The following is a 260698-nucleotide window of genomic DNA, read 5'->3' as shown; positions in this document are numbered from 1 at the left end:
AACCCAGCTGCAACTCTTTAGCGGGGTAAGATTATGTTCTATACTACCTTTATTTACTTATATTCTATTCCCCTACATTGAAGTACTCCTGGAGCTTCTACAGCAGGTCTGGCAGTAGGTGCTGCCCGGGGCACTCACTGCCAGTTCAGGTGTGCCTGTCCCTTCTGCACTCAGAGCAGTGCCCATGCACCTAAGGAAGAGGAAACCTCATCTCCAGTTTCCAACACATGGCTTGCTTATGTGTTTGCATGTGCTTCTGAGTCCTGGTCTTAGTTCTCAAGGTTCATCACCAACAACTGACTTTTTGGGACTGTCTGAAACTCTACACAGGGAAGTTCCCTAAGCCCCAAAACACCTTACCAGGAAAAATCCCCCCCAAAAAATCATTTACGACTTAGTTAAAACCGAAGAATGACAAATAGAATATTACTGTGGTAACAGCCTGAAATAAGGGAAATGATACAGACCAGAAAGTCCCTGGACAACACCTCATACTCAGAAAGATTTTGGTGAAAAGAAGCAAATGCTGCACAAAAAAACCTGTCCAGTTACTGTCCATGGCTGGAGAGATACCAATTAGGTCACAGCATTTTTCCTGCCCAGTTTGCAGATAATGAGATAGACAGATCTGTGTTCAGATGTTCAAGTCTTGACATGCTTTTATTTCATTAGGGCTTTCCCATTTTTTTTCCAAAAATGACTCTTCACCTCTCAGATAATTCAGATAATTCTAACATGTGCTTTTTTTTTTTTTTTTGGCAGGAGGGAGAGTGAGTGGGAGAGAAGGGAGATTCTGACTTTAAATGCCAGGCTGTTAGAAGAATTTGGTAGAAAACCTGAAATCAGTTTCTTCAGCTTAAACCAGTCAGATAGGACTGGTGGATATAGATTAGGTCAAGCTGTAGTAAGTCTTTATTCTTGCATAAGCTGAAAGCTGCAAAGCTCTTTATTGCTGTCATGGACATACTCCTTGCATAAAATTACAGAGTATATAATGAACGTGCACTTTGACTGAAAAAAGATTTGGAATAAAATTAGGAGTATGGTTGAACTGATTAAAAGGTGTACAAAAAAAGCTTCCTTCCTCTGACTTTCACCCATAACTAGGACAAATTTAAACCAAACTTTGAGGTAATCTCAAAAACGTTGTAAGGAGTGTCTTTAGCACAAAATTGCCCGTTCAGATTACTGTCTGCCCTCAGTTCCCCCATCCCATATTCAAGAGAAGATTTGGATACCTTGGGAGATTTGGATGCCTTGTAAGGTAAACAGATTATGTAAGAGCTCTTGCTGGTGACAGCTGTCTTGTAAAGGCAAGTGCTAACATCTCTCAGATATTTACAGTTTCAAAAAAAGTGCTTCATAAGATTTTTTAATACTTAAGCAAAAGTATGTATGAAACAGTCATTAAAGCAAGTGAATCTACTACAGCTTCCACCACTACTAGCAGCAATGAACACATGTGTCTATAGGAAATTGTATGTTTCCCCTAGAGCTGCAAAGGCCTGGAGGGTATATTCATTCTCATGCAGGAAGGAATGGGTAAAAGAGCTTGAAAGGGAAAGTCAAAAATAAGAATCCTTCCCTCACACCCACCAAACTGAAGTCCTGGAGCAACGTATTATTAACTTTTCCATACAAAAAGTTAAAAGAATTGGGTCACAGTGTAAGAGTCCCATTGGACAAAGGCAAATATCCCAGTTTGAGAAACCAAATGTCAGTACATTTTATGTACCGTGTCAGTACATTTTATTAGTTCGGCATTTGTTTGTTTGTTTTCTATCTCTACTAGTTGGCCTACCAGAGACAAAATTACATCTGTGTAAAAGTTTACTCATTTTCCTCTCCTTTGAGATCTGAATAATGCCAATGATCAGGCATTACCTAAATCTGATCAGTTTACTATGAGCAGAGATCTTCAGTCATAGTTTCCTTTTAAACTTTAGTTTGAAACAGATCACTTGAAAGAATCAAACAAATCCAATGCTTTAACATTATAGAATGCTGTGTCCTTCACAAGCCACGCACTTGGACATGAATGCACATGAGGAAGAGGAAGGCTCCTCTCCCAAGTGCCTACAGCATGTGAGTTCTTGTATGTTTGAAAATCCAATTCAGCAAGTTTGTAAGACTGCTTCATTTCAGCAAAGCATTTAAGAATGTGCTTAAATTTAAATATGTACTTAGCTGAATCGTTCTGCTGAGTGGGGATTGATGGCTGAATTGAGGCATTAAGCATTAATGAAGGAGCTGGGAACACAAAATAATATGTAAATTGGGATGTGTCTTGTCATGACTAGAATAAACTGATTCAAACAATGCAATCATTGCATGACTAAGATCTCTTGAAAGATGTGAAACCATTAGAAATACTTAAGGCCTGGTGACTGGAGATGGGACACAATCACCGACAATCACTCAATCCTTCTTCACTCATCTCAGATCACCTGGTTTTGGAGTGTCTCGTCGAGAGGCTGGGTGAAAATCTCCTCCAAACAGTAACTGAAACACTTATCTGACTGTTGCCACATCCTTAATTCCAGATGCTGCCCAGGCTGTGTCATCTACTGATCTTCTTTTAACTGAGATGAACGATGGATTCTTTGACTGCTTTTGGTCCAGCCACAGCTGGTCGCAGGGTCTGTCTGAGCAGCTCTGTCCCTCTGGTCTGGAGAGGCTCTGGTGTGGCACTTCCCATGGAGGCCTGCTGGTCACTCTTCGTGCTCCTGCACGGGGCAGTGCTGCCAGGAAGGTGACTGTGGAGCTGAGCACTGTGCTTCCCACTGTTTGCTGACACCTGCTCTTTGTATTTCTTGCTCTTTAGTCCAGCTTAGGACAGCCAAACAGTTTATACAGTGACTCATGAAGATGGAGATATGGATAAAAGCCTATCTGTCCAGAAGAGGCTGAGGTAATGCTTGCAGGAGAAAGCAACTGCTTCATTTCTGCTTGGCAGAAGATATGGTGCTTGCTCCTCCAAGTAGAAATAGCATTTTATCATGCTTCCCTGGTACATTATTTTTGTGGCTTTGTTTTGTTTTCTACATTTTGGATGCATACTGGAGTTAGCTTTCTGTTTAATAGAACAATCTATTATAAACAGCTGTGCTATAAACTCCGAAATAGGTTTGCATGTTAGAGTAATTTGAACAGAAAAAAATTCTCTACAATAAAAGCAGTGGTGAGTCACGCAAAAAGCCCCGTCTATCTCAGAGGCTGGAAACAGCAGCTCTTACATTAGCTCCTGTGCCTGGTTTGCAGATGACATGCAAAAGACCCTTGATTTTATTTGTGTGTCAGGAATGTTTACACAATGAATCAATTAGTTCTGAAGTAAAGAATGGCATTAAGGGCAGCTTTCAAATGTATTCACAGTAAAGTCCAACCACAAAAGTTTTGAAAAGAGAGAAAAACATTACCCTCCTCCACAAAAACAAATACAGACGTTCCTGTGAAAAGAGGTGCTTTCTTTCTTCTTAATTAAAACAAAAGGTGAAAATGTTTCACTTAAATAGCTACATTAACCAATAATTTTCTTGAAAGTACTTGTTGAAAGATTCAGCATAGTGTTTGACATAATTAAATGACAGTGTAGTTAACAGTTAACACCTCTGAAATGCAATTTTATTGTAACAAATACAAATCCTGCCTCAGTAGTTTTTGAGGGTAAAGCATATTTTGCATGATTGATGTAGTTTTATCTTCTCACCTTTTGAATATCTTAGGCCAGATGGTACATCAGAGAAACATTATTTGCATGTAGTGTCAGGGGTGATGTGATTAAAACTGCATACAGTTCTGTATTCCTATTATTCTTTGACAAATCTTGTTTTATCCTTCAGACTAGAAAACATAGTAGGAGATAGTGTGATTTATGCCTTGCATATAGTTACATAACTGACATTTTCATATAATATTTTATCTCAGATTACCAATAAATTCAAGAGAGAGAAAAAACACCCTAACAGACTTAATAAGCCTAACCACTGTAGGAACAATGAAACCTGAAGTGCCAAGACCCATCTGAACTGCTCAGATCCACCAGGACCCCTCTTTGATCAGGGAGGTGAATTAGATAACCTCCAGACATCCCTGACCACCTCATTCGTTCCATGATTGCTGCTTGGTCTTTTTCTTAATTGCATTGAAGCATTTGTGACTTGTCTATGCTTGGCTTTTGTTCAAATAAGTAGAAGGTTCATTTATGTTGCTGGCAGTAGTGTTGCTCTAGCTGCAGCAGAGTACAGACTCAGCCAAGGCAAACTTAATAAAGAGAAATCTTTCATTTGGGCCAGTTCATACAGCTAGACTAGATACAGATACTGTATGCCCATACAGATTGTGCTGGATCTGAAGCTAGCAGCAAACACATGGCTGATAAAGGTTGGAAACAATTGCTCTGGTAGAATGAGAGAGTGTTTCTTTTCCCCAATTTAGTTAATTAGATTAGACTGATATGGTTTAGGACGACAAGATGTCTGCTATACCAATTGATATTCTCTGTTTTCATTGGAATGAATTACAAAATCAAGCCTTGTGAAAAACTGGATTTGAAATTCCCCTTTGAGGAGCTTTTGAGCTCTGGCCTCACATCTTTGCACTGACATGAAGGAGCTCTGGGATGATTGGATTGTGACCAGCCATAGAGGAGCTCTGGACCCATCAACATCCTTCATTCATGGTCCTGATTTGTGATCCTGATCTTGAAATGATCTTCTACATCATTTCTGACCCTTACAAGTACTTTCCTTACTGCTAAGTGCTCCTCAGATGGCTTACATAAAACATTTCCACTTCTGCAAGCTTCTTATTTGGACTGTGCGCTATTTGTAACACGGCCCTCTGGTTGATACTGTCGGAGTTTTGCATGAGCAAAGACTAGAGCAGACTGAGCACATATCCTAAATATCATTTGCATTTGGAAGGGAACTTCCATTGAACTGGGGTTGTAATGTCCTTTTATGTTTGTTTGCTATGAATATGCAATCATGTGAGCATTACTAGCAGAATACTTCTCTGTGAGAATGTCCATGTGACTTACTCATGGGAGGCAAACATTTCATTCAAATGTTGCACTTACAAAAGGAGGTTCAGAATTTTCTATTGACTTTGTTTTGATTACTTATTCAAACTAAATGTTACGATCCTTGAGGATAAAGCAAAGCACACCTAGGCAATATTATAGTCAGTGGGACAATAAGCATTCACACTCAACTTGTTAATTTAAAAAAATGGTATCAATATAGGCCAAAAGATATATGGGGCTTAAATTCACTTTTATTGATTTATTGCACAATATACATTCCCAACTGAAAATTTCAATGTGGATTACAATAAATAATTGTAATCCAATTGTAATCCAATAATTGTAATCCAATCCAATTCATAAATTGGATTATCTGCAGGCCTACAATTATTCATTGAAGTATTTAATTCGCGATTTTATAACAAGCACATTTCAGTCTTGAACTGCAGATCTACAATTGATTCAATGTAAACTTTGCCAAAGCAAATCCTCTGGTAAGATCAAAATGTGTGAGTTAGAGATGGAGGATGTGGTTGCTTAGTTACTAAGCAGGAGTCTACCTGAAAAGCACAGAGAGTGTGGAGAGCACTTCAGAGTATGGAGAAGGGTTTTGCCCTTCACTTTTGACTGACATTTCTGCTGTTAAACGTGGAACCAATTTTAATAAACAGTGACTCCAATCTGGCAACATCATTGCTACTGCAGCCAGTGGTATTGCAACCATCAGGGAAGACAGAATCACTGGGGAAAATTAAGACCAAAATTTAGTTTCAAGAGGCATTTAAGAGGCATTTTAGAGAATGTACCTTGGATATTTTTCTCTCATATGCCATCCTAGTTGCCCTCAGAAATCACAAAGATTTCTTATCTGTTTTAATATTTTCAATATATCCTTGGATTATTTTTAATAACATTTTTATAACTGTTTAAAATTTAAAAACCTAAAAAGATCATTAACCTATAGTATTTAAAATTAGTTTTCCCTTTAATCTGATTCTTGACAGAAACAGTATTTAACAAGATTCTGTGATGTTTCTGCAATTTGCCAAATTTTTTTCAGATATTTATAATGTATTTTCACCGTTGTCTTGAAAATAATCAAGAAGACAATGGATTATTCCCCTTTCAACTGTGCAACAATAAGTTAGAATCAGAAATGTTTTCCATAATTTGAAGCCTTAATGGCCACATGGAAAAATATTTTTAAATCAAATCTTTAATAGTTTTCATAATTTAAAGAGATGCTAACATATTGTTAGGAATGCACAAAGCTTTTGTTTAAGAATATATACAATTTTGACTATGAGTGAATCTTGGAAATGATTTAATTTGCCATCACAGTCAAGTGATCTATATGAATGATATCAGACAATTTTATGACACACTTTTTTATGCTTCTGCAGCTGTCATCTTGTCTTTTTCCAATATTCTTAGCTACAAAACAGATGTCAAACATTTTGTTTGTAGAAGTTACCCTGGAATTATTTTATCACTCACATCATTTATAGGCATTAGTGTACCTAAGGATGCAATTAGTCAAGAAATCTGCATAAATTGCAAAAGTACAATAACTAGTGTGCAAAGCTATGCACAGTCATTTCTTTACAAATTTTGGAAAGTACAGAACATTTTTCTAGAGCTTGCATCTTAATGCAGCTATAGCTACAGTCCGTGTAGAAATGTAGTGAGCAAGAAAAAAAACATAAATAATATGTAAAGCCTCCCTTACTGTTGCATTACTTGCCTGTGCAATATCTGTTTTTCATACCCTAAACTCAAATGCTGTTTTCCATACAGTTACTCTGTACCCACGTGGAAGTGCATGACCTGGCTCTCCGTGGCACGAGAGCTGCAGGGATGCACCTGCACCTCTTGTTCTCTTCCTCTCTGGGTGGGGAGGCACAGAGGGCCAGGAGCCAGGACCATGGCACTCCAGCAGCTGAACATCTAAGGGACCACAGAGGACCTTGCAGGTGAGCCCCTGCTTCTCCAGTGGGGTCAATATTCACAAGTCTTTCTTCTCTGATCTTTGGCTCACTCTCACGGGTTCTTTCATTTCAGTTTAAATTGGAGGCCTCAGTAAAGGGGCATATTCACCCCGCTTTTTCCGAAGGAATCTTCCATCTCTGAAACCCTCAACCACACCTTGCCATCCAAAGTACTTCTTCCCTCTTTCTCTCCTATTTAATCTTGTGGCTTCCTTCAGCTGCCCTCCCTCATTAACAGTTCCTGGTTAGTTAAGCAGGTGAATGCAAGAAAATCATATCAAGATGAAACCTCCTTTCACGCTGGCTGCTGAAGCCTGACTGGGAATTAACAAGAACCTCCAGTAAGGGTTCTCCTGAGCAAATCCTATTAACAGCAGGCTACCCATGGTCAGTCAAAGCATTGAAACACTGCATTTAAACACACCATCAGCCATTGGCAAAGTTTTATAGCGTTATTCCTTGTACATCACCTCCTTAAGTGGGTTAAAAGAGTACAAGCAATGGCCAGAGCAATGTATTTCAACAGGTAAAACACAAAGCTGCATCTACAGTTCTTACTTCAGGTGAGCAATTTAGCATAGTTTTAGAACTATATAAAAAAACAAGTGATTTCTTTTAAATGTTGTGATTAATTATTATTGAAATGCTAACTTTCTTTGGGCCAAATTCTACTTCAAAAATGAGGTTTAATCAAGAGTTACAGTGCTTAATGTTACTCTGTGCAGGTTTTCTTGATTCAGTTTTCTTCTTGCTCCTGCAAAAATGAATGCAATAAGACATGACTCTTAAATTAAAGAGTGGATTATCACCTTCAGGGAGGAGTCAAAGGATTTAGGAAGAACCTCAAATAAGGGATGGATGAACATATTAATGACAGCTAGTATTCACTGTCTACTAGGTTGAAATAAATTAAGACAATCTGAGCATGTGTATGACAAAGTTTTTTCAGTTTTCTGAAACCAAATTTGTTAACTGTTAACACATGCTAAAAACCCTTAACCCTTTGATAAAAGGTTGGGAAGTAAGATGTGCATGTAATTTTTCATTATTAGTATTATTATTAAATGTGGTATTTTGTCCTGTTTGTTTTTGTTGGGTAGGTAGTTGCTCATGTTCTGCCAGTTAATCCTGTTCTTTTGCCTGTTTTAATTATAAAGCACCTAATAATGTAGTGACTGCTTCTAATAAATTAAAAATACCTGGGTAAATAGAGAGGTGATGTTGTCTATTAGGCACAATATCCAGGTTTAGTTAAAACTAGGAAAGTCTGCTTGTGCTCTTAAAGTAGCTTCTGCAGCTTGACACAGATCTAGAAGACTTGCTCTCAGCTCTAGCAGAAATGCCTGAAGCATTAAGACCTGGGAACTTCTATTCAAGGACAGAAATAATCAGCACACACAACATCCAATTTTTTTCTTTTCAGCCCTCTTAAATATTGCTCCTAATTCTACATGTGACAGTGAAACAGTGCATTTTGCAGCCTCGAGAGGTTTTTACATTTTCAGCTTAATGTGGTTTAATATCAAGCTTGGAGAAGAACAACCTACTTGTGCATTTCTCCAGAAGCAATGGCTCAAATGCCTGTGAAGCAGGGAGGATACAGTGCCCAGGCTGTGCCAGTTTCAGTGTTTGCCACATCGGTGGTGCTGCCAGTCACCCTGCAGAGCCAATGCAATGCAGCTTTTAGTCCCAGGGCTTACACTAACTTCTGATATTCTGAAACAACTGGGACTTGCCATGGGCTTTTAATCAGGCCCTTGTAGTTCTCCTTTCCTTAGTATACAGCAACTCTTAGAGGCTGGGTTTAGCCAGTGTTTCTGAGCGAGGTCTCAGCAAAATTTGGATTGTTCCATGTATGACCCCCTACAGAATCTGAGTTCTTTGAAAACCCTAGTTATCATTATCTAAGTGCAACTTTATCATTCCACACCAGTAACCTTTCTGGGGACCTCACCATGGGTGAAAATACTGAGCTGAGGAGAAAAAAGGGATCATGAGAAAATGTACTACAGTAACCCCTTATTAGTGAATGAATGCACACTCATGCATACTTCAGCTATCTGCTTTGATATCCAAATACAATAGAGCTATAGACTAGGCTCAGAATTTGACCTTCAGTATCTTTCTGCCAGGGCATTTATTCCTCAACTGGTTTCTTTAGTCTTAGGCTGTTTTTGTGTTAAGTAGATAAGAAGTCTGGTAACCCCTGCTGTGCCAGAGGAGATTGGCCCTGTACAGCAATCATGGTGTAAGACTGACAAACTTGGGCCTGACATGTAATGACATCTCCTGCCAATCCTTCTTCATCCACAGAACCCAAGCTTTACTAAGCTGCTTAATGATGGCCCAATGTTTACTTCCTTCTCAATGTAGGTGTGGAAGGGATCTGAATAAAATTTATCCCCTTTTGGTCATGGAATACTATATGTTGTGAAACACAGGTTGTACAGCTGAGAGCATAACAATTTGAGGACAGAACTATCTCTGGAAAAACCATTTCAGTTGCTCTTCTGCACATTCCTCTCTGCCTTTTATATCCCTGTTTATCTTTGCAATTATGAAGTTCATCTTTCTGCATGGTGGTCATAGCTCAAATATTATTTGAAGGGAATGTCTCTTGACTGTCATTTTGCTTGCTCAAGCCCTTGGAGTTCTTGAAATGTAAAGATTTATGGCTTTTTTTGCTCTGCTTGTCCCTTACCTATGCATATATAGATGCATATCTCTATCTCAAACTGGCTGATTAAAGTAACTGGTGCAGAGGAATCCCCATCCAGGAACAGTATCTTCTGCTATAGCCATGGCTCCAGTCAACACAACTCCAGGTCTTTTAAGACCTGGAGGAAAAATACACAGTACAAACACAAAATCAAGGAGCAGGAAGTATTTTGATAAAAAAATTTGCTGACCTACGTTCCTTTGCTACAATAATGAAAGCCCATCCAGCTATAGAACATGATACTGCAGCTTTGAGTAGGGGAAATTATTTCAACAAACATAAGGCCCTGATGACTTTATTATCAACTATCATTCCCCTTTAATAGTAGGGTTAATATGAAGATGTATTTTGTGAATCTCCATAGGACTAGGCCAGATGCCCAGAGTTTTAAACTAGAGAAAAGAACACTTCCCTTTTAGGTAACAATCTAAAACTCTTTTAACATTCCTGAATGGTTTATCCTTCCTGTGCTAAACAATTTTCAGAGTGTAAGTGGTTACCTTCGCTGGTACCTTTTGGTAATATGCATTGACATATGCAGGAACACCTGGAAAAGGCTTTGTCACCACACCTTAGCATTACAGGTAGTGTGTTTTATTGAGAGCCATGAAAAAAAAAAAAAGTAGAAGAAAAATGAGGCTTAAAGCAGAGGTCTTACACTTGGCACAAAAGAAGCAGGCTTGTAATGTTCATAGATTCTAGGGGAGCTCATTGCCCCTAAGATGGGATATGCCATTATGGGAAGTTCTCTGCCAAGTGAGGAGCAAAGCTGGGCATCACAGTCTTCACAAAGGAACTTCAGATGAATTTGGGACCCAGACTACTGAGTGCTTTGGAGACAACAGGCTTGGGCTGGAGTCAGCCCTGTAGGAAAACACTAGGAGGGTACCAGTCCTAGTCTGTGCGGGAGAGAAGAAATATCACAGCCTTCTGCACCTGCTGGAATTTCCTGAGAGCTCATGACTTCTTACTCATGTGCCTGACATTGCTTTGGTCTAGACAAGAGCTGGCAAAAGCTTGTAAAATGGGGAACAGGCTGACTCCCACAACCATTAAATGACATTGTTTTTCCAGGCAGTTATCATAATTAACATTTTCTTTAGAACACATGACAAAAACTCTATTACATTTTTTGCTCTGCTTTGAAAGAAATCCTCTTTTACAATTCCTGGTCAAATCTGGCTAAAAGATTCTGGAATAGGACTTCGGTGATCAGAATTTTCTGCTGTGAATTGAAAAAAAAAAAAAAAGTATCTTCTTTGTCTTCTTTGTCAAGGGGGTTTAAAGTTGACACAATCCAAAGTAAAAAAAAAAAAAAAATCACATAATCTAAAATGACCAAGAATATTTGTACAATGTAAAATTTGATGACAAAAAAGCCTTCAGAAATGTCATATTACCAGACAACAGTAATTCAAAAGTGACCACAGAATTTTTTTTCTTTTATTCTAGATGTCAGCATCTCTCATAAATAAACAAATATGTAACTTGCCAGATGAATGATCCAAATCCTTCATGTTCTGAAAACAGACAGTAACTAAATAAAGATTATTTTAAAGAAAAGTACAATATCTGACTGACCCTGTGAAATTTACCCTGCTGCTTCAGCCCTCACCTGCACCATTACACTTCAGGTCACTGCTCTTTTGGGCGTGCTATCACATGTGCTTATTGTGATCAGTGCTCTCAGTGAAATGATCCAATTTAGTCCTCAAATGGTGCAAGCAATTGAGCTGGTGCAGCGCAGAAGGCACTAACCTCTAAGGAAGGGATGAGTACAAGCCCTGAGCACTGTACAACATGCTAGCCCCGTGCACAATTGAGACAAGTATTTACTGGAATATCCCCAGCTCCTGTATTAATTAATAGTGACAGGGACTCTCCCAGCTGCTGGCCCCTGGTGATCAGCGCACCTAATTTGCTGAGAGGTGCTGGCCTGAGGGTTTGGCCCATGGTGACTAAGGGATTTAGCAGCTAGCACAATCAAGGCCTCTTCCCAGTGCTTAAGAAGTTAAGATCGTTGAATACAACAGGGATGGACTAAACTCCATCTCCTCTAGCCCAATAGGCTGAGAATGGTCCTGGATAGTGCTCCTTTGTGAGGATGTCTGCCTACATACTTATTTATCCATTGTGCCCATACCACATGATCTGTAAAGACACAATTATTACCCACTGTCCCTCTGCAAACTGTCTTTGATCACTCTGGAGGGAACACAAAGGCCTCCAGGAATTGCAGAATTGCAGAATCACAGAATAGTTTAAGATGGAAGAGACCTTTAAAAGTCTTCTAGTCTAACCCCCCTGCAACTGAGATGGAGCATCTTCAACTAAATCAGGTTGCCCAAAGCCCCATCCAACTTGACCTTGAATATTTCCAGTGATAGGGCTTCTGCTTCCTCTCTGAGCAACCTTTTCCAATGTTTCAGCACCTTGATTGTAAAAAATTTCTTCCTTAAATCTAGTCTAAATATACCCTATTTTAATTTAAGGTCTTGACCTCTTGTCCTGTGCAACAAGCCTAAAAGATTTGTCCCCATCTTTCTTGTAGGCTCTCTTTAAGTACTGAAAGGCTGTAATAAGGTCTCTCTGAAGCTTTCTCTTCTCCAGGCAGCACAACCCCAACTCTCTCATAATTTCTTCATAGGAGAGGTGCTCCAGCCCTCTGATCATCTTGGTGGCCCTCCTTTGAACCTATTCCAACAGGTCCATGTCCTCCTTGTGCTGGGCACCCCAGAGCTGGATGCAGGGTTCCAGGTGGGTCTCAGCAGAGCAGAGGGACAGAATCCCCTCCCTGGCCCTGCTGCCCACGCTGCTCTGGATGCAGCCCAGGACACGTTTGGCCTTCTGGGCTGTGGGTGCTCATTGCCAAGTCATGTCCAGCTTTTCATCCAGCAGCACCCACAGTCCTGCTCTGCAGGGTTGCTCTCAAGCCCTTCTCCCCCACGCTGTACTGATCCCAGGGATTGCCATGACCCAGGCGTGGGATTCTCTCAGAGCAAGGGGCTGAGGGCCCTTGCTAGCACTCTGTCCCTCTAACCTTGGTGTGTCATCTCACAGCTTGTCACAGGCAAGACTGGCATTGTCCCACTATCCCTTCAAGTCTGGTTTAAAGGTCTGTCAACAAGCCCTGCTAACCTGTGAGCAAAGACCCCCCTCCTTAACTATGGGGGAAAAATTTAAGGTTTAAATTTGGCCACTCTTCAACATCTCACTGAATTTGACCCACACCCACCGAACGCCATTGAAAGAAAAGCTGCAAAATAATCAGTTCTGGGGCTGGAAGAAAATTTCTGGGCAATGTTTCTGAATCCTTTTGCTGTAGTACTGTCATCTTTGTAAGCTAATACTTCTTTTAGCAATGAAACTGCTTTGATTTGGGTAGAACTCAGAACTTCTCTGCTTTCTTAGAAAAACAAAATTATGCTGATTTGTATCTTTTCCTTGTACAGGCTGCATTTGTTTGCACACAAGATGTGAATAATGAAGGAGTCTACAAAATTCAGCTGGTGAAATTCTATCAGAGTTTGCAAGAAACAAAACAAACACAAAAACAGCCCATCAAGTAAAAATGGCTGATAGATGCAAAAGGCAACACAGATGGAGGTAATGGAGTTTCAAAAGAGGAATTAGAGAAGATCTGAATGGAAGCTCATAAATCTGCAGCAATTCAGCTTTGCCAAGAATTGCAGTGGGAAATCCTCATTATGGGAGATATTTCCATTCTGTACTCACTGATGAGAACTTTGCTAGGGCAACCACAGGGAAAGCAGGAGACCCAGCCATCAGCATTCCTGAGCCCTGCCAGCCTGCACTGCTGACTCACAAGGCAGCCTTGAGTGAGTCACTCATTGCCAGATGCTTCCACCTGACCTTGTCAAGGTGCTGCAAACAAGGAAGCAAAACAGACTCACCTTTGGCAACTCTGGCAAACAAGTTTTATCATGTTGTATTCCAGCTTCCCCCACATCACCAGTAAGCAGTGTGGCCAAGAAAGAAGCTTTAGGCCAGGCCAAGCCATTTCTGGGACTGGGAACCATTTTCCTGGTGTGGCAGACACATAAAGGAAGACTTGACTGTTGCAAAGGAAACGTGACAACTGGTAGAATGTTCTTTCTACACAGAAAGTGGAGAACCTGGCAGCAGTGGCTCAGCAGATCCTGTGGGAAAGATCAGTGAACAAGGAGATGCAGAGTCCCACGGAGGGAGCCACATAAACATCTGAAATAGCCTCCTACCATGCAAGCTCAGCTGAAGGGCTTAGATAGAGCCTGGTCTTAAATCTTCCACCAAATGGTAAAAATATCACTGCTTCTAACAGTGGGCTGGTGAATCCTGGAGGCCTACAAAATCTGGGGATTTTTCTGTTTTATTCCACCAGTTTCTCACCAGAGGGCATGCCACATTGCTAGTCTGGGAAGGATAGTCCTTGGTGTGACATTCTGTCTCAAGGCAATTGCTGTGACATGCTCTTTCTCTTCTATGGGATCAGATGTGGGCAGCCTGATCTGTGTTAGGAAAACATCATCAAAAGTTTCTGAAACAATTCCCTTGGGACTGAGATTTCCTGAGGGTTTTTCTCTGTAGTGCCTCTCTGTAATATCTCTTGTACCACCACCTCCAACCACAAACACTGGGCTGGACTAACATGACTTGCAAAGCCTAAAAAAAGAGCTGAGACCTGAGTGGTGCGTGGTGAGACCTGCAAGCTCGGGGGCAAAGGAGCCTTATCCTTGCCTAATCTTCATCTCCCCTTGCCTCCCAGCACTGGCTCTGGATCAAACTTCCCTGTCTCATGACAGGAGACAATGCCATTAATCACATTGCTGCATCCAGTATTTATACATAGAAAAATCAAGCTGTGTTCCAGGTTATTGAAAATCCCTCCTGAGTGCCAGCAAAGGGTTAGGTTTAGGCTGCAGCTGCCCAGATACCATTATTGGTAAGAAGCCTTACTATCAGCTATAGGGGGAGATTCTTGGGGGGGGATGGGGTGGGAGGGGGAGATATGAGAGGCTGCCCTGCAGAGCTGTAATCTGGGGTTTAGAGTTAGCCCACATCTCCTACAGAGTCATATAAAAGTGCCATTAAAGTCAGTGCAGGAGCTCTCACTGCAGTGGGCAGCTTAGACACAAACACAGGCAACAAGCTGTGTCCTGAGTGCTCCTCTCCACTTTGCCCATCTTGCCCCAGGGCTCTGTGAGGAGTGTGAAATGCAGGAGGATTTGGGATGGCTCTCAGCTCTGTTGGGCTGGTGAAGGTAAACTGGATGTGAATTATATGGCTCCTGTTTTCTGTTACTGTGACCGTTCTGTGACACCTGAAAGCTTCAGGAAGTGATTCATAAAAACTCATTTGCAGCAGGTTGGGTGCACTAAGGGAGCTGTAGGAAGAGGTGTCAAGATCACAGGTATGGGTAAACCCAGCTGTGTACCACCAACAGCACAGAAAGGTGTCCTGAGCTGTTGGTACTGACCCAACAAGCCAGGCTGTGTTGTAGTAGCTGCACCAGGCTTAGATCCTCCCAGCACTCCAGCACTCACCCAGGTAAGGGATGGATGTCCCTCTGTGTGAGGTCTCACCCTGACACCACAAATTACTCCTCAGAGAGCAAGCCCTGACTCAGAGAGGCAGAACCTCCATGCAATAAGTGCCTCTCTTGTTTCTGCTCTGTGACTGTTAGAAAACCAGACTAGTGAAATACTCTTACCAGTTTTAATCCCTGGATAGCACAGTGAAGCCTTATGTCCTTTGTGCTGCTTCCAGCTACAGCATATTAAGTGTTAGAATTTTTGTACTCTTTTGGAAGAAATAGAGAGAAATAATACTTATGCTGGACCTGACCCATTTGAACTAGTGAAATACTGAAAACTCCTAGTTGTCTTTAAATAGAAACATTTCAAAGTATTACCCAAATATTTTGAAACAATATTCAAACTATGTTTTCTTTGTGAGATATTTTATTTGATGTTTGCAAAATATTTGATGTCTGCAAGCTATTGGATTTGACTCTCAGCTCATGTTGAGCAGTAAGCAACATGCTTTTTGGCTGCAGGACTAAAGCTTTCCTCCTGACAACTGGTGACTTGCACACCATTGTCTTTCTTTCTTTGCATTTCTGCAGGTAATTTATGCTATATTAATGAAGCATTTGCAGAATAGCTTCTAATCACCAATAGAAAAACCATTATGCTATCTAAGAAGTTGCAGTTAATGAAATTAGGTGGTTTTACTTGCAGTGCACCTAAATGTTTTATTTGCTCCTTGAAAATGCTGAAATTCCCTCTTTCTGAAATAAGCTCTTTTTCAAATTTTCTCTTTCTGAAACAATTAATGGGCATATTTTCTGTCACAGCCAGGGCTGGGTATATTACATGATCAGCTGTCTTGTTAAATTCCTTTGAGCAAATCATCATTTAGTACTGCAGGTGTAAATTCTTCTGCAGCCAGTGGGTGTAGCAATACCTATCTGAGATCTGCATTTTCCCTGTTGAATTGAACTGCCCAGCTCCTCAGAGGACCAAATGGGACAAGGGGAAAAATGGGAGCCATGAACTGTGGTACCACTAAAAGGCTGGGGTGCTGGAAGGATAGAGACAGATGTGCTTTTTGGACACATAACCACTTTCCAGTGATGAGAAAATTTGGGGAAAGTGGAGACATTTGAGAGGCTGGGAAAGAGATGTAGCAACTGGAGCGGGAGAGCATGACTGTACCCACTGTCAGAGTTTCAGTGCACCAAAGCCAGGGTGCCTCACCCCATAATGACACAGCTAAATGGAAAGATTTTGTTTCTTTTGTGTCTCCACCCAGTTAGATAAAGATATGGCTAATGAAAGCCAGGTCACACCTGTCTACTGGCACCTTTTCCTCTCTCATTACACGTGTTACCTTCACAGATAGATTTATCTCGGCGTAGAGATAAAGGGGGTTCTTTTTGTTTGTTTTCTGTTTTCTCTTTAATTTTAGAGGAAGTGTTTCATACCTGAAAGATACAGATTACAGTTGCTTTTGCTTTCTCTAAACTTAACTTTGGTGGAAAAATGGGAGCTGCTGAATCTGTTGTGTTTGACTCACTAGAGAATAAATATGTAAATAAAAAGCTGGGGCTTCATGGATTATAGCCCTCTGACAAGAGCTGATTAAAAGCCATGAAGGAAAACCGAGGATATCTTAAGCAATTTCATTAAATGAAAAATATTTATGTTTCTGGCTTTAATATTTTCACATATCTTTTTATCTTTTGCATATTATGATTTAACACAATTTTAATTTACCTCAAAATACCTGTTATTCAATAATAATTATTCAATAATACTTGTAATTCAGTAAACACTTCACTGTCTAGTATAGCTGGTTCTAGACCTGCATCTTTTATCAATACCTTCTCTGAGGAATTCCTATTTATTTCTAACAGACAACCCAAATCAGGATTACACAGTTTAACCTACAATGAATTAGGAATGCAGACATGGCTCAGCTGAGAAAGCACAGGTTTCAGTTAATCGTGGAATTATCTGTCCTGAAGCAAAAACCCTCCTTGAATGTACTGTTCAGATGAGAGAATATTTTTTTAACTTCAAGCCTACAGCAGAATAATAAAAGTCCTGGTGTTGAAACTACAGGTGCTTCATGCAACACTGAGTAAATGACTCCAGAGTGAGTTTGGCTGGGGAGAAGTGACAGTCTTTTATTCATTGCACAAGCACCTCAGTCAGTCTGTCTGCTCAGGTTTCTGGAAACCTCTGTGGTCTGATTCACTATTTCCTTACTGTTTGTTTTGGGACTGGGAGTAACTATGCAAACATGACATTGATGCAATGTTGTAGGGAGTATCTAGGCTAATCCCTGCATTCAACTTCTCAACATGTTTGTTGGGAGCAAGGGGTTGGATTCCTTTATGTCTTCTCTCCTATGCTGAACCTATGGAGGTATAGGCACCCACAGTTTTTACACTTATTTTCTAACTAAATATGGTGATATGCAAGCCAGTGAAAGAGAGAACTTCTAGTGTACAGTGAAATGTTCTGACAGTTGGCATCAGGACATAGCTAGCACAAAAAACCATATTTTCACATAAAACCTTTTTGCAAATTTGCAGCTTCTAAGAAATTAGGTTGTCTTCAAAATCATCTGAGGTAGTCAGGCTAACATCTTGGTTTTAGCACTGATGGCTTGGTGCTTTTAGGAAAGAATTAGAATTTGCTTCCCTCCAGATTGGTTTAACAATGTCCAAAGATATAATATTTCTAGCAGGCCCTGTCTGGTGACTCACTCAGAGTTTAGTTGGAGGGCTGGTCTAGGGGCCAGACATACACTTCTAGAGAGACCTGTGCCACTTTTTAACATGCATTCCAGGCAGCATCCATCTCAACTAACAGTACCTGTGAGAAACATCCGACCTGTTTTAGAAGTCTGCCTTCTGAAGAAAGGTAGGAAAGCTGCTTCGATAGGTCAGCTGTGAAGGGATCCATTCAGCACCCTGCAGCCACTATGGCCAGTAGACATCCTACCCTGTGCTGCTGAGGAAGAAGCGGGATTTGATACAACAAGTATGTTATTTACAGTAGCAGGAAGTGTGAAGGAAGAAAAGAACAGCAAAGCTTTCAGACCTGCTTTCCAGTTCCTGATTCTCCAGGGAGTGTTGTGTTGGTTTTGGAGACATTTATGAGGAAGGATTTAAAGTTTCCTTTAAGGACTGCAGAGTTTCTAAAGGTGAGGTGGATGGTGTTTGCAAGTCTTTTAGGAAAGAAAAGCTTGATTTGTATCTCTCTGCAGACAGTGCCACTTTCAGTTGTGAAGCAGTGGTATGGAGATCAGAAAGGTTTCCTGTTTAATCTCCCAGCCAAAACTACAAACACATGAATAGTTCTCTAGAAAAACACAGCTAAAAGATTGCACTTCCTGGCACTGGCTAAGGAACATCAAATTATAGGTGGCCGTGCTTTGATACTGTAAAATGTCCGTGGCCTGCAGACAGGCAGCACAGAAGCCCGTGGGACTCGGGGTGCATCCGAGGGTGCTGAGAGGGACAGCTCTGGCTCCCTGCCATCTTTGGAAGGCTGTGGTCATTCAGGAAGGCCTCCAAGGAGGCCTTGCAAATGTCACCTCTGAAGTGTGAGAAAGGATTCAAGGAACTGCAGGCTGGTTGGCCTAACCTGGAAAGATTACAAGCAGATCTCCTGGAAGCTGTGACTGGCCACATGAGGAACAGACAGGTAACTGGGAACAGCCAGCATGGGCTTAGCAAGGACAAGTCCTGCCTGCCCTCCCTGCCTGCCTTCTGTGCTGCAGTGGCAGACTGTGAACAAGGGGAGAGCAAGGCTCATTACAAAGGTGTTAAGCAGTGCTGGCCCCAGCACTGACCTCTGAGGGAGGCCACTAGCAACCAGCTGCCTGTGGAACTGTGTACCTCTGACCACAGCTCAGCAATGCACCTTTAATGCAGCCAGCTTTCCACCCACCATGCACTCTGCTCATTTGTTTCAGCAGTTTGGCTCCAAGGATACTGTGAGAAGCTACAGCGAAGGTCAAGATCAAATCAAGAGGCAGCTGGCAGAGGTTGCAACAAAGGCAATCCAAATCAGATAAAAAGAAAACCAAACCTTGTTAGGGGGTGAGGGGGGTTGATTCTTATTTGGGAACCCCTGTCCTTAGAGATGCTGATAACACAGCCATCCAAGGCCCTGAGCAACACGTTCTGAGAGAGCCACATTCCAGTGAAGGGGTGGCCCAGATGGATGGAAGGCACCCAGACAGGTCCTTTCCAAACTGAATTATTCTATGATCTACACTGTATTATAGTATGTGTTTTTACGTAGGTGTGCAGAGACTTCCAGCACCATCTCCCTGGCCTTGTGTGGGAGGCTGTTTTGTACCTTAATTCAAAACAGTTGTGTCTGGCTTTCTCCAAGAGAAGAGACAACCTTCTGGAAGCTGGTGTTTTTGTTTCCACTTCTGTTAGGGAGATGTCAGAATCGTGAAAGTTACCACTGTGTGCAAGATTAATTACTGCCTATTTGAGAAAAGGAATATGGGGCTGTATTGCCTTCTTACAAGGTCAGGTGTGGAAGCTGTCTGGGCAATGGGAGGAAGTCTGTGCTCTCCTGCAAAAGAAGAGCTGAAGAACAAAGCTGTCAGCCTACTGCTTATCATCCCTTATACACATCTCGGTTCTGTGTGTGAATTGGTATTTGCTCCATGCCTGACCCTGCTCTAAAATTAAAGATAATAATATTTCAACATGTTCTTGCCATGCAGAAACGGCTAAAGAGAATCAACAGCAAGGATACACCCATGGGGAACAGCTGTGAAGGGTAGTATGTACTTTCTCTGTCCTCCAGACAGGAATCAGAATAACCTTTAAGAGCTCAGTCAACAAATATTTTTGTGACATCATCAGTGTTTAATCTAAACAACTAATGTTGATATTACCTCTAATATCATGATAGAGATAATGCCTGTGAATGGATAGGAAGGCTCCACATTGTGGGGCTACATCCGTGTACATTTTATCTCATCTCTGATGACATAAGCACTCCAATCTGTGCTCATTCTGGATCTTGGAGGTACATCTAGGAGGGTGCTTCTGACCCATTTTACAGCAAACCCATCTGCACTGAGATTCCCTCTGTGGTTAGAGAAGAGATACAGGTGTTTTCAGGGAATTAGTTATAGGTGTTTTCTTTCTTTTGATAGCGGATCATCAACAGATTTTACAACTTCCTGTTTCTTTTCAGCTACTGAAAAGGAAGTGTGGGTGACTGGCTCAAATGCAGATGTCTTCATTGTGAACATCCAAAGTGCAGATTCATCTCACCCTGATTTTAGGGTGTTAGAGTAATTGCCCTGACTGGCCTCCCACAGGACCCCCAGACAGGTACCCTGTGCCCTCTGTGGCAGGGGCTGTGTGTGAGCTCAGGCCCTGGTGCCCAGCCCTGGCCCCAGCTATGCTGTAGTTGTCCCTGTGCCCTCTGCCCCATCCCCTGCTGACCCAGACTCGCTCTCTGGACTCCCCACGTTGACTTCACACCCGACTCCTTGCCTGCTGCTACCTCTGAAGGGCTTGATCCAATCACCTCAGCTCTAATGCCATTTGGTGCTGGTTGTCTCGCTCGGTGGGGAGCTGATGCTCCACTAGTCTCACACAGGTCTGGCACCAGCCCCCAGGGATTTCACAACAGCCCAGGGGAGTCTGAAAAGGTGTCAGACATCAATGAGCAGGCAGCTGTACTGCACCTCAGGTGCCCAAAGCCCAAGTGTCTGCCTGAGAGCAAGGTGTCTAAGCTCTTGGTACAGGCAGGAAGGATCATAAGACCATGTAGTTAGTGGGGTCTGGAGACCAATTTAGCTGACCAAATGTTGGGACCAACCTCAGGAAGAAAGTAGCTTGCTAGGCTCAACCAACTGTATGGGCTTGGTGTTCCTTGTCTACCAATGGAGTTTAAGCTGTATCTCACATTCAGGCACTATAATTTAGGCAAGCTAAATCCCACCCATGGTGACTAAAAGGAGAAGAAATAAATACATTTATGAGAAAAATATCAAAATGATCACTCTTTGTGTTAAAAATTATGATTTTCATCTGAAAGGTATAGAAAGGCAAAAGCTTTGTGGATATTTAAAGTTAAGTCACTGTGTCTGTACATGCAGTCACACACTCCAAGAGTATTACATGCACTCTCACAAAACACATCCTTTGTTTACCGTCATATGGATTTACAAACACTCCCTGGAAGAACAGGGACACACTCCTTGTATACAATATATTTTTTACTTCTGTAAACTGTTAATGTGAGATTATAAATAATAATTTGAGATAGTTCACATATGGTTTTCTGCATTCTGTGATTCTATCTCTCTAAGTAAATGAAAATATTGGTAGTGTAAAATAATGATCTCTTTTTGCTCAGTCTCTTCTGCTCAGTTCTACAGCACTGTTATATCCTCCTCTGTTGCCATAGAAATGATTGATATGCCCAACCATTGCATTCTTGCCATACCCTTCCCTCTACATATTATGGATTTTGCCCTCTAAACCAGACCTTTAGTTGATTTTTTGATATTTTGGGTTATGTTCTGCAGAGACAATAACAATGAAACATACAAAGGAAAGAAAAGAAAAAAGAAAACTTTGGCTTTGAGAAGACTGAAACTAATTCAAAAGGCTGAAACTAATTCAAAAGTTACCTGTATTCACACTGTGAATATCCATGATTTTACTGTAAACCTCTGACATTTGTTGTTCTTATTAACTCCTAGCTCTGGCAAGCAATGACTTTGGGAGATTCTTAGCATCTTCTCATGCAAAACAAGTATTTGCAGTGTTTAAAGCTTCCTAGCTATGGAATGTTAAACACAAAAGAAATTTAAAGATCTGCCTTTTGGGGGGGACCTGCTGCTTTTAGGGGGAATGAATTATGTTTTTTGCAGATTTGGGTTTCCCTCTCAAGAAAGCAGAAGAAAAAAAGAAGTAGTCAAGCATGATGACATGATGCAAAGAATAGCAGTCAGAATGATTAATTTAATTTTGCTTTGCGTGTTTCAGAACTTAGTAATGCAAACTGGCTACTTCCAGGCTCAGATGTCAATTCCACAGCACTTTATGACTCTAGGAAATACCCTGGGGCTGCCTGGACTTCCTTTTCACTGACTTCCACTTCCCCCCCAGCAGTGCCTGCAGGGATATGGCACCAGACATGCTCCCCCTTCCCTAAAACCTTTCCCCCCGCCCCAGTCCTTTGCTCAGAGCCCCACAAAGACCCCTGCAAATTCCCTGTACATCTTCTATGCAGGAGAGAGGGCTTTCTGTTCATCCGAGGCATGATGCATGATTCTGTTCATCCGAGGCATGATGCATGATTCTGTTCATCTTGCAGCACAAGTGCTTTCAGCCCGGAGCAGAGGACCCAAGGCAAGCCAGGGTTTAGGAGAGGGAGCAGCTGCACGGCTTTGCACCCCTGCTCCTCCTGCTGAGATTCCCAGCGTTTGCTCCGCGCCCCAAAGGATGGCACCGCCGACACCAAAAAGCGCTTTCGGCGCAACCCAAACAACTTCTCAATCTCTCTGCCTTTTTTGGGGACTTCACATCCTGAAGCTGCCTGTAATACCGATTTCTGTGAAGTGCCGCTAGGTGGCCCGGGATTGAACGTCTGCAGGCAACAGCTTTCAGTGGGATGTGCGTGTGCGAGGGGCAGGAATTTGGGAATTATCCTTGGGCGGTGCGCACCACCCTCAGCGCTTCTGGGATTTTTAGATCTTGGTTGCAGATGCTGGAGGAGGGAAAGGGGCATCCCAGCAAACCCTCTGAAATGGGAACGAGTTCATTCTTATTTCTCACGTGAAATGAAACGCTAAGTTTTTCTCTTGAGAATTGGAACTGGTGATAGCCTGGAGCCTAGTAGTACTCCCCGGAACACCAGGCCCCGCCGCCGCCCCAGATAAAAATGTGTATTGTTCTTCTCTTTTAAACTTTTTCAAAGGCAATTGTTACCATCATCAGGGGCTTATTTTGACACCGGTTAGCTTTGAGAACTCACCATGGATGAGACATACTGGAGGAGAAAACGGCTTTCACGTGCCCAGCAGATGACAAGGGTGATCCACAGGCATCAGTTTTATGCCTGTCACCCTCCTAACCTCTTTCTCAGAGGTGTCCTGAAGTAATGGATTACTCCCCATTTCTCACTTCCCTCCATACCACACCTCTGTGTTTTCTACCCATTCTTGCTCACTCTCATTCCAGGGTGCTCCGTGTCCCCCTGCCTCACTGATACCAATCTGGGCATCAGACCTGCAGTTTGGCAGACACCCCCTGTGGCAGTGGAGGGACATCTCCCACCTACCTCGCACCCGGAGCTGCCCCAGACCCCTGGGGCCGGGTGAGAGGATGCTGCGGGCAAGAGCTGGGAGGAGCAGGGAAGGTGGGATGCACGGCCCAGAGCTGCCTGGAAAACCTCGCCCTGCTCCCTGGCAAGGCCAGGGCTGAGTTTGTCAGGGTGTCAACGCCTCAAAGGCAAGGAGGAGGGGGAAAGAGGAGGTGGAGACACCGTTGAGCAAGAAGGTGCAAGTGGGTGCCATCAGCCAGTTGTTTGAACTATAAACAACTGCAGAGATGCTGGGAGCTGTAGCTATGCTAAACAGTTGGCCCATCCACCTCCTGTGCTATTCCCATTCCACCTTCTCTCATCCACAGTCAACAGGGCTCTGGCCAGCAGTGCTTTCCCTGACATTTTGGATTTGATTGGAAAGCAACGCTAAACTATGACATGCAGGCAGGTGAGCACAGCAACGCTGGCAAGTCAAGCATGTGGTCTCACAGACCCTGGCAGCAAGTCAAATGTATCCCCCCACACCATTATGGGCTGTAAAAATTCCTCTTTTAGCGCCAAGATGGCAAAAATTCCTCTTTTAGCGCCAAGGTGAGCAACACCAAAGTGTTCACCCGGCTCTTTGGAGGTACAGAGTGGAGAAGTTTCATCTGGCTTCTGCACAGCAGCTACCAGAGCTCCTGCCAGCCATTGACAAATTAGAGGCTTGTTTTAAAGTGTAAAAATATATTTATTCTCAAGTTTGCTTTTATTGAGAGAAAAGGGATAAAAACCTAATTCATAAGCCCCACCTAAAGCCTCTTCCCCAGTGTTGGCTCTGCCTCAGCCTCCCTCCCTCCCCACAAACATTACCTGCCTTTCCCCCAGAGGGCTCCTCCTGTCTTCCTCGTTTTTAGGGTGGAGGCTAATAAGCTCCCCAACCCTGGTAAGTCAGTATTAATTAACCTGCAGATCCCTGCAGGCTTCCAACACCTGCTAACAGAGAATGCAGCCAGGCTCTCACGGTGGTTTTTTGTTTTTTCTTTTTTTCTTGCACACAGCAAGCTTTAGCACCTGGAATAAGGGAAGGTTATAAGCTCTCACTTTGCCTGGGTGGCTTATAGTGAGGTAAAAAAAAAGGCAGAGGGGGGGAATAATATTTTGTAGGGTCTGTTTTCTTCCCTTTTTTCTCTCTTCTTTTTTTTTTTTTGGTTTTTTTTTTTTTTTTTTTGTTTTTTTGTTTTTTTCCTTTTAATTTAGACCAGCAACCTCTTTTGCATGGGAAGGGCATCTGCAAGGAAGCAGCTCTGCTGCATGCCATTACCACCTTTCTGAGGCTGGGGGAGGCACTTTTAGCTGAGTTCTGCCTCTCTGCTAATGGGCACCCTCTCTGCTGGCTGGTGGCTGCCATCTGTGGCAAACGTTGCAGAGCATGTAGTCAATCACTGCGGGATGCAGTTATGTGGTGCAACAGCTCTCTAGGGACTGATTTAGGGCCACTACAGTAAGGCCAGTTGGAGCTAATTGGATTTTTCTCCCCCCCCCCAGCCTGGGTCTCCAGATGTGACAGGGCAGCATAGCTTTATTAACCTAACTGTGATCATCCATGCTCCTTGTTACAGAGAAAGAGATTTCTTTTTTTTTTATTTTTTCTGGCCTTGGTGTTGAATCACAGCATAGTGGGGGGTGTTTCCTGCCAGCTCCTGAACAAGAGCCAAGTGGCATTCCTTGCCTGCTGGAATTTTACAGCATGCACTGAACAGGGGTGCCACCCTGCTGAATGCTGGAAATTTTTATTTCAGTGAGCACTTCTTGTTATCTCCACCAATACATGAGTAATTTTTCAGTGGACTAGGAAAATCAGGAAAAAAATAATCCCTGGCAACATTCTTCCATGACCCCATTCAGGTGGCTAAAGCTTTTACAAATGTCCCCTCACAGCTAAGAGGACACACTGGCAAATAGCCTGTGTGCAGAAGAATGGTGATGGTGTTTTGCTGGGTCACTTCTGCAAGGGTGTGCAGGCCTCTGCCAGAGAACTGCCACCACCCAGCTCTTGCCTGCCCAGGCTCCGTCTTGGTGCCAGCTTTGGTGCTCTCTGGGTCCTCCCCACAGCCACATCACCATTCCAACTGGATGGAAACACAGAGCTATGTCCTGTTAGTGTTTTGCCCCAAGACCAGCTGGGCTGTGAGGGAGGAGAAATGAGCCCACCTGTTTGGGAAGATGTTTGATCACTGTAGAGCAGCAGCCCCGTCCATCTGCCAGCACCACTCACCAGCCACATGTTCCTTATCACAGTGCCTTTCTGGAAGAGATGAGAAACAAAGGCCCAAGGAGAGCTTCGATGACCTGCTGGAAGTCATAATGTAACAAACCCAGCTTTTCTGACAAGTTTTGCTTGTGACTGTTGTACCAAACTATCAAAAAAATTACTTGTGTGCTATATTTGTTTGGATAATCCTGTGCTTTAGATAATGGAAGCTTGGTCCCTTATGCACTGTGACCCACTTCTAGGGCAAAGGAATGTGTTTCAGAAAACAGAAATAGTGGTCTGCTATGGCTGTTGATCCTTTACATTCTGCACTTGTTCCCTGAGGATCTCCACAAGAATAAGAGCTCCATTTTTATCTGTCTTACAGATCTTTAAGAGAGGCTGAAGGTTTCCTAGTACTGTGTACAATGCAATACAACTCCAAAGCCAGAGTGGAGAACATCCTTCAGATCAGCATGGTAAATCTGCATTTTTCACAGTCCAGGCAAGGGCAGGGGTGGCTCCTTCCAATACAAGTAGCTCCAACAGGATCCTTAAAAGAATGTTTAGAAGGACACTCCATTCACCTTCAGTCATGGCAGAGCCTTTAGGAAATGTGGCTCTAGAGCAAGAAAGACCACATGCAATTGCATCTGCATAAATGTCAGAGGCTTCACTCTTCTGGAGATCCTGGATATACCTGCTCATGTCTGGTCACTCCTTTCTCCTCACTTCACACTTAACCTCTCTCTTTTTTTTTTTTTTTTTTTTTTTTATTTTTACCCCATCTGCCAGCAACAGGGCAAAAATTCTTTTGTATGGAGAGCAGCTGCTGCTTCCCTACCACAAATCCATCACCCACAGTGATGGATCTTTTCCATCCTAAATGATTCCATGATATTAACAGCTCTTCTTTCACTAGCAACAGAAGGCTAGTACTGGAATAGCGGCTCTCCCCACAAACTTCCTACCTGCCCTCCCAGACAGTTTCCCTGTGAAGCATCATCCCTAGCATCCTGCACTTGGCTTGCCTAAAGGCTGCTCCTCTTTAACTGGAAGACAGGCTTCTGGCATTCCTGGGCAGTGAATTAGTCATGTTGGCAGCTGCCCTCTGCCCCTGTCTATTGCAATACCTCAAGATGATGCCAGCAGGCCCTGGGCTGCATTAGGAGGAGGGTCACCAGCAGGTCGAGGGAGGTGATTATTCCCATTCAGTTCAGCACTGGTAGACAGACACGTGAGAGGTTCTGGGTCCAGTTCTCAGCTCCCCAGTACAACACAGACAGGAACTTGCTGCAGCAAGTCAGTGAAGGGCCATGAAGATGATGAAAGATATTGAGAGAGCTGGGATTGTTCAGCCTGGAAAAGAGAAGGCTCAGGGGGACCTGACCCTTGTGTATGAATACTCAGTGGGGTGACTACAGAACATGAAGTCAGACTCTAAGTGGTGTCCAGTTAAAGGACAAGAGGAATTGGCAGAAATGGAAATACAAGAAATACAATATCAACATTAACTGCCCCCCACCCCTCCTCCACTTCTCTACTAAAAGGGTGAGCACCCAGACAGGCTGTGGAGTCTCCATCCTTGGAAACAGTCAAAATCTGACTGTACCCACTCCTATGCAACCTGCACTAGCTGACTCTGCTCTGACCAGGTGTCAGACTAGACAATTCTCTGAGGCACCTTCCTCCCAGCCTTAACAGTTCTGTGATCCTATTTGCTGATTCCCATGTCTTGCAGTCAATCCCACTATCCTTATCCTTAACCATCTTGATGAAGTGTTGTTTGGCATTCCTGGGTGAAGAAGCAAATTAGCTCTTCTGCAGCAGATACTCAGAGACACCTGACCAGCTGTCAAATGCACAGCTGATATGGGGAGTACATGAGAAAAAAGGTCTTTCCACAAAAGGCATTAACTCCAGACAAGGCGATTCATCCCATCTAACTCTGCGCATTTGCAGTGTCACCATTTATGTCTGAGTAGTGTATCTAGACTCCCTTTGGAGTCAACACAGAGAAATAGGAATTTCTAGAGTGACTCATGTAACCTATTTCACATGAGATGAATCATAGCCAAGAGCTGCCCCTCTTTCTTTGCTGACTACTATGAGTACAGTGAGGAATGAAGAGATCAAGTTTGGACTTCTATACTGTAGGTATTTTACAACATTTAGGATGATTCCCACCTCTGATACTTGTGCAGAAGTCTGTTATTGCCTAGAGTAAATTTTTACACACCATAAAATGCAGTCAAATTTGATGAATATCTCTTTGCCTACAAAGAGGACTAAAAAAACAGACAACTGATAAGGACAGGCAAACCCCAGAGTGCTGCAGATTAAAAGTTCATGCAAGTGATCTAGGGGATGGAATCCTGGATGGAATCCTATCATTTTATTCCAAGACTGAGTATTTTAGGGGTACAGGTCAAGGGCACTTTGAGTAATGGGACTTCAACTAGTACATTGGACCAAAGTCAAGGGCCCTAAACCCAACCCTACAAATTCCTTGTGTAGCTGGGCTCCTTACAGTCCAGGGCAGTCTAGAGAGCTGTTTACTTGATCAGAATTGCTATTGTTTCTGGGATGGACAGAAGAAGGCTGTGGACAAGATGGCTTGATAATGTCTTAGATAATTCTTTGCAATTTTTGCAGATTTCTTTGCATACATCCATCAATAGGATCTTCCAGGGCAGATCTTCACCTCATCACACTGTTGATTGAACTTTCTTAGTCATAAACTATCCTTGGCCTGCAATGACAAGCAGCAAGGAGGTAATGTGTGTCCTTAGCAGTGACAGGCCTTAGGCTGGGTCAAAGGCTTGAAAGGCACGGCAAGAACACACAACCTGTCTTGTTTTTTCTTTTGAAATATGATGAGGCAACACAGCATAAAACTGTTTTCCCTTTTTGCACTGTCTGGCACACATCTGGACAGCATCTAGACAGAAGACTGATCAGACTTGGCAGAGGTGGTTTGGCTGTGCAGCATGATGCCTCCATGCACTATAGGAGGCCAGACTGCATTGATACGCTGTGGTGGTGCTAAGGGTGCTGGGGTGCAGCGTGGTCCTGGGTGCCTCAGCCAGTCTAGGGGCTTGACCCTAATGCTGCACCAAGGGCTCTGGGAAAAGGCAGTATAGCTCCAGATTTCATCAGGCAAGTGATCTTTGGGCAAGATGCTTAGCCTCAGGATTTTTCAAGGGAAGCCACAACTTCTAGACAGCTGCATCATTTTGGAATGTTAACATTGCAGAAAAATAAACTGCCAAGAAAAATAACAGGCGAAGTGTGAATGAAAATAGTTCATCTCAAATTAGGTACTTCAAATCCCAAATTAAATTCCTGGTATAAAAAACTTGTGACCTCAAATTTCTCAGAACTTTGATAAAGACAATAATACGTTTTTGATTTTTTTTTCTGAAGTGCTTAGAGATGTCAGACAACTATATAAGATTTAAGTGTTATTAAGTGTAGATACTAGTTGCTGTCCTGTAAAATGCAGTATGCAAACATGCTGGAAACTGCTGTAGGATGCAGGGAAAAGGTTGATCTTTAAATATAATTTTACACCTTGACAATGTAAAATTTCATAATCAAAAAAGTCATAAAATGTTTCTGTCTTATGTTATTTTGGTGGTGAGAGGAAAGTGACTAACTGTAACAAAATGCTTGAAATACCTAGTGCTAAGGTTAGTGGCCCTTATTTAAAACTCATTAACTTCCCTCATTTTGTACTGCCTTTTCAATAGTATGAAAATACATTTTTTTTCTTCCAGCTGAGCCCAGTGAACAGCAAGACAGGACCTTTTTTTCTCTGCTGCACAGGTGTCCATCTCGGCGGAGACGCATGATCTTCTTGCAGTGCTGTGATTCCATGTAGGTCAAGAACAGTCCAGCTCCAGAGGTTTTTACCCTCAGTCTTGTCAAAATTCATGTGCAAGAGAAAACTATTTTGGTGAACTTACATTCATCCTCAGTGAGCTGACCTTCAGATCCCAACATCAGTGTACAGACAGCTTTTGTTTCCTGGAGGAAATCAAGGACTTAATCAGGCAGGGTTTGAGTACATCTGGCAGTGTTCTGGGGAACTCTGCAAAACCTCTTGCCAAGTACTTAGGATCTGATCTGAGGGAACGCCCTTCTTCTGAAGTGCACATTTGCATGCCACCCTACCACCTTCAGTACTTGAGCTGTCTCCTGCAGTGGGACTTCCTCCTGTGGTGTATGCCTTCATCTCATAATTTCTCCTATGTATTTACACCTAGTTCAAATAACAGCTCCAGGATGGGCTTGTGAGAGGAGGGAACAACAATGATCAAAGCAGCAGAAAAAGTTTTCAGAGTGCTGTTGGGAAACTGTATGCTGTTTTTCTTTTCTTTGTATAAATTTCCCTGCTTTTTCTATTTCTTGGCTAATTGAGCCAAATCACCTATTCACCACAGCCTAACAACATCCTTGTTTCTGATGATGACTGTGTATAGTAAAAACAGCAGTCTTTAATGGGAGAAGTTGGTCATCAGAGCTTCCAGGCAGTTTCAGAAGAGCTACCCTAATTAACAGCAGTTAAATATCTGTCCCCCTGATTTCACTTTGCTACTTAAATAGGTAAATAGTTTCCAAAGCATGCACGACTGCATTGAAAATCTTAAAAACTGGCATTGCATGAAAAAGCATTGCCTGGATACAAGGGATTCATCACACCAGCCTGAGATGTCTCCAGCACAGGCTTCAGCCTCCAAACAAGCCATGACTGCTAAGACCCCATTCCTCTGTACCACTTCAATCTTTGTTTCATGATGAGAGGAACCTGAAGGTTCACCCTGGAAGTGCTCACTTCTTCAAATGGACAGGTGAAGCCCAAGTGTTTTATCTGTAAGTAACAGCTCTCTGTAGACCTTCTATATTCAGTGCTTCTGTTATGACCAGAAGACTCCTAAAATGTTCACATTTCAAAAGTTATTACATTGATTAGGAGTTCTTTACTAAGAGTTACACCAAGGAACTTTACCAAACTGCTGTGTTACAGCAGCCCTGATATTTGGCTTACTTAAAACCAGATCACAGAGGGTAAATGTATCATACAGAAGAGCCCCCTGACAAATTAGCAAGAACTAGAAATAGACAGAAAATGCCTCTGAAAGCCAAACTGTAGCTAAAATACTTTGCCTTCTATCCAAACCCAGCAATGCCCCATAACATTCAACATTTTAATGTATTTTGATGACAACTTTTTGTTTAAGAAACAACCCCTGGAGGATTATCTTATGTCAATCAGCAGCCCTCTCCATTTCAGCCATTGAGTATGACCAGTGGGTGTCTTTTTTTTCCAAATTATACCCTCTAAGGTGATATTGGCCTAGAGGCTTTGTCCCTTCCCTTGGACCTTTCTTTGGTATTTCTATTGACCTGTCAGCAGCAGCCTCATGAAATCTTGGCTTTGTTGTTGGAGGTAACTTGGGAAGTTGCCAATGCCATTTCACCATTTCACTTGTGCCACTTTGCTGTCATGGCCTTCTTGGTGATGTCACTGCCAGGCATCAGAACTGATTCACTCTTTCTGGGGAATGTTATTTTTCAGATGATATAGGCTTAGCCTGGAAAATCCTTGTTCTGGCAATACCAATTGCCCATGGAGAGGTGTGAAGCCAGGTACAGGGCACCAGGGAAGGGAGCAGAGGAAACATTTTAAGTTAGTTTCACTGACAAAGCCAGAGTTTCCTGAAATTATGGCCTCTGTGGACCTCATGCTGTATAAAATGAAAGGGAAACTTAAACCAATTAAGCCTGCGTATTAATTGTGGAAATTCTTACGTGGTTCTAAATTTCCTTTAACAGCTCTGGGGTTTTAATTTTTCATTTGAAAGGATAGTTAATTCTCACCTAAGCTTTTTTCCCCCCTTTCTTTTGCATTTTCGTGCTAATTCACTCTCAATTTTAAAGTTACTTTCCAAACACAACTCTACTCATTGTAAAATATAACACAAAATGAAAATCCCTTCAACGTTCAAACAAAAGTGACTTGGAAACTGAAGAAGAAAGCTTTCAAAGGGCAGACTTCAGTAGCTTTAATGTTTGTTTAAAATACATGCTCTATACTTTAATTTCAACTTCTATAATTTACCTCACTAAGTCACAATTCTCAAAGGTGCATGAATTCACAGGGAGCTTGCACAAGGCATGAAGTTCAACATGGGGATACATTTTCAGAATTAAAGACAGCTGTACTCAGACCAGGGGCACTGCAGGAATTTATGCTGTCACAGACTTCTTGCAGAAGCCCACTGTTTGTGGAAGTGCATTAGCTTCATTCTGGGGACACAATGACTTCTGTACCAGCTCAGGCCATGTTGAAGGTTGCTTATTACCAGATATGTAAACTTTTTTGGATCAGCTTGCTCTGCATCAGATGCAGACACAAACCTTGCAGTTAGCCCAAGTATAGAGAAGTATTTCTGTGCTAGCTTTATGCCTTTTTTATCAAGTTTAAGCTGACTTCAGTATCTTCTCTGTTAGATGTTCTGTGACAAAATGACTCCCTCAGAATTTTTTGAACACATTTGAATTGACAGAATAAGTTCATAAACGTTCAGTGATTTGTATCACGTCGTCATGGCATTTCTGACTCATTATATGGCACATCAAGACTATGTTCAGGGTGATGCCAAAACGAGGCCCAAGTTCTTGAAATGTGATCCCCACTGATCTGCTCACGAGCCTGGCAGGCTTGCAGACTCAACTTGAACTCTGTTTATATAAGCTGAAGGGCTCTGAAAGAACACGATTACCTCCACACTCACTGCCTTTCTCCTTTTACCACACTGTGGACACAACAGAGCTGGATAAAAAACAAAATAAAATCTGAAAACAGGTGTTATTTCCAATAATTATCTGTTTGATGGCATAGCTCTTGTAAGGATGATGTAGTGACAGGAGCCAAAGAGCAGAAGGAAAAGCATAGGATACATGCCCATGTGCTTTGTGGGGAAGGCCTGGGAGATCCTTGCACAAGCACTGCCTGTAAATGCCTGCATAGCCACAGCCACCATCATGTTGGCAAAGAATCTTTTCTTATTCCAGGGCGCAAATGTGGCATAAGCAGGTTTTCTGTCTCCTGAAGACAGATCCCAGAAACTCTGGATGAGCATCCCCAGGTGCCCTTTTGTGAGATAAAGTGCATCGAGACAAATGTGAGGAGAGACAATATTCTCTGAGGAGTTCTGACTCAGATGTGTAGGAAAAGAGTTTGCTCACAGCCACTACAGATATGGCTCAGGGCCTGTATAAGAGGTGAAATAAGTGTCACACTTGGGTCATGGGAAGATAGCTACAAGCCAGCTTAGCTACAAGCAGAGATAGCCTGTGACAGCCAGTCACACTCAGTAATTTCGTGCTTTGTGTGACAGATAGCAGACCCAGAAACAGCGAGCTTGTTAAAACCCTCGAGCATGGGCAGTGTACAAAAATATACATGGGATCTTCTCAATTAGCCCAAGCATGCAACAGTGTTTTTTTTTTATGGCAGGTTTTTGCATCGTTGCCTGGTTTCAGTCTAGCTGCAGGACTGACAACTGTCTGATATGAAGTATAAGATTCTGGACTGTACTGTGAGTTCAGTCTGGGTAGATCAGTTAGGGATGTGGAGTCTGAAAGACTGTGGCAACATGAAATCACCCTTTCTTCTGTGCAGAAGCAGTCTCCTCACAGAGGCTATGGCTCCATGGATGCAAATCCTGTGTGGGCATGTTCAGAGTCAGATTCAAAATGCCCCAGCTAGGTGATGCAAATTTCTGAATTTCACTCTGCTGGTTTAAATTTGTTAACAGATGTCTCTGGAAGCATGTTGTCCTGGTAAACTTCATACCATTGCAGCCATCAGCTTCTCATGTCTATGACTCTAGATGGACCAGGTACCATCTTTCTTCATCACAGCCAGCATAAACAAATGACATAAAAATTGTATTATGTTATTTTCATAAGAAAATTTTCATATGTTCATTTGTCATCTGGATTAAGTTAGAATGGCTGGGTGCTCCAGTACTGCACAAGTGGGATATTAATTATTATAGAACTAAGGTTAACTTCCCCTTAGGCTGTACTGCAGTGCCATTTGAGGCAACTCTTCCCAAAATTACTTTCAGGACATGGTTTCATGGTACCTAGATCTCTTTGCAATAACTTGAGACATTCCCACTCTCACATAACTGCCCACCACTCATTTAAAGCAGGGTGTTAATGGGAGGTAAAGCCAAACTTGCAAAAAAATAAAGATGGTGTATTCTTTTTTGCTAAGATCAGCCTAGCCAAACCACAATACAGGGAAGCCATACCAGCACAGCTGAAAAAACAGCACAGATGTGGAGCCTGGCAGGAGATGGAGAAAGGTGGGCACCTCCAAAGTGCTGACAGTGCTGACTGTACTGTGCCTTCCCGCATGGTACCGAGCAGCTGTGGAGAGGGCTCTGACTCACTTTGCCACTCTTCCTGCACTAGTGGGACTGCTATATTTAGGCAGCCCCTGTGTTTCAGGATCCTTTCAATCCAGTCCCCAAAATGCTAACAGATGAAGCCAGCCAGAGTGTGGGCAGTGATGGCCTCAAAGAGTACAGCTGGTAGAAAGCTGCTCCTTTTTGGCCCTTATGTCACCTACATCATCATCTACATGTGCGACCCCAGGCTTGGGTCCAGCTACGTTCCTGAGCCTTGGCTGTGTGCTGGAATGAGGGAAACCCATCAGTGTGGGAGGCAGTGCAGTATCCTGAGGAGCAGGAAGCAGCAGGAAGTCACCAGCAGCAGCGTGTGTGCAACTGGGCAAGCAGAGCTGCAGGAACATGTCCAGCCCATATGACATTATTAAGATGCAGCATGGGAAAACCTGGGTGCGCCAGCAGTGATCACACAGAGCAGCTTTCACATGGAGGTGAGAGATAGGGGTGGTGGAAACAGCAGAGGAGGAGAGGAGCCTAAGCCGGAGGGAGGCTGACTGTGTGGCATCCTTTTGTAACTGATCTACTCCCAGTATGTGTTGTAATAAATAGCATGAGGAGAACTGTCTCCAGCCTCCTTCTGCTCCATTTGCGGCAGGAACGCTGGACTATGCAAAGCCTCACTCAGCCCCACTCACTAGCCTGTCCTCTGTTACCCTAGCTTGAGCCTCCCTCAGGGATTTTTTCAGCCAAGGAGAGAACAATTTCCCCAGAGTATGATGGGGCACATGTCTAACACTTCACACTATAAAGGAGGTCAAAATCACTCCCATTTTCCACACAGAGAACGGGAGTGGAAGCAGGAAATGAGATGCCCCAAGGCTGTGGGATGAATCAGGAGTAGAACAAATGAAAATTCAGAACTTCCTGTCTCTTTACTCATCTCTTTGAATACTGTTGATGATTAAGCTCATAAAAAGTTAATGCAGTTGATGACCTCTGCATCTCTGGTCAGTGATTAGGGCCCGGGCATATTAAAAGTGGAAAATTATAGAACAAAGACAATTTCAAAGAACTTAAAAAAATAGAAGGCAAGGAATTTCTTTTGTGGCTACAATATAAATGTTGGGTTCCCATCATTCCCACAGTGTCTCTTCCAGTAAGGAAGGAAGTTTCTGTAGTTTTACTCCTATGGGTCCACTGAGAGTTGAAATTGGCTTAAACCACAGCCACAACCAAGAGGCAATGCTATGGTTACACTTCCTGCCCTCCACTTAGTTTCTGACCCCTCTATTTCCCTTTTGTTAACACAACAGCTCAAGGAGAACATGTGATGAACCAATCCAGGGAACTGATCAATAGTAACATTAGAAGTTATTTTCCTTTTGTGGGCTAGCTTTGCTATGAGTCCTGGCTCACAGCTGTAGGAATGCTCATACCCACACAAGAGATGAGGTGCCATTCAATAGGAAAAAAATGCCCAGAGAAAGGGAGGCTCAGCACCCCTCTTTCAGGGATGCTGAAACTGCTGGGGGAGCTACAACTTCTGTGTTCCCTTCACTGCTATGAGCAGTTTGAACAGGAATGGGTGCAACTGAGTCTGAGGATGATGGAAAGAATCACATAGGCCCCAGTCTTCTCCTGCTTTGTTCCCCAATGGATGGAGTGGAGTCAGATTTTTTTATGCTTCTACTGAAGTTTGTCATTAGAAACACTGTGTGTGCTCTGTGGGGTGACAATCCACAGGGGTGAAAATGCCTTTCCTTGCATTTAGTCTTCATTATGATTTTTGATGGCTGTCTCACTCCGTCTCACTTCAGGATTGCTGGTTTCACTATGAGGAAGAGTTAAAACAGACTGCTCATCTTTCCAGTAATTTTAGGTTTGGTCTTTCAACCTTTGGACTTTCAAACTGGGTAAGAACACTGAGGTGGTGAAGAGCATGACGAATATGTGAACCGAGTGGTTTTGGCCGCAGCTGAAGAGGCTTCTTCCTCAAAAAAGCAAGCCTTTCATCCCTCCACTTGAGTAGGAAGGAAAAGGAAGGTGAGGCGTCGTGGTGCTTTGCTCTGGGAGCTAGTAGGAAGCTCTCTTGTGGCATTTATTGCTTTATGAAAACTATTTTTTCCCTAAAGTTAGTGGATGCCTTACTTTTCAAGAATTCACAGTCTTGTTGCTAGCACTTTAGCAGTCTTTAGTATAATACTAAAACACACCAAAGAACTGATCTCACTGTAATAAAAAATAAACTTAAAGCAGAGAGGGGCCACTGTGGTGGAGCCACATCAGAGGTCTGGTGAAATGATGTGTGTTGGTGAAAATATGAATGGTGAAAATGTGTATACAGGCTCAGATCCTCATCTCTAAAATCCTGGGCTGTACTTTTCAGAGGCACAAGGAAGTTGTTTCATCCTGGGCTTGGAAAATTTACAGTTCAGAGTTTGGGCTTGAAAATCTTTCAGCATTCAGAAATATATAGTAACAGTTTCTGAGGTAGTATTAATATTACAGAAAGGGATTCTGGAGTTATAATAGACATATGCCACAAGAATGTCATATTCATACTCAACAACAGTGAAGAAAGGAAGGATCAGGAGAGGACTACAAATGAGGACATCACTATGATGCTGCATGGGGAACCCAGCATGAACATTAGATGGAAAGCAGAAATGGTTCAATGAAGGGTAAATATGGAAAGAGCTCCATTCACGGTATCACTAAAAAGACCAAAACTTGCTAACTGGCAAAAATCAAGGGGAAAACACACCAGAAGTCTAAAAAATGAACATAATGAAGAAAATGAATAGAAAACGATTGGTGTCTCTTCCAAAACAAGAACCATCAGGATTTTCTTTGTTCAGTCTAGCAAAAAGTGGTCTCCACACAACATGCTAGCTCAGCTTTGGAACTCCCTGCCAGAGGACACTGTAAGAACCACAGGCATGTATGAATCCACAAAGTAAATTGCCAATCTAATGGAAGAAAAACATGATCAAAAAATATGAAATGCAGTGACACCAAATGCTGCTAAAGAACTCCCGGAGCTGTTGAGAGTAGGTAAGATAAGCCAGGGAAGTATTACTGGATGGTTAAAGTATCCCATTGATCTTCTCTCAGCATTTACTGCTGGCTGCATCTGGAGATGGATGCTGGGACAGATGGGCAATGGATCTAACCTACCAAGGCTTCCCTTACACATAAAAAGGCTGAGTTAAATAAGCCATGTAATGCAAACCAGGCCAATAATAATAAATCTTTTTGGAAATCCACTTTTCAAAACCTACTGCACCTCTAGACTTGACCTTATTCCTGTACATGCACTCAGGCAGACACAGCATTGAATCCATTTGAAATTATTTGCCTTTTCCCGACTATGGGTTCCTGTACAGAGAACAAAGTTTCCTGGTCTAGGCTGGAGTTTCCTTTCTTTGTATCTACACTTAAAGTGAAAATGAAGTATGCCATTAAACTGTTATGGTAATTTATCCTTACACTTTCTGCTCAACAGGTTTGCTTTGTTTCAAAAGTATGTTTCTGTGATACTTATAGCTATGTATATGTAATTTTGTGGTTAAATTAGAAGAGAGAGGAAAACCCTGGTTCCCACAGGAAACATAACTTGACCTCTTGCAAGCAGGTAACATTTTTGCCATATCAGTGTGATAAAGAACTTCAATGAAAAACAAATCCTGCCAAGGTTTACACCTGTGTGCAACCGCCTGATGTGTCTTGCTCAAGTGAGGTTAATGAGATTTTTCCGCGATTCAAATTCTTCTAGAGGATTATTCTGGGCGGGAAGGGGGCCTGAGACAGCTCTGTCAGTAAACGATGTGTTAAAATAGGAGGGATGGGTCTGGTTCTCTGGGCCAGGATTTGGGTCTCGTTCTGAAGAAATCTCTTCATGAGACACAAATGTTTTTCCTGTGGGCCTGGGGTCTCGGGGCAGGGGGGAACTGTGACATTTTCCTGGTCGTCTCACCGGGGATGGGAAGAGAAAATAACCCCACCGCACGGTGAATACCAGCCGTGACAGACCCACAGTGACCGCGCTGCCCCGCAGAGGCGCGCCGGGGGCTGCGGGCCCGTCCTTGCCCTGGGCGCGGGCAGCGGCAGCGTGGGCTGGTCACGGCAGCGTGGGCTGGTCACGGCAGCCGGCGGTGGGGCAGCGGCAGCGTGGGCTGGTCCCAGCAGCCGGCGGTGGCGCGGCCGCCTGACCCTGGCACGGACACGCGTGGGGCTCCCGCCGGCAGGGCCCAGCGCCGGGGGCGGCGGGGAAGGGCCGCCCTGGGCCGCCCCCGCCCCGTGGGGCTATTGGGGCTATTGTTGGGCGGCGGGGCGGGCAGGCTGCGCAGCCGGTTCTCTCCCCGCCCGCGCTCGCTGGCCCCCTCCCTCTCTCTTTCTCTCTCCCCGCGAGTTTACCCAGCAGTGCTCTGGTGCGGGCGCGTTTCCGCCGGTTTTTCCTGTTGGAGAAGGGAAGGGGGAGCTGTTCTCTCTCTCTCTCTCCGCTCGCAGTATATTTTTTCTCCTCCTCCTTCTCCTCCTCCTCCTCCTCCCCGGCTATCTTTGTCTGGCTCGCAGCACCCCGCTCCAGCCCCGCGCCCCTGCCCCGCCGCCGCCGGGACGCGCAGCCCCTGCCCGCCGGTGCCCGGCGCCGTTTGATGCGAGGGCAGCGCCGCGGGAAGGGCTCGGAGGCGGCGGGGGCTCCGCCGCGGCGCTGGGCGTGAGCCGCCCCTCCATGCGAGAGCGGGGCCGCGGCTGCCACTGCCGGCTCCCGGCGTGAGCGCCGCCGGCCGGGCCGAGCCGTGCCGTGCCATGCCCGGGTGCGGAGCGCATCGTGAGGGTGCCAGAGGCTGCCGGTACCGGCGCCGCTCCTGCCGCCGCCGCGGCGACATGGTGTGAGCCCGCTGCCGCCGGGGACGCGCGGGCAGCCACCGACTCACCCGCTCACCCACCGACCGGCCGGCCGGGATCCTCGGGGGGATCCAGCCCCGCACTGCAGCGCGGGGAGACGGACGGACGGACAAACCGCAGCACCCCTTCTCCTTCTTCCTTCCCTTCCTTCACCTCCCTTTCTCTCCTCCTCTTCCCACCATCCATCTATCTATCCATCACCCCCCCCGCCAACCCCTCCCAATGCTGAAGAGTTTCAACCCGGCGGGGCTGGAGTGAAGAAGGGAAGGGCGGAAGGGAGGAGAAGAGCGGAGCTCCGCGCAATTCACAGCTGCTCCAGGGAGGGGGGAGCGGCCTCGCTATTATTTAACAGAGAAGAAAAAAAATATTTAAAGGAAAAAAAAAAGAAGAGACGGGAAAATGGCGAACGATTCTCCTGCAAAAAGTCTGGTGGATATCGACCTTTCCTCCCTGCGGGTGAGTGCCGGTGCCGGGGGCCGGGGCGGGGGCCCCCCGGGGCCGGCGCGCCCCTTGCCGGGGCTGCGGGGCCGGTGGGGTGGGAGCGGCCGGGCCCGGGCCCGGTGCCGGGGCGCGGGGGGCCGCGGCCGCATGGGGGGAGCCCTCCCGCGGGGGCGGGCGGGGGGACCGCGGCCCTGGGCTGGTTTTCCTTTGTTTGCATGTATTGGCATGTGCGTGGAAAAACAGGGCGCAACAGCTGCACGCCGCCAGCAGCCGGGTTCGCTGGCTGGGCTCTGCCAGCGGCCATCGCCTGAACAAAAATGTAACCCCGCTTCTCTTCTCCCCTTTCCTCCCCCGCCCCTTCTGCCCCTTCCTCCCCCTAGGACCCCGCTGGGATTTTTGAACTGGTGGAAGTGGTTGGCAATGGCACGTACGGGCAAGTCTACAAGGTTTGTGTCAGAATTTCTTCTCCTTTTATTGTTGCCGATTTCCCAGAGGGTACCCGGTGCCTGCGCCGGGTTGAGCACACGGCTGAAGGCGAGCCACCCGCACTGGCCGCCGGACCAGTGAGGGGTGGTAGAAGTGTTGCCCTTGTCATTGTTGCTGGCCTTGTCAAGTTTGTCAGCCCCTTGGCTTCTGCTTTTTCGGATGGGTACAAATTACTTTCCTAAGTACCCATCCTGTAATGATGAAATACGCCTTTATTGTCCTTATTCCTCTCTGTGCTCCTTCCAGAGAAATGGCCAAACCAAGTGGACGCTGTCAGAGTCTGGCTCGGTTATACAAACACGTCCACAGGCTTACTCAGCTTTGCTGCTGGAAATCCTTATGGAAGTTGCTGCTGCTGCAGTGACTTTAGACAAAGACATTGGCCTTAATTAAAATTGTCACCCGGTTTCCTTGTGAGTGTTGAAGCTGTGGAGTTGGAGGCGAGTGCATCTGATGGGCTGTGCAGAGATGAGGGGTGCAGAGTGACAATAATAAGTGACCAAAGCAGAGAAACTTATTTTGTGGAAATCAGAATTCCCAGAATAACCTGTTTGACAAGTGTATGACTTTAAAAAATAGAAATCAGAGAGTGCTCATGTGGGTGTGAAACTAGCCTACTTTTCCTTTTTTTCTTTTTTTTACCCTTTTGTGTGTAGTCAGTGTAACAAACAAATCTTGAGCTTGCATGACTTTGCAGTGAGTGCTAGCTACCAGGATGACTAATTATTTGCACAGACAATACTTGGCTAAAGATTGAAGGCTCTAGCCTTAAACTATAGAAATGCAAGATGCATTTGGAGAGAGAAGGAGAGAGGTGAAGATGCTTAGCTGCTTGTTTGGGTTTTTGGTTGCTTTTTTGTTGTTTTGTTTTTGTTTTTGCTTATAAACAAGGGAGTGTAATTGGTCTGAGTTTCCCTGATGGCAAGATACTGCTGCTTGCAGCTCCAGTAACTAAATAAAGCGCTTTGCTGCCTCTTCTGCAAATGAAACACATGTCAGTTTTGAGGGCGTGAACCTCAGCCTTCCTGATGGAGAATTAGTCTGCCTGTATTCGTTGCTTTTTAAGACTTGAGCTGGAATAGGCAGGCTGCTGCTGTTGGTATAAAGCCGGAAAAAAGAATGTGGCTCAAAGGGCCACAGGAGAGGGGGAAGATGAGTAAAAAGCTGCATTTGGACACAACCTCAACTATTTAATTTTTTTCTGCCATTTCAAAGGACACAATTTTTTTCTGTAATCATTTGTTCCCAGAGCTTGCATCATCTGAGCCCTTATTAAAAAAAAATTAATAGGGTGTGAATGTGGGACTTGAAACTCTCCTGTTAATTATTGCAATTTAGTGCATTGTTTCTCAGTGTACTTGTTAATGCTTTTGAGTTAATGAGCAAAGTTCTCCTTAGTTTAACAGTCTTGACAACAGAAATGTTAAATATCGTTTTCTTTAAATAAGATAGAGCTCTCCCAGAATATGGATGAAATTAGTTAGAAATGAAATATAAATGCATGGGCACATGTTTTTATTGTCTTAGAAGAGTTGAACGAACACCTGATGTCTAAGGGCATTGGTGTCACTGTGATAGCAGTAGGGAGCACTGGGGAGCAACAGGCAGCCTCTTCTTACTATTGAGCCTGCTAGACAGTAATGAATCGACAGGTGTTTAGGTTTGGGTTGGCACTGCTTCTTCCTAGGTATTTGCCCACATTTGTGTACATACACTGATAATGTGGACACCTAACAGGGCTGAATATAAACAAATAATACCAAACCAAAAAACTTCCTTGCTGCGATAAACATCTTTCTTTTTAAACTAATGAAGTTATGTTAAAAAAAAAAAAAACAGTTGTTGCAAAAGTTGTTGCAAAAAACCCCCAACTTTTCTTGGCCACTTTTCAGTGACACCCAAAGATGAGACTGTATGTGTATGTTTTGAGGGCTTTCATAGGAACTGCATAACCGAGGGAAAAACGTGTTTACGCCGTGTTTGCTCGTTGCCTTCCGCTTTCCTTCTACCCAGCAACCACTTCTTGAAATCCCTCTTCCTGGATGGTTTTATTTCCCTTGTAAGCGGTCTGTCATCCCGAGGGGCTGGGGGTGGCGTGCCGCTTGCTTTTGAGGAGCCGCCGAGCTGCGAGCTGCAGTTTGATGCACTTCCACATTCGTGTACAGGCATCAGCGATGATGTCACCCGGGAGCGGGATTGGCTGGCTACCTGCCACTGCGGGGAGGACACGGAGGGAGCCGAGAGGCCATGACGTTATCTCTTTGTCTAGCTCATACACCCGCCGATGATGCCGAAGGTCGTTTGCCCGGCTGGGCAGTCAGCTCTCCAGCAGCGCTGCGAAGGGGACGGTGCCAACCTGTTGAAAAGCAGAAAATAGCCCTGTTTTTCCTCCTCTTTGCCTTAGCTGAGCTAGCTGGAAATAGCTCATCTATCGGGCTGGAGATATTTCTGTAGTTAGTTCTACCTTAGCTATTTATTTAGCTACATGTAGGTGTGTAGATGTTTATACATGTATGAAATGTGAGGGCGGCCCTTGGATGTTTGGCACCTAAATGCAGTGGAGTTACTCCCGCATTTTATGCATTGAATGGGTTGGCTTAGTGTTACTGTGGGCCTGGGACCTCAGTGGTGAGGTGATAAAAATACTAAGTTTTATGTTGCTGTGCTTGAATTGGGGTAATGGCTTTAAACTGAGAGTTGGTTTAGATTAGGTATGGGGAATAAATCCTTTACTGTGAGGGTAGTGAGGCACAGGAACAAGTTGCCCAGAGAACTTGTGATGCCCCATCCCTTCAAGCATTCAAGGCTGGGTTGGATGGGGCTTTGTGCAGCCTGGTCTAGTGGAAGGTGTTTCTGCCTATGACAAAGGGGTTGGAGCTAGATCATCTTTGAGATCACTTCCAACCCAAACAGTTCTGTGATTCTGAAATCTAGAGAGGTTTTATTATTTTAATCTTCATAACCTTGCTTACACCTCTCCTGTGTGAAGAAGCCTTGTGTGTCAAGAGCAGCTTGTTATGCAGTGGTGAATTAATGGGAGGCAAAAAAACCCCAAAAAACGGAGGTTCTCCAGCCCTCGGTATGTAAAAGAAAGGAAGGGATGTTTGGGGAAGCATTTGGCCAGCACAGGGGAAGGGGCAGTGGGCCTTGACTCATTCGTCCTGGGGCCAAGCAGAGCTCTACTGCTGCTCAGAAACCCTGGGGAATGAGAGTTGTTTTGCCTTTCGTAGTTGGTTCGAAACGCAACAACGATGGCGTGGAAGTTGCACCACTTGGGTTAGAGAGAAAGCAAAGGGTTAAACGCTGCCCAGCGCGGCCGGCAGCGTTCCCTCCGCGCCGAGGCGGGAAGGACCGGCCGCAGAACCCCCTGGCTCGCTCCTTCTCACGCTTTTAAGGAGTCCCAGGCCGGTGCTGGAGTTGGGAGGGGGAGATTTCCCTTGGGTAGGTCGGTATCAGCTGGCGGCAGCCGAGCGGCGTGTGCGGGCCGGCCCGGGCCGCGCCTGTGCCCGCGGCGGGCGGGGAGCCCCGGGCCGCCCTCTCGCTGCCCGCGCCGCTGGGCCCGCGGCGGGCAGGGCGGAGGCGCTGGGCTCGGCCCGGCCCGGCCCGGCCCGGCTCGGCTCGTGGGGGTTCGGCCCGGCCGGCGCTCGCCGTGCTGCCGCTGGCGTGTGGTGCCGCTGGGATGGCGCACGGGTGTGCTGCCCTCTCCTTCCCTCTTGAGTCAGCCCGGTCCCGCTGCCGTGTAACTGGGACTCGCAGCCAGCTCACCGAGGGATCGGCTGCCTTAAGGGCTTTTTTTGATCTTTTGCACGTAGTGGGAGAAGCATTTTTAGCATTGCTGCGGTTAGATTCTAGTTTTTCACATCCAGCAGTAAGCTTAATATGAAGTTTGGCTTGCACTAAATGAGAACACTCCTGAAATTTGTCTCAAGATAAGGTCTGAACTGGGTGTTTGCTTCCATTCTGGTTTTTGGTATTTTGCGTTTTTAATGCAAAAGTTACCTGTGACCTAAAGGCAATAGGTTAATACTTTGAAATTTTGAAATTTCTACCATCCGATCATTCGTAGAGGCATAAAACATTGTAATTTTGCTATTGATACTGAACTGTGTTAACTTGCTTAGTCACTTTCTCTTTTGTTGTGTATGTGTCTGTTTTTAAAGACATCTGACACTTTAACCATTGAGAGTGTGCTGTTACATCTCACAGACATCGTAATTCTCTTGTGGCAGCAATGACTTGGGTGGAAGGATGTATTTGTGGGAGTTCTGAGGCATAGTAGGAGTGCACCAGAAAGATGAGAATTAGGGGATGATACTCCTAATTGCCCTCAAGGCAGGCTGGAGTGACTTTTTCCAAGAGTCTTGTAATAGTTAATTCATAGTGAAGGCTTCTTTTGTTGATCTATGTTGCAGCCTTCCAAAACTGCATGTAAATGATGTGTATTGTCTAACTGCTGGCTCGTAAAAGGAAGTGATGTAAGATGAGATCGTTTAAATGCTGATTTGAAAGTAAATTACAACTTTGCTAAATGTTTTCCCACGCTAAGGATACCCTATTTTTGTCTTAATGGCCTTTCTGTCTTACAAGGTGACTGTGTTGGGGGGTTAGGAAGATAGGACAGCTCTTGGTATTCTCTAGAAACTCAGTTAAGGGTGTTTTTTCTGCTCTTTCCCCTTTGTTTCTCTCACTGCTAAAGGGACGTCATTGTGGATTCAAATGATTTTGTTAAACATGAATACAATTCCAGTCTTATCACTATAAAGACAAACTGTACTGGGGATCAGTGAGGTCACTGGCTTTCAGGAACTGGTCCAGACCAGCTCTCTTAAGTATGAATTGCACTTCTTCCCTTACTCCTCTGATTTTTTGTGGATTGTGTTGCAAAGTGAGACCTTGCTGTTTTAGAAATGGTGAAGGACCAGGCAGCAGCTGGAATGTTGGCATTTTTTTGGATCCTTCAGCTAGATGTTTACTCTCCTGTCCTCCCCTAAACTGGCTGAACTTTTGACCAGTTCTCCATCACCCAAATCCTTCTTAATTAAATACACAAAAGCTAGGCAGGTGGCCAGTAGGGATTACTGATATTTATTTTTATTAAAAAAAAAAAAAAAAGAAAAAGAGAAAAGAAAGCAATGTGCCAGTTGTGGGTAACCACATGTCCCTCTTGTTCTTCCTCCCCCAGTCCCATCTGTCTGTTTGCAAAATGTGGGGGTTTTGCAAACTCCTAGGGCAGGGACTCCTTACTCTTCTAATTAGAAGAGGACTCAGTGGTCTGGGACTTGGGTGTGTGCAGGGCTTCGAGGTGATGGATGTAACAAGATCCAGCCCAGAGTTTTGTGCTGACTCCTAGAAATTTTTTTCAGCTTTCTATCGGAAGATATTTCAACTGGTGTGGATAAAATTGCAGTTGAAATCATCTGGTACTCTCTCCTTGCTTTTTGCATGTGTGGGCTCTCTCCTCCTTGGCAATGGTGGGGGTTGTGTGGCTTGTATGGGTGGATGGTTTTCCCTGTCAAGGTCTCTTCTTCTTGCACCAGGCATGAGGAAGGTGAGCTTTATCCGTATGGCCTGGGGCAGGGGCTTTTAGTCATTTTGGGATAGTGAAGAAAGGAGGAATGTACAGCTTCCATTCCTTACTTAATTTTTATTCTCTCCTAGCAGTGTCATGTAGTTTGCTGACATGTTGTTGTCAACTTCCAAGCACCAGAGCCTTGGCTTGATAGTGTGCAGAAATCCTTCTTTTGGTCTCTGTGATGATGGCAGGTCTGCACCTCCCACCCAAGGGAATGATGTAGAGGAGCATCCCCAAAGGCAATGCAGCATTATAAGAGGTGCTCACCCTTTGCATTTCCTTGCCTTCAGCATATACATTTTTTAGTATAAATTTTTTGGACGAGAATGCTAGCTGACTTTTCTCATGTGGTTTAGCATGTGTTGGTATATACACATTATGTTCTAGTCATCTTTTCAAGTGGTACTTGCCTTTGCAAGAGCAATTTTAGCCCGGTACATTGTATGCCTACCCTCCTCTGTGGAGGAAAGTGGTATTTTTGTTTTTTCCATTTTACATTTCTGACTGTACACTCTGGCTCCACCAGGCTTTGGATGACATTGATATTTAAGCTCAATAGCATTGACTTGCACAATGTGAGCTTGACTGTAGTCAAAGTTACAGTCAGATCCTTATCTGCATCGTTATTTTAGGTCTCAGCCCACAGAAAGTGGTGGAAAGAATTCAGCTTGCTTGAACGAGAGGTGGATTTGGGAGGGGATCTCATAGCTTTGCACAAGAGTTCTCTTATCAAATACTTTATGTTTGTAACATTGTGGGTCCCTTATTATTTCTCTGGTTTGCACAGGCTCAAGAAAAGATACTGTTGGCTCTAAAATCAGACAGCTATGGGAAGGAGGAGGAAAAAGCCCACAATTGTGTATACCTCTTGGGAACCTTGAGGCAGCTTTGATTGTAGAGGGCTAGGGGATTTTGACATTGCATCTCAATATTATTTCTAAAGTGTGTTTTCTGCTTTGGATGTGTTGTGAAACACTTTCACAGAGGCACATAAAATATGACACTAGTTACAAGCTGTGGAGTATTACTGAATAGCCAATATGCTGCTGTGAACCTCATGATACCTCCACCTAAGCCTCATTCCTGGTCCCTTGTCATATCTGAGCAAGGCTTGATGTATCTCCTCCAAGGTGGCCATGGGGCCCTGTAGTCCTAACTCATGTACCTATTTCAGTGTTAGAAAAAGGACAGGGCAGCTTTTTGAAAGAGGAGCAAATACTGACTAGAGACTTGATAGTATTGCTGGCAAAGCACTGCCCTGCTCTCCCAGGCTTTGCTGTCCTGCAGCAGAGTGAAATCTGAGTGTAATTAATAATTACAATTTGACCTCAGTGGTGTTGGTTTTAATTTGCTGCTGATTGGAAAATCTGTGAAAAGCACCACTAAAGAAGGATGAAATCACAGAGACTGGGGAGTGGAGATGCTCACCCTTTCAGAGAATTTGAGCTTTTGAGGCACATAAGGATCAGATAGAGGTATGGATGGAGTATGCTTCTCTCCACTTTACTTTGAAATCGGTGCAACTAAGTCCTCCTCTAATGTCCTGTGCAGCTCAACTGGGCATAAAGGTTGTTAACAATCTTCCAAAGGTTCTTCTGCTTGATCAAATGGCATCCTGCTTGATCTTGCATCATAGTTGCAAGTGAAAGGTGAAATCTATGGGAAGATTTGGAGTTAGGAAGAGATAGTAGGACAATTCAGAGAGAAGCAGTCTGCTGAAGGTGAATTTACAGAGGAAGTCAGAAGATGAAGGAGAATATGGCTTAAATGCAGAGAATGAATTAGATGACTATTTGTAGTTGTGGGCGAGAAAAAGTAGGGTGGAGTCAGGAAAGTGCTTAATATAAGAAAAAGTAAGGGACACTTTAGTTGTTAGTAGAAACATATTAGCACATATAATTTATAGTAAAATACATATATTATGAAAGAGATTAGCTTTTAGCCGTGGCATCTGGCTAGTCAGCCAGGCTTTGGGCTTATGCACACCAAGGGAATGTTCATTGACACTGGTTTTTGTGCTGATTTCAGCATGGCCCAGGCTGAGGAGACCTCCTTTAGCCCACCTAGCTGTGTTGTGACCATGTGCCAGAATAAGGGATGTCTTTTGGGGGAGATTGTTTCACACTCCTGGCAGAATGCTTCTTTCTCACTGGAGCCGCACCTCCCTGGCTTGCTCTGGCACTGTGGCTGTCATTATCACTGTACAAATAGGACACTGCAAGTGCCAACAGGTCTTGATTGGCCTGTCTAGCAATAAAACAGCTAACGTGGTAAAACTCCTAACATAGATGCAGTTATACTGGTATTGTAAGGCTTATCTAGTAATGTCTCTGTCACCTCCCTTTGGAGCTGTCCCGTGGCGCATTGATAACAGCTGCACTCCGTGCAGGGATTGCAGTGACTCATGGCTTTGTACCTGTGGCTGAAGGAGCCACATGAACTTAGCCACTCTCTTCTTGGAGCGAGGTAGTGCTACCCCTGGAGAAGGTCTGCTGTGGGCTGCGGTCAGGATGTGGCTGCTGGGGCTCTTGGTGGTGTGCCACGGGTATTTGTCTGCTTCCTCCCCTGCCCCTCTGTGCCTTGAGCACCCCAGTAGCTCCCTGGCTCTGGGGCTGCTGGTCAGGTCCACTTGCTTAGTGCTTTTCTCACCACCCTGGTTGAGAAGGTCCTAAAAGATCCCTCTGGGCACCACAGGTTTGCAGCTTTGGAGGTGCGGTGCTGCTCCCTGTACCTGGCTTTCCTTCTAGTGTCACTCTGCACATGGAAGTGCAGGTCCACACATCATCTGTGGCATCCCTCTGCTTCTTCTTTGACTACTTACTCTGTGATGTCTTATCCCCCAGAATGGCTTTTCCTTTTGTTTGTCTATACATGGAGTTCCCCTTACTTCACTGGATATTTTAGGGCTCTGAAAGTTGTGCTGGTTTTATGTGTGAATATTTGGGTTACCATCTTCTGATGTTGTACCAGTCCATGGTATGGACTTGTTGGCTGTAGTTCCTGCACTTGGAAACTTCACCAGAGGACAGAGGTGAAATGGGAAAGTGTTACTTAGATAGGTAAAAGAATGGCAGCAGCTCAAAAGAATCAGTTAAATTAAATCTGTTTTATTGACTCCCTGTGGACTACCAAGGCAATAGTTTATTCTTGCTGGTTTACCTCATAGCTGATGCACCTTGGAACTGGCACTGTTAAAAATTACTCGAAGTCTTAAAAATACGACAATTTCAGCTAAGCTCTGGCAGTTTCAAGAGCTTCTTCCCAGGATTGAGAGAGAGTAGCTGTAGGGAATGACAGTGGGCAAGAGTTCATGATTCTAATTTAAACTCTAAGCTCAAAACAAAATAAACCTTTCTCAAAACTTGCTCCCTAAACTTTGAGCTATCTAATGGTATTGGGTTGTTTTGTTTTCAAACACAAAAAAGCTTAAGGTCTATGGGTCTTAATGTGTTACCGTAAAGTGTTCTATGCCCTGCTTGGGTTTATGTATCTTAGAGTCAGGGACCCTCAATATTGTTTTTGTTCATTATTTTTCTTTAATTTTGTGATTTCCAAAGAAAAATCAGTAGAAAACTTAAAAGGAAATGCAGCTGTACCCATCTTACAAGGCTGTTTTCAAGAGGGAACACTTTTAACTGAGTTATAAACCCTTACAGGATAGAGGTGCAGAAGGAAAGCATGCTGGTGAACCCTTGCTATAATCCACTACCATGAGCTACTGCAATAATCAAAATAATTCTTGAGGGAACTGGTGCAGCAGAAATAATGGTGAGGTATTTGCTGACTGGAAGTCCTAATTAAGTTTGTTTTGTGCTTCCCAAAAAACTGATAGTGCTGTGTATCTCCAGTTATGTTACAGTGGCCTGAAAGCTGAAAAATGCATTTTTTAGTGAGAGCTGCTTTTATACACAGATGCTCAGTAATTTATAGTTTGTTTCTGTGGAGGGGGCCTGGATGCTACTTCTGAAGATGCTTAAGTAGGTGGGCTGCTTACTGTCCTTTTGCTGTCTGATCAGAGCTGTGTGCTCTTGGACTCAGTGGAGAGAAATAGAACACGGAGTGGCCTCTGGAGATAACTACCCTAGGATGAGATAAATTGCTCTTTACCTGAGTTTTTGTCTATTTGTTAAAATGGGAACTTTCGATGAGTATCTCAGTTTTATGTTGTCTGAATATCTAAGATTGGACGGGTTGACCTCACTCTGTACCATGCATGTAGCAACTCTTGCAGTCCATGTTCTTTGTGGGGTATATAGTAAGAGTGAAGATGTCTTTGTAAGTGAATGTACGAAAGTGAGTGACATGTAAAACCCCACTTGCCCATCATGGAAGGGAAATGTTCTCAAAAAGCTCATTAGTGACCTGTTTTTGCATGTACCAAGAGGTGAATGTGCTTGCTCTCAGTTAGGATTCTCTGCACTCTTAAGTGAAGCATGGTAACTTACATGAGATAGTTTTTCTCAATCAGATCCCTCAGAAGTTTTGCAGAAATAAATCTATCAGTGTGAAAAGCAGTCAGTGCCTTGTGTCTCCTCTCTGTGCTTCAGCAGTAAGCAGTGGGGTCGTTCCTGTTCATGTAGATTATACATCTACGGAGCACACATTTAATCTGGGTTACTGTTTGTCAGGTGAGAATTATACAAGTACTTTAGTTTTTTGATGATCTTGATAAGGGTTGTAATTAAGTGCCTGACGTTCAAACTGTTTTTTTCAAACGTGTGCTTCTCTGTAAGGTATCCTTTCTCATCAAACCTGTTTGTTTGTTTATTTATTTATTTTTCCCACCTGTGTTGTTGTAATTGCTTCTTCCTGTCTGTAGGCTCAGCTAGTAGAGTTTAGTCTGGTTGTGAATCTTGTGTTTAAATCTCAACCTGTTGTAAATCCAAGTATCTTTTCTCTGATTAACACTTAGGGTTTTTTTGAGACAATATCCTGGATATTCCTTCAGCAGCTACAGCAGACATACCTGAAGTATTTGAAGTTTCAGATTCCACATCATTTGTTAAACTGAACTTTCAGTTGCATGGTAATCTCCTGTACAAACACAGAAGGAAGTGGAACTCTCACGTGCTTCTCTGATACTCAAGTTATCCACTGTGCTTTACTACAGGGCGAGGAGGTGGGAGGGAAGTATGGTGGGGAACTGATGTAGTTTATTCCCAGCCATCCAGGAAATACGTGACAGAGGTACAATCTAAATCTCTGAACACAGATTAGTTATGTGCTTTAATCAAAAGAGACTCCTTCTTTTGCCTTAGTATGGGCTGGGGTCAGTTTTTGTGCTTACCCATGCCAAAGAGAGGGAAGACTTTGCATGCTGACCCTGTGGTATCTTAAAAACTGCCTAGAGAAAGGGTCTAAATGTCCTGAGGTGACTGAGTGTGTGGATCTCACAGAGCGAGTCTCATGGTACCCCTGCTTGTTTTACTTGTATTTGTGGTGGAATTATGTGCTGGCATGCAGTTGGTGAGGTTTCTGCTTAACTGTCTTTTGCAGAAGGGCCTGAACTGATTGCTCACATGTAACTGTATTGCTGTCTGTAACGGAGGTGAGAAAGGTATTAGGTTATTTTACCATGACTAAACAGCAGCTTTAAGACCTTTAAAATTGGTATATTGGCATTTATGAGCAGATATCACATTACAGTGATAGCTTCAGGGGCCTTCTGCTGCATATGAGAGCTCTTGCTTGCTTTAGAAAGCAAATAAATAAGATTTTAAAGGTACCCTAGCACAGCTAAGCATGTTAAATGGAAAATGCAAGGTGATGCTGTATCCTTAGATTATCCTGTCAACCACTGCTATTTCAGCAGATGAAGTTAATGATGTACTGTTGCAGGAGAAGGAACAAAAGGTGCATCATTGAGAGCTATGGGGAGTCTGGGATGTGAGAGCTTGTCCTGGGATCTCTTTGGAGTAGTCCCTGTGCTGCAGAGTTGGGATTTGGCAGAGCTGGCATGACTCCAGGCTCCCTTAACTTCTCGCCTTCGCCTGTGTTTCTGGTGTGGTCTTGTGGGGGAAGAAAGAATGTCAGCCTATTAATAGTGACAGCACAGGCTTTCTCATCTTCATCTCTTAAAAATCACTGGAATGCTTTGAATAACAAATAAATGAAAAATCTTACTTTCTTTTTTTTCCTTTTTTTTTTTGTTTTGTTTTTAATCCGGGTGTTGTGAAAGGTGTACTTTGCTCTTCTTTTCTTTCCCCCATGTGGAATACACTGAAATTCTCTGACCTGACTTGTCCTTGGGGACTATGGAGAACACTCTGTACAGCTCCCCCTGTGCATTTTCACCAAGAGTTAAGTTCTGGGGCGATGACAAGTGAATATGGAGAAAATGTTTCAAGTCATGTGAAAGAAATATTACTTGCTAAATAACTTGAATGTTAAAAGAAGAAATGGGAAAAGCTTTACTTAGCCTTTTTGCAATCTTATATGGCAAGGAATGAAAATCTTTAATATTGACCTAATTTTATTTGTATTTAAGATCAAAGAGCCTTTGTGAATGAGTTGCTTGTCTTGTCTGTCAGTGGCTTTATGGTCTTCTGAATGGCTTGAGGCACTAAATCAATTCTGAGTAATGTTACCTCTCCTTAGGTTTCCTCTGAGGTAATGGAGGAGTGCTCTAGTTTCTTCTTCAGGAATAAAGATATATTTGTTATTGAGAAGACTTCCTTTGGGCTAATTGCTGAGTTTGGAGGTGCCCCCTCATGGACCAAGTGTTGTGGCAGTGCTTGTGCTGGGCTTTGGGAAAGGATGAGAGAAACGAGCAGTGAAACCACTGCTGTTGACACTGCTGCTTTGTTCACAGGTCAGGTACCTTGGCTTTGGAGTGTCCTCATCTGCTGCTGCTCTCCACCTCTGAGCTCTTTGCTAGCAGAGTGTGTAGTCAGTGCATGCTGGGGTTTTAAGAAAGCATGTTTTGTATACATATGCTATGGTTGCACTGGGCTGTGTGGGAAAGGGGCAGGTTATATTTTGTGCTCCCCTGTCTCGGTCTCTCTGCGAGCCTCTCAGGAACCCTGGGCCAGTCTCGAGTCGGCAGACACCGGGGAGGGCAGCCCCGACACGGCCGACAGCGGGGAGACACTCTCTGTGCCCCAAGGGTACTGAGGGCACCTGGGCTGGGCGCCTTTGCAGCACAAGAGACACCAGAGACATCGGTAGAAGAAAAAGGGCTGACTCTTAGCAGGGGTTAGTCCATGGTTTTATTAAGAGTCCCGGAGGAACTCCTGCACCTCAGGGGCCTCCTGCCGAGAGCCCCGGGAGATCTCCGAAGGTCACATTTCAAGGGAGCAGGAAACCAAAAGTAGATAACATTTTACCAACCAATAGGTATCTCTGAGGGATGGGAACTGGGGGATAGACATATAGGGCAGCGTATGGGACTAGGCCTGGGGGGCTGACCCCTGGCCTCTGGCTAATCACTCGACAACTTGGACCGAAACTTCTGGATGGGGGGGATGGGATGCTGAGTGATTGACAGAGAGCCAGGGTGGGGGTTTGGGGATGATCTCATCCCAGGAGAGGGATAACACAGATAAAGGGAGGGGAGTACAGTCTGGGATAAACCATTTGGGAAAAATATAGGAATACAAAACAAAACTATTTCAAAGTATTACAAAATATAAAAACGCACTACAACACTCCCCATCAGAAGGATTTCCTGTTGCAGAAAGAAGAAGGTTAGGCAGACAGATGGAATACCTTGGGTGGTATCTGGTTGCTTTATTCCTGCAGGGAGAGGGATCCTGCTGGCTTACATGATTCAGAGCTGTGCTGAAAGCACTGGGTCTTGGGAGATACCTGGGATTGCTGGAGAATCTCTTGACCCAGTAGCACCATAATGTGGATTTTCATCTCAGGAGAAGATGGGAAAAAGAAATATAAACAGCATTTCAAATCTATAAAGATGGCGTCAAAGCGGTTTGTAGATCCTTGTGAGTTTGGAAGCAAAGCCATTAGACTTGAGTATTAAAGTGTTTTGTTACTGCTAAAATCTGTTCACCCTGTAGGATTCCTATGCTTAAGAAAAGAGGAGATTCTTCTTAAGGGAAGAATCCCAAATCCTCTTCTTTATGAATTCTCTTTGTGGGTGCCATTGTCTCAGCTGTTGGCTGTTGTGAGATGGCACATGTGGATGAAAACCCACTGAAGAGGGTGTGGGTGGTACAGTACCTCTGGGGTGGTAGCTGTGTCTGCTGAGCCTTGACTGCTTGTGGGTCTTTGTCAGTGGTGGTGGATGCTGCTGACTTGGCAGTGCCTCTTCTCACCTCCTCTGCTCGGAGATGCTGCTCATTTGTGGGAGTGAGAGGTGCCCAATAAACAGGGAATATCACAAAGCCACTTGTGTTGCTGAAATTTACCAAAACCTCTCTTTTTGTCAAGGTTAGCTGAAAAGTTTGGGTTGTGTTTTTCTTGCAAGAGCTCTTGGTTTAAAGCTCCATTAATTGTGTGTCAGTTTCTGTATGTGTTACGATAATAACCGAGAGTGCAAAAGACTAGATTTATTTCAGTAAACATTTCACCTAGTAAAATTTTATAGCTTTGTCTTTAAAGGCCATTCCTTTTTCTCCTGTGCAGATTGTGCACCCAGCAGCAGTACAGAGTGTTTCCCTGAGAGATGTGTTTATAACCTGACCTTGAGATGCTGCTCTTTCCAAGATAAGGACAGGGTTGTTACAAAGATGCTCAGTCCTGAGTGCCTTTGCTAGGCAGAGATTGAGTTTGCCTCTGCTGTGCTGGATTTTGTGGGTTTCTTTTAATAGTGACTATAGACAGCTTTGAAAGATGATAAAAACAACATGCTGAAATGACTGGGGACTGAATCACAGCCGTCAGCAAAACCACCTCGTTTCGGGAACGGTTCTGCGTGACGGCAGAAAGTCTTGTGAGCGCCCAAGCCAAACTTCTCTTCAACAAATCTGAGATTTCATGGTTTGAATGTTTTGAGAGAAATGTTCCAAACATCTTTGCTGTCTTAGGCCAGCAGAAATGCACACCTTAACAGATTATGACACCCCCTGTATGCTCAGGATTTAAGAGATGTAAATGTCATTTGAAAGATAAAGAAGTGTGGTGGAATAAGAGCATGATAGAAGCAAATCCCTGTGCAGAGTTGTATATTGGTTTAGCTTAGATTACTTTTGTAAAGCTAGAAGTACTTTGACTCTCCAGGAGCAGACCCTGTCTGCTGAAGTCAGAGGAGCTAAACTGAGAGTCAGCCTGGCTCTGGAGCTTGTGGTTAGAGCTGTGTGGGCAAAGGCTGGCACATTTTTGGTTTGAGACAATGTTCACTTGTCAGTCTTGTGAGAAAGAAGTATTCTTTCTAGAAATAACACTTTTCGAAAGTGTCTCAGGTCCTTAACTTCTTTGATTTATTCTTTAATATTTTCTTGTATAATAAATTTTGTAATTTTGCCCTTTTTCTTAGTGATGGCAGGTTTCTTTCTCTTTGTGTGGTTTGTTTTGTCCTTGCTGTCTTCCTTCATACTCATCTGATGTGGGTGAATTCCTCCTGCTAGTCTCCCTTCCTCTAAACTCTATACTCATCATCTTTTTCATTTCTTCCTCTAGGCTTGTCTGAGGCTTTATATTTTTGTCTAAAAGTAACTAACAAATAGAAAGGATATGGTTAAATCCACATGACCTCTGGTATATGGGCTGTAGTTCTGTCAAGATGAATGAAATATATTTGTTTTTACATTAGTGTGTTGCTCCACATGCATTCTGTACCTGCTTTAATTTTTTTTGTGGTCTCTTTTTACCCTGGGTTTCTGAAGGAATGAAGCTTTGTCCACATCATTTTGTCCTCAACACTTTTTCAGCCTCAGGGTGGACTTCAGCTGAGTTTTGATTTGAGTTATGGGTCTGAAATCCTTAAAAGTTTCATTAAAAAAATAGATGAGTAGGTAGGTAGATAGATGGGAGCGAGAGAGCCTGTTTGCTCTTCTCATCCCCCCTGCTTCTCAGTTAAACCCCCTCATTGTTGGTCATTGGGTGGTGTGTAGCCAAACTTCAGGTTACCCCTGCTTGCAGATCTGTCTTCTGCTCGAGTGGGGTATTTTTTTTACCCTGGTCTTTCAGAGGAAAAGGCTGGTACCATTTTCTGAAGTTCGGGTGTTCCATCCCCCATCAGTCAGAGGAGCTCTGGTGGTGGGGATGGTCTCTGCTCTCTCAGGGCTTCTGTCTCCACTGGGATTGAAGATGTGAGATCTGGATATGCTCACTAAAGTGCATTGAAAGTCTTTGTCTAGACAAGGCATGCTGCCCTTGACACATGCTAAGTTGGTGTGGTTTAAAGCCTGGGTACTTAGTGTGTGCTAACCTCGGGAGGTAAATCCAGGGCTAGACAAGCCCCCTAAGGAGGTGGAGGGCAAGGTAGGGATTTCTTTGTATTTATTGTGACTTCAGCTGGTGCCTGAATGCACAGCTAGTAGTAAACAGTCATAAACCCTGGATGTTTTTTCTCTTGTCAGCTCCTGTCTGAATAGGGGCTTTTTCATGACGCATGCTTGTTTGCTCATGTTTCTCTTTTAAGGAAAGCAGTTAAACTAGGCAATAACTACCAGTAATTCAGTGCTCTGTTAAGCATGTAATAAACCAAGCCGCAGATCTCTCTCTGGAGCCATTAGAGACTGCCACCCTTTGTTTCTCTCTCGGTGGGGAGGAGGGAAGAAATGGGGCACGACCGGCTTTGGTGTGGGAAGGACAAAAGGGCGCCGAGCAGGGGAGAGGTGTGATGGTGCAGTGCCCCCAGGACAGGCACCACCACCCTGCCCCAAGAGTGCAGAGTCAAACCCCAGCCCCTGTGCTCTCTGCCTGTGGTGGCAAAACATTGTGAAGTCTGCTTCAAATCTGTTCAGAGAGGAATTGCAGCCCCTTGTGACTGGTGCCAATTGGATGGGTCTCAGCTCATCCTTCTGATGCAGGCACCTCTCCTTGACTACAAGGCTTGCTATCAGATTCTGACCTTTGTTTGATCCAAGAGCAGCCCACCTGTGGGCTAGCCAGTAGCTGGTTCTATTCTGCTCTGCTTGCAGTCATTGCTAAAATACAGCCTTCTACGAAGTTATCAAGTGGACTTTCCTAGAATTTTTGTTTCGGTTTTGCTTTTTTTGTTTTTTTTTTTAATAAAACAGGTCCATGCAAGTGTTGGCACAGAGTAGAAACAAAGCAAAGGCTTTAACCAATGTGTAAATACATATTTAGGACACATGTATTACAGAGTTCTGGGAAACTCTTACTGTAAAAAACAAAATTGGAGTGCCATCTTATTTCTGAACTGCCCCTTTAAGCCTAAAACACAGTCTCTGAAAATCAGTTTGCTCTTTAACAAAGAGAATGGCCTCATACTCTTTCTCTCTATGATCCTGCAAAAAGCATTTCCAGAGGGTACCTTTCTTATACTTATGCAAAACAAATTTTAGCAAAGCATTTCGCTTTCTTCTCTCTTCAGATTTATGAAAATGAGCTCCATCATGACTTTTCAAAGTGTGGGTTTAAGCAGAAACTCTCAAGGCATTTCAGTGCTGGTTCTGATGCAGCTGTTAGTTTAAGAAATCTCTTTTTAAACTGGGGGTGGCTGTTAATTTTATTCAGGAGAGGAAAATGCAGTGTTGAGCTGGATAAACTGTAGTTTAGCTGATACTTATTTTGAGATTGGGTGTGGCAGGTAAAAAGACATTTTATCAGAAACATGAAAGAAGAAAGACCGGTTTCAATTTTGTTACAACGATTTTTTAACAACCTTTTCTGAAATTTTCTCCTGCAAGGTAAATTACCAGCACTGCCATCTGGAGAGCACTGTCACCCCCTGATATCCTGCTTTGACTTTTTTGTTGCAGCACTTCTGCGTTTTCAAAATGTATTGCACCGTTCACTGTAGGACCTTTGATATACATGAACTTTTGTTTCTTGCTCCTCTAGGTGTAAGGAGGTGCCAGGTGGCTCTGTAAATGCTGAATGGCAGTGTAAAAGACAATAGGTGCTAGGTTAAAGAGGAAGTGGGGGAACCGAGGGAGGAAATCAGGTTATCTCTGTGGGTCTGCCTTCTTTAGCTTGGCTTGAAGCTTTCACGTGGACCACATCCTGTCTGGCTCTGTGGGTTAGCCCTGTGATTGTCCCCCTGGGACTGTGTGGGCATCATGGCCTTAAGAAATGGTCCATTTAATTTGTCTAGATGATAATAGCATTTGATGGGGGAAGCTTTGAATGTGGAGTTACTGCCTTTGGAGCCTGGAGCTTAGTCACAGTTTTCCTTGCTGGTTGTTCTTCTCTTCCCCAGATGTGTTTGGGTGATCTGCTCCATGCACAGGAGCGATGCTCTCCCCTTGGGAGCCATTCACCACTTTGCTTTGATTCAGACCCTGCTCCCCAGGAGCTGCTTTTCCTGTCCTTCCTGGGTGTGGAGTGGATGGGAGAGCAGGGACACACAGCAGGCTTATTATACTCAGTTTCCCAGCCTGCCAGGTTTACCAGATGAAGTGAAATTAGTTATCTTTCCAGAGTTTTTTCACCTCATGGATGAATTGAGAGGTGTGTTAGGGTGTCTATGGCCTTGTGCCATACAGTGAGCAGTGGAGGATGAAGAAACTGCTGTAGGTCTCGTCTCCAGCCTTCCTCATACTGATTGCTCCTGTATCCCCAGTTCAGTCTTTCAGGTGCTGGATAGTAATGCAGTGGTCTCTCTGGTAGCAGCAGACAACAAATTTTAAAGATCAAAACTCTGTCACTTGGATATCTGCAGTTTTGAATGTACTTACATAGCCTCTTTTCCCAGGAAAACCATAATTGCATCTATTTTTTAAGATTCCCTCCGCTCTGCTTTCCCCCTCCCCATTCCCCCTTGATCTCCAAGGAGGTGACAATTGTGGAAGGATTGAGCCAAGTCTGGTTTTTTAGGTATTAGGAGGTACTTAGAGCAGTTTCTGCTGAGACTGCCATCTGGACAAAGATTCATTTACCGAGGAGCTGCAGTGGTTCCAGGGGAGGACTCTTTACATGGGGTGTGTGTGGTGCCAGCAGGCTGAAAGGACAGTAAGGGAAGATACCGGCCACTCTATGGTTACTTTAGGACACTGTGTTTCTTGAAGTTTTTACTGGATGAAAAAAAGCAAGTAGTCATTGCATTTGGGCTTGGTGCTGACCAAGTAATGTTCTGGGTAGGCCAAGGACTCTAATCATTGTTAATTACTCCTATATGGCAAATTCACTAATAATATTGGTGGTCAGGTACCTGGGAATCACTTTTTCCTTCCAGTCCTGTACCTGTACCTGTCCCATAGAGAAATTGCTGAAAACAGCTTGGGCTCTTGGGAAGAGTTTAAAATGTAGTGTATTTCCAACTTGACCCCTTGAAGTGTTTGGCTCTTGCCCTCGGACATGGATCTTGTTAGTCCTGCTCTGCTGAATTTAACTGGCTGTGTTTCATGCTCTCTGTGCTGGAATTGATTGAAGATTAGAGCTGTGTGGACACACCACACATGCCCCACTCTGAGGGCATTGGACTGCTGGGGCTTCACATTAGGCACCAGAAGGATTAAAGGGCATGCTTTGGAAAGATACCACTTCATCGTGCTGATAAGAGGCACTGAGCACACAGGAGGGAGAGGGGGTTAATGCCCTTTCTACCCAGGGTCTGTTTAAAGAAAGGCAGTAATTTAACTAAAATATACATCCACAGTTTCTTTCTGTTTAAATTGAAATTACTGAGTAAAGAAATGCATCCTGGGAACAGATTAAGCTGTATGGCTGGGAAAGGAGCACATTTCTCTCAAGCTCAGTTGACAGCATTACGCTTCAGGGTTTTCTGTATTAAATATTTGATAAATATCTAGTAGACTTGAATTCTGCATGGTTTTAATTACTTTTGATTTTTTTAAGTCTGCAGGACTCTGACATCTTTTTTTTCATCGTGATCATTATGAAATGAGTACTTGGGTATAATCATTTATAGCCACATCCTGGTGATGGACAGAGTGGTCCCTGTGGAGCTGGCCATAGGGCTACATTTTCAACTCTGGGAGGTCCAGAAAGCTCTGGTCTTGACATTTGTTGCTTCAGAAATATATTTGGTTAAATTTGTTGTATTATCATAAGGTTGGTTTTATTGCTATTTCCCATACTTTATTAAAAATCTATTATTAAAAGTGCAAACATACGTATTTCCTTGTAATGAACCCTCTATTTTTCTGCTGTTATTTTTCTGCTATTTTTTTGCAGCAGTTTGCTCTAGGATTGTTAGCAGCCAGTGCTTCCAGGCATGGTGGGATGAGGAGCGAGGAGTGGTGCTCCTCCTTTTTTTTTTAATATTTTATTTTATCAGAAAATATTTAGGTTTTTTTTTGTTTGTTTGTTTTGTTTGGTTTTGTTTGTTTGTATTTTTTTTTTTTTAGCTGGAGAGAGGTCATTTCTCCCTGTGCATTCCAGAGCAGGAGTCTGGATCTTCCTCTCTTGTTGAGTTATATTTGGGGCATATTTGCCCATCTGTGTGCTGTAAGTATGTAGGTGCCACTGGCCTCTGTGCCTGTTTGCTTTCTTCCCCCCACTCCCAGCTGGACACAGCCCAGACTTTTCACCTGCCTCCTGTATTGCATTCCCAGCCTTTGGATGAACTTGGCTTGTCAGGTAGCCGTGGGCACAGGTGATTTCTGTTGAGTAGATGCACCTGCATTGTATTCCTGTGTAATTTGTATCAGCCAGTGCAGTGGTGTTCTCAAAACACTGAATGGAGAGGAGGGAGGTCAAGGGGAAAAGAACTCAACCAGCCCAGCCTTGAGCAGTTGTTTGTGGCTGTTTCAGGCAGCCTTGCTGCTGCTTTATCACTCATGTGCTTGGGGCCTGCAGATTCTGGACTGCAGAGGATAAGAAAAAAAAAAAAAATCCACTCCAGAGAGAACTTGATTTGCTTATTCACAGTACAGATATCTTTCCTAGCAAGAGCACAGATTTTTTTTTAAGGGAAAAACGCTGATTCTGTGTGAGCAATTGGGATATTTTGTTGTGAGTAATGATGAATACATTCCTTTGCAAAGCAGAACTGATAAAAAATTCTTTCACCCAGCTAGGGGTGCAGGCTGGTGGTCTTTCCCCATTTCTCCTTATTTTAACCAGGATGGCAGCTATTTGTCTTTTGAGAGACCCTTTCTGGAGATGTTTTCTGTGACTTAATTTTCCCCCCTCCCCAGTGGTATTTTCTTGGTTTCTCAGTTTGCATTTTCCATTCTTCAGAATATTTAATACTTGAGACATTAGTCTTTCTTCAGTCTGTTTTCCATAAGGTTATAGGTATGTAAGAAATGCTGGAGACAGCTAAAACAAAAGACCTTCCCAGACAAGAAATATAATACAAGCCACCTGAATAGCTTGGTCTTGTCTAGCTGCCTGCTAGCAACCCTCCTTTTTTTCCCTCAGTCTCAGGACCTCCATGAAGTCTCTCCCCATCAGATTTGCCAAGTGCTTGGTTGCCTGTTAATCACTGTAATAAAAAGCATGTTTAAGATCAGGTGGATGTCTCGGGATTCTTGTCAAGACTCTATGGCTCCTCAGTCTCTGCAGCTTTTTCCAGCAATGAGTGTGGACAGAGTGACTCAGACCCCCAAAGTGCAGCTGAGCCAGCAGCTTGCCTGTGGCTACAGGCTTGGCCATTTCCCTGTTACCCCCTGCTTTGCACAGAGACAGGCATCAGGCAGATGCTCATTTTTCAGGAGACATCAGGGAGGTTGTGTTCTGTATGGCTGGGTAGAGGATGTTTGGTGTGTGCACACAGCACTAGTGAAACTTCTGCTGAAGGGCTGCAGCTCACCCTGCTCCTTACTCTGAGACCAGATGTGTTTTAAGGAGGTTCTACTACTATGGATGGACAGCCATGGAAAGCTGCTCTCAGCATGGATGTGGGTCATAGGGTCACATAGCTGATGAGGGTTGGTCTTTCAGGACTGGTGTTAGCCAGGGATGACCCTCTGGCTGACTGCAGGTTTCAAAGCTGAGCTCAGGTGGGAGAGCCTGTTGGTGCTGTCTTTGTCCATCGCCTGCCTCGGCCGATGCCCGTCAGCTCCTCGGTGTTGCCCAATGCTGGTTCAACTCCTTGTCAATTCATCTCTGTTATACGAGTCATTTGCTGACAAAACAAAGATCTGGGTCACTGCTCTTAAAATAGATTCAGCATTAGGCAAATTGCTCAAGCAAGCTCTTCTTTCCTCTGAGAAGGCAATGTCAACTCAACCTCGTAAGGATACCCCTAAGAAGCATAGCATCCTGCCACAGAGGCCCTGTCAATTTAGCACACTTGCCTAATACACTTTCAAAATACAGAGCCTAGCTGTTTGCTCAACATTTGACTTCTGCCTTAGGGAGTAAGGGTTTTTTTCTTTACATTAATGCAGCTATATGCATCAATATGAATTGTTTTGGGTTGTTTTGTTTGGTTTGGGTTTTTTTGGTTTTGTGGGATTTTTTTTTTTTTGTGGTGGTCCTTGCAAATAATTTCTTTCTTTGTGCTTTCATGCCTGGAAGTGTGATCGGCACTTTTAACTTTCATCTGTAATAGCCATAATAAATGATAACTGTATAAGGTGATTGTTGCCTTTGCTTATAGGCAGAGTCTGGTGGTGCCACTTTCATCTTGATAACAGCCATCCTGTAACTGCTTTGATCATGCTGTGCCAAGTTCGCATGTGGGTGCACACCGGTCAAGGTAGAATTACTCATGAAATAAACTTTTAAGGTCACAGCCAGACTTCTGTGGACTGTGATCCTGAGTTTATAGCACAATTTGCTGTACTGCGTGCCCTGCTCCCACAGTTCTGTGGGCTTCCTGGGCCTGGGCTGCAAAACGTGCTGCCTGGCAGTTTCTTCTGCTTGTGCAGGGAATTTCTTCCACTTTGGAGAGGACTGCTGTTCCTGGGAGTGGGACTGGAAAATACAGATCAGAAAAGGGGAACTGGAAAGCAGGATATTGGTTCTTCTTGCTCATCAGTGTCTATTGACATTAATATGGTCACGGAAAGCGTAGTAGCCATTGGTTTGAGGAACTGTGAAGTCTAGGTTGGAGTTTCCCAACTGAAGAGCAGTGGTGTGAGTGCTCACCAAGTGCAGGGAATGCTAACAATTCTGTAGTTTCTTAGCAAGAGCATTTGGCAAGTAGGGAGTTGGGATGTAAGCTCTTCCTTTGGGATGTGATCTCTTATCTTCTTCCCCCTACTCCAGCTCCTGTGATGTAGGAAAGTCAATAGGTTTGATCCTGCTCTCTTTCTGAAGGTTTAATACTTGTGTGAATGAAGTCTGATTGGTTTGGGAAGGAGGTGATACAATGCATATGGCTTTGTGTGATACATCATCATGTGGACTGTCTCCTCAAAAGTTCCATGTCTGCACACCCAACAAGGCTGAAGTATTGTTCAGGTGAAGAGAGGATGGTGGGTTGGTTGTTACTGACACTTCTTCCACTTGGAAGAGTAGAGGTGGAGATGCTGTTACCTACTTCAGCCCCCTCCCAGCAGTGTACTTTCAGGAAAAGCAGAGTGCCTTAGTGCTGCTGAGGGGTAACAGGGGAGGGCAGGCTGACACGAGGAGTAGCTGTTGGTGGGTACCAGTTTTACCCCCAGTGATGGACTGAGGAACAGAGGGAGTCAAATACTTTGTAGAAACTGTCCTTGATGGGAGCAGAAAGCTCCCTCCCTTATCAGGCCCGTGGGGCCCAGTGGTTTGTAAATCCAAACTGTCTTTGTGTAAGCTAAGAAAAAAACATTTCTTCTCCCAGACTAGGGGAAAAATCAAGGATCACCATGGTGACTGTTAATTAGGTTTATCTACTTTCCTTGTGTTGAAATGTTACTTTGTTTCTTTTTTACTCAATGAGGAAGCTGAAATGCTAGTCAGTGATTTTAAACAGCCTGCTCCAAAGGACATTGCTACTTTAGAAACTAACTCCTTTATTTTGCAGTGTTGCATTGAGGTTAATCCTGACCTGGAGTCTAGCATTTGCCTTTTCATTTTGGATTCTTCCCACTCCCAAATCACAGATCTAATCAACTTAAACAGAAATGAAAGATGGAAACTGGGAGAAGGCTTTGTAACTGTTTTCCTGGAGAGGCTGGTGCTTGTCCTGGTGGATCCTTTTTCAGTGATGCTTTGGGAGCAGAAAATACTTGTTTGCCCCAAATCATTAAGTCAGGAAGATGGACTGAAGGAGGGTCAAAAATTGTTTCAGGTGGTTGTCACTCTTTATTTCATCTGCTCTGAAGTTTTGCTGTACTGACCCCAGCACTGAAGCTGAGTGACATTCAGCTACTGTTACATCTTCATTTGGGAGCTGAGATCTGGGCTTGATTTTTTGCTTAAATGTTTTATTCAGAAAGGTGAGGATTGGGACAGAGAACTGTTTGCTGGCACATGGGTGTGCTTATGAGATCAGGCCCAGAATCATTCATGTGATAGTGCTGAAGTACTGTGATGCACAGAGTGGAATTTTTCAGCAGAGTGATGCTGTGCTGCTGTACACGTCAGATTCTTGCTGTATCTTTAAAAACTAGTTATCTATCTCTCTATCTCTGTTCAGCAATTTTTTTTTACAAAATTACAGAAATTACACCAGGAATGGTTGTATTGTTTTTTATTTTCTTTTTTTCCTAGAGGTGGCAAATTCACATGGGCTAGAAAAATAGCAAAAAGCAAATAGAAGCTTGCTGGAATGGTGTTGGGGCTTGTGTTCTGCTTTTAGGCATTATTTTCTTTCCTGATAATGTTGAGCTAAATCTTAACCAGGGTTTCAATGTTGAAATCACATGAGTTGCTAATTTTGGCTCAAGAGGTAAGGCAACAAAAGGAAGATGAAGAGAAGCGTGGACATAATGCAGAGATTTTGAATAAGTGTGTTAAAGCCACATGCAGAATATTCCTATTCAGGCATTTCAGGCAGCTTCTAAGAGCTCTCACTACCATGTTGTTGCCTGGTCTCCTCTGTGTCATTACCATGAATTTTTCAGTGTGTGAGAGAGCTGTGTGTGTACTGCACATCAGAATAATATAAATCATGCATGTTAACATACAAAAGGGATAATACTAACTGTTCTGTCAGGCTGATAGTGTCTTTATAATCAGGACTTCTAAATCAATGTCCTCTCCTCAAAGTATGGAGCTATGACAGCTGTCCCTTGGACATTCTTCTCTGTGTGTTCATTTTTAGTTCCTGTATCAATCACTAGCTTTATGCAAGGCTTGATCAGGTTGATAAAAGACAAAAAAAAAGGATCCATCTAACACAGCTTACAGTGAAAGTGGCACAGTAAGTTCCTCCTGCATGAACAGCAGTCCCCTGATATATCAAGGAGACCTGATTATACAACAGGACTAATCAGCTCGGGATGCTGCCATGAATTATGGGTTGGCTTAAGTGCTGTGATACACATTTCTGCCTTAAATTATGTCAGAATCAAAACAGAAAACCAGAGTAGGAAGCCTAAATGTCGACAAGGCTTATCTTCTTTAGGTCTCTATCAGGGTTAAGGAAGAGGTTTCTTAATGTAATTATAACCTGTCTCTTCTATCCAGGCTAGCAAAAAGAAACCAGGTTATACTGGAGCTTCACTACATAATGTTACACAACCATGCTTATTTAAACATAGCTATCTTTGTAATATGCATTGTCCCTTCATGGGAGTCATGGATAAAGTGCATTGACCCACTGAAACAGCTTAATATAGAGGTACAACATTTTGGAAGCTATAGTGAGCCCAGTATATTTGCACTTAGGGCAGAAAAAAGGTGGAAAATAATGAATGTGTTAAAAAAAAAATCTGCCTGATGTAACTATATGCTTTTACATTCAATGGAGAGCAATTAGCTGTTCCTCCCCCCCACTTTTTTCCTTTGTCTGTTTTCCATTTTTATTTTGCTATTTACAGTGGTGTAATTTGGCACCTTATGCACACAGCCTCCTCAGTTTTTTCATTTCAGACACCTCCGATTAATGTCTAAGGCTTACCTATTTACTCAGACTTAGTTGCATCTGTGGTTGAGAGATGAATAAGTGCTTGCAGGTGATTCATTTGACCTGTCTTAGACCCTGATGAAAAGGTGACTAGCTGACACTAGAAGTTAGGTGCCCTGGATTGGGACAGATGTGTTCCTTCTCTCCACCTGCATGATATCCCCAGCTCCCGTCACACTGTGAAGAGGATGAGGAGGGTGGCGTTGGTCTATTTCTGGTAATTTCCAATCCAGGTCCACAGCTGTTAGGTGAGTTTTGGGGGTAAGTGTGCTTGGGAGGTGGTGATTCAGACCAAGGGGCTTTCAGAGATACAGCATGATGCTGTCTGTGGAGCTCAGCTGTTTCTTAGATATGCAAATCCACTCCCTCTGACTTGGCTGGGACAACTGGTTGTCTGTGTCTCCTCATGATGAGATTGTTTGTTTGTTTATCTGTATGGGATTTTCAACATTATAAATTCTGAGTATAATTATAATAATAGATGGCATGGTTATTTCACAAAGATGTGCCCTCTGCTGTGATCAGCTACTGCATTCAGAAGCCTATGTGCCCATTTACAGCTTTGTACCCTCTTGCCATGTCTGTATTCTGGTTGTTCCCGGTTTCCCGTCCTTGAGAGCAGCAGCAGTTTCCAAGCATTAAAAAAAAAATAATAAAGGAATGCTGTGAACATTTTTGGGGTTGTCCTGTCCAGAGGCAGGAGTTGGACTCAGTGGTTCTTGTGGGTCATTTCCAACTCAGGATATTCTGTTTCTGTGATTTTTAACATGATTTAGGAAGGAGGAAATTACTAATGGTTAGGTAAGAAGCAGCACTCTGTTGCCTTATTTTTGTGCAGGCTGGGAGTAGTGAGGGACACAGCCCCTGTGACGTGCAAGGTGTGTCTGTGGAGGAAAGCTGGCACCTACCTTGCAAATAATTACAGCCTAAGCAAGCTTGGAAAGGGGTGGAGCACAGGGAATAATTCAATCTGTGAGGGATTTGTTGTACAATGGGGTCGGCTTCTCTTGGTTCTCATTCAGTTTTTCTGCTAGGGTTTTACTCTTGGAGGGTTCAAGTGGCAGAGTGAGGGGATACTGTTAGTCATGTGCTTCTCTTTGGAGGGGACTCTCAAAATTGGATTCCCTAAATTTAAACCTGGGTGTTTCTCCAGCATTTCTTTCAGCAGACTTGTCAGTTGGGAGAGCTCAGCCCTCCCCACCACTATCTCTTTGGCCGGGCTGGTACAGCCCTGGCAGCGGCTGAATTTCAGTCCCTGTCCAGCTGCCCAAAGTGGCTCCAGGTGCCAGAGCAGTGGGGAGGGAGGAGGAGGAGGGATGCTGGGCTTGGCTGTGCTGTTGAAACAAGAGCTTGTGGTTGAAGGCTGTCAGTTTGTGTAAGCTGGTTTTAGGGCTTTTTAATACTGGATCAGAAGCATTCTCATCAGATCTGAATCTTTGCTGTGCAAACTCAACTGGTTCAAATCTCTTAGCATTTATTTTTTTATTTAGTTTAAACAGATTAACTTCCTGCTGATGGGTCTTTGTGCTGGTTTGGGTGTCCTCCTCCTGCAGCCAGTGGAAAGCTGGCAGGGTGTCCAAGCTTTGGCTAGTGCAAGAGTCATGTGGCTGGCTGGCTACTGGCTTCTTGCTGGCATTTTGGGGTGGGGCTGCAGCCTTGCTTGCCCCACGGGTGCCTGCTGGCTGGCGCTGGCAGCTGCTGGGGAGAGTCCGGACGGTCCCCAGCTGGCACCGGCGTGCTGGTGAAGCTGTGGCGCTTCATACTCGGCTTGTCTGGCCCAGGGACAGCCACCATGGCGTGTAGCCAGCCAAAAGAGGGTTCCACCTACCTCTGTGGGCATGTTGGGGGCACAGTGTGCCTGGCTGCATGTCCTGGCAAGGTGCTCCCTCTGCAGATGATGTCCCCACCATCCTCGCTGCTGTCAGCTGGAAACTGTTAGCTTGGGAGTCAGAGCACATGCAGAAACATAAAACAGACTGAAAATGTTGGGCTGGAGTGCTGACAGGAGATCCCTCAAGTCTCACCTGTGCTGTGGAGATGATAACCATCCAGGCTTCTTTCCCCAGAGAGCAGCACAGCCTGAGTAAATGGTTCTTAACAGTGCTGAGGAGGAACACCCCACAGCCTGTCTCCATCAAAGGGGGCCACAGGGCTTGCAGATGCTTTCAGCTTTGTCTTGAACAGTTTCCCCTGTATGCTGCTGATTCTGAGTGAGCAGCACGTGGGGCCTGTTGAAATGAGGCAAAATCCTATTTAGTTGCTAGCTTCTCCTGCCCCAAAGTGAGGTAAGAAAACCTGTGCCTCTTCTTGTCCCTCCTCCTCCCAGTCCCTGTGGGGCAGAAGATGTACTGGCCAGTGCAATACCCAGTCCATTCTTTTTGATTTATTGTTGTTTCTTGGTGGGAGATTAAATCAAGATGCAAACACAACATCAGAAAATAGAGTGATAGAACGTTTAATTTTACCCAGAAGTTGTAGTAAGGGTATGCAACTTTCTTGCTAAGTCTTTCCTTGAAATTGTATTTTGGCTGTGCAGCTCTTACATTTGTTTGAACCAAGGGTGCTCCCTCCTTATGTTTACTGCTTTTTCCTTTTGCAAGTCAAACATCCCTCAGGTGTGCAGCTGAGCCAGATTGGGTGGGTGGGACTGAAGGCAAGAGGAGGACAAGCATATGCAGGAAGAGACATATTCTGGATTCCTGCTGTGGAGATGAGTAATCACTGGTAGTTAAGGCAAAACAGGCAAGTTACAAATAGAGTTTTGTCTATTCCTTACATCTCTTTTTTCCCACTGGAGAGCCTTTTCATGATTAAGGTCTAAACATCTGAGCCTCAGGGTTGCAGAAAAAGATAAGGCTATGTTTTTTGTTAGTATTGGACAAAACTTGTGAATTACCTTACTATTTTTCTCTTCTTATTGTGAACTTTAAAAAGATGATCTATAGCCACATGCCAAATACCAGATAATCTGTAAAAGGGATTGTTACACAGGAGGTGCTTGTGTACTGTCTGGGTATGAGGATATAAACAAATCCTAGTTTGTGGTTTTAGGACTAAGTTTGACTATATAGTACATTGGGGAAGACAAGACAGAGCTGGAGCCTACTGCCATAGTTGCCCAGCTTGGCAGTTGTAAGGATTTTGCATATGAGGCCATGAACAATGGCTTGGAATGTGATGCTATTGATTTTTTTTCCCTGCAGTGTTTCATAAATGCTGTGCAGTTTAACTCAGCTTTTAACCTTGCATGCAGTTTGGAGTGTGAGGCTTCTCACCCGGTGTCAGATGGCTCACTCAGTGGAAAAAAGGCAGCCACCCTAGAGCTCAAATCCCATCAGAACGTGGAAACGTGCCCGTTCTGCTGTCCGATTCCCAGCAAACGCGCCTGGGAGGTGGCAGCCCTCCGGGGTGGTCCCTGGGAGGTCTTGCACAGCTCACAGAAAGAAGCATGAGCGCTGTAGGCTCCATACTGCCCGGAGCCTGGAGCTTCAAGCCTCAGGCTTCGGTCTTAGATGCCTTTGTTTCCTGCCTGGATTGCTATAGCATGTGTTTGGGCCTAACAGGGCTGTGTAGTACGGTGTAACTCTGCTTGCTGAGTTTTATGCTGCATGTGGCACTGAGCACTCTCAAAAGAAATCATACAGCTAACTGGGACTTATTTTTAACCAGTTACCATTTCACTGCATATTGCATTGCATATTCATTAAAAAAACCCCCAATATTGCATTGCATATTCATTAAAAATCCTAAAACATAAAATACTCCAGTGGGGGAGGGAGCTTTATACTTTCTCCATGTTTTTATAACGTTCCCATTTTTCTGCATGTGCAGGTGTCTCATTTACATTCCTAGAAACACAGCCTTCATGTTTCCTTTAAAGTCAAGGTTTCTGATCTGTTGTACTTAGTTAGCTTAAGGCATCCTTGGCATCGCTCAGGAACACCTTTGAGAGGGGATTGTTTCACAACTCAGTACCTGCAGGTGGTGATGTCATGGCAACACGAGCAAAAGAAAAACTATTAGAAGCATTGCAGTGTGAGTTGGGTTCCTCCTGTGCTGTGTCACCCAAGGATGTGTCTTCTTGTGTGCTGAGTTTCTGTCACAGCACTTGTGCCTGTGCATTGTGCTGTGCCTCTCATACAGCCAACCCTTTGTACAGGTTATTGTGCAGTTTCAGCTCCAAATTGCACAGATCTGGATTTAGGTAGCGTTACAGTTGCCCATCTGACTTATTTATTGCTGTTTCACGTGGTGGATCAGTAAATACTGCTGAAAGACATGCTTGATATAGCAGTATTAGGAGAAAAGCCAAAGCTGATCTTGTCTGTAGATGGAGTGACTGACTACCCCTCATAAATAAGATGATTAACACACATGCACACACCAGAAAAAACCCCAACCAACCAACTAACCAAAAAAAAAAAAAAAAGGCCTTGAAATACTCACTTTTTCCTTTAGACATCACTCTTGACTTGCTCAGGGCGATGACCCTGTGTTGTGAGTCTCAGGCGGGTGATTCAGAGGGAGTGCTGCTGACAAAACATCTGCTTGGAGTTTCTGGTTATGAGAGGAGATCCCATTTCTGCTGCTCTGTGCCTTGCCTGCTTAGCCATGTGCCAGCTGGAGACATTGTGTGTGTCTGTATTAGTAAATGCTCTGAAAATGAATTATATGCTGGACAAACACTGGAAATGTCAACATAGTTTTTATTTCCTGGAGTAGTCCTCTTCAAACATAGGTGAAACAGAAAAGGGACTGGAGGCTCTGACAGAGTTTGTACCGGCAAGGCTTTGCTGGTAGGATCAGCTAAAGGTGAAAAGGTCTGACCCGTAGCTGGTTGAAATAAATGTGTTGGCTAAACTTAATGGCTGGAGGTTTCCTTTGCTGTTTTTGTTAATAAGTTCCCCCAGTGAAGCATTGGAAGTGTTCACATTTTTTTGAAGAAAAGTTTTGGGTTCCTGAATCCTCAACAATTCTTAAGTAGAGGTATCTCAGGATAGTACGAATCCAAGTGCTGTGTGTGCGTGGGAAGTTGAGACATGGGATGTGTGTGCTCTGCCACTGGACCCCACATAAAACAAAACTAAAAAAAACCTCACAGTGTGCAATTTTGTATTTTTGTGTTTTATACCCTTAAGTTTATACCTCTGCTTAAGGTCAAGTTGTCAGTGAAAGTGTATAATTGCAAGTTTTGCTAAAAGATTTTGACACTGAATGCAGCTTTTAATATTGAACACCTTTGGAAACCAAAGTCTGTTATTTTATCATGAAATAATTTTAAACAAGGGCAAATGCTAGGTATCTCTGTGTCCTTTTTTTTTTTTTTGGGTGGAGGGAGTACTGTTTAAAAAAAAAATTGCACTGTGTTAAGTTGATTGCAGCTGTCAGGATCCTGGTATGTCGCTCCTGTGCTTCCAGACAGTGTAGCCACGATGTAGCCATTGCACTTGAATTCTTTTCATTCTGACAGCCCTTGCAGTTTAGCTGTTGGGATCTGTTGGAGTGCAGAAATCCCCACGGTGGGAAGGCATGCACATGGGCTCTCTGCTGAGAAATCATTCGATTGACACCCCCCTCCCCCCCATGGAAAAGTACAAGCATGTGCATGTACTTTTGAAAGCTATTTATTTGCCTTGCAGAGGGTCAACTGTAAAACCCTTTCTGAAAATATGCTTCTTGAAAGCCTCCTAAAGAATGGTGGGCTCAAGCCAGAAAGGTCTTGTTTTACAGCCCCGCTGTCATGAAAGAAATCTAAGTGTAGAAAAAATACAGTTTAAATACCTCAGATATTTATTTTGTCCTCGCCTTAGACAAGCCTTCTCTCCCTCCCTGGGCTGGGAGGTCAGGGCATATATGTGTGTGGCTGTGCTTTCAGGGGGAACCCTGCTGCACAGGCACTTGTGGGTCTGCTCTAGTCCCCTTATTGTTTTAACAACTAATCTTTCACCCATTTATAATTCAAAACACTAATAAATACACCCTTCTCTCCCCAAATTCTCAGGAATTTCTGCAGTCTCCTGATTGATTGTGTATCTCCAAGCTCGTACAAATAAGTCCTTCAGTGTTACTCTGCCAAATGAAACCTTGAAGGGTTGTTTGACCTTGGTTTGTGCAGTGGCTGTACCTTACCCACTTGTCCTGAAGACAGAAAAGAATGTTGACATTCACAATGTGAAAATAAATGTTTGAAGATAGGTTTTGGTCTCTCACCATGAAGAAAAATCCTTCTCTTGTTTGTGTGTTAAGGGTCTGTATTGTAACCTTCACCATACTATGCTGTATAATCCAAAATCCCTTCATAGGAGGCATTTTTCATTGGAAGTTAAAAACAGAAAACAAACTAGAAGTGAAAGTCCTGCACTCCTATGATTGCTTGTATTCTTTTCTTCTTAAATTCTGTATGGATTTTTTTTGTTTTATGTTTTTGCATATTCTCACAGCAAATGGTATGTTTGCTACCCCACTAGGAAGCTCAAACTGCTGCCTAGCCCTTGCTTTCATAGGAGGCTTTAATTTGAAAGAAAATTTGAGCATTCCTATGGGCTGCCAAGAAAAATTGGAAGAACTTGTTTCACATTAGAGCTCCCACCTTGGTTCTTAGCTGTGGAAATTAATGAAAAACTTGTTTTGATCACCTGGCGTATTTGCCTGAATGCCTTCCTTGTCACTGATGGATGGAAGGACAGGCTTGTAGTTCAGGGTGACAATGGGCCAGGGAACACTGCTTCCCAGAACAGGACATCTAATGAAGGACAGGAATGAAGGCCTAAATACCTGCTTTCAATTCCGTGTGTGTGTGCATCTGCTCCAGGAAACTTTGAGATGGAAAAAGTGTAAGATTCAAGGATACCTGGTTGGTAGCTTTGTTCGTACACGAGCCTATGTGTGGATCCTCTCCTTTCATTCTCTCTATTGTTGAAAAAGTGTAAGCCCTTATTTTAGGCTGTTCTCTTTCCATTAGGACCTCCTAAGAAAGTAAGGAGTGACATGTTGAATCTGGAGTGGACCAGATTTGTTTGCCTGAGGCCAAACAGGAAACTGTGCAGTGGGCTCTAGACAAGTTATCTCTTGCAAAGAAAACGATTCTTTAAAGGGTGGTGGTGCTCATTTCCTAAAGTGGAGCTTGCATGAAATGAGGATATCCGTACCACTGAGGTGGTGAGGTGGCTCTTTGGTGTCCTGAGAGAGATGTGCCTGTAGGAATGGGCTCCTACTGATGGAGATGTCACAGTGTGTCACAAAATTCTTCACCTACTACTGCAAAATTTCTCCTGGAGTTTTGCTATGAAGACTGATGGAAACCAGAAGCATTTGGCGTTGAGTCAAAATGCTGAGATTATTATTCTCTAACTTGCTGTGCTTTTATATTTTTAAAGCCAAGATGAGATTGGTAGCAGTCTCTAGTATGTGTTCACTTGATTTTGGATACTTCCAATGGTAGTGTGCTTGCTAGGACTGTTTCTGAGCATCAGGATTTTGTTAGTTCCAGAGAAGTCTATAGAAGAACAATTGTTGACATCAATTTCTGCAGCTGAGAGTTCACGGACAGTCTGTGATGCATGCAAGGACTAGATCTGGTTTTGATCTGATTAGCTTGTTTATAGCTTGAGGTAGAAGAGCTGAAAGCCACTTTGCCATCCTTTGTTTTCCCTGACTGTTGCTTTTTCTTGGAGTTTTTCTCCTCCTTGGGTAGTCTTTCCCACCCAATTTAAAAGGGACTGCCATGTTTAGTGCAGTATTTGTAGAAAATCTAATGTTGACAGGCAGTAATATATTTAAACAACTTTCCTTGAAACCTTTTTGTCATGGTTGGGCTGTCTGGCAGGCTGATTGTATTGTGCAGAGCATGGGCATGGAGTCAGGTTTCATGTTTTGGTTAATTTGCAGGTCATTTAGAGCTCAGGGTATTGCAGAGAGAAGGCAGCAGAGCTGTGTGAAAAACATGAGGTTTATCACTTACCTCTGTCTGGGTGTTTTTTTTTTTTTTTTAATCATGTTCAGAGGAATTAGTTTTCCTGCCTTTCCTGCCTTTCCAGTTCATGCCCTAAAAATTACTGAACTTTTAATGAAGAGGTAAACTTGAAGTCAACCTGTTGGCTTCCTTGTTTGTGTTGATTTGGTTTGAAGGAAAGTTTTTTAAGGCTTAAGAGGGGAAGTCTGACTTACCCTTGGTGGCAGTGGTGCTTGAGCTCTTCACTGGTGGCCTTGCCTTGGTGGTGTTCCTCCTTGAAGGTGGTGTCCTCATGGGACTGAGGCCGTGGCAGTGATTCTTGAAATGATGAAAACTTTGTGTAGGGCTACATCTGTCCTATAGTTTTTCTGGTCTCTGCTCTAGCTCTGTTCTGCCAATAGTAAATGAGAAATATGATTCTTGATGGTGTGGGAGGTCAAAGATGGCACCAGCTACTTTCTGTTCAGAATACAGATCATCCAGCTCTTGAGGCATGTACACCTTTAGTCACACTTTGTGTTTTTGCTTATTCTTCTTCTCACTATGGAGGAGAAAGTAAGGCACAAAAAGTAAAAAACATGTAAAATTAGAGTTGTGAGCCAGGAGATGTTCTCTGTCGTTTCCCATGCAATATTAACATTGTAATTTTCTTAGGGATAAACAAGTGCTGGTTCATTAGTCTGAAGTCTGGTCACTTTGTTTTGCTGTGGTCACTCTGACTGGTGACAGGCAAGAGGACAGAGCTGGGGCTTGCTAAGCTGCTTTGCTTTCCTAGACCCCTGGTTAATCTGTCACTGCTGTGGGGTGCCTGGCTGTTCCCCAGTGGGACTGCAAACAAGGTGCAATGAGTTGGGACCCAAAAGCAGGAAGGGACTGAGGCAGGAGAAGTCCCTGCTTGGTGCAGGCAGCTTCTGGGACAGTGACATCAGGGTGTCAGGGCCTGCTCAGAGCCATCCATGTTGGTACCTTACTGCGCTGGAGGCAGCTGTTAAGGAAAGGCTGAAAAGTTTCATATGAATCACCCAATATGGGGAAAAAACTCCTCTTTAACGAACAGAGAGAGAAACAACTAGTTCTGAACTGTGTCCATGGTGTAGACCTTTTCTCAGGCATCATCAGCTTAGCCTGCTGGCACTGGGAGATTGCATCTTGCTTCCACACTGATGGGGTGCAGCCTGTTTCCCTACTGCTCTCAGGGATTTTCTGCATTGGTGTGACAGACAGAACCTGGGAGAAGCTGCAGACCAGTTGTTGGCTGTGGTGGTTTGACCTTGGCTGGATGAAGGTGCCCACCAAAGTCACTTTATCATTCCCCTCCCCAACTGGACAGGGCAGAGAAAAATATAACAAAAGGCTCATGGGTCAAGATGAGGATGGGAAGAGATACCCAGTTACCATCACAGACAAAACAGACTCAGCTTAGGGAAATTAATTGAATTTATTAACAATCAAATCAGTGTAGGATAATGAGTAGCAAAACAAATTCTAAGAACACTTTCCTGCCAGCGCTCTCTCCTTCCCAGGCTTAACTTTATTAGTTATTTTCTACCTCCTCAGCGTGACAGTGTAGGGAGATGGACAGTGGGAGCTGTGGTCAGTTCAGCATTGGTTGATTCTGCCACTGCTTCCTCCTCAGGGTGAGAAGGCAGTCGTCCTCAAACTCCTCCAATGTGAGTTCTTCCCATGGGTTGCAGTTCTTCATGAACTGCTTCAGCATGAGTCCCTTCCCATGGGCCCCAGTCCTTCAAGCTGGGTCCACCACAGGGTCACAGGTTCTGCCCTCAAACCCGCTCCGTAAGTCCTCCATGCCAGGAGCCTTCTCTAGTGTGGGCTTCCCCACAGGGTCACAGCCTCTTCTGGGCATCCATCTGCTCCAATGTGGAGTCTGCAGGGGCTGCAGGTGGGTGTCTACTCCACCATGGACCTCCAAGGACTGCAGGGGCTCAGCTGCCTCACTGTGGTCTTCACCATGGTCTGCACGTGAGTCTTTCCCAGCACCACTTTCTCCCTTTCCTTCACTGACCTGTTGGTGTCTGGAAAGTTGCAATAATTTTTTTCCCCTTAAATGTGTTATCCTGGAGTCATTACTAACATTTCTGCTGGGCTGAGCCTTAGCCAGCAGCAGGTCTGTTTTGGAGCTGACTGGTGTTGGCTCTGTCAGACAGGGGAAGCTTCTGGCAGCTTCTCAGAGAAGAAATCCCTATAAGCCCTTGGCTATCAGTACCTTGCCACCCAAACCCAGTAGTTTGGCCTGTGAGTTCTTACTGGTGCCATTTGTGCTGGGGGCTTTCATCTGCATGGGTTCTGGGTCTTGGGTTAGGCTTGGGAGGAACAAATTAGCCTGTGGATCATTTCAGGCACTTCTGTGTGTGCTTCTAATTTAGTTTACTGGAAGAATAAGTGTTTGACCTTTTTTTTTTCTGCTTTAGAATAGTGATGGCCTGAGTTTTCCAGAACTAGTCCACTGAGAGGAGGGGAAAAAAAAAAAGTGTTTAGGCAAATGAAGGCTTCAGCAGCTTAGTGCTTGTCTACATGGGGAAGTTAGTGCGCAGTAAGCTAGGGTGTGAATTTACAGCACGCTAGCTGCTCTGCACTAACTCCCCCTGTGGATGCTGAGTGTGCACTAAGAGCGCCTGTTGGGCAGGTTAACTTAGTCTGCTGAAAGAAAGTGTGCTGAAAATTCACATTGCCACTTCCTTTGCCCTGACTTTCCCATGTAGACAAGCCCTTAGTAAGGCTAAAGTAAGTAAGTCCTTGTTCAGAGGTCTGGCTTAAATTCTTTCTGCTTTGTTGTTTCTTCATTGTTCTTTCCTCTTTCTCTTCTCTCCCAATTCTCCCTCTGTTTTTTCTCCCTTGTCTTTCCTCTTCATTTTTTCTCCTTCTTTTCTCCTTTCAGTGAAGATTAAATATAACTGGAGCTTTGTCATCCTGGTGAAGACTCTCTGTACACATAAATTTGGGGACAATGAGGAATGACTTCAGAGGGAGGCCTGAAGGTGTATCATGTGCAAGTGTAAAATGCTGTTTTACCAGATGCACAAGGGGGCATGTCCTCCAAAGCATAAGGTGTGCTTGTCTCAGCTTAAACAGTTTAACCAAAAAGCAGGAGGAGAGCAAAGTCATTTGGAGAAAAGTACTTCCCCTTGCTTAGAAGATGAGAAGCTATTTATACTTGAAATTGTATGTTTTGTAGACACATTAGGTTTCTTTAATTTGCAGCAATTAGGGGTCCCATAAAAAGCCCCTCTTCTAACAAGTACAGGCAGTAATTCTCTTACTGATTCCTGAGGTATCAGGGCAGATTAGTGTTGTGGAAATTATAGAAACAAATTAATTTTTTAATAGGTTATACTCACTGATGGTTATTACTCTCAGCACATTTCACTGCCTATTATCTCCGTTTATTTTCTCTTGGGAGGTAGGAAATGTGAGAAGGAAAATTGTTTGTTCTGGTACAGAATGCAGAGCCATCAGTCCTTTTCATTTTTGAGATGGTTTAGCATATGAAATTTAGGCTATCTCATACTGATACTTTCTATCTAGATTTCTGAGAAATAGGTTGTTTTGGTGACTTAAATAACGGAAGGAAAATTAGTGTTTCTTCTTAATTGGGAGGGTGAGGTGTGGTTACGTACATGTGTGAAAACAAACTCTTCTGCAGCTCATCTCACTGTGCTAAAATAAGCCCAGTCAAACGGGTGAAATAGGTCAGGTACAATGTTGCACCATACTGGCTTTTCACTTATCCTGGTTTGTGGTGGAGTTTCTCAGAGAGCTTTTCCAACATGCCTGCCCCAGCCCTGATGAGGAGGGAGATACAGGCTCTTCCCTCCTCCCTCTCTGCAGTGTGCATGTGCTCACGCACTGTTTGTGTGTGTGTGGTTATGCTGGATGCAGTACATTTCATACAGTGTTTCCAAATGCAAAGGAGGGTGAGTGTCTAGGAGGTAAAAGTGAAGTTCTAGGGCTGTCTTTGATATAGAGATCTTGTTTTAAGGATTTGCACTCAATGAAGTGGAAAACAGGCTGTGTTCAGAGCTTCCTTTGGTTTTATAGATCCTCCCCATCTATGCTGTCTTAATGGTCCACACTTGTAATGACTTAGAGGTACTGCCACAGAGGTTGGAAGCAGTTTTTTCATCCTCCTCTTTTCAACAGAATGTGCATTTCTATTATGTAGTTTGTGTATAAAGTACAGAGATTATGGTGTTGGCTTCTGCTTGGTGTCCTGGCTCATGTGGCAGTGAGTTAGTGAAGTGGACTTGGGCCTCCTGTACAAGAGATCATGAGCAGTAAACACGGATACAGCAATGTGTTGGGATGTTTTGACTTAATTCTTCCTTACCACTGTTTCTTGTCTGCTGCAGTGTATCAGCTGGTACTTTGTCAGCCTGTAAGCATATATTTATTTTATAGAGAGTTTATAAACCACAGGAATAAGTTCCTGTAGTGTGTGAGAAGAATAAATAAACCCCCAATGTATATCTGCAAAGGAGCAGGAGTTGTTCCTTGTATTATAATTGTTACATATTGTTGATGGATGTCTTTTATATAAACAAGCCTGAAAAAAAAAAAAAAGTGACGTGGTTGGTGCTCTTGCTGCAGTTTCCCTTCCAAATTAAACTGATCTATGCCCTTTTTTTCTTGCCTGGTGTAACCTCGCATAAATTGCTTTGAGCATTTTTTTTTTTTTTTTAATCTGTCTGGTCATTTCCTTTATTTTCTGGCATCCGTGGTGGGAATATGTCTCTGTTTAGCTGCTCCTCCCCTCCTTTCCATTTTTGGGAGACCCTTCTCCTATAAATGCTCCCAGTGCCAGCTTCCCTGGGCCGCTGCTCTGGACCATGCCAAGCAGCAAACAAAGCTGAACTTTAGCAGTCTCTTGGCTTTCCAGGTGCCTGCCTGCTTTGAATAGCAGCTGGGGAGACTGATGAGGCACTGTTCGCCTCCTGCTTCACTGTGCTTAGGCAGGCAAGCCTGGCTGCTGGGACTGTGCCCTTGCAGGCTCTGGAGACATTACTCACCTTCTCTTTGCCCAAGTTTGGGTTTGAGGGACTCCCTTCATAGCTAGCGGGGCACAGAGGTGGGATTGTGCCACACCTGAAAGCCTGGGCTCTGCTGAGGCTGGGGAGTTTGCACTCGAGTTCTCCCTGTGTTTTATGGGTGAGAAGAGTCATTCAGAGCATTACTTTTGCTGTTTGAGCATCAGACTCCTGAACACAATTAAGCAGGGCAAGAAGAAGGGAGAAGGGACTCTTTACTTTCCTAGTTTTCCTCCCTGGAGCTGGGAGGTGCAAGGGATGCTGTGCTGCAGCAGGAGCCATGGCACAGCCTCATTGTGTGTGGGGCAGCTAGAGCTGCACACCGGCTGGCATCCTGGGAGGGACTTGAAGGTGACAGAGATAAGGCTTGGATCCTAGTAACCCGACTAATAAAAGACTTATTCCAGCCTTAATAAGCTCCTTGGACAGATGGATTCTGTTGGACAGATGGATTTAATCTGGGAAAATGATGACACGGCTTTTGTACTCATTAGTATTTTTGGTCTTGGCATTTATGCATTAATATTCTTGTGGTAGGTTGGTGAAAATATGTCTGTGCAAACCTGCACTGCTCCTGCTCACAGCAGTGGGGCAAGATGCCTTTGTGCTTCCCTTCCCATCCTGGTATGTGGTGTACATGTGTGCCTCTTTATATTTTATAGGCATATGTCTATATATGTACATACAGGTATGTAGATATGTATAAAGACATATGTCCATGTGTCTATAACACACATGTTGACTATGTATTCCCACAATTCTTGCATGACTGAGTTGAAGACTTCCATTTTGATAGGCCTGTGCAGCCCTGTGTTCCCTGAAGGTGCAGCTCAAAGTGATTTTCTAAGCTGAAATATTCTTTTCCCAGCTTGTGTGCAGCCACATTTCTGAAGGAGACTTGGCAGCTCTTCAAGATAATGAGGGGGATCAAAGTTGAGACTTCATGTTGTCCTCATGTCCCCAGTAACATATTAGACAGCAGGGTGACCAGAGAGTAACTAAACAGATTGACAGTCTTCATATAACAGAGGAAAGCTCTTGCAGTGGAGTGGGTGCATACTTAGGTGATGGTTTGGGAATAATTAATGCTAGAGCAGAGGATGCTAATAAGCACCATCTCTCCCCAAGGTTCATTCAAAGCAAGAAGCTACAGAAACATAGAGTGAGAAAGAACATGCCAAACATTTTGTGATTGGACTTTATATTTTCATTGCCTTAAGTGAGAGGTACTTAATTTTAAGCACTTAATTTTCCCATTATGGATGGGTGTCATTTGCAGCTCTGGACTGGCTGGGGATTTTTGAAATAGCTGGAGCATGATGATGTTTAAATGAAGTCAGAAACCGAAACTTACAGTGGAAACTTTCTTAATATTTAATTTACTACCTCCAGAGCTAGTGGAAAAGGGCTGGGGGCAGAGGGAAAGGGAAGAATGATATCATGAATTGTTCCATGAATATGTGAGTGGGTGTTTAAACGGAACAAAAAAAAAACCAAAGTTAATTTCATATGATTTATGAACTTACTTTGCTATAAACAGCAAGGGTGTTTGCCAAATATTTTTCTTCCTTGGCACTTCATTTTCCTATAGGTGCTTTACCAATGCTACCTGTCACAGAGGATTAGCTTGGTAGTTTCACAGGCTTTGGAGGAATGGCCATTTGCAGTGGGGGTTGACAAGTTTTTAAACCTGCCCTGGAAGTCTGGGCTACCTTGCTGGCACTTTGAAGGTGCAGGGTCAGGTGGCTCCCACCGTGTCACCTCCCTTATGCTGGGTTACCCTGCAGGATAGGCAGCTCTCCATTCCTGGGACTGCCCACAAGGAATCCTCTTTGAAACACCTTTTACTCTGTAGGCGTCTTCACTTTGGGTTTTCATAGGGAGTGTACTAAGGTGGAAGTGTTAGTGTTCAAAATGCTTCAGTGTTTTCTCAGATACAGTGTGTGCATTATCTTCTCCCATAGGTAGGCATGAATAGGTTAGCTGTTTTCTGCTTCTGTAGGGGTGTCAGAGGTCCCTCATCAAGTGCTTTCCTTGTGCTCCCTGTAAGCCACAGGGTGCACAGATGGGGCCCTGGTAGTAGCAGGTGTGTGACCCAGCAGAGCCAGGTGCTCTGGAACTGAAGCACATGATGCAGGTTGTGCTGTTGTGAGGCTTCTCTGCCCCTCTAATTGTCATACTAATGTGGATTAGTATTGAAATATTTGGATGGAAAGTGTTCCACTTTTTTATTTTATTTTTTTCATGTATGTGGGTCTGTGATGACTTATTCAGTCCTTATGTGTCTAGAGTTCCTTGATTCCAGAAAGAAAGAACCTGAGTAAAGGACTGCAAAAATGGTGTGCTTGTGTTTTGCTGTTATGGTGAGGTGCTCAAGACCTGATGGCAGTGAAAGGGGGGTGAGGTTATCAAGCAAAGAGCAATGAAAGAATTCTTCAGGGAGCAGATTATCCTAGCTGTGTAATTAAAAATAGTGGTCTGCTGCTGTCATTGCTGTTTGGTTTTGCAGCTAGAAGCGGAGCCCAGCAGGGCAGCAGGCAGCTGCCCCTCCCACAGTGTGGCTGCAGGATGCAAAGGCCTGTCTGCTCAATCATTCTTCCCCCTGGTACCTGCTTTCCCCCTGCTTTTCAAGCACACCTGCAGGAAGCCCCACCCCAGTGAAGGGAGTGAAGCCTGTGCATGCTCTGGGGTGCTTGTTACTGTGCAGCCTGCTTCAAAGCACCAGGCATCCCTGTACACAGAACAGCCTCTATGTGTTCAACTAGAAGTGCTTCTTGGGTTTCTCTGAAAAAAGTGCTAACACAAGTCTTTAGTTACAAACAAAAAACAACAGTCTGAAGCAGCATCATTTATACTGGCTGGCAGTGATTCACAGAAATTGATTTTCCCCCAAGTTACAAAGTTTACTGTTCTTTTTTGCCTTTGTTTTCCAGTTTGTTGTATCTGCACTATTTATTGTATGATAAAGCACCTTCTAGATGGATCCCTTTATTTAGGGGAATATCCCCATAGTGTCTCTCCTTTATCTTTCTTAATGATGGCTTTGCTCTGCTTTCTGACTGGTGCCATGAATCATGTGTGTGTTAATAGATCTCTGTTGAGGTCTGCTTGCTCACAGAATTCAGAAGGGGAGCAAATTATGGGGTGTCTTGTAGATGTAGAACTGCTGTAGCCATATTACAGATTAAAAAACAAAGAAACCCCAAACCTGCTAGCATGAGGTAATTTTTCTGTGAGGAAAGGTGATTGAAAAAACAATGGAAAAGCAAGTCTGGCATAACTGTGACCCTCCAATTCTTTCAAGTCCTGTCCAGCTGTATAAAGGAGTGCAGATGGCACTGGGTTTTTGGCCAACCTTTTCTTTGCTTGCTTGTTATGGTTCTTCAAGGATATTTGCATGCTTTGCCTGCAGCAAACCATAATTTGCTTTTATGGTGAGATTTGAGTGACTCAAGGGAATTTCTGCTGTAGTTTTATTTAAATTCAAAACATGCTTTGATTAATCACATGAAGAGGGGTCATGTGGTCAGTATCCTCTGTTTTGCTTGGAAAATTATTATGCTTCCCATATTCAGCTTGCAAAGTGTAGTTGCTGGTGTGTTCAGTTGCTAGTGCTCAGCTCTGATGGATGATTCAGGGTTCTAGGATAAAGACCTTTGGACTTCTAACTAAATTCCTGTGCTCAGCTTTTTGGCAAAGCAGCTAACTGAGCTAGCATTTGTGATTGCCTTTTCAGTTCATTTATGGTACACAAGGAAACTGAACTATGGGGGGACAGCCAGGCACCTCCTTGAGTGCTTGCAGGTTGAGCCATGGGGTAGGTGGTGTGCTGCTGGAAGTGTGTCCTTGGTGGCAGCCAGAAAGAGGGGAAGGAGTGCCTGCCCCAGAGTTTTAGTGTCACACAGCAATGGACACAGGTAGCTGGAGCTCTGATGCCTCTCTAATGTAGAGCAGGCAAAAAGCATGTAGGTGGGTTTCAGTGGGTGAATTTGGCTGCAGAGGCAGGGATTGGTGGTGGACACCTGGAGCAAGGAGGACCTTCAGCAAGCAGTGTCTCACCAGCCAGAGCTCTTCTGCCTTGAGTCTGTGAGTAAGTGTGTTTTGGTAACATTGATGGAAATGAGAAGTTATCTTCCACCCCACAAAAATACCCAAAACCTAAGTTAATATGTTGGATTTCTTTGCTCAGAAGTTGGGAATTAGTAGGTGTGCAGTTATTCTTGCAGCAGTTCTCTTTTTGCAGTGTAGCCTAAAACATGGGCAGGTGGAGTGTGGTGGCACTTTATTGTAATGTCAGTTTGTAGGAAAACTGAATGGAAGCTTGTGTGGATCAAAGAATAGTCCCAGCTGGTACAAAATTTGGATCTGAGAATTGGCTAACTTCAGCACAAAGAAAAAAGTTTCTGCTGTAGGCTTAAGTAGAAAATGGTGGGGGCTTTTCATTTTTCAGTGATTGAAAAGTACTGGTTTTTGACAACATAGCTGTCACAGACTTTTTTTTTTTTTTTTTTTTTGGTGTCTTTTAGAAATAACGATTCCTTAGGCTAACCTTGCTCTGAGGGGTCATTATGATTTACTGTTCACCTCTGCTCTGGACCATGCTGGCCAAATCCCAAATAATCTCCAACATTTAGTGAGATGAGAATTCCAGCTCTGGCGTTGGGCAGAGTGCTACAGGTCATGTGTCAATGTATATTGTATGGAGTGGGAAGCTGTTCTTTTGGAGATGCCTGTTCTTAACATGGGTAGTCTTTGTCCCCTGAACCCTGTTCACAGTTCTTGGGATGGCTGTATGTTATCACTCTCCTTGGAGATTATTTACTCTGCTTTAAGCTTTGCTGATTGCCACGAGGTTGAGACTGTCAGTATTATTTGGGTTGCCTTTGTAGCCTAAAAGTAAATATTTTTATTGTAGCCTGTATTCTTGGGAATTGCATGCACATGTTAACCACTCCTTGGAAACACCTTACTGTGGAAAGCACTATTGAGAAAATGCTATAATCTTTGCTAACGTGGGAATTTTGGTCTCTTATTCCTTCTCACTTACATTTCTCCTCCTGATGCTTGTTCACCTTGATTGCTTGAGAACATGCCTTTTTCTGCTGTATGTAGGAGGCTGCTGTATGAAGAGTTATCTTTAGTTTTGGATGGATGTTCTAGGGTGTGGATACTGAAGAAAATACAGACGTGCTCTCAGATTTGCATTCACAAATAATTCCATTGATTAGGGGCCTAAAGGGCCCTAAAGGGTAAATTATTTGAATTTATTCATTACATTTTTGTAACCCTAGATTTGAAGACTTTCCTGTTTTAATTAGATACTTGGAAGAAGCCTGTATCTAGTTTATTCTGTGTACTGAAGAACTAGAAACATTTGGGTTTGGATTAATTAGAGCTAACAGTAATAAATTATTTTACCCATAGCTCTCAGACTTTGTCTTGAAGAGCAGATTCGTCACTGTGATTGAAGGTGACATGAGGACTGAGTCATATACTCAGCCCCATCCAACACTTGGATATAATAAGTTTTAATTAATTTTAAATTTGGAATAAAACCCCATCTCATGATGATCTTTATTTTTATGTGAAGAGCATGATTTGTGTTTTTATAGTAAGACTGCATTTTGAGTGATTGCTGCATGGCATTTCAAGATAGCTTTAAATGGGGAATTTTTTTCTGTAGAAGCTTTGCTTTGTGTTTTTATTTTGAAAAATACTATCTTTAATGGAGGCATTAAGGAATATTAAACAGAGAGATAATTTACTTTGTCTTTTTAATGCAATGTTCTTGTGCCCTATCGTGATTTTGAACAATGATACCTTTGGGTACACGATGAAGGTGATGACAAGTTGATGAAGTATGACGACAAAGTGAGGCTTAATTTTAGTATATTTTGTACTTGGAAAGTTCACTAAGTTCTTTTACAGTCTGATTTAAGTGTATCTGTTAGTTGCTTAACCCATGATTGAAGTGGAAGGACAAACTCCTGAGCGGGCAGAACGTGTAATCAGGAAAACTGAATAGCAGCTTGTGATTATGGAATTGAAACTACTGGTGAGAATTTTTATAGTGGCATGTAGTTTATATAACTAACCAAATTAAAATTTAACCATATGTGAATATCTTTCCTCTTACGGAATACGTTTACTGAAAAAAAAAAGAAAACAAACCCCAAAGGAATTCAGCAATTAGAGGGAGTGCATTGCATTTGATCTCTTACCAGTCTTTTGCTAATAGTATTTTAAAGTATGAATTTAATTTTAATGCATACATAATTCTCTCCTATTTCCACTTGTTTGATTGGGACTGTGAGAACAGAGCAACATCTAATATCTGTGTTTATCAATATCTGCTTCCATATCACCACCTCCTCGGGGGAGTTCAGAGCAGTGTTTCAACAGCACTTTTCTAAGCTCAGAGTTGAGCTCTTCTCCCAGAATCTGGCAGGACAGCTGGTTCTGAGGGGCATGGATGGCTGTTTCAATTTACCTGCTGCTTCTTCATAAGAAAGAAAATGTCTGAAAAGAGGAGGGGATGGGGGGTAAAAAACCTTGCTTTTTCCATAGAGCTGTGCAACTCCTCTTAGCCAACTTGATATTAAATCCTGATAGAGAGAAAACAGGAACTTGCTCCTTTGCTTAGTTGCTTTATGTCAGCATTACACCTTCTCAACTGCACTTAGGGCTGAGTCCTACTTTTTAAGATGCCGGTGATCTGCCATTCTTGATGTAAAAGCTTGTTTCCAAGAACTTAAGCTTTTTCTACAGAAAAATCTAAGTGTACTTGGGAAAGCCTGAGAGCTTCCATGTGGAGTCAGGCTGCAGATCTGTACTGCCTAGGCTGCTGTCTTTAGTACCTGTCAGTGATTGAGAAAAGGGACTTCCCATATTCCCAACCCTTGGCTACTGATGCTGAGGGTTTGCTCTGGGTGCTTGGTTTATTTTTTGTTTTTTGGTGGGTTTTTTTTGGGTTTTTTTTTGTTTTTTTTTTTTTTTTTTTTTTTTTTGGTTTTTTTTTTTTTTGACTGGGATTGCATCCAGTTCATCCATACTTAATAATCCTTATGATGTAAAGCATGTTTCCATTCCACCTTTGGCTTCAGTGGCATCCAGTGGGAAGGAGTCTGGCTGTGTGAAAAAGGACTGGTTGAACTTGCTACTCAGTAAACAGAGGTAGGAGCACCATGGTGTGACTCTTCAGGGTGGAGGAGCCCTCAAGAGCCGTCTGCAGCTGGCACAGCCTCATCTTTCCTGCCATTCTTCTCCCCTCATTTTGAGATAGCAAAGCTGCACCTCAGCAGCTTGATGACCTGTGGGTTGTGTTGCGTGGATTCGCAGCCCACTTCCATCTGCCGGACATAATTAACGATCCGTGTGTGTCCATCTATTACAGTATCAGGCTAGTGTAAACAGTCATTTTTCCTTTGGAAGCACGGCTGCTCAAAAGCATGCTATCACCAAATTGGTATTTGTTTTAATCTACAAGTTGGAAAAATACGTTTTTCTGATTTATTAGGCTGTCATGAGGGCTCCCTAAGTCAGGCCTGAATCTTGCTGTCTCCTGCAATCCCAGTTGGGACTCCCTTCCAAAGCTGCTGTGAATCCCATTTTTGCTGAAACAGTTTCATATGTTCTGCTGTTAGAAAAAGAACACTTGAGATGAAAATTAGAAAATTGCTACCAGTAAATTTTGGTCTTAAGCCTAAAATTCCTTTCAGCCATGAAAGAGCTCTTACTCCTGAATTTCTGCAGTTCCTTTCATGTTTCTCAACAAAGTACAGGATGAGTTTTATGAAGAATCAAAGCAAGTTTTAGGTGTTGCTTGCCACATGGTGTTTGTTTGGTATAGTTTCTCAGCTGTAGGGTGATCTGATGTAATTTTCTATTTTGGCTCTCCATCCTGTATTCTAAGTGTATGGATTTCCTTGGTACTTCAAACTGTTTTTACTTTTTGTGGAAGGAGGGAAGAAAAAAAGCAAAAACGACAGTTACTAATGTTTCATGGTAAATTCTCGTGTATGCATGGTATATTCTCATGTATGCATGGTATACTGTCATGTATGTTTGATATATTCTTGTGAGCTCAGGTGTTCATCAGATCAATAGGGAGGAGAGTTTTTTTCTAGAATTGGTGTCCACCAAGAAGTAGAAAATCTGAATATCACAGGAAGACAGGAACAAAAGGATGTGACTCCTGCTGCATATGTCTGTCAGAAAAGACCAGTGAAACTGTGAAGAAAGACTGAATTTTTGTATATGTTGTTTTTGGCATCTGGTTGGTGTGCAAAAGATTTCAATTTTTATTAGGAAGAATGCTTTTGGCTATTTGCTTCTATCTTCTGAACATTTTCAGCAGCTTCAGAAACCAACATTTTGCAGAAATAAGGTTTGGGTTATTACTTCTTTGCTCTTGGTTAGTAAAGAGTGAGAATTATGATTTTCTCTAATAAATATTTCCAGGATATAGTAATCTGCAATGAAATATGGCATGCACTGAAGGTTTCCCAAGATATGGAATACATTTTTTGTATATTTTAGAGAGTGCGTAATCTTATTTTTTTTCCAGGATGGAGTTGATTAAAAAAAGGTTTTGTTTTTTTTTTCCACACCAGCAGTTGGTGACATAGTTTGTCGAGCATGCAGTATATAAACAGATGAAAGCTATTTTTGATGTGTCATTGTCTCAGCAAGATGGGAATTGGCAGCACCGATGAAATGACAAGTACTTGGCGCTGTCGACTTTACCACATGGCTGTCAGTCTAGCGATTAAAAAGAACTGGCAGGCGAGGATTGCTGTGGTTTCGAGCAGAGGAGCTGATTTTCTGCTGTACAGCCTGATTCTGCACATTTTGACTCATTTTGAGGTGCTGAAATCAGGTGACTTGGCTCAAGTGAGGTAGGGGTTGCTGGAACATCCTGCCGGGACTGAGTGCTCAGGAGCAGGTCTGGTGCTCTGCAGGCCTCCCTGTTGTGGCACAGGGCTTGCTAGCACACAGGCACACAGGGATGCCTGGACACACGGACACGCAGGGATGCACGGACACGCAGGGATGCAGGACACACAGACAGACATGCACACTCAGGTTGCCGCCTCCTGAGCCATAAGGATTTGAGCCTTGAACTGGTCCTTGGGCACAAATCCTCTGAGTCTCTGAAGTCTGGGCTGGAGTGGCATTTGCTTTTTACAGCATTGCTTCTAGTTGGAAATGAGGATAAGTTGTTTTATATGGCTTTCTCTGGAACAGGGGTCTAAAATCTAAAATAACTGTCCTCTTTAACGTACTGTGCAGGAGTGATTTCATCTTTTAAATTAGAAAGTTAGATGAACATTAATGAAGCGCTTGATCTGTTGATGGATACAAGGAGGGCAGAAAACATGCCTAAATTTAGGAATTTTCTCTCCCTGTGGGTGGGGGATGTATATGCCCCAGCGGGTCCACTTTCTGTGGTGAAGGGGTAACATTGTTGCATAAAAGGGTTTTCTTTATTTATTTTAGTGGCACAGTTTAAAGGCTAATTGGAAGGGTACTCTTGGGCTGTGCTGAAGTGCTTAAAGGGCTCCTTGTGGCTGGGTGAGCAAAGGGCCTTTGTTCCTTGTGCAGGCTCACGTGATGGCAGCGAGGGGATAAATAGCGACAAGACATGTGCACAGCCAAGCCTGACTTATCTCTGCAGCCCCCCTCCCTGCCAGCTCCACCCTCCCACCCTGCTGCAGGCCCTCGGAGGATTTTTTTTTTTTGGTTAAATATGATCCATTTTTTTCTCCTGTAGTTAAACTGGGGGTGAGCGGAGGAAGGGGGGAGTGCAGAGGGCAATCTCCATCCCGGTTAAGAGGAACTTGCCAAGGACTTTCTAATGCTGTAGAAAGGGCAATTCTCCAGGCGTCTTTAGGATTTTAATGAGTGTAGCTGATGGCTCGGTTAGGGCTTTTCTTTCCTTTTATGACAGATTGCTGATACCCGTCCAGGAAACCTAAATGCAAAAGTCATTTGTGGCTGCACCGTTGTTCTTTCTCCCTGTCATCTCCCCAGGTCCAGACGTGCTCGCCGTGGCAGCAGCCGTGGGTGGGGATGCTGGGAGCTGGGTGTTGTGTCCTGGCCAGGCGCTGCGCATGGTCCTGGTCACAGCTCCTCGGCTTTGTCTGTGGGCATCTTCCTCTGCCAGCAGATGTGTTGGTGATGGGTGCTGGTGCCCAGGTTTGAGGAGCACGCCTGCCAACCTTCCAAATGAACCAACTGTCTTTAGTGACCTTTCTAGTGGGAGCTGGGCAGTTTTGTTTTTTTTTTTTAATTTGTTTTTCCTCCCTCCCTCTCAGTCAGGAAATTTTTCAGTATTGTGCCTGGTGGTCTCATGTTACAAATCCTCCCAGCTGGCTTCTCATTTTTTTGGCCATTTTTCTGACCACCTTGTACTGGCTGTAGGGAAAGGGGGGGAAAGCTACCCTTGGGATCTGAGGCTTGACTGCTGCCCCTGTATTTTTACCTTTTCCTACTACTTCTGTTTTTTAGAAGGCTCAGTTTTAAGTCTCAGTTGCCAAATGCTTGAAACGAGATGGCTAGGCCTATTCAACCCTGAACTCAATTAAACATTTTAAACTTACCAGAAGTGTGTTAAGGGATTTAAAGTTTCATGGCCGTTTCAGAAATGCAGCAGGTATTATTTCCCTGAGCTCCATCATTTATCTTTATGGAGAGAGCTGGACCATTGCACATTTTTTACCTACATTTATCTGATGAAAGGAAGAGGGCATGAAATACAAATGCTCTGTTCTTTAGTTCTGGTCTTTCCCCCCCCCCCCCCTTTGTTTTGTGAGGACATCAAGAAAGAAATTTGGGGGATGGGTGTCTCAGAGTTACCTGAAGCTTTTGCACTCTTGGAGGCCAGGAACAATACAAATATGAAGGGAGGGTGAATTCTTGCCGTCACTGGTCTCAGGCTGGTGATCCACAGAGCTTGCAGCAGCTTCAAAAAGTTGTGAAAATACTTTCTTTAGGTTATGCATAGGCTTTTGGGTTTTGTTTTAAATTCTTTTTGTAGGAGTTTAGGACACAACCTTTCTTTGTTTAAAGGGAGAAGTGAGTAGCCATCAGTGATTAGCCTTTCCCCTATTGCATACTTAACCAGATACTATGTAAAGCTCCTAGCTACTGTTTTTTATTCAAACACAAGATCCAGCTCTGGCCTAGGAGTTTTCCACACCTTTGAAATGTAGCACTGTTTCAGGTACAAATGACTGATGGCTCTGCTCCCTCATGGAGTATTGGTGTTGTTTTGCTCAGCACATCATTTTCTCTGGTTGCCTGGGCTTCAGGGAGGTCCTGACTTTGCAGCACTGCAGATTCTCACAACAGGTTAGGCCTGCCACGAGTTATGAAGATAACAGTCTCTTTTCACAGCTTTTAATACTAAAGTTTAGTCAGAACTTCTTGCAACTTAGTCTTGCAGTGCTCTTGGTTCTTATGGGAAGGTTTATGTTTGGGGTAAAAGCCAGGCTATTGACCTTGGATATTCTAGAAGAGAAGAGAAAATTATCTGTTCATTAGCATTGGCATTGCCAGTTGTTATATATATAATATTACATGTCATTGTCCCTTGGTGACCTGTAGCTGTTACTGGAAGTGTCACTGTATGGTTCATGGGAGGCTTGAAGTAGCTCCTGGTGATCATTTCTTCCCCCCACCCTCCATCTATTGCCCTTGTGGAGCTGTTGGCATTTTACCTGTGTCCAGAGCAGCCCTGGAGAGGGGACTGTTTGGGACTGCACCCTGATGGATAGGAGTAACCTGTGGCTTCTCTTGCAGTAGGGAAGCCTTAGCCTTCATTATGAGTAAATGGCATTAAATGTGCTTGTTTGATTGCTGCCCTCGTGTTGTTAGAGTGTATTTATGCCAGATAAAATACCTGGGTTTGGAGGGGTGTTGAGGACACAGGCTGAGGGAATGGGTTTTATTTTGTGTATGTGGCTTGGACAAGAAGTCTTTGAATCTTTCCTGTAGTTTCTAAATTAATTCCCAGGGAGTGTGGGGCCTGCAGCTCAAACTCTTAGATGTGACAAGTGTGACTACTCATGTGCCTTTAGTTTTTGAGAAGGCTTAAAGAAACTTGTCTTTTTGGAATGTCTTCTGAAAATCACTGACTGCTTCTACTGCTTCTTTTCCCTTTTTTTTTTTTTAATTACCTTTGAAGTAACATTGAGTGTTACCATTTAATCTGTCTTATGCTGCTGATGAAAAAATGCCATTGCTAGTGTGATAGCATTTCAGAGACAGTGAGGTTTTGGGGACTGCCTGACTAAAGGCAGCAGGTGGTTTTTTTGGTTCCCTCCCTTCCCGCTGTGCTCTTGCTGGGGAACATGACTCGTTCCCTCCTGCCACAGAGAAGGCTCTTTGATCCAGGCCCTTGGGAATGAAGGTGGTGGAGATTTTGGGGGTGCCCTGCAGGGCAGCAGAAGCCCAGGAAGGTGGTTAGCTCAAAGGAGGCAGGCACAGTTTGTGTCTGGTTACCAACCTGGTAGTCCCTAGGCTCTTGTGTCCCGTGATGCACCGGCATCGCTGCTGACTAGTTTGCTGATGGTCCTGTCGTATCAACACATCTCCCATTGCTCTCCCAGTCCCTGCTCGGGAAAATACCAGACTTCCTCTCTTGACCTGAGCAAATGTCAGGTCTTGTTACTAATCAGTTTTTCCCTTCTTTTCCCCACTATTCTTCCTGTGAGAAGTCCCTGTGCTAGCCTTAAGAAATGAATCAGTGCTTGAATTTTCATCCCTGTAAACACAGTACTCCCATATGGTGACTTACAAATCCCATTGAAACTTCTTATGCTGCTATTTGGTTTTTGAAGTATTTCAGATAGGCTCTCATTGTCTGTGTTTGCATGCTTGTTTATGTACTTACTTATCCGGGTGCCCTTTGGTCGGCTGGAGGGCTTCAGCCCTTTTTGGCTGCACTTTTAAGTGATCTTTTAAGTGTGGTTAGCAAGCATGCTTAAGCATGGTTTAAAATTCTTATGGCTGAGCAAAATTACAATACCCTTCTGCCAGCACTGTGGTGGGAGCAAATGGTGTCAGAACTGTCTGAAAAAACCCGCTTTGAAATGATGGAGAGTTGCAGCAGTCAGGGACACTTGGCCAAGCTGACCTGTGTTACAGCCTGAGTTGGCCACAGCCACATCTGAGCCCTGCCTGCTCCAGCCTGCTGGCCTTCTGTGCCATGGATGGCTGCCCTGCCTCCCTCTAGGGACAAGGAGGCTTTGGAGATGATACAGGACTTGGGCAGGCTGATGGAGCAGAGACAGGAGGAAGGAGCAGAGGGGCTTTGGCATCGAAGATTGATTCACTAGCACTGGGTGTTAGTTGGGACAGTCATCTGTATTCATCTGTGTCATCCTGGGCTTTCAGTAGGCACTTTCCATAATTGTTTTTGTAATAGTAGGCTAACCTTTCTTAGGGGAAAAAATTGCCAACAGGTTTAAGAATAAAAGTCTGGCTATTGTAAAGGAAAACATGTCTTAGCAGAAATGGGTAATTATCTCCCAGAGCTTGTCTTATCTATTCTCTATTCTCAAAGGATCTGATGATACCATCTCGGTGGCATTTCCTCAGGAAAGTTTGTAGCTCAGATCCCCTACACCCTCCTGGCCCTGCCCAAGCCACTGGGAAGTGGGGCTGTGAAGGGGGGAAGACCATATGGATGTGTTTTCTGAGGGAGAAAGGAAGCAAAACAGGATTCATTGCCCCCTTCACCTCCACTTTTCTCCACTGAGTGCCCATTGAGAGCACCTTGGGCATGACAGGGTGTCAGCAGAGGTTTGCACACACATCCCCCTTGGCGCCTTTGTCTGGCCCATTGTGTTCATGTCTGCAGTGTGCTAATCTCCTGCATGTGATCGCTCTCCTTTCCGTGGCTGGCCTAAGTTACTTAACAACCAGCAGATTAACCTTAGGAAGATTTCCTCTGGTTTGAGGGGGAAGCCTGTTCTTTTCTTACTGAACGTGGGATTCGAATCTTATGTAAGGGACCAAAGATGTTGACTGCAGTCCCTGGATATGAGATGCATGGAAATGTCTTGTGTTACTGGGACTTCTTTGTAGTGTAGGTCATTTGAAGGGGATTGGGACTTCTATTCTCCTCCCAGCCAAGATTGGTGAGCTGGAAACTGTATTAAGGAAATTACATATGCCATCTTTTCTTGCCCCGGAATAGATAATTTGTGTGTACATGTTCATGTGTATATATATGTGTGTATGTATGTGTGTGTGTGTACATGTATGCATTTACAGATAAACAATCCATTCATGGAAAAGAATCTCAGGAGGTCATCCAGTCCCATGCCCTGAGACTGGTGAGCTTTTGGTCTGTTAGGTTGTTCCTCATGGCTAATTTGTGTAGTCTCTGCTCTCATGCTGCTGCATCCTCAGGCAGTCTGTTTCTGCAGGTAACCATCATTGATAAGGAGGACCCTGTAGTATGTAGTAGCATGCCCTCTGATTTCCAGCTGATAAATGATAATCATCAGGAATTTGTGTCTTATCCTCAAGAGACATTCAGGTTTTTAGTAGGAATGCTGCAACCTTCACCGCCTCTGCTCCTCCTATTCAGGAATCCTTGACCCTGTCTAATTGTTTGCTGGCTGCAGGTGCTCAGCCTCCTAGCTCAGCAGCACTGGTTTTGTGTCTGAGCTGTGGATGTTCGTTTTCCTTTTATTCCCCCTCTCCCCGACAAAATGATGGGAGTTTTCTGCCAGTCTGGCTCTGGCAGTGGCTGCTGCTGCTGTGCCTGAGGCCAGGGGATGGAGGTACAGGGAGGAGGGGAGCTGTCACAGGCCTGCTCCTGGTGGCAGTAGCTCACCCTTAGATGGGCTTTTAGCTGAATCCCCAAGTCACACCCACAGACATCTGCTCGGGTCTGGTCTGAGTGAGGCTGAACTGCTGGTGCCCTGGTGATGGAGCGAAATGTGGCTCTAAGCTGTGACTCACAGCACTACGGTCTGCTCAGGATAGATGGGCTTAATTGGACAGTGAGGGACTCAGGAGGAGTTGTTGCACATACATGGGCTTCCCATCCTGCTGCTTCAACACCCTGCTTTCTGCTTATGTTCTCAGATGCTTTCTTACCCTTGGCTTTTGCCTGTTTCATCTTCCACATAGCGGCTTCCCTGCTTTGCCTCCTTACCTCCAGACAAGGACAGGAACTAATTTCTTGCAGTTTGGCTGAAGCTGAAAACAAAACCACTTTCTCTTAAACACCCACTTGGTTTTGGTGGGCAAGGTGGTAAATCTCTGTGAAGGAACATTTGCACCACTCTTGCTTTCCTCTTTTGGGATCAATACTTCTATTTTCAAATATGGTAATTAGTGAAAGTGATCAAGTCACCCATGAACACAAGTGATCCTGTACTTTAAGAGAAGTAACTTCTGGCAGACTAGACCTTTTCATTTCCTCTGGCATCAAAAAAAAGGTGACTTACTCTACCCATAAACACCACCAACCTTTCTGTTTCCTTGGCTTTAGCTGAAAGAACGTCCTGAATAGTCCTGCATTCATCTGGCTGCTGTGAGAGAGCCTGCTTTCGTGGAGGCATGTTTTGAAAAGGCTTAAGTTACAGTTATGTTGTCCTCAAAAAACCAGAATTTGTTTTCATAGCTGAGGATAGAATAAATGGATTTCTTTTAAATGACAGTATTTTTAGTAAAATTGTGGGGAGTAAAATAGTAATAAAATTGTCTACAGCTGAGATAACATTTTATTTTATTTATGGATCTGTTTTTTTTCCGTGGTTGAGAGCTAGCACAAGGCATTGTCATTGCATGAGCACAGCAGAAAGGTCCAGTGCTAATTTCTCTTCTTCAAGAAAGGGACAAGAGCTGGAGAGACTCCACTCTGCTGTTGAGCTCCTGATCTTTATTAGCAACCTGTGATCTAATCTGCTTGTTCTTCTTCTTAACATGGTTTTCTTCCTCTTCACTATGTTCCAAGTCAGCTGAATACACGCACATCCGTCCATCCGTCCGTCCGTCCATCCATCCGTCCATCCATCCATCCCATACTTTTGGTAATAGCAACTAAATACATGAGACCAGGAGTCTGTCTTAGCCTTTCCAAATTACTTCTCAGTTCCTTGGCACCTCACTGAATACCCGCCTGAAAAGGGGAGTAGATATTTTTCTCCTCCTGACAAGGTTCATCAGAGTTCCAGTCACACAGCACAATGGTAGTTAATTGTGGAGCCATGCTGAAAGTGATGACCTTGGCAGCAGTAAGTTTTTCTTGTTGGAATTTTGGCATGGAAGTGGCTTTTAGCAACCCAGTACTCATGAACCTACTTCCTTAATTTATGAATACTAAATTAATAGAATTAAATGTCTTTTGATTTTAGTCTTTAAGCCAATGAAAGTGAAGTAAATCATGGTTATGGATGAACTGCTATGTAAACTTGCTGCTGTAAAATATTCTGCCAAGTAGAATACTATAACAAAGTAAATCCTGTAAGCCTAAAGCTTAATTATTGATTTGATTTAGGCATATATACAAATGCTAAGAAAATACTATAACTTTGGGTTCTAGTGTAAGTTGTAATTCAAGTTGTAAAACAGTTTCCATTATGAGCCTCAGATTGGAGACCCTTTTTTTATTATTTTGTTTATTTTTTCTTTCCTGTTTTGGCTGACAGTTTGCATCTGGCTTGTTCTCTCTAAAGGTTGCTTTGAGTGTTTGTGCTCTGTGGTTTTGTTCTGGCCTTGGAAATCAGGAGGGTGATGGGAATTAGTTCCCTCATCTGACTGAATTCTATCCTTTCTTTTATAGTGGGTTATAGGAAACATTCCAAACTAGATGAAAAATTTGCATTAGAGAGAACTTGATAGCTCTTTAGATCTGGAAATATTTTGGTATTGATAAAGCAGTCCTTTGGTGGAAGAGAGCCCTGAGAAACTGTCTCCCTCAGAGCTTGACGTTATTTTCTTAGAACAAGGACTGTAAATAGTATCACAAACACTACAGGTTAGAGCTGTGGCAATTCTAACAAAATCATGTTTATAGGGAGACATAGTGTGTTTGGTAAACATTGTCAAAATTTGGTCATGGAATACCTCCTCTGAGCCCTGCAACAGTAGGAGCAAGCCTCAAGAAGTGATGTTTTTTGTGTTTGTTTTGTGTATTTTTGGCAGTGTATGTGGGTTTTTTAAATGGATTTTAATACTTTTCTTGTTTGCATGGTTTCTTTCTGAATGCTACAGCTGCATTTTGATCACTTTAGAGAACATTTTACTAATCACCTAAGCATCCTAAGGTTTTTCCTTCCAGGCTACCAAGTGGCTGGGAGCTTGCAGGACCTGAGTGTTGGACAAAAGGCAGCCAGAGGAAAGAGCTGAATTTGCAGCAATGTTTGTTCAGGGCAGGCATTTCCAGCCGGGCATTTCTGCCCTAGCTGGGACAGGATTAAACTCTTGGAGTCTTTGCTGTCTGGGATAGCTGGAGTGCATGTGCTTTCCTGAGCGAGGGCACCAGGCCGTGAGCGCTTTGACCTGAGCTGTTTGCCTGTGTGGGTGGCTGGACAGTGCCTAACACAGAGCTGATTTGGGCATTTGGTGCCTAACACAGTGCTGATTTGGGGCCCCTGAGTGGTACTGCAGTGTAAATAAGAAATAAATTGATGCTGAGCCGCACTCTCACGCTAAGCCTGTGTAAATCCATTCAGTCCCAACAGCCTGTTGTTCCAGCCTTAATTACTGTTCAGTGTGAGCTTCCCCCAGTACCCAGACCACATTGGTAGCTGGTGGAGAGGCTGCAGCCTTATCTTTTGCCTTCCTTTGCAGAGTTAGCTCTCTGGTTCCCTTGGGCTCCTAATTGAAGAATTCATGTTGAGTTCCCATTGGCCGCACATCAATTTGTGCCTCTCTGAGCTCTGGGGATGCCCCAAACTCCTCTAATCTGCCTGGAGTGCAATTCCATAGGGAAGGGCTGCTTTGGCTTCCTGTGCTTCATGCTGGGCTGGGTCCTTAGGACGTGGCTGGTGGGGAAGTTGTGTGAGCTGCAGGCTTCCTGCTCACCCCATGTGGGCATGTCTGCCTCACACTGTCGCTGTGTGGTTTCTTCAACTGTTTCCCGTTGGGAGCTGGTGACATCATTTATATTTTCAGTGATGCAGAAAAACTGCCTGGCAAATCCAGCCTTGTTCATTTGTTCCTATGGACATCTTGTACCTTGAAAAATAACCTGCAGAACATCTGCGTGCAGGGGTGTGTTTACTCATGCTATAGATATCCACTATGAAGTTTCTCCCATCTGTGCTTCTGCCTAGATGGATTAATTTAATTTATAGCTTGCTGCAGCTGCAGAAGTGGGAGTCTGTCTGTTCTACCCACAAACCCAGGGCAGGCTCTTGCTCAACCTCTGCTCCTTTTTCTAGCATTTTTCTGAGGTTTAGGATCTCTTTGATCCTTGGCTTGCCTAGGAAGGAGTGAACTGTGTAAACCTGAAAGTAATTGGTTGTTCTACTCAATAAAACAGGCTCTCTGTCTTCTTTTTCCTGCAGTAGCTTAATTTTTGCCATGATTTTCCCCCTTGCTTTGCTTTAACTGTTGGTGTTTGGGCATAGTAATAAAAAACGGGTAACATTGGGGGTATAAAATAGTTCTTTATAAATACTGCACATGTAACTTCCACATCCTCCACATCTTCTTGCTGTAAGCTTGGTCTTTTAAAATGCAGGAAACCTGATAGCTTAAGATAAATGAGATAAAGCAAATTGTTGGTATCAAACCCAGCACTGGAAGGAGACAGAGAAGGGGCTCAGGGAGGAATTGCACTTCACATTTGCATGTGATGTGAGGTCAGATATGGCATTTGTGCTGAGTGGTGCTTTGGTGACCTCTGTCATTCTGTTGAATGACTAATCAAATAGATAGTTAAATGCCTTCCAGTCCAAATTGTTAGTCCTCCTTTCTCAACAAAGAGAAGAATAACACAATTTTAGCCCACTGTGCTGTTCCCTACTGTGCTATAGTGTGGCCCTCACAGAGGGCTTTATGTGAAACTCGGCATAGGGAGAAGATAATTAGACTGTTGCTCTTTTTTCTTACTGTTCTGTTAAATTCATGATGCACTTTCCTTTAACCAATGCTCATTATAGGTAATCTTATAAACTGCCCTGCTAACATACCTTAGTAATATTCTAATGATGAAGAGACACAGAAGCACCAGGCAGAGGATGATCTTAGGACCTGATTAATGATGTCTGCTGCTCCTAGGGGAAGAGGGTGACAAGTCCTTCCTGCTGGATGCGTGGTGCAGTTTCTTTAAATAGCTGTAACTCTTGCAGCTGAGCGAGGAAGGAGGATGAGGCTGTGTGCCCACTGAAGTGTCACGGGAGGAGTGGGCTACACCTAAGTTCTTGGTGGTCCTCTGTCACAGCGTTGAATGAATCATGACCTGGGGAGCTGGGGATCTTTTGTTTCAGTGCAGCTCCTCAGGGGTCCCAGCTTGCTCTGCAAAAATTGTCATTTGAGAGTAGGATGTAAACCTGCAGCAAATGCTAGGTGGGTTTTGGGGTACAGAAGAGGGTCCCTGTGGGTGGAGGGCGCTGCACAACCCCAGGCTGCTCCTTTTTTCTGGAAACTTCTTTCTTGGATTTGCAGAATTTTAAAATAATTTGGCATAGAGTGAGCCATCAGTTGCAAAGTGTGGGAGGAGTTGGCCTGCATTAAAGGCAGTCTTTTCTCACCACCCCTGAAATACAGAGCCTTCAGAGGATCTAGTGACTTTTAATTTTAGAAACAAGAACACCTTAGATCTGAAAGTACACCAGAAGCTCCAGCTCCGAGCCAGGCAAGGTGTAGAAGTGACAGTGCTGAAGCAGTGGAGTTTTGTCTTGAAGGACAAAATGTCTCTGCAGAGAGGGAATTCAGAAATTTATTTTGTTTTGCTTTGCTTTCAGGCTTATGGATAAAGATCTGAATTTCTGCAGCAGCAAATCTTGGATTTACAGCCTCTTGAAGACATCCACATGATGCTGTTAATATTTGTTAAACAGAACTTCCATTACTAAAAAAGCTACTTTTTTTGGATACTGTCTTAACTTGCTCATTCCCTTTTGCTGTGCTGAAGGGAAGTGCAAGAATTAAGAATAATCCTTCCCGTAACCCCTTCTTTCCTTTCCATATTTAACATTGAAAACATTAATACTCAGAAGCTCAAAGCCAGAGTGCGTATACTCTTTGAAAAACCATACCACCTTTTCAGGAATAGGAGGGGTTTTTGTGTGTATGTGTGTTTTTTTAGGTTTTTGTTTTGTTATGTTTGGAGTTTTTTGGTGTTTTTTTTTTAATATATGCGATCAAGAGTGAGAAATTAAAAGGTGGCGAGATCTCATCTCAGGTGAGGTAGTAGTAATCAGTAGTGCCTTTTTGAATAGGCACTCCTCTTCCTTTTCATCCTGTCTGCCAAACTGCAGCGTTGTTTGCAGCATGCCTTTCTATGAAAGCTGGGAAGCCACGCCCGCCGTTAAGCTGCTCTTGGCTCCTTTGTTCCAGCCATGTTGAGGCACTTCCACAAAGCCAGAGAGATTGATCCCACTTTCAGGGGTCACTGCAGCCCAGGTGCCTTCAAAACCAAGGTGCCCCCCAGCTGGGACACTGCCTTTGAGCTGTTGTTGTACCAGGGGTATTGCTGGTGATGCCATCGTACCTCAGGGGCAGTGGGATGGGACCCATGCCCAACTCTCTTCCCCTCCACCCTCTCCCCTCTGCTTCTGTCCAGCAAGGAGAGGTATGCTGGAGCATCCTGTCCTGCCTGGCCCCCAGCATCTGCTCCAAAAGGACACAGACCTCTAACAGGACTTATGTTCTTTTTGTCTTGCCCTGGGATGTCCCACAAGGCATCAATCACCCGTATTTAGGCTACAGAAATTGAACTGCAGGATGCTGGCAGTCTGGTCTCAGCCTCATGCTAGAGGAAGAGGAAATCTGACTCAGCTTCCTTGGTTTTCCCTCAGCACCCATGATTTTGTCTCTTTGCTTCTCTGGTGTCATCTGCTCTCCTCTGGATCTGTCATGGCACTGAATGTGCCTGATGCTTCTGATGGATGTGTCCAATGCTGTTTCCTGGTCTCAAATGGCCACTCAGTACAGAGAAATTGCAAATACTCTTTTGTAAGGCATTAGTCCTGGTTCAGCTGTTCTTTAATATGTGATCTATCTGGAGCAGTTTTCACTCAAGAACATCAAAGCACTTTTAAACTAAACATTAATGAATTACGTCTGACAACATAACTATGGAGTTAGTATTTTTATGGATTAAAGGAAAACAACTGAAACAAAACAGAAATTTGAGTTGCATTTTCAAAATTGCACAGGAAATCTACAGCTGAAGTGGAAATGTGTCATCTCCTTCCAGACCTCTCTTCTTGACATGCATTGTCCCATCTCCCACTGTCTTGTGGTGACAGACACCCCAGATTTGTATGTGTGTTCAGGTGTCTCTTTCAGTGTGCCTCAAATTGCTCAAGACAGTAATCCCCTTCTGAATTTATGTTTTGAAGTTTCTGCTAGTTTTCATGGCAAAGCTGGAAAACTAGAAATGGCAGGGGGTGGGGCGGGTAGGGTGGGAGATCAAGGTCTGGAGTTTATCCTGGGAACTCACTCCACTGGATCCTGGCAATGTGCACATTTCCATGTTGTCTTCCAACCCCAGGCCCATTGTTTTCGGGAGGACCTTTCTGATGCTTCTGTGTTCTCCTGTAAGCCCTGTTAGAGCTACCTGCTGGGTTTAACAGGAAAAAGAGATGGTTGGCATGTTTTTCTCTTTCAATGCAAAGGCAAGGTGCAAATGTATGCTCTTTATCTGCTGGATGCTTCACATCTGAGGTAGTGAAAGGTGGTATGACAAAACGATTTTTTAAGGTAGCAGATTTAGCAGGATAAGGCTTGAAAAGAGTAGAAACAAACATTTGAAAACTGAGAATTAGAGGAGTGGTCAGAAGGGTAGAAATGCAGATGCTGTTTGGGTCAGACTGTCACTGCATGCATGAACTGGATGAAAAATGGTAGCAATGCTAAGATCTTAATGTGTATAGAAGTTTCTCCTCAAGTAATTTTATGTGTGCAGAAGTCCTCTGGTACAGCTGTTGGTTTCAGAAGTGATTTGGCAGAGAGCTTATGGTCTGCTACAGAGTTTTGTGGAAACATTTAATGGATATTTGTTACTTAAGTTTTAAATTTTTTGTTACTTGTACTTTTTCATAGGCCTTAACTATCTCAGTTTTGTAGACTTGAGAAGCAAGTTTTGGATATGGCAGCAGATAGACAACACAGAAATTTTTTGTCTTCCCATCTTTGAACATCAGGCCCTATTTTTTGCCTCACTGAATTTGAGGTTCCTGTATTTTCATGAAGACCTTCCATCACAGCCAAAGTGATGGGAAGGAGAAGTACAGTCCAGTCCTGGAAGTGTCTGTGTCTAGCTGTGGTGGAGAGAATCATCATTAACTCTCATTAATAGCATCAATAAATGGATAAGCCTTCCTTAAATCTAGCTTTGAGGAACCAAATTATCTTAACCTTACATTGGCAATAAGGCACCAACACTCTGGAGGCAGTGTTTTGTTTTTTTTTCCCCATTAGGAATGAAATTTGGCGCTCTAAAGGGAGACTCCCCTGTGCAAAAGGCACATAAGCAGGTTGTGATGGTAGATGGGATTACTAAATGCTGCTCATCCTTATAATCTCTTGTGTGCACACAGTTTTTTCCTGGACTTGTCTGATGTAAGGGCCTGCTGTCCTGTGTTGACTTCCTAGTCGTGACTAGGCAGGGACCTTTTGTGAGGATTAATGGTGCTGGAAAAAGTCCTCTTTTTCCTCCTCCCTCCTTGCTTTTTCTTTGACTGTTCCTTCTAGCTTTATGGAGGGGATGCCGCCTCCTTTGTCATGGTATGTGCATGAGAAAGATTTTTGTTCAAGTTTGGATGTTCAAAGAGAGCAGAGATGTGAAGAAAGAAGCTCCGTTGGCTTGGAGAGTTTTGCCACCCTCCCCTCCCTCGGATGATTTTGAGATTGCTCGGAGTGAGTGTCACATGGGATCCAGTATCAGGTAATCTTGATTGAAGAAAGGAAGGCTTTGCTCATCATTCACGAGGTGATTCTAGCTGGGGGAAATGAAATCCTAACAATACTTTATTTATTAGGTGTTCTCTTCTTGAGATTCTGTTTTCTGAGATGAAGGGAGTCGTCATGGCTGGGAGTACTGAAGATCTGATGTGGAGGAAGAGATGAAAGATAAGGCTGTACTTGCACCTACATGCCAGAAATTCAGCTCCCTTGCCATTGACCCATCCAGAAGTAAAAACACAGTCTCTTTTTGTTTACAGCTGTTACCTCCTATCTTCCAGAGTTCTGCCAAAGCTGTAGCTGGCATGGCTCCCTAGGGTAGCTGTGCCAAGCCAGACTTGCAGACCTCCATCTTGGTTCCTCCCTCGGGCTCATCTGTCCTCTCTGCTGTTTTTGACCCACTCTTTCTCTCAGGTCTCCTCCATAGTGCAGCCTGGAGAAATGTAATCCAAAGGCCTTCTTTTTAAGTGAATGTCCTTGAAGGAATCAGACTTCATGTAAGCATGTCATGTATGTCTCTAGTTTGCTTGGAAGGTATTGGCACAGGCTTGCCTATGATTTCTATACTAAAATTTGTCATTAGTAAGGGTGTACTTTTTTGCTAAGTGTCTGACACATTCACAGGAATCATAAAAGAAAAACAAAAGAATGTCTGCCTGCAATGAACATGAAAATGAAGACTGGAAAGCTGGAGTGATCTACTTCAAATATCCACTAGTCAGTTTTTCTGTTAATTTTCAATTGCTTGTACTGTAGCTAAGGATGGTTTTTGAAGACTTTAATGCAGCAGTCAACCAGACTTCACTTTTCTTGCTTGCCACCTCTTGTTGAATTTCATCCACTGATTCCAGTGCTAGCTATAAATGCAAGTGGCAAACAGTAGAATTAGGTAGATTAAACCTCCCTTAGCTACAGACTTATTCACATAGTGGAGAAGTGTTGGGTTTCTTCTATTTTTTCCTTTTCCTCTGAAATAGTGTCTCCTGAAATTCTTGAACTAATGAGCAGTCTAAATGGAAGCCAAGCATTATCATTTTTAAGTTTGTATAGAAGATAGTTTGTAAGCTACTGAAGTGATAGTAAAAATGAAAATAAAAAGCAGTCATCAAAATCCATTAAAGTAAAACCAAACACTTGCTATATTTTTTTTCTTAAATTGAGTGCTGATGTTTGCCAGTAACTTGGATCTGCTTACTTTCTTTGTCCCAGTCATTAGGTTTCACACAGAGGAACCCTTGCTCCGTGCTTCTTGCAGATATTTGGATGTTACGGCTCCTCAGTTTTAATTCTTTGCTTCTTGGATGATTCTATCTCTGATCTCCTAGCTTTGCCTCTTTCTTGGCTGCACTTAGGGTTTGTGGCAAAAGTCAGAAAAGGAAGTCCTTCTACCTTTCTGCTGGTGGAAGGTACAAGCTCCTTCCCTTCTTTCTGCCATATGGGCATCTTAAATGCTTCCAGCTTTGAATTCTTATGTTTATTTGAACTCAAGCCCAGCATAACATCCAGTTAAGCTTTGGGGGTTTTCTTGATGTTTCAGATGGAAATTCATTGGCAGCTTTGAGCTTTGTTTTGTTTATTTTCTTTCCAGGCATCTGAGTTTGGGATGTGCTGTAGCTAGATGATGAGAAAGTGCATAAGATCCCTGAGTTTTTTGTTTGCCTTTTTTTTTTTTTCACTAAAACAGCCTCTCAGGGCTTGATCTAGGTAGAATAAGACCTTTGGGACAGACCTGTGTACCTATGGGTACACAACTGACTGTCCTTCAGGTTGTATTACCCTTGGGAGGGTAAGAAAGCCCCTGGCTTTCCCTTGGAAAGAGATGGTTGTGGGAGCCTGCCTCCCTGCCACAGACAAAGTCAGGCAGAGGTGAGTGATGATGGAAAATGTGTTTTGGCATGTACATATATGACTCTTTGTGTGTTTTTCATCTTCAGTGATAGTGGAGCAGCATTCCAGCCAGAGTTTAACAACTTTGCCAGAGATGGGTCTGCCAGGGCTGTGCTTTGCTGGCTGTGTCCAATTCTCCTTTCCCTTGTGCCCTGTAGTTCCTGGATGTCAGTATTTTCCCTGTGTGTTGAAGCTGTCATTTAGCTCACCTACTGGGCTGGTGGGTGGGATTCTGACTTTTATCAGGGTCTTCACAGTCAGAGTAGGTGATGTGGATGGTGAAGTGGTCATTGATGCTCAGGGTCAGGTATTGGTACCATAGTCAGCCCATGGCTTGTCTGTGTGTTTGATGGGGCTGCCCCACACTTGCATAAATACGCATCTATCCGTGTGTGTGCCCATAACTGACAGCACTTTTTGGCTAAATTTTGTCTTGCATGTGCTTTGCCTAGTGATCCATGGTTCAGTGAATTTGCTTTAAGTGTTAACTATTGCTTGTGCTTGTGTTTTGCAAAACAAGTGCTTGGACTTGTTCTGAATTCTACTTTGACAGCAGTTGCAATAGCTGTGCACTGTATAATTGAGCAATCTATTCCAGCATTCCATCTTCATGTTTTCAGTGCAGACACATGATTATAATAAACTGTAATGCATTTTCAGTAATTAGACAAGTGGCTGTAAACTTACAAGGCGAACTTTAAACACATTGGAACTTTTGTAAATCCAGTTTTATTACAAATTTAAAAATAGTTACTTTGTTTTAGTTGTCCTCATAGTGGTGTAAATTGGGACAGGCACATCTGGGGTGTGTAGACCCCTCCCCAGCATCTTGGAAATCCAGTCCTGCTGGTGATACAACATTCAGACTGGTGGAAAGGACTTTGTTTTCTTTCCCTGATGGGAGAAGGGAGTAGAAGTAGTAGGGCAGCATCACAGCTGATTTAATTTTGTTTTCAGTGCATGACACTTAATTGGAAGATTGCTTAATTCTAGGAACTGCTGTTCTGCACCACCATACCACATAATGTAATTAGGTCATGGCTGCAGTGTTTGGTTGGAATACCTGATTGACACAACTGTTTTCCAGATTCAAACGGTGATTTGTTTAAATGATGGGTAGCTTTTCAGGCAGCATTGCTCAAACTTTGTAGGTAGGTTTCCACATGTCCTAGGAAAGTGACTGAGCAGAAACCTTAAAACAAATGGAAGCCTACTATTCTTAAAAAAAAAAAAAATATTTCCAGTCACCCCTCTTCAATCCTTTTTGTAAGGTTGGAAGTGGTGGAACAAATGGGAAAAGATTAAGTTTGGCTACAGCTTTGGCATTATGTATATCTGTGTTTTAAGGATTAAAATTTTTTAAGATTTAAATTCTGAGTGGGATTAAGCAGTATTTGCACTTGTGACTTCTAACCGAAAACTTGCTGGAGGTTTCCAGGCTGTTCCTGTAGTCTCTGAGCTGCAGTAGCTGAGATGACTGGTTATTTTGCCAAGAGCCACGCAGCAGGAGGCAGTGTGCTGGCTCCAGCTGTGCTGCAGTCCAGATGTGTCTGGGTGCATCCTTCACAGTCACCTGCATCTGCTCTTGGAGATACCAGTGTATCAGCAGAGACATGGCATCTTTCATGACTGCCTCTTTGGAAACCAGCCAGCTGGGGATGGAAACTTTGGGTGTGTAGGGTGCTCCTCAGTCAGGGCTGATTGATTGCTGGAGAAATATTTTTTTGTTTGCAGGGGGCTGGGACTTTCCATCTGAACTGTTTATAGGTTCCCATTTCTGTATTTAGGGGAGATGAGGTGATGGGCCCAGAGATGATGAGCCTGCTGTAGTCATCAGCAGGGCTGGTCCACTGTCTGCTTCCTGGCCCTCAGTGAGAAGTGCCCCTGCTGCCTCTTCTGTTTATGTGAGCATGGCTGCCAAGATGTTTGCAGGGCCAGAGGGACAACTTTGCTGCCCATGTGGGTGGAATGTTCTTCCTTTCTCTTTGCCACCTGAGAAGTGGTGCAGTATTACCTGGGGTCAGTGGTCAGAAACAGGTCTGACACACTCTCAGAGATCCATGTGACAACAGCCAGTTTTATTGTTCAAACCCAGTTTATATAGGGGGTTTGAAACACCTGGTTTAAACTGCTGATTGGTCTGCTTGAAACACTACCCAGCTCTTTGACCAGTGAGATGTCTGCAGCTTAGGATGGAACACGATTGGGTGAAGTCTCTGTTTAGATTTGAATCCAACCTATCCTTGCCTCATCTGAGGACTTGTTTTGAGAGTCTGATATGACCAAATTTATTTGGCAACTACAGGCTAGCTGCAGCAATGACAGTGCAATATTCCAGAGGTTTCATGGATAGTAATGCTGAACTAAACTGCCTGGCTATAACTGGCTACAAAAGTATGAGTTGTGCTCCTCAGCTGAATTTTGATCCTTGCTCCTCTTTTGCAGTCTAGGGCAAGAGTAAGTTGGCTTATTTGTTCCAGTTTACCAAATGATTTACAACCAAAAGCTTGGCCTTTCTGACTGGCAATTTTTATATTACATCTAATGGCAGTTGTGGTCCAGAGCAGTGACTTGTGGTTTGCAGGAATGGCTGATGTTGGATCGTGAGCTGAATAACAGTTTTGTGTGTGTTGTGCTGTCATGAGAAAAGAGCTTTTTATTTTTCCCAAAGTGCAATTGTTACTAGAAAAACTAAAAAACTCTTCAGTGTATATCCTACCTACAGCTACAGAAGGTGTGTGTGGTGGGGACTAAAATCATAGAATCATAGAATTGCTTAGGTTGAAAAAGATTTTTAAGATCAAGTCCAATCATTAATCAAGCACTGCCAAGTCCACCACTAAATTAGGTCCCCAAGTGCACATCTGCATTTCTTTTGAATACCTCCACAGATGGTGAATCCACCAGTTCCCTGGGCATCCTGTTCCAATGCCTAACCACTCATTCTGTGAAGAAATTATCCCTAATATTCAATCCAAACCTCCCTTGGCACAATTCGACTCCATTTCCTTTGGTTTTGTCCCTTTTTTGCTTAGGAGAAGGGACTGACCCCCACCTTGCTACAGCCTCTTCTCAGGTGGTTGTAGAAAGCAATAAGGTCTCCCCTGAGCCTTTTTCCCCAGGCCAAGAACCCCCAGCTCTCCCAGCATGTGACCTGTGCTCCAGACCCTTCACCAGCTCTGGGCACGCTCCAACACCTCAAGGTCCTTCTTGTAGTGAGGGGCCCAGAATAGAACGCAGGATTTGAGGTGTGAACCACTCTATTGCTGATATGGGCCAGGGTGCTGTTGGCTTTCTTGGCACATTCCTGTGTTTCCTGACCCTTCTTCCAAAGATCATAAACTCCTTTCTTCTCTAAGTTCCACCCAAAGTGCTTTATTCAGCCAGGCTTTTTCCTTTTCCCTGCCAGTTTGTCTTGCATCACATGGGGATGGGCTGCTCGTGTGCTTTTGAGATTTGCTTCTTCTAGAATGTCCAACCTTTCTGGACCCCTTTGCCCATCAGGGCTACCCTTGCAATGGACTTTGTCAGCCAGTTTCTCAGACAGGCCAAAGTGGCAATTCTGCTGCCCTCCCCCTTATTTGTTCAAGAACTGAACACTCGTTATCATTTTGTGACTGTTTTGCTCAAGAGTCCTCCAACCATCACATCACCTGCCAGTCCTTCTCTGTTCACAAACAGCAGTCCTACCAGGGCAGCTTCCCTAGCTGCCCACTTTTGGCCAGCTGCACCAGGAAGTTACAATCTTCCACACTCTCTGAGACCCACCCAGACTATTTCTTCTCTGCTGTGTTGTATTTCTAGCGGACGTCTGGTAAATTAAAGTTCCCCATGAGAATAAGAGCCGGTGATAATGAGATGACTTCCAGCTGCTTGTAGAATATTTCATCTGTTTCTTCATCCTGGTTGGGTGGTCTATAACTCCTACCAGAATATCTGTCTAGGCCTTCCCTCTGATTCTTATCCATAAACACTCCACCCTGTCATCACCATCATTAAACTCTAGGCAGTCAAAACACTCCCTAACACAGAGGGCTACCCCACCACCTCTCCTTCCTTGCCTGTCTCTTCTGAGCAGTTTATAGCCATCCATTGCAGCTCCCCAATTGTATGAGTTATCACACCATGTTTCTGTGATGGCAACTCTATAATAGTTTTCCTGCTGTGTGACAATTTCCAGTTACTCCTGTTTGTTGCCCTTGCTGTGTGCATTGATGTAGATGTGCTTCAGTTGGTCTGATTCTGCTGCCTTTTCATGGGGAAAATCCCTGATTTTTGTGTGACCATTCTCAGATACTTCTATGGTTTCCAAAACACCAGCAACCCATTCCATCTTTGCTGTCATGTGAACCTCTATCTGCAGCCTTCACTAGGACAGCAGACTGAAGGACCTTGGTAGCACACTGTCCCTCAAACATTGGCATGGTTCTCCCAGGCTTATCTCTAGTAACTCTGGTTTTATCCCTTTCCACTTTCTAACCTAGTTCAAGGCTCTTTCAATGAGCCCTGTTAACTGCTGCCCAGAGATCCTGTTCTCCCTTTGAGAAAGGTGTACCCTGTCTGTTGCCAGCAGGTCTGCTGTCATATAGACTAACCGATGTCCAAAACCCCCAAAATTCTGCTGGGGACACCAGGCTCAGAGCCAGGTATTGATCTGCTGACTCTTCCTGTAGAAAGAAACCTAACAAAGCCTTTTGCACCAAAATAACTTCTGCTAAATCTGTGTTTTATTTGTACCCTGAGTTCACAGCAAGACAGGTAAGGACCAGCTGCAGTGGCAGCAGTACTGCAGGCTTGCTTTGCAAGTTCTCCCAAGGGATTTCTTTCCCTTTTTGTTTTCCACAGCTTGGTCTGTGGAAGCCTGGAGTGTGTTATTTAAGAGTGGTGAACGTGTTTTGACTAGTTTTTGTGAGGCGCTTGGTGTGTTCTTGAGTACTTGGTAAAAAATCATTATTGGAGAACACAGAGCCTCCATTTCCTTAATGCTGTTCTTTTTCAGTGGATTAACCTGTGTGCTGAATGTGTTGCATAATGGCTTTTCTGTCCTCTGGCCCTTTCTCATAATAAACATGTTGGCCACAGGCTTTGGGAATGCAGCTTTCATACTACCCAGGTACCAGCAGAGAGGAAATGGCATTTATTTTGGTCCTTCTTTTGCTAAATAAATAAATAAATAGATAAATAAATGGCTTTGTAATTGCTGAGACTGGGGAGGTGTTGTTACTGACTCTGGTATAGAAAGGGTTGTTAGTACAGGCTTGAATTTCTGAGTCAAACTCCTGCTGACAAAGCAGAAATAGTTTGAGGTCTGAAAATACTGCCTGAGTATTTGAAAATAGTTGTGTGGACACAAAGCTGTTTACAGATCACTCGCTGGCCACCAGCCAATTTCTCAAGGACAAGGTGGTTTAGATTTTTTTTTCCCTTTAGAATCACAGATGTACTTGGCAGGTTATCAGAAGATAAAAATGCTGGAAATAGTCTCCTGGTGCGAGTCCTCATTTAATTAAAACATAAAACTTTAGGCCAAATGTTGCTTGTAAGCATCATGGTAAAATATTTCTGAAATTGTTCTTATGTATGGGGTTAGAGAATAAGGCATGGTCCCCATTCTTTTCAAGAATGCTTCATACTGTAGTCCTCCTGCAGCATACCTTGTGCTCTACAAAGGTGTATTTTGGTTTCAGCAGTTTTTGCCTGGCAAATTCTGGCTTCCTAGTCCATAGAGACAAGGAGATGTAATTAAAACTGGCACTGATGGTGTTTGTAATGTCTAAAGGAAAGAGAATCAAATAATAGAATATCCTGAGTTGGAAGGGACCCACAACTCTTGATGGAGTGTCTCCCCTCAGTAGGAAAAGTGAAAAGCTCCAAGCCATGCAATTCCAGCCCTTTTTGTTGTATGGGATAGCACTGGAGAAGTATTAACAGTTGGAATTTACTTTATATGTGTGTATATATATAAATAAATGTACATTTAAGAGTTCATTAAGTTTCCTTCTTTAATGCTAATGCTCCAGATTTTTTTTCAGGCTGCCAATGTGAAATCTCTCATTTCATCCATGTTGAGATAACATTCATTACACAGCCTGATTTCCTTGCTCTGCTCAGCTGTATTGTTTTGCTGGGATGGTCTACATGGAAATAGTTCCCCATCCCCTTGCCCCTCCTAATATTAAGCTAGCAGCTCCTCTCCATGTAGTGTGTTTGTTAGCATCTTGGATGCAGCTAGACAAAAGGTGGCACTCTTGATGGGGGCAGCTATGAGGCAGTGTGTGTTGAGCTCCTCTGTGCAGCAGCAACCCCAAAAACATAGTAAAAAGTGAAATAAAAATCAGCAGGGGCAACAGTTCCTCCTTTTCCCTTCCCACTATGTCTTTTGCATTTACAGTGAGGTTTTGTGCCTTCCTAAACAATTGCCCCATCCATTTAGCGCTCTCGAAATAAAAGAAAAAGTTGATATCCATTTATTACTGCTCCTTGCTGCTCTCCAGGAGGCTGCTGGACATTTCAGGATGGTGCCTCAGGCAGCACGACCTGAAGCAGCATAGCTGGACACTTGCTGTCAGTGACTGCTGGATGCTGCCCAGGGAGGGACACTGACCTCTCCCTGCCTGGCAATGGCTGTCACCCATTTCTTGCAGTGGGTCTCTTTTGACAGTGGATGGAATGCAGCAAGGCTGGTAGGGTGTGTGTGGGCTTATTTTTCCTTCTGTCATGGTGTACGACCTCTGACAATGCCTCACCACAATGCAGGCTGCTTACAAAAGTGGTGGTGCTTGGAGGGGCAGGGACTAACTAGCGTTTGAGTACTAACTTTTCTTTCTCCAAATAAAAGTATATATTTTGTGGCATTTCTGTGTACTCAGTGCCTAAATATTTAAAATTGTTGAGGACATCTCACCGTCTCTTTCTGAAGGGGTGCGGCCAGCAAAGAGGTGGTTTCTCTGCAAGTTGGTGGTGAGTGTGCACAAAATGAAATGGGTGCAGACTTGCCTGGGTATGCAGAGGGCCTTGGTCAAAAGGTGTCACTTGCTCCTTTCAGTTGGGAAGTTCTGCTCATCCAGGGTGATGATTACATGTCAATATGAATTCATTTAAAAAGCAGTCAAACAAGAGAGGCAGCCCCAGGCTTTATTCATCCAGGCTTATTTTGATGTCACTCTGCAGAAGGGATGGAGAAACTCTGCCCTTTATCTGCCATCTTTCTCAGCTGCAGAAGCACCTGCATTGTTTTAAAGCCCCTGTCCACCCAAGTGGGGGCCTTGGTAGGTCACTTTGGGCCCTGCTTGGTCTGAGGTAGGAACCCTGTGTGGTGCTGGACACCTCTGAAGTGATGCTGGGTGGTTCTGATGCCATGTGGCAGGCACAGGGCTTGCTCTGGTCACTTGGGGTGGTTCCCTTCAACCTGAGTAACACAGTCCCTGTTGCAGGGACTTGCTGGCCATGCCACCAAACTGGGCCTGATGCTCCTTCAGGCAGTGGCCAAGACTCCATGGAAAGCCTTTTGTGGTGAAAGTGCCTGTCAAGGTGTAAGATGAGAAATCAGCAGCAGTCTGCATTAACAGACCATGTAATTTTGTATCTACAAGTACATGTTTTATAATCTTGATCTAAATTACTTTCTTGATGTTCTCCATCTGGCTCATTTTTAATTATAGTTGCCAGAAAGAAATTGTTCTACGTAAAAGAGACCATTGCAGGGCATCCAGACAGACAAATCGGTGTTAGGAGGGGTGTGTTTAGTGACTGGTAAAGCCATTAAGGTAGGGTGAAGAACTGGTTTGAATGGGGGCCAGCTGATTTTAGGTGATGTTTCCAAAGGAAGCCAAATGTGCTCTAAGCCAACTGTGTCCACGTGGGAGGTATGCCTCTATTCTGATTTAATTATTTTCTTTTGTTTAAGTTAGTGGGGGATTTTTTTGTGTTTTTCAGTAGTGTGCTAACTAAATAATCTAGGAAGGTTTCAAACCAGAAAAAAAAATACAAGGATTAATAAAATCTTCTTTTTGGGCAATCTTCTGAGGGTGCAGACTCTATTCTAAGAGAAAATGAGTGATGGTGGTTTCAGTAAAGGTCACTAAATCTGGACACAGTGTGGTGGTGACTGGAAGAATGGGATGATGACTTCAAGGATGGCTCTTGAAGAGGGCATCGTCCAGAGTGGGGTCTCAAGCCAGTTAGCTCAAGAGCCCCTTTAGAAGCAGCATCTGGTGTGGTGCAGGAAGCTGTGGTGATCACCTGCAGAGCAGCAGGGCTTGATGCAGCGCCCAGCCGATGACTGAGGTGTCTGGCAGAGGGGCAGCACTCAGCACAGCGTATCTTCCAAAAAGTGTGTGAAGTTTTTCTGGCCTCCTGTGAAAACGCATGGCAGCCTTGCTGCCAGTGTTGCCAGCAGGCCCCTGTTGGTCAGCCTTTCCTGCTTGGTATTTGAGGAATGAATAACAGGGAAATCTGTAGCCTTCACTTGGTAAGGGAATGTTCTGTGCCATTTGAGCCAGGAAATGAGCAGTCTTGAAGGGATCCCAGTTGGCTGAATGGACTGCAGTTGACAGGACTGGATTAACAAAGGACCATCCATAGTCTTAAACTGCACAGCTTCACTCCTCTTACCCTCCCCTTTCCCCTGCAACATCCCCTTCTCTTGCTATCTTTTTTAATCTATTGCCAGGTGAAGTGTTTCAGTGGCTGTGAACTGAAACCTGCATGAACGTCAGGCCTCAGGCAAATCTTTCAAAGCTCCTTGGGGAATCGGTGTTGTTTTCCAGGTGAATTGTCAAGAGAACTGCCTGCCTTTGCAGTTCTCTTTCTGTCTTCTCCCATCAGACCAAAACATCTCCTGCCGGTGGCTGTGTCGAGGGGGGTGGGCTGCTGGGCAGTGTGCTGGGAGTCAGCAGAGATGCCTCCTGACTGAGCTCTGCAATGGACCTGTTGTTATCCTGGGAAAGTTAGATTGTGGCTTTCTGCCATGCTTTTCCCACCATCCTTTCTCCCCCCTCCCCTTTCTTTTCTTCCTATTTAGGCAATGAGCTGTTTGGGAGAAGGAAATGCCTCTGATAATGTATATCCAGCATCTTTCACAGTGGGAAAGCTACCACAAAACTAGGAATCAAAGTAAAAAGTCAGTGAATAGAACTCTCTTTTTTTCTTCCTAGTGGGAAACATCTTTTCACTCTCTACTCAGAAGAACAAAACCGATAATAACTGTGTATCTTTCTGTGCATTATTTCACAGAATGCAGTACTATGCATGAGTAAATTGTCATTATTATTTCTTCAATAGGCAGCTAGTGAGCCTGTGGATATCAAAAGCAGAATAGAGAGTATGTTATTTTCTGTTTTGCTTTCCAGGCATTTGATATCAAGATTTAGACAGAAGGAAAACACAAGAGCTCTGTCCTGTCTTTGACTTTATAGTGACAGTCTTTACAGCTCTGGTTGCTTTGGGTTTAGAAATCATCTAACGGGATGACTTCTTGTGTATTTCTGCAGTGATTTTCCTTGTTTTTGCAGTCAGTTTTTTTTGCTCGATTTTATTCTGGAAGTACTTTTCATGCCAGATAAACATTATCCTTTTTGTTTACAAGTTCATCTCCTTTGCTGGAACATATGATTATTAGAACGCTATATCAGTAGAAATAGCATAATTTTGGCTGCAAATGTAGTTAGGTAGACTTTTTGCTTAAGAACACTTTATTATTTATTTATTATTTAAGTTTTTGGTTTTGACCAGGGAGGTTGTTTTCACTTTGTGCCATTCTGTCTTTTTGCCTGTCAAAAATATATTCTGTTTCCTCCACAAGCACTACTCCCAGTGCTTTTCACAGGGTAGACCTGATCTTTTCAGGGGGTGGAAAAAAATGCCACGTAGAGTCCAAGTTTTCACAATGCAAAGTTGATCAGTCTACACCTTTCTATGTTGCCAAGTGACAGAAAGAGCTGATGGTAAACATGCCTTGGAATAATAAGTTATCATTTATTGCACTGGGGCATGCAACCCAATAACAGAGGGATTGCTTCATGGCCTGTGGCCTCAGGCTGGTAGGAGTTAAGAATCAACTGAATGAGAAGTGAAATGGAAAGTTATGTTTGCCATCGGGGCATTGTACAGCACTCACTACTAAGAGGTGGTGCTGTGCTATTTTCCCTTGATGGCATGTCTAAATCTGCTGCTTCTGTGTGCAGTGTGGCAACTGAAATTGGATTAGTTGTTCGTTTGTTTTTTTCAAATCAATTCCTCTTCTTTCTGCAACCGTCAGCATAGAATACTGGGAGCTGGGAGAAGTTTACCAAAGACTTAACTGTGTACAGGGCACAGGATAACCCAAACTTGCAAGTAATGAGTCACAAATGGTGCATTCCTTCCTTAATGTGTGATGTTGCCCCACATGCTGCTTCCATGCCATTTAGCTGGGGAGCAAGCTTCCAGGAACAGCCTCCCAGAGGCACGTTAATACACAGGTCTGAAACTGTGTTAGTAGGAGAATACCTTACTGTGACATAAATATCTTGGGTAATTGGGGAAGGTAGGGTGGGGAAAAGAGGTAAATTAACTGATGGAATTTCTTTTGCACTTAATTTGCATAGTTCTTTGATAACATTAAGGCACAAGAGAAAAAGAGCACCATGAAAAACAGCACATAACACCACTTGCCTATGAACCTTTCTAAACTAAAAATTTTACAGTAATAATGTGTGCAAAGTAAGAAAGAGGCAAGAAGTAGGTGTATTAACTGACTTGGAGGGTGTGGGAAGACTTGAAATTTATTATGTTCTGCAGATCTTGGCAGTCTACCACGGATTCCCCTTGCCCCTCTGCTTTTCAACATGCATAAAGCCCACTGAGATGAGAAATAAACACCATATTGCTATCAGACATGACTAGGAATGTGCTTAAGTAGTGGATTCAGTTTAAGATCCAGTTAAATGCTGCAGTATTGCTGTGTTGATGAGAAGAACTACAGCTCTATGTATATGAACTTGCAGTCATCTGCATGAGAAGAAAGAGGACAAGATTTGAGGTTGGCAGCCTCAATTCCATTGACTTGCTCATCCCAAAAGGCCATTTAAAAATGCAGTGGTACAAGTAGCACTCTTAAAAATATTCTTAGGCTGCTTCCTTGGGAGGATAAACCAAGTGCTTTAATATGAATAGAACCGTGAAATGAGGGAGAGAAAAGTGGGGAGAATGTGTAAGAAACAAGAAGTAGTTCAGAAATTTTGGTGAATAAAATCTTAATGTGGTCTAAATGAAGGGAATGTGTTGGCAGGCTCATTTCCATGGGGACAAGCTGACAGTGCTGATGTTTTCTTGTGGTTCCCATGCTGAAACCCAGTAAGAGGCAAACTCTCACTCCCAGGATGAGGTAGCCTTTTCTACCTGTTGCTGTGCCACTGTTTGAAGAAACCTCTGCAGCTTCCTCAGTCCAATGGCTTTGGAGACAGTCACCTTATGCTTAGCAAGATCCTTCTAGGTTGCTGTTGTCTACATTGCACGTTTCATATCCACACAGCATTCTGGCTGTGGGACAGTATCTTGTGATCCTCAGCCTCTGATATTTGGCGCCTAGCAATATTTTAAGAACCTGCTGTTTTCAGTTTGCATGGGTTGCATTTTGCAACCATATTGCAGAGCTTTCCAGATATCTAAATGGTAATTGCTAACAATTTGCCTGGAGAAACAAAGCTGCAAGAAGCTCTGCCTTGCCATGGGGATGCCTGGATGCCCTGAGGGGCCATGTGTCCACACTGCACTAAAGCAGAGGCCTCATTCTGCATGAAAAATGCTATCCCAGTGGAGAGGTGTTGCTGAGATGTGGTGTCTGGATGGAGCCTTGATGGTTACTGCATTTGTAAAGTGCCCTGTGAGCAGAATTTAAATAAATTTTAATCCCAGGAGATTTGAGTTCAGAGGGTTTCTCCCATCTATGATTTCTGCAGTTCTTTCTTCACATTCAATCACATTGCAATTTTATTACTGCTCTCTTTAACACTGACAAATTTTTCCAAAGCAAAAGCTGGCCGTGAAAATCTGACGATTGGTTTCCAAAATGGGAATGCTTAGCCATTTCATGTTGCAAGCAAAATTATACCAGCATGCTAATAGTTTGACAGGTCTGTTCTTGAGCAGAGCTGTTAAGCAAATAAACAAACAAACAAACTCTCTGCTCATGCTTATATGCTGTGCTTGTGGTGTTTGTTTTTTCCCGACCTCTGAAAATATTTTTAATGAAAAAAGAATGTGGCTTCAAATGTCTTTTTTACCTCTCTCATATAAATTAATGTCATGCAGGCCATCCCTCCTCCTCCCCATATGTTGCAGATTTTTAGAGTATGAGTGCTCCATACATTATGAAAAGGGTATTTGGAGTAATTTTAAACAATATTCTGAAGTGACCAGGGTTTAAATTTGGTCTGGGATACTGAGCAGACCACACTTCCCACACTCTGCAGTTCCCTTGCTTTCAGTCCCTTAGGAGGGTTATGTGGAAGCTTTTCCTCTCCCAGAAGAAGCAGAGTGAAACATGAGCAGTGGCTGTGTTCTGCTGTAGCTGGCCCCAGATTTCATAGGGACACTCGTGGAGGCACCAGCAGGATCCCGTAAAGCTGCAGGGGAAATGTGGTGGGGCTGGTGCACATTAGTCATCCTGAGTGGGCCAGTCTCACAGGGAGGAACATTGACTTCAGAAAAGCTGTGAAGTCGAGCACTTGGAAATTTTAGGTGTCTCTCTGGAAATAGCAAGCCCACCAGTAGTTAGTAGATTTAAAAAGACAAATAGAGTAAAAATTCCATGAAAATGGCATCCTGTCCTGCTACTTTGCTCTTCTGCATGCCACATTTTCTGCTTGAGTATATCCTGCCACCATTTTAGCACCTCCACTTTGCTGCAGAGTGAATGGGGAACTGTATTTCACTGCTTTTAAAAAAAAAAGTTTCTCTCCTCAGACCTCCTTAGTGTTGTGAGCATTTTTTCTTCAGAGATGTCTTTGTTTCTCTGTTATCTTTAGCATATTCTTTTTGTACCTAAAACTGCTCTTCCCATGTCCTTGGGCTTTCAACTTCCTTCAACAAAGCTGGAAAATGGGGGCAGAGCTGAGAGTAGGCATTTTTCCACCTCAGTGTAAGCCATTTTCCCCTCCTTCCTTGTGGCATGGTAAGTCTTGAGGAGAGGACCACAGGCTTTTGTCATTAGGCAGACGTCCATGGTGGGAAATTGGAGTTGGAAATCTCCTGGGCTTGCTGAAAGACTTTGGTTCAAGAAGTAGTAAGGTCAAGGTGAGGTCAGTGTTGACTACTGCACACGTTACGACCCCTAACTTTGTTTCAAAATCAAAACCAGCTTGAGACCAAGCTGTAAAAAGAAATGCCTGTGGTAAAGCCAGTTTACAGAGCAAGCAAAGCCTGAGCACAGTAATGTATTTATAGAAAGCACGTGGATTGGTTAGTAAGGGGGAGAGTGAAGCACAAGAAGAGTTGTGGAAGAAAGCTGAGGCAGTGAGTTCTGCAGCATTTCATCCTTTTGAGTGCACCAGTAATGCCTGGCCATTACTTCCATGGAGGGCATTGTAAGGTGTGAAAGGGTCAGGATTTCTCTAAAGAGACTAGTGGTTTGGGGTGCTTCAGTTCTGGGGTGCCAGTCTAAAAAGACCTTCTAAAGAGGTTAATGTTAGTCCAGGCAAAAAGTACACTATTCATGTCCATCGTATAGGTTTCTGCCTAGGAAACTCAGAAATTGGTGAGGAGAGAAATAAAGGAACTACGACTTCAGTTAAATGTTCAGTTGCATTCTTATCATTATTTGTGAAAAAAGCAAAGACATTTAATGGGCATACCTGTTGCTAGAGAGCTTGACGGATGCAGATAAGAACATTTGGAGATGGTGCTTGGGGAAGTGGTTGGGAGCCTGGGCTGTTTGACTGGTTTAGGATAGACTGCTGGGTGTTACACTGCTGAGTGTAACAATGGAGAGTTGGAAAATACCAATATTGGGACAATTTCTAAGTGCTTGTTTAGGAAAAAAAGTACACAACAGCTAATTGATGTCTCTACCTCGTGTAAACATACATTGGAGAGAAAAAGGCTTTTGTTAGAAGTCAGCTGAGGCGAGTTACAGCCCACCAGGGCTGGAGGGGCCTGCCATGCAGCTTGCCTCCCAGCCCTGTGATCTGCATCCTGCTGGCTCCAGCTCTGTTTTCACTGCAGAACAAACCAGTTTAATTTCCTGGACTGCAATCCCCTGCCCCACCCCACAGTTTGCTTTTTTTCTGTGTTAACTTTCTGCCATTTTAGTGATCTCAATCAGCTTATCATATGATACAATGAGTGCCAGAAGGAGCTCAGTGCTCCTGGGAGAAATATGTGACAGGAGGCTGGAAGGAGGCAGAGGAAGGAAGGGTAGGAGCTCCCTGCTGCAGGAGCTGGGATCTATTAACTCAGCTCCAGCTGTACTGAGAAACTGTACCCGTACCGTGGTACAGCTGAAGGGAGATGACGTCTTGTTCTTGTCTAGCCATTGTGAGACAGGCAGAGAGAGCTCTTGCAGGTCTGATGCATCCCTTGCAGAAACCCCACTTTTTTCACTTGGAAAGACCAACCAGTGAGAAATGTCCTAAGTCCTAAGCATGGGCTAATCATGCTTACTAGGTAAAGCATGTAATATATCACCTAGGTACTAGGTATTGGTTCATACAAATAAAACATGCAATACATGGAATTTATTCTGGCATGCTCATAGTCAGTCATTACTGACTATGAGCTTTGTTAAAGTAAACAGAAGGGAAGCTGTGAATATAACCTGTTTGTACTTGATAATCATCATTTTAATGTGGAGAAAAAGAAATGGGCACTACAATTTGAAGAGGAACACTTTAAATTTGTTATTGTTGTTTTAGCTATCTAGAGCTTTTGTGGTATTTCCTAGGAAGTATCAGAAGGGAAGTATCATTGCTGGGGAAAACCCAGTGACTGGAACTCTTGTCCAAGTGTTTTACTCTGTGTTAGCTGAAGGGATGGGTGAGATGCTGGTGCTGACTGTTCTCTCTCTCTCCCTTACCAGGGTCGCCATGTCAAAACGGGTCAGCTGGCAGCCATCAAGGTCATGGACGTTACTGAGGTGAGTAGAAGAACCTTCTGCTTCATTAGCAACTGTGTAAAATTTAATCATGAGATGGTATAAGGCTTACATAATATTTCTGTTGAAAGGCATGGTCCTTGCATGTGAATGTTTGCTCTCTGCTTGCAGGACCTGACCTCTCCAGTCCATCTGCCTGAGATTTCTGTGTGCCTGTGTGTTGGGGCGTTTGGCCTCCACAAATTGCATTGTCCAGTCCCAAGGCATATTGGATGCATGTAGCACTCTCTTAGTGCTACAGAAATTTCTTAGAAGATGGGGAAAAGGTTGAGATTGCTTGCTTCCCACTTGTTTTCTCTGAAAAATATCATCTTGCTTTTACGAAAGAAGAAGATGAGGTGTCAGCTTGTCGTAGAGGACAGTGTTCTCCCTGGTACATCTGCAGCCTACAAAGGGCATATGTTTATTCAAAGGAATGAGTCCCTTGTCGTTCCAAGAAGCCTAAAAGCAGAAACATCTGCAGGAATGATGAGCAGATTGCTAACAGAATTCAGCAATGTAAAGTAGTTACAGTAACTGACCCATGGAGATTTACTGTGGAGCTTTAGATGGGAAAGAGGGGAAATTAACCCAGTCAAAGAAATAAAAATATATGCCTATATTTGAATCCTTGGGCATCTTGCAGTTTATGCTGTTCAAAAAGCAATCAGTTTAAATTAAGTTTTCAAAACAGATGAAGAAAAGCATGGGCTTCTCCCTGTTACTCTATTTGTGGTATGTAGAGTTCCATTCACAAATTAACAACTTCAAATTTAAAATCAGATGAGATACTCCTATGTGATATCTGCAAAGCTTGACTGATACTGCTCTTCTGGAGAGAGTTTGTGCCTTTTCAAACTGTCATATTCTTCTGAGCTCCTCAGTCTTGCACAGGGGGAATAATAACATTAATGCGTGTATATTGTACAGAGCTGGGGGTCTTTGGCCAGGATGGTTATAGCAAGCAAAACTTCTGCAAGGATATTGCTGCAGAATATTTTATAGCTTAGTGTGGGTATAGGTGCAGCAAGTAAAAATGGCCTTGGACACAAGGTCCTAGATGAGTGGTGGGGTGTAATGGGTAAACAGGCAGGAGAGGAGGAAAACAAGAGACAGGGTTAGGTCAACTGATAGGGCTTCAGTCTTATCTCTGAATCTCTAGTGATCGATGGGCAGTGTGACTGTTGCTCTCTAACTTCAGCTGTTGTGTCTGCCAACAGCTAGATTCCTTTTTTGTCAGATGGCTTGATAAAGATCAATTTTCAGCTGAAGATTTTCAAAGGCTGCCTTCATGAGGAGGCAATGCTTTTTTTGCTGCAGTTAACAAGCAGAGAAACCAAAGAGGAATGAAGGTACATTGACACACAGTGAATGTTCTTTGCACAGCAAATGTTTTCATCTGTGCAGCAGTTTTACACAGGGCAGCTTGCTGGACTGTGCATGACAATGGCTTCTTCCATAACACTAAGATTGGCTCTATTGCACACTCTCTGTTTTTAATAGCATGTATTAATCACAAACAGTTGTAATAGAGAGGTTGCACAGAATAAAGAAAACAGTTGAAAAATGCTGTCTTTAGTATATCTTTAGTACAGCTAAGTTCATATTGCAGGAGTAAGTTTTGAAACTTACTGTAATTTTTGTCTGGTTTTGAAAAGCAAGTTGTATATTGGCACTGTCTTTTACCTCATAAGTACAATGCTTTTTTAGGGAATGAAGAGGGAGGAGTTTGGAGATTTAGCTAACCCCATGCAGCTTAAAAGCATTGTCATTCCTACCAGGGGAGCTCATGTGTTTTCGCTTCAAAGAAGAGAGCTCACAGAGACTAAAAATGTGTAAATTCTTCCCAGTTGTACTAAGTCAGCTCCACTTTTTAACACCAGGCATGGGTGATACTGGTCCATGTACCATTTCCTCAGTGGCAGATGTGGCTGCAGGATGTTCTTGTCCAGCCTTGTTCGCTGGTTCCTTGCCCGTTTCCCAACACTTGTGCAGGTACAGCTGCCTTGGGGTCAGGTGGTGACCTGGATCAGTGAACAGGCTCTGGTTCCAGTTTTAAAATACCCTTACTCCTCTCCTTCCCCTGGTTACTTATAGGCTGGATTGGTTCATTGATTGAGTTCAGCACATGATGTTGCAAACTCTGGTGTGGTTGCTATGAAGAAGGTGGCATGACACTGGAAAAGATCCAGTCTGGCCATCAGGGAAAGGGCCAGTAGCTCAAATTGATATTTCTGCCAGAGACAGCCATATCCTCAAGCCACAGCCTCAGTTCCTCAAGGGTTTATTTCATGAACACATCCTTTGCTGGCAAACAATGTGGGTCCATCCTGGTCCTAGCTCACCACAACTTATGGGGACAGTGGGAGGAGTGAACATGGGGACTGAGAAGGCAGTGACTTCCACCCTTAGCACTCTTCCAAAAGAAATGCTGAGGGAACCACAGCCACAAATTCACCTTCTCTGCCTGCTTTAAGAGCTACAGTTAGATGAACTGCTAATGGTAGTACCATATCCATGCCCATGGAGAAAGAGGCTTGAGTGGAAACTTTCACAAAACTGAAATTGTGGTTTTCTGATGAGTGGTTGCTTGAAGCTGTAGGTGATTTGTGCCTATGTGCGTGTTTTATTGGCAGCGTTATGCCTTTCTGCTTAAATTCAAGCAGTGCCATGGGGGATATCTGATTATTCTGACTAACCTGAACTGAGAACAGACACAAGACTTCCTTTCTTCTGGGATACCTCTGATCCCGTGCTTGTTTTGCCAAATGCTTAACAAATTAGAAAACCTAATGTATTGGCATGCTCTGTGGGCACACCCCAGATTTTCAGTTTTCAAGGCCATGATTCTGCAATTCACACATTGCTCAGGATCAGTGAAGTTATGTCATTTCTGGGCTGTAAAGCTTTGATCATCCACACAGGAGGGATGTCAAAGTCAGAGTGAAGGCTTTCCTTAAAATGTTTTGGTTGGCGTGAAGAAAATGAGGTATTATAACCTCTGACTCGAGGCATTGGAAGAAATATTACAACTCTGGAGTGCACATGGCACTGTGGAAATGCTCTTCATCCTTCTCGTCTTTTCTTGTGGTTTTCTCTTTAGATTTTAATTTTGAAAAGAATGGTGGCAAGGATGAGAGAAGAGGAGGTAGGCTGAAGCCTATCAGCTTGATCTTTGAATAAATTATGACTAGTTAGTTCTGCTGCCTGAAATGTTGGGGGTTGTTGATGTGCATAAAACTTCCCTGCCTCTTCTAATTTCCTCCTTTCTAAACAAATAAGCAAAATACTTAGAAGACTGGATCTTTACTGATCTTGAGATCTACAGCACTAAAGCAAAGGCTAATGGAACTGTAAGACCTAAAGATCTATAGGTATCACTACAGAATGGTGCACAGGTAGGCCTTCTTTTCATTTTTGAAGGGCAAAGCTGCAGTGCATGTAGGCTGAAAAAATTTCACTGGAGTGTAGAACAAATAAACCGAAAACCTCACCAGTTTTCATCAATGGAAAGCTATTCTTATTCCTTGTTGCAATGAGCCCAATGACTGTAAAAGGGGAACAGTGCAAGCTATCGGCATATGTGTGCTTTAAAAATTGTTTTACAAAATCTGCATATGTAGGATGAATCTCACGCTGCATGCTTCTTGTGAGGGAGGCATTATATGTAGTCTGTTGTTAATCTTTCTATTGTAAGGTCTCAGTTCCTTTTATGACACTGGTTTGGAGAAGGTGGTGTTCAGTCCATGTTGATCCCTTCCACTCACTGACCATACTGTTAGGTTTCCATCATCATAAGATTACCACGACTCCCAAGATTTAGCAGTCCCTGTTTACTTAGAAGAATCTGTTTTCTTGTGAAGCAAATAGCATTTAAAACCTTAGCAGAGCTTACTTGGCAAATCTGCCTGCATCCAAGCTGTTAACTTGCTTTACACCCTAAAGCCTGACTCTGCTCTAACTGCTTTGGAGCCTTTCCTTGCAGCTGCACGGTTGTTTCCAGGGTCGCTCCTGTGTTCCACTTCCAGCAATGCTTTTCTCTTTGAAAAGTTTAGTAACTGATTTTGAGGGAAAAACACAATTGCTTCTCTTCTGTTTGTTATAACCCCTGACGCTGCTGCTTCTTCCTCCTACCTCTTCCCACACACGCTCTTGGCATCCCTTGGGAAGTTTTCCGCATGCCTTTTTTAATAGCAGCATTTCTCAGCTCTTGTGCCCAGTGTTTCATGACTTGTCCAATCTAGTCTGTGTAAAATTATGCTAAGTAAACAACTGGATGCTGTATCCTGCTGATTTATGAAAGAAGTTGGATTGCTTTTAGAGCTTGCCTGTCTTGCTCTTTCTGTGTGTCCTCTGCAGAAAAGTTAACAACCTCAGACCAAAGCCTCCAGGCCTGCAGAGAAACATGGCACATCTCCCACACCTAGACAGGAAAGGTTCCCTGAGTTACTCATTGCCATCTTCCTTACTCTACTGACTCCTTATTTCTGTTGCAATAGGAAAGTCACTTGGATTGTTGTGAGTCTCTATCTTACAGCCTACATGGCCGTAAGATAAACTACATAAACTACAATCATGTGGATGATTTGTCCATTTTCCATAGGCCATCTCAAAGCAGTCTGCAGAAAAACTGCTGTTAAATAAAAACGTGGGTTCCCACGTAAACTAGCAGACAAAATGAGGGAAAAAATGACATAATAAGCCAAACCAAAAGTTTGCAATATTATGTTCTTGTTTTCCCCATGAAAACTCAAAAACAATCCATGAATTTCAATCTATTTGAAGAAGGAAAAATAAAAAAAGTTGATGGCTCACTCTGGAAGATTGGGTAATACAGATCCTTGTGGCCCAGTGCAACAGAACTGGGTCAAGCCAGCCTGGAGAAGCTGAATAGGGGCCATCCTTTTAGTGTAGAGATATGAATGCAGTGCTTTTACCTGGCTTTATCTGGCTTAGTGCAGCTGCCTGATAAAGTACTTATGTACCAGTCCGGGCCTGTACTTACTGTGAAGTTAGCCAAAGCAAACCTAAAGTTACCTGAGTTACCAAAAGTCTGTGGCCTTCCAGTGTTTCATGGGAGTCACTTCTTCTTAATGTGAATTGGGGAAAATTGATAAGGGACCTAAAAATCCAGATTGTTCCATGGAGAGTACTGGCACTCTGCTTGCTTGTCCCCGCAATGAAAGATTGCTTGCTACTAATCTGTACAACATTTTGCAGTCTTTGGTTAAACAGTTACCTGGCAAAATAAAGAAGTGTTCTGTAGAAAAGAAAAAAAAAAGGAAAGCTATTTACAATCTTGACAGCCCTGCTGTCCAGTTCTCCTGAAGCTGATTAACCTCTGATCTCTTCTAGGGATTAGGCTAAGGAAAAAAAAAAAAGTTGCTGGGAATTATATATTACAGTTCAGAGGAAAACAGAGCTGGACAGAGTGGTCCCTTGAGCTGTAACATCTGGTTTTGGGGGAGGTCAAAAAGAGCTACAATAGTCTTGCAGCCAGTAGGGCAGCCTTTGTTGAACTGCAGAGCATTTGTATAATTGACTATTTCCTTCTTTAATTGAGATCCCTCACCTACCTCTGCCCTTGCCCAGCAGCTTGGCATAGTTCTTCCCTCTGCTTTTCCATGGACCTGATGACAGGAGGTTCAGCCTTGGGTGCTGGTGTTTGTGTGAGACTGGGCTCTGCTGCAGCTCCATGCTGCTTTTTATTCTGCAAGACTCCTGTTTGGGTCAGGCAGAGGTGGTCCTGTCCATCTGCAGGGCGAGGGCAGGGCATAGAGCCTTGCAGGGGTGCCAGACGTGTCAAAACACTCCTGCCCTTGGGTGGCTGGGAAATTTCTTGGATTGCCAGCTCATAGTTCTAACAGAGTAGAATGACATTTAACTCTGAAAAGCCTTTTGTCCTTACAAGGAGCAGTGACTTTATCTCCCAGCAAGGCAGACACATCTAACACCTGGTTTAAGTCAGAGCTTCAATTTCTGGACTCAACCCAAGAAATTTCCTGGAGCAGTACTGGCACCAGTTGGGATAAAGGGCAAACTTCTACTCTCTTCATCTGATTATTCAGGGGTTAGCAAGATTGTTAGGCTGGAGAAGCTTATTTGGAAAGGGGAGGATATCTGGTTTGATGCAGTTGCAAGGAAACTGAATAGGGAGCTTCACAGGCAGTTTGAGATCAGGGGAAAAAGCTGTGGCTCTTACCAAGCAGCTTGGGAAATTATACTGCTGGAGAGAGCTGATGTTGAGCACTAAGGCTCTGCATTACTGTGTCCCTGTGAATAGCAACTTTGCACTGATACTGTGTGAGGGGGAAAATTGGCAAAGGACAATGCAAAGAGAAGAAAATGGATGTAAAACATTCATACGTGCTTGTTTCTCTGTGCTTATTTCAACCTATGTTTTCTCCTTATGCAAGATTTCCACCTGAGAGGAAGACACTTTGCATGCACAGCCCATCTCAGTTGTCCTTGTGGGCATACCTCTCTATGTATTTTAACAAGCTTCTTTTGGAAACCTGACTGTTTCAAGGTTGAAAGAAACAGATATGTTCCTTTTGCCATGAAGATCCTCGAGGGCACCATTGCAGCATAGAGCTTTAGCTGTAAAGGTTTCATGGTGCCCATTGAGTAGGATTCCTGTTGCATGGCTTTTTCAGTTGAGGCTGGGCAGTGGCTTCATGCTCAAAGTTGATTATGGAACACAATGTGAATGAAGTGTAAAGAAAGCAGTGTTGACTCTGCCTTCTCATCTGTATGCTTATGTCTGATGTGCAGGGTTCTTGTCCTGTCTAGCAGAAAATGTTTTACCAGTGCTCTGTAAATTGAAATGTAGTTTAGATGACACAACCTGAAGTTATGGTTACATAAAGGAAACTTTGCTATAGTTTGCAGTGTAGAAGAATCTCCTTTGTTGTAGGGAGATGGCTTTAAAATTTTCCCTACCTGGCTTTAAGAGAAGCAGATAACACTCTGCTATAGCATAGCAGAGGATGCTCAGGATATGCTCCTCAGCTGTGGCACCAAGATCTGGTATTGCTCATCAGTATGTGAGAGCACATGTTTAATATTGGAGCATAATGGAAATGGCTGCAGCTGACTTCTATAGGCAGAAGAATAGGATTGCATATTAAGAAGATTTCTCTGCAAGTCTTGAGTTCTTTGGACAAGTCTGGACTTGTTAAAAAATTTCTTTCCTTTGGTCTGATGGTGCAGCTGCAGTGACACACTGAGAAAGAAAGAGTAAGTCATCTAGGTAAACGTGTTACCATCCTTGGGCACTGTCACTTGTCCAGGTGGGCAATACTCATGCATTTATGCTCTAATACTGTGCCTGTTTTTCTTCACTCATGAGGCTTGATACCTGCAATCATCTGAAGTCCTGCTGTTAGCAGTGACAAAGAGGTCACTAATGACATGTGGTTTCATATGTATACAAGTGACTGCTGGCATCAGTCTGTGTCCTGGACTCTGAGCCTTCACCACTGTTAGCATTAATGTGGGTAGCATGCAGATGCTTTCACAGCTGAGATATTTTACCCTACAGGTCATACCTGCTCTAACATGAATTTGAGCAATAATAACCTGTGCAAATTCAAGTGATGGAGCATTTCTTCTGAGCTGAGAGGAGCATTTGTGCAGGTGGCCTCAGTGCAGGTGATTTGCTGCTGCCTTCCCCAGTGCTGAGCTCTGATTGTCTCAGCTGTCTAAGGAGGTTCAAGTTCTGATGGGAAACAAATGTTTTGTATGCAGATAATAGCAAAAAGTACGGGACTGCATTTTTTATCATTTCTATCAGACACAGCACAGCTCAATTTACCCCCAGTGAGTCAGACACACTGTCTACTCAAGGATAACAAGGCAGCCCTGTCAATACAGTGTTAGAGCATGTGTGCTCTTGCCAGTTTGGGCAGAGTGAAACCAATAAGGATTGTGACAGAGCATTGTGCTTTCGTTTTAGCAGGTTTCTAGGCTGAACTCGGGTCTGCTGAGTATTCTTCCTGTCTGCATAGGCAACCAAAAGATCCCAGGTCCAGTATAAGCTGCTATCTTTCAGAGATACACTTTAAAATCTGGCTTGGGCATTAGGATCAAAGTCAGGGAAATTAATTCTCTGTTTATATTAAAGGCGATATATCTGCCTGAAATGTAATCTCTCTTGACTGTGTTTAATTGTATTCTTATAAACTGCACCTGCCTCTGGGCTCCTCCTGTTTTTTCTGCAGCATTCCATATTTTTATCTTGACTTCCTAAGGAAATGAGGCTTCTTGGTGATACTGAGCATGTCCTGCCTTCTTTTCCACCAAATACCATTTGGATCTGCTGGTCGACTTCAGCCAAGTTTAATGAGGAGGAGAAATTCCGGAGATACAAAGTCCTGACAAGTTATGTGAAAACTGGCAGGCTGCATGGAGAAGGGAGGGGCCGAAATTTATAGCCTCTGCTTTGAAAATGGTAGGCAGACCTTAGCCACCTTCCATTATCAGTCAGCTGGCCACTGTTTTGCAGTAAATCATGAGGAGAAAGTAGATCACTTCATTTTATTAAGGAAAAAGTTCTGTGCAGTGTAGCACATGAAAATTACTTTCAAGCATTTTTAAATCTCCTCTGGTTCTTTCTTTAGTTTATGAGTCCACAAATCTAGTACTGTACATTTGAGATTATCCTGTGTGATCTCTCTCTCCCCTGCTTTCTTAACATGCTTGTGTGTATATATAAAGATAAAATAGCAGTCTTATTCTCCAATATTTAATGAGTCAAAAATGTTTTTTCTAAGTCCCTTGACAGTGCTTCTTTTGCAAGGCACAGTTTGAATGATTTTCTATGGAATTGTTGGCTAAAATAGAGTCTTAAAGCCCAGCTCCTGGATCTAGAGATTATGGTAGCAAGTGCTAATGCTTGAGGACCTGGGAATTCATTGTACTCTAAGCTGGTTTGTAACCACAATAAACACTGCCCCAGTGCTTAAAGTGTTCTGCTTCCCCTGTGCCCAATCTCTTAAATATGCAGTGGAAAGCACACAGCTGAGCTAGTGTTGAAAGAGCCCTGAAGACGCTTTGCAAACTAGTTCAGTTGATCAGTGTAGGAGAAGATTCTGTTTGTCTCCAGAGCCCCTAAGTGTCTCAAATCCTTTCCAACAAGGCTCCTGTGTACATACCTCTAGATAGAAAGTAGTTTCTCTGTCAGAAAGCATTAAATAAAGTGTGGAGAACACTTCAGAGAGAAGTGCAACGGTGTTGTCATTAAATTGCAAAGATTGGTGCTTCATAATAAGCACATGGTTTAATTTTGCTCTCTTTTATTAAGACCCTGCTTCAAGCACGATTAGGGTGATGGGAATCTGGCCACAGAGGCATTTTTAAATTTTTGCTGTGATGTTTACCTGTTGATTTTTTTTTTTAATGTCAGGCTTTGTTTCTTGAACACTTCATCAGTGCTTTGTTCTGAAAGATGAATCTCTGAGAAGTGAACAAGCTAACTATCAGAAGTGCTACTGTTCCTGTGTGGACAGCAAGCACGTGGGTGTTGTGTTTTGCCTCACATCCACCAAGTAAAATGGTAGTTTTGTACTTAAGCACATCACTGGTCCAAAATACGGAGGTGGGAGTTCCAATACTTGCTCTCTTTTGCACCTCATTCTGTAAGATGATGGGTGCCTCCACAAGCATCCCTCTCTCTGCCTAGTGGAGGGGCCAGTTCCAGAAGTGAGCTCAGCTTTTGTGTGCTGGTGTATGAGGTGTTTCTGCAGTATTTCTCTTCAGCAGGAATATTTTCCACTGTAGCACCTTCTTCCTGAACTGAGTTTTAGTGTTTGATTCTAGATGTGGTAAGAACTAAGTGGAAATCCTAGTGTAAATGCAGCAGCCCACAGACCTTTGGAATAGCTCTTACTGTCCTGGCTAAGCACCATGGCTCTGCCTGCAAGAGTAAGAAAGGAGAGCATCCATGATCCTTGAAAATAATTTTTTCATGTGGAATATTTTACTGAATGGAGATGTAATTGGGCAGGGAGAGAGAGCATCCTGGTGGCTGCTTGGCTCCCCCTGTGTTAACCTGTCCTGGCTGGGGCTGCAGGACAGGCAGCCCTGAGTCACTGCTGTGGAAACACTGATGCAAAGGCAGCATTATTACAGAAGGTTTTAGTTGTCTCTTGCATATTTTACCTCAGCTCCCTTTTCACTAGCATTTATTGCAGTTGCCTCCCTTTGGGCCTGTAGGACAAAATGATTTTTATAAATGAGTTTGTTGATTTTCATTCTGAATTTGTCTTTCTGCTTCTCTTACTACACTCCTTTGCAGCAATTTTTAAAATGTGCAGCTTTGCATTGATTATAAAATAATAGAGTTGCACTGGTTTATAGATCAGAGGGGGCTGCATGGTCAAACAAGTCTGCACTCAAATTTGAGTCCCTGAGGGGAGATATCTGTTTCTATGTCAGAATTGCTGCTGCTCCCCAATTCTGATTAAAAAGTTTGGGAAATGTACCTAGCCCAGTCTTGATTTCCAAACACAAATTTTAAGAGTTGGCGCTGATACTGTAAAAGTGGATGGATTAGCATGTAAGTGCAAACTCATCCTCTGTGCCTACAAATGTAAACAAAGTATGTGTAAACTCAGGAAAGGATTTCTCCCACTGGCAGGAAAAAAAGGAGGAATTAGTTGCATTTTCTATTTGTAAATGTTCAGATAGCATCCTGTTGTGTTAACAGTGCTTCCTCCTGACATAGGTGTCTCCCCATTTCTAGGTACTTCTCCCTAGAGATAAGGTTTTACAATACAACAGAAACAATTGTGTGTCTGGATGCTATTGCAGGGACAGCCCTGCCTCTCTTCCCTTCCCTTCCAAGTTTCCCTTACACCAGAATCTATCAGGTCCCATCCTGTGCTTCACTGGTAAGGAAATATATATATATATATTTTAAAAAATACATACAGATTAGCTTTCTACTCTTTTTGCCCTTGCTAAAGCTGGCCAGGGGGTGGGTGAGAGGGGCCAGGCAGGACAGAGAGTGGAAGTGGCAGCTTCTGGGAGCTGGCTTGCAAGCAGCATCTCCACAGGGTTGGAGTTGTGAGGCTGGATGAGGAACCCCGAGCCATCCCTTTGCAGTGCAAATCCAGGAGGAAAGCCACCTGCAACGCCTTTCCAGCATCTTGGCTGCATCTTTCTCAGCCACCTGCTGTAACTGCTGAGGGACTGTTTGTAGCGCTTCAACCTGCAGATTTAGGAATAAAGAACGAAGTGTAAAGGTCAATGCAGGGATTCCCCTACCCTCTGATTCTTTCCACTGTGTAACAGGCTATTTTTAGTCTGTTTGCTTGCCTTAGAAACTATTTCACTTTCTGCTTTGGATGATTTCCATAACATTCATTTGGATTCTGAATTCCAGGGTTCAGGATAATAGCAGAGCAAAGAATTGCTGTGTGGGAAGCTTAGTTCCAGTGGTGGAGCTGGAAAACCTGTGCTGAGTATGTGTGATGCCAGCTGCCTCTGACCTGGTGACCTGTGGGAGGCTGGCTTAGCTGAACTGCATTGTGGATCATGCCCCATGTTTGCAGGCAAAGAGCCTCGTTAACCCTGAGTTTAATGGTGCTTTGGTTAGTGAATGGCAAAGGAAAACAACCCTTTAGTGGACTAATCCAGGTAGCCAAAGGAGATCTACCTCTGAAAGACATCTGTTTGCTTTAAGTCAAGTCCAGAGTCAAAAGCCCAGCCTGCCCTTGCTGTGTGTGCTTGGATGGTACCATTGCTAATTTGCTGAATGTCACTCATTCTTCCTCCACATAGTAGTTGGATATGAATTAAATTGGCATGAATTAAATTTTCTTTGTCAATAAAGTGCTCTTAAGCTATATAAGGTGTTAGAGCATGCCTTGCTGTGGGAAACAGTGCTCATCTTAACATTGTTTGCATATGATGCATCTAATCATTTGCCACTCTGACATATAAAAAATGTCATGGAATCAAAGAATCACCAAGGTTGGAAGAGACCTACAAGATGATCCAGTCCGACTGCTCACCTGGCAATATCACTGTAACCCCTAAACCACTAACTCACATCATCCAGCACCAGATCCACATAGCTGTTAGACCACCTCTGGGGATGGCAACTCAACCACCTCCCTGGGCAACCAAGTCCAATGCCTGACCACCTGAACAGTGAAATTTTCTTTTTAATATGTAATCTGAATCTCCCCTGTGTCAGCTTAAGGCCGTTTCCTCTGGTCCTCTCACTGAAGGCACAGCAGAAGGGATCAGCTCCCACCTCACTACATCTCCTTTCAGGCAGTTGTAGGGAGCGATGAGGTCCCCCCAAGCCTCCTTATCCCCCTCCCTCAGCTGTGTCTCCTAGGACATGATTTCTAGACCCTTCACAAGCCTTGTTGCCCTTCTCTGGACACACTTGAGCACCTCAATGTCCTTTTTATATATATTATATAGCTAGTTCTGTAATAAGTGAATTTCATCCAGCTGGTTGATAAAGCAGGGGAGTGCATTTCAGTGGGTTTGGGCAGTGTGTTGCTGTTTCCTAGGAAAGGCCTGCATCTTAGAATCTCTGAGGCAGTGCTGGATCCAGAATGGGATGAAGACTGACTGGCAGCTAATAGGAAATGTTCTTAGATAAAAATGAAGATGTTTCTTCTACTGGTTTTCTCTGCAGCTTCATAATGCATGGGATGAATATATACACTTGTGGGAATTCATATATTCAGGAGCTGTATATTCAGTGGAGAGCAGAAATTGAGCCTAATGCTACAGGTCAATATAGATAAAAAAGTTGGAATTCAGTGTTTGAGACTGGGGGAAAAAGACATTTAGTATCAAGCCTATATTCTTACGAATTTTCCTTTTTTTTTTTTTTTGGTGAGTCTTGATTAAGAACCACTCTGGATAGATTGGTTCCTGTTTGGATTAGAGGTCTAATCCATGATTGTTTACAAAAATACCCTTATTCATCAGCCTTTGGAGGACAAATGGCTACTCAGGGCATGGATAAACAGTCACAAACACTCTGCTCAAGGCGGTTCCATGAACTGTTCTGTGCTCCTGGCATGGCAAAGGAGCAGGGATATCTTGTGCAGGTGTTTTTCTGCATTTTCCTCCTGATTGCACTCAAAGCAAATAGATGTGTGACTGCTCTGCTTTTGGCCATCACTAGAGGGCTTCAGAGGGAGAATCCTGCTTGCCTCCTACCTGATGTCAGGAGCCAAATGTTTCTTCTGAAACCTAATACACAGCATCATAACAGAGATGTTCTAGTTATGCTGCTAGGAACCTATTGGTGTTCAGCAGTTTTTTTGCATCTTTTGTTCAGGGAACTTTTTCAATAATTCTTTTTTTTTTTTTTAAGCTTCTCTTTTAATTATCTTTATGAGATGAATGGAAAAAACAGGTGTGAGGCGAGTAGGGCTGGTGGGCAGCTGACACCACTTTAAGGGTTTTGCAGAGCCCTGCACTTCCCTGAAGGGATGTGACTGCACTGTGCAGGTTGTTGGTGTGCATGGGCATGTGCCCACTCTCCAGGCCAACACTGTGGAGAGGTGGCCAAAACTGGGCCGTGACTGTGGCATGGATGTGCTCTCTGGGCTTCCTCAGGAGGAGCGTCTGCTCACGAACGAGAGGCGTGAGGGAATAAGGGATGTATTGTATGAAAGAGCCAACCTTTAGCTGGGTGTCTTGCTTTGAAGAGGCTTGCCAGCAAGTTGGAGGGCTGCCCTCAGCCAAGCCCGCTTTCAGTCAGGAAGTTTTATAGGTCATTCAAACCAGCAATGTCCTTTTCTTTCCATCGTGCCCTGCCTTTATATGCAGCAGCACACATGCTCTGCCCTCATCCTTCGTGCTTTGGATCAGTGGCTCAGCCTTAGCCCAGGAAGAGTGGTGAGTGCCTCCAGTTTCTGTGTGGTGTGGGAACACTGAAGCACATAATGGCTGCGATTCAGAGACAAATGCTAGCTCTCTGCTACTGATCACTTTGGCAGAAAGCCCCAGATGCTCAGAGACTACAGATGGAGCTGTTTTGGGGAGAATTTTTTGGTTAAAGAAAATAAAAAGGCACCCAAAACCTTAGAATTTATTATTATTATTATTATTATTATTATTATTATTATTATTATTATTATTATTATTACCAGTGGTGGTAGTACTAATATTATGTTTTTCTGTCTTTATAATAGCCTCCCTATTCTTCCTTTCCTTATTCTGAACCTCACTTTTCAATTCATGCCATCCAGAGCACATCTAAAAGCTTTTTGTAGGTGTGCATAATTTTTTTAGTAAACCAGCAAAGACAAGCTTAACCTATTTAAACCATCAGTTTCTGTGAGACTTTTCTTTTTGAGTGGACTTTGGGATTTCTACATGTGGCTTTTGAAGGGACTAGGCTGCAGGAAACTGCAGGAGAGGAGCCTTCAGCCATGACAGGCTTTGTTCAGATACCTTAGTCTGGCAGAAGCTCACCTCTGCAACACATGGTCTTTCACTTAGCAGCCTCTCTCCAGCTATTGGAGAGGTCTGATTTGCTGTGTGTGGGATTTCTGCTGCTTCTATACTGCTTGGTAATGTTTCCAAACCAACCAGCGGATCCTTGCCTTGGTTGTAGAGCTGGACCTGGCAGGGTTGCTGCAGCTGTCCCTTTGTGCATGACTTCATTGTCACACAGCTCTGCTCTGAGCAAATCCGGTGCCTTCAACCTTATCCTCCTGAATTTTGAAGCTCTCCAAACAATCTAGGTTTCGTCTTTTGGATGTAAATGCCTTCCCTGTCTCCCTCATGCATTTTGGCTGGGCTAATTGCTCATAGTTTGGTTTCAAATCAAGTGTGATTAAGGGAAGATTTCTTCAGACTGCTACTTAATCATGTTACCAGACTAGCATAGTAAAAAGTTGTAATATCTATTGGGGTGAATACCCTGAGCACAAAATTACAGACTCTTTCCTGCTCATGAGTCATCTTCCCCTGAGACTCTGTAGTGATAGTATTGCTTTTATTTTAACAGAAAAATCCCTGGGAGGGCAACCAGTTATTTATCTGAACAAGAGAGACCATGTTTCTTGGTTTTTGCTGGATTTTTTTTTTTTTAACTCCAAACTTTTGTATATATCCTTAAGGAAGGCACTGCTTTGGGTGTAGCTCCCATGCAGATGCTGGCTGGGCAGGCTGGGGCCATGCTTGGCACAGGGGATGTGGTGGCTGCTGCAGGCTGGGGAAACCAAACCAATGCTTTTTCTGAGGGAGATCAGATTATATTATGTATTGGGGGATTTCAGTAAAACATGTTATGCCTGCTTTTATTTTACAATCAGGTTGCTGAGTTTCACTTTTTACAGGCGTTTGTGCTACAGGAGTGGGCTGTGCCTGTCTGAACTGCCTGCTGGAGAAAAGAGCCTCCAGAGCTCACAGCAGGCTCATAACACATACACACACACACACATGGGCACACACACAGAGCCTTTCTATGTCACTTTCCTCTCTCAACATGTATGGTGCCCAGTGAGTAGAGTAACCAAAGCCAACCCCTGACCACAAGCCTAGGAAGCGGTGTTGCCCATCGCTGCCCAGGGAGGGTTGCAGCAGCCTCCTGGAGTGGTGGATGTGCTTCCACCTCTTCCTGGACTATGGCAGGACTTTTTCTTTCTGGGTGAGAAGGCCTGGCCTCTCCAGTTTGTCTTGCAGGCTTTGTGGTCGATGTAGAGCCTGCCACACGACAGTTTTGGACTGAGTAAATCTCATTTTCTTCTCATCAGCTTCTGAGTGTTGGTGCCTGACTCCCTTGTTCCTGTTAGGACTGCTCGTTGCCTGCTGTGCATGCACACCTGCAGTTTTGAGCAGCTGTCTGACCATTCAGTATTTTGGTCCCTGCAGGTCCCCTCTGCTCGTTGTGGTGCAGTTGTGACAGACAAGGCAAAGTTGGCAGGTTAGGGTCTGGCAGGAGCCCCTGCTTTTCAGCATGGGGGCAGCAGGGCAAAGAGCAGCTGAGCCTTAGTGGAAGCTGGTGTTGAGGTTGGGAAGTGGACTTCTGTCCCCTGCTCTCAGCATTTCAGCTCAAGAGTGAGAGACTTGTGCTGGGATCTGAGCTGTTTGTTTTTAAAATGGAAAGTGAGATGCTGTAGCAGCTCTGATTTTTGAAGTGAAATACCTTTTAATAAATGCTTGCCTGTTCACAGCCCAGCAGCAGAAACAAACATGTACTGTAGCATTAGGACTGTTTTATATTTTTTCCAGTCCTATTTTCTTGGCTGTTAATCAAGGTCTCTTTGTCGCCTTCCCAGCTGAGGGTAAATGCAGCTGGGGTATAATATTTGCAAGCAGTTTTTACTTCTATTTATCCTGATGGAGGCAGAAAGGCTTTTCTTCTAGGACAGGTAAATAATTAGCTGGCCATCCATGGCTTCCTTGCTCAGAGAGCAGGAGTAAGGGAGAGAGGGGACTGTGACACCCCATTTAATAGATGGACATGAGCATCTTGTGGCTCTGTTCATTGTTAATTCACTCCTGCAGCACTGCTCAGCTGTGAGGTTTCCAGGCGTGCTTGGCAGCACTGACAACAAAAACATCTGGTCCAAGAATATAGCTCCCTTCTGCTGGCAGCTGCATGGAAATGATTTTGTACATCTAGTATAGTGCCAAATGCACTTAACTTGTACACTAAAGTGCACAGCCTTTATAGAGCTTTGGCAGTGCAGGGCGATTTTAAATGTGTGCATAAGTCAGCGTTAATCTACCAAAGAAAATCAAAACCTCAGCAACCAATTTTATAAAGAACTCGCTTATCACACATGCCCAGACGTGGCTGTACCTTTGTACCTGTCTAACAGCTGTTCCTGTCTGAGCACAAAGGAAAAGCCTTTTGGTTGCAGCCCTGGTTGTCGTCTGTCCTCTGGGAGGGTTTGGCACAGACATGAAGGGAAATTTGCCCCTCTCAGACATCCCTGAATTCCACTCATCAGCAGCTGCATTTGTTACTGATAGAGATTGTCTGTCTCCTCTCTTGTTTTAGAAAGGACCTGGCAATTGCTGAAGAAAAAATGTTAACTGTGAATCAAATAGTTTGTGTGTCTGCTGGTAAATTGTAATTTGAGTGATTGGATCTGATAATTACAGACATCATCATCTTGTCAGTCAGTTGTAAATCATTTGGTAATGGATTTCCCATTTTTAAAAGAGCTGGGTTTTTGAGCAGTAGTGTATTTTAGAAGTAAAATATAATATCCATATTCCTTCTTGCTTTGAAAACCCCTAGGGTTATAAACATGGATCTCATTCATACATGAACAAGCAAGTTGGAGAGGTCTGCTTCAAGAAAGCTACTCTCAGCTTACATATTTCTAGTTATTTATCTTGTGTATATTCCTGCAGAGTAGCTGAGCATGGTATTTTTTCACCCTTAAAGCTGCTGTTACATTGTAGGTTTTGGGAATGAAGAAGAGCAGGGAGGAGCTAAAATCCCAGGTCTAGTCTGATATCCATCGTGGGCCTGGGTTTACCCTTTGCAGAAGGAGCCCATTCCTTCCCAAGAAAGTAGCAGGTGGTTTAAGGGCTTGGAGCGGTTTCAGTATGGCCTGTGCAGGTCTGATGGTGTCACAGCTACTGACCTGATATTAGTTTTCTGCTCTGTCACCATTAAGAGGAGCAGTTCTCACCAAAACAGAGAGAAGGAAGAGAAGGTGGAGATGGTGACAAAGGGAGTAGGAGCGAGCCTCCTCCTTCCAGCTTTTTAAGCAGTCCTTGCTTGCAGTGTTGGTGTAAGAAACCAAAGGCATTTTGTGGAGTATTTTGAAAATTGATTTTGGCAAACCTGGTGCAGCCTCCTCCCATGGTCTACGCAGACAGTGATTTATTCAAACACACTGCCTGGTTCAAACAGGCCTGTTTCTCAAACACACGATGGTGGGCTGGTGTCACAGCTGTTTTTGTGATCCCTTCTGTCCCTCATCAGGTGAGAGGAGTGGGTCCTCTCTGGGTACTTTGAACCTCTTGGGTCCTCCCTGCTGGCACCTGGCATTTTGGATTTGCAGTCCTTTCTCTGCGTAAGGCAGGGGGAAGGCTGTGAATTACTGACAGAGGCTGAGTGGTGACTAATATTGGACCAGAGGAGCTAAAGTGTTTAACCTTCAGGCAAAGATTACCTGAAATTAAAACTTGTAAAGACTTGTGCTCTCACACTGTCATCCAGTCGTGTTTGTAAGACACATGTACAGATCGGATGATTTCTTTTATTCCTGGGCAATTTACATATTTTGGCTGCTGCACAAAAGAAACCTTGTGTTGAATAAGTCAGATCATGATCTCACACCAATCCTTGCTTACAAGAAGATTTTTGGAAGCTGTAGCATAGTGCAGAATTTTGAGTTTTCCTTTTGTGGGTGTGAAACAGAGCATAGGTTACTGGCTGCACTAAAAATGGGCATTAGACAAAGGTACACCACTTTAGAAAAGAAGCGTTAAATCAGTTTCTTCATAGTAGCAGGCTCAGTGAAATGTATGTCACTTTATAGAAGTGAATTGATGGCCTGCAAAGAAAATGCAGTAATTTCAGGTTTGAGCCTTTTCTTAGTACTTATCTTTTGACAAAATACAGAGCTTTGTTAGTGTTGCAGACCATTTTAAATGTTTGGAAGGAAAAATTGCTGCATTCGCAGCGTTTTAATGAGGACAGTTCCCTTAATTAAAGCATTAGAAAACTTAGGGAATGTGCCCAGCTGAGGGATTAGCAATATGTTACAAAGTTCTTCTTCCACCTACTACTTGATTTGGGGTCAGAAGACTAAGACCATAATAAAACTTGTAGTCTTCCAGGAGTTGTTTGCTTGTCTTAACCATTGATGTTACCAGGGACCAAAGCCTGGATTCATTCTGTCTGATTTTAGGCACACAGTGTTGTGCTGAAGCCTGGAGCATAAGTGATCTGCAATTTAACATGGGAGAAGGGTGCCTGTGAGGGACAGTTCTGTCCACCTGAGGTGATATTTGTCCTGCAGAGGGGTAAAGGTCACTGGTGGGACTGTGTCTCCTGGAATGTGAGGTACTTGCTGCATGGCTACCAGCTGCTCACTGCTGGCTATTGTGGTGGTACTTGTTTGTGCTGCTCTTTATTTTGGGTTTGTTTTTGTTGGTTTTGTTTGTTTGTTTTGTTTTGTGGGCTTTGTTTGGTTTGTTTTCATAAATTTGTTTATTTATTTTTATTTTTATTTATTTTTATTTTAAATTTTATTTCTTAATGTACAATTGATTTTGTCAGTCTGCCCCCTCTGCTTTGCAAATCTATCTGTTTGCTTTTGGCCTAAATAATTCAACGTATTGAGCAGTGGCAGGCCCTTCAGGAAAGAAATGGTGGCATGTGATAGAGTTGCTGAATTTCTCTTGAAAACTATTTCTCCAGCCCCATCTCATTTTGATAAAAGATCCTATGTAAAACAGCCCTGAGGAAAGTCCAAGTGGGGTTACTTTCCTGTCCTGTCATTTGTTCTGTTCCTGTTTGAGTGTGCATGGTTATATCTTTTGTGTTTGTTATCCCATACTGTTGGGATATTTTGTTTGTCTTGTAGCATTTGGGTTTCCTTCAATATATGAAATGAAAGAGGGGTTGTAAATAAATTCCTCTTCCCTGTTCATCTACAAGACTTGTTGGTCAGTGTGGGTGTGAGGCTGTGTATTGAACAAATCTGTCCTTTAAGAAAATTAGTGTCTTTGTGTAATTATAGGTTTTCACTACTAGAAGAACATTAGTGTTATGCCAGAACTGCTATTTTTAATGTATTTTACTTTCTCAGCTTACATTTCTGCTAATACAATGTCTGTGTGGCATTTGGTGCATAGGAAATCTGCTTTCAGTCATTTTAACCTTTTGTTTCCTCTCTTCTCTCAGATGTTCCCCTTCTGCCTCCCTCTAAGTTTAAAGCTTAGTCTCAAGCCAGAACTTCAGTTTCTTGTTGAATCTCTCCAGCTGCATGAAACCTGCAGCCTTTTACATCTCCCAGGTCCAAACTGCAGCCTGGCAGCGTCTGGACTGCATATGTGGGGAGGGACTCATGTGTTGGTCCCTTTGGGAAGGAGATCTGCCCTCCAGGTGGGAATGCTGCAGCTTCATACTGCCCAGGGCAGAGCAGGGACCACCAGGCAGTGGCCAAATGCCTTCCTTGGCTCTGTCACCCCCTGAGATGTTGCTTTCCTTGGCATCAAATGCATGCTGAGATTGGAAGTAGAAGAGCTGTGCAACATTTTGGCATTGTGCATTAGCCTGTTTTCTCTCCAGCATCTCCATCTCCTCTAATTATCTGAGCGTGGAGCTTTGCGTAAAGGAGGCTTCTTTATTTCACGCACAGGCTTAATTTTAATATCTGCTAGGAAGAGCTTGTTCTGATCACAGGAAATCTGAGACTGGATGTAGAAATTGTATAGCAACAGGCATTTTTAGTGTAAATAATAGTGATGGAAGTAGGGGACTAGTCCTTCCCTCTTTTATGAGAGCTCTGAAGATGTCAATATAAGGCTGGCTTGTTGTGTAACTTTTAAGTAATTTAGGCTAGATGAGGATGGACAGTTGAATTGTATAGCTCAGACAGACATTCAATCTGAGCAGGAAACTCTTTTAAATAATCATGACTAGGATCAAGGAATTAGCCTTGGAAATAGTTGAAGTGATTTGCCCTTAGGAGGTTTCTCTCTTGGTTTTATTTGGAAAAGCCTGTGGCATCCCAGGGTTTTACTGAGGGAGGTCAGCAGTGGGGTGTGGTTTCTGTGCCTTCAGAGCAGCTCATTCAGTGACCAGTGAAGGCACCAGAGGCACATCAGGCAAGAAAGAAAATATTGTTGTCGCAGTGACTGGCAGAGGAGGTGGTTTAGGGGGGAGACAACAGAAAAGTATTGTCTTCACGTGGTTTTTGGCTCCTTCCTGCCTGCACGTGATTCCGTCTCCTGCGCCTGCACAATGCTGCTACACAGGCTCCTTGGGGAGTGCTGGGACCCTGCTTGGGAGCTAGTCCTTCCTCATGCCTCTTTGTCCAGCTAATTTAACTGTTCCTTTATGGCTGCAGCCTCAGTGATGGCACTGTCGTGAACAACTTGGCTCATTTGCTTTCTTGTTTCAAACAGTGCCTTTAGCATGCAGTAGAGAGGGTGTTGTGCCAAGGCGAGACAAAGCAGCTTCTGTTTTGTGTGTTTGGTGGAAGTGTTTCTCACCTGCTTGATGAAATGTTGCCACTGAAGGTAACTGAATGTGGTCATAAGGACAGCACTGTTCTGCCAGCCAGTCCTTGCAGAAGTGAGGTTTTTTTGACCCTTGAGAAAGCTTCCCAGCCGTCTTCTGCAATTATGGTGCCTGAGCAGCGTTGCTGCTTTGCTGTTCCTGGCAGCGTGGCTCTGTGCTGGCAGCAGCTGGCAGGCTGGTGGGCAGCTCCCAGTGACAGGATGCCTGGTTTCCAGAAAGCTCACCAATGGTAAAGCCCTGGAAGGCCTTTCTCTGCATGGGCTGTTATGTATACGAGGGGCAGAGGCTGAGGCACCCTCCCAGCAGTGGTGGGGGATGCTCAGCACCCGTGCCACTGCTTGCTGGATGGCTAGTGCTCCCTCAGTGTCACTGAGTGTGTGGCATGATGGATGCCTTTCTTAAGAGGATACAGTCTGAAGGCCTTGGAAAAGTCTTTGTTTGGGAAGGACCTGAAGGACAGTGCAGAGAAATTAACCTGCTGATGCCAAGGTGGGAAGAGTATGTGGGCAAGGTGTCTGTGAAAAAGAGACCTTGCATGTGAAGTGAAACAGGCACAGAGAATGCTGGGAGTGAGAAGGTAACACAGGAGAGAGACAGATGGGAAATAAACTTACATGAGGTCTTTAGCTTGAGGGTGACAAAGCTCAAAGGCTTGTAAAAAGCTCTCAAGAAGGATGGGGTGTAATAAGAAATTTAAGATTTAGAAGGGATTTTATAAGGACTTGTTAAATATTTATTGCATCTCTTGATTAAAGTATTTTATTTAAAACAGTTTAGACTTTCCCTCCCAAGAAGCCTGTGTTTGATATTTTTTCTACCAACTATTTTATGTCGTATTCCCAATTCCAACACTTGGTTGTGGTGTTGGAGAGGATCACGTTTTTCCACGTTGCACTCTCTGCACTGCAAGCTGCTCTGCTTTATACAAACTTCCTACCTTGGCAGTCACTGGCAGGGACTTACCCACTTGGAGTATCGTTTCTCTTGTGGTTTGGTTCCTCCTGAAATTACAGCCTCCTTCCCGGCTTGGAGGCAGCGCCACAGCTCCCACTTCAAGTGCTGTGCTGTGTGCAACACTGCCCCAGCTTTCCTCGCCAGAACATCTCCCTGGTGTGTGAGAACTTTATTAACGAGTGTATATATTATGGATTCCTGCAGCAGAAAAGGTCACCTATTGTGCTAGGCTCTATTCAGACTTTGTCTGTCCTGGACAGATTCTGCTCCAAATGGATGCTGGCCATGTCTGGAGTGCAAAGAGGAGGGAGGTTGTGACACTCAAACAGAATGGTGGTTTGCAAAAGTTGGTGTTGTGATTTGATTTGTTCAGGAAGATTTTTGTTTGTGGTTTTGGTGTCTTCTAGGACTTTTTTTGTTTTTTTTTTTTTTAATGTGAGTGGAAGGCAGAAGTGAAATGTGAGAGGAAGCAGAAAGGAAAATAAACTGGGTTTCTTTTGGACTTCTCCTGTTTTTCTTCAATTAGTGTGTCAGGGGCAGATGGTAAAAGAAAGGAAAAGTTGTTATCATTTTGATGCTTGTGAAGGCAGACTGGTTTCCTCTCCACTGCTCTGGGAGTCCATGGGTTAGCAGTGCCTTTTCACTTCCAGTGCTGGGCTGAGGCTGCTGCCTGCTGCTCTACACAGATCCCAACTCTACTGTGATCTCAAGATTCCAAAATGTCAGAAGCTGCCACTGGAGCTCGTGATCCTCAGGAACTCTGCTTACTCTGAAGCCTCAGGCAGAGTATTGCCAGTTGCCATTCTCCAGGCAGGGCAGCTCCATGGGTATAGGCAGGCAGAGCTTTGTGAGCAGTACTGGGAAAGCAAAGGAGAGGAGATTTGAAAGCTTTCCTCACTCCATCCTGTTTTGCTGGTGTTTGATTTTACACTGTTTGGTAGTGATATTAATTCTAAAAAACCCCTTGATTGTAGCTTGAAATGACTGGATGTCATTTGTGAGAAGAGAGATGAGATTTGTCAATGTCTCATTTCTTAAATCAGAAAGCAAAGTTACTGAAAGGACCAATTTGTATTCTGCTTCACACTGATTTAGAGCTACATATAAATCATCTGGTAGGATAAGTAAACTTGCTCTCTCCTTTATCACAGAACATTGTCTTGCTTTAACCCTGCTGGACTGTGTTTTTTCATTTGCATTTCCCATCATCATAATAAGTAGTTGGAGATAATACTGAGTTTCTCCTCCTTGGGTTGGCAGAATAAACTTCCAGCCAAGAGCAGTAGTCAGACAGATCTTCCAGGTGAGGGAGTTTGAATGGAAAGTCACCACTTACATGCCTTGAGACATGGCTTTGCTCTACCTTTGGGAAATTTGGGGTTTTATTTATTTATTTTTTTAAATTCAGCTCCTGAAATAATTTCATTGCGCTATAGAGCCTGGGAAAGAGTATTATTTCCCCCTTACTCTTCCAGGTGTGTTTCTCAGAGACAATTTCTCATAGGGGTCTCATACCTGTTTTAGTGCTGGAATAGGTTAGGAATAGGACTGTTGTGCTTGGTCTCCTGAGGCATTTAGACAATGATGTTTAGGGACAGACTTGAAGTGACTTTCCCTTTGGTTATGTCCTCCCTGATCCTGACACTTCTAGAGCCTACTTCTTTTCCATCCCTCAAAAATGGCCAGCAAAGTGTTTCTGAATTCCTTGTCTTCTAAAAATTTGCGTAAATACGCAGTGTTTTCTTTCCATGATGTTTCAGGGGGTGGAGTGCTACCTTTGGAAAACAGCTGATAATCTTCCTTACATGGATCTGCACTAGTAGCATTTTTTGACTGCGAGTTTCTCCAGTGGCAACCACGGTCAAATACTTAAATCTTCAGCTACTTAAATCCCAATTTTGTAATTGCTGAAGCAATAAAAACAAGTCATTGATTTGCCATCTGCATGCACAAAATCCCATGCTGATATTGTGCAGTGATGAATGGAAGAACAAGGGATGTTGAGCTTTGTGGTGGAGCAGTAAGCAAGCTGGTCAGGTGCTGCTGGGTGGTGGGCTGAGAGGTAACACACCTGGGTTTATTTTCAGTATGCTGATTCAAATAGTTAGAAATTATCTGAATGTACATAGGTGGATTTCTGTGTGGGAGTCATATGCAGGTTTTAATCTTACAGGCAAGATTATTTTGGTAAAAGAGTGTTGCAGTTAGAAACCCCTAGGGATGCTGGCACGTCCATTTAGTCTCTGAAGGGAAACACATGAAAAGGGAGAGGAAAGCTGCTCCAAGCTTGATTTAACCACATGAGTTTTGCAAAAGTATAGCTTACTGCAAAAATTACTGGTAATCAGACGTGCTGTCACAAACAGACAGGGAATGTATAAGTATAAAACACTTCCACCAGCTCCATCAGAGGGAAGACAAAGAGGGTTTCAATGGGAGTTTGTATTCACAGATAATGGCTTAAAGTGGTAATTGATGCCAGCTGCATAAAATCACTAGGAAGGGCTCACCAGCTGCCTCTCTCCTTCAAGAAAAAAGGATGTACTTTTGTATTACTTCATGAGAATGACAGTCTCTTGCCTCAATCAGTTTTAATTTTCTGCTTTTGTGATACCCTTGCCTCTGCAAATGGAGGCACTGTCAGTGGTGTTGGTGCAGTGCATGTGTTGTCTGGAGGAGGTGACAGACCTTCCATCTCTGAGGCAGGAAGTGTGCCCCTGACACACTCACATGTCCACATCCCAGGAGGACTGCCAATCCTCAGGAGGATCCCTGCTGCAGGCTGCAGGGTACCCTCCCTGAGGCACGTGTGTCCATAAGGGGATCTGTGTGGAAGGGGACTTATCTGGCGATATTTTTGGGTGGGACTCATCTCACCCTGATGCGAGACATCTGGTGATGTCTGCAAGATTGGTGTCTGGATCTTGGTTAATGACCTCACCCTCCTTTTGTAGTTAGTGGGGAGAAGTAAACACCGGTAGGGTGCACATTGTTTGGCCTCTTTCAGATGTCCACATTGGGATGAAATGACCTGTACCCTGGAAAAAAAAAATGCTCCTGAATCTGGAACAGAGCAATTTTGATCTTGCCAACTTTTTGTTTTAATTTCCTTTTTTCAGTCTTCTACCAATTGCTGTACCACACTGGTGCTTCAGCCTTTTCTGTGCTGATTATTCCTCATAATAGTTCCTGTCGCCACAGAGTCTTCAGGACTCACTGCCAGGGGCTTATCGATCCATACTAACTAAGTGGATTCTTCCAAAGCCTGGCAAAAAATACTGAATCCATTTATTATTGTAAACTGCATTTTGTACTGGATTGAACTGTAGGTGAGGAGCTATTTGTGTTGTGGACAAGTGCTCAAAGGCAGCTGAAATATGAATGTAGGACCATTGTTAGCTGTAGTTCAGGGAGGTACTTGGGGAGATATTGCTGCAGGGAGATTCTGCTGCAGGCCTTTGAGCAGGTGCTGTGACACAGACTCAGTGGAGGGCTGAAAGAGCAGTCACTGTCTGCAGTCTGCTGGCTCTGTGTGTTCCTTTTTTGTTGTTTGCTCTTTTTTTATTTTGGGGGGGAGGGGGGCTGGGATTTTTATTATTTCATTTTTCAGAAATAGATCCTGTTTAAGTATTGTCATTTTGGCTGCTGTTACAATAAACAAACACAAACAACCTTTAGGACATCCTGCCCATTGTATTGCAAAAGCTATTGTGTTCATGTGCTGAGGGTAGGAAGTAATTTTTATCTAAAAAGTCAGTTCAAAATAGCAGATTAATCCAATTATACATATTAACCTATCAGCAATTAAGTCCCAAGGCATCAAGTTTAACAATGCTCCTGTTTAATTTCTTTTTGCCTAAATGCACAGTTAGAGGTTTGGTGTAATATAAGCCTGTCTCCCACCTCTCTTTTTTTTCTTTTTGCATATAGTCTGAATAAATAAAAAATCATTCAAAAGCAAGGACAACAGAAGCAGTTGAGGAAGCACCAAGTTAGCTTTTGGCTCAAAAAGCTTTTCTGACAACGCTCTCTCCCAGGGCTGCTGTTCACTAGGAACTTTGATTTACAAGGTTTTCTTGCTATTTTGTTCAGTCTTCCAGAAATACCCACTATTTTACTTCAAAGGCACATCTTAAGAAGATAAGAATAGTTTATCCCTGGTGCATTTTGGGAATTCTGTCATAATAATTTACGAGTAAGCGTTGCACCCCACTATTAGAGTGTTTGAAATGGTCGTAGCATGTACTAATGGTTGTAGTTAGCTTTGTAGCAGAGAGTGGTGTCTGTTGTTCAAGCCATGTGTATGGGTGTGTATAAGGAGTTAACACAAAGCTACTATTAACATCTGCATATGTCATGAATAGGATATTTGATTGCTAGCATGGTACAAATTGCGAGGAAGTTTAAGCTTAAAATTTTATCATATAATCAGCTTTGGCATCACAGAATAATTAGCGTATGTGCTACCGTTCCCATCAGCCAGCAACCCTAGGGAGAAGTTTTGGCTTCTTCCTGGAATCAATTTAAGGTAGATGTTTTTCTGCTTGGATATAAAATTATGGAGCAAAAAGGAGTATCCACCTGCCTTTTAATTTGTTGCCTTGCTAGGTGTTTGAAGAAGACTCCTGCTGTCTAGGTGTGGGAAGAGCGAGTTGGGGGTGGGTTGGTGTCCTCTCCTTCTTTTGTATCTGCTGTCTGCCTGCTCACACAGCACCTCAAAGCGTGTGGATCCTTCCATGCAGCTTGTCCTACTGTCACTTCAAAAGCAGGTTGTGGGTCTTTTAAGGAGTGGTTTCATTATGTTACCCATTTCAGCTCTTTGGAGGGATGACCTCCCTTCACCTGAGCTGCTCTTTGCTTGGCACCTTGCTGGAGCGGGGGGAGCCAGGGGAAATCCTTCCTCCGCCTTTGTGTCTCAGCATCCTGTTTACTGCCTGGGCTCCTGGCCCATTCTTCCTGATGCACTTGCTCTTCCTCCACAGAGGCAGATGGAGGAGGAGAAGGAAGCTTGTGCACGAGGCAAATGCCTTGTTCTTGCAGTAAGGGGAATTCCTGATCTCCACCTCTGTTTTCCTGTGTCAGTCCAATGCTGGCACCAAGATGGGAACCTGCTTTGGCAGGTGGTTTAACAAAGCCACTGGCTGGCATTTTAATAGAACTGGTTAAAATTAATAAAATTAAAGGACAAAAATTGAGGAAGATGGAAATAATATTCCTCTGTCATAAATTCCCAGCCTGCTAGCTATGGATTTACTTAAGCTGCTACAAGCGTTGGGTTTTTGAAACAGATTATGTCATGTTCCATCACTGGGTCAAATCCATTGCATCTTTTATTTGTTTCTTTGCGCTACTAAAAACCTGGGAAAGACTTGTTTTAGACCATCTCAATAGACAGGATTTTGATGGCATGAACATCAGAGGGGTTTACTGAACATGGTGCTGGTATAAATTGAAGTTCAGAAAAAATGTACTTTTGTGAAAGTGAGGAATAAATCAATAATGCATGGGGCATGTTAAACATATGGGGGTTTGTTTTTTTTTTTCTCCAAAGGATGAAGAAGAAGAAATCAAGCTGGAGATTAATATGCTAAAGAAATATTCTCATCATAGAAATATTGCAACTTATTATGGTGCTTTCATTAAGAAAAGTCCTCCAGGACATGATGACCAACTGTGGGTAAGCAGATGTTTTTCAAACATATTCCTAAGTGTTTCCCTATTGGATATAGATTGATAATGAGAGAAATACCACTTTATGGAATGACAGACTAAAGGAGTTTGGTGCTTGCCTGCACTGCTAGATAAGTGAATCACAGAGGCTAATCACACATCCTTAAGGAGATGTCTGAACCAAGATTTGCTATAAGCAGTGGATTTGTTCTTTAAGTAACTTTTTTTTTCCCAGATGGATAGTAACATGTTTCATAGGAACAAGACAGCTGAGCAGTAAGAATATGTGACTGTAAAAAGAAAGCTGCATTTGAGATTGTACCCGTTACATTTTTCATCCCACCTCATCTACACTCTCTAGAGAACTGAAGTTTGGGGTTGAAATGGCAGGGAGCACGTTCTTCCATAAATACATGGAAGTTAAAGGATAAGAAGTGTTGCAGTGATGTGATGAGTTTGATTCCTTCAGCATTGGATGTGCTCTTACTGCTAATGTATTTTGCATAGCTGAGCAAATCCAGATTCCCAGCATTAAATTACAGTGATTAAATCAGTCCTTGAAAATGTGGTAACTAATGTGAGACATATTCCATATATGTCTAACACACATTGAAGACATTTGGTTGAATCCATTTTCCAGGCAGAGATGTAAAATACATTCTCTACTTCACAAGAGCTTCCCAAATTAATGCTGTAACCTGATTATTTTGCTTTGCTATACAGCTGAGATCTGTGTTTAATGTTGGTTGTGCACGGATATTTGTTTTGCAGCTTGTTATGGAGTTTTGTGGAGCTGGCTCTATCACAGACCTTGTGAAGAACACAAAAGGGAATACCCTGAAAGAAGATTGGATAGCCTATATCTCCAGAGAGATTCTCCGGGTAAGAAAAGCAGCCTGCCCCACGCAGAAACAGGCTGACAGAAATGCAGCCTAGCTTGAGGTTCTGCAAGAAGCTGTTTCTGAGCAATCCCATTAGCCATGTCATCACTTGGAGAGTGCGTAGGAGCAGATAGATGTCTGCTCCACATCATTTAACTTGGTGTCAGTTGTGCTGTATTGTAGCAGAAGCCTTGCAGAAAATTGCAATTTCTAGTCATGAGAAGCCAATAGAGGAGCCAGTGACCTTGCCTGCTGCAGAAGCTGTGAAACAGTGTCCCTGAGACCTGGGGCTGAAACAGTGTTGTAGCACGGTAGGGTACAGAATGGGCTTTTCTAAATATGCTTGCAGCTGCCTTTTTCTTTCCTAATCAAGTCCATGGAGGAAGAGCTGTTGGCTCAGGCCAGCAGTCAGGACTTGTGTGCTGTGATGTGCTCTCATCCTGTGTTGTCCTGCAGTCTGTCTAGAGCAAGCAGCTCTGTCACGTGTGGCTGTGCCTGTGCCGTGCTTGCAGGCAGTGCTACAGAAGTTTTTCAGGAAGAGGTCTGCAGCTTACCAGTTGTTCTAAAATTGCAACTTAAGCTAATTACTCTTAATATTTAATTTCCAGTTGGTACAGTTTAAGTGCTTTTTGAATTGGCATTTGTTTTGCTTCACTAAGTAAATCTGGGATGGTTTTCCTCGTGCTTCTTTGTAAAACAAATTGCCTCCTACCCATACCACTACACAGTATGTTTGTTCAATTGCTTAATCATAAATGAAGTTCTGAAGGGCTTTATGTTAAAGGAAATGAGCACTGGCTCTTGCATAAATCAATGTTGCTGTTGTCTGCGTTACACATTTGCTCTGCCTTGGCAATTTTTAAGATGAGGATGGAGGGAGGCACGCTGTTCTGGTCTCTTGCTCTAATTTCAAATGCTAGAGGACAGTCCAGCTGCTGGTGTTTGACTGGCACATTTTAAGTTGTTTACAAAGGAGAAGTTGTATTTCAAAACAAATGGTTAGCATGCTTTAATATGAGGAAAGCTAATTTCTGCAGGAGCATCTTACCCTTGACTTGAGAGACATGTGGGCTCAGAGGTATTCTATGCTATGTTGCATTCATCCTAGATCCTCCTTAGATAAAGCAGTCAAACACTTGCTGAGAAGAGGAAAAAAATATTTACCTCAGAAAGAGGGAGAACTATTTTCTCATTCCAGTGAGAAAGGACTGTTAATTACTGACCATCAGGAGCTGGAATATCTGGAAAAAAGGAGTGCTAAACTCACATTGCAATGAGATGTTTCAAACCCTGATTCAACAGAAAGTTTGTCAGAGGTGGAGGAGACAGGTGGTGTAACACAAAGTTAAAAGGAGCTAAAGTGCCAAAGATTGGTGTAGGTGGAGACACAGGTGAAGGTTGGCCCAGTGAATCCTTGTGTAGTTGGAAAGGTCAGGGGACTGCAGGAGAGTGGAGATGTGCCCCTCTGTCTCCTGCTAGGCCTTTGCAACCCCAAATCTGTTTTTTCAGTTGGGTTAAATGGTACTCTGGAGAGAACAGATGATTATCTCTCTGGCTTGGTTGGAGTAGCAGAAGGCTTTAAAAAATATCCTGTGTGAAGCTGTGGAAAAGCCTTCATTCCTGTGAAAAATAAGACCACACTTAGCATTAGCAGTCAGTGAAGGGTCTCAGGGACATCAGCTGTTCACTTGATTTGCTTGTGACCTTTGGAAGGGAAGCTGTAGATAGTGGTTTTTTGTCACACTCCTTACCTATTTTAAAAAAAGGAAAACAGCCCAATGGTTATGTAGGAAAACTGGTCAATGATCAGTTAATGAAGAACATGTGTTAAGAAATACTTCTTTACAGCAACCACTACTCTCTTAACCTCTTGCAGCTGTAAAGGTTCTATTCCTTTATTTTTCACAAAACATTAAAAGACTGTGAGGGCAACACGAACAGGCAAGATGATCCCACTGGAGACTACAATTTTCCGAGCAGAAAACTGAGGAGAACCCAAAATACAGGCAGTTGCTAAGAGGGTTGCCTGTTGTTCTCCCAATTACATTAGAGAGTAAAATGCAACATATGTCTTTCTCGGCCCTCCCTCCACATGGCTAATGCTTTGGGGCATGTATCCAGGTGCTGTCTCAACAAAAAGCACCATATGCCAGGAGGTTTTGTTTCCTTTGGAAAAGTATAAGGCTTATGCTTTTTTTTTCACTTTGCTTTTTTTTTTTCCTGAGGTACATTTATCTGGTTTCATGTTTATGGAGGCTAGAGAAGAGAACTGCACTTTTGCAGTAGAGCATGTCTTTGTAATTTGTCCTCCCTTGCCCTCAAACATGACTGCCAGTCCATCACCCCCCACCTCCTTCTCGGGGTGCATATATACATGTGGGTGCTGCCTCCTTTCTCCTTCCACTTCCTTCCCAGCTGAATTCTGTGTGACCCTGTGCACATCAGAAGTCAGTGGCATACACTGACAATGATGTCATTTAGAATGTAATTACTTGGAGACTTTGTGGGAGCTGAACTTTATTCACAGGACAGCTGGGAGGTGTTTGCACAGTGCAGATGTTGGGCTGTATTTAGGTGATGTGTGAGCCTGATCTGAGCCTGTGTCTCTGCTCCATCACCAAAAGCTGTGTGGGTGGTGTGCTGCAGGTCCCACTGCACCCAGTTGCAAGAGGTCAAGGCACAGTGCTGTGACCTTTGGGGCTGGCTGGGTATGGGCAGTCTGTTGCTGAGCCAAGAGCCTAACTCTGAACATTCTCTCCTTCCTCTCTTCTCCTTAATGCAGGGGTTGGCACATCTTCATGCCCATCATGTGATTCACAGGGATATCAAAGGGCAAAATGTGTTATTAACAGAGAATGCAGAAGTGAAACTTGGTAAGTAGGCACACATGTCCATTTCCTCATTTGTTCAGCCTTTGGTTTTATGATGTTCCCAAATTATTTCATCTTTTAAGAGCCCTGCAACTCTGTCAGTGGTTCCATGTGGATTGACAGCCTGTATGTATTTCCTCCTGCTTGGAGAGGATGGAGCACAGGTTGTTGTTGAATTTGGTTTGGAGATGTTGGTTTTCATGCCAGAATCAGTGCAGGGATCATTTTGTTTCCCCTACTGAGCTGTGTGTAACTTGAGTCTGTTCTGATTCACTTTATTCTGGACTCGGGAAGTGACAGGAGTCTCTCTTGTATTTAGCTTTAATTAAAATAGCACCTGCTGTTCAGGTTCTGGACACAAAAATATGATCTGGACAGCATTCTCAAGGGAGCTGTGGCATCGAATTCAAACCACAGTTCCAGCTCTGGCATGCCTGCTGAAAATCGTGCTCATCCTTGGCCTCTTCTCTCCTGCCAAGTGGACATACTCTTTTTTTATTTCCTCTCTAATTTGTCTCTTTCAGTTAGTGCACATGTCAACCTTCTGTGTTTGTATCACGCTACACTCGCCACCTTTTTTTGGTTAAATATAGAGCCATGCTGAAGCCCTCCCACCCAGCCCACATCCCTTCTGCTTTGCATTACACCTTCCTGCAGCATGAGGCATGGGAAGTTGTCCCGGCTGCTGGAGGAGGAAGCACTAGGGAGAGCTTTCCTTCATTTGGTCCAAAATGGAGCACAGTAGCTTCCAAACCACTGCTTCCACTGAGCTGGCCTCCACCAGTTCCTCAGTGCCACTCAGATGGTGGGTGCAGTGAGGCTGACACAGCCCTCTTAGGGCAGATGCAGTTACTGGTATAGAGGGACATACAGCACTGTGGTCATGAGCAGGGCAAAATGAAAGGCAGAAAACACCTTTGTAATGTAATTGCTTTGTAATGAAATGGGCATCTCTTTCCCAGCCTGTGTGCATGTGTGCCCAAAGTTAGCACTTCCTGAATAATTCTCATATTTTGCTCTCATTGATGTTTCTGCTCTGTGCATTAGAGCAGAGAGCAGCTAGCTGAACAACAGGTTATTTTTGCTGTCCAATTTTAGAGCAGAAAATGCGGTGAGCTGAAAGGGGTGTGTTGATGCATGCCATTTCCCCATAGCATGAGAGGTACCTTTGGGAAGTGGCTGTTTTTTGTATAGGCAGAGGTGCTTGCCTTCACCATGTGGGAAGGGTCTAAACAGCCCTTTCTCAGCCTCCCAGGCAGTACTTCTGCAGCTGTGCTCTCCTCCTGTCCAGGCACACCAGTGAGGGGGTACAGGAGAGGTGATTGTGTGCTGCTGTGTCCCTTGACACTTGTGCCCAAGCACATTGTGTGTGAACCACGAGGGCTCACTTGCCTCAGGATTAATCATCTTATTTCTCTTCAGCATGGTCCTTCCATCTACAGGCCTTTGTTTTCAAATCACTTTGCAAAAGTAATCATTGTGTTATTTTCCCCCTCTTATTTAATTTTGCTCTTTTTCCACCCACAGTGGATTTTGGTGTGAGTGCTCAGCTGGACAGGACAGTTGGCAGGAGAAACACTTTCATTGGGACTCCCTACTGGATGGCTCCAGAAGTTATTGCCTGTGATGAGAATCCAGATGCTACATATGATTACAGAGTAAGAGTCCTGTTCAAAAAAAAAACCCAAAACACACACTTGCAATATAAATGTTCATGGACTATGGCAGTTTTTGAGATTTCTTATGCTTTATAGGAGTAATAACTGTTTTGTGTAGTTACATTCTTATTACCAAAGTACAAGGTAAGGATACTATCAAATTGTGACCTTTAACACTTTCTGCTGCTTGTATTATTGTAGTTTTGAGATGTAAATACAGGACTTCAGGGTGCTATAGGTGCTTAGAGAAGGCAAAAAAGAGTTTACCTGGAAATGCTGGTGTTTTCGATTTGCATAATGATTGTACTTTAAATTGTTACACGATGTGCCAGTTATTGTGGTAACCCAGAACAATACATTTTAGATGTTGCCTTAAATAGAACCACCGTCTGGAGAGCCACTGAAGTACAGAAGGAACTCTTTCAACTACTTCTGATTTCAGGATGCATATACATGAAATTTATCCATCACAACATTTCTTAACAAAGATCATTCTTTACGTAACTTGCTGCAAACGAAGGATTTAATTACTGCAAAACCATAATTGGCTTGATGGTATTTGCACTACCCTTAAGAATATTAGGTATATGTACTTAAAGTTAAATATATCTAGTGAAAGCATACTGTAATCTTGAAAGTTCCTCTCAGCTGACTTTAATGAGAGCACAGGGAAAGAAACCTTTCTTGGTTTTTAAGAAACCTTTATTTGGACTAATGTATTGTTCCATCTTTAACCAAGGGCAACAAGGATATCAGAAAGCCAGAGATTAAGGCATTACAATGAATTATAGAGCTGAATATCAATTATATCATTTTGCTGAGACTGATAGTGTTAGCTATCAGTACATTTGTGTGTGTCTAAATCTTCGTAAAACACCCAGATTATTTGACATTTTGACTAAGATTGATCAGATTGATCCTATTTCTCTTGATTTAATTCCTTTTTACATTCAGCATCTCATTGTACTAAAGCTAATGTTTTATATCTTTCCAGATAGAGTTGTTATTATTAGTAAGGAAGGTTTGCTATTAAATGATTTAATTAAGCAGAAAAGCTCCCTGCAACATTTGTTAATGCAGTAGTGATGTGAAAAATAACTCTCCTCTCCTCTGAGAATACCTGTTTATTGTTCCTGGTGGAGCCTGTAGGATGGTTGTTCACAAAAAATTATTGTTTGAAAGGTTCTCTAAGATCATGGGGGTGTGCACTTTAGCTTAGATGGCTGCATTTGACTAAGAGAGGAGTGCCTTGCTGGGTCTGAAAATATGATCTTTAGAAATGCTTCTTTGCTTGTAGTGCATGAAGAGCATATTTGCTCATTAAAGTAATTTTAAAAAAAATCACAATTATGACCAGAAATGAAGACTGCTTTGCTCAAGAACAGCTCTCTTCAACAGCGGTCTCCTCCAATACTTTGCCCATTAAGCTGTGTCACTCTCTGAAGTTGGTTCCTTGCCAGGACTCCTCCATCTCTTCCCTGTGTTTGATCTTCCTGGCTCTTGTTTGGTCTCTCCTGAGTCAGAGGTGCTGGCCAGAGGTGGTATCTTGAAAAGTTGCCACTGAAGGGCTCTTTTTCTGTAGTGTTTTAAGCAAAGCTGAGGTGCTAAAGGAGGAATGTTGGCTTTGGGTATAAGTAATGCCTGTGGTAAAGACAGAGGTGTAAATTTTGGGAGTCTGTGGTAAAGACAGAGGTGTAAGTTTTGGGAACCTCTGCCTTTTCAGTGGTGTTAGTGACTAATACACCTCCCCTTTCAGTGGGCCTCTATTTTCCTTTTGTTCTTGCTTGTTTGTTTATGTACCTGAAGAACCCTTCCTTGCAGTTTTCAACAAGTCTGGCCACTTTAAATTTGAGCTGAGCTTTTGCTTTTATAACTGCATCTCTGCACACCCTGGGAATGCCCTTGTTCAGTTCTTTGTTGACAAGGGAATATTGAAAATTCTGTTGTTTCGTAGGCTTAGATTTCTGGCAAATGTATTTCCCATTGTCATAATGTGAATGCATTTTTATGTGCTGTTGGAAAGGGTTGTTTGCTTACTCAGTAAGAATATGTGCGTGTGTTTCTGCATATACATACGTATTATGTGAAAAGTCGGATTTTATGATACAGTTACAAGATGAAAGAGGCTTATATTATTTAAATAGCCGTGGTATTTGGTTTCAGCCTCACCTACAGGGCCTCTCTAAATAGTGCTCTCTTAGTGTGTGAATGGGTAAATCCACCTACTAACATATGGTGTGTCTGTTTTTCTGCAGAGTGACCTTTGGTCCTGCGGCATTACGGCCATAGAGATGGCAGAAGGAGCTCCCCGTAAGTGATCCCTGTGCTTCTCCAGTGGGCTCGTTTTAAGGCTGAAACGTATATCTAAGCCTAGTTTTGAGGTTTCTGAAAATATCCCCATGTTATTTCTGTTCTCTTTGGTTTTGCCTGCTCTATAAATATGAAATCCCATAAATAGCAATGCTCTTGATAAAGATAGGGTTGTGTTTAAACACTACAGTGCAGACTGCAGTAATTTAATTTCTATAGCAGGAATATTTGGAAGCTAATCGAGTGTCTGACTTCCTTCCTATTGGTAGTATATTGTGTTTTGGAACTGTGTCCCACTTTGTCTATGGACTGGCCTGGAATACTGAAACCTCAGCTGGGGAGAGGGTCAGTGGGGCCTTGAGGAAACAGATCTTAATGAAAAAAGCATTTGTAGCAGCTATTTCTGTGTTGGCTTTCTGTCGGTCTGGATAATGCTAACATTGCTTCTCCTTTTGTTTCCACTCATCAGTGGGTGGTGTTAATCTTCCTTAGCAGTGACATGGCTTAAACTGTAAATCCTTCTTCAGGACAAAGCACTGAACTTAGTTATTCTCAAGCAGGGATCATTATCAGTTAGTTTGGATTTGAGAGGAAAACCTGGAAACCAAAAATGCTCAACTTTTTAATAGGCTCTTTTCCTTTCACATAGTTCTTTCAGAATATAAAGGCAAACAGCAGATGTGTGAGGAGGACAGAAACCTTTGAAAAGAAAAGAAGTTAGGCATGGTGTTATGACTTTTAATGATAATTTTTATGAAAGTCCTTATTGATCTTGCAAATATACTTACCCTCACCCTCAGCTGGAGCTCTGTATTTAAAAAATAAGAGCCTAAGGTACCTAAGATCAAGTTAAATTTTTTTGCACATAAAAATCTATGACCACAACACAGCCCAGCTTGAAATGTCTTTGAAATAATCTTGTCGAAATAAAGTATTTATATATCCCAGGTAAAAATTGGTCATTTTGTTGTAGCTACTGCCTGATTTTCTTGTTGTTCTTACTGACTTTAATGCAAGATTTAAAAGTCAAATCACAATGGTCATGTGTTGATTCATGTTTTAGGAGGCCTGATAGTTTGGGGTTGTTTTCTTTTTCCTTCCTAATTGCACGTTTGCATGAATGTCCAAGTGAAAGCTGCTCCCAGGACACTTTAGCCAGCACTGAATTAAGTGAACTCCCTCTTTTTTGCCATCCCTTTTTGTTCAGTGCATTGGGTTGCCTGTATGGCTTTATAAGCTTAGAATTGGACAATATTTTGTTCATTTCTAAACCAAACAGAGCTTGGCCTTTCTTTGTGTAAAAGCACAAGAGTAGCATTTAAGATGTTAGCAAAGATCCTCTGTAAGTGCAGAACAGCTCTTGTCCTCTGGTACATGGACTCTACCTCCTCCTCCTCCAGTGGCAGCTGAGAGTCCATCTCTATGGATTCTTTGGTGGTCTGCAGGGATCCATAGGCATCCAAGGGGCTTCTTTGCCAAGACTGATGCCCCTTATTTTTGAGCTAGAATTCTCTTCCCACTAGTCTGTTTCTCCTGAATATCTGTTGTGTGGTAAATGTCACCTCATCCTGCAGTGGTCACTCAGGCTGAGACTGAGGGTGTAAGAGATCAAACATAGGAAGATGGTTAGAACATTGCTCCTAGAGACCTTTCTTGGGCTGTCTCTCTCCCTGCTCCCTTGTTTCCCTGTGTTGGCTCTGCCATATTGCTTTACTATGGAACAGGAGGAAAAGCTGTCCAATGTTGATCCTGGACTCCCACTAAATGTCCACTGAAACAAACAGGACTTCTTTTGACAAAAGTTAGGAGTTTGCATTTCAGTTCTGCAGACAGTCCTTTTGAGTGATACAGACCCTCCCATGCTTCAAAACTGTCATGCCTTGAAGTACAAAAATATCAGGTCTGTAGAGTTAAAATGAAGCACCCTCAATAATGGTAGAGAAGGGCAGGTAGAGGAAGGAAGGGCAGGTAAAGGAAGATTGTATTGTTCCTTTCCACCATCATTGTTCCTTTCCACCATCATCATCTCCCAGTATTTTGTTGACCAGAAAGTAAGTCAGATGACTTGGGGCTGGAGGAAGGCCATGCTCAGATGTTCCCATCTTGGTCAGTTCTGGAGGCTGATCCATGCTTTGACCTCTTTATCTTTTTGGGCTGCCATTGGCACATTGAGCTATGGAATTGTTGTCATTTTGGCCTAATTCCATTTAGCTGTGTTGCTGTCTACACCTACTGCATGGATGTTTAGGATGGTGGGAGTTGTTGTGGAAGCTGAAGTCATGGCATTGACAGAGAGCAGCTAAACCAGTGTCTCTATGTCTCTGATTGCTTTTGTTTTCTTCCCTTCAGCACTTTGTGACATGCACCCCATGAGGGCACTCTTTCTGATACCCAGGAACCCTCCCCCACGGTTAAAATCCAAGAAATGGTATGTATTAATTATATCTTGTCCTGTGTAGCCTGAAGTTTTCTCATATCACGTAGTTTTGTTACCCCTTCCACAGAATTGTAAAGCAATTTAAGTTAGCAAAATCTCTGTTATCTTTTGTGCCTCTGAATCAAAGGATGAAATAAAATGCATGCATTATTTAGTTCTGTTTGTCCCAGAGAAATTCCATCTCAAATTGTGTGAAAATAAATACCAAAGTTTTTGGTTTTTCTTTTTCAGTAGAGCAGCATCTGTATTAAGGTGACAAATGAATCCATGTTTTAAAATATAGACTCCTGTAGCACTCTTAATATGCAGTGTGTTTTCTCAGATGTATCATAACACAGAAACAGAACAGTGCTATGGTGTTCTAGTTGCTAAATAGAAAGGAGCTATTAAAACTAATGAAGGCTTTTACTATAATTATTGTAAACGGTTGGAATTGAGTGCCTGCTTCTTGCCAGCTGAGAAGAATCCATTAGTATCAGAGGATTTCCTCCCAGTTACTGGTTACAACTGACACATATGAAACAAAAATACTCTGTAGAAAGAGGTTTCTTATTGATAGAATCGGATCATGGGAGGCTGTGATCCTGTCAAAATAATGAAGTGATTGGACTGTGTATTCAATATCAACATAGTATAAACATGTCTTGCTTGCTGGGCTTGGTCTTTACCTGGATTGACTTATTTATGCACTTGTATACTCAAGGCATTGCTCTCTTACTTGCCTTCTGCATATATTAACAGAATAGAGATGCATATATGCCATTTGCATTAGCCATTCATTGACCTTTTTATATGAAAGAATAACATTCAAGGTGTGAGGAATAAAAATTCTGAACATCCAAGTTATGTTGGATTCAGCCTTTTTTATTACAGTAAGGAAGTGAACTGATGGATGGAAAGAATTTTTTTTCCTCTTAAGCATGTAGTGAGGATGTTTGCTGTCCAAGCACTGGAACAGGTTGAGAGCATGTACCAATTAAAAAGCAGCTCTGGTCCAAGGCAGTGTTGCTGTCACTCAGCTGTTCTGATAGCTTGCTCAGTTGCAGGTTATGAGAAGTTAGGCCAAATGATGACAAAGTTGTGCAATTGTCATAGAACGCTTGGGTTGGGACCTTAACAACCATCTAGCTCCAAACCCTGCCATGGACAGGGATGCCATCCACTAGTTCAGGTAGCTCAGAAACCCATCCAACCTGGCATTGCATGCTTCCAGGGATGGAGTATCCAGAACTTCTCTGGGCAACCTGTTCAGTGCCTCATTGCAGTTTTGAGTATTTCCACTGTTGGATTTTGGCAGGTGGCTTGTTTGGTGACTTCTTTCTGGAGAGATCCCCTTTCAAGAGTTCAAATGAAGTGCAAATTTTGGAAAGGTGGTGCTGCAGCTTAGCTAACTACCATACCCTGTCAGTTTATTCTGTGTGCAGGGGGGTTTAGTTTAGTTCATGCCCTTAAATTATGTCAGAGTCTCTAAGTGCCTGTGTTGAACAGAAAAGCACTGACCAACACCCACCTCTAGTTCTGTAAAAAATTTTTTGTGTCTTAAGGTAAAGGATAAAATAATCTTAAATTCTGGCAGATCTAACTCTGTGAGCCCAGGTGCATGCAAAAGCAGTGTGGTGCTGCTTGTGTCAGGAGAATGTTCTGACACAGTTCTCCTGACTTTGGGAATGGCTATCTGTAGCACGGGTAAGTGGAGGTACACCAGAGCTGCCTCCTCCAAGCAGGCTAGATTCTATTCAGCTCTGATCCAGAAGCAGCTAGGCTGGGTTTACATGATTTACCTCACCCATAGATCCTGATTTTCAGAGCAGTTATCCCTCTGAAACAGGGCACATTGCAGTGAGGCTGTGCCTGAGTGCTCCAGGAATGTTCATGTCACCCTGTGTCCCTCCAGCCCTGTGTCACTCCAGCCCAGTGCTCAGCTGGAACACACTCAGATATGTTTAGGAGGTACACTTGCAGGCAGCACTTGTACTGTTCTCTGGGACATGATGCTCTTGGAGGTAATTAATTTGAGGAAGGACAGGAAAAATGTTTCAGCTGAGTTTTACCTCTCATCTTTTGCTTTTTTTCCCTTCCTGCTTTCTCAGGTCAAAAAAGTTTTTCAGCTTTATAGAAGGTTGTCTAGTGAAGAATTACATGCAGCGACCTTCTACAGAACAGCTGTTGAAACATCCCTTTATACGTGACCAGCCAAATGAAAGGCAAGTCCGAATCCAGCTTAAGGACCATATAGACAGGACCAGGAAGAAGAGAGGAGAGAAAGGTATGCAGCTTCTAAAAATCAAGTCTTTGCCACTTATCAAAAATGCATATTTTTGTCCTGCTTTGCATTCTAAATACCCACCCCAAAAGAAGCTCCTGTAGCCCAAATCCTTATAAAGTTCTTTTTTAATTCATAGTTTGACTATCAGAAGGCTCCATTTTGTTCTGTCCTTTACAGAGAAAGTATAAATTTCAAGTGCTGTATTTTCTGATAGATTAAATCTGCTCACTTGCTGTCCACTCTTCCATACAAGTATTAAACAGTATTTAGGAGGATATTGGCATATATGCCTTTCCCTTCTTTAGTCTGTGGTAGATTCATTTCCTGGAATGATGCCATAAATCAGACTCACAGGAAATAACCTATCACAAGAGCTGTGAAGCAAATGTTTTGGGCAGCCTTTTCTCCTTATTCAGGTGGTGCTGGAGTTCTCCAGGTGTCTTGTCTTACATGTAGAACCTGGTATTGTTTAGAGAGTTTGCTGGAAGTCTTCTCCAAACCACTGTGCTGCTGGGAAGATGAGCTTATATATATAGAATGAGTTCTAGGGTCTGTGATGGATCTTCTCACTGAAGGGAACAGGAACTGGTTTACTGAGGTGCTACTGCAACTCCCCACTGCCCTAAATTAAAGTACTATCCAGGCCTTTGTTTCTTTCCTGTCAGATGAGACGGAGTATGAATATAGTGGAAGTGAGGAAGAAGAGGAGGAAGTGCCTGAACAAGAAGGAGAGCCAAGGTAATAATTGCTTTTGGGATGGCTTTGGGCAGTCCATGCCGAGTAAGTCCAAAGGTCTGTGATTATAAATCAGCATGCTAAATTTCTGTCTCTTATTAAGTGAATGCACAAACCACACAAAGGGTTTGAATACCTATGCTGTGACTGTTGAAGGTTTGAAAGCTCCCCTTCCTATGACTGAGAGCAAACAAGCTTTGGATTTATGGCAAATATGATTGATCAGGGTCTTCACAGTGTTAGCATTCCTCCTTACTTTGCTTGGCCTCATTTCACGCCTTCCACTGAGAGCGTGTATTTGACATACATCCAGTGTCTTTGCTCCAAAAGAAACAAGATTAAACTTTAACATCATGGTATATTTTATTAATGTTCCCCTGCTTTGGCAAAGGTATTTAATGGCCCATCAGGCTTTATCATACAGAAGGCTTTAACTTCCTCTTGTTGCAGTTCCATTGTCAATGTGCCTGGAGAATCAACCCTTCGACGTGATTTCCTGAGACTGCAGCAGGAAAACAAGGAACGGTCCGAGGCCCTTCGGAGGCAGCAGCTGCTGCAGGAGCAGCAGCTCCGTGAGCAGGAGGAGTACAAGAGGCAGCTGCTGGCAGAGAGGCAGAAACGCATCGAGCAGCAGAAGGAGCAGAGGAGGCGGCTAGAAGAGGTAGAAACAGGAGACTGGAGTTTGGGGGGCAGAAGCCCCTCTCCCCCTCTTGTTTCCCATTCCTACCATTTCAAAAGAATTCTTTGTAGCCCCAGGTTATCTCAGGAAAGAAAACATCATCTGAAAATCCACCTGTAAACAAAGAGCAAAGCACTTAAATCCATGCTTGGGTACTTGAATATAAGGCGTCTTCTAAAGCATTTGAATATCCAGCAGCTCCCATGAAGACAACAGGAGCCAGAGCTGGGTTGTTTGAAGGCATTTTTTGTTGAAGAGGCTCATTCTTGGTCTTTGTCTAGGCGTAGGTAGACAGAAGAGGAGACATAAATTATTCCCAGGTGGATTTTTCTCTCAAGAGTACTGTTTGGGGGCCATAACATTTTTCAGATTTCCCTTTAAAGCTTTCTCAAACATGTGTTTGACACTCATTCATGGTAGATGGAAGCCTGTTTTTTAATGTATTATTCTCTCATGAGCAGTAGCTTAGTGACTAAAAACCACCTAGATCATAAAATAATAGAATGATTTGGATTGGAAGGGGCCTTTAAAGGTAGATCTATAAATATGTTTTGTAAATCAGTGTTAAAATTATAATTCTGCAGGAATTACAAATATGTAAATCATACTTTTGTGATAGAGTAAGTATGCAATTTCTTTACAGTACTGGAAGATAAAAGAAAGTGAAATGTATGTGGACAATATTGTTCTGTCATATTTTCACCTCCTAAGATCTTGTGTGCATTTATATATATATGTAGATGGAATATGCAGCATGAGCTTCAGAAGTAGGAGGATTTCAAAACAGCTCTTCAGGCCAGAGCTGGGTATGACACAGAGTTGAAGTGAAACCAATGCTCTGGCTCTTCAGGAAGTGCAGGGTCAAATTCCAGTTGTCCTTAAATGACCTCTTGCTTGAGTCTGTTTCAACCTTTCACTTAGCAGTGATGGAAAAACTACACCCAGTCTGGTTTTTCCAAATTCTGGTAACGTTTAATGAGGATGCAACCAGGACCAAATGTTGATTTGCATCCCATGACCTGTTTGCATAACAAGTAATACAAAGTTCCAAATACCTTTCCAGGTCACATTATGCTCGTTATCCCTCTTTTCCAAAGTGCAAATGAGTTTAGTGCTGCTATAAGGAGGGATTGGTAGCTAAGATTCAGCCACACATGAATCCATAAGGAGGGATGAGGGGAAGGCATATAAACCCCATTTCTCTTCTGTTTCTTTCCCACCCTTCAGAGAATGCCAAGATAAACCTCACAGCACTTCCAACTGTTTTAGACTGTTTGTGGAGTAAGTAATAAAGATACTAGAAAAATAAAAGGTGAGCAAAAGTTGAGCTACTGCTTAACTGCTCAAATTTTTCTTAGTATGGGAGTCAATGATTTATTTTAAATGCCCCTTTAATCTCTAAGGTTCTGCAGGCAGTATTTTTTTGTTGAGGAAGAGAGGATTACAATTAAATTATCTAGGTCATTTAACTTTAGTAATCAGTGCAACTCTTAAAATCTGGATTTTCTTTTTAAAATAAAGGAGCTGCTGCTGCTACTAGGGGAAACAAAGCAATGCACCATTTTCTCTGTGTGGGTTGAACTTTTTGGAGATGTTGCAGTTATAACAGAATGAGCAAGTAAAAAGAAAAGGCAGTTACCTGAAAGTTATGTTTAATAAGTCCTGCTTTTTAAAGTCCAAAATAAAACTGACAGCTTCCACAGCCACAAGACAGTATGTAATGTAGATTGTATTACTGAATAAGGTTGCATGGTAAAACATGTTAAATTTGTAAGATCAAAGCTTTTTACCTTGTATGGGTCTATAACCTCTGCCTAGTTCCTTGGAGGCATAAATAGGAATGAGTTATAAAATAGGTGAGCTAAAAAAGTTTCCTTTTGCAGGTGATGGTGTAGCCATATTGTTCATCAAGTGCATTAAAAAAAAGACTCACATTTAGCTTTCAAAAAAATCCCACTTAGTTAATTGGATCTTGTGTTGGAAAAATGTATGATCCCAAGTGGTTTTCAACAAAACAGCAGCCAAAACAAGCTCTTTCAGATGGGGGAAGGGTAGTAGACACAAATTTAGATAAACATTAGTGTTGTGACACAATTGAAGGCCAAAATATTGAAATGTTGTCACTTTGTCCTTAACTCACCCCCCCTGTTTTGATGAAGCCAGTAAACAATGAGGAGCTTGATAATGTCAAGATTAGTGTCAGGCATTGAAGCTCAGGGCATTCATAAATAAGTTGATATTTTTACCAGACTTGCTGTCTTGTAATTTTTGCTTGTGTAAAGTATGTATGCATATACCTATTTAATATTCTTTGGTAGAATTTTATGCATTAGATAATCTTCCTGAACAAGTTGCATATACTTCCCCCCCTCCCCACTTCCTAAATTAAAATTGAGGGCTTGTTCTTACAATGCTGGCACAGAGCCTAGACAGTTTTGACCGAGACTGTAACAGGAACGGTGTTTAGGACATCTGCCAAAAAACTCTAATTCTCAGCAGTATTAGAGAAAAGATTACTTTTTAAAAGGCATATAGGTGACTTCTAAATGTCGTTGTTGCAGGAACCTTGCAGTTTGTGTCTTACTGAGGAGGTGAAAATGACATGTGGTCAAACTACAGAAAATTACATGAGAATTTTGCAACTAGGATTTTGTCCCACCCCCAACCCTTGTTTAAAAGATATATATAGACTGTCAACTATGTAGGTGTTTAGATAGTTTAAACAAGAAATCTGACCTGCTCCTGGCTGTTTTAATGGGATTCTGTGATTCTATTCAGCAACATGGAGACAACTGCTGAGTATGAGAAGGCATTTGAATTTGTACTTGCAAAACTGAGTCTGGCTCAGGAAGCTAAAAATTGGCTGTGCTGGAATCCCATTCTCTGTGGACCTCCACAGTTCAGGATAGCTTCATTAAATGGTGTCTCTGTCCCTGGTTATGAGAACCTAAGATGGATGTTTTTGAAGTGGTAGGTTATAGCTATACTGGCAAGTAGTACAGTCCTGTAGAAGCAGATTGTGGAGCACAATAATTAAAGTGCTGAGGACCTGAAGACTTCATGTGTTTAAAGACAGGAGGAATTCCTTTGGACTGGCTGAGGTCTAGACTCTGTGCCTGCTTGTGGTTGGAGTGCATCAGCCTTTTTAATTTCATCCAAAAGGTGTGGTTGGCACTCCAAGACATCTTCAGAATACGAAACAAAACTGGATAAGTGGAGAGGTTTGGATGATTCACTTCAAAAGAGCACTCCTGATCTGAACCAAGATGCTAATGTAGGTGTACCTGCAGGCAATTTTTGCCAGGGCTTTATTTCTTTTACAGAAGGGGAGCTTATTCTTATCTACTTAATTTGAATTGCTTGCATCTTGGATTGGTACTGAGTAAGAAGTTCTACTTCTGGTTTATCTCTAGTGTGGACAAAGCAAAAATCTCTTTATTAATCTTGCCGATTCTCTTTCTAAGCTGATACCAGGCTACCTAATTCTTTGTGAAAGAAATAATTAATATAGGTATTATCAATCTTCTTCTGAATATGAGACATAGTAATAATATTTTAGGAATTTAAAATTAGAGGATCTGTATCTTGAATATTTCACTGTAGGAAGAAGGGCCTGAATTCGTTGGTATAGACAAACTGCCTGTGTAGTTGCATTGCCCCCTCCTGGTAAATCGTGCTCTACTGCATGGACTTCCAGTTTGGAGATGTCAGGTTCCATTATGAGATCATTATTATTGCACCCTAAAATCAGATAAGGAGCCAGGTATTGACACTGTATTTTCTTTGTGGGTTTTTAAAATGTTGTTTGCATAGTAAATGCCCATTTTGTGAAATGCAGTAATTTGAGGCAGTATGGGCTCTGTCAAAATTCTGTTTTGGCATGTCTGACATTTCTTTGAAGAGTTCTTGCCTTACTTTCTGGCTAACAGTTTGCTCCTTGGAAATAAGCTTTTCATCTGACATGTGCAAGAAAGTTGGTAATACTATACCAACTTTAGAAGATCTGCATATGCATCCCTAAGTTCAGGAATCTTGATCTATACCTGCTTTTTCTTGGACAACAGTGTTTTATGTCAGGCTGTTTTTGTAGTGCATGACCAAAATTACAGTATCTGACAATCACACAAACTAAATTTAGAAGGCAAATTTTTATATGTAGAAACATGACATTGATTTTAACAGGTTTTCCCTGTCCCATTTCTGTCCTGTGGGCAGGCCTAAGGCACACAATGATCAGGTTTTGGTGTCCTCATAGAAGAGTTGCTAGAGCCAGTCAGGAAGGCAACCTTGTGCCAACAGATGGAAGCAAGAAAGTCAGTATAGGGCTGGCTCTGAAGCCAGGTTGGGTCAACTCAACTTGCTACAAACCACTTTTGGCATTGCTTTGACAAGATGTGCACTAGGACCCAAGAGATGGTTGTCACTGTAGATTTCCTCTCCCTGGGCATGTTAAAAGTAAATTGCACTTCATTTATGACCACTGGTTTGATGCTGAGGTTTCAAAGGCCACGTGCAAAGGAAGTGAAACCTTTATTATACATTTAGGGCTGGGAATAAGGGGATCATGCAGTGTGTTTGTGCAGGCTCCTGCAGTGCTGGTGCAGGCTCCTGCAGCCCTTCCCACTCACCTGGCAGGAGGCTGAGACAGTGTCTGATGGGAAGGTGAAAGTGATGCTGAAAATCCTGATCTCCCTGCCTACTTTGGCACATAGACGGTAGCACATTTGTGAGATTTGTCTTAAATCCATTTTTCCCCCCTATTCCTTTGGTGGGTAATAAATATCTGCTGATGTGCCGAGTTAGATATCTGGATCAAGGTTTCATCAAAAATCTCATCTTTTGACATTTGATTTTGTTTATTTTGTGCTGCCAAGAGAAACTGGCTCTCTTAATCAGTTTGTAGCTCATTTTCCCTCATATTAAGTTCAGTTATTTATAATTATTGCCAAATACTTCTGAATTAATTCAAGAAGCAGTGAATTTGCCCGTCTTCCTTGTAGTGAGAATGATGCCATCCTGAGATCTGCAATATATCCACTTAACAATGTCAACACAATATTGTTTGAGTTGATAAATGTGCATATTATATTAACCAGTCAGCAGTGTGCTGTCTCTTGCATCCTCAAGGCAGCAGAATTATTGTACTTCACATCTTAGTTTTCTTAAACAAAAGCCTGTCAGACTTGATCAGCCAAGAAGGACCTGAATATATTGACTTAAATGTAGAAATTGCTTGACACTGAGGCATATATTTAGAAATAAAAGTGCCTACTTAATCCTTTTACAGTGCTTAAAAAATGAAGGAGGGGAAGCAGTGAAACCTATGAAATGCACCGCGTGCCGTAGCTGCCTTGCAGCGCTTTTGCTATTTTTATATCTACATTCATTGAAGAGAGTTGGCTTAAGCACGAGTGAAAAGGCTGCTAAATGGATTTAGTTAGGAGAGATGCAAGAACAAGGAAGCTGTGTTTCTGAGAAGATCCAGAAAGAAAGTGTGGGGGATAAAAGAGTTTGTCTTGTGGCACAGGAAGGTGGTAGTGAACCCAGCATGATGCCGTGGGCCAGGGAAGAGGGCATGATAGTTACAGCGTGGGTGTGTTTCAACAGTGGTCTCCAGGAAAGTCACATCTTCCCCCAAACTGTAGTTAATGAAAGAGAATTGGAAAGCAGCCTGTATTATTTAAGTGCTGCTAATTGGTGGAATCACAGAATGGTTTGTGTAGGAAGGACCTTTAAAAACCATTCTGCTCTAAGTTCCCAGCCATGGGCAGGGGACACCTTTCAGTGCTCAAAGCCCCATCCAGCCTAGCCTTGAAGACTGCCAGGGATGGGACATCCACAATTTCTCTTGGCAGAAGAGCTCAGAAAACCCAAGAACCATCTTTTTCCTCCCCTCCAGTATTTCTTCTCCACTGTCATGTCAGAATAGATTCCAGAAGATGGAGAGGCTGTTGATATTTCAGTTCCTTCATAGTAATGCAGGAAAATGTTCCAAGCAGGAGAAAGCTCATCCCACGAAGTAACACAGCAAGTGTAGATCAGCCTTTGCTTTTTCAGTTGAGCACAACTATGAAACTCACACCAGTAACTGGATTTGTGAACCCAAAGTAAAGCTTAGTGTGAGTGCTCTTTCTTGCTGGACTATTTGAAGTGCCTTAAGATAGGCAAATCCGTGGCAGCTTTGCTTCAACAGAAATTTGGGATAGTATTAACCTTAACATAGATGTGATAAGGAAAAACCAATGTAGGTTTTCATTTTTGTTCTTGGGATTAAAATTGTTTGTGCTATTTTTTGGTTTAAATTTCTTCCATGTTTTTTTAGTATGTCATAGAAACCTATAAAGAAAGTAAATGTAGTGATATTCCCAGCTGATGGTTGAACAGGAGACAGCTGGGCCTTTTGACGCTTAGGCAGTTGTGGGAGGCTGCCTGGGATTTCGAGGTAGGTGGAGTAACTGGATGCTTATGCTGGAGTGCAGGAAGAATTGGTCACGACTACATGGGCATTTAAAATGTCTTCTCTGAAGTCATATATGGTGCTCCATAGACATAAATGAGTCAGTTCATGCTTTCTAGAGCTGTTTTCCAGGTTCTTTTCAGACTTGAGCATACCTAATCAGCACCTGTTTGTATTTGGGTCATGTGTGGAAGCTTATCTGTGTAAGTGTAAATCTTACTTAGCTGCTTTTCCTCTTTTACTTAAAGGTGCATTTGATGTTTTGGGAGGAGCTGAGATGCTGTTGGCCAGCCTTCCTTCTCTCTTAGGCAAAGTTTTGGGCAGTGCATTAAATTAAGCTTGATTGTTGGGCCAACACTACAAAATTCTTAGCAGACCAACTGTTTTAAGAGAGAAGCTACTTAGGGAAAGTTCAGATAGTTGGCATTTGAGTTAGCTGATTTAGTAGGGCTGATCACTCCCTTTTGGCAACGAGTAGATTGTTGATGTCAAGAAAGTTGTCATCTCTGAGTTCAACAGTTGTTTGAGGACTGGGGTTTGTGTTAGCTTTTCTTGAAGAGAGGAGTGAGTTTCCACACCTCGATTGTCATCAGGAATATGGTGCATGACATTGTGTGTGTGCATGAAGAAACCAGAGAGTCTAAGTGAGGCTGCTTCTAGGGGTAGATGTGTGCTGGGTATGAGTTTGGTTTCCTGGTGGAGGGAGCACTTGCATAAACTGTTTTGTCACTCAGTTGCAGAGCTTGCTAGTCCTGGTAAATCCCGCTCTTCACCATAGAAAACAACCCCACCTCTTTCTTTGATAACAACAAAAGTAAAACTCTGTGGTTTCTTTTCCCTTTTTGTAGCAACAAAGAAGAGAAAGGGAAGCTCGAAGGCAACAAGAGCGTGAGCAAAGGCGGAGAGAACAGGAGGAAAAAAGACGTCTGGAAGAAATGGAGAGGAGGCGTAAGGAGGAGGAAGAGAGAAGAAGAGCAGAGGAGGAAAAGAGGAGGGTAGAAAGGGAGCAGGTGAGTCCATGATACAGATATATGTGCAATATGTTTGTTTCTTCTAAATTCTAATTTAATTTTTAAAAAAGTAGTAAGCCTAAATCAGCTTAGAGGCAATGTAACACTAACTCTTTCATCTTCGTTGTTTTTGACAGCAAGTGTACTAACATAGGATTGTAGGGCTTTATGGAAAATTCTGGCAGCCTCAATATTCTCTCAAAAAAAGAAGTCTTGTTGCAGTACTCATTCTAAATTCAGTTCATGCCCCTGGGCTGGACTAAAATCACCAGAACTGGCAAAATCATGACTGGGGCTGAAAACTGTTTCTAGGCTTGTCTTGCTGGATCAGTGGTTCTTGCAGGACATGCCCCTGATCAGAAGGCCTCCCAAGAGAAGGGTAGCTCTGTTGTGTGTCAACTTCTGGCACACAGAATTGGTCATTGGCATGAACTTTGAATACTCTGAATTTGAGATGGAATCTTTGAGCTGCAGAGGATTTTCCATCCTAAAACTTCAATATGCAATTTCCCTCTCTTACTCTGTTTAAAATCAGTAACGTATGCCCATTCAGGCAGCAAGTATATCTTAAGTTATGCCAGTGTGCCCTTAACACATTGAAAGTACAACTGAGAAACTTGTTAAACTGTGAAATTCAGCTGCTATATTCATGCATGAAATCTGCATGTTTTAAAATCCTTTAATAACTTCAATCAGGGTGATAATCAGAGCAATACTTACTGTGCATGTACTGCAAAATGCTGATTGCAAATAAAGGGCCAAAACTTCTGTCCTAGAGGCTGATTGATTGTAAATTTCCCATTAACTTCAGGAATGCTGGGTTTGGCCTGACATACCTTATTTTTTTCTTACATAAATTCACTGTATTGAGATCACTGATGATTGTGTTACTGGGAAATTTTATTGTGTTTGTGTATGTTTCCAAGATTCTTGAGTCAAAAGGAGAGAAGACTAACCAATGGGAATAAATATATGGAAAATCTCTAATTACAGCATAGCAATTTGCTTTTGGGCAGACACCGGGTATTCCCCCAGCTGCTTTTTAAACTGTTGAAATGCTAATTACGCACAGTGCCAGTAATGACAAATGGTTAATTGGTGTGGCCAAGCTGAACCACTCTGAATTTTTATTCTTTTTTTTAGAAGAAAAGACACGTTCCCTCTTAGAATTTTTGTTAACTCAAACTGTGGCTCAGCCAATGTGCGTAACAGCAGTATGGTGTATCTCATCAGTCTGTCACAAGACTTTCTATAACTCCCATCACTGTATCACTGATCCATTAATTTCTTTATGCATACACTGTAAATGTGTGCGTGTGCTTGTGTGTGTGCGCATGCACATGTTACATACTTCCATTAATTGCATGATAGGATGTTACCGGCTTGGGTTTGGTGCTTCAGAGTTTGAGTTCTTCTAGGGGCTAGGTGAAGCGAGGGTAAATGTCTCGATCTGTTGAGGCTGCAGGTGAAGAGGTGGCTAGATGGCAAGAGCAAGCGAGTTTGGTCTAATTTCTGTTTCCTGGTGGATGTTTGTTTGTGTCATAACCATCGCATAATTCAGCAAGGCTGGCAGTGTTTGCTCAGGAGAGGCTTCTGGTGAGGGCGGCAGGGGAGACTCGGCAGGGCAGGTCCCAACTGCACTTGGCAGAGCCCGTTTGGGGGAGCTTGCTCCAGCTCTGCCTACACTATGCCTGGCTCTAGCTGTTGCTAACAGTTCATCGCACCAGTGCAACACACTAATGTTTAATACAACTTGCATGTGACTTTGTATTGGCTGTGTTGAGTCAGACTTGCTGTGTTTTAACTTACCAAAACCTTCAAGTGCATTTTGCTGCTTCTTGAAACCACTTCCAAAATACATAAATGAGCACTGGCCTGTGCCGGCAACATTTGCAGGAGTGCACATTTCAGAACAGGAGGGGCCAAAATGTCATGCTCAGGAGGCAGAGCTTCCTAAATTATTCTGCAGGCACTAATCCATCCTGAAGTGAGTTTCTCATTAAAGCTGAACTGGGGAAGTAGCGTGTGGTGTTCCACCCAGGGGGTTCTGATGCATTCCTTTTGAATAAATTTATTGCTGGGTAATTTCTATGTGACAGGAGTATATCAGGCGACAGCTAGAAGAGGAGCAGCGGCACTTGGAAATTCTACAGCAGCAGCTGCTCCAGGAGCAGGCCATGTTACTGGTAAAGCACTGTATCTGTTTTGTTCAGTAGCTATAGGATCCATTTATCCAGCCAGTCCTAGGCTTCCCTCAGTCGGGCACAGCTGCACTGACAGTATGACAACAAAGGAGCTTGATTAAAAGGCCATTTATGCTAGTGTTGTGGGCTGACAGGCACATATGAGAAGTGCTGTATGGTCACACTGCTTTCTGGGCAATAAGAGGAGGCTTTATGTTAAAGTGGAACAGTTCTGGTGTGGTGGTCGAGTTTCTGAACAGACCTTGGCATTCAGTGAAGAACTAGAGTGCTTGTGTTGCAGATCAAAAGCACACATGATATGTAAATCCACCCCAGGATACAATGGCCTAGTGTTGGTCTAAATCATTGTTTTATGAACTTAACACTGGATTTAGTATAAACAACTCTTTTTTTCCCTTTAATAAAAATCAGTTTTGTCATAACTCTCCAATCATGTCAAGCTTAGCAGTACACTCATGACTTTCCCAACATAAGACACAAGTCATATGGGTCTAACTTAGCTCTTGGTTACACGTTAACAATAAAACAAACAAACAAACAAACAAAACAGCAACCAGAAAGGTGCATTTTTAATGGGATTGGTAGGGACACGTCCACCTTACAGTCAGTGTCATGTCTTGAATTCCTCCCCCGTTCTCTCAAAGGAATACAGATGGCGAGAGATGGAGGAGCACCGGCAGGCAGAGCGACTCCAGCGGCAGCTGCAGCAGGAGCAAGCCTACCTCCTGTCACTGCAGCACGACCACAGGCGGCAGCAGCAGCAGCAACAGCAGCAGCAGCAACAGCAGCAGCAGCAAGAAAGAAATAAACAAAGCTATCATACCCCTGAGCCAAAATCCCACTATGAACCTGCTGAAAGAGCACGTGAGGTAAGTCCTGCTAGTGAACAGGAGTCTGCTAACTGCTTCTCTGCCTGCTGCCATCAGCATGACTGCAGTTCTGCTACACCAAAGCACCACCCATAAGGAGCAGGATATTTTAACTGTTGGTTACTGGTTTTCAAGCCCTCGGGCAACTTCCGAGTACTTCTGCTGCAATCACTGGAGTTCAGGCTTTTTGAGGTGTAAAAGTTGGAAAGAAGGTCTGGAAGGCTGCAGACTAAGGGGCCTGGTTTTGGAAGTATCATGTCAGGAAGTTGTATCTGTGCTTCATCAGACATGCTTTCTTAGGAACTGTTGGTCCAGTGGTCTGTGTCTCTGGCAAGTACTGGTGATTTGAAATTGAGAGGCAGTTGGAAAGCACAAACCTATGATGGATGTTAACACTCAGCACATTTGTACACATTTGGTGTTTTAACTTACACTTTTCAAAATTTCCTTCTCACGAACACAAACCTGAATTTCATTAGTTTCATTTCTGAAATGTTAAGTATTCTTTTCTGAGATCACGTTCCACTCTTTTGAAACTCTATGGTGCTGCCTTCTTCGACTTCAGGCACTTACAAGTTGATCTGAAGTGCTGTGTCTTTCAGTGAGTCTTCACTGGTCCATGAATAACATTGGTAAGCAAGTGAACACCTCTTTGATGTATATTGGCTCTCTTTCAGTGATCTTATTCTTGTGTTTCCCTTGAGCACCATACTGCCCACAAACCACCAGACTGGGCAATGTTAGTCCAAGCTCTTAATGGCATTCATCAGCTGCATGTGGGAACTAGATAAATACATTTTGGAACAAGAACAGAAAATATAGTTAGGCCTGCTAAACATGATAAAATAGCTCTTGGTTCAGCTTCATCCAGCAGTGCCTCTTAGTCTTTGAAGTACTATTGTTTGAGCTTGGTGGACACAAACTCATTTTATTCTAGATGCTGTTGTCCAGGTTCTTAAAAAACTATGTTTGCCCTATCTCATCCATTCTGTTTGATGGTTGCAGTATCTGATGTGTCTTTCTTACTTGGAAGAAGTTCAGACTTGTCTGGTATGTCATGGTGCAGACATGGAACCAGCCCTCTTGTCCTTGTTGTATGCTCTTGGCCCACCTCAATTAAAGCATAGCCAGTCTAGCACTTCTGTCCAGCCTGAATGCTGGCTGGGATTTAGAGGGATGCAGAACTGTATCTGCTTCATTTTCTTCTCAGAGCTGAAAAGGAGAGAAAAAGATTCAAGTGTTCCATCCTTTAGGAGAACCACTGACTCAGTTGTTTTTCCTGTTGTAGTCTTTCTTTTGTGATTGCTCTAGCCCAAAAGAGTAAAGACAGAAAAATTGATTAGTAGTCAGATCTTCCCAGAGACCATTGTGTAATAGTCTTTTAAAGAAATGTGATAGAAGGATAGCCATAAGGTCTTGATACCTGGCAGTGGGAATGGCACAATTTAATCCTAGCAGCAGGCATTAACTCTGACATCATTCTTTACATAAAACAGTGAATTGGAATGAGTGTTCTGTGCCTCATACTTTCAGCCAGAAAAAGTGTCCACCTACAGAGATGCTGATATTGGGATGGTAAGGTGAAGTGGACTGATCTTCCTGCTTGGCAAAGTTTATTGGTGATTAGTTTTCTTTCCTCATTGCAGTAGCAGTGAGGATATGAGGAAAAGGAATTCTAAGATTGGCTTAGGGAAACAGCAGGGAGCTTAGAACTTAATATCACTTCCAGGTACAGACAGTCAGATGACTGGAATAGGACCTGTTTCTGTCCAGGAATGCACTCTATTTCCTTGCCACTAGTCTGGTTTTGAGGACATGTCGCTCATGCAGTTTATGTGCTTTGTAGAAGAAACTTCCTATAATCTACAGCTAGAGATGTGAAAACCTGTTGCTTCAGACAGAAAGACTTGAGGCTTTTCCTTATTCTATTCATAACAAGAAGTCTGGCCTGTTTTTTAGACTTCAAAGAATGCCTCTATGAAGTTGAACACAGTGGTGAAAATGATTGCATGGTGAAGATGCTTGCCTCCATTATTGTTGTACTCTTCCCAAGACATTGTGTTTTTGTGTAGACCTTAACAGAAGCTTGTCTGCTTGTCCCTATAGGCAACCTGGTACTATCCTCAAATTTTGGAATGCAGAGACAGGTTGGGTTTGTAGAGGAGCCCACCTGAGGCGAGGAGTCTGGAAACTTGCCTGTCTTCTGGAGGCCAGTCTCTCCAGACCATCACTCCTAGGGAGCATTAGGAGATCATCCCAATACTGGTTTTGTGCTCTGGGCACAAGGGCTAAAGCAAATTAATCATCCCAAGCTTCCAGTTTGATCTTTGGTGCTTTGATAAAATACTGGGAGTTTAGCATTCCTCAGAGGCAGCTTACCTGGCACATGCTGCCTTGGTTCTAGCAACAGACTTTCTTAGGAAATGAGAGGCTGTTTCCTTTCTGCCTGTAGCCTCCCTCCATCTATTGTCCTTCATATGTCTCACTTTGTTGTCAGTGTTGTGGCCTTGATAGAGGTGACATTTCTGCATGGGGACCTTGCTTGATGCTCTGCTGAGGACTGAGAACATTCTGATTTAGTCTTCCCCTCAGCAAGCTCTTGAGGTTAACATAAGATCAATTTACACCTTCCTGAGAACAGGAAACAAACTGATGGGACTGTCCTCTACAGCCTTTGAGTTTGTGCTGAGAGTATTTGATAAGAGAGATAAGATCTACACTTTTGAGCCTAAAGCTGAAGAGACTCCAGTATTACCTGGTAGAGAAACATCTCCTGTCTCTTCTTCTGTTGCTGAAGAGAAAAGCACAGGAAAGCAGATAATCCAAAACCATTGCTTGCATAAGGTGGACAGCTAAAGTAAGGGATAGCAGTGGGAAATACTTTTATATTGTAAAGTTGTTTCTGTTTAGGTATATCTTTTTTATTATCTGTGAGGAAAGTACTCATGGAAAATTAGTCTAGGCAGAAAGAAGGCCCATAATGGTCTTTCATCATATCTCACATCTTGCTACCTCCTGTATCTCCTCTCTCCCTAGTATGGATTATCCATATCAGCCTACTTGGAGCTTTGGTGTAGTTCACTCAGTGAATTTGCTGGCAAAAGTGGTATGGAAAAAATCCTGCCAAACCCCAAATGTATTTGCTTTCTTTGTAGTAAAGAAAAGGTGGTACTCCCCTTTGTATTTCTACTGTAATTGGTTTTACTGACTCAAGGCTTAACCTCCATTTATTTTGGCTTAGGTGGAGGAGAGATTTAGAAAAACTAATCAGGGCTCCCCTGAAGCACAGTCTAAACAGATGGGCAAAGTGTTGGAGCCACCAGTGCCTTCAAGATCAGAGTCCTTTTCCAATGGAAACTCAGAACCTGCTCAGCCTGCCCTGCAGAGGCCAATGGAGCCCCAGGTAAGTGCCCAGGAAAATCTTGGTGAGCCTGCAGGGAATGCAGAAGTCCTAACGTGTTTCCTTCAGATTCGCAGATCTTTGCACTTAAAAAGCCTTTTGTAAAGGGTAGTACTATTACACAAAACAGCTTATTGTGTAGATTTGCTCTATGTCTATTTTTGCTGATTTTATTGATAAACTGATGGATTTGTGGGTTTGGTGTATTTTTTTGGTTTGGGTTTTTTCATGTTAGAGCTAGACTAGAACTGTTGTACCCCATTATTATCTGTGCAGCAGTGACACAGTGAGTTAAATGCTGGTGGCAGTCGCAGAGCATTTTGCAATTCAGAATTTGCTCTGTGCAAGGTTTTTACTACTAAAAAGGATGCTCAGGAAAAAAGTGCACTTGCTTGGTTTTTAAAATTCTTGCAGAAAAAAGCTAACTAAACAAGTGGGTTTTAGCAGTGTGAGCACTGTTTCAAAGAGTTTGCAAAACACGTCTAAGAAAAGCAAGTTTGTTGTCAGTAGGCCTGCAGTTGCTAAATAAAACTCTGTACCACCCCTGGAAAATCAAGAAGAGGTTGAAACCACTAAGCTGCATGGTAGCCATTGTTCTTTTGTTTTCTAACCAAGAGCCTTTAGATCATGACCCCTGATCTCATAGGAGTTATGGCATGAATTGAAAAAGTAACCTTTGTCTAAAAGTTAGACATAGCCCATGAATTCTGAGAAGTGTAGGTATGCTAAATTAAACTGTAGAGTTCTGCATTTAGTTCCTCTGTTTCCATGCAGAATTTTCATAAAGTCTGTTGATGACAGTGCAAGCTAAAACCATCCCTGATTGTGACTAGGTATTGCCACTCTTTTGGACAACAGGAGAATATGAACAGACGGAAGAGTGGGAGAAATCAGGACAGAACTTCATCTCTTGCTCATTATTTCCTGGCTTTTATTCAAATCTCTATGACTATTTCAAAATATTGGACTTGTATCTTCATACTCTGTGCCAATTACTTTTAAAGTCTGTGTCTTTCACTCTTATTAAGGATAATCAGGCTCTTCAACAGCTGTGTGTATTAAAATTGAGGAAATAATAATAACGTAAAAACAAATACAGCCAGCCTACTGAAACTGGGATTGAAAGCAAAGTTTTGCTTAATCATTAGGAGTGAAAACAGCATGTTCCTCAGTTGTGACTTTTTCTCCTCCTTAGTTTCAGAAATTAACTCTGAAACACAGGCTTATGCACAAAGAGGAAGTAGGCTGAAGGGAATATGGATTTCAGTGGAAATCCTAATGGAGTTTTAACTCCTTAGTCACTGTTATGCCTTCTTAGTGTGTGTAATTGAATATGTGTGCATGTAAATGTGTGTGTGTATTTTGTGTATAAATATGTATATATGTACAGTATATGGTACATATATGGTGTAAGTATAATATGCATTGTACATATGTATACTATATACAATATATATTATGTTTTTTATATATATTGCAATAACTGTAAAGGAATAAAGGCTTTGTGTTATGGTCTTTCTCCAAAAGTTTCAAGCTGTATCCAGTCCCTGAATTTGTTAGAAAAAGTAAATGTCTGTTGGTTTACCCAATTTACAGCATTCTTTAATTTTGTACATTGCTCCAATTGGATGTCCACTTCAAATTTCCCAGCCCACCATGAGACCTGGCCAAAGCCCACTGAAGACCAGGGAACAGAAGGTGACTTCTGTCTTGAGTGGCCTTTGAACTCAGGCTCATGGTGCAGATATTGGATCTCCTTTCCCTCTGGGCACCAGTGTACGTGTGTGTGGAGAGCGCATCACACAGAAATTGCATATGTGCTGTATTTTCAGTCTGTTACGTTCCTTGGGCGCTTGCCTTGCTTTTAAGTGCATCGATTCCACCCCACGCTTACCTAATGCCATAACCAATTTGTCTCTGCCTGCCCCACCTGCCTTTATTCTGTGTTAATTGGAAAGCCGGTTATACTGAGCGCATTGAATGTTTTATGTTTTGTTTTCTTGTAAGGTACAGTGGTCCCATCTGGCATCTCTCAAGAACAATGTTTCCCCTGTCTCGCGATCCCATTCCTTCAGTGACCCTTCTCCCAAATTTGCTCATCACCATCTTCGTTCCCAGGACCCATATCCACCTTCACGCAGTGAAGTGCTTAATCAGAGTTCTGACTCTAAGTCGGAGGTACCCGACCCCACCCAAAAGGCTTGGGCTAGATCAGACAGTGACGAGGTGCCTCCAAGGGTAAGGAGTAGAAAGACAGATGTGTGCTATTTTTTTATTATTAATTACAGTTTTCTTAAGGATGTGATGCCCTGGGCACTGGGAAGACCGTGCCCTTGTGCCAGCACTGGTAACAGTATTTTGGAAGGCAGTTCTTAATGTAGGTATTCAGCCAATGGGTTAATGATAATCAACCTGAAGTACAATATTGAAGCTTCATATAAAATTGGTAATTATTAATAGAATGCAGCTATTTCAGAGAAACAATTTATTATGCAAAGTTAACAAATAATTACCATATTCAGGAAAGAATTCAAAATATCCCTGAGGTTATTGCTCAGAGTTAATATTCCTCTTCATTGGTTTGTAACCCAAACTATGAATCATACACTTATTTAAAATTAAGATGGATCTGAACAAAAAGGAAACATTCAATATATTTCCTCCTCCTCTCCCCCTTCCATCCCCCTTCCCATCCACTGGGATTTGCTTCTTCTGAGTATATTCTTGCTCCCCCCCACCAGTCTTTGCCTTCTGCTGATCCATTCCCGGGCATTTGTTTGGTTCCCTTGAGCTTATTCTCCTAATTCTCATGCTGTTTCAGCAAATTGCTTTGTGCCTCCCCTGCTTCAGTCAAAATGCCATATTCTTTTCAGATGTCTCAGTAGTTGGGAGGGTAGCGGGGCGTGTACGTGTTCGTGTGATAACCATTAAACACTATTTAATGTTAAGACTAAACATCGAGTTCTATTCAAATTCTGAACAGCATCACAGCTAAGGCTTTTGGCTTTGTGGGTGTTTGTTCACTGCTTTTGGTCATTGATGCTAGCTTGTACTTAGAACATGTTGTTAAGATCTTAAGAATATATTTTGTGGCAGGAGAAGTTTTATCTTCCTGTCCTGTCTGTCCTCTTCATGGGTTTAACAGAACCTTTTTTCTCCCAAGGTACCTGTGAGAACAACGTCCCGATCACCAGTCCTGTCCCGCCGTGATTCCCCGCTGCAGGGCACTGGCCAGCAAAATAACCAAGCAGGTCAAAGGAATTCCACGAGGTTTGTAAGACTATGTGTCCTTGCTTTTCTTGAATTGGAAGGAAAAGGCATATGGGAAGCCAGGCATTTCCAGACAGCTTTTGGCAATGCTTGTAGGATGTGAAAAGAAGATGGTGTTGGATCCCTTTTCAGTAATGATTGATTTCTCTTGATGTGGCACATGTGTCAACAAATGCTGACAAAATTTCTTCTTTCCTCTTCTCATTTGAGTTGCCTACCCTGTAATTCTTGCAATAATTTCAAATGTCTTTCAAATTTTGGAACAAATGTGGTTGTTTATGAATATCTTGCCTTTTGGTGCAACACGTCAGCTTGGGAATACCGTGGGGATTACTGGCAGCAGGAGGGCTTGTAACATCTAAAGTGAAGAGAGCTCAGAAATTTTCTGGCCTCTTAGCCAGAACCAGATTTTAAGAGGGGGAAAAAGCCTCCCTGGGCTGTTACACAGAGCACCCAAGGTCAGGAAGGGGGAGGAGGGAGCTGACTCTGGAGCTCAACAGAGCAACATGGGCAGCCCACCGTGGAATTAGCTCACTGGATAGGGGTGAGGATATTCTGGTGTTCTTTTTGGTTTGTGTTTAGTACCTAGGACACTTCTGATGCAATTTTAAACCTGCTGCATGCAGGCTGAGAGAATTGTCCACTTCAGGTTATATACATAAGAAAGGCAGGTAGATAACTCCAAATAAAAGGAGTAGCTTATACCCACCAAAACGTTTTTTTGACCATCATAAATACGGTAATAGTTATTTCAAAGGGAGCTACTGCCTGGGTTGTGAAGCATTACTGATGCCCTGATCTCAGCATTAGAGTGTTCTTTCAGTTGAGTTATTAGCAAAACACTGAGAGAGAGTGATGCTTCACTTTAGAGCAGGGAATCTGGGACTGAAGTGTGTGTGACAAAGAGTTTCTTTCCTCCCTTGTTACAGCAATATAGAGCCTCGTCTGCTGTGGGAAAGGGTGGAGAAGCTTGTACCAAGGCCAGGCAGTGGCAGTTCTTCTGGCTCAAGCAACTCTGGCTCACAACCTGGCTCCCACCCTGGCTCTCAGAGCGGGTCTGGAGAGCGGTTCAGGATGAGATGTAAGTCCTTCTCCTACCCTCTGTAACAGTGTGTTTCAAATTTTATGAAGCTGTGAAGCACTCAGTAATTAAAGATGATAACCCTCACAGGAAACTACCTTTGAACATGCAGTGTCAGAGTTGGGTTGGCTTTCTGTACCCTCTTGGCCATATATCCTTGCTTGGGAAAGGCAGCAGGCACAGAAATTGTTGTCAAACTGTTTGTTTCATTGTTCTTGAATTCACATCCAGGCACTGCTGCACTTTCCTATGTGCAAACAGCCCAGTCTCCATGCCCTCACAGCTCCCTCCCTTCCTCATGTGTGCAAGGGCACATTTTGATACTTGGTGGTGGTTGTTGACAGCATGCACACTGCCATGGATAGGTCTCAGCTGGACTACATTGTATGATGATGGAGGTTTTCCAGCTTGTGGCCACACTTGGCTCTTTGACTTACAATTGTTGTGACCATTTACTTTGGCTTCAGACATAGGTCAGTTGCACCTATGCAAATCACAGCTTATGGTGTTTTTTGTATAGTCCTTCAGGGACAACGTAGTGGTGAACCAGTGAAACTTAGGTCTTGTGGTCAGACACCCCTAATAGTCACCTCCCATGTCTTCCTCACTCCAGAGTGAAGTAAGAAAACATACTTTAGCTCCGTGCTTAATCTGCTTTGTTCTGTGTTCCTTTTGGGGTCTTGGCACGTGCAGCGTCATCCAAATCAGAGGGTTCGCCATCACAGCGCCATGAAAGTGCACCTAAAAAGCCCGAAGAGAAAAAGGAAGTCTTCAGACCTATCAAGCCTGCTGTAAGTTGCATCCTCCTCCCCTGTCCTCCTTCTCTTTCAGGTAGATTGACAAAAAGTACACTGAGAGCTTCGTTCAGTGCCATCAGGGTGAACATCAGCTGGAGTTGATGTTGATCAGCTGGGTCTAGCAGCATGTTCTGGGCTGTGCAATTGCCTGTGCACTTGCCTGTGCACATCAGTACTGCAAACATTAGATTTTGCACTGCTTCTGGGATTGATTTCTGCTCTCTGGACTTCTTCCTTCCTAATCCATGCCTTTCTCTCTTTCAATCTTGTGCTTCCTTCCTGGGGCTGGACCAATGATCGTGCATTTGACCTGAATGTGCCAATGCTGGGCTGAATGGTGCAGGGAGAAGTGGTAAGACCTTAAATGTTTCTACTTTCTGTGAAAGATTTCTGACATTTTCTACATCTGGCTGCTATTAGAATTGATTACAGCTCTGTGTCCAGTTGTATCTTGGGAAGCTCATTGGTTTTTCACAGTATTTCTATCTTTCCTTGAAACTTTCCTCAGTAGCCATATCTCTTATGATACTGCAGTTAGTCATAAATCAGGATGGTTGGGTTTCAAGAGTATGCACATTTTTCTATGATATGGCAAGACCCCTTTAGGTTGGCTTTTCTGGTGTATCAATTTATGAGAAAGTGAGTTTTGGTAACTGTTAGGAATGAGTAAGTCAAAGGAAACAGTACTGCTGGGGCAGTGGAAACACGGAGGTGAACAAACTTGGACACTAATCCTGTGGGTTTGTCTTGCAAACTCTTCTTCTCTCTTACTTGCAACATCAGTTTTAACTTTTTTTTTCTTCCCTCTCCCAACAGGATTTAACTGCACTGGCGAAAGAGCTGCGAGCCGTAGAGGATGTGCGACCTCCACATAAAGTAACAGATTACTCATCCTCGAGTGAGGAGTCAGGGACAACAGATGAGGAAGATGATGATATGGAACAAGAAGGAGCAGATGAATCTACTTCTGGACCTGATGATGTCCGAGCAGTGTCAGTCCCTCTAACGGTGTTTTGCATCTGTTTTGCCTTATGGGGAATTGAAGGAAAAGGACGTTAGCATTTTGGCTTGTATGCTAGTTCTTTCAGATTGCTACAATCCATGAGCAAGACATAGCAGCCTCATATGTTCATATATTCAAACACTAAAGATAGTCTTCTCAATGTCCTTTCCCTCTTCTCCCATCATTTGTTCCAAAACAAGAAACTGTTTAACAATATCTTGCCTTTTTTTTTTCATAGAGAGGCTTTTCTAGGCAGCTTATGTAAATATTCCACTCTGGCTGTAATGCAAATTAATTCTGAGTATGCTTTGATGCAGGGCAGTGACAGCCAGGGCACTAGTGCTGTTATCTCACTCCAGTTATTTCTTGTCTAACAAATAGGTCAACGTTGAACTTGAGCAATGGTGAAACAGAGTCAGTAAAAACCATGATTGTCCATGATGATGTGGAGAGTGAACCTGCCTTGACTCCTTCTAAGGAGGGCACCTTAATTGTTCGACAGGTATTGCTTTTCCTTCCCTGTGCAGTGCTGCACCCTTTCTGTGCTCATTAACCCACTCGCTCATTCACCCATGCTGTTTCTACATTATATTTGTTGTTCGTATTATCAAGACTCAGCTGTAGAGAATTTCAGATCAGCAAGATGTTTGATGCATGCAAAGAGGAGTGTAGCTCTTCACCCTTGCTTCTGTTTTGCATGCTTTCCAGTGACACTCATGGCAGCACCATACAGAATATCTCCAAGTGGGAGAGAAGGGTAGAAAAGCTGCAGATGTGTGGAGCAAGTACCTGGAGCAAAAGCTTAGTTTTAGCACAGAACCAAATCTGTATCTCAGGAGTAAGGCTGGGAGGGAGCTGGGGTGGGAGCACTCAAGGTTTTTTAAATTGTTTTGAACCTGTAGTTTAGGGCATACAGACCACCTAGATAACATACACACACATGTACATGCAAATTCACACAAGAGTTGGTGTGGGGAGAAGCAAAATAGGCGGTGAGGCAGAGAATGTGGACAGAGTAGAGTGCTGTGTTGTTGCCTTTGATTCTGAAATTATTGTGTTCTTGTGCCTCTGAAACATAATGGTTCCCTGGTTTTAAATGAGCTTGTGTGTTAATGAGCGTGCTAGCTTATAGGAGTTTCCTCAGTAATCGCATTTCTGAGTTTCACAACTGAATGCCAATTTCTTAATTGAGTCCTCTTATTTGAAAATTAAGATTTCATGGTTATTGTTTTAAATAGTTAGCTGAAGGGATTCTCCAGAAAGTCCAAACTGCTATCTGTATAGGGTCTAAGTTAGTTTTAAACTAAACAATAGGGAAAAAAATCCTCACCCCACCCCCAAAAATGTGCTTGTCCCTGTTGTGGTGTTGGACTTAGCAGCGCAGTTGCTGTTCTCTTAATTTGTGGAACTGGCTGTGCAAGTCAACCACATGAACCAAGCATTTGCCTGCTGGTGGGAATTTCATGAATTCTAGTAGCTCTGCCCACTTTCCCTTTCCATGCAGGCATCAAAGCACAGATTATAAGCTTTTTTAAAAAATAAAAAATTAAAAAAAAAAAGTGAAAAGGTAGGAAGTGAGGGAGAGAAGGAGAGAGGTTGTTAGGGATATAGACTTTTAAGCAGCACTTGAGCAAGACAAGTGTGCCTGTTTTTTCTACAGAGTACAGTTGACAAAAAGCGTGCCAGCCATCATGAGAGCAATGGCTTTGCCGGTCGCATTCACCTCTTGCCAGATCTCTTACAGCAAAGCCATTCCTCCTCCACTTCCTCCACCTCCTCCTCCCCATCCTCCAGCCAGCCGACACCCACCATGTCCCCACAGACACCCCAGGACAAGCTAACTACTAATGAGGTATGTCTTACACCACAGCTGGCTGCTTTCATAGGGTTATAGCAGCATTGCCTAGTAGCTAGTTTGCAAAGGAATTCCAGCCAATCTCCCCTGCTTTTTTTTTCTGTCACCTTTGTTCCCACCTCCCAAATAACACATTTCAGTTCTGTGTAAGAAGCCCTTAACTCTAGAGCAGTCCCACGCCAAACTTGCCAGTTTACTATTTTTGCTTCCTTTTAGTGAGTCATTAATTGCATGGCGTTCATTTTAAACTAAACTTGACTACTGCATTTTCAAGCCAATATCTTTTTAATTCTGTTTTATTCCGGGAGCAGGCTAATTGCAAGCAATGTGCCTCTTCAGAATTAGCAGTTAATTTTGGCTTTGTCAGTAAAGGCTGGACTAGTTTCTCCACACATATGAGGAGCTGCTTGTTGAGACTTACCCAATGGGAGAGGAAGTGGCTGTGGAGGGATTTTGCTCACTAAAGCTTGCCATGTGGGCTGGGTGAACAAATCAGGTGTTGCCTGGGAGGGTTGTAAAAGCCTGAGGTATTGTTATATTGGAATAATGAATGGGCGAAAATCTTTGGGTTTTTTTCCAAGTATGTGTGTACTCTGAGAAGCAGCTGTGTAAAGATGACTGTTATCCACCAGCACTGATTATATCCAGGTGGAGAAGGCTTTACCATGGGGGAAGCTCCCTCTTGCTGTCCTGGGCTGATCCCAGGATGGTGCCTTCCTTTACTGAGTGCAGGTGGGAAAGCCTGGTCCTTCACATGTGTTAGCCCCTTGCAGCAGAGGAGTTAATCCATGTACAAATGAACAAAGGGCTGTTTGCCCCTTACCAGCCCCAGCAGTGAGCGGGGAGCCTTGTCTGGTGGCTCCACTCCTGGCTGGGCGGCCAGCCTGGCTTACAAGGAGAGCCTCTGAAGCAGGGGGTGGTACAGGGTGAGTGAAAGTTGGTGAAAAGAACTTCTGCTGCTTCTCAGAGTAGAGTCCTGCCATGGAGGCGTGCAAGTGTTGTGATAAGGAGAGGTTGCAGTGAGCTGGGTAGGTTTATGGCAATGCACATGCTTACCACATAATCAAAAATGCTTCTTAACCACATAGCAGGTGGGTGGGAGGGAGAGTTTCCTCCTGGAAATTAATTTAGCTTTATACATCGTTTCCAGCTGTGCTTCATTGTTCTTTGATCTTTCTAAAAGCACACTCTTGTAGGTTATGGAGATCAGTTGATTGATCCAGACATGTGCTTGCTCATTACTTTGGTCTAAGCGATACGTAAGCAGGGTTCAGGTAACTCAGCTTGGGAAGTGGGGGCTGTGGCAGTGCCTGGTGATGAAGGAGCCTTTTGGTGTTGGGCTGTTCAGGGCAGGGATAAATTCCAAAGACCCATTGCTATTTCTTTCTGTAGAGGCTTAGGAAGATTAGAGGTTGAAGATTAGTTGATGCTAAACAAGTGTCTTGTAACAATATTTGCATAAAACTGAGCAAAAAACCCAATACTGTTCAGTATAACTTACCACATGCACATTCTTTATATATACACACTTTTTTTTTCCACTTGTCCCATTCTGCTTCAGTATGATATGTTGTCACTATAATACTAAACTGGCAAGGGTTTTTAAGTTGTTCCATTTCCACTTTTAACAGTTCATTGCTTCACTTGTCTTCTTTCTTTCTTTATGTTTTTTCATGTTTAGACTTCATAACTCAGCAAGCACCAGTGATTTTATCCACTACATATTCATAGTGTCATGTCACTGTTTGCTACACCTTCCACACTAATGAGCCCCTTTGTTCGATACAGGTTTAATATGTTGCTTTGTCAAATAAAGGTGGAAGAATCTGCTGCAGCTTTCTGGCAAGAGGCTCAGGTTAAACAAAATAGGGAGAATGAACAGTAGTGAACACTGAAACATAACCCATCATAGAAGTGAATGCTTGATCCCAGATGGTTCTGATTTTGTTGCACAAGCCAAGAGATCAAACTTCATAATTTAATTAACTACCTCAATTCAGAGATGCTTCATAAATTCAAAAATTGTAGGTAGTGGGCAGCTTGCAGATAAAACAGTATACATACATTTAAGCAGATTGTCAAAAGGAGAGACATTCCCTTGCTTTGTGCCTGATTGTAGTGGTCTGTATTAAAAAGCTTTGCTAGCAGCTGAGGTTCAGGGATGACAATTCAGCAAATTGCATTTTGCTGTAACATGTGTAGTGTGCATATGTATCTAGCTCAGGTGTGGTGCCTGCAGTGCTTTGTGTATCTATAAAGGAAGTATAAAAGCTTGGGGAGGCTCTGTAGCATAATTCCATAGTGCCTTTAAATGTTGGTGTTTGTTATCCATGCTTTTTATTGTCATTAATATTAATAAAGTTGAAATTTACATTGCAGACTCAGTCCGCTAGTAACACACTCCAGAAACACAAATCTTCCTCCTCCTTTACACCTTTTATAGACCCCAGATTACTACAGATTTCTCCATCTAGTGGGACAACTGTGACTTCTGTGGGTAAGTAAAGTAGCTGAAGACAACAATTAAAAAAGGGTTCAGTGGCTTCAGTGGCTCTTTAAAGTACTTAAGAATGTTACCATCCTGCTTTTTATTTGTTTTGCAATGGATTGCATAATTTATTTTCTTTTTCCATTTACATTTCTTACAAAAATTAGGACTCTCTCATTGTTCTCAGTTACTGATTTGGTTTGTATAATATAAAAAATCTATGTCCAGAATCCGGCACTTGAAGGTATTACATGCACGTTACTTTTTTTTCTTTCAGTAGGATTTTCTAGTGAAGCAATGAGATCAGAGGCAATAAGGCAAGACCCTACACGGAAAGGATCAGTTGTCAATGTGAACCCCACAAACACACGGCCACAGAGCGACACCCCAGAGATTCGCAAATACAAGAAGAGATTCAATTCCGAGATCCTGTGTGCGGCCTTATGGGGTAATGCAAACCTGTTCTTGCCTTGCCATTCCTGAAATGTAATGTGCCAGTAGGAGCTTTCAGCCTTTGATAATGCATCTCCAAAACTGTAGCTGTTTCTCTGCATTTATTCAGTGCTTGCTTACATCTTTTTTTGTTGCAAGACCTGATTATTATTGTGTTTTTTTACAGTATGTTGCTTCTGCTTTGTTATGATTTCCCACTGGTACATATATGCTTCTGATGGCACAGTTTAGACTGAGAATCACAGAATCATTAAGGTTGGAAAAGACCTCTGGGATCATCAAGTCCAGCCTTTGACTTAACACCACTGGATCAGCTAGACCATGGCACTATGTGCCCCATCCAGTCGTATCTTGAACTCTAGCAGGATGATAGCTCTTATCACCTCTGTGGGCAGCCTGTTCCAATGCTTAACCATACTTTCAGTGAAAAAGTTCTTCCTGGTATCCAACCTGAGCTTGCCCTGTCATAGCTTGAGGCTGTGTCCTCTTTTCCTGTCACAGGTTGTCTGGGAAGGGCTTCATACAGTTCATCAGGATGTTCTTTTCAGCCCTTTCCAAACCCTGCTGGTGCATCTCTTGCAGCTTTTGGGAGCTTGTAGTAGTCCTTGCACTGTACACCTGGTGCACACAGAGTATTCTTTTGAAAAAATTATCATCTTCTTCAGGCTCTTGCCAATGTATCATTGCAGGGCTTGATTAAGGTGTGTTGTGTAAGATGACTTGTCGCCTCAGTCATCAGTTTATGTAAGAAGAGAAAAGGATAGAGGAACAATTCCCATTCTGAGACTTAGCTTTGTTTAGAGTGATTACTGCAGAGAGAAGCTGGGTATGAGATGTCAGCTGACCAAGTCTGTCTGGTCTTCTTGTCACTAGGGATAATTTGTGTTGGTATCAGACAGTCAGGATCCCACACTTCATCAGGCTTTGAGCACTGCCTGTTGCCTGCTGCAGTGTAGAATCTCTGCTGCAACCCCTAGCCAAGGCTTTTCTGTGGTGTTTGTTTCCTGGAATTTCACAGAATCTGTGAATTAGTTTTTTCATTATCGAAATGTTAATAGTTGATGCTTGTGTATGTTACATACATAGTTATCTAGTATCCCTAAACTTGGCAGATTATAAATGCACATGCCGGTCTTTAAAAAACTTAAGAAGAAGAGAACTGGCCATTGCCCTGCAGTGTATGATTATTGTAAAGGTAACACTGTCCCCTCTCTTTTTTACATTTTTATAGCTCTTTCCAAGGCTTTAGTTCTCTTTTGGGGTTATGTCCAGCATTTCCTGTTTCTCAGAACAGCACCTTTGCCCCAGTCTTCTTTCCTGCATACCTGTGTCAATGAAATAGCTCTCCCAACACCTTGTCTTCCTATATGCTATTTTCTTTATTTCCAGAATTTACAGATAAGAATTTTTACCTCAACACTATTTCTGCTTGAATTCCTGTGTAACATTCTCTGATAAAGATAAGACTTGTGCAAATGTAAACTTTCAGGCTGTGAGAGGCCAAAGGCAGAGAGAAATCATATGGTGTCAGTAAAGATGACTCATAATTTCTCTGATCTGCCTTGTTTTGCCAGTAGCAATTTGTGTTAATGGTTTTATATTTCTTTGATCTATATATCTGTCTGTTAGGGTGGTTTAAAGAATAGGTGTAAAATCCTAGAGGTGTTTTACAGCTGTAACACAGCCCTTCACTGAACATTTAGGGCCAAACTGATGGTGATACAAGTTGGTACACATGCTTACTTCTTGATAATGTTTAACTTCCTTCACCCTTAAGAAAATTAAACCATTTCATGGTGATGCTTTCTATTCAAAAAGAGAGGGCCTTGCTTTGCTTTGCCTTTACCAGTGGTAATGCCAGTAGTATCTGGCAAGCTGTTAATTGCATTAGGTCTCTGATGTGGTTTCTTCTGGCTCTGAGTGGTGAAAGCCAATGTTAATTATGGATGGATGCAGTAACACAGATTCTTACACCCAGCCTCCACAGACAGCCTGTACTTTTTCAGGAAGCATTTCCATTTGTTTGAAAAAACCAGAGCTGCTTAATTGTAGGGTGGCAGTAGAAGAGCTCTGCTGTCTGTGAGTGAGGAGGGTGTCTGCACTGTAAAATATAAGCCCTGCTTGCCACCAGTGTAATACCTCATTAGTTTCATCTAAAGTGCACATAGCTGAGGGAGGGGGTTGGGCACAGGTGTGCATGAGAGCTCAAAGCAGGAACAGCTGCACCAGAAAGGCAGAGGCAGGAGAGGTGAGGGTGGAGGCAGGAGCAATGGAGTCCTGATGGAGAACAAGGAGGGGAAGGGACCCTGAGGGAGCAGTTTGCATATGGCTTGCTTTGAATTGTGCCCACCCTGGAAAAGGTGCAGAAATACATCTTGAAACTTACAGCTTTGTTCAGTGGGTACTGGAGCTGTAGGAAGGAGACAAGCTGCTGGGCACTTCCTTGGCTGGCTTGGTGCTGCTTCAGCCTGTGCTAAGCATGACTTGTGTGTGGCTCACTCTCCCTGCTTCCTTCTGCCTCTTCCCAATCTGAATATTGTCCCAGTAAGAGGGACAGGCAGTGTGAAATGCTCTTGGGTGAAGTGGCCATTGCCTATGGGGGCTGTGGGGTGGGATCCAGTGGGTACAAACCAGTTGCAAGATGCAGAGGTGAGAGGTGGGCAGCACAGGGATGAAGGAAGCGTCAGCAGCTGAAGGAGAGCCTGGAGGGTGACAGGCCTCCCAGGAGAAGTATTAGAACAGCAAATCTAAGCAAAGATGCCTTGGGACTGCTGGGACCTCTGAAGTTTTCTTACTGAAAAGGGTAGGGAGAGGATAATGGAGAGATGCATGATGATTTCTGAACTCACTATGGGCTACATCTGTTTTTCTCATCCACTCAGAGGCTTTTAAGAGCCAGCACCAGCAGCTCAGCCCCCTCCCTATTGCTACTGCTTCCCCCTAACACCCTCTCCCCTTTCAGAGACACCTTGTGCCCCCTGGGTCAGGCTTAATGTGCCCTCCTTTTTGCAAGCCTCTCCCATGCCTGGTATCCAGGGGGTGTTTAGGTGAGCAATAATGCCCTTTTTCAGTACTCTGAGAAGGCACATCACTGCTGTAGGTGCACTAATACACACACACACACACACACACACACACACCCCTACCTGGCCCTGGGCCCACCTGCTCTATCAGAAAAGAGCCTGTTGGCCCCAGTGTAGTTGTATGTGGGGGTTAATTGTCTGACTAGGGATTAAGACCATTCAGCAGTGTAACTATGACCATCTTGTGTGAGTTTTGCTTTTCTTACTTCATTATTTTATTGTGCTAAAGCATGGCAAATTTTGTATTGGGATTGCAACATGGAAGTCTAATCAAGTGAGTCATACATTGATGTGATTTCCATTTCCTGTACTGTACTTGAACTGTCTCTGCAAAATTTGTGAACTTCTGGACTTAAATACTATTGCAAAGAAATAGTTATTAAATTTAAGAGTGATAATATATTAATAGATATTTAAAACTTAGTCCCATATATATCTATTATATTAGAAAATGTAATTGATTCTAAATAGTAAGGTTTTATGGACTCTTGGAGTGTTCCAGTGGACCTTTGAAACTTAGTGTAAAGAAACTGGCCTACTGACTTTTCTCATCTGTATTTCCTTGATCTTTAGGAGAAGCCTTTGGAAACACAAGATTACTGTAGTTCCTCTAGTTTTAACATTCAGATGGAAAAGATTGTTGTGAAGCTGGGAACAAACCCAGTGCTTACCCTTTTGTGGAAGGGCTGCAACACAACCTGTTTTTCTCAGTGGGAACTGTTTTTATTGCCATGTCCTTGTCAAGAGCATCCTGCTACCACCCCCCTAACAACAGCTAACACATCCTTGGAATGCATAGGCTTGCATACCTCTTTGTGCCTTATCTGTCCTTCCACATTAGTATGCCTTATTTTTTGGGAACAGGTGCTCTAGAAAGCTCTCTGTGGTCTACCAGTCTCTTGAACACTGCTTGGTGTCGGTAGTCACTGTGGGCAGGTAGTGTAGAGAGCCTCTGCAGCAGGAGATCTTTTAGGCTACAGGCAATGGAGACCCAAGCAGCTGTGGTTAGACCTGATTGAAACAAGACAGTTGCTCTGTCAGTCATCATTTCCTCAGAATATGTGAGAAAAAAGTGCTTACTAACTTGGATCTCTGGTTTTGTTTTTTCTAGGAGTGAACTTGTTGGTGGGCACTGAAAGTGGTCTGATGCTGCTAGACAGAAGCGGGCAGGGGAAGGTTTATCCACTCATCAATCGAAGACGATTCCAGCAAATGGATGTACTTGAAGGGCTGAATGTCTTGGTGACAATTTCTGGTAAGGTTGACTGTTGAATGTCATATTTTACCTCCATGTGGCATGGTATGGCAGAAAGATTTTCTTGGCAGCCTGTGCTTTGAGGGGGAAGTCCTGACTGAAGTCAGTGGGTTTCCCATCATTTCATCTCTGAGTCTTCAGTTTATTTCTGCAAGTTTTCCACACAACACCCATGCCTGCTTGCTCCCTGTCCTTCCTTCTGTGGAGTGACCTTTAAAAATGCTGCATGAGTTTGTGGGAAATGTCTGACTCTGTTTCCTTGTTCAGTATTTGAGAGCTGGAAGTTAATGTTTGTGAAGTTTGGGAAAATAGCATTCTTTCCCTCTGTCATGATTACTTTCTACCTGGCCTCTTTCTAACTAAAACACTAAGTGCTCCTTGGGTTTAAGAACGTTTTTCTTGTGTGTTAATATCTGTAGAATGGGGAAAGCTCTTGCAAAATAGGGAAGTAAGAGTGATGTGCAGTAAAAGTGTGAGAGTGAGTAGTACAGTGTGTACATGGTGTGGAAATAACCAGAGTGAGAAGGCAGATTGGTGCCTGGTCTCTCACTGGGTGCAACTTGGGAATGGCAAAGCAGTGGGAGATGAAGGGTGGTGGTGATGCTTGTGTTTGTTTTGTGTGTGCTGATAAAAAATGTGTTTTATGAAGCTTGAGGTTCCAGACTCTTTGGCTCCAGAAAGTTATGGCATAAGTTATGGCAGAAGTTTAACCTGCTGTTGAACAATCTGATGTGGTGCATTGTTGGTCTTTCTTCACAGGTGCTATTCAGCCAGTTACCTTTTGTTTTGTTTTGTTTGGTTTGGGAAATCAGCCTTTGCTCTGTTGTGTGTGTGTGACAGGGAGAGGATGTTACGTGAGGTTTCTCACTGGATTCGCTGCTGTTTTTCAAATCCACCTAAATTTTTTTGAGGCTCTGGAACCTCTCTAAGTGTGCTGGAGGAGCTCTCTGGCTCTCCCAACACTTGTTCAAAAGGACACATATTAGACATTTAGTGGAATTTAGTGCATTGGCGATGTGTTACCACAGATCCAAAGAGCCATGCCCATGCTGCTGTCATCAACACGGGATTTGTTTCTGTCTGGAACAACTGAATTTTATTGGCTTGTCACTTGCTACATGCTCAGATACAGCTATGCTGTGAAATCTATAAAAAGAAAAAGATGAATCAAGCAGCGTTTAAAAATACACAACCTGCTGTGTGTCCTTTTGATGTCTAATGCAGTATGTTAAAATATAAGCTGTTTGAAAGGCACTATTTGATAGAGTTTATTTTATAGCAGACCTTGTCAACAAAAATATTGTATAATCCAACTTGTGTAAAATCAGTTGGTTTGAAACATATCCTATACAAATCACAAGTGTCTGTGATTCAGTCTTGTGTATAATTGTTTTAAGTTTATTTATTTTTGCATCAGTCACAATTGGAGTACCCTGACACATCCGTTTTCTTTGTTTCCTTCAAAACTATTGCTTCCTCTGTGGAGACACGCTACATTAACCCTTAAGAAATCAGCTGATCCTTGGTTGTTCTGTGCCTTTGTGTCTGTGCCATCTCCTGTGTTTTATGGGAGGTTACTGGAGTATGAGGCAGAAGAGGCATTCTTGCCCAGTGAAAGGCAGGGCTGGGGGAGCATATTCAGTGAAAATATAATGCTGTTATGCCCAAACTTCCCCTTATATCCTGCTTTTGTTTTCTGTGCTGCACATCTCAGTTCTTTACCCTCATGCTGGACTTCCCTAAGTATCTTTTTATTTATGATGCGTTGCTTCACCTCTCCAGGCAAAATTGGAATGCTGGAGTTGAGGGTATGTTTCTGCAAATGGTGTGTTTTGGCAGATTAGTGATGGAACTGTCTCTGAGCTTTGTCCCAGCGCTGCTACAGCCTCGCTGGAAGCATTGTTCAGCTCACTGTGGTGCACTCAGCCGTTTGTCCCCCTGAGTTTTTTGGGAAGTGATGTGCTGATGGTGGTAGGGTTTGAAAGGTGTCACCACGTTGTGCGAAGAAGTTGCAGTGTGTTAGGATTTTGAGAGGATTGTCACCTAAACTTGCTTTGAATAGACAATAGAGTCTGAAAACATGAAATCAGTTCTTGGCCCAATTTATGTTTGAAATACAGAACTTTCTGACAACAAAGCTTTTGATACTGAGATACTGAGCCTGCTAGAAATAGTACAAGAGCCTTGCAGGTAAAGCAAGAGTAGTTGATTGGTGCTTCAGTTCATGCTGTTGAGAGGCAAAAACCAATTTCATCTGCTCAGGTGGTGCAGTGCAGAGTCATAAAATGCTGGAGGAGAGAGCGGCAACGTGCATGCAGAACACGCTCCAGTTGTGGCTCCCTGAGGGTTTTGCCAGCCCAGCTGGCTGATGGTGGCACCAGGAAGGTAGGAAGAGATGACAGAGTGGAAGAACTGGTTGGAATCTGCCTGCTTAATAATTAAAAACCACAGTGACAATAAAAACAAAAAACTCGGTATAGGAAAAAGGACTTGCATTTGAAACTATGTCTGTGGGAGAATCCAAGCTGGGTGTTCTCACAGAATTCGCTGTCTGATTAGTTCATTTGATGGCTGGAGCAGAGTTTTCTTTCTTATTTCATGATCATAAAGATTAGATCCATGCAAAAAATAAAAAATACCAGAATTTTGAGGGCTGTTTTAACTGACTGGTAGAGCTTTACAAAGAGAAGGATCTAATCTCCCCCACTCCAAATGTGAGCATTAAGAGCAGCATAACTTGTTGAAATAAATGCATAGCCATGTTTATATAACTAACCGGTTCTGCTCTTTTCATGTCAGGCTGCAGAAAGGCAGAGGAATTTCCTGTCTTGTGACTTTTCCTTGTGGTCTAGACACCAGAACACAATAGGAACACATTTGAGATATTTCTCAGTTGTTTTGAAAAATGTTTCTGGTTGGAGAGAAATACCCTGGTGCATATCATGTGAATTAAAAGGAAAAAGTTGCCGCATGCTGGGAAATTCCCATGTGCACTGTTTGTTCTGAGTCTTAAAGTTTGACTAAGCTACTGGGGAACCTACAACCATGGAAATATCTGAGGCAGAATTTGTCTCCTTGTGGGTAGGGACTCAGCATGGTTTTGAAAGCATTTGGTACATTGTAGAGACCCTGAGCCCTCTGAGCTCTTTCTTGCCCAGAACTGCAGTGGCTTCTGATCTGAACTATGTTTCCTATTTTTCAGTGTTCTTAAAAGAGCCCTTGTGGCTATCATTTGCAGTGTTTTCATGGAAGGACCTTTTCTTGGTTACATGTGGGACTTTTGGAAATACTGTTTCCTTCACTAGTCCTCCAGATCTTGAGAAAGCTACAGGAGTGGTAGGGCTTTACCCCTTTCTGAAACATAGCTTTCTAAATATTAAGTCTGGAGGTAAATCAGGGTACTCATTTACTGCCAAATCTATAGTCCCATTTGTAATGGAGATAAACAAAAGATAGTGCAGTGTTACTTCACATTTCATTGCATGGCATCAGAACAGAAGGGCTTTTAAAACTGAGTATCAGATCCAGTATTTACAATTACCTCTCCAATTCCACTTTAAGCTTAGTGAACAGATTTTTTTACTTTGAAATTGCCTCCTCTTTTCCTCCTGTCCTTTCCCATCCAAGTAATCATAAAAATATCTTTTAGGCCGTGTGTCTTTTTAATGCAATGGCTTATGGTGCTGGAGTCCATAGAGAACCCTGTTTGCAAGCTGTGCTTCCCCACATTGCTGCCCCAGCTCCTGCAGATGCTTTTCCTGACAAGCCTGGCTCTGTTAGGGGATCCCTTACTGTCAGGGTAGGGGATCTGTGCCAGCTCCAGCCCCGCAGTGTGGAGCTGGCTGTGCACAGCAGGATGGTCTCAGTGCTCAGGCCTCTTGTCCTGCTGCAGCCAGTATCCCCTGAGCAGCCACCTGTGAACTAATCTGTCTGTGTCCTGTGAAAATGTAAATGATAAATTAAAGACATTTAGCTGAACTCTATAGCTGGATCTGGCTGGCAGGCTGCCAGGTGTGGCATCTTGATAGGTAGTGGCTTTTGGCAGCACAGACCAGTATGGTGTTGCTTGGCCAGCCCAGCAGTGACTGCAGTACAGGACACCTGTCTCCCTCTCACCTCCAACAGCTGAAACACTGGAAAGACACATGGCTCCTCAATGTGGCTGGTGCAGCAGAGCATGGAGCTGCTCTGCTGACAAGTAGGGTCCCTGAGGGCATCTCCTGTAGCCCTTCCTTTCCAAGAGACCTCATGGAGCCTTGTTAAATGGCTACTGGTCAAAGCAGGGATGATCTCTCTTCCTCAGCCGCAGCTTAATCTGTGAAACTATAATGGTTACAAGCAGCAAAGCAGCTGGAGAAAAAGAGGATGCAAGCTTTGAGTATGTGCATTTAGGGCCATCTTCTCACTAGCTCAGTAAATGCTTTGTAAGCCATTAATTGTTAAAGAATCAGTGGTAAACTTTATCATGAACCTTGGTTTGCATTCTAAGAGGCCTTCCTGTATTGAGAGTTAAAAGTCTGAGCTGTATTTTGATGACGTGGCAGATGCTGTGTCAGTTGAAGATAGGGCAGCCTGGGCAGGTAGCTTCTTTCACCTGTGGAGAAGAAACACCTCTCTCAGTTTCTGTGTGCAGCCTGCTAAGTATTACACCCTTGCAGCTCAAGGGGAGGGCTGCTGACAAAGCAGTCATCAGCTTTTAGCAAGCAGATGAAGTTAAAGAGCCATTCTGACTCAGTTTTATATATATATATATATATATATATATATATATAAATCTCAGTGCATGACTCTTTGGTGCTTTTGTTGTGGGAGTTCCCTGTTCTAGTGGAAGTTGTCTTGGTCCTAAGAACCAGATAGCTGAAGAGTTGTTCCCTTGAGTTTGTCATTTATGTTTGTGTGATATTACCATGTGTATCTATCATTGATTAACAGGAAAGGGCATGTCTGGGTGGAGTCTGGAGTGAAGCTGTTGTGGATGAAAAACTGAGGGAGATTTCTGTGGTTGCAGCATTTTCTCCTTCATTGTTGGTTTGTTTTGCAGAGCTTTCTGTTTGCCTGGGTAGGGCTTTTTGCAAGTATCTTCCTGTGGAGATAAACTTTTTTTTTTTTCATTTTGTGTTCAGGTAAGAAGAACAAGTTGCGAGTTTACTATTTGTCGTGGTTAAGAAATAAAATCCTGCACAATGATCCTGAGGTAGAAAAGAAACAGGGCTGGACAACGGTGGGCGACTTGGAAGGCTGTGTGCACTATAAAGTTGGTGAGTAGCAAATGCAGTAAGTAACCAAATGGTTGGGATAAAGGATGGCTGAGAAAGGGAACTGCAGTACATGAAGCTATTGGGTTTATGGTTTGGTTGGTTCTATTTCTAGCTGTTTTATCTGTTTCTCAGGGTGAACTTGCTGGCAAAGCACCAAAATGACAAATTACAGGGTTAAATCGAAGATGAGAGGGGGTTTTGTGGTGGGATGATGGGTTGGGAACTGGAGAGTGTGCAAATCCCATCTATCTCCTTCCTGTAATGGATGCAGCTTCCAGAGGGGTGCTGATCTGGGCAGTGAGGGCTGGTAACATTTCACCCCCTCTTTAGGTAATAGAGGGATTCCAGCAACTGTTTCCTTTACTAGTGAGTTTCCCATATTTTTTACCATGATGAATTTACGTGCTGGAATAGATTGAAAAAGTCTCTCTTTAATGTAGATTTTAGAGACTGGGAGAAAGGAAAAAAAAGTGTGAGGAGAAAGAAAGCCCAGGTAGCAGATGAGCTTTGGGGAAGAACCTGGGCACAGAAGCATGTCTGTAACTCCAGGGTGATTAACTGATTCCTCTTAGCTCATGAAATTCCCTAATGCCATCTCAGATCTGCTGCAGTACAGCTACAGAATCAAATGTGTTTTCACCAGGCAGGTGCCCTTTGAGTGGTTTTAAGTAATTTAAATGGATTTGGGTATAGAAACTTCCACCAAAGCTGGTGAAAGGACATGTGGCATTCACAGCCAGTGGAGTATATTCAGTGAGCCTGCTGCCCTGCAGGTGGGAATATGAACCAAGAGCTCTTTCTGCTGCTTCAGTTTCACGGTGCATCCTAATGGGCACTGGATGTTGCCTCTGATTTGATTTTTCTCCCAGGAGCCAGCTCAGTTCCTTTCCAGCTGTGTCAGTCAGTGTGGAGCAGCAGCAATCAAACTGTTCTCAGTCTCCTCCTATCATGCGTGTGCTCTTGGAAAAACCTGCTAATGGGGCGTAATCAATAACAATGGCAGTAAGTGACTGCTGAGCCAGGAGCCTGACCCCGAAAACAATTAATAATGCACTCCTCTGGTATCAGACCCCAGGGTGTCAGCAGCATAATGAAGTGGCCTGTTAACAATACATCAGCAGCTATTGAAAGGAGGCTTTCCAGCAGGGAAGCGTCTGAAACAAAGAGCATTCTCTTCCTGATGAAGAGGGGTTTGTTAGCCTGGGCTACAGCCTGGCACTGAACTTCCCTCTGAACCACAGAAATACAGTGGATTTTTTCAGGTAGTGCGAGGCCTCTGACAGCTGCGCTTCAGTTCCCAAGGAGGAGAGCTCTGCCAGTAGCTGGGCTTGCGGTCTGGACGCTGTCACCGAGGCAGCTGGCACTGATCACTTCCTTGTCTCTTTGATGCAACAGGGGTCTCCGATGTCAGGGTGAAGTGGTATTTATGGATCTCAGTTGCTTCAGGCAACTTTTGGCTCCTCTAAATGAGAAATTGCTCTTTTGAAACTTAAGATTTGGGTGAATTCCCAGATAGCACCCAGAGTAAATAATAAGAATTATCAAATGTCCCCTTTCACAGATGAGGTGGTTTTGTTCAACAGCCCCCTCTTCCCCGTGAAAAAATTCCAGGAAGTCTTGTAAGCTAGACAAGACCGAACAAAAGCTCTGTTTTTAGTCAGTACAGCTGTGGAGGTTGAGAGACTTTTTTTGTCTGTTGAAGAAGTGTCAAGTCCCTTAACACTTACAGCTCAGTCTTTCTTTCCTGCAGAGTTCAAAGAGCAAGTAGTAGCATGGTTCACTAGTATAATGACACTTTATTTCTGATAAATTATGTGATTTTTGTTTTCTTTTTCTCAAATGAGTTATCTCAGAATTTGGGGACAAAGGAAAGTGCTCCACTGTTAAGCTTGTCTTTTGCTTTTGAAATTGAATTATGTTGTAATTTTCATTTCTTCCTCCTTTCCTCTGGGTAATTTTTCCATCAGCTCAGACTAGCACTGTCGTGACTGGAACTGCCAGTAATGGACTCTTCTACAGTCATGGATGGCCCTCTTTTATTGGAATGTTCCTGAAAACAGCTTTTCTTGGCTTGATGACTAAGCACTATCCACTATGGAAAAACATAAGTGGAAATAAGTAGTGACTAGTTAATTCTGAAGATTATAAGATGGTCACTTGCTAGTAAGAGTAATGACTTATGTAGCATAAATGTATCAAAGAGCTTCACTACACAGAAGTACAATCCTAAAATGCAATGCTACTAAACTCTCAAAATATCATGCTTACATAACTTGTCTTCTTTCTTGATGTAACTGGAATGACTTTGGAATTATGCTGAATTCTTGTTTGTTTTCTTTAATTTCAGTAAAATACGAAAGAATCAAGTTCTTGGTAATTGCATTGAAGAGTTCTGTGGAAGTCTATGCATGGGCACCAAAGCCATACCATAAATTTATGGCCTTTAAGGTAACAGTATATTTCAGCTCTAGATCGTATTTTCTCATAACCACCTGCAGTTATCCCTTTTACAAAAATGTTCTGACATTGTGTCATGACCATATTCCAAGTTCTTTGATAAATCTCCACAAACTTAGTGTTATATTTTAATTTAGAAGGGTTTTTTTTTAATTCTAAGAGTCAATACATTTAAAGCTCTAAATTGCAACTGAGCATAAACTAATAATGACACAACATCACAAGTTTTTGTTTGCTCTCTCTATTAATAAAATATGGGACAGAGAGAAGTGGACTGAGTCTAAGCTGCTTTGTCTGAGCAGAGCAAGCAATGAAGTGATATTCAGCAATGCTATGGGACTGGTTTTGAATATTGCTAGAATGAAATCAGCTGGCTTGGTATAATTGCCAGGCTGGTTTACAGACAGTTACTGTGGGTTGTAGATTGAAGTACTACAGGAGTGCCCAATTGCCCTGGACTTTGGGGAGAACAATTCTTAATAAAAAAGCAAATGGACTGAGTAAACCCTATAGAAAATAGCTTAGGTGATTGAAATGCAGCAGTTTGCAGAGTAGCCTGTCCATGAGAGATGTGTCAGCCTAATGGGTCTGGTGTCCAGGGGCCAGAGGGATGTGGAGGAATAAATCCACAATGTGTGCATGTGAGCATGTTTTTATAAACCCCATTGTTGTTCTAAGCAGTAAAGTAATCTCACTGATGGTTGTCTCACAGTCATTTGGAGAATTGGTACATAAGCCATTGCTGGTGGATCTCACTGTAGAAGAGGGTCAGAGACTAAAAGTGATCTATGGCTCCTGCGCTGGCTTCCATGCTGTGGATGTGGATTCAGGATCGGTCTATGATATTTATCTACCAACACATGTAAGAGCTGCTGTTGTGTCTGGCTTTTTCTCTTTCTTTCTGGTGGGTCACCCCCCACATCCAACCCCTTCCTTTCCCCAAATGACCAATGTGTCAGGCTGTCCCTGGGGATCACTGCCAGATGTTTGCAGTGGTATATTGGGTGCAGGGGTCTGAGCAGATATGGCCACATGTGCTGTGGAGTTTGTATCACAGTCAGTCCTCACCTCATAGTCAGTGTGTCTCTATGGTTTGGAGTTGCTCACTGAGATCTGATGAGGACCAGTGTGACTGTGTCAGGGGTGGCAGCTAAATGCCCAAGTACTCTGCAAATGTCCAGCAGCACAAATGACATAACACCCAAGGATTGGGTTCTTGCAACCCAAGAAAGGGTTGGCAAAGACCAGGTGACTTTAGCTGCCAAGGTTTCCCGATGTTCATTATACACAAAGGTATAATGGGCCACCAGATGGGCCACCCCAAGCACTGTTCAATGCAGTGCAGAGATTTGAGATCTGCATCTGCTCTGCTTGCCCCAGGCTCCCTTTCTGCATATGGAAAGAAATGGGGACCCCTACAGAGAAATTAATCTTTCCTCAGTTTAGATGTCTGCCTTAAGAGGATTTCTGCTCCAGGGGTTTACAGGTCTTGGTCACTGTGGTGTCTAGCTTGAGGGCAGCAGATAGAGCACTTGTAAAGTGAGTGAATTTGGGACTCAATGATCTTTAGGGTCCCTTCCATCCAAGCCATCCTATGATTCTGTGGATCCCTGATGTGTCAGCCAAAACCAGAATCCCCCATCCCTTTCTTCTAGCACAGGCTCTGCAGCATTAAACGCTTCCCCTTCTGTCTCTGTAGATCCAGAGTAGTATCCAACCTCATGCAATCATCATCCTCCCAAACACGGATGGGATGGAGCTGCTGGTCTGCTACGAGGATGAAGGAGTTTATGTCAACACATATGGAAGGATAACCAAGGATGTGGTTCTGCAGTGGGGAGAAATGCCAACTTCAGTTGGTAAGTGCCTCTGGTGAGCCATATGCTCTTAGGGAGTGTGAGTCTGTGTGCACGTGGGCAGAAGGAGGGAACATGGAGCGTGCTGCTTCTGCATCGAAGGCAGTGCTGTATTATTTCTGGAAAACAGCTGTGCAAAGTGAGGAGTAATCATATGGATCTGCTTTGTGCTGAAGTTTTTGTGAATAAAACCCAAACAATCAAGTTGAGGAGTTCATGATTGAGAAATTCACTATGACCTCTGTAGGTCCTCTGTACCTCTGTAGAAATTCACCATGACCTGCTGCAGAATTTTTGCTAGACAGCCACAAAGTTGTGGAAACCTTTCAGTATAAAGGCATATAAAGTGGCAGATGAGTAAAACACTATGGGTAAGTCTATGTAGATAACAAAAAGTGAACCTCATTTGATGTCTTTAATTCACCCTCAGATTGCTCATCTCTCCTAGCACCATCCTCCCTCATCTCTCCAGCTCAAAATAAGGTGTTGAGAGTGAGAACAGTGAGTGTAGTACACAAGTACACACCAGAGTCCCTCCTGCTTGTGCTGCTGTAATTCAGTACAGAGCAAAGCAAGGGCTGTAGGCAGACCCTCCTTTTGTTGGGCAATCACATTGCATTTAATGGGCTGTGGGATGGCTGCACATATTGGGAGATGATGGCTGATAGCTGTTTGAGCAACAGGAGCAACAATGCAGGAGGAAATTGAAAGAAGTTACATGCACAGCGTGTTCCCTCCTGTGCTGATTAACTCTTGACTAGATCCTAAAAGCAAGCAGAATATATCAGCTGGCAAATTCCAGAGCCTTTGGATACTTGAATGCTTGTGAAGTAGTAAATGGCACTGAGGCCACCAACACCATCTGAACATCTCATCTGGCAATTTTTATTAACTATTGGGCCCAGTTAGCACTAGTGGAGAATTTAAAAAGGAATAATTTTCCTTTATAACATCGGGATGGTATATGCACTGTTGGTGTACATTTTACTGTAGAAGATAATTTGATTTAATTTCACTGAAAACTACTATGAATATGTTATATAAAAGGAAAGTACTGTAATAGTAAATATTTTTAAATTTTGCTGGCCAGGAAGTCCTTTTTATTCTTCTGTTAAGTATGCATGCAATAGCTTAGTCTTCATTAAGTTCCCTTATGTTATTTTTGACAGCATTCCTGAAACTATCCACAAAGTTGCTTTGTGAATATATCTTTCTATAATGTTGGTGACTTCACTTTTTATTTCATTTGCTTACTGCTATCAAAAATAGTTTTTTTTTTTTGCTCATGCTACTACTAATCTGTGTTACCTGTGACACTTGAAGGAAAAATGTTTGATTTGTTGTTGTATTTGTACACAAAGGGATGCAGTATGTCAAATAATAATATTTCTACATTGAAAGCTTAATGTGGGCCTCTTGTGAGCCACACAGAATGATCTGCATTTGGCTTTCTCAAGGAGATCAGTTTTTCAATTATTACTCCTATTAAGAGAGGCTAGGTAATTTTTTTCTAGTTTTACCTTTCCCTCTCATTCTTTGTTTTTGCTGACAAACTCCATCAAGGAGGGAAAATAACACATAAGACAGAGTTGGTGCATGGGACACACTGTAGTGGATGGGCTTAGTCTATTTAAACCTTGGCTTCTGCTTTCTCCTAGTCAACACCTAATTAATATGTCTCTTTGTCTCAGACTTGGAAGAAAAGGCCTGTGTAAAAACTCAATGTTCCTTCCATTTAATTAAAGGTTATAAAGTTTCCTTTGTTATGAATGCTCAAGGAAGAAGTTTATAACATAGGAAACATGCAAAAGAAATTAAATTTTAAAAAATTTCTTAGGCATCTTGAATGTTCTGAGGACAGAAATAGGCCTCTGAACATGCGTGTAGCTACAATAACGCACATGCAGGTAATTTTTAACTAGACTGTGTCAGGATATTCCATGCTTTTCTCATTTCTCCTGTTGGCCTCTGCCTGTCCTAATGTGCTGTTTTCTTTCCAAAGCATACATCCGATCTAACCAGATCATGGGCTGGGGAGAAAAAGCAATCGAAATACGGTCGGTGGAAACTGGACACTTGGATGGTGTGTTCATGCACAAAAGGGCACAAAGACTCAAATTCTTATGTGAACGCAACGACAAGGTACATTCCCTCCCCCCAAGGTTTTTGCCAAGATTATAAACATGTACTTCAGTTGGGTGCTCAGGCTGGGGTGACCCTGAGCAGCAGCCAAACACCCAGCCAGCCTCAAGCTCTCTCCCCTTACCCATGGAAGGGAAAGGAAATAGTCAGAAGGCAAAAAGACTCATGGATCGAGATATGGACAGTTTAATAAGACAGCTTCTACATGCAAGCCAGACTATAAAATAAAGACTTAATACATAGTCTCCCATGGGCAGGTGGATGTCCAGATGTTTTCCACACACAATGCTTGCTTGAGAAGGCAGATGTCATCACCACAGTGTCCCTCCTTTCCCTGAGCTTTTATTGGTGAACACGATGCTGTATGTTATGGGACATCCATTTGGTCAGTTTGGGTCAGCTGTCCCAGCATTGTCCCCTTCCAGCCTTCTGCCCATCCCAGCCCACTGGCCTTTTAGGGGCGAGGGAGCTGGAGAGAAAGCCTTGATAACTGTGCCAGTGTTGTTCAGCAGTAGCCAAAATAGGGATGTGTTAACAACACTGTTTAACATAGGTGCAGAGCTCTGCACCCCACAGGCCGCTATGAGGAGCATCAGCTCCATCCCCACCAGCCCAGACCAGCACTGCAATTGCACTGCAAATACTGGGAGAGTGAAGGCACATTGGAACCACTGCTGTCCTGCCTGTTGAATTTGCCAATGTCTTTTCTTTGCAGGTTTTCTTTGCCTCCGTGCGGTCAGGTGGAAGCAGTCAAGTCTATTTCATGACCCTTGGCAGGACTTCACTTCTGAGCTGGTAGAAGCAGTGGGATTTGGAGAGGAATTGCTGACATCCAGAGTCTGAGATCTTCATAACTTGGAATTACTTTCAACTGGAGTACAGACCTGCACGAGTGCAGCACTCTGTGTAAATGTGTGTGCAGGCATCACTGGTGTTAGGTTTCTTTATGTTTTTCAACTGAGGCTGCGAGGCAGCTGGTGCTGTAAAGATATTGCCATCAGGTGCTACAATGTCCTTGAGATTTGGGATCACGCTAGAAAGCTACAGGTCTTCTTTTCCCTTCAGCTCCAGTGTTCCTAGGATTTGAAGGACTCTGTTTGTTAGTGTTAAAACAGAGGAGGGAGGGGGGGGAAACGGAAGAAAAACAAACCAGGCTTACCATGACCATGCTGTTTGTTGAGTGGACAGAAGGCAGGCAAGAGAAGGTGAGAAGTGGTGTGTAGAGTGTCAGACTGGCTGAAACAGAGGGCAGATCTAGTCTAGTAATGTTAACAATGTATTTAATTGACATTTCTTTTTTGTAATGTGACAATATGTGGACGAAGAGGAAGGGGCAGGTTTTAAGAAGTTAATATTTATAAAATGTGAAAGACACAGTGACTAGGATAACTTCTTTTTGGGGACAGGGAGGGTGGGAAGGGGCTTGGGGTGGAATTCTTAGGGTTTTTTTGTTTCTGCAGTTTTATTTTGGCCTGGCCAATAACTTTAGTAATTTTCTGTGTACCAGGTGTTGCCTGAAACATGTGCAGGTGATTAAAAAAAAAAAAGGAAAAAAAATTTCATTTTCTATAATGATTCTGTGTTAGGCCAGAACTTGGTTATGTCACAGTATTAGCACTGCCTCAGTTAAAGGTTTAATTTTTGTTTAAACCTAGAAGTGCAACAACAGTTTTACCACAGTCTGCACTCGCAGAACTAAAAAAAAAAAAGAAAAAAAAAAGAAAAAAAAGAGAAATAAAATCCAAACTACATATGTTTATTTTTTTGTGCCTACCTCATTGTTTTTAATGCATAAAATAAAAGAGGTGGTTTAGTTTATACGTTTTTAGAAGAAAACCATTAATGTCTAATTTAATCTTAATACCAAAACTACCAGATTGAAAGGTTTCTGACTGTTATTGCATAGCAAGTTTCAGCAGGAGGAGCGAGTAGTCCCTTGGGGCAATAGTCGTAGCGATATGGCAGTGAGACACTGATTAATGTAATCTGCTTACAAAATTTGGTAAAGCAAGCATTTTTTAAACCAGTTTCATCCTTAATAGAAGTATGACTTTAGCCTAAACCAGAGGTTTGACTCTTCTAACACATGGGCTTAGTAACAGGCAGGTAAAAGTAACTAGGCTAGTTCTATAAATTGTTAAATGTTGTAGGAAACATTTTGGGGCGGTGATGTTTTTCTTTTTTAAGAATGCAATGCACTAAAACTCTTTTAAGAATGTAGTTAATACTGCTTATTCATAAAAACAGCGTATACCTGTGTTTAGATGTAAGATCCCAGCTCTGGCTTTTTTCCTTTCTTTTTTTGTTTTTTTTCTTTTTTTTAAGTCAGTTTTATTTTATGAATAAGTTCTGACATTTTAATAAATGTCTTGAGAGTAATAATTTGTTAGTGGCTACATGTTCATTACTTGAGAAATCTTGAGTGTATAATAATCTGTTGGTGTTGTAATAATGCACAGTGTCACGATTCAGCCATTTTTCTTTTTGGTTTTTTTTTTTTTTTTTTTCCCCCCCTAATTCCTTTGGTGGGGTATTTTGCTGACAGCTGCCTTAAGCTGTTCATTCAGTGAACAGGCTCTCAGTGTTTCATGGGCTTTGTCTTCTGCTGTGGTTAACTTTCCTTCATGGCATGACAGGTAGGGCTTTTTAAACACGTGTTCTTCAATTCAGTCAAGCTGATGGCTCGAGCGACTGGTCACACAATCAATTAAGAGCCAAGAGCACCACGTGTGCAAAGCTCAGACTCAACAGACCCTTCTTTTGGTGTCAAATCTGACTGCTGTAAATCCTTCAACCCCGATCAGCGCTGCTGCTGAGGACTCTCCTTCGAGCATCGCAGAGGGCTGAAAAGCGAGCGGTAAATGCGTAACCTCCAGCGCATGCGTGTGCACACAGCAACCCCCACTCCCCCACCCCCAAAAAGAATCAAAACTCAAGAAAGCCTTACATTTGCTGGCGGAGGAATACCTAGAACTATTTTTTTTTAATTGTATGACTTTTGGATAGTGTTGAAGGTGAAGGATGTGTTCTTTTCAGGCCCGGTGTGGTCAGCCAGAAGAACGATCGACCTTTTGTACTATAATGAACTAAAGGGGACTCGGAGACACAACGTGATGGTAGACATGGGTGTGATCACAGAGCTGCCCTGTAGTGTAGTTTGCCGAAGCTGATTCGATCGAATGTCAGTCTGCGTGATTTAAATCTTCCAGTGCTATGTGGTCAAAATTAATCTAGTCCTTGAAAGCTGATTGCTGTTCACCTAGAGGAAGATGCTCCAGTGCTATAGGGATGCCCAGGTCATGGATATGTGCTGTTGAAGTTTTGAGGCTCTGGGGGAGGGTGGAAATCTCCTTCCTTCAGAGGGTCTGCCCATCTGGCAGCTTCTGCCTCCACAGAAGTGCCAACATGGCAAGGTAAAAACAGTATTACAAAACCACTTCATATACCAACATCGAACTCTTCAAACAGTGCTTTTGTAAGCAAAGAAGAAAAGAAAAGCTCCTAGGTTTAGTTTTAAGCTTTAATAAGTAATAATTTTCTGTATCTTTAAGTCAAAGTAACCCTAACTTGTATGACTGCAGTGTTTTTATTTTTTATCTTATGCACATGTTATGTTGGAGAAAATGTTTACAAAAATGGTTTTGTTACACTAATGTGCATCACATATTTATGGTTTATTTGAAAGTGATTTTTGTGGGTTTTTTAGTTTTTCATAGTAGTAGTAGTACACTTTTTGTGATTTATAACCCCAAACTCTGCTGATTATAAAGATGCTAAACAATAATACAAAATGACAAACTGCATTAAAATTACTAATCGTAGAGCTGCAAAGCAGACTGGTGACAAGTAAAACACTCAGCCTTTTTTTTGCAGTGCTATCTAACTTGTCTTCTGTGTATTATGGAAATTACTGTTTTTTCCCCGTTTTTCCTTAAATAAAGTCAAATTGACACCTATTGTATGTGAAAAGTACTTTGAATATCTACTGGCTGCAGAAATCAAGCTGCATGTTGCCTAGTTGCATGTTACCATAAGAACAAAAGACTTATTGTCAAATCTCATAATTTTAGAGACTTTGACAATAAATGTGGGCTTTTGAGGGCTTTTTTTTGTTGTTGTTCTTTTTTTTTTTTTCCTTAAAGCCCGATCTCCTGGTGCAGTTGCTCTTTTGAGAATTGCAGTTTTTGCTTTTACAGAGAAAGGAGAGTGAAAAATCATAGAAATGTGAGTGCAGGCCCGGAAAGAAGTTGCACAAGGAGAGCTTGGGTGCATTGTGAACGTGCCCTCCTGCCATGCTGCCTTCAGGCCTGTGGTTTTTGTAAGCTGGCATTGCTTTATTGCCAAGAGTGCATGAACAGCAGTCCTGAGCTGGACTCTTGCACGGCATTAAAGCATGGCTCCAAAAAAACCAGGCTTCTCCTAAGCCACAAATGCTGAGGAAGTTTGATGCAAAGTTGCTGGTTTTGCCCCTAGGGTTTCCCCTGGGCTTTGCCTGTGTTTTTCCACCAGAGGCTCTGTCTGTTTTCTGCAGTGGAGATAAGTTTCCTTCCGACTAGGCTGGTCTCTGTAGGAGGAGGAAGAGAAGGAGGAAGTCTGTGGTCCCAGACTTCTGCCTTTCCTTTCATCTGCAGAAGGCATAGGGATGTGGTGTAAGCTGAAAAATGTTTCAGGGTTTCATTTGCTTCCTATAGACAAAGGTATCTGAAATCCATAAGCCTCACAGCTTTTCCACTTCTGCAAGGATAGATACTGACTGAGCTTAAAAAACTCAGGACCAGCCAACTGCTGGTCAGGTTCCTGTGGGTTCCCCTCCAGCTGCTGCTTCAGAGCTGCTGGTTTTCCTGTCATCCTTGACCCATTGTTGAACATGCTTAGGTGCAGTTGGGTGAGCACTGTTAGCTGGTTGTGGAGACAGATATGAGCTGATGCTTGTTCCAGCATGCAGTAAGGGCCTGAAAGCAGCAACCCCAGATGTGAGTTTTGGAGCAGGTGCTGGCAGAGGCAATGAAGAACAGGGAAAACCTTTGTGCTTCACTGAAGAAAGGCACAATTATGGTGACTTACAGTAAAAGAAAATTAAAAAAGATAAGAGCGTTGGAAACCATGTAGCAGATCTCACTCCTCTGTGGGACTTAGGTAGGTAGCAGTGGTGAGAGAGACAGATTTTTTACTTTGAAGGGAGGGAGGGATGTCCATGGGGCAGAAGAGGACAAACAGTGCAGCAAAGGATGCGCATGTAAATCTTTAAAATTAACAACTGAATTAGTCAAACCAGAAAAAGAAATCATCAAATGTCAAAATTGAAACAAAATTTTTTACAAAGCTTTAAAAAATGCAGATTAAATATTAGTAAAGTGCAGAACACTAACCTAGAAGATTTAAGCAACAAAAATCTAAATTAGAGAAGATAACAAGAGCCGGTTGCTCTGCTAAAAGTCTTGTGCCAGAGCAATAAGATTGCATAGAACTGTATACAAAGGTGGGAAAGTCCTGCTTTGTGGGCTGCTACCTTTTGTGCAGAGACCTTGTTAATTCTTCCACTTGTATTCATGCTGTGGTCTGGGATGAGGACTGTAATACTGCTGAAAAGACACTGAAGTTGCAGAAACTTTAAATGCAAGAAAAGAGCTGATGGCAGAGATGGGACTCAGCACTGTGCCTTCAACACGGGACTCCACAGTCTCCAAATGCTCCCTGGCAACAAAAACAGTAGTAGTAATGGGACTGCATTTCCACCTTAGGGTCTTAACTTGTGAGCTCCAGCATCTCAGCCCAAAGCTGTTTCAGTCTTCTAAAATCACCAAAGGAATACTAGCACTGAATTGTGCCACTTTGCCTAAGCAGCATTCAACGAGCAGTTGTCACGGCCAGCCTGGGTCACTTGCTGCTGCATGTCACTTTGCCAGGGAATCACAACCAGTCCACAGGGAAACAATTTTGGGAACTTAGCTGTGAGCAGACTTCTTTTGCCCATGAGGAATATGCTTTATGGCTGGGATTCCAGCTGCACTTGAAGGGTGTCCCTTGCCTGCTGGACGATATCGGGGTGTGTAAAGAGATGCAGGTTCAAAGAGCTGTGTGTGCTCAGCAGCTGTAATAATGTTCAGTTGTAGCTGTCTTCCAGTAGGTCTTCCACAAATTCACTGCTGAGCTCAAGCACCCAGCTTTTGGCGTGTTTCCAACACATTTAAAACAGGAAAGGTGGTAACAACTGTCTTATTTTGACTTCTTTTTTTTCAAGTTTTTTTTTTTTAACACACTGCTGTGTTGGTGCTGCCTGGGGAGGTGTGAAAACACAGGGACAGGCCAAAACTAGCACAGCCACTACAGCCACTTGGACTGCTGTGAAGGTTACTGGTTGGGGGAATTAAAGATGAACATCTTTAATAACTGTAGTCAATTTTTCACTCCATGATCATGTGGCTCCATGCAGCATATGCCCCTAAAGGGTAAAAACTCTGCCCCAGAAATACTGATAATCTTACTCTCCTTATCTCACTGATTTATCCCAGTCTCGATCTAAACAATAATAAACTTGGGAGAGAAGGAGGGAGGAAGGTGTTTTATTGTTTAAGAAAATAAATCCCTGACTCAATCAAAATATGCCCTTTCCAGCTGAGGAAATGACAGGGTACTTTCTTTGTTAAATTCTAGTAGGAAATTCACTTTAATGTTTCATTCACAGGCTCCTTTGATTCTGTGGCATAAAAATGTGGCATGGGAAAATCAGATTAATTTGTTCCAATTGCTGCATGTGAGTCAGATTTTACTTGCCCTCTGCGTGAAATTTATATTGCACAATCTTGTGTTTGTCATTCAGCTTAATTTGTCCATTAAAAGGCATTACCATACTTCCATCTTATTTTAATATTTGCATCTCCCAAGCAATCTTGCCCATGCCATGTTACCCATGGGAAAAAAATGCATTTCTCTCTCTGAAACAGCTGTTGGAGTGAAGGGATTGTAAATATTGCTGCATTGGCTCTTGTCACGGGGAGGTTACAGACAATTTCTGGTAGAATCGTGTCAGTATAGTTAGCAAGCCTCTAGTCTTACAAGCAGGCAAAGCTGAAGGAGAGAGTAAATGATGTGTTTTGCAGCTTTTCGTGACTCAGAGGGATAGTTAGAAAACGGGTTTTTAGTTTAAGATTCTTCAAGACAACCATTAAATCACCTTGGTCCCTTTGGGTATGGGTGTCTCCCTGGTGTTTGGTGAAGGAAATAGAGTGTGACCCACACGGTCACATTTCTGGGCCAGATGCTGACTAACTTTTTGGCAATTGAGACAGGAAGGCATTTAGCAAGGTGAGATCTGTGAGAGAGCAAAGAGCACATTTTCTGCTTTATTGCAATGATTTTACCAAATTTTCTACCACCACTAAAGGATACATGTGCATGTAGCTTGGCATAGAGCATGCCTACTTGGAACGAGGAAAAATCCCCTGGCTTTTGGCAGTGCTGTGTCTCCTACTGGTGGTGCCAGCAGGCAGAAATGAACATGGGTCCTCCTGGAAGAGCCTTGTCAAGAGCTTTCTCAGCTTTATCTTCAAACATAACATAGACACAATCTAACCTCTCTTCTCCCAAGCACTTAGTTGTGTCCTAATGCCCACCCAATGGCAAAGTGAAATCCCAAACCTGAAGGCAGATTTCCCGTCACGATGATCCCGCGATGGTGCAGCCTACAAAGAGCACTTGGCAAAGCCAGACTAGTGAGCACATACAAAAGCTCTGTTCTAAACAGTCTCTCTAGGCTTCATTAACTGCTAGACCTACTACAAAACCTTCTGGAAAATTCACATGGAAATTTTCTTGGTGTTTTGCTAATGAAATTAGCTGAAAGATAAGAAGAGAGCACATACTGGCATAGAATATTAAAATGCAAAATATGTAATTATAGACTCACAGTTGTAATGACTCTAATGGATATCAGAGACAAGTATAAAAGGAGAATAAATTATTTCAGGGCATAAAGAATCAGTTATGGGTAATTAAGCTGCAATTATCATTACTGTGCTGCTATGATAGGTTTTTTTAAACTAATTTTTCTAAAATGGAAAAATGCAAGTTAAGCATGAATTCATCTATTATTTGCCATTCAGATAAAAACATTTTTCTAGTGTTTTTCAAAATGTGCCAGTGGGACAGATCTCAGTTTTACATTAGTGAGAACACCAGGGACTTTTATGAAATGATTTATTCCACGTCACACGGCTGTTCAGTGGCATCATTTAAACTCATGTTCAGTGAAGTGCATAAACCCATGCCCACTGCCAATCATGGAAGCCAGCAATCAGGTTCCAACAGAGTTCTTGACGTGTTTAAGATCAAGGGATTTGGTAAGTCTAAAATCCAGGGCTCCAATTCAGAGCAAGGGCATCACAGCTTAGAGTGGCCAGCATTGTTCTTGGTTCAGTCTGCAGTGCTGAGATGGCTGAACCTGGAAATCAGCTCCTAAGAAGCTGCAGTTTATGAAGTTGAGACCAATGCTCATTGGTGTCACCTTGCTTTAAAAGGGCCCTTGTAAAACATGCCAGGTGAGTATGTGCTCTGTGAGCAGGTGTGGTGTGGGAAGGATCAGTAGTTCTGCTCATGAGATCAGAGACCTGAGATGGCAGCGGCGCTACAAACAATGAGCCAGGAAGGCAGTGGGACACCTCTTCATCTTCAAGCACTGGAGACTTTGCAGCTGAGGAGGAGCTCCTTACTGGTACCAATCTACAAATTCAGGTGTTAGAAGTGACCACTCAAAATGTGGATAGAAGGCAACTTTGCCTGTATTGCATGGTAACCTGCACAAAGGAGCAAAGAAATGAATTCCAGGTTTGCTCCTCACACCATCTCTCTATGGATGACCCAAGGTAGGAATATTTGCTGAAGAATTACTTGTGAGTTCCTAAAGCCTTCATGTCCTTTGGTATTCTGGCTGGCTTCTAGCTGCTGCAGCAGAAATTCTGGAGTTCCCAGGGAGGTGGGGGTGTCTCAGATACCGTGGACTTCTGTAAGAGCATTGCACGCTTGGGTTTAGGTACCCACATCCCATAAGGGTTTTTTTGTGTGATTGCCATGACACTAAACTCCTCAGTGCAGGGCTCATCAACGGCTCATATGTTTTTAAAAAAGGGATTTTTAAAAAATGCTGAAAATTTGAATATACCAGGGTCTAATATTCCTAACTTAATCCAGACACCTCTTTCTACTGCCTAGCAGACTAATCTTGAAGAGCCATATTCACTCTACAACAGATGGTCCTCAGAAGAGTATTCAAATCTTCCTTTATCGTCATTAATTAGCTGGAAGTCTTATGTATGCCTTGATAGCATCTGTAGTCTGTATCTTCTTAGAAATTACATCAATTTAGTATGATTCAAAAATACTAATGAACTTCCCTACACTCCTATTGAGGTAGTGTTAGAAGCATTTTTTTTTATTTTCCTAACTTGAAATAAAGAACAAAGGGTTAGATTTATTTTTTGCTTTACAAAAGAGAATTTGAAAAGCATTTTGTTTCAGAAAATTCAAAGGAAGACATTGCAGTATTTGGCCAAAAATAATTTCTTCATTTCTAATAATTGTAATATTTTGCTTTCTGTAATAACCAGTAGGATATCATTATGCTAACTGTAATTTAAATTTTTAAGGTATTTTCATGCTGCTGAATTCATTATCCCTATACAGTACATTTTGAATGGACAACTTCTCTCACAGCGCAACTCACAAAGTTTGTCTCCAAGGGAAATGTGTTGTATCAAGTTACATTTACATTTTTTTGAGGGGTTGAGTGTATGTATAAACCCCAACGTGCTGGATGAAAGTGCTGTTAAAATTTTATGTCATTGATTAAATATTGCAGGGTGTATCAAACAAAATATTGTGTCTTGGTCAAGCTGACCTCCTCTTGCCTTCTACACCAGAGTATCTATTTCACAAGACTAGCATTTTTTTCCCCTGAGAAGTATCAGTAAAATAGCAAATTAATTTTCTCATTAAAAAGGAAAAGGCTAGGATGGAAAAGGCACAACCTGTTGTGATTTTCATATATGAAGCACTGAAGTGAAGTTCTATCCAGCTGGCCAAAGTTTTCAGTCTGAGCTGCCCCATCTGGCCCTGGGGAGAAGCCCCTCATTGTTGCCAGGCCATGGCACCCACTGATCTCAGCTGCAGACTTGTGGACAAACAAGTGCCAGTCACCCATATTTTGGGCAGGTGCCTCAGAGTGTTGATTTTTGTTACAGTAACTGAGACTTGGGGCAGAAGGGGGAAAGCATCAACAACTCAAAGTATCAACAACCCAAGCCCTTCCTCAGGTGCACTAAACACAAGCGGTGAGAAGTCCTTGGGGTTCAGCTGTGTCTCCAGCTCACTGAGGGAAAAGGGAACTTGTGGCAGATAATTTGAGAGGAGATGTAAACTGGTTGTTTTTTAGGGAAAAAAACCAAGTAGAACAAAAAGAGGTTTAGGCTGAAAATGAGGAAAAAGGGTTGTGCTATGCTGTAAATTCAGTACCTACAATGGGTCCCTGGTTATGTGTTTTTCATGCTTGTCTTTGGAAGAGCTTTTATTCACTGCTTTTAAACTTGTCTTCTTCCTAAAGGTGAATGCCTTGATCTTCTGAAGACAGTACAAAAGAGATCTTCCCACAAATTCCATTTGGGGGCTTTTAAATAGCAGTTAATTGCATCACTGATGGTGTGGGAGGTGTGCATAACCCCTCATGCCACAGCATGTGGGCAAAAGGAGCAGGTTCCTTGTCCTCCTGTGGCACGTGCACATGTGTCTAGGAATGAAACAGGGCTTTATTCAGCTGTCATTGATCACACTGTCATAGAGAATGTCTCACAATTTGGGTTCTTAAGTGAAATCAGCCCAATGTATTGGCCCCCTAGGATCAGTTTGCAGCTCAGATTTACTGCAGCAGTGAACAAAATGAAGCTGTTATCCTCTTTTTGCCCCACTTCTGTAAATAGAACCAACCCTTTTAGCTTCAGTTTTGTTTCTAGTCATGAAGACCATTCCTGTAACTGAGATGGCTTAAAGGGCTCTTACATCTTCTTCCTATTCCTTTGTGATAACAGCACTGGGGAAAGAAAACATGATTTCCTAGTATCTGTTAGATGCTTGCATGATGAGGCCAAATTTACAAGAACTCTCTGGAGACATCTGGAAGAAGGAGTAGATATGCCAGTGACTGCATGCCAGCAGAGCTGGGGTTGGATGCTGCCCACAGCTGTGCCCCACAGCTGGAGGTCACAGGGTCTGGGCAGGCTGGTGAGGCTCTACACCTGGTACTGCACCTTGGGGCTTGCCAAGCGGGGGGAAAACTCTTACCAGCAAATCCCAAGGCTGGGTGAGACCTTGTGTAGGATCTTCTCACACCTGGCTGCATCTGCAGCTTTCTTCCCTCTGCCAACAATGCCTTAAGGCTCTGCAGAACTCATTAACTTCTCAGAAGTTGGAGAGGCTTGTATTTTTGCTGCTGCTGTAAATTCAGTCTTATTTGAAGAAGTGTTAATGTTTCTGTTCCCTTTTGCTTTTATCAGCTCCTTTTTCCCCCTGCTGTCTGTTCTTCCTTCTTTCCTTTCTTCCTTAACTGGCTATCACACTTCTTTTCCCAAAAAGCAGTGTTTGTTTTGCAAAGTAATGAGTTGAAGCAACACACTGGAGGTTCTTTAAGTGGATGCAGTTATGGCTACTTTTAGCAAAGACACAGCTGTGTGGTACTGGGACTGTATTTCTGCACTGCAGAGTGTAACTGTGCACATATCCTGGTGCAAACTGTCCCAAGGTGGGCAGACCCTCCCGCTTTCAATCAAACAGCTCAGGCTGCAAGCAAAGGAGTATTTTCACGAAGGGGTGAAGCTACAAAATGTTTCCCTCTTGTCTGTGGAAGTTTAGATACTCTGTAGATTTAATAACATCCTAAAAGATCTGCAGTGAGATTGAGGGAATCTGCAGGAGACTGGGGACCAGAAAACGGCAGTATTGTGTTTGATTTTATGTGGATTACTAAGTTTTCCATTGTGGTCGCTCTTCCAAATCCAGTTCCAAGACATACCCTGGAGGCTGAATGTTTGCATGCAGCATTGTCTTAGCAATTGCCTTGCAAATTGGTAAGTGCTGCAGAAACAGGAGGACCTCTCCTAGCAAACTGCAGCTGGGACATTGGAGCGGTGGCCGGTGAGAGATAAACGCCCAGGCTAAGAGAGTGTCCAGCCAGACTCCAGCCAGTCAGGCACTTCCCCGGCTCGAAGCCAGGGCCCTGTGCCTAAGCGGTGTTATGCTTGTGGGCGGGTGGCCGCAGTTAGGAACTCCGAAGTTGCAGGTAAAGAAGAAGAGGCGACTCTCAGAGTCTCCTGGTAAAGAGGTTTAATGAGGAGAGGTGTGGAGGGTAGGGGAGGAGAAAGCCAAGAGCCCCGAGGCCCGGAAAACCTCGGGTTATAAAGGGAGAAGGAGGGGCTAGGGATAACAAATCAGAAGCGAGGTAAGGGAGATACATTCAGGATTGACATTGGTAAGGGGCCAATGGAACAAAGTTGTGGGTGGAGCCCTGGCCCCTCAACCAATCACCCGACACCCTAGCCAGAAGCTTCTGGAAAAGGAGGCAGGGGCGCAGAGTGATAGGCAGGTAGCCAGGGAGGGGAACAAACAAGATACATTAGGTAACTACGGAAACTGGGGAGGGGTACAATGATTGACATGAACTGGACCCTGGGCGAGACCACTAACATAACAATGGGGAGGAGAGAACTGAACAAACACAACGCGAACCGCCACAGGACATCTGCTCAGCATCAGAAGTATAGATGTGATGATTAGAGACATGGTTTAATGGTGGACTTGGCAGTGTTAGGTATATTGTGGGACTCAATGACCTTAAGGGTCTTGTCTGCCTCAATGATTCCATGATTCTAAGAGGTTTTGAGCAGGCAAAATCTAAATCTTATTTCTAAATTTGCCATCTGTTTGTAAAACATGTATCAGCAAATGCTATACTTTCACATTCACAATTGAGTGTGAAAGTTAAAACACTTCAAGTTGAGTGTGGTAACTCTGAGGCTTGACTAATGAATTTTGTAATAGCCACCTTCACTACTTTGGGAACTGTTGTCTGGCGCTCACACACCAAATGCAGAGGCCTAGAAATTCCTTTTGGATTTGAAATCTGGTGCAAACTCATTTTCTAAGTTCTAATCTCACCCTAGGAAACATTCTTGTGAATATGTGGCCATCAAATTCTTGTGAGGATGTGGCCATCAGAAAAGTGCATGCAGTTTCTTTCCTGTAAGATGTGGGTTGAGTTCATATCTCTCAGTGCTTGCTGGCACACAGGATAGCTTCTTGGGGAGTTTTGTGCAATGGCACTAGATTGGGAGATGCTCAAAATTCTGAAGCTTGCAGAGGCAGTGGCAGTAAAAATATTTTGGAAGCTGTCATGGTCAGAGATAAAAAACTAAAGTGTGTCCTTTTTGGGTGAGTGACTGATGCTATGCATGTAAATGCTTCTAATTGTGATGCCAAAAATCTGGTTCTTGCAATATCTTGACAACTCCGTATGGGACAAACTTCTTTTTTTTTTTTTTTTACTTGTTTGAATGAGCATGTGAAGATGACCTGCTTCAATCCATAATCTAAAGAGGTTCACATCTCAGGTGAAGAAGGCTTCATTGCTGTTTTACAGTAAGAGGCTCTGAATCTCACCTTGGAAAGTTTTAATGATGACTGTATCCATTCTCAGATTCATTAGATTTTAACATATAAACCTACTATAAAAAGGCCTGCAGGAAAACCAAAATTGCACCCATCTATAGTTAAAAAGCAGTTTGATTAATTCTAGCACTTGGAACTTCTGCCATGGTTTTCCTAAAGTAGGGAGACTTTTCCCGGAATGACCTTCTGTGTCACTGCTATACTGCTGCTTCAATGATTATTTCAGGCAAACTCTTAGTAATGGACAGAAAGTAATAATCCTTTTGCAGTAGAAATATGGCATATTTTTAATGTACAGTCTTAGTTGATTGGTAGAACCATCTCCTTGCTACATGTTTTTAAGATGTATTGTGGCAGGAAGTTTCAAGAGAGAAAGCTGGTAACCATGAAAATTCATACTTGTCTGAGACTGGTGGAACAACACTGCCTGCAGAAGCTGGTAGGGAACAGCGTCTAAAAGAGACATTGGGTAAGACTGCAGACATCCTCTCAACTTCTCCTTTAGATTCTTCTTTCTTCGTCCCTTCAAAAAAAAAAAGCCAAACCTCCAAAGGTTTTGTCTCTATCATTTAGATTTGTTAGGAACACATTTCAATGTCTTCATCTGTTAAGAGATTAAAATTCTCACTTCACTCCACTTAAAAGTTTCAGCCTACTTCATCTGAGTATGATTTGAGTGGCAGATCCATCTATCTTGGAAAGTCATCGTGCCCAATTTTGCTCAAGAGAGCAGGAGATCTCGTAACATTTTGACTTAATGTGCTGCTCACAACCTACTACAGCACCCAAACACTGGCAAGCCCTTTGTGCATTCAGCAGAATGCATCAGCAGTTGGATTTCTTCAAGATTTGAAATTATTTGTAGTCCATTTTGCTGTCATTTACCAAAGGGGTCCCTTTGAGGTACAATGATCTTATGTTTTGTTCTCTGCTAAGTCTCTGATCTCCAGATCTAGGAACCGGCAGTCTGCTATTTCTTGAGCACTGTAGAACTTTGAGTGTATAATTTCACAAGTTAATCTTGAAATAGTGCAAGTGTAAATGTCAGTAGCTTTTCACATAGATACATTGCACTTTTTATATTGCTCTACTTATTACAGTTTTATATTGCTTTTTTATTACAAGAGAAATTATATTAAGCTTACTTATGATCTTTAAAAGGTACTACAGGGAAATCAAAATGCTGTGGAAATAGACCCTGCTTAGAGACCTAGACTCTTCCTCATTGAGAGAATATGTCTGAATTCTTCAAGAAGTGGACTTGGGCAAACAGGTCTGGCCATACTTGACTGAGTTACTCCCACTGTCACCTTTGGCTTGTGCAGTGCTGAAAAGTGGAGTACTGGCACAGGGGCAGGTTTTTTCAGTGCCCAGATCTGAGGCTGTTTAGGCCAAATGTCTCTGGATCATCTCAAGTTAACCTTGTTGCATAATATTGTATGAGTAAATCGATACATGAATGGACTTTCCCCCTCAAGTCTGTGATGGTGTGCTGGGACTTAAACTGATGGGCTGAAACTTATTTTACCACTGTTGGAAACTAATTTTAAGAACTGATGCATTTGAAGCATATATAAAGAAAGTACACATCCTTGAAGTGAACAATATGTGATATGCGAAAGAAGAGGAGGGAACAAGCAGCTAAAAAAGGTAAAGTTAGCAGTGTAAGTGTCATTGGGCACAGACAGATGGATACCAGCTGTCTTTTTGGTAGATAGTAAGATATGCTGTATGAACTGAGAAAGAAGAATGTGCTTTAACTGAACACAGCCAACCCTGTAGAATAAAAAAGATGAAAATTAGATTTTTTTTAATCAATAGGGCCATATTCTGTGTAAAGTATGTTTTTCTTTAATATTTAAATGGGGAGACATTTCAAGCTGTTTCAGTCTCTAGTGCTGCGGAAAAACATCTGGATTATTGATAAAATGAATATTTATTATGTATGACAGATGGAAAAGAGAGCCGTTGTTTTTGGAGCCAGGAAAAAAAATTAGTTTGGAAGCATGCCATGATGTGGAACAAATTCCTCATCATATCTCCTCGTTAGGAGAAAATGATGCAGGTAATGTTAGTTGCAATAGGTGTCCTGCAAATGTCATAATTAGTAATTTGAGCTAGGATTCCCAAACTCCTATATCCTAGGGACTGCAGAAAAAATTGAAAATATACATCAGCAGGCCACATTAAACTTTAAGACATGAGTGATTATCATGGCCATTTGGCTTGGTTTCTTCCAGGAAGGATTTCCAGGAGTGAATTCTAAATGTTCTCGGGTGCTCTCCTCTTATCTCATTCCACAGCATGGCTGACGTGCTCTAGTTGAAAACTGGATCATTTCAGCCAGGGTGAGCTTCTAGTTGTCAAACAACCAGCAACCACATCAAAATCAATTTTGTAAAGAGGAAGCAAGTTGAAGCCCTTGATGTGTGGCAATCCTTCCGGAACAGGGCAGGTGACGTGCAATCTTGGACAACCCCCAGCAGGGACGGCAGATCAATGAACACTTGCAAGGAGATGTTGCCTAAGTAACCACAGTCATGGGATCGTATTTCACAAGTGTGTTTTCCTATTACTTGAGTAGTAATGGGATGCTCTTGGCACAGTGAACTCTGGTACCTCATGGCTACCTCTCTCACCTAGAAAAACTAAGGCCTACAACATCATAAGCCAGAGTGCAAAGCATGAGGTCTGGTGTGGGCTGAATTGGGGGTGCAAGGGCTGAACTCTTTTCAAACCTGATGTTGCCATCTACACTTTCAGCTGCACACTTGTGCTGGAGCAGCGTAAGGTCGTGAGGAGTGCATGTACAGTACGTTCTGTTCTGCAATCGGTGTCCAGAGATTCTGTTTCTATCTGCCACGTGAGCACGGATTGCCGATAAGTGCTGGATGTTTTCGTCAGCCCTCAAGTGTTGCTCCCATAAGTTTTCAGGAAACTTGTGCATGATCCATGCAGTGCCCTACAAAGCACAGGATGTCCTGCGCCCACGAGTATTATTCCTGCAATTCCAATGTTCCTGCAACTGGGTCCTGTTGGATGCCCTGTGACAGATTATAGGGTCTTAAGAAGACCTGGAAGTGCTTTCCACTACTTTATTTATTAAGGAGCTTTATCTCATACATATATGTTTTGCTTTTTCTCCTGATGTCCAAAAGGTCCAGAACACCTTTTGTTCTTGTCTTACAAAGCCTTTTGATAGCAAAAGAGTGCTAGAAAAAGGTTAGCTGCAGCGTGTACATAGGTGTCTCTATGCATGCATTTTCAGAGCAGAACAGTAGAGATCCTCGTGACCCTTGCTGAACACAGCTGAGAAACATCTTCATATCACAGGAGCTGCTGGCTGCAATGTGGGCAGCCTTCATGGATGAACCCAGGCATCCAACAGGACCCATTTGCAGGAACACTGGAGTTGCAGGAATAATACCAGTGGGCCCAGGATGTCCTGTGCTTTGTAGGGCACTGCGTGGAACTTGCATGAGCTTCCTGAAAACTTGTGGGAGCAACACTTGAGGGCTGACGAGAACACCCAGCACTTACTGGCAATCCATGCTCATGTGGGAGATAGTGAAACAGAATCTCTGGACACAGTTTGCAGAACCGAATGTACTGTACATGCACTCCTCACAACATTACGCTGCTCCAGCACAAGTGTGGAGAAGAAAGTGTAGATGGCAACATCTTCATGGATGCACTACAGTGGTGCAAAGGTGGAGAGAGAATGAAGCAGTAAAACTCCTCATGGGAACAACGGCCTCTCCTGCATTTGTACCACTCTGTGCCTTGTCTGTCTCCTGCATCCTGGCCTATTTCCTCATGACCTACCTTTTATAGTGGCTATATCAGTAGGTAATTTACATCTGTACAAAATGCTCACCGAAATACATGATCTGATTACAGCAGCCTGGGCATGACTGACAAGGGCATGGGGAGAACACAGATCTTCAGAGAGATGAAGGCTGTGGATTAGAGTAGTTTAAGAGATGGACAAGAGCATGTATCAGAGGCACATCAGAAGTTGGCTCAGAGTGTAGATGAATTTGCATCCACTTGCTGCAGGTGAACTTGTTCATATCTAGAAAGGTTTGTTTCTGAAAGGGGCCTGATAATGCACATAAATACTACAAGGTTTGCAAACATTTTGTTTTTTGAACATGGAACAGCTGAACCCAAAGCCACATGACCGTACCCATGGCAGATCCTAAATGAGGCATGAGGTGTGTTGAAAGCCTCTTCAGTTCATTATTCCTCCTGTGCACCAGCTTCCGATGAAAAGCCCTCTTACATAAACATCCAGTTTGGCACATTAACAGAATCCTCTCCTCAAGGTGATATTTCTTCATCTTCTCAGAAAGTACAGCCTTAAGGCGGAGCTCTGCCAGGCACTTTTCTTCATTACAGCATTACAAGGTTTTGAAAGGGTCAGTTAAATAGAGTGTTAAAACTGATGGCTGCATACATTGCTAAGAAAACACTGAGAATCTCCCTTTGGCAGATTGCAGTGCCAGAAGGTTTCAGACCTTTCCTCTGTTCCACAAAGCCTTCTGAAATAAGAGTGATTTCATGAGCATATATTAGAAAAATCATACTCTTCTTTCATAGTAGTTATTTGAAAAAAAGAAGAACTAAATTTACCCTAAGGCAAAGAGACAAGTGGGTTTAGCAAGGTCTGGAGGGTGCCATCCTAGTTCTGATGGTTCTGTGAATGCTGAGCTGCAGGGGCCCTGCCAGATACTGTCAGCCACTAATATCATCAGCAAACTCATTAATGGATTTTGATCTAAAATGACTCAGCACTGCTGCTACTGAAACTTTTAATGGTGCCCTACTATATAAAGTAAGTATTTAGTATAGCCCTTGGGTTCTCCCTACACATGTAAATCACTGAAATGCTATTAGCTGTGTTAGTAATAAGTAAACTTTTTCTGGCTGGAGTTTTGTTGTAAAACAGCTTTGAGTTATCACAAACATTAACCAGTTTACATGGAGGAGTTTTGGCCAGATTACTGTGGTGTCCCTACAGAGCACAGCCAGCATCCTGTAGCTGTTCCACTTTGCGTGGGGCAATGGAAAAACAGATTGCAGAGCAGAACAGAAATCCTGCAGGGCTTTCTTGTCTACCCTTCTTCTGGGGACTTTTGCAATTTGAATACAACTCTTTCCTCTCAGCATATGGCAGCCTCTAAATTTCTCTATGTATGGATGCATATGTCTCTAATATATTTTTCCTTTCTATTTGTCTCAATCTATGCATGGAGGGAGTTGCCAAGAAGTATATGCCTTCTTACTGATCTGTTATCTCCAGTATTTCACTTGGCTATTTAAAAGCTCAGCAAAAGGTCCTGTGACTTTTGCATGGGACGAGTGATTTTGAGCCTCTCATCTGAGGCCAGTATCATAAACACATCATGAAACAGGCAGCAGCTCTGAACCACTGGGTGCTGTGTCCCTGCTGTGCAGAGCTGTCATTAGCAACTTCAAGGCTGCCAGCAATGGTTAAGGTTCCAAACACTGCTGCCATATCATTATGATATGAAATGGTTAAATTTAGTTCCCCTTTTTTGGGTCTTTTGTTCCCATAGCTATGGTATCAAGCCAAGAGCTATATCCATTATTCATGTACCCTGCTGAAACCCTTCTCCCTGGGAAGTCTATTCACAAAACTTGTGCATTAATCAAAACAGTAACTTGTAAAGGTCCTGGGGTCTTTCAGCTTTCTGCAGAGACAAGGGGAATGGCTCAGCACTTATGAACTGGCCTTAAAGTAAGTGCAGGGCTCTAGAGGTCTCCAGTGAAATAAATGCCTCTGAGATAACAGGTCTTAGAAGCTACAGCCAGAAGGACCAGCAGGGATCTGAGTTTTATTCAGAAGGAAGGTCTCAATCCAGAATGTTTTGAAGGGAAACCCACCCACCAGTTTCTTGCAAACTTTCATTAAAGTTACCCAAATTTTCCTACAAATGGTAAACCCTTCCAATCAACTAAGTCTGAATGAAAACTCTTCCAGCTTGTAATTAAGGATAATTTGCATAGCAAAGAACTACTATTGTTAAAATATCTTTTTCTTTTCAAAATGTGATTGATAGAAATGATTTAAACAAATAACATTCAATATTGTTTTGTTGTAAAATCCTCAGAGAGTCTTTAAAATCAGTTGCTGAAATGATGAGTTCCCTTTCAACCTGGTACAGAACATTATGTGCTGGAGAAGGGCATAAGTAAGGACATATGAGGGCTGAAATCCTCCCAAGATCAGTTTTGTTACCCCATGTGTATTTGTACTCTTGTTACGTAGTCAGCTGTTGTAACAGAACACTCCAAGCTTGGCCGATGGTAACTGTTTTTATTAAAACAAATGTGTTCATTAACCTGAATAATGATACAAAATCTGACCTTCTTCAGTGCTTCATGGTATGTGTCCACCAACTGAACAGATAAAAGATAAAAAGATAGACTGGGCCTACCTGCTCTTTATTGCAGGCACGTATAGTCTTGCAGCATCACTTGGTTGCTTTTGTATTTCTTTTTTAGAACAATGGTGTTGGGATTGGTTCTATTTCTTCTGAACTGATCTGATTTCTCCTAATTCCTGCTGTTGCATCCACTGGTTCTTCCCCTGCCTCTTCATTTAGAAGCAGTATATGTTGCATCTAATTATTTGCTATTCATTTACTTGTAAACCTCTCTTCTATTATTTCACAGATCCAGAGCAAGTCTTGCTCAATTCTTTCTTAAGCAACTCTTGATGCCAGTCAGAATTACTGATCATTGTGACACTGCACACAGGACAAGCACAAAGAGAGAATGCCAAGTATGACTGCAAATTTGTTGTCTCTGTTTCTATACCATATCCACTTTCATGTGTTGTCTCCCACCCCAGCCCCCTCCAAATCCAGTGATTATGAATTACACATTAATGTAGTGGAGTAGAGAACAAATACCTTGTGTAATTGGATCTGCTATGTGTATTTTATATGACTGCTTCTTAAAACAAGTGTGTGAAATATACTTGTGTGTCAGAAGGAGCGTAAATCCAAGACAAATGGAAGATTTACTGCCAGTATTACATAAATTACTTCATCTTCTTGGTGATACAAATACTTGATTCAGGAACATGTAATAAAAAAGTAATGTTTAATATTAACCTCCTGGTACACCTACAATAATGTATGATTGGTACCAGCTCAATTTTTCCTTTATCACAGACCATATGTTTGTCACTGTTTTTCATAGCTATGAAGTTACTTTTTACCTACTAAATTTAAGTTCAATCAACAAAAAGGCAATTATGAACAAAAATCTTTGTCATCTGTTTTTCTCTTTGCCTTTGAATTCCCTGTTTGCTGGGTTGGCTGCTTAAGCCAAGCACTGTAGCTGGTTTAGAAATTTTCTTTTGTCCATGTCGTTCTAGCTCATGTAACCCTATATGATTTCATGATCCTCAACTGGACGCAGTTCCTCCTCTGTCTGCTGTTGCTGTGGGCTTTTTGTAATGACTGCTGCATTTTTGAATCCCTCAACACTTCTCACATGAAAGACCAGAGAGCACATTATATTTTTTCATATATAAAAAAGACTAATCATGATTGCAAGCAAACACTATGATTTTGGAACTGGTGGAAAAGAAAAAGCTAGTCAGCAGTCTTAGGTTCATTTTTTTCCTAGCATGTCCCTAGTGCCCCTGCTGACTCACTGCCTATGGTCTGAGAAGACACCAAAGCTGTGGGAAACGTCTGCTTGCTGTTCTCCTCAGCATTGCTGGCTCCCAGCTAGCCCCATCTCCCAGCCCTGGTGTGGGAGTGACCGTGGGTGCTGCAGCCTTGCCTGGAGCCCTGCACTAAGACATGGCAGGTGCTGCGTGCTGTGGGCTTGCTCCATCCCAGCAGGGAGGATGGCTGTAGCACGGAAAAGAAGCAGGAACCTCAAAGCAGTAAGTTGCAGGTTGGTCTTTTCTCACAGGTAACAAGTGACAGCATGAGAGGAAATTATCTCAAGTTGTAGCAGGGAAGGTTTAGATTAGATATTATGAAAAATCTCTTCACTGAAAGGATGGACAGGCTTTGGAATATGCTGCCCAGGGAAGTAGTGAAATCACCATCCCTGGAAGGGTTTAAAAGCCGTGTGGATGTGGCACTTGGGGATGGTGGTGCTGTGTTAATGGTTGGACTTAATCTTAGAGGTTTTTTCCAAACTGAATGGTTTTGTGGATGGCTCAGGTGAGAAAGATAAAGGGGCAGCAATTTTGAGGCCCTACTATGGTCCTTTTGGCATGCCTTTTCCATTCCTAGTGTCCCTGGAGCCCTAGGCTTTTTTACTCTCTGATCCCTAACCCGAACCATATCCCTGATCAACATTCAGTGTATCTGTGCACTGTTTTATCCATAAGAGAAGGAAGAGCAGTAAGAGAAATCTTTTTTATTTTTATTGTCATTTGAGAGATACACTGGTATGCATTGATGTTTAGACTGTCTCTATTTAGTTTAGATTATCCTCCTCAGTTCAGTTTATAGGGAGAGCAATATCACTTTACTGCTTTCAACAAACTCAGCTTTGCAACAGTACTCCATCACTGCTTTTCCACATGGCATCATATATCAAGTAGGCTGTGCTCAGGGATGGTTTTCTACTTTAAATAAAATCCAGCAAACCCCACTTTTTCAGAAATAATTTCTTTATTTCACCAATCTATGGCTGTGTGCCTGTGCACAGATACTCTGGGCCTCTCTAGACATTACTTTGTCCCTTATACCCTGTTGATTTCTACACTGAGGGTCTCCTCCTCCCTGACCCTTCCAGCTCTTGTGTGTATAATTATTTTTCAAGTGTGCCTGCTTTCTATCGCAGTGAAAGGGTCTTTGGAAATCCCAGGAACCTGTAGTGGTGAGACAATCTGTAACCCAGCCATGGCTGCTCTGGCCAAACTAGCACTCCTTCATGACAAAGTGGATCCCTTGGCACATCGCCTTCTGTTTCTCCCTCTTTGTCATACACAACTGGGTTGTGTATGTCAGCACTTATTCCTCTGGCTAAGCATGCAAATTCTTGTATTCTTGGAGTCTGTTGTGCATTGTGCTAATCCCTTTGTTTAGTTTTTCTCTTTCTGTCCCAGTTATTTGGTGATTCTCAGAGTTGAAGAGTTCCATTTCTTTCCTATTCTCTGCTCCTCAAGACCCCATCTTGGAACTGTGCACAAGGGTATTATAAATTATTAAAACCAGGTTTGCTCATATCAATAACCCAAGAACATGTGTTGGTGCAATAGTTGTGGTTTACTTTGCATCTGCTTGCCAGTCAGCTTTCAACATTCAGTATTTCTTAATACCTTGTCACCTTATTCTTATGTGAACCAGAGAAATTTACTTCAGTTTTTAATTGCACAAAGTTTGCTTAGCCAAACTGGATAACAAAATATATTATGAAGTCCAAGGGATTGCAGCTCTTGGATGCAAAAAATTATCAGCCACAGAGCCACTATAACAGAGTAAATTCCTCCAGGAGAAGCAGCAAAATCTGGGAGCTGCTACAAGAAGCTGGCACATTAACTGCCCCTTGCAGAAATGATGGAATCCATCCATTGATGCCTGAATTTTCATTTCCCCTTCCATTGACTAGGGCTAACAGACACACCTTGCTTGCGGAGGCCTTTTGAAAGTTTTTGTGGCAAGGAACTTCCAGAAGACTAGATATTTCTTGATATTTTGATTATTTTATTGGCATGTCCAAGGACAGCAAAATCCACCCAACTGTGGCAAGGAACTGCATGTAGCCCTGGTGTGGGAAATATCTATCTAGTGAGATGAGCAACGAGTGAGAAGTATGGGGAATAGTCTGGTCTTCAAGTCAGGAATTTCACAGCTATGCTCCAGCATCTTGAGCTGTATCAATGAATCATCAGCAGAGCGAAACCACAGAACGACACCAGCTTCCCTAAGAGAGTTTCTCTATATATATAGCTGCTAGACTTGCACATTTCTGTTTATAAATACTCAGTGATAGCTAACCGCAAAATGACGTGGCCTTCTCAGCAGACATCTACTAAAAAAATATAAATTTATTGCTCTCTTTCCTTTCTTCCTGAGTTATTCTAAACCAAACTTTTGCACCTCCAGATAAACAACTGAAACTTGAAGAACAACTGAAGCTTGAGCAGTCCTCACACTGCTGCATGAGATCAAGATATTTTATGGATAAAAAGAAAGCCAGGGCAGAAACCTTCTGAAGAAAGCTGTTGAAAATTGTTGATCCTTCTTAGATGTATCCGAGGATATTAGTCTATCTGGGAACTGCAGTCCCTCAATTGATTACCCTCTTCTAAAAGGCCAAAATTGCCACAATTCATAGTGCTTTTCTTACTCCTCCCCATGAGCCTGGAAACCATAATTTGCTTCTAGCTGTTACTTCTTTATACCTGCATTGCAAGAGAGCCTTAATATAGGCTGTCACACTAAAATGGATGTTATGAGAAGAAAGGGGAATCAGCACATTTGTGATTCACCAGGGATCTGGGAAATCACAGAAGATTTATGAACAGTTTGATAAACCACAAAATATGAAAACTGCAATTATGTAGCTGCTGACTATGCTGCAGTGCACCTTTTGTTACCCATGAAATTTTTTACTTGAGGTAGTGTGTGAAATAGTCATGTGAAGACATGAGTGTATGCAAGCTACCATTCGTCAGAAAAGGGGAAAATTAGTCATATATTTAGCAGTCATTTCCCCTTTTTTTGGGAAATCCAAACACATATTTTCTCTCTGCCTGTGCCTCTGTTTCTCTTATCCTCACTCTACGGAAGGAAAGAAAGTTGGGTCTAAAACGTTACTTGGTTTTGACACAAATCTGATTGGGCAATGAGAGACAAATTTCCGCTGTGTGTTGAGCTCAACCCTATATAAGATCCTCACCAGGAATTTTCAGTCTGATAGTTTCTTTTTGTGAGATGCTTATGGCTGAAAGACTACAGAAACACAGGTAAGTGAATCTGATTGAAATCTGGGAATGAAAACCTTCCCTAAACCCTCAAATGGCTTATGGAGATTGTTAGTTACTAAACCAAAGGGACCAGAAGGCTCTGAACAGAATAACCAAGTATTTTTGTCAGGATCTGAAGAGAGAGAAACTCACCTGCTACAGGGTATTGATGTGAACCGTGGGGCTTGTTAATGCCTCTAGCACCTGGTTCAGGTGTAGCTGAGAGGCTAGAGCTCCATACGAATTCCCTGGAAACCCGGGCAGACCTAAGAGTATGACCCATGGTTATGAAAGAGTGTTATTGAGCAAGAGGTTGGTTTTGTGGTATTGTACAGATGACAATAATCTGGAAATAGTTTATTGTAGTCAAACAATCAGATGTCAGGTAAGTACAACTACTAGAACAGGAAGAAATTTGGATTAAAACTATGGAAGTATGAGCATGAAGGGATACAAAAAGATGTCCAAAGGTGTATACCTATGAACATGTCTTTGTTATATTGGTAGAAATATTTCTTTTTATTTTGATTTGAAATAGTTGTATAGTCATTTAATATTCATCATAGTTTTAAGGTAATGTTAAATGCATGCAATTTCCATTTCTGTATATAAAATGGAAATAGTATAACGTATCATGTGGATATGTGTACTGTATTTCTCATAAATTCCTTATACAGAGCATAAACTAGTGCCTCTATCCAGCATGTTTTATATATTTTTGCCCATGGCACACCAAGGTAAAGCATAATCAATCAAGAGAGTAGCAGGAGCTGTGGTCTCATGGCAGAGCAGAAGCATTCAGTGATGTACACCGACACTGCCATGCCCATTTCATGTCCATACAGATGACACTTGATGAATGACTGGCAGAGGAGAATTTTGTTTTCCCTTAGTAGCCACCCTGTCTGATTTTCAGAACAGCTTGTTCAGGGTTTTCTTTATCTTTTTTTTAGAACAGATGGTAATAGTGTCCATGCTGAAAACTTGTGCACCACCAGCAAGATGGGTATACATGCCATAGGAGTCAATGTTTTCTGTCCCAACAGAAATATTTGTTGGAGACAAGAAAGCTTGGCACTGCTTGTAGCAGGAAGTCTTCCTGCAGCCTGATTCACGCTAGCTGGCCTACTTTGCCCCTGTGTCCACCCAAGCTACTACACTACAGTTCACTCAAAGCAGCTGACCTGTGCCTCAGTCACATCTTACTGCAAAATAAGCAGAGCTAAATTTTTCCACCCACAGTTGTCACTCTGAAAAGCTGGGGGGACAGCAGCATCTTGTGGTATGCTGTTTTCATATTCTGGAGTGAAAGGGAAGGGCCAAAAGTGATATGTGTCTGCCAAGCCAGATGTTCTGGTTCCACAGTTCAGCCTCCATAAACTAGGGATGGAGACACCTTTCTGCTCACTGAGGATGGACCAAAGCTCCCCAGGTCTGGAGTGAGAAAAATAGCAGTTAATTCTTCAGATAATGTTGAGTATTTTGATTATATAATCTGTCTTGTAATAAACTTCCTTGTAGATTTCAAAATATTTTCCTTCTGCCCTCTTCTTCTGATTTCTTGTGGAAAAAAATGCATGGGCTCTTCTTGTCCTGGTGACGTGCACAGTAGGTGCATCTGCTTTCAGACTCCAGCAAGTCAAGAACACAGGTAAGTGTACATTTGTCTTTTTCCTTCTGTTTTCCTCACCATTCTTTTAAATGTTCCTCTCTGACAGTAATGCAAAAATATCTCTGATTTGTATAGAAAACTGCCCAGATCACACCGTGTTTTTCAAACACTACTATGAACTTCATGGAGAACCTGTGGTTCTGAAATGCCCTTCCCCCAGATACAAACATTTGGATTTCTCTGCCTTGACCACTAATATCACATGGTATAAAAATGGTTCAAACACCATGATATCAGGAAGAGATGAAGATTCGAGAATCTGGGCAAAAGGAAATGCACTCTGGTTTTTACCAGTGATGCTAGAAGACTCAGGAGTATATATCTGCACAAGAAGGTAGGTATTTAAAAGATAATCTAGTTCACTAAAAAATGGCTATGTCTTCTAACCTTGATTGTAAACTCCAGCTATATTCAGAGCATTTCTGGATAATTTCCTTGCTGACCTTATTAGAGAGAAAAAATATGGGAAGTCAGGACCCTTAGAGTGCATTGTGTGTCTCCTATAGTTACCAGTACTGAAATCTGGAAAAATGGTGACACAGGCTTGCCACTTTGACTACAATCTCATAGGAGAACATTGTATAGAGAGTTTTTCCTAATTAGCTCTGAGCCAGTCAGTGCTATGACAAGTGGGACATACTGCAGGCAGTGGGTTTGCTGAGCACAAATACCCTTGTTGCACCTGCAGATTGCCTTATGAAGCGTATATAAGGCATTGTAGCTCTGCAGTGGCTTTCCTCTTCCCACTTCCATATTTCTGGTCTTCACTTTTTTTCCGAGTCATGTTTTAAGGCAGAATTTGATTGACTTGATATTGTTGCAAGAATTTTCATGAGACCCAGAGTGTGTACTTACTAGGCTAGTACCAGACTTGTGGTATCGCAGTGAGTTGAGACTTTAGCCATGGCTCTTTTCAGCCCTATTGGTAATTTTTTTTCTGAGTGTTTTCAATCTGACAGCACACTGTACTATGTCAAAAGAGGTGCCAGGGTATGGATTTGTTGAGGACCAAGGAAGGCAAAAAATCCCATCACCCTTAGAGCCTGAACTTCTGCAGATGTTCCAGGTCCCTGTCTCCTGCCATCTCCTGCTGCCAGCCAGCCTCTCAGTAAACCTCTGGCACTTGGCTCTGGGGTTTATACTGGAGAACATATCTCTACATTCCTGGAGCTGCTTGTGGATAGCATGGTCTCCTTGCTTGCACAGCACACCTTGTGAGGAATGCAAGTCAGGCAGTAGAAGAGATGGACAAGTTGAGAAATCATGTTCAGCATGTTGGGTTGGCCTTTTCCCATGTCTCAGCAGCAATTTCAGTTGTGGAGCAGAAGAGAAGACACTGATAGTGAAGCCCAAACAGCAAAAGGTTGCAAATACTGTTCTAGAACAGAGTAGTTGCCTGAGATGTTCAAGAGTGCTTTTAAATCCCCTTTTGGACTATTCTGCCTCACTTTGTCAATATATAGCATCATAGCAGTGTTCCTGAGAGATCTAGCAAAATGCTGTGAAGTTTGTTTGAAAAAGACATGTAAGACCCAAATAGGTAAATTCATTGCTAAGATTATTACAGGATTAATAAAGCGCAAGCAAGTTACATTTCCTTTACAAATTAGCCTGCAGGGAAGCCAGCAGATCTTTTTATATTTGAAGGTAGCAGCAAACTATCACAGATCTCTGCTTCTGTGTTCTGTGGAGCAAATATTTTGGATTTGGGCATCCGGCCTGTATGTGACAGATGGCCACAGTGCCCTGGCAACAGTGTCAGTCTGTCTGCTTGCAGCCCACAGCTGCTCTCCTGGAGGTGGCAGCCCAGCCTCCCTGGCTTCACCTGGCCCCTTCCAGGATCATGCACTGCCCTGAGTAAAGGCATCTCTGAAGCAGGCTTCCAGAGGTTGTAAAGGGTGGAATTTAAGCATTTGTCTCTCCCAGAGTGGTCTTCCTTAGGACTGGAAGTGATTGTCACTTGGGGCCAGAAAGAAAAGTTGAATATTGCAAAACTTTCAAAGCCAGAATGCCTTATTTGCTACAGAAAATTATAGGTACTTGCAGAAATGTCTATGGTTGTGCAATAGTAACTGCAGATGTATCATAGTACATGCTTTAAGCTTTTTATTTAATCATTAGGGTTTTCACAGTCAAAACCTCTTCCAAGGAAATGTGGGAGGGTTCATGACACACCTGCTACTGTTCAGGTTAACATGTTCCTCCTCCTCACACAGTTAAAATCATGCTGCAGCCTAAAGGTGCACAAGAAACTTGTACTAAAAAGAAAAGACTGAAGGTCTGAGGCAGATATGTGTCAGCAACACGTTTTGATTGTGCCAAAAGAACAGTACCAGTGATTTTCCAACATCCAGCCTGGTGTGATCTCAGTCTTGGCCTCTGTTAAGGAGGGAAATGGAGTCAGGAGGAAACCAAGGGTGTCATTTGAGTTCTCTTGGGGGCTCACCTCTCCCTGCTTTGTCACCAGGAACAACTCCTACTGTGCTGAGGTCTCAATCCACCTCACAGTTGTGGAGAAAACAGCTGCTTGGGAGATTGCCTATCCCCAGGTCCTCTTCACTTTCACCGCTGGAAAGATTGTTTGTCCTGATCTGTGGGATTTTACACCAAATAGGACAAGCCTGGAGCTCAAGTGGTACAAGGTAGAACATTTACTTCCTCTTTGTGCATAGCCTCATCCCAGCTTGGCACATAAATATTCACTTAAGGTTTCTCCTGAATATCATGTTGCTTAAGTCACTAGCATAGTGTAATATACTGGGAATTTTGGGGCAGATGTATACATTTTAAGAAAAGTTTTCTGGGGCACACTCAGCACAGGGTGAAATGTTTCACATGTTTCACGCTCTCACAAGCAGTGCAACTGTTTATAAGGCTAGATTATTTACCCAACTCCAGGGTTTGCCACCTCATATCAGGCCCTTCTCTTTGGCACTGTGCATCTTTTCATGGCCCCTCTAGTGAATCCCATAAAGTAGGACCTACCAGGGATACTGCCTCCGTGTTCAGGTGGGGTAGTTTTCAAGAATCAACTGGAATACACCATTTGGAAATAGTGGATGAATTACATAATGCCTGGAGTGTTCTCTTGCCTAACTGCCCAGTTTGCTGCTTTTCAAGTAGGCAAGCCTGGTTTTGCCACTAAGACCAAATACAACATCCTTGGCTGTTCAATTTCACACTGGAGAGCAGGGGATTCTTCTTGCATTTCTATAATGCCTCAGTTTAGCTTTTATTTACACTCCCACTGTGATCACACGCTCTGCCTTGTGCAGCTGTAGCCTTACCATAGGATGCAATATACAGGCTGGCTTGCAGTGCCTAGGTTATGATCTGTACTAAAGCAGCAAAATGTTGCTGCTCACGAGTCCCTTCAGAAGTGGAATATAACCCACTTAATCTAAGTGAGAGGCTGCCCTCCTCAATATGGATTTTGTTACAAATGTAAGAAAGAGCTACCCTGCCTTCATGAGGGAGAACATAATTTCTCCTAGCAGGTCTCCAGACTGTGTATGAACAGAGCCTTAGGGATACAGAGCAGGAATTTCTAATAATTTATGGGGTAAGTAACAGTTATGTGAAATCCTGCATGATTACAAGTATTTGTCTTCAAAGAATGCCTTAGAATATTACTCTTCTGTGGTCATGTACGGGAAGTATGGATACATACACATGGATACGTATGGATAACATTGTGAAAAACTCCATGGGTACTAAATTTTATGTGATTGCTCTAAGATGACTCAAGGATGAGCCTATTATATGTTTTCCATCTTAAAATGTGCACTATGGAAGAACTATGCACACACATTATAGATAGATTAAAATAGCAATTCTTCACACTTCACACATATAGTGCCACAAGACATTTTAGAGATGGATACACATTAAAAGAACTTGTGCTTTGGTGGGAAAGCAGAACCGCTCAGATTTCACAGCGATAAGTGAACTTCTAATAACAGAGAGACAGAGGTAATTTGTCTCTCTCAATAGATAATTAGGGTGTAGCTATCTGAGTCATAACACCAGTTACTGTCCTTTCTCCAGGATGCTCAGCCTTTGGAAGAGGACAATGAAAGATTCATCATTCTGAATGGCTCAGCGTCTCTGATCATGACATCTGTGCTACCAACAGATGCAGGGTATTACACCTGCAAGATGTCATTTCCATTTGAAGGTGTGGAGTATGAAATCACCAGGACAATTCAACTGGAGGCTGTTGGTAAGAATAGTATCAGATGATCCGAGGGATGGATTTCCTCTCCTACAAGGAAAGGCTGAGAGAATTGGGTTTATTCAGCCTGGAAAAGAGAAGACTTCCATGTGAATTGTGGCCTACCAATACCTGAAGGGGACTTGTAAGAAAAATGGGGATAGACTTCTTAGAAGAGCATGAGGTGACAGGACAAGGACAAATGGCTCCAAACTGAAAGGGCAGGTTGAGATTAGCTATTAGGAGGAAGTTTTTACTGTGAGGGTAGTGGAGCACTGGCACAGGTTGCCCAGAGAAGTTGTGGATGCCCCCATCCCTGCTCTCTGGAAGTGTTCAAGGCCAGGTTGGATGGGGATTTCAGCAACCTGGTCTTGAGGAAAGTGTCCATGCCCATGGCAGGAGGGTTGGAACTAGTGGTCCTAGGAAATTTTAGGAAAGGTTTTAGGGACATTTAAGGTTCCTTCCAACCTAAAAGATTCTGTGGCTCTATGATTCAATGATGGCCATATGAAACCATTACAACACATAAGAAAACCTCTTCTTTGCTAATGAAACTCTTGAGAGGAGCTCATGCTCAGCCTTTCAGCTGTGCCAAGGGAGTGCTTGTCCTGGCCCTGAAGGGGCTCCCACAGCCCTCCCGGCAGGGTGGGGATCTCTCCTGCAAGTGCCCGTGTTTGTTAAACGGAATAATTGATGTCTTGGGGGCAGGAGGGGCCGTGGCACTGCCGAGGCCTTCGGGGGAGCTCAGAGATCAGCCATTTGGCGGCGTCCCAGCGCAGGGACAGGCCGCTGTGCCACAGCGAGGGGACAGGCCGTGTGTCACAGACGGGGACAGGCCGCTGTGCCACAGCGAGGGGACAGGCCATGTGTCACAGACGAGGACAGGCCGCTGTGCCACAGCGAGGGGACGGCGGCGGGGCCCGGCGCGCTGCTGTGCAGAGCGGCCGGCAGGGGGCGCCCGTGCCGCGCAGGCCTCACGCCGTCCCCGAGGCGCTGGGGGACCCTGCCCGGCCCGGCAGCCGCGGGGCTCCAGCTCGGAGCGGCAATATCGCTGCTTGCCAGCGTCTTTAGCAATCAAACCCTTTCCTAGGAGACCACAGATATTGGCTGAAGTGGCATGTTTCTGGTTCTGGGGCCATGCCCGCATTTTCTCTTGTCTTAGCACTGACTCTGTTCTCTTTTTCTGCCAAGAACAAGAGAAGAGAATTACCCCGATAATTGTGTATCCAGCCCAAAAGACAACATCAGCTGCTCTTGGTAAGACCCAACATCATATTTGGAAACGTTTAGTCAGAGAAAAACGAGAGCAGGCCCTCTTATGGTGTAATTTGTTGGCATAAATTGCTGTAGGTTTTTGATTTCAATTATATTAGCTGAGGGTTGGTTCTAGAGTATTCTTTGCTTTTTAACATCTACAACCAGGTGCTGTCTTCTGGGTATATAGCTATACTTCTGTAAAATATAGATACGCATCGGTCTGAAATCTCTTTATCCTTGAGTTACAGTAATTATAGCAATTAAAAATTTCAGAACTTCTGCAAAATCACTTTATCCCTGGAGGTCCAACCTTCAGCTGAATGTCCTCACTCAGAGCATGTGTGAGTGAAGCTGTGCTGCTGGTTAATGCAGCTGCTCCAGAGGGGTAAATCACACAGCGCCCTTTCCACTGTGTCAGAAAGGGCAAGGCCACAGGGACACAGCCTTGCCTCTGGGGAATGTGTTTAGTGCCAGAGTTGGTAAGTGTTGCAATAGGGAAATTATTTGTAGCAGCAGAAAGGACTGCCGCACAGAAGGGTCTTGCTGCCAAGGAGCAGGGGATCAAAAGCAATCTGGAGATTAACTTCAGTTTTGAAAGCAGTGGTTCTTGACTTGTGTGAGATCTCCCCCTGGAGTTGTTGGCTTTCACCAAAAGAAAGAGTAGTTCTTCATATGTGTCTAAATTGTTTTTCAATCTTTTTCTTTTTTTTTTTTTTTTTTTTGACAGGCTCCAAGATGACTCTCCCATGCAAAGTGTTTGTTGGGCTGGGCAGCCATTTCCAAACTGATGTGGAATGGCTGGCAAATGACAGCAGCGTTGATGTGGTTTATAAACAAAGCAGAGTTACAGAGGGGCAACGACAGTAAGTCTGGCTGAAAGTGCTTCCTTGTGCTTATTGTTCTAACCTGCAGTGCTACAGGGGTTCTCAGTGCAGCTGAATGCCAGGTAATGAAATGGGAAATGGACAGATCTGAAGTGAAGGTGAGAGCTGAGGGAAAAAAAGGCAGACAAGCAAAAAACCCCCAAGCCCAACCCAGTCAGTGAAATAAATGCTTTATCTCTGTTTTTTGTGACGTGGTATTTCGCAAATGAGGCAACTTTGAGACAAACCTTAAGCACATTTTCATGAGCAGCTGAGCTGTTGTGAGGGCTGACTGCAGTGGAAAGCAAGGAGACTTGATCCTTCTCAGGGCTTCTCTTAACCTCTCTCCTTACCCCATGCCAGCAAAGTGGCAACATTCTCTCCCTCACATTCATGAGGTTCTCAGAATACACTAGGACAACAGAAAATTACCTAGTGGTTTGATAGTTTTTGGTTTGTTTTTTTTTTTTTTTTCTTCCTAAATAGCACTATTTCCCCCCTAATCTTGTTCTTTTCCACATTAGTGAGTTAAACTGACTCACTCAGAACCCGCTGAGTGCTAGAACAGATGCTAGGGTAGCACTGAAGGGAATACTGGTGGGAGGGAGAAACAGGATGTTCCACATCCTCTTGCCCTGATTCATTGTGTCTCCCAGTCTTGAGGAGCTGTCTTTCAGCTGCCTCATAGCTACATACCTCAAGGCTTTTACCACTAGGAAAGGGAAGGATACCTGCTTTCTGTACCTGTGATGTGTTACCTGAGTAACTCACTACATCCAGGCACACCTCTAGTGGTTTTGTAAATGTGAACTGAACTTTCTGACTGAAATCTCTTCACTAAGGACCAAATCAGCTTGTTTTGTTTATTGTTTTATGTAGCTTAGAGTGTCCAAAAAGATCATTACCCTTGCCTAGTGGCTCTGCCTGTACTGGTGGACAGAGCCCAGAAGGTTCCTTGGATCTGGGATACCATTGCCTCTGCTGTTACTTGCTAAACTGGTCACACACCAGCTAGCATCCTCCCAAAGGGTTTCTGGTTATTGATTAGGGTTTAGCATGGGCTAGGGGCCATTTCCAACAGAGTTTGGGGATGTGGCATCTGTATTTTGATGGACAAGAATGTTTAACTGTTATGGATGTGAGATGGTTTTGGCAGTTTGTGGCCACCAGTGCCAGATAACAGCCTGGCCATGCTGCAGCCAGAGGTAACATAGGAACTCAATTGTATGCCCAAGCCTTTAGGGGTTTTCCCATTCCCCACAGCATGACTGGGGATATTAATTTATAATCTTGTTTATATGGATAAGTGAAAATGCATTGAACTTGTGGCCAGGAACCATAAAAATGTGCTGCAGCTATAGTCTCTGCAGGCTTTAGAATAGAGCAGAACTTTCTTACTTGGACTTTAAAAATTATTTTTGTTATGCTTACCACTATCATTATTGCTGTTGTATATTATAATGCAATTGCACAAGGACACTGACAGTGACAGATGAGGTTCCTGCAGGACCCACGGTGTGTGAGATACCCCAGTTCTGTTGGAAGCCCTCATTATGGCAGCATGACAAAATAGCTCAAATGCCCCTGGGAAAACAAATTCCCTGCAGAACTCTCTGTCAAAGAGCTCCTGGAAGGAGCACCCAGGGAATTCCATTGCTGCTGTGCATTGCAGGCTTATAATGGACAACTGCTCTGGTAATGGCTAAAAGGTATCAAGGGGCAATGTTTGACTCCAGCTAAAAAACCACTTTCAAATAGTGGGACTCCTAAAATAATCATGTTGAAATTGGCTGGAAACTTCTTGGACAGTTTCTTGCATTGAGCTATTGGCTTTGAGCACATGATAGACAGGAATGGTGGTTCAGTTTTCTCAGAGAACATTTACAGGGTTATGTTTTTCATATGTCCTTTGCTTATTGTAAGAATTAACCTTAGGTGGTCAGAGAGAAGGAACTAGGTCCTTGCCCAATGCTAATGTATCAAAGATACACAGAATTCCACTTGCCTTTTCCCCCTCCCCTTTCTTTATTTTTGCAAGACAAATCCAGTATTTTTTTCCCTCTAGACTCCAAAAGCTGCAAGATAGGTACTGTCCACTGGGACTCAAGTAGCACAACTGGGCTGAAGACAACAGGCATCCTTGAATGCTGAGAGGCTGGTTCAGAAATGAAGCAATATCCAATGCATTTTCTTGCAATGTGCTGTTAGAATGAACATATCAAATAGAGAAAAACCATCTTATTAAAATAATTAACACCTAATCTTTATTATTCTTCCAGAGAAATTGTAGAAAATGGTGAAAACTTCATTGAAGTACCACTGATTTTTGATTCTGTTGAAGAAGTGGACTTTTACACAGACTTTACCTGTCTGGCCCAGAACAGATATGGATACCAAGAACTGCCAACAAGGGTCAAGCAGGAAGGTAGTTATTTTTACTGCTTATTTTTGATAATTTTTATTATTATTCTAATGCTAAATTAGCATCTGATCTGTTTGTACTGTAAGAGCTAGTGTTGGGATAAGTTACTGCCTGTGGAAAATCTGGTTGCCTCTTTCACCTGTAGTCTTTGATACAGCCCATTCACAAAATGCACCTTCTGTAGGTCATTTACTGACATTTTATGCAGGGATAAGGATCTGTCTGTGCTGGTATATTGCTCTTATTGAATAAGACTCCAATTTAGATACACTTTGTGAAATAAGTGCTCCAGTGAGACTAGTGGCAAACTCTCTTTGCAGTAGAGCCAAATCTCCTCCAGTTCCTCAACAAGTAGGGAAGAAAAAAAGACAACAACAGAATGAATTATTAGAGTGTTACTTTTCCTCATGCACAGACTGCTGCCAAAACAACAAGAAGTGTAAATTATGATGGGTGTTGTTACTTTGGCTTCTAGTAATGGGAAGAGAAGACCTAAACTCGGTGCAATTAATGTTGCAGTGTGATAAACCATTGGCCAAGAGCCAGCTGTACAAACAATGTGAAGCAATGCTAATTGTTTCTTTGCATGACATTGGTGAATCACCAAAGCTTGCTCACACTGTCTTAGAAAGGCACATGAACTCTTTCAGACTTCATTATCAGTTATGACTCACTCCAGCACCCTATGATGAGGGATTTGTACTCATTTTGCTGGATCATGGGCTGCCCTTGTCTTCCATGAGCTGCACCAGGAGGCAATATGCATTGGAATAATCCAGAATGGTCTGGACAGACACTTGCCTTGGAAATTAGCCAGATTTAGGAAGAAGTTCTGAGTCTTGGGTCGATTGTTACTAATTTATAAGCTGCTCTGTAGGAAAAGATTATTCACACAACTTGAGGGTGGACTAATTGTTGAGTATTCATGCTCCACAAGGTGCTTGGATTTCCTGCTTGGAATGTCTCTGCTTTAAATAAACCAAGATAGAAAGCACACAGCTGCTCCTGATCAGGGGTTCAGAAAATGGGGTGTATGCAAAAGATTGAACTTTAAATTCTCACTCTCTGTTGTTTTCCAATCCTTCCTCCTATCTTCATGAACACATTTCCCAGAGTGCTCAATCAATAGATCTCTTCCTTTCAAAGGTCATAAGCCCTGCTGGAAGGTTAACTTGCAGACATCCTTTCTACTGTCATTTCTCCTCTTCCAACTTGAGCTTAGGGAACTATGTTCCTGGGAGTTCATTGTTTTTTTTTTTCTGGTTTTCTAATATTTAATTTGTTTACTTTTCCAGCTGTTGGTCTGTCCTGGTACATTGCAATGATTCCTGTTGCTCTCGCCTGTTTGATCGTGGGAGGGATATGCATGCACAAGTGCTGGAAGAGTAGATCTGATAAAGGATATACAATACCAAAGGTTTAAAATCCACTTGGGTTCTCCAACTACCAACAGAACCAAAAAATCACCCTGGCTATCTTTACATCAGACACAGCGAGCATTTCAGACCTGATATACTTCATTTCCAACAGACCAATAATAACAGCTCTTTCCCACTTTTCCCAGTCTTCTGTGATCTGATGAAGTTAAGAATATAAGTTTGCATTTTTATGCTGCATAGATGCAGGAAATTTGTTCTATTTGTAACTAGGGTGCCATCTGTAGAATTTTGGAACACAAAATCATGTTGTGGATATGGGAAGGGTAGGGAGAGGGAGATGCTCTCACCCTTTGTAATTCCAACAGATGTACTGTTTTTTGTTTTTTGTTTTTTTTAAAGTAAAAGAAACCCCTAAAATCTAAAAAGGGAAGCTAAGGAAGCTTGCTACAGAAGGACTATTTGACACTAGAGGGAAAAAGCAATTTTTCTATGCAACCAGACTAAATTTACTTCACTTGAGTCTAAAAAGAGACATTTGTTTTCCCTTTTCAGAGCCAAATGCAGTTGTCATGGCAACTGTATATCTATGAACTTCTCCACAGAAAAACTAAATTTTTTCACCATTTGGACTACACATTGCTTAAATAGACTGTCAGAATATCCCTCCCCCAGAGATAACTCTATCTATATAAAAGATAACTGTACACAGAGGAATTCAGTTCTATTTTATCTACCAATATGTTGTAGCTAGAGATTCATAAGCGGCTGTAACATGTTGTCATCTTTGCCAAGGAAAGAATTGGAGGGACGTTTAAATGTTTTGGGAGTGATTTGGCTAATAAAAAGTTTTATTCCTGGAAGTGACTGGACAGATTGCCAGTAATAATGAACAGTCTCACACTTTTGTTCCTCCAGCCCTTTTGTGACCAGTCTGGTGTAGCTTCAGATTGTGTCCTTTAAATTGCAGTATGCAAATTGGTTACAGAGGATGCAAAACACTGCCTGTTACGTTAACCTAGCTGGATTCTAGTCTTGACATAAATCATAAGGGAGCAATAAATAATCAGTGACCATGTTGTACTTTGAAGGTCAGAATGAGTAAAATTATTTGGTTACTTCCTCTCATCCTCTTCAAAGAGATACCACTCATGACAGCTGAGAAATCGTTACATGATATATAATGTGCATTATCTTCATCTATATCGGAGGGAAGAGAACCTGCATTAAGGCCTAGATTAGTACAGATCCATAACTGCATCAACACCTCTCCCTCTACCAATACTAAAATAATACCAACATCTCTCACAGGCACCAAAGATAAAGCTTTTTGTTCATGTAAATCATCCCAGAGGATTTTCAAACTCTCTAGAAAAAAAAAATCAGGAAAAACTTTGACTCCAAAAACCAAATTTTAACACACTAGAGAAGTGAATGGCTCACATCCATCTGGGACAGACCATGACCTTTTTCTTTCCATCACCACTTCTAGTTGGCTCTAAATTTGGCCCAATAAATATCTGGAAGGATTTTGAAGAGTAGGATGTGGCTTGAGTTAAGAAATCTTCACTCTATTAGCAAGAACATTCATATGTAATGAGATTCTGACCAAAGCCTCCCTTTAAATACTCTAAATGCTTGTTGTGAAGATACAGGCACAGAGATTAGAGTTCTGACGCAGTCTAGGTCAAGGGCATCCAGAGAACACCACAGGACTCACTGCTTCCAAGTGTAGAATATGAAAGATGATAAGGACCACCAGTGTTTTATGGGCAGATGGGAAAAAGGTGGATGCAAGTGTGGAGAAGAGTAGGCTTTTCCTTTATGAAGTGACATTTGATTCTCTGACTACTAGTACAATATTCTGATGGCTTTCCTCAGAAGTAGATGTCTTCAGGTGAACTACACAATGTAAATATTTTACAAATAGATTTGAACAAGTGACCTACATAATGTAAATGCTTTACACTGATTTGCGTCTTTATACACAAGGGCAGCATGTTTTATCTAGGTTTTGAAAATGTTATGTGGAAAACTGGTAAACAAATAAACCAAAATGCTGGTGTGTGAGTTGAATGGGAAGAGAGATGTGAGATATGAGATGTCTCTTTGAGGATGGCAGCTCTTTCCCAAACCTGAAAAGAAGTACAGTATTAGGGAACATCAAGGATTCTGAGCTCTGCACAACAAAGTTTCTCTTTGGAAAAATTATGGATGTAATGAGGACAAGGTCACCTCGTTCCTGGGACTGTGTGGGTTTATAGCATTTTCCAGAGAGCTAGTCTGTCTGCAACAACTTCAGAGGCACACCTACAGAGAGGAAAAAACTGGTGTACCGTGGTCTTGGCATGAGTTAGCATCCAGTATAGAGGCTTCTTGTGCAAAAGTTATTTTCAGGAAACACGAATTGAGTTAACAACTATTTTCTAGTTTTCAATGTGTGTGATCTTGATGTCATTTATCCATCTAAATAGGTGGCATAACTGATGTTTGATCATAGTAGCACCCAGACTGAACCTAAATATAATGTGAAGAGCACCAAATAATTTCATCTGCTGGTTCCCAAACAAAACCCTTAAATAAATGTGGGAGCAAGTGAAAACAAGGGCTGACCTGCACACAGAGTTGATCTTCACTGATCAAGACAAGAAAATTACATTTTTAATTCTAGTAGCTAGGGAGGGAAGGCATGCATGCAGGAGGATGAGGACGTCCTTGTTGAAATATGCCAGGAATAGTGGTTTAGGTATGCATGGATTCATGGATAAAGGAATGACTGGTTGTGGATCATTGGATTTCGGGTTATCAGAGAGGTTACAAAAAGAATCAGTCTAAAGCCCAGAGACACCTTGTCATGTAGTCAAAGCTGCTGGGCTTTCTTGGGGAATGACTTTAATGCTGGCAGCTCTGTGCAGAGCAAGCGCAGGCTTGCACTGAATGAAAATACTATAAGAGGTTGAGAGGCAGGCCCAAAGGTACATATTGTGGAATCCAACATAAGAGAGAGGCTTAAAATATCTAGCTGGTGCCTTGGAAAAACATTTGTGGCTCACAGGTTGTGTGGTCATGAAGTGCCACAGCTATTAGAGGAAGAAAAGAATGAGCTGTCCTGTGTGCATGGCTGAAGTACAAGAGCCCTGCTGGGAACAGGAGGAAGTCTGCTGAGTGACTGCAGGTGAGCTGGGGCCTGTCACTCTTTCCCCAGCACTCAGCCAGATCAGCTCCCATGGCTGACAGTGTCTGCCTGCTCCTTCCTGGCTCTGCTGCGCTACAGCAGAAAACTGGAAAAAACAGTTACATAGGAAAGGAAATATAAACTAGCTTGCTTCCAGTGGACAAACTAATGTCATTGATAAGAAAACCACTTATATACATATATGTATATATATATTCTGTTTTAGTGTGCTCATTGCACTGGAAACCACAGTCTCTATCAGTCTATACATTACCTAGTATACACAATGTAAAGAGCTTAATAAAACAACTGAAATATAACTCCAGTCGGTTTTCAAGAAGAGCATATTATCTTCCTGAAATTCTTCAGCCAGGCACTAATAATAATAATAATAATAATAATAATAATAATAATAATAATAATAATAATAATAACAATAATAATAGTAATAATAATGAGGAAACTTCTGAAAACTCATGCAGAACCAAGCTCACTTGTTAGAGCTTGGGAAATTCATCCATTTTTGAATCTTTAACTGCAAATGTAGTTTGGCTCTTATAGTTGTGTGTCCCTTCTACCCATTTTAAGTTTTTGCCCCAGTCTAAATTGTCCCAGGACCTGACAATGACTTCAGGTGTAAGCAGCAAACTCCTTTGTAACACGTTGAAAAGGTCAGTATCTCAGTCCTGATAAGAAGTGAAGGTTCTCACTCACTGTTTTTACTAGTTTGTCATCTTTTGGGTTGTGCCCTTATATGTACATAAATTTCATGGAAATGCACATCTTGATTCCTTTGTGGATAATGAGGCATTGCCAGTGCTTCTGTCTCATGAAGCTTAAATGGTGCTATTCATTTAAAGCTGTAGAGGTCCTGTTCTGCCTTGGTTATAAAGGGTTCATTTATCCATCTGCTAAGCTGTGGGATAAATGAATCATAATGTTTGCTTGCTTTGGCTCCCAAATGTCCTTCGTCATAAATGCTGAGGGGGCTAAGCTATGACTGGAAGTAGTTGATACTGTTTGTTTACTTGCAAAAAAAGACTCTCAAGTGACTTGTGGCTTTCAAGTTGGAGACACTGCTGAACAAAGTAATTAAAGGGTGTGATTGCATGTACCCTCAGTATGTTACTACCCCTATTTTTGCTTTGACTGGGCCTTACCATGGCTGATCTTTCAACTGGTTTGAGAAAATTCCAGAGGAGAGTGTGGGCAAGACACAGTGGTTTCTTTGGTCTCACCATCATTACTCTGCTAGCCTGTGAATGCTGGAGACTTGGTCCTCCTTCTTATCATTAAATTGTAGAATGATTTTGATTGAAGGGACCTCAAAGATCATTTAGTTCCAATCCCCCCTGCCATGGGCAGGGACACTTTCCACTAGAAGATTACTCAAAGCCCCATCCAACCTGGCTTTGAACTCTTTCAGGGATGGGGCACCCACAGCCTCTCTGGGCAACCTGTTACAGTGCCTCACAACCTTCACAGCGACAAATTTCTTCCTACTATCTAATCTAACCCTACACTCTTTCTGTTTAAAGGCATTGTCCCTTGTCCTGTCACTACATGGTCTTGTAAACAGTCCCTCTCCAGCTTTCTTACAGGTCTCCTTCTTGTGAGTAGACAAGATCTGTCAGCTCAGAGAAGAAAGAAGTGCCCTTTCTTTGATCACAGTTGATAGGTAGTTTTTCAGATGAATCTAAGCCAGTAAAATGCAGGAAGAAGCATGGTAGAGAAAGAACTGAGATTCATTTCTCCCCTTACGAGTCGCAGAACTCTATGACTGATTGATTTTTAATAGGAAAGAACATATAAGATGATGATGATTACTACTGTCTTGTTGATGCCTAAATGGCACCACCATATTGAGTGGCGCCATTTAGGAAATATGAATTGCATAGGAGAACATAATTTCGGGTGGGAGAGTGTGGGGGAATGGAGAACTTGTGAGAATAAGCAATACGAGCTCATCTTCTGACTGGAAGGGCAGTGATATATCAGGCCATGATAATTGCCCATAATTTCATCCAAAGGGAGAATAAAAAAGTAAGGGCATGTAATTATTTCTGCTAATGAAGGAGACTGCATAATAAGACTAGCATAAGAAATGCATAACCAAAATTTAGATGCCTCTAGTCACTGCAGCAGTGAGGTCCTGAGAAAGCATCTCAGCAGGAGTAATGGGAGGAAAAGAAATTACTTCAAACCTAGAGCTGGGTACAGCTATGAATAGGATTTGACGTGTGGCAGCAGGGGGTCTTCCTGCAAGGCTGAATCATGTCCTCTGGCTTTGTGTTCTTTACCTCCATTGGAAAAGGCTGGACTGCTGAAGATAAAAAATGCCATCTAAGAGTTTAATTACTGTGTTATTATTTCTTCAGTTAAATCTTCCTTGCTCATATTTACAGACCTCACTAGCTTGTAAGGGCTGGAAGATAAAAGAATTAAACACTAAACACAATTGCTGGATATGTCTTTGTAGACATGTCCAAAAGTTCTAGTCTTTTAAAATCTGCCAGGAGATGCCAGTTGCCTGTGGAAAATAGCCCTTAATGAGAGTTGGCTTTAGTGGTGGAATGATCCAGTCTCTAAACAAAATCATGATGTAAGAGATAATTTAGCTCTTCATATGGCCCAAGTGCCTCTGTTATGCACAGAGGAGGAGAAAGATGTCCTTAAATGCTACTATGTTGTTTTCCACTTATTCTCTTAAATGTCATTTTCTGTTTGTTTATTTTATTTTACTGTTTAATGGCTGCTTCTGTGGCATTCAGTCTTGGCCATGCAGTGGGAGCCAAGATGGAGCAATGCCACCCCTGTGAGGACCCCAGGAGCTTCCTGGCTCAGGCCAGCAGATCTCACAGACTGCAAGCAAGCAGAAGGAGAGATGTCTCTGCTGTGGATGTCAGGTCACTGGAGGCAGGGAGAAAAGAGTGCAGTAATGATACATGGCAGTGGCATCCAACTTCCATCCCTGGAAGAGTGCTTTAGAGCACAGAAACCAGCTGTCAAACCATGACTGCTGGAAGCTTGACAGAGGTATCGTATAGTTTATGGGATTACATGTCAGGATTTTTGCCTGTTCCTGCACAATGGTTTTTTAAAACCTTCATTATAAAAGCAGAATAGTGGTTTACCCAAATGCAATCCCCTAATCTCTCTTAAATCAGGAACTCAAGTTTTTCATTGTCTACCCAGTATGGGACACAGTGATTGTGCAAAGGCAGTCCGAGACTGTATATGCCAATCATCAAATTTGTCTTTTCGATTTAGTGCTTGTGATATTTAGCATTTGCTTTCATTCTGTTTCTTTTTTATTAAGCAAACTAATTAAATCCTTCTTTTACAATGACTTTTAAAAGTGGATCATGACTTAAATCTTATTATTCTTGAAAACAAATTATTATGATGCAATACTTTGAGGAGGTCTGAGTATGCCACAGCTTGTTTGCACAAGCAGAAGTTAATTTTCAGAGAATATCCTTGTTCCTAGATTTCTCTAGGTTCAGTTTCAACATTTCTTTTTCCCCATCTCTTTCATTTATTATGTTGGTAGCATATATTTGAGCAAAATAGGTGCAAGAGAGCCAACTGTACAATGAGCCCCCTCAGCATGGTGGGGTGGGAGGGAGAGGAAAGAGATGACTCTCGGTGCAGGTCACCTGTGAGCAGTAGTGCTTTTGCTTCCTCTCTTCCTCAGGGCACCTTGCCTGCCCTCCAGACCCTGCCTCAGTTATATCAGTGGCACATCTCTACCTCTGTGGCACTGTACTCAATTTCAGGCTATTTTCTTTGGCCAGCAAAGTCCCAGGTGATGTCCAGCCGAGTGCTTCAGGCCTGGTTGTTCTTCTTCCGGTGTAAGTGTTTAGGTGCAGCTGCTTTGAGTTTAGTTCCTGGCATGTTTTCCTTGGAGCTGGACCACTTCAAATTAGCTCATGAGATGGGAGCCTTTGGCTCCTTGCTATATATCTAACTTAAAACTGGACATACAATTTTTTTTTTTTTGACACCCACAGAAATATATCACCAGCCCATGGATGCTCGTGGTCTTATGCTGTCATTCAGCCTTTCCATGTGAGCTGAGTAAGTTCTAATAGATAAGCTCAGAGTTCAAAAAGTATTTGTATATTACAATAAAGTAATGTGCGCCAAGGCATTTGTAATGGATTAATTTTAAATGCAGATGTTGATAAAAATGTATTTTCGATCTCCTACATTTCTCATGTCATTAAAGCTCTGTAAGAGTGATTCAGATTCATGTACGGATTCATGTAAGACAGCTAAATTTAGATCATGAAAATAAATGCCAGACTCCTAATGACACACAGTAGGTTGGTAAGTAGTGACTAACATGGCTGCAGCTTTTTTCACTTGGTCTGAGCTTGTGCTTTTAGGACAACTAGTTAACATGTGTATATTTTGTTTGAAGAAAGGGGCAGTTTTGAAGTTAGCACAATTAATTTTTGTTGCATGTGATTTGTTTGCTCACCTGTTGACCTCTTGCATTCAGAAGTTGTTGACTTTGCCTACATTTTTATTCATGGACATAGCAAAATTAGACTAAACCCAACAGAAGAGCTTGGCATGCCATGGATATTTTAGCTTGGCATGCCATTAGCCTGAGGGACATATGCATCACTCTGAGGTATTATAGACTTTTGCAACTTATTATTAAATAGCTTAACACATTCTTGAAAATAAAATTATAATGAACTTGAGCTATTTGTTGCTCTCTTAAAAGCTCCAGAGAGCATTTCAGAACACCACAAAAGCTTGGATCTCCTGTATCCACTGCCTGGAACTTGTGGCTCTCCATAGTTTAAAGGCAGGGTCTCAAATGCTGTTTTTCAAAGCAGTGTTTTCTCTATGGGCTCTGTGCTCCTATAACTCAGACTGAATACACACAAGCAGGATGGAAGGAAAGAAACAAAGTGTCCAACAGTTCTCCGAATTTTGATGAAACCTAGATGAAATTTATGATTTTTTTGTGTGTTTTGAGTTTTTTTGTCAACAGGATGACTCTGATTAGTACTACTGCAGAAGAAGAAAGAAAAACCCCTTAAGAAAGCTTTCTTAAGGTATTCTAAACTACTGCTTATCTGCCATGTCTTTGAGTTTATCAGGGACATTAACAACCATTAATAACTCAGTAATACATGCAGCTTATCTTGCTTGGCCAGTAAATTCAAAGATTCTTTGCTGTAACATTTGTAATAAATAATTTAATGATCCGGCTGGTTGTCAAAGAATGGACTAATCACCCAAGTATGGTTTAAGTGACTTCTTGTCATTCCACAGGAGCTTTGTGGCAGAGCTAAGGATGAAATCTTATTCTCAAGGGAAATGTTCACATCCTTAAAAAAAATCCTTCTCTTTTACTCCAAACCCTGCTTCATCCCTTATTAGCTTCCAGCTTTTACAGTGAATAAGAAAGGAATCATCCCATGAACAACCTCCTGTGTAGTACAGGCCTGATTATTTTCCATGGTTGGGGCATTCTGTGCTCTCCAAGGTGGAAAAAACCAATTAAGTATCTTGTATGTCAAAGAGATGGAGGATGTGAGTTAGAGAAATAGTACTGTAGTGAATGACATATTTGTTGTGAGTAGACACAGAAAAATACTGCTATTCAAAACTAGGGATTATGGTGTTATTTCTACTGTTTGTCTCTTGAGTCCCTACTTCTTCCACCAATCCTGACCCTTCAACCACTTGCCTTGGTCCACTTCTGACTGCATTGAGTCTCAGCCTCCATCCTGATATTCTTTGCATCTCTCCTTCCTGTCTTTGGGCACACTGTCTTTTGCAATTCAGCTATGAGAAGATAGACTGTGAAATTGTGTCATATGTTCCCAGTCAGTAACTCTGTACTGCTTCCCTGGCTCCAGTTGTGAAGGAAAGCTTTTCCACAAACATCTGCCAGCTGATGACTGCTTAAACTGAAAATTAGCTCCTTGGTTTCCATAGAGAAATACTTTTCCTTTCATGTCTGGGAACAAACCTACACTTTTTCTGGAAAGACATAAGCTAATGTTGAAGGTCATTGGGCTTTTGAGCTGTTTCTTTTTCAGAAACTATTAAGCACTTTGCATCTTAGCTTGCATCCTTCCACACAGCATGTCTCTGCACTTACAAAGTGGAGAGATTGTGTTCTGCTTTGAAATATGTTTTTTCATGCACCTCTCAAGACAGAGATCATCTGCCCGTCTCCATTTTGACTTGAACTAGCCCAACCAGACCTACAGGCTGAAGCACCATAATTTTCTTTAAACGTGAACACTGTCTCACTGATCTTGCAGCATGTCTAAATTCTGCACATCCTGCACCTTGGTCTATAGGTCTAAGACAATGACAATAACTCCACCTCCTAATTTCTAGCATTTCTAACCCTCTAAGTCTAATTCAATATGGTCTGAAAATTTCCTAAGTGTCTACAGTTGGATACTGATATGTGCACAGAAGCACCTGTTACAGAAAGATGTGCTGTTAAATCTGTGCCAATTGTCTGCTGACTTCTACAGAGACACATCTGGCACTGAGGTCAGCCTGAAAATCTGGGATTTGACATAGACATAGGACCCCTGGGAAAGGGAAAGACCAGATCTAAGATGTCATTTTAGAGTGAGAAAACTGATGTTTTGTCCCAGAAAAGTGGTGCAGTGTGCCAGGCTGCTCCTGCCTGAAACAGCCAGGGGAAAGGACAGGGTGTGAGTGTCTGCTCCAGTGACTGGCACGGTTTGCTGCTTTTGATGAATGGCAATTGTAGGAGACAGGTTCGTCCCAGCAAGCAGGGAGTGCAGCTCCCCAGCCTTGCCTGTCTCCTTTCCCCCAGCCCATTTTTGTCTATTTCCTGGAATGCATTGAGGCAGAGAGGCTCTGCCTCTCTGGAAGTGGGAGGATTTGGGAAGGATGAAGAAGGGTTAGCCCTTCCTTCTTACGTCTCCTTCCGCAGTCCTTCCCATGAAGAAATAAACTAGTTGCACCTAGTTCTGTCTGCTAGCGTTTTGTGTTTTATGAATTCAGAGACCTATTTATTTATAGCCATGGCTGTTGATCCACTTGGATTGTTGATCCAATTCCTTTTGTATTTGAAACTCTTTAGAGAGCACGTTATGCAAATCTGTTGGTCCTTGCTTACCGTAAGAACTTCCTATGCACTGAGACTGATGGTTTTGGCAGTTCTGACTGCAGCTGCTGGCTCTTCCATATTCCTTTTTATTCCATAGCAAAGCCTCAGATTTCCTTCCAAATGGGTAGTAGGCTAATTGCATTCTTTTGGATCAAAGATTTTTCTGGTCTCATGCAACTTGTGGTACAGATTTACTTATGTTATTCCTGATACTAATAACACCATTAGAGAAAATGGAAGAAATGTGAGAAATACTTTGTGTTAGCTAATTTCCTGCTCACAGGTTGTGTCAGAGAGATAAATATGTTCCACATGAGAAAAGTCTTTTAACATAAGCATAAAAAAAGTCTGTAGTAGTTAATATCCCCTTTAAAACAAAGATTTGATGTTCCATTACTTCAAATAGAATATATTTTCTCTGAATTTATTACAATATATATGTATTTATGCATGCTATAAATCCACCACAAATATTCTGAAGTTTCTTATAATCCTTAATGTGATTTCTTTTTTACAATATAGTGTGGGATATTTTATTACAATCTGGCCAGTTAATATCATAAGCATGCTGATTTATAAGGGTGTGGGAGAGGCACATGAGAGGTTTTTGGCTGCACAGTTCGATTGTATATGATTCTTCTGAAGTCCAGAAAAAGATGGTAGACAGACTACTTTGATGCTTTCAGGTAAAAAATGGTATATGATCATTCTCGTGGTCAAGACAGAGTTAAGGATTTGCCAGAACTGGAGACCTGAACTATTCAAATATCTGTTGGGAAAGAAAGAGAGAAGGACATGGGTGATTCAGCAAGTTCTGGGAATGTGTTAGTGGCAACTTCTTATTGCAGAGGCAAAGGAAGTTAATAGATAAGTGACAGTAATTGTATCTCTTTGAAATTAAATTCAGACAGAAGTCACATAGTAATGTGAATTACAGGCGACTACAAAACAATAGTGTTCCAAATAAAGGAAGGAAGTGCTTAATCAAATTAAAGCAGAGATGTAGGAGGATATCTTTAGAAGGCATTTCAAAGAGTATCTATGGAACAAGAACACAAGTAGGAGACAAAAAGCTGATTAAAAACAAGGTGCATTTGCCAAGAGCATAACATGCCTTTTCAGTTCTGTTTCCTCTTTTGCAGGATAACAGCTTAAAGAGGAGGCAGTATTTGATTATCTCAGCTTTAGTAATTGTTTTGAGGAATGCCATAAGTAAGCTTGGAAAACATGATGGAGATGATGGGAATGTAAAGGCTGATGCTCAGACAGCAAATTCTGCTCATGGAGGAGTCAACAATGGATTTCTGTGAAATGAGGGATATTTCAAGGGAATGTTGCAAATTTAGTTCCTGTAAATGGCTTGACTTTACCAAATCCAGTAATTTAGGTTAACAATGTACGTAATGGACTAAGGAATAGATTAATAAATTTATACTTCAAATTGTATTAGAAAAGGGTGGAAGCACTGGAGACAAACCACAAAGGTCAAAGTGGGTTTGGTATGTTGGGGTGATGGCATGTGACTATAAATCCAAGAAAGAAAATACCAGGAAAAAAATTAGTGTCAATTAGGGAACTGATTAGGCAATAGCAGCTCTGCCAGGCATATGGAAAACAAAATCACCCAGAAATGGAGTTGGCAAATAATGCAAAGCAGTTGCAACTAAGACAATTTGCATTGCATATAGTAACAGGCTTCTTGTTCATATAACATGAGAGGTACTTATTCAACTGTATCCTTATTGGGAAGACTTTATCTGGCACTGAAAATTCATTGAGTTTCAAAATCACATTTTGAGAAAGATGCACATAAATTGGAGACAATCCAGAACAGATATCCAGGAAGAAGATTTTTGGAAAATATTATTTATTTGGAACAAATTTAAACAACTGAGTTTGTTTATATAAGAAAAGACTCAGGGAATATTGCTTAAATGATAGCAGACTTCCAAAATGGCAAGAAGGTAGCAAACAGTAATTTTCTATGTTAACTGGATTAAGACAAGGAGTAATCTCTTCAGTTTTGCATGGGAGAATAAATATTTATATTCTATATTAGGGAAACTCTACAGGAAGTTTTTCTAGTTTAAGGGCAGAAGCAGACTATGATGGGAGGGATTGTGCACTGTTTTGGCTGGGGTGGAGTTGATTTTCTTCATAGTAGCTAGTATGGGGCTGTGCTTTGGATTTGTGAGCACAACAGTGCTGTGAATACAGGGATGTTTTAGCTATTGCTTATGCAGCATCAAGGCCTTTTCTGCCCCTCATCACACCCCAAGAGGGGGGAACTGGAGATACATAAGGAGATGGGAGCCAGGACAGCTGATCCCAGCTATCCAGAGAGATATCCCATACCACATGGCATCATACTCAACATGTAAAAGCTGGTGAAAAAAGAAGGAAGTAGTGGACATGTTTGGGATGATGGCATTTGTCTTCCCAAGTCACCACTACCTGTGAAGTAGCCTGGTTTTCCTGCAGATTGCTGGGCACCTCTCTGCCAGTGGAAGTAGGGAATGGATTTCTTGTTCTGCTTTGTTAGCATGGTTTACCTGTTTAACTGTCTTTATCTCAGCCCACAGGTTTTCTCATTTTGACTCTTCCAATTTTCTTCTGCATCTCAATGGACCTGGGGAAGTGAGTGGCTGTGTGAGACTGAGTTGCCAGGTGGTATTTAAACCATGACAAGGGCACTAAGAATTCTTTATGAGTATGTTAAATATCCATCTGAATATTATGATCTACCAGCTGTACTTCATGACAAAAGCACAGATTAGATGCCCTTGTGACATTCTTCCAAGCTACATCCCAGCTTTTACCTTCAGGGTCCTGTGCAAGGGTTTATGGAGTCACTGCCCGTTCATGCAAGCAGAAATGTACACATGCATCAGTTTAATGTATCAGGCTTCTCTCTGTAGTTCAAACAGCTTTATCAGAGTCTTATGGACTACTTCAGAATCAACCTTTTCTTTGTGTGCCCTGAAGCAGAGAAAATTTTGTTTGTTTTTTTCCTCTCAGTAATCCATCAGACCTTTTCCTGGAGCAGGCTGGAAACATTCCTTAACCAGAAAAATTTAAGTGAGCAGAAACCAGACTCAATCTGCAAGTGAGAGCTAAGTCCCTTCCAGTAGACCAAATTTTCCCTTTGCTTCTCTTGAGGAAGAGATGTAGTTTAACCTCTTGACAGAAATACCAGGTCTGCTTTTTATTCTCTGAGGCTGAGCTTCATTGTTGAAGTTTGAGCTCAGTATGCCATAAAATCCAGGAGGTTTTCTCTGGAAGCCTCAAGTGACTTCCATGAATAGGATGATGCAAAATTCACCTTACCACCTCTTCCTCATGCTGCCTTTCTAAGTCTGTGTACACCAATACACATTTTGCATAAACATACATTTCAATTTTAGCTCAGATCCACAGATCAAATAACAATTAGCTCTATAACAAACTTCGTGATTTTGCATTTCCAAAAGAACCTAAGGACCTTTATTAAGCATTTTCCTTTTTTCTTTCTAAGCTTCTGACCTATGTTATTTGTTTTAACCAGGGAAACACTGCAGTTTCTTTACTTCACTGTTTGATTTCTGGGTGATTTACAAGCAGCTATTTTGTCTGCAGCAATTTGGACGTCAGCAGCTGGTTAGCAAACAGGTCGGGTTATTCACATTGACACCCATATTGATCATGCAGCCTGTGAAAGTTGCTCAAGGCTTTTCTATTGAATGAAGGTTCTGATTGTCCTCTGGTAGTTTTGTAACCAATCTCAAATAAGCACATTTCCATTTTCAGTAGCAGGTACTGTAAAACACTGATACACCTTGGAAGAAATTAAAAAGGAAATAAAAATGTCTTCCAAAAAGTAGATCTGAAATTTATAGTTCAGAAATACAAGGTCATAGCCACTGTGCAGCTTTCTAAAGGTTATTCACCATAAAAATATAATTGCTACTCAGATTGTTGCTGAATAAAATTAATTGTAAAGCAAATTCCTTTAACAAAAATTATTCCCCTCACTTTTTTTTTCTTCCACATTTGGTTGGTTTATGGGATTTTTACATGCCAAAGTTGAAGATCAGGTGGAAGAAACTCAAGTTATATTCTAGGGATAATATCAATTATAATATGATAAGGAAGAAGATCTTTTCCTTGCCTTCCCTGCACACTTCCAAGGGAGTCAATTGATGGAGGTTGGCCTGTGGTTTTATAGCTGGAGATGGTACAAACCATGAGCTCCTGCCTGCATGTGGCAATTGGCCCATTGGACTGGGAGGCTGCAAGAAGGCTCTGCAAGGCTGCAAGGAGATGGATCCTCCACAAAGAGTAAAACCCACTCCCATTCCACACACATTTTACCTGCACATCCTTGCTGAACATACCATAACTGTGTCAGCTGAGAGTACGTGGCTTGGCACCCAGCCAAAGTTGGCAACCATCCATGTTGTGTTACTCTGGGCTGAAATTCCTGTAAGGATTAGTCAAAGGCTGGGTGAAATTTGCAGTTATTGGCAAATGTATTGTGATGATGTCCTCACCAGCAGCCATGGAAAAAACAAGGTCTGAGAGCACAGAGCAGCTTTTAATTCAGCAATGCAGATGGCAGTGAAGTGTGCTGGGGAAGATCCTAGAGTTTTCATCAAGTTTTCTCTTCAAAAAATAGAACTGTGACATAAGATATCACTCAGAGAGATTGTTCAGTAATAATTTGGCTAAAAGCTAAGCATTAGGCCTGAGATTAATTGGCTCTTTCTTCATTTTGTACAGCTTGCCTATATTCCTAATTACAGACAGCTGTCCTTTCAGTTCATACCTAGTCTGCCAGTTGCTGGTGACCAAAATGTGCCTATCATTCAAGCACAAATCCCTTCCCAGCACATCTCAGAAGACTCTTGGGATGCTGCTTTGAAGAAGCTGCATGCTTTTTGAAGGTGCTGAGACAGGGACATACCACCCTGACAGCTTTGGTAGTACTACCTAATTAAGTACCTGTGAGAACAAACTGTGCTAGATGTGGTCAGGCAGACAGAACAAAACCAGCCCTGTGCAAAAGCAAAACAGAATTTAGTGTGCATATGCTTAGTTCTATGATTTAGGTTTAGATAATCCTGGAAGGAGCAAGGAGTTGACTCAGTGATCCTTATGGTTTCCTGCCAACCTGAGACAGTCTATGATTCTGAAAGTTTAGATTCAAAGCTGTGATTCTGGAAAGAGGCAATGCCTGGAAAAAGGCAGACAGGTTGGGAGCAGCATGATCAGAGTATAGGTACCCATATTTGTTTGATTAACCCTCAGCATTTTTTTTCTTAGTACTGTCCCAGCTTCATTGCTGCTCCTCTTCACATTAAGGGCTCAGTGGGTATATGAGCTCAGTGGATAACTTGAACCCAAAAGTGAAATGGCCTTATAAAAGTTAGGTCAGGAAAAGCATTCACTCTAAGGAGTGAGAGCTGCAGCTTCCTGAAAATTAGTGGAAACATTTTTAGCAGAAACTGTAGCACCCGTTTCCAGCTGAGACTGAGATTCCCAAGGGCAGTTGTGAATCGTTATTGTGGGCTGCAGTTTGCACGAAATACAATACATCAGTAATTGCAGTCAAGCAGTCTAGTCTGGTAGTTAGTCATTATTTCTGCTATATTAGTATCCCAAGCAGAATCAGGGCTGTCTTCTGTACTACATATTCTGTACTTCAGAATATGAAGCAAAAGAGAAACTGATTTGCCTTTATACAGATATGCATATATCTGTTTCTCTTCAAACTTACTTAAAACTCCATTTTTTTTCTCCAAGTTTCTATTAACATCACCCTGAAAGTAACCAACCCTCTCCAATAAGTTTATTCAGAAGCAGATCAGGTGTGTAAGCAGAAGCTGCATGAAACACATACATGCTTCACTGGGATACATAGCACTTTCCTGTGCAAAGAGAAGATGTGCAATGAGACTGGCTTTCAAAAGTGAAGTAAAAAAGCAAGAAACACTTCCGGGGACAGGGGTGGAGATTTTCCTTAAGAGCATTTGGTTGTGACAGCTCTTCCTTTAAATGACTGTTTAAGAGAGATAAGGGGGCCTTGCAGATGCCTTTTCCAGTTAATCCATTTGCCCAAAACTCTTGCACAAAGGGCTCACAACAAACAGGACTCATGCTGGAAACAGCATGCAGATGCAGTTCTTGCATAGTAGGGGTTTAAAGGTTTGTTTCAATAATTAGCACACGCAGTTGGCTACCAGAGAGCTCAGCTTGCTCCCAGTCACTGGCATGACACAGGAGTAGATGCTGCAATGAAACTGAATGGAGCATGTGATTTAAAGGGATGAGTGATACTTGAGGCATACAGTGGGGTACAATCCTCTTCTCACTCAGATTAAGGGCAGGGCTTCCACAAACGTCAAAGCTCCTGTTCTGCATGCACAGTGAGAATTGCCCTGTTGGCACATTTTGAGTATGAGTGAGATATGTGACAATATGATTGCAGAAAAGCAAGATTTCACTTGACTTGTACTCCTATAAACGTAGGCTTAGAAGCTTCCCACTTTTCCTTACCAATCCTTGAAATATTTAACTGTTAAGTTCCCACTACATGAAGACTGAAGCTAAGCAAGAGAATAAAAGCTTTTTGCCTTGAGGAGATGTGATTACTGTTCCAGGTAGGCTTTACTTGCCATAACATGGGTTTATGTACTGCCAACCAGAGCTTTGGTTTTGTTGTGGCTCATTTAAGGTCCCAGTAATCCAAATAACATTGGAAGAAGTGGTTTTATCTTTTGTATGTCACTGTCAAATGAAATAAATTATAAAAACACAGAGGGGTCTTTTTGGTTTTAACATGCTCTGCAAAAGACAGAAGCAGCTGGTCTCAGTGCTTAAGCAGTTAAGATACTTTTTGGCTGTGTAATGCAATGAGTAAATTGGTATAGTTGGGCTCAAATTAAAGTTGTTCTGACTGAAAGTGTTTTAAAAATAAAAAAGAAACAGGAATTTACTTAATCAGACAACCTCCTAAAACAAGATAGAAAGTTTTCCTTCACTGAGAACAGTTTTCTTGATTAAAACTTTAGTTACTGGAAAATACTGATTTATTAAAATCTAAACTTATCTTAAAAATTAATTAATTTTGGCCAAAGTAATTTCTGTGAAGAATCTTTTTTTTTTCTGGGAAATGAGAGAGCTGGGCTGAATTCTTTGCCCCAAAGTGAGTGAAGCATGAGATTAAATCTTTCTCACCCTTGCATTTTTGGCTTTTCTTCAGGTACAAGGATGTTATTAAGGTTTCTGGTGAAAAACTTAGAAAGAATTATTCTTCAAACTAATGTGCTAAGAAAAAAAAATCCATTGCTTTGATCTCTTCACCAAAAGGATTTTTTGTTTCCTTATAAATCCTTTAGATTTTGGAATGAGATTCCACAGGCTTTTTGAACTAATTTACATATTACTCTGGTAGTTACTCTTCCCATTCATATCCAAATTCAAGATACTGTTGGAGCATGTGGCTTGCCACAGATCTTTTTGGATTTCCTCTCAATCTGTACTGGTAAGACAAGAAGAAAGAACAATATTTTCACAACTCACTTGGCCTCCTCATTCATAAACTGCAATATTTTGATCATCACTGGCACAGACCAGGAACAGCTTCAGAGTGGCACTGTGAGAAACTGGAGCTTTTGCAACATCAAACCAACTCGTTTATACAAGTCAGCTGCAGGACAAATGCAATTCACATGAGAAAGCATCAATCCTTCTCCCCTCTCCTCCTTCTCCTCCTTCCCTCTTCTCCTTCTCCTTCTCCTTCTCCATCTACAAGGGAGAGAAGGGAGCAGCATCTGCTTTTTCACTCACTGTTAGGGATATTTTGGTCTGCAGTTTTATTTGAGTGCTATTAAGTAAAAAATGATGGTATTTCATACTGCCTTATGCAGATTCAGGTCACTGATGCTGCTGACCTATAAGGAGAGATCTCAGAGGGATCTGACCTCTGTGCTGGTACTTGAGGTTTGTTTTTCTCAAAAAAGGCAAGGTGACAGACTTTGCATGTATTCCAGAATTACTTAGGCAACTCAAAGACATTAAAACATACTGTAAAGGCTGTGAAAGGATCTTATTAAATCTTGCAGAACCATCTGATAAAATGAGAGGTTTAAATTTAGTGTAGAAAAATAGAAATCCTGTGAAAAACCAGTATTAGCTGTACTGGAAAGACAGTGATCACTGTCCAAACAGCTGGATCTTCATTAGCTATGTTCTCACATGGATGTCACTGTGACTAGCTCTCTGAAAGCAACAGCTCAGTGATGAGCAGCAGTCTGTGAGATCGGCTCTCTGGTGTTGTTAGGAAAGAATGGAGAATGGCACTAAAAGGATCCAGACTCAGCGTAGGTTTAGGTACATAGAACAAGTGGCTGCACCAAAGCAAGCACACCAGTGCCTTGGAAAGAGCACAGAATCCTAGTCCTCCAACCACTAACAAAATACAGCACAGAGGAGAGTCACAGATGATTGGTGGTGTGGGATGGCTTTACCAGAAGGCTCTTCAGCTTGGAAACGCAAAGAGGATCCTCTGAATCACAAACGGTGATGGAGAAAGTGAGCAAGAGAAGAGGTGTTCATGCTTTCTCACATAATCAGAGTGAAGGCTGCCCAGCTATTACTGAGGGGCAGAGGAAGAAAAAGCAGCAGTGTTCCCTTTTAATCATAGTGTGTGTCTAGTGTTGAATGATTAAAGTGCAAGTCATTTCCATGGGATGTGAGGGCAAGAAAGATAAGAAGTTTAAATAGAGACTAGAGAGAGCTATGAAGGGAAAGTTAATTTGTAGCTACTGAACAGGGACATGACCTTTTGCTGACAGGATGCCTGAAATTTTATTACTGGAAAACAGGAGAGTATAGCAAACACAAACAAAACCCGCATTAGCCTTGTTCAAATGCTGTTTTTACAAGTACCTGCAGCTGGCCATAGTGTGAGACAAGAGATTGTTTCAAGGGTTGTATGGCCTCCAAATTTGGCCTTATATGTCTGTTCCTCTGCCACATTGCCTCTAACAAGTGGCAAATTTGAAATGCTTTTATTTTGCAAGCCCACAAGTTACTATGTTGACCAAATGTAGGGACTGTATTTTCTTTTCCAGTGGCTTCTGGAAAATAAAAATTATTTTTAATATAAACTGATACTGCACCAGCATGAGATCAGATAATGCTCTATTTGTACATATGAATAATAAGAAAAGTGGGAAGGCAATGCAGTGGAGGTGAATATGAAAAGGTTTCAAATGGACATGAATGATTAATGACATAAGTCTGTGCCAAAACCAGGCTCTAACTGAGTTATTTGGTGGAAAAATAAGAGAATGGGGTTTAGACAACACAATGTGCAGCTTCCTGGTCATCAAAACATAATGGTCTGACACCTTCTGGGGCTCCTTGGGGATGCTGCTTACTTAGTTTCCTGTTTGGATTCCCTAAAAGACACAAGTAGTAAATGATGAATCATAATGAAGGGATTATCATCCAGACAGTGCTTTTCTTCTTTTTTGGCTCCTCCTGAAACATAGCAATAATTTTTAGGAGCCACAAAACTGGGATATCATGCTGCCCATGTGCTTCAATATCTAAGTGCACAAGTTTGTACACAGGATATTTTAATGAAAGGACTTTTGTCATGAATTCTGCCATTAATTTATTTTAAACGACTGGCCACAGATAGTGATTATTTGCCAGAAGTTAACGCCTTTCATGCAAGAAAGAAACAATGAAGCAAAGATGTGGATCCTGCTCTGCTTGTGACAAACCAGTCTTTGGATTAGGTAATGTTAGTCAGATATTTGACATTTTTGTAAGTGTTTTTAAGCTGACAGGATGTCCTTTGGATCTTGGCTTGGAGCTAAACCAGAGTGGGGGTTTTTAATGCTGTTTTTGTACATCTGGCCAGTGAAACTCAAATGACATGACTCAACTCATCTTTCTAAGATGGTGGAAGACAGTAGATTTCTCTTCCACACCGCAAATTTAGGATGAGATCTCCGAGGTGTAAATATAGATACACAGTTGAATTTATATTCTCCAGTGATTTCTCATCACTGAAGGCATTATAACAGGAATATACAGCTAGTTGGGTTAAATTAATTTTGTTACCTGTGGATGGGGAAAGGAAGATTAACAATAGTTCAGCATACTGAGATAGGAAAAACTGATAAATACAAGAACAGTGAGAATTATACCAGATATACCCATAATATTTTCTGGAGTGAAACTGTCTCCTCCAAGTAATGACAGCTGCTGACCAGGTCCTTTGCTTGGATCGTTGCTCCAAACACATGGAAGCTGTTAATGGGGTTCTTGTACATCCGGCCAGTGAAAACCAAATGACATGACTCAACTCATCTTTCTAAAATTAGAAGCAGCACCCTAGTGAGTAAAGGATGCAGGAGATTTACAGATTTTCAGAGATGCTGGATAGGCCCACACAAGGGTGTTGCACAAACCATGTAATTGGAAAAATCTAACATTAACTGCATCATTTTAAATCCCAAGTTGTGTTGTAGTCCAGACCTTTAGATCTGCATGGCTCACACATAGGTCACCTCTTGTTAGCTGAGATTTACTCTCTGCTTTCCTTTTATTATATACTCCTTACTATGTTTAAGTTGTCAATATAGGATAACCTTGCAGCTGTGTTATTAAAATGCACTGAACAATCCCCTGATATTGCCAACATGAGTTCAATCTCACAAGCAATTAAAACTTTTTATCCTGGTGCTCAGTCTCCATCAAGTTATTCAGTCTAAGGGTGAAAGTGTGAACTACTTCATACAGTATAATAATCACAGTTTAGCCAACTACTTGAACTCTTAATTAACTAACATTTTCAGCCTCTAGACTCAAAGGAAGCTTGTGCTGTGTCATCCCCTTTAATTCTGAGTTTATACATATTTATACTGTGAATTTGAATAAAGGAAGAGTATCACTTCAGCCCTCAAAGTGAGGTTTATTTCGCATAGAAAACAAGGGATAAGGGGTCCTTACCATGTACTGAGGTGCCTCCCCAAAGATGTTTTTAGCATGGCTGAAGCCTGTAGCTGGACCTAGTTCTAGGGTACTGAGACCTCAGCACTAGAGGCAAGTTAAGCTATGGGTGTCTTCATAAAACCAATGTGAAATGATAACGGGAAGCAGGGGGAAGACAAACATGGTTAGAATGTAGGTTTAAAATAATTTTCAGAAATTGTGGTTTTCTCCAAAATAATCAGCCCACATTGCTCAGAAAACTTCAAATGCTTAGGGCTATAATGTGCTCTCAGTTGCCATGTTACACAAAATAATTTCTGTTTCAACAAAACTTTTTTTTCCCTGTGGCTTATGTGGTCTCATTTCTGTAATGTGATTACCTTATAGAATGATACCTTACAAAAGCTATTTGCAGGAGGAAAAGCACCCTACCCCTTGGGAATAGACAGCACAGAGTGATAGTAGTGTCTAAGCCACCTCATGGGGTTACTGTTTCCATTTCCCTTTTCAGTTTGAAGGGACATAAGATTTCTTTATCTCTTGAAACTCCAAATGTTCTGTAAAATCTCCCACTTGTGTTGCTTTTCTGACCTACTTGGTTAACCAAAATTCAGCATCCTGTGGGTTGTCTCTGTCTCGAGGAGAGGTTGATGATGGACTCAGATATCTTTGATGCACTTCTTGTTTTGCAAATAAAGTCTTATTTCTTCACCACAGAGTGCTTTGTGTAGGAAACTGTTTTTACTCACAGCTCCAAATACTCTTTATGTGAGTTTTATTTGATAGTTTATGAGATTTATTCTTGAACTATAGATTAGTTGTGACTGTGCATGCTTGTTTTTATATGCTGCATATCTGCTATATAACTTCTTAACAAGCTTCAGTTTGATGGTTGCTGTGTTTGAACAGTTTGCAGAAAAGCAGAGCTACAAACTGGTTACTACTGGTCATTATTTTTACCCAGCTGGCTCACAGAAAATTGTTTCAAAACAGGAAAGCATCTTCTGCAAGGCTGTGGAGTGAGACTGCTATACAATGCTGTGTTGTGAAACAACATGAACAAAAGCATAAGTGATCATCTAGCAGTATTTTGCTTAGCAAAAATCAGAAAAGTAGAATGCCTGCAGCACTGAAACTGTTGCTGGAGTCACCAGCAATTGGCTGCAAAACAAAGAAAAGGCAGAACAAACCAGTATGACAAATCTTGCTTTACCCAGTATGACTTGGCATCCCAAGACCTATAGATATTTCCTGCAAGTGACGGAGAGGGTATCGATTGCAGGACCTGATGGCTTCAGGCTGCAGTGTTGACCTGGCTTCCTATTTTCTGGTTTTATAGAGCTGATGCTAGCAGGGAGATAGAGAAGGGATACTTATATTATAATAATAATAATAATAATAATAATAATAATAATAATAATAATAATAATAATAATAATAATAATATAAAAATAATCTGTTTGTCTAAGAAAATCTGTGCAGTGTCCTGAAGACATAAATTCCTCCTAAGGCTGATGACTGACCTTTCCACAGAGGCATTGTCGCTACCTTGTTACCTGCAGGGCTTTTGTGATTCCTTCTGGATAGTTTGAGCTCCACTAATTCTATGCCTTGTT

General features: G+C 42.7%; 2 protein-coding genes across 2 annotated transcripts; both read left to right on the top strand.

The window, feature by feature from the left end:
- Positions 1-38731: 38731 nt before the first annotated feature.
- On the top strand, positions 38732-205266 carry MAP4K4 (mitogen-activated protein kinase kinase kinase kinase 4). Its single transcript, XM_054518253.1, has 33 exons — positions 38732-39588; positions 39954-40019; positions 118657-118713; positions 146418-146543; positions 147308-147418; positions 150200-150290; positions 151815-151945; positions 154201-154255; positions 156605-156683; positions 158783-158958; positions 159624-159696; positions 160144-160354; positions 167678-167839; positions 169939-170025; positions 170688-170912; positions 174154-174315; positions 176320-176550; positions 177476-177582; positions 178512-178663; positions 179357-179454; positions 179804-179812; positions 180277-180452; positions 180845-180965; positions 182124-182315; positions 184698-184815; positions 185084-185254; positions 189454-189602; positions 194726-194855; positions 197203-197303; positions 198025-198174; positions 199012-199171; positions 201171-201310; positions 202026-205266. The coding sequence occupies exons 1-33, from the start codon at positions 39532-39534 to the stop codon at positions 202107-202109; spliced, it is 4158 nt and encodes a 1385-aa protein (XP_054374228.1). The 5' UTR covers positions 38732-39531; the 3' UTR covers positions 202110-205266.
- A 20679-nt stretch (positions 205267-225945) lies between these two features.
- On the top strand, positions 225946-238278 carry IL1R2 (interleukin 1 receptor type 2). The gene is given in 10 exon segments (XM_036392967.1): positions 225946-225989; positions 227511-227575; positions 227578-227640; positions 227737-227995; positions 230129-230303; positions 231709-231883; positions 233066-233131; positions 233859-233994; positions 236274-236419; positions 237712-238278. Coding segments are annotated over 10 exon segments (1245 nt in total). The 5' UTR covers positions 225946-225957; the 3' UTR covers positions 237840-238278.
- The last annotated feature ends 22420 nt before the right edge of the window (positions 238279-260698 follow it).

The sequence above is a fragment of the Molothrus ater genome, chromosome 2 (genome assembly GCF_012460135.2).
Source record: "Molothrus ater isolate BHLD 08-10-18 breed brown headed cowbird chromosome 2, BPBGC_Mater_1.1, whole genome shotgun sequence".
NCBI classification, from domain to species: domain Eukaryota; kingdom Metazoa; phylum Chordata; class Aves; order Passeriformes; family Icteridae; genus Molothrus; species Molothrus ater.
The sequence above is the reverse complement of the archived record's forward strand: the minus strand, read 5'-3'. Positions and strand labels throughout refer to the sequence as shown.

What these genes read in the sequence shown, in the direction of transcription:
- MAP4K4 (XM_054518253.1), top strand. Translation starts at nt 39,532, where the DNA reads ATGGCGAACGATTCTCCTGCAAAAAGTCTGGTGGATATCGACCTTTCC. An exon ending in CGTACGGGCAAGTCTACAAG is followed by an intron (nt 40,020 to 118,656) that starts GTTTGTGTCAGA and finishes CTCCCTTACCAG; the next exon opens with GGTCGCCATGTCAAAACGGG. An exon ending in GTGACGAGGTGCCTCCAAGG is followed by an intron (nt 176,551 to 177,475) that starts GTAAGGAGTAGA and finishes TTTTCTCCCAAG; the next exon opens with GTACCTGTGAGAACAACGTC.